The sequence below is a fragment of the Notamacropus eugenii genome, chromosome 2, assembly GCF_028372415.1.
Source record: "Notamacropus eugenii isolate mMacEug1 chromosome 2, mMacEug1.pri_v2, whole genome shotgun sequence".
NCBI classification, from domain to species: Eukaryota; Metazoa; Chordata; class Mammalia; order Diprotodontia; family Macropodidae; genus Notamacropus; species Notamacropus eugenii.
The window spans coordinates 307,841,612-308,129,969 of NC_092873.1; the positions used below are offsets into that span (position 1 = coordinate 307,841,612).

The 288,358-nt window shown below is 41.8% G+C and overlaps 6 protein-coding genes, 1 long non-coding RNA gene and 1 pseudogene across 15 annotated transcripts; 3 read left to right on the plus strand and 5 right to left on the minus strand.

Annotated features, from left to right (window-relative positions):
• Window positions 1-818: 818 nt before the first annotated feature.
• Window positions 819-6,281, minus strand: FNDC8 (fibronectin type III domain containing 8). Its single transcript, XM_072644943.1, has 4 exons — window positions 5,992-6,281; window positions 4,777-5,140; window positions 2,824-3,069; window positions 819-1,296 (listed from the first exon to the last, which is right to left on the minus strand). The coding sequence occupies exons 1-4, from the start codon at window positions 6,198-6,200 to the stop codon at window positions 1,144-1,146; spliced, it is 972 nt and encodes a 323-aa protein (XP_072501044.1). The 5' UTR covers window positions 6,201-6,281; the 3' UTR covers window positions 819-1,143.
• A 2,077-nt stretch (window positions 6,282-8,358) lies between these two features.
• RAD51D (RAD51 paralog D) lies at window positions 8,359-23,634 on the plus strand. Its single transcript, XM_072644942.1, has 10 exons — window positions 8,359-8,589; window positions 10,681-10,742; window positions 11,202-11,320; window positions 13,094-13,175; window positions 13,896-14,030; window positions 14,945-15,040; window positions 16,303-16,393; window positions 16,538-16,608; window positions 18,412-18,576; window positions 23,240-23,634. Exons 1-10 carry the CDS (start codon window positions 8,508-8,510, stop codon window positions 23,321-23,323), a joined length of 987 nt encoding a protein of 328 aa, XP_072501043.1. The 5' UTR covers window positions 8,359-8,507; the 3' UTR covers window positions 23,324-23,634.
• A 1,355-nt stretch (window positions 23,635-24,989) lies between these two features.
• LOC140523007 (uncharacterized) lies at window positions 24,990-41,258 on the minus strand. The gene is made up of 5 exons (XM_072638117.1): window positions 41,136-41,258; window positions 40,020-41,038; window positions 32,293-32,384; window positions 31,813-31,908; window positions 24,990-25,123 (listed from the first exon to the last, which is right to left on the minus strand). Exons 1-4 carry the CDS (start codon window positions 41,256-41,258, stop codon window positions 31,835-31,837), a joined length of 1,308 nt encoding a protein of 435 aa, XP_072494218.1. The 3' UTR covers window positions 24,990-25,123; window positions 31,813-31,834.
• RFFL (ring finger and FYVE like domain containing E3 ubiquitin protein ligase) lies at window positions 40,712-104,697 on the plus strand. 5 transcript variants are annotated; one of them, XM_072644937.1, is made up of 7 exons: window positions 40,712-40,896; window positions 86,655-86,842; window positions 93,147-93,557; window positions 97,216-97,299; window positions 97,953-98,163; window positions 98,706-98,729; window positions 101,624-104,697. In XM_072644937.1, exons 2-7 carry the CDS (start codon window positions 86,663-86,665, stop codon window positions 101,803-101,805), a joined length of 1,092 nt encoding a protein of 363 aa, XP_072501038.1. In that variant the 5' UTR covers window positions 40,712-40,896; window positions 86,655-86,662; the 3' UTR covers window positions 101,806-104,697. The 5 variants fall into 5 exon arrangements, with proteins under 5 accessions (XP_072501038.1, XP_072501039.1, XP_072501041.1 ...); XM_072644938.1 differs by lacking the exon at window positions 40,712-40,896 and adding an exon at window positions 58,084-58,336; XM_072644940.1 differs by lacking the exon at window positions 40,712-40,896 and adding an exon at window positions 58,261-58,349.
• Window positions 104,698-107,383: 2,686 nt separating this feature from the next.
• LIG3 (DNA ligase 3) lies at window positions 107,384-131,746 on the minus strand. Of its 5 annotated transcripts, none has more exons than XM_072644932.1 (21): window positions 131,595-131,746; window positions 126,623-127,179; window positions 125,556-125,699; window positions 119,539-119,736; window positions 119,095-119,246; window positions 118,760-118,926; window positions 118,545-118,622; window positions 118,113-118,281; window positions 115,947-116,102; window positions 114,820-114,951; window positions 114,353-114,432; window positions 113,632-113,719; window positions 113,188-113,265; window positions 112,664-112,787; window positions 112,025-112,167; window positions 111,488-111,562; window positions 111,249-111,395; window positions 110,178-110,385; window positions 109,352-109,443; window positions 108,877-108,929; window positions 107,384-108,213 (listed from the first exon to the last, which is right to left on the minus strand). In XM_072644932.1, exons 2-21 carry the CDS (start codon window positions 127,173-127,175, stop codon window positions 107,922-107,924), a joined length of 3,129 nt encoding a protein of 1,042 aa, XP_072501033.1. In that variant the 5' UTR covers window positions 127,176-127,179; window positions 131,595-131,746; the 3' UTR covers window positions 107,384-107,921. The 5 variants fall into 5 exon arrangements, with proteins under 5 accessions (XP_072501033.1, XP_072501035.1, XP_072501034.1 ...); XM_072644935.1 differs by lacking the exon at window positions 107,384-108,213 and adding an exon at window positions 108,325-108,523; XM_072644934.1 differs by lacking the exon at window positions 114,820-114,951.
• Window positions 131,747-144,039: 12,293 nt separating this feature from the next.
• On the plus strand, window positions 144,040-196,028 carry CCT6B (chaperonin containing TCP1 subunit 6B). Its single transcript, XM_072644944.1, has 15 exons — window positions 144,040-146,114; window positions 146,246-146,396; window positions 149,935-149,998; window positions 150,625-150,759; window positions 165,907-166,080; window positions 174,083-174,186; window positions 175,370-175,480; window positions 175,617-175,776; window positions 175,888-175,970; window positions 180,728-180,824; window positions 181,109-181,256; window positions 182,548-182,681; window positions 191,527-191,629; window positions 192,678-192,750; window positions 195,827-196,028. The coding sequence occupies exons 1-15, from the start codon at window positions 145,433-145,435 to the stop codon at window positions 195,897-195,899; spliced, it is 2,292 nt and encodes a 763-aa protein (XP_072501045.1). The 5' UTR covers window positions 144,040-145,432; the 3' UTR covers window positions 195,900-196,028.
• Window positions 177,119-178,473, minus strand: LOC140523960 (creatine kinase B-type pseudogene; annotated as a pseudogene).
• A 71,041-nt stretch (window positions 196,029-267,069) lies between the features above and the next one.
• Window positions 267,070-271,298, minus strand: LOC140523961 (uncharacterized). The gene is made up of 3 exons (XR_011973523.1): window positions 271,146-271,298; window positions 270,964-271,055; window positions 267,070-267,685 (listed from the first exon to the last, which is right to left on the minus strand). It is a non-coding gene; the product is annotated as an uncharacterized lncRNA (long non-coding RNA).
• Between the last annotated feature and the right edge of the window lie 17,060 nt (window positions 271,299-288,358).

Sequence of the window (288,358 nt, forward strand, 5' to 3'; positions counted from 1 at the left end):
AGTCTGAAAACCCTGGCTTGTCACCTCCCCATGTGACCTGGAGCAAGTCGCCAAGTGACCAGGCTTCATTTTCCTTCTCTGTAAAATGAGGTCCTTTATCTGCTGCAAATCTCTGGTTGTGAATCTGAGTTGCATAACCTTTAGACTTCAGTTTCCTTATCTGTCAAAACAGGGGAATGGACTAGGTTGACCTAAGGTCCCTGTCCAGCTCCAACTCTGGTTATAACCCTAAGTCATAAAGCCTCTGGGCCTCAGTTTCTATTCAGAAAATTTTGAGGATTGGACTAAGATGACATTTTTAAGGGCCTGTAATTCTGGTTGTGATCCTATGTCACATAACCTTTGGGCCAGCATTAGAATCTGAACCTCAGTTTCTTCATCTGTAAAACTGGGCTGTTGATTCCAGCTCTAGACTTTGCATCCTATACTTCCCTCCCCTTGATGAACCCTTTCATTTTGCAGATGAAAAAGATGAGGCACAGAAAAACTAAACTTATCCAAAGTCACGTTGGTAGGAAGAACCTGGATTATAAAATCCTGGAAGTTAATGAAGATGGTGATGATAATAATCTAGAATTTTGCAAAAGTTCTTTACATGTGCATATTCATTTGATCCTCACAATAACCCTGTGTGTGGTAGGTCATTTTACAGATGAGGAAACTGAGGCAAGCAAAGGTTAAGAGACCTGTCCCCAAAGTCACTTTGAGAGAGCCAGAATCTGAACTCAACTCCTGTGACTCTACATAAATTCTGTACCCTTTACAATTCCTCTCTGATTTTGTAAGGTCCCCGTCATGTCAAGTCAAGCTCTGAGGGCCCCAGAGGTGTTCATAGTTCTTTAATGATTTAATGACATGCCTGAGGGGAAGGAAGCAGTCTGCCACAGACTACAATCAGTGGCTCAATCTGGCTGCTGGCCAACTTGAGGCTGCCTGTGTCCAGGTAAGCAGGGGTCCCAGCTGAGCCAACTCCCTGCCAGGAGGCCGAGAGGCAGGGAAGCCGGAGCAGTCCAGGGCCTTGAGCAAGCAGAAGTAGGGGGGCTCATCAGTGCTATGCTCTGTGGTGGTGCTAGACGTGGCTCCTGAAGGACCCTAAGCAGGGGCTGAATAAATATGTGAATGGCTAGGACTGAGGGCTCCCTCTTAGTGAGGAATAATGAACTCCAGGTCTTCTAGTCTTCTCAACTCTTTGATCCCAACGTGTACCGTTTTCCTCTGAGGTTCTCGACGAAGCACTGTGATTTTGATGGGGATCTCCTTGGGGAAGCCGTTCACATCAGCGGCCACTGTGGAAAACTGAGTCAGAGAGAGAAAGAAAGCGATACTAATTTCTCTCCCTTTCTTAATTCCCATTTTTTATTTCCCAAAGACCTCACATGCTAATTCTATTGCTACACCTCTTGTCCCCAGCATACTACCCCGCTCAGGTTTCTAACCTCCCCTGGTGTCTATTTCCTATTCCCCCACCCCCATTTTCCTCCCTTCATGCCCCAATAATCAATTATTCAATAAAACACTTATTAAATGCCTACTGTGTGCCAGGCACAGAGCAAAAAAGAGGTAAGTCAGTGTCCTCAAGAAGCTTATGCTCTATGAGGGGAGATTTGTGTGTGCTCTTTGGGGAGGGAGTGGGTAAGCTCTTGGTTAGCGGTGCCTGGCACACGATTCTTGTTCAGTCTTTTCAGTCGTATCTGACTCTTCATGAGCTCATTTGGGGTTTTCTTGGCAGAGATACTGGAGTGGTTTGCCATTTCCTTCTCCAGCTCATTTTACGTTTCCTTCTACATACAGCTCATGGAAACTGAGGCAAACAGGGCTAAGTGCTCAGGGTAACACAGCTAGTAAGCGTTGAAGATCATATTAGAACTCAAGAAGGATGGGTCTCTTCCTGACTCCAGGCACGGTGCTCTATCCACTGCCTACCACCTACCCTGGCTCTTAGTAGATATTTAATTAATAATTAGTAAGTGTTTGTTGAATGGCTGATTGAACAGCTATCTTATTCATTTCCCAGTATCTGCACAAATAGCCTAGAGCATTGCTTCTCAATTATTATCTGTGCTTGATAAGGGTGTGTGTGTGTGTGTGTGTGTGTGTGTGTGTGTGTGTGTGTGTGTGTGTGTGTGTGTGTGTGTCTGTGTCTGTGTGTCTGTGTGTCTGTGTGTGTGTGTGTGTTCACAGTGGCTGTGAGGATCCTCAAAGTCCTGGGTTTGAAAGCTTATTGTTGGTCCATAGATTAGGATGATAGATATTTAAAAACTAAAAGGGGCCTCAGAGAGCCTCATTTCATGGAGGAGGGAGCTGAGGCAGAGACAGCTTAAATGAACCTGCCTGAAGTTACAGAGATAGTAGGGAGCCCAAATATTATGCCCAAAGCTAAAATCTGGGTCTTGAGATTTCAAATTCCATACCCTTTACTTGACTTAGAGTAACAGTAAAAATAAAAAAGGGAAAGATTTTGTATGGGATGGGAGGAGAGTACAGTTAGGTGCCACAGGGGACGCTGGGGCTTGGAGTTCAAATCTGAACTCAGACACTTTACTGGGATTCTGAGAAAGTCACTTAAGCTCTGCCTGCCTCAGTTTCTTTATCTGTAAAATGAGAAAATAATACATTACCTTCCACCTGGGGTAATTGTGAAGAGGAAATGAGATATTTGTAAAATGTTTTGCAAATTTTAAAGGGAGATGTGTAAATCTATTATTCCAGCTTGGAAATGACCATGAAGTGAGATTCTGTGTGCCTGTCCCTCTCTGCAGTGGGAGCCTCCCTGTTCCCTTCCACTCTCCCCCTCCTCTCCAGGGATGAGGTGCCTGGGCTCACTTTATAGGGCTTGCACCATTTCCCTGGGCCTGCTGGGTTAGCAGCTCGGACGCTGATGTAATACTTGGTGTTTGGCTTCAGTTCCATGAGCTTGACAGTTGTGCCTATGATCTGGTTGAAGATCCAGGGGTGCAGTTTTTCCTTGGGCATCTCATTCTTCACCCTCTCTCTCCTTAGCTCCATCTCCTGCAGGACTACCTGGTAGAAACTCACCCGCTGCTTTCCCTGGCTCCTGTTCCAGGAGATCTGGGGGAAGAGAGAACCCACAAGGGCTTCCTCATACCTGGCCCATTCACAGTGCCTGACACATATGCCAAGTAAATGCTTAAGAATTGCTTGTTGACATGACTCCGTATGAGACAAAAACTCATGGAATCAGGATTCCAGAGCTAAAAGGAACCTCACAGGCCATCTATAGTTTAATTCCCTCAAGTTACAGATGAGGAAACTCAGGTCTACAGGAGTGAAATGACCTATAAGATGCTACCACAAAGGCCATCTAGCTCAGTCTCCTCATTTTAAAGATGAGGAAAGGCAGCGGATAGAGCACTGGCCCTAGAGTCAGGAGGACCTGAGTTCAAATTCAGCCTCAGACACTTACTAGCTGTGTGACCCTGGGCAAATCCCTTAAGCTAGATTACCTCCCCCCAAAATAAGGAAATAAATTAAAGGTGGGGAAACCCAGAGGAGGTTAAATGACTTGGCTATAGTCACACAGTAAACATCAGAGATGAGATCTGAATTCAGATCCTCTAACTCCACAGCCAGGAAGCTTTCCAGTTTGACTCTTAATATGAAATGTCACAAGGCTTTTTGTACCCTTGAACTTGACTTCAAAAGGATCATAGATCTAGCGCTGAAAGCAAACTCTGAAGTCAAGTAATTCAACCTATTTTTATTCATTTTACTGAAGGGGGAAACTGAGACCCAGAAAGGTTTCGTGACTTTACTTAAGGTCACACAGGCAGGCAAACAGTAGAGCTGGGATTTGAAGTCCTCAGATCCCAAATCCAACTCTCTTTCCTACTGTAGCAGCTACTTTTTGGGTCCTTCGCTGAGGCTAAAATTCTAAGCATGTTATTAAAAGGAAAATAGGACCATTATAATGCTGCACAAAGCTATTCATGTATAATTGTTTTATTTTTAATAGCAAAAAACTGGAGGGTAAGAAAGGACCCTAGAATACCAATAACATTGGAGAACGGCTCTATAAACTGGGGTTTGTGTTAATATAATGGAATCCTATTGAGCTATATAAAAATGACATGTGGAGAATATCCAGAAACTTGGGAAGGCTCATCCAATCTGATCATCACCAGGCGGAACAATCAGACCAGAGTTCCACGGCCTGCAGCAAACAATAGGAGACACAAACAGGTGCTGAGAAGGCAAGGAAACTTCACAAGCATAAAGACGCAGAACTGGAAAGAGGGGACCCAGGCCTACTCACTTATTATTGTTTCGCTCAAATTTACATTAGTATTTTTTCCAAGTAAAATATAAATTCAGATTTCAGGGTTTTTATTTGAGGATCAACTCCATATTTGGCTTGTTTTCTTTTGAGTGTTATTGTCTTCAATAATAATTATTTATTCCTAATAATTTTTAAAAGATTAATCCCCATTCTATCCAAGTTGCATGCACCCTGACTCTCTATCTCTTCCATTCAGGTATGTGTAACCCCTGAACCTCATTCATTCATTCTCCTGCTTACTCATTCATGTTTATTAATTTGCTGCCTAGTCAATGCCAAATCTTTCCCCGTTTCTTTAGATTGGAACCAAAAGATCTCCAAGGTCTCCCTATCTCATTCACTCATTTATTCATTTACTCATTCTTTCACTTCTTCATTCACTCATTCATTCATTCACTTATTCACTCACTCATTCACCCTCCCTTCGTGTACATCTGAGTTTTTTCCCTCCCCACCCCCATTCAGGCAGCATCACGCACCACAGCTGTGGAGTCACTGACAGTATGCTCACAGATGAAGGGGGCTTCAGGCACATCCACAACCACAGAAGACTCTGAGGGAGTCGAGGTGGTGTCTGCATCCATCTCGGGGTTGTCCAAATCCAGGGGGATGAAGTTTGGCTCCAGGGGCTTGGAATGGCTGGAACAGATGGACTGGTCCGCCATCTCATTGCCCTTGGCCAAGGAGGCCAAGCTGAGTTTGGTCAGCTGTCTTTCCAACAATTCTGAGATGATGCTGCTGCTGGGCTGGCTCGGGGAAAATTTGAATGGGTTCAGTGTGCTGGTGGGAAAGGGGGAGGTGCTGGTGTCTTCAGAACTAGACTCTTCAAACTCGAAAGGCTTACTAGGGAAAACAAAAAGAACAAAGCATGCTGGAGGTGACAGATGGGACCACCCTGGTCCATCCCATGGTTGGCTCAAAGAGGTCAATTTGAGCTCAAATCCACTCAGGTGAGATATTTGTAAAGTGCTGAACAGCGCATAGTAGGTGCTATATAAATGTTTATTCCAAGCAAGCATTTACCAGTTGCCTACTAAGTGCACTATATACTAACTAGGCACTGTAAATACAGAGGAAGTCCCTTGTCTTTAAATGGGTTTACATTTCAAGACCTATCTGGAAATAGGTAAATTGGAGCCAGATTGCAAAGGGTTTCAAATACCAAACTACTTTATCTTAGAGGCAATAGGACCTAGCTACTGAAGCTTCTTGAAAAGGAGTGATGAGGTCAGAGCTATGCTTTATTATGCTTTAGCATTATCAAGAAATGCACTAAGCAAGACATCTAGTAGGTGCCATTGGACTGAAGCAGTTGGAGGAAACCATGGTCTGTGTTTCTCATTCTGTATTCTATAATGATAGAACCCATTTTTCTCTTCCCCTTCTAGCTATAAGGCTTTTGCAGAGTTTAGGGGGAATCTGTCCTTCCAAGAATAGTTGACACTAGAAGGGAGATGAGACCAACTGGATGGAAAAAGATAAGATTACATGGTGGTGGAAAATAGGGGATGTTCAGGAAAATATATCAACCCCATCTCATCTGAATACAAACATTTCCTCTGTGGTCCCAAGAATCCAGGGAAGTGATTGCCTGTGGGTCAAAGAAATTGCTCCCTTTTGTAAAGGCTGCCCTATCCATTCCTAAGCCTTGTTCTTATATAAAGAGGGAAAGGAGGGAAGGCAACGGTCCTTACATTTCTTCTGAGTCTCCTTCCTCGACAAGGGTGGGCTTGGTGCATCTTGGGGAAACAGTGAACCCCTGGACAGAGAACCTCTGATCCACAGGTCTGTGAATGGGGAATGACTTCTTAAATCGACTGAATGAAACCTTCATGTTAGAAGAGTCTTCGTCCAAATCCTCCTCATCCTCCTCATCCACTCTCCAGAGGATTCCGGATGCCATCTCCCTTCACAAAGTCAGACCAAGAGGCTCAGTAACCAAGCAGGCTGGAAGCAGACACAAACTGTCAGTGGAGTCACTGCAGACCTTGATTTTGGGGAGGTGATTAGGGGGTGATGTCACCACAATACCAAACTGTAACAATTAGGTTTCCCCTGCTCCCTGATTGGTGGCTACTGTCATGATGTCACTGTAGATAGCCAGGACTAGGGACAGGTGGAAAGGAGAGAAATTAGAGGACCTGGGGATGAGAATGGGGATAAACTTGGGTGGGTGGGGAGGTGCACATTTAAAAAAGGGCAACTCTGGACTTTCTCCAAAATCTATGGATTTTTCTCATGCATGTGCACTTTTTTGGGGGAATTGGAAGATGTGTTGATTCATGTTGATGGTATAGGGAAAGAAATTCGGATCTAGGAATCAGAAGACCAGACTTTTAGTTTTTATTGTCATGAGCTGTAGGCAAGTCAGTTCCCTTTGGGCCTGTTTTATCATCATCACCATCACCAATGTCATCATAGCTAACATCGCTATAGGGCTTACTACGTGCCAGACATTGTGCTAAGCTCGTTCCAATTATTTCATTTGATCCCCACAACACCAGGAGTAGATGCTTTTATCCCCATTTTTACAGATGAGAAAACTGAGGCAAACAGGGTTAAGGGAATTGCCTAAAGTCACATAGCTAGGAAGTGTCCAAGACTGAATTTGAACTCAGGTCTTTCTGACTCCAGGCTCAGCACCCTATCCACTGCTCCATCTAGCTGCCCCTTCTCCATGTCTTCAGTGAGACGATTGGACTACAGATTAGGGGTCCTTAACCTGGGGAACTATGAATTTGTTTTTAAAAATATATTTTGAAAGGGGGTAGCTAGGTGACATAGTGAATAGAACACCAGCTCAGGAGTCAGACAGACCTGAGTTCAAATCCAGCCTCAGACACTTGACACTAGCTGTGTGACCTTGGGCAAATCACTTGACCCTGTTTGTCTCAGTTTTCTCATCTGTAAAAATGGGAATAGGAGCACCTATCTCCCAGGGTTGTTGCCTCACCTCCTGCCTCCAACATCTGTATCTATATAGACATATATATGCAACTATTTCAATAGACCTTGTAATCCAATGTAATTTATGTTTTAAAACACGCTTCTGAGAAGGAGTCTCTAGGTTGGGACCAAGCTGTGCCCAAGGAGTCTACAGGCACAAAAGCTATCAAAATGAGTCCTCCAACAGTGTGGCTGTCACTGTGTGCAATGTTCTCCTGGTTCTGCTCATTTCACTCAGCATCAGTTCATAGAAGTCTTTCTAGGAAAACCAGAAAATGTGTGGGCAACAAATGTTTGAGGACCACTGGACTTGAGAGCCGGTGGCAAAGTGGTCCTTCTAGAGCAGGGGTGGGAAACTGGCCGGCTGGAGGCTGCAGGTCCCCTAGCCCTCTTCTAGAGTCCAGATGACACCATTACTAGGACAGAAGGCTCCAGAAGAGGGAGGGTCTAGCACGTGCCATGCTCACCAGCTGAGCCTTCAGGGGCTCTGCCAGCACGAAAGTTACAAACGCGTGCCTAGCTGGGGCACCGCAGGACCCCCCATGGGTCTGAACCCCGGTCTTGACTTCTGTTGAACCTCTTTTCTCTTTGCCTCAACTTTTACGGATGGGACAAAACTGGATGCCAGAGTCTGTGCTGGGGGAGGGGGGGTTAGGGGTCCGCCTGCGGGGAGGGCAAAGCCCCCAGATGGTCCGCAAAGGGACCTCGAGTGCAGGGAAATGAGCACGTGGGGGAGGGAAGGAAAGAGGGATGGAAAGAGGGGAGGAAAGAAGAGGGAGGTGAGGGGGGAAGGGAGGACACGGGGCAGTCCAGGGAGAGGAGGGAGGGAAGCCTGGGGGTCAGCGGGATTCTGCGGCCCATCTGCTTTAGCAGGAAAGACCCGGACCCGGTCAGAGGAGCGGGGTTCGGATTCGCCTTCCCTCCGACCCCTGCGGCCTCGGAAGGCGCTCGGACCGACCCCCGCCCTCCTTCGCGGCCACGTGTCGCTGGCAGGCGGGAGGGTGGGGCCAGGCCAGGCCCGGCCGGCGCGGGCCAAGGAGGAGGTGCGGGCGCCGGAGCCGGCAGGACGCGGGGGGCTGGGCGGGCAGAGGCGCGGGGACGCCGCCAGCTGCTGGGGGCGGGCCTGGGGGCGGGGCGCGGGGCTCCCCTCTTCCGGCTTCCAGGATGGCGCAGAGTGCCCTGCTCCGCACCCCCGGCTAGGGCCGCAGGGCCGCAGGGATGCCCGGCCCCTCCGAGCCCTGTGGACGCAGCCCCCGGCCCCAGGATGGGGGTGCTCAGGGCGGGGCTGTGCCCGGGCCTCACCCCGGACATGCTGCAGCTGCTGCGGGGCATCGGCGTCCGGACGGGTGAGGGCCGGAGACCGGAGGGCCGGGGGAGGGGCGGCGGGGGCGGCCGGAGGGCCGGGGCCCGGATCCCGCCCGCGACACCGGCCTGCCCAGCGGGCCGCTGCGGTGGAGACGGCCGGACCGACGTCCGAGCGCCGCGGAGCCCGCCGCGAGAGTGACCGGGGGCGGCCCGCCCGCGGCTGGTATTGTTCGGTGGGTTAGGCCCAGGGGCCCGACCTTTCGCAGCCTCAGTGTCCCCATCTGTAACTTGGGGTCATGACGCCTCCTTCCCTGCAGAGATGTGCACGTTGTAAACCTGAAAGCACCCAGGCAGCACTAGGTTAAGGGTTAGGGTTATTGTTGTTAACATGTTTATGTTCATTGGGTTAAGACCTTTCTCAGCTTCAGATGAGTTGGTGAAGCGCTCTGCAAACTTTAAAGCGCTGTGTAAATGCTCATTTACTGTTCTAACACGGGGGTCTGATCGTGCTGTTCACTTGTTTCAGACCCATCTTCATGACTCCATTGGGGTGGAGTGGTTTGCCTTTTCGTTCTCTGGTTCGTTTGACAGATGAGGAAACTGAGGCAAATAGGGTTCAGTGACTTGCCCAGAGTCACATAGTAAGTGTTTGAGGTCGGATTTGAACTCAGGTCTTCCTGACTCCAGGCCTCGCAGTCTGGGCTGCCTCCTGGCCCAAGCAGATCTGATCCAGTGAGAACAATGCTTAGCCCTGGGCAGCTAGAACCCATTCAAGTCAAAGTGGTCAAATTCCGGCTCTCCCTTTTCCTCCCTGTGTGACCTTGGGTAAATTACTTGACTTCTTTAGGCCTCAGGGTCTTCATATGTGACTAGGTTGCTTTTTAAATCTATAATCCTAAAAAATCAAAACTTCAGTGTCCTCAGGTGTCAGTCAGCCAGGCCTGGAGTCAGGAAGACTCATCTTCCTGAATTCCAATCTGGCCTCAGACCCCTACTGCCTGCATGACCCTGGGAAAGTCACTTCACCCTGTTTCCTTAGTTTCCACATCTGTAAAACAAACTGAAGAAGAAAATGGCAAAACTCTCCAGTATCTCTGCCAAGAACTGTCAGCTGAATATGGCTGAAAGTTGACTGAACAACAAACATTTATTAAGCACTCTCTTGTGTGCCAAGAACTCAAGTGGGTGATATTAGCATTATTTACCTAATAGAGTCATGAAGAAGGTTTTTTTAAAAATTTTTATAAACTCTAAATAATAATGGCTCACATTTATACAACGATCTCATTTTCCCAAGTGCTACCTACACGTTATCGTCTTTATTTCTGTGAAGTAGCGCTATTATTACACCCATCTTTTGGATGAGCTCAGAGAATTTAAAACACTCTTATTAGGGTCACATAGCTAGTAAGTATCTCAGGTAAGATTTGAACCCAGATCTTCCTAAAGACAAATTCAGTGTTCAAATCGTGATTTCACACTATCTAGGACTAACTAGGGACAAATTTTATTACGTGTCAGCCTGGTCTAAGTTGTCTGGAGAGCAAAGATGTAAATCAATAGACTTCTTCCACATTCATCTTCCCCAGTGGAATTCATTGGCTCCTGGAAAAGAATTTTAGGTTAAATTTATTTTTATCCATTTAATTTAAAAAAAAATTTTTTTTACTGATAATTATTGTTTTTATGTCACATTCATTCCCTCCTCATCTCTGTCTTTTGGCTTCCCTGGTTTCCTTTAAGACTACGTTAAAATCCAGCTTCCTACAGGAAGCCTTTTTGAGGCATGTAGGTGCCATCTCCTTTTTCAGCTCATTTGACAAAGGAGGAAACTGATGTAAACAGCATTAAGTGACTTGCCTAGGGTTACACAGCTAGTGAGTATCTGTGGCAAAATTTGAACTCAGGTCTACTTGACTCCAGGAAGATATACCTAACCCTAATTAATTGTTGGAATAACATGATATAATAAGTTGTGGAACTGACTTGACTCAGTCGGTGTGGAGAGGGGCCAAACCACTGAGGAAGAGAGCAGGTCTGTGGGTTTTCTGCTGGGTGACCTCCTGGGGTTAGGGAGGTGGGTGGCTGGGTGGGTGGGGTCTTCACTTCCTCCATTCTCTGTCTCCTTTCAGTGGTAGATCTTGTCTCTGCAGACCTGGAAGAAGTTTCTCGGAAATGTTCCTTGTCTTATAAGGTGAGGGCAAGAATGCCTTTTTCTCTGGAGCTGAGCTTCTGTGCCTTAGGGTGTCCAGACCCCTGCCTGCCCAAAGGGAAGAAGAAGCTGGGGCAGAAGGAATAAGGAAGAGCCTGATCCCCTGTATCTTTGCATATTTTCAGAACTTTTACAAGCATATTTCTCTTTCAGAACTGAGAAAGTCTGCCTCCCTTCTTTTCAAAGGTGGGGGTCTATGAGTGCAGAATGTCAGATAGTGTTGATGTGTGTAATGGTTCTGTTGAATTGCTTTTTTCTTTTTTTTAAACTTGTTATACAGGATAACTCTCTGGGTAAAGGGAGTTGGAGGGAGGGTGAATCTGTTTTTGGATATAGATGTGATATAAAAATGGAAGGTAGCCATAAAAATAAGATAAAATTTTTAAAAATAAAATGTCTTCTGTTCCTGAACCTACCACTTCTGCTCTGTGTTGGAGGCAGGCCTTAGTTGCTGTGAGGAGGGTTCTGCTGGCTCAGTTCTCATCTTTCCCCTTCAATGGCGCTGATCTCTATGAAGAGCTCAAGACCTCCACTGCTATCTTGGCTACAGGCATTGCAAGGTGCGTTCTGGGAAAGGACCTGATCCCCAGGCTTAGCTTGACTTGAGTCTAGTCACTCCAGGTCTGTTTTCATAGAAGGGCTGTGTGGTCTGGGAGCGAAGGAAGAGGTGAAGAGAGGGTCAGTTCTGCCACTTTGTCCTGCCACAAGGTATGGCGTTAGACAGGCCAGTCATTGTTCTGCTGTTTCCATGTTTCCCCTGCAGACCTTCTGGAGGGCTAGGCCTGGGTTTTATGTATCTTTATATATCTTCACAGTGAATTACAGTCTAGTAGCTTTGAAAGAAAATAAATTTTAAGAAGAATAATCCCTGTCCCCAACTTCTCAATTCATGGACATGTCTTAGAGAATAAATAAGGTTAAATCCAGGGCTGAAATTATGTTATTTGTGCCTGTGTAGGTGGTGAAGTTGGAGGTGGGGAGCAGTTTGGAGAGGAGAGGGATTCATGCCATACTACCATGTGAAATTTGATAATATACAAAAAATAAGCCAAACATAAGCAAGGTTCATAGTGTCCCATAGGACACTATTCTCTTTTTTCATTGCTTTTATAAGGAGATGTTTTGATGTGTTGTTTTTTTTCCTCAGGCTCACCTCTTCTATAAAATAGGACTAAGAAATACTTCCTCATGGGGTAGATAAGGAAATATTCATGTTTGATGATATTTGTCCAGTTTATGACAAAAAAGAATTTACTTTTAAAGGACAAAAGGGAAGCTGGTCTGAGGGGAATGATGATTAGTTCCGTTTTAGACATACTGAGTTTGAGGTGACAATCGGACATCCTTCTCTGGGCGTTCTTTAAGCAGATGGAAAAACGAGGCTGGTAAATGTATAACAACTAATTCTCCAGAAAAAAAAAGGACAAACACTTTGAAGTTCAGTAGTGTTATTATACAGCTAGGTGGTACAGTGGATAGAGCACCAGGTGTGGAGTCTAAATTCAAAATGACCTCAGACATTGACTAGCTGTGTGACTCTGGTCAAGTCACTTCACCCTGTTTGCCTGAGTTTCCTTAGCTAACAAATGAGCTCGAGAAGGAAATGGCAAACTGCTCCAGTATCTGTGCCAGGAAAACCCCAAATGGGGTCACAGAGTTGGACACACCTGAAACGACTGGACAACAACATATTAAGTTTCTTCATCATTTTCTTAAGTGTAGACAGTTAACTAAATAATAACCCTGATTTGCAGCGCTTGCTGATTTCGGGGTATAAATGCCCACACTGAAAATTTAACCTTTGGCTCCCAGTTCTGAAACCTACGGAAAAGAAACCTGTATATTCTTTTCCTACCCCGGAGAGCAGATGAGTGAGTTTTTGTCTGTACTCAGAGGAGAGCAGAAAGGTCAGGTCAGAGTCTTGGGAGATAGTCACAAGAGTTCAGGCAGAGAAGATGGTTTTAGAATGAGAGGACCAGGTTGTCAGGCCATAGAAGCTGCAGAAAGGAAGAATTTTAAGGAATACTGTTAGACAGTCTTCAGTTCCTCAGAGAGACTTTGTAGGATGAAGACTGAGAAAAGACCATTGGATTTGAGGATGAGGAAGTCGCTTTTTGTAGAATCAAGAAAACCTGGATTCACATCCTGCCTTATTACTCTGGGTGACCCTCAGCTTTCTAATCTGTAAAATGCAAAGGTTACTCATGGCCTCTAAGATACCGTCTAGTATTAAACTATGACTTGAGGAAGGAGGTGGGAGGGGATTATTTCTTTCTTCTTTTTTACCCCATTTCCTGAAAAGATGATTCTCTCCTTGTCTCCCTTGCTGATAGCTTAGATAAGCTGCTGGACTCTGGCCTCTACACTGGGGAAGTCACAGAAATCACTGGAGCCCCAGCTAGTGGCAAAACCCAGGTATGATGTCAGAATTTTACCTCTTGTGGGGCCAGCTTCTGTACCAGGCACCAACATCACAGAGACATTCACGCTTCTTCCTGGGGAGAGGTGGAGGGGTGATCTGGTTTGTTTCTTCTCTGGGAAGGCGTATTTCCTTCCTCCTGGATCTAGAATTTCTATCCCAAACTTTGCCATCAGAAGTGTGGGTGTCAGCTGCCTGTGTAGGACTCTGGCTGCCCTTTTCCCATTGTGCCATCGGACTGTGCTCTGGGCCACCTTTCCTCACCCCAACAGCCTAATTTGTCTCAGGCCCAGTTTCTGCTAGTTAACCTGGAAGCAGGGGATACTTGTGTTGACAGGCAGACCAGCCACCTAATATCACATAAGCCCTTTGAGATTAGAGGTTGCTTTGCATCTGTCTTTGTATCCCATCCCATTGTACTGTGCCTGGTACATAATAGGAGTTTAATAGGTGCTTATTGACTGATAGTTAATTGAGCCGGTACTAACAATTTGTTATTCAAGGCTATGAGGCCCCTCAGATGATGGCGACAATGGAACAGACGTGGGTTTTGCCACAGGCAGCAACTCCAGAGGTTATATGAGTTGCTTGAGGTCTCAGACAGCTCTGTGCCCAATCACCCTGGCTACACAGGAAGGACTAGGGGAGTCTGGGAAGAGTTTGACAGACTCTCTGGAGGCCTGAGCTCCCCCCACCTCTTTCTTTCCATCACCCAGGTGTGCCTCTGTACAGCTGCCAACGTGGCCTACAGCCTGGGTCAGAATGTCCTGTACATCGACTCCTCTGGAGGTCTGACAGCCTCACGCCTCCTACAGCTGCTGCAGGCCAGGACTGAGGATGAAGAGGAGCAGGTCAGGGTGGGAAGGATGTCTCTACCTGGAAATCTCAGACCTGCAGTCTGTCTCTAGGCCTCCTTGGCACTGGTCCCTTCATTGTTCTGGGTCTCTATGTGGATAGAAACTCAGATACTTTCCCCTGTCATTTCTTCCAGAAGACTTTTAGCGTTCTTCTTGGAGACCCTAAACCTTGCTTTCAGGGCCTGGTGGTGCTTAGTCTCCCCCTTCTCATTGGTGTAAGTTTCCTCTGCCTTAGAGGCAGCTATGTGCCGCAGAGCATTGAGTGGTAGACTTGGAAGTCTGGAGAATCTGGCTTCAAATTCTGCCTCAATTACTTATTAACTGGGTGACCCTGGGCAAGTCATTTAACTGCTGCTTACCTCAGTTACTTCATCTGTAAAATGGGGATAATTATAACACCTCTCAGGGTTGTGATGAGAATGAAATGAGACAGTAACTGTAAAGTTCTTATCACAGTGCCTGGCATGAAGGAAGCACTATGTGTGCATGTACACATATGTGTATATACACATGTGTGAACGTATGCGTATGCATACATGCATGCACGTGTGTATATATAATACATACACACACGTAGTGCTTACTTTATGCCAAGCATTATGTTAAGTGCTTTACAGTCACTACTTCATACATACATACATATACATCATCATCATCATTATTGTTATAGAATTTACCAGCTGTGTGATCTGGGCCAAATCACTTAACGACTGCCTCAGATTCCTCATCTGTAAAAGGGGGATAATAACAGCTACCTCTGACAGAGCTGCTGTGAGGATCAAATAAGATAACATTTGTCTGGTGCTTAGCTAGTTGTAAAGCATGAAGTGTACGCTTGCCCCTGCTGTTCTGTGCCCCTGAAGCAGGGACTTTGGGACACTGATGCCTGTGTTTCTCCTTTTGACCAGGCAGGGGCCCTGCAGAGGATCCACGTGGTACGGGTGTTTGACATCTTCCAAATGCTGGACACATTGCAGGACCTCCGGGGTAGTATCTCCCAGCAGGTGAGCCCCCACCGGTGGTCCCATGAGAAGCATGGGAAGAGTTCTTATTGTTTTGTGTAGGTGATTGTCCAGTGAAAGGTCATTCTCTCAAATGACCAGCTGTACTTCCAGGATGGGCATTGTAGAATCCTAGAGTTTTAAAGCCGGAGGCTTTTGTAGAGGGCGTGCTAGTCCTGTGGAGGTCCAGAAGGAGAATGGAACTTGCCTAGGCTCACACACAGCTAGTCAGAAATAGAGCTCAGACTACTGCCCATCCCTCTTAACTCAGAATCTTTGAATCTTACTTATAAGGGACCACGGAGGGCCAGGCTTGTCCAACTGGCACCTGAACAAAAATCCTCTCTACAGTATACCTGAGTATATTGTCATCCTCTAGACTTTGTTTAAAAACCTTCGGAGAGAAGGAAGAATCTGCGCCTTTTTCCGTACTCTAGCTCCCCTTCTTGTGTTGTCTTCCCCAGTCAGAATATAAGCTTCTTGAGGGCAGAGACTCTCTTGCTGGCTTCTGTTTTTATTCTTAGCAAGTAGTAGTTTTGCCTGGTTTCAGGCAGACCAGGTAGTGCAGACTCTGGCCTGCCTAACTAATCCCAGTGCTCAATCCATTGCATCACCTTGCAGTGATATGCAGAGCATTGAGGATACAAATACAAAAGATAGTCCCTGTCCTCAGGTAGTTTATATTCTGATACAGGGATACCACATACCTGGTTGTGGAAGGGGGTTTTGGTCTGAAGAATCATGCAGGTGTTGGGTTGATATCTAGAGCAGTCAAATGACATTACCCCTTACCCCAACCAATGGTACTTTTAAGTGGAGCAAGAGGTAGAGAATTGTGGAGGAGAGGGGTACCTATGGCATTAGGTGTGAAGGTCTTTCTGAGTGTGGTCCAAGGAGTCAACTTAGGCAATATGGCGGGCTAGTTTGCATTCTCTCCGTTACTTAGCAGTTGAATGGATTCACTTTCCCAAGGCCTAAGGGTGTGGTGTTGAGAGTGCTAGGAAAGTTGAAAGGTGGAGAAAATCTGACCAGGGTGGCCAGCATGGCAAGAAGGAAGGTGAGTTGTTTTGTGGAAGTCAGCCATTAAGGAGGCCTGTTTTCCTAGGATGTCTGGGGCTGTAGGCATGAGGTAGGGACATGTCTCCCCTTCATTTTCCTCTTGTTAAGCAGCAGGTTTGTCCTGTAAAATTCATCCCCCACCCCAGAGGCTACTAAGGAAAGAAGGAGGATCATAGAACCATTTGTGCTGTCTTTTCCTTCTCTAGGTGACCAGTGCTTCAGGGCCAGTAAAGATTGTAGTGGTGGATTCAGTCTCTGCAGTAGTCTCCCCTCTTTTGGGGGGCCAGCATAGTGAGGGTGAGTAGTGGCAAGAAGACAATGGCATCCCATCCAGATTTTTGGTGAAAGCTTGGGGGATTTTATCCTTGAACCCCCTTTCTAGCCCTTTACACCCCATTCCACTCCCCACCTCCCAAACCAAACCATCTTTTCCTTTCCAAGGTTTGGCCTTAATGATGCAGCTTGCCCGAGAGCTCAAGACCCTGGCCCGGGAACTGGGAATAGCAGTCTTGGTAAGTTGAAACAGCAGTTAAGAGTCTGGTGGGCCCTAATTCCCTCTGGCTCACCTTGTCAGAGGGATAGGATTTGAGGTAGGTCAGTCAGTCAATAAGCATTTAGTAAACACCTTCTGTGTACCGTGACCAGTGCTAAGTGCTGGGGATAGAAAGGCCCAAGATTAGATTGACATCTCAAATGGCCCTACTGCCTGCCACAATTGTCTTGTGTTCATCTGAACGCTATATAATATAACCTTCCAAAGACTCAGAGGGCACCCACACCTTTTCTATAAGCAGCTAGATGGTGTGATGGATGATGGCTCTGTGTGTTAGACATTTTCCTAGCCATATAACGACAGGTCCAAACAGTAGTAAATAGTAATAAAAGATAAATAATGAACTATTTTCTTTACAAGTATTACTTGTGGCAAACTATACTGGCACCAACCAAGAATGCCAAGCCACTGGGCCAGATAGCCAGGGTTAGAATGATAGGATTTTAAGATTGGAGGCCCCTAGGTGCCTCAGAGGCACAGATGGAGTACTGGGCCTGGAGTAGGAAGACCTGAGTTCAAGTCAATCTCAGACGTTTACAAGCTGTGTGACCCTGGGCAAATCACCCTCTGCCTCAGTTTCTTTTTCTGTGAAATGGGGATGATATAGCACCTACCTCATAGGTTTGTCATGAGGATCAAATGACATTATGTAAAGTGCTTTGCAAACTTTAGAGTGCCATATAAATGTCTGGTGGTGGTGAGGGAGGTGGTGATGATGCAGAGAAGTGACCTGCTCTTTAGGAATATCACTTTGGCAGCCACATGGATATAAACAGCAAGCACCCCAACATACATAGGGGCCTGCTAACACAGGTTCTTAGATCTGTCTTTCTAATGCAACTTTTGAGGGGTCAACAATCACTTTAATGAAGCACATATATCATTCACTTAGTTCAGGGGAAAAAGTCAGCACCCTGAACTTTAGAGAAAATACAGAGAAACAAAAATCAGGAAGACAGGGCTTCCAGCTGTCTGACCATAAGCAGTACACACATCACAGATCAACAGACATCCAACTGTCTGACCATTACATATGTACATACATGCATAGTTACCACAGAGAGAAGCACCAACATCTGGGTTTTCCACCTTGGCGACTGCCCAGAGTCTCATCTGGCCAAACAAACGCTTCCAGTGAGTAAACCGCAAAGTAGAACCTCACTTCAGAGTATTTATGCATTTTTAGAGCCAGAAGGCATCGCAATGCTTAAGAACCTGTGCATTAGAAATTAACAAAAGGTGTGTGTGTGTGTGGGGGGGGCCCTCCCCCCCAATCAAGCTTTCCTTAAAGGGCCAGCCTCTGAATGGGTGGGGAAGATCTTTAGCTCTCTGATTAGCATTACAAAGAAAGAATTGGGAGAGGGGAGAGGCTTGAGGCCAGGAGACCCATGATGCTAGTGTTGTAATAGACTAGGCTAGAGGGGATGGAGGGCCTGAGCTTGAGTGGCCACTGGGTGAATGTAGGCCAGAGAAGGGCACATACGGGAGTGGGGTGGGCAGAATGGACAAGATGTGGTCAGTGATTGATTGTGGGGGATGTTACAAGGATCAAATGAGAGAATTTGTATAAAGTGCTTGGGAAGTCTCGAACCAGTATATGGTAGCCATTATTAGGAATTGCTGTGGTTACTTAGTCCCCCAAGCCAGTAAAAATTCAGTGTCTTTTAAGGACAACTAAGCTAGTCTACACTGTTCCTAGTACACTTCAGGGTGACCTCTAATGAGGGAAGAGATGGATGAGAATTGGTCTTTTCTGTTGAAGGTGACTAACCACGTGACCAGGGAGCGAGAGAGTGGGAAGCTGAGACCTGCCCTGGGACGATCTTGGAGTTTTGTCCCCAGCACCCGGGTGTTCCTGGAAGCCCAGGAAGGGTCCAGAGCCCCAAATAGCTGCCGTGTGGCCTCTCTGAGCAAGTCTCCACGACAGGTGAGGGGGTACAGGTGGGGAATCTGTGACGTTACCCATTCCCCCTGTTGCCCCTCTATTTTCTGTACTGATGGTTTGGGAAACATTCTGGAATCCTTGGCCCACTTGGCTTTCAGGGTGGGTAAGAGAGGATGGAGGTCAGAGGTTAGAGCAGTTTCTTCAGAGGGAGGGCTTCCCCTACCCAGGCAGGCCACTTAACCTTAACTATTTGCCTCAGTTTCCTTATTTTTAAAATGGGCACAATAATAACCCCTGCCTCCCAAGATTTTTGTGTGGACGAATAGATAAAGTTGTAAAAGGCACTTAGTAGGTGCTTAATAAGTACTTATTCCCTTCTTACCCCTTTCCCCTGGTGTTTTGTGACATCATGCACTTACTCATTCCTTCATCAGTTTGTCAAGCATTCATTTATTAAGCATTAAGTATTTTCCTTGGAGGATACAAAGATGGACTCTGTGTGGTCCCTGCCCTCAAGAGATTTAAGGAAGTTGTGCATAAAAAGCTTCTAGTACCAATAGATGATGATCTGTGTGTGGAGGAGATCCAAAGTTCTAGAAATGTCCTGAGGGAAAGATAGACTGGGGATAGTGGAAGGTAGAGGCTGAAGGAGGGAGGCTGGGGGAGAAGTGCCAGGGGAGGGGGGTGGCCTTTGAACTGGGACTGAAAGGATGGCTAGTTCTTTTTTTATATTTTTATTCTGAGATAACAAACACTAGAAAGCATAGACATTTACTTAAAGGCAGTAAGATAAAAGAAGAGGATGGCACATGAAGCTGCAGTATCTCTGTTTTGTACAATTTGCTTTTCTACTTGAGCATATTATAAAACCCACTTGTAGCTTTCAAAGCTGTCCTGCTGCTCTGGGCTTCTTTCTGGCCCTTCCTTCTGTTCTTTTCTCTGCATTTTATAAAAATAGACCTCAATAGACCTTTTTCCCCCTCCTTCTTTTATGGAGGGCTACCCTATGTGTATTGTGGGAAGCTAGGTGGTGCAATAAATAGTGCTGGCCCTGTAGTTGGGAGGAGCTGAGTTTTAATTCAGCCTCAGACACTTCCTAACTGTGTGACCCTGGTCAAGTCACTTCACCCTGTTTACCTCAGTTTTCTCATCTGTCAAATGAGCTGGAGAAGGAAATGGCAAACCACTCCAATGTCTTTGCCAAGAAAACCCCAAATGGGGTCATGAAGAGTCTGACATGACTGAAACAACTGAAAAAGAAAAATGTCTCTTTTCCCTTGACCTTCTAATCCTCAATTCTTCTGGGGACAAAAAAAAAAAACCAGAAGAAAGAAAAGCAGTAAATAAAAATTTCAGCAGGTGAGAATAGTAGGGAAGGTATTCCAGAGAGAAGACACATCATGAAACCCAGGGTCTGGCATACAGTAGGAACCTAATAAATGCTTGTTGCCTGGCAAACAAAGGCACAGGAAGCTGAAAAGCACATTGCAAGTCAGTTACTTTGGCTAGAACTTAGGGTACATGAAGAGAAGGAAGGTAAGAAAAAATGGCTGGAAAGGCAGGTTGGAGTTGCATCATTTCTCTGCCCCTTGCCTCAGTTCTCCCTCTTGTCCCCTAAGGGGTTCTTCACCTTTCTTGTATTCTGGACCCTTTGGGCAGTCTGGTGAAGCCTGGGGACTCCTTTTAATCATGTTTTTAAATGCATCAAATACAGAGGAAAGCAATTATGTTGAAGTACAATTGTCATAATAGTTTCTGAAAGTTCACAGGTTCCAAAAACTTGTGTGCTAAAGTAAAATTTTTTTCCCTTTTAATTATAATACACTGATGCCATTTGTCTTTATAGTGGCCATTCCTTGCTCTCTGTAGATCAGGAATTCCTTCTCTTAAATCTGTGAATAGATTTCGGGGTGGGGGGGATGGAGGAGGCTGTGTGCATGAATTTAGTTGGGAAAATACTTCTTTATTTTTTTACTAAAGTTTGGCTGAAAAACTGATTATTTGAAAACATGATTCCAAGAAGGGGTATGCCATAGGCTTCACCAGACTTTGACAGAAGGGTCCATGATACAAAAAAGGTGGTCTAGATGGAACCCTCCCTTAAGAATTTCTCCCTAGTTATTTCTTATATAATTTGATTAACAGCATTTACAGCTTGTCCTGATTAGTGGGACTAGTGAATCCCATGAAGTGGTTGTGTGTATTTGTATTATTAGCACTATTTGAAATTGTAATTATGTAAAATAGGTCATTGGTTCCAACCCAGTGGAAATATGCAGTGTACATTTGAATAATGTGACTGTTTCTTTGTACTAATCAGGACCTGGCTGTATTCTGTCAGGGGGCACCTTTGGTAATTGAGAGGTGTTTGGTTAACCATGGTTTGGAAGGCCTGTCCCAGTAACTCCTAGGTAGGCTGTGGTTCTCCTACAGAGCTTCGTAAACTTTTTCCACTCATGACCCCTTCCAGTGCTTCTTAAAACTGTGGGTTGAAACTCATGACCCGCAGTTTAAGAAGCGCTGCCGAGAGGATTGAATGGAGGCCTTCAAGGGACTGGACAAAGACCCTGTGTCTCAGTGACAGGAATAGAAACAGTGCCCTAAGAGTTAAAATAATATCGACTGACTTTGTGAAGCTCTTGGTGCCCTAAAGTCTCCCCTTACCACAAAATTTCCCCTTATCCTGGACTATAAAATTCCCTGTCCCCACCCCTCATCCTGGGCAATGGGGTTTCCTTATCTTGTGTCATTCATAGTCATCCTGTGCCGCAAGACTCACCCTAGATCTCCAACCCCCAAAGGAAACCCTAATATCATCCTATATAAGTCTGGTCCTTTTCCTTTATCATTGCCTTTGTTTACCTCCTTGCTAAATCTTAGGTCTGCTGCTTTTGGGTCAATAAAGCTCCCTATGGCTACCGAGAAGGTCTAAATTCATCCACATTTTGAACTAGCTCTCCCATGTCTCTTCAACATTAAGGTCTTGAGCATTGTTGATCAATATTTTCTCTGCATTTCAACAAATGTTTTTAAAGTTTGCAGCATACAAGACATTATGTAGGAGATGTAGAAACAAAAATAACACAGGCCATGCCCTTAAGGAGGTTGTATTCTAGTGGAAGGATAAAGTCTGTGCACAGATAAGTGAGAGAGAGAAAGAGAGAGAGAGAGAGAGAGTGTTTATGTGTGTAAGTTGGGGGAATCAGAAGTGGCATTTGTGCTTGAGTCCCTAGGAAAGCTACAGATTTTAAGGGGCAGCATAAAGTAATGACTGGAATACCAGATTTGCAATTAGAAAGATCTGGATTCATATCCTGTCTCATGCCCTAACTAGCTACGTTACCCTGAGCTAACCTCTCGACTTCAGTTTCTTCATCTATAAAATAATAATAATAAAATAGTATTTATATGATGCTTTATATAGAATCCTCACTACACCCCTGGAAGGTAGGTACTGTTATTATCCCCATTTTACAGATAAAGAAATTGAAGGGGGAAAAAGGTAAAGTGATTCTCCTGGGATTGGAACTCTGGTCTTCTAATTCCAAGTCCTGCACTCTATCCAGTTCATTACCTGCCTGACTAAAAGGAGGGGGCGATAGGTCCCTTCCACTTCCAAATCTGTGATCCTGTGAGAGTAATTTAGGCATGGGGACAATCTGAAGGCAGAATATGAAATGCTCCAACAGTGAGTAGATCAGCTTTGACTGGGGTGTAGTATCGGTAAAGGTGAATAACACAAAATAAGTCTGGAAGGGTAGACTAGAGCCAGATTATGGAGAGCTACGTGTATGGTTCTTCTCCTTTAAGTAGCCTTTATTCTTCTCTATACTAACTAACACACAGTGATAACACACTGCTCTACAATAAACATAATTTAGCCAGTCGTCACAGTTACCTATATTTATAGGCAAACTGCATTCCCTTTGCAGTTGGTCTTTGTACTGAAGGCGAGGCTCCCACATTCTCACCTTTTGCTATGTATATGCTATGAATTATTCATGAATGGGTAGAGGGAGGTGGGGTACCTCACTTTATATTTTTATCAGCTTTAACTATGGCTACTCACTTCTCAAAGGACTGAAGAAGAAATTACTAGGTTATCATTCCAGGCTCTGGCCTATCCTGTAGGTAGAGCACTGGATTTGGGGGCCAGGACCCAAGTTCAGGTCTCTGCTCTTCCCCATGTGACTTTGGGCAATTCATTTAACCTCTGCTGGCCTCAGTATGCTCATCTGTCAAAATCGAAATTGAACTATAATGAATTCCCAGGTCTTTGTACTTCCAAATCCATACCCTTTAATCCCACGATTCTATGATATTGGGCAGATTTGTCTCTTCCAGCTAGATCTGGAGATGATAATAATGATAGCCAGTATTTATAAAGTGCTTATTGTGTCAGGCACTATGCTAGGAGCTTTACAATATTACCTCATTTGATTCTCACAACAACCCTGGGAGGTAGGCACTGTTATTATGCCCATTTTATAGAAAAGGAAATGGAGGGAAACAGAAGTTTAGTGACTTGCCCAGAGTCACCCAGCTAGTATATCTAAGGCTGGATTTTAAGCACAGATCTGCCTGCCTCGGCCTGGCACTATCCACTGAGCCACCTTCACAAATATATCAAAGTGCTTCTGGTGAAAGGGGCTACATCCTTGGGTTCCTTAGATCAGGAGTTAATTCTTCTCTGTCCTCCTTTTAGCCCACAGGAATCAAGGAGGTAGTAGACATCGGAAGCTGTGGGACTCCAGAACGGTGTTCCTCGTTAGAAGGGAGCAAGCCTTAATCATATCACCTCTTTGGAACATGGGGAAGGCTTGAAGGCTCCTAGTCATCTGATTCCCAGAGAGGAAACCAGCAGTCACAAAGAAGACAGAGAAAGCATAGGATAGTCTGGATAAAGTGCTGAACTGGGTCTGAGGAAGGAAGACCTGAGTTTGAATCTTGTTTCTGATACTGTGAACATGGGCAAGGGGCTTCCCCTCTCTGGGCCTGTTTCCTGGGTTGGAAGAGATGATCTCTGAGGTCCCTTCCCATTCTAAATCTGTGATCTGTGCCCCATGTAACTGCTACAGTAAAAGGTGACTTTGTCCTGAGGCTGGAGAGTCTGACTTAACTCCAGGGGATGCAATGAGACCTCAGCATCATTCCTTGTAGGAGGTAACAGAGCTGCAGGGGAGTGAGACAATCTAAAGTTGATACTTGAACCTTACCTTGCTTGGGTTCTGTCATTCCTCTCTGTCTCTGAAAGCCACTGGCTGAAATTAGCTCATCTTTGGCACCCTTGGAAAGATGAACCAAAAGTTAGATACTTGAGTCTTGCCACCAAGGGTCATAATCAGTCATTTATATGCCATGTCACCTCCACTGTGCCTCAGATTCCCAAAATTGTAAACCAAGCCTTTCATACCACTGAGAGGAGCTGCTTCAAAATGCTACAGATGGAAACAATTCCTTACCTTTGTCCCTGTCCTAAATAACAAGAAAGAAATCTAGTAAGTGGCTCTGACCCAAAGCCATCTAATTTCCCCCTATGATATGTGTATGTGTTTCTCCCTGTGAGGTCCCCACAAGACCTGTTTCCTCCTTTTGCCTCTTCTGACTGATTTGATAAAACACACCTGCATGTGTCCCTGCGCTAAGGCACAGGTGAGAAGCCTAGTTCTCTGTTTTCCCAGGGATATAATTTAACAAGGAGAATAGATGTGATCTGCTGGTGGTGAATCCAGCCACCTGTTTAATATACATGGTACCCTAGGGGGCCCCTGTTCCTAGTTCAGAATAACCAAAGGTGGTAAACCGTGGCTATCTCCATAAATGAGTTCACCTGAGACAACCAGCTGGGGAAATTGATGCTGTTGTAAATAATACATAGCCAATTTTATCCTTTATGGAGATATTCATTGCTTGTAGCTCAGGGACCCACTATAATTACATATCTCTTTCTGCCAGCTGTACCCCAGCCTCCTGCCCTATGGGTATGAAATCACCCCTCTGTCTGGCACCAGCATCAAGGCCATCAGTCTGAGACCTGGTACTAGGGAAGAAGGAGCCCAGGACAGCAGAGAAGGGGAAATAAAAGGCAAATGGGAGAATCTGTCAGCTGTATTACTGACAGCATCTTTTATAGAGGGTCATCCATCTTGGTCAGAAAGCCCCAGGAGTGGGGGCATGGGGTGAAAGGATGGAATCTGGAGATAGCAAGGATTGGGGAAATGGAGGCAAGAGGCCAGTCAGTCTTTATATTGCATGTTTACTGTGTGCTAGGCACCATGCTAAGTGTAGGGGATGGAAAAATATCAGTCAAAAATACAGACCCTGCCCCCAAGGAGTTTACAAGCTTCAGGAACAGAAGTCTCTCAGCCAGTCAGGAGTCACATCTCTGCAGGTAAGCAACATATGGTTGGTCCTTTAGGACAGTGGTATCAAACAAATAGAAATGAATACCTTCAGAAAGCCACAAATTATCTATGTTTTATTTTCATTTATTTTATGAAACTTCCCAATTACATTTAAATCTGGTTGGGGCAGTCCTTTGACACTTTTGTTTTAGGGCATTGTCAGTCCACCTGAGTTGGGGCCTATACTGGAGAGAAAAAGATAAAATCAGCATAATTCCGGAATTCAAGGAATTTTTCCACTTGGAGAAGCAAAGTTTGCTGTCCTGTAGTATACAAAAATAAGTACATTCATGGTTGATTTTTACTGACTTTATGTAGATAAATACAAAATAGAAAGTAACTTTAGGAGGAGGTAGGTATCCAGATGGTGTAATGTAGTACTTCTCAAACTTTTGGTTTCAGAACTCCTTTATAGTCTTGAAAATTATTTAGGACATCAAAAAGTTGGTTTTTTTTTAATGTGGGCTAGATTTATCAACATTGACCATACTAAAAATTAAAACCAAATTTTAAAAATATTCATTTTTGAGTAATAACAATAACAAACCCATTACATGTTATCCTAAGTAACATTTGAATGAAAATAACTATTTTCCAAAACAAAAAAAGATTTAATGAGAACAGCATTACATATTTTTGTAAGCCTCCAATGTCTAGCTTAAGAAAGACAGCTGGGTTCTCCTGTCTGCTTGTGTTTAATCTGCTGTGATATGTTGTTTTGATTGAAGTATATGGAGAAAATCCTGCCTCATACAGTTATATAATAGGAAAAGGGAGAAGTGTTTGAATAGACAAATAATGTCTTAATATTATTATGAAAATAGTTTTGACCTCCTAGGCTCACTAAATGGGCCTCAGATACCTTCAGGGGTCCTCAGAATCACCCTTTGAGAGTCCTGGTGGTGTAATGAATAAAATAATGTTAATTTGGAGTCAAGTGATATAGTGGATAGAGTGCCAGGTCTGAAGTCAGGAAGACTCATCTTCCTGAGTTCAAATCTGGCCTCTGATACTGACTTACATGTGTGACCCTGGGCAAGTCACCGTTTGCCTCAGTTTCCTCGTCTGTCAAATTAGCTAGAGAAAGAAGTAGCAAACCACTGTGGTACCTCTGCCAAGGAAGCCTCAAAAAGGGTTACAGAGAATGAGACGTGACTCAGTAACAACAAAAATACTTGAATCTTGCCTGAGGTGCTATATGTGAGACACTGGGCAAGTCCATTAGCCTCAGTTTCCTTATTTGTAAAATGGTGATAATAATTGCACCCTGTTCTCAGGGTTATCATGAGGATGAAATGAGTTTTAAAATATTTCCAGTGCTTTGTAAACCATAGAGTGCTACATGCATAACACCTATTATTATTTTAGGAGAGGAAAGGGAGGGGGGCTGGAAATCCAGAGGGAGGAGACAGTCACCTGTGCAAGTGATGAAATACTGTCTTTTAGGAACAGTCAGATACAAGTTTGTCCTGAACCTGGCTAATTGAAAGGGGAGGAAGGCAGAAAAGACCCTCTGGATGGTCCTACCTCTTATCACCCCACTTAGCTTCATTCTGGACCCAAAATAAAGAAAAGGGCTGCAGAGGCAAACATGCTATCCTAGTCTGGATAGGAGTAGGAAGCTGAAATCAGAATCCCAGGTCTGTCCTTGGATGCCCTGAGGTCTTGGGGTAAGACACAGCCTCTGCCTCCTAGATAAGGCCCCCCCCCCCCCCCTTCCCTAGTAGCAGAATATAATAGCCTGGGATTTTTAAGTGACTTATTTAAGGATCATACGTTACTCCCCCCTCCCCTGTAACATCCAAGAGTACATTCCAGCCTCTTCTCAGCATGACTTACCATTAAAAGGCTCTGGGACAGAGATCCCACTTAATCAGCATTTTCCAAAGCTTCCAAGGAGATTGGAAGGATGGATGAAATCAAGAGTGGAAAATGCTTGGAAGCTCATCCTGACCAAATGAGAAGCTCCCCTCCCCCTTTTTTGTATTCCCAGAATCCCGAAGCCCGTTTGGTTTCTAATTTCTGGAGGTGATGACTGGTTTCTGCTGGAAGAGCTAGGCAAAAGGACCAAGAAGGTCACCCATTTCACAGAGACAGAAACAGGTCCAAGGTCACACAAATACCAAGTAACAACCTTTGGAGGTAGTCCCAGGAGCTCTGGTTTCATATGCAGTGTTCTTTCCACCACTCCATCATGCTTTCTCCTTCCATATCTCCAGACAGCAAAATCTCCCTACTCCCAGCATCCCACTCACTAGACTGAGGGCGGAAAGGGCATCAGAACCAGCTGACCTGGCCTTCCCATGCTGTGAACAATTTAGAGGGAGTTAGGTGGTGTGCTAGTTAAGAGAACTGGAGTCACGTAAATCCAAGTTCAAATCCAGTCTCAGATACTTAGTAGCTGTGTGACCCTGGGCAAGTAATTTAATCTTAGACTCAGTTTCCTCCTCTGTAGATTGTAATAATAGTACATTTCACAGGATTGTTGTGAGGGTGAAGTGGGACAATATACGTACACTGCTTTGAAAACCTCATAATGCCATCTATTTATTATTATTACTGTCCCTTTCTTGAGGAAAATTGTCTTTTCTCCAAAGCTAATTCTATTATCTTTTGGACCTCTATCCCTTCCTCTGTCATCTACAGGACTGTGTTCCATTAAAGTTCCCTTTTCATTTGGCTCCTCTTATCTTTCCCTCTTTTCTTTTTTGTAAAGAAAATAATATCAATATAAAATAAATTTTAAAATATCAAAATTCATCTGGAAAAACAAAAGGTCCAGAATATCAAGGGAAGTAATGAAAAGAAATGCTAGGGAAGGTGGCCTAGCCCTACCAGATCTCAAATTGTATTGTAAAGCAGCAATCATCAAAACCACTTTGTACTGGCTAAGAAACAGAGAGGTAGACCAGTGGAATAGGTTAGGTACTCAAGACACAGTAATTAATGTATATAGTAATCTACTGTTTGATAAACCCAAAGACCCCAGCTTCTGGGATAAGAACTCATTATTTGACAAAAATTGCTGGGAAAACTGGATAACAGTGTGGCAGAAACTGGGCATACACTAATGTCTGACACTGTACACAAGAATAAAGTCCAAATGGATACATGATCTAGGTATAAAGATTGATACTATAAATAAATTAGGGGAGCAAGGAATAGTGTTATTTGTCAGATTTATGGAGAATGGAGAAATTTGTGACTCAACAAGAGATAGAGAACATTATAAATTACAAAATGGATAATTTTAATTACATTAAATTAAAAAGTTTTTGCACAAACAAACCTAATGCAACCAAGATTAGGATGGAAGCAGAAAACTGAAAAAGAATTTTTGCATCTAGTGTCTATGATAAAGGCCTTATTGCCAAAATATATAGAGAACTGAGTCAAATGTACAAGAATACAAGTCATTTCCCAGTTGATAAATGGTCAAAGGATATGAACAGGGAATTTTCAGAGGAAGAAATTAAAACTATCTATAATCATATGAAAAAATGCTCTAAATCACTATTGATTAGAGAGATGCAAATCAAAACAACTCTGAGGTACCGCATCACACCTATCAGGTTGTCTAACATGACAAAACAGGAAGATGATAAATGTTGGAGGAGATGTGGGAGAGTTGGAACACTAATTCATTGTTGTTGGAGCTGTGAGCTGATCCAACCATTCTGGAGAGCAATATGGAACTATGCCCAAAGGGCTACAAAAATGTATGTACGCTTTGCTCCAGCAATTATCCTTTCTGAGACTCTATCCCAAAGAGATCATAGAAGTGGGAAAAGGTCCCACATGTAAAAAAAAATATTTATAACAGCTCTCTTTGTGGTGGCCAAAAACTGGAAATCAAGGAGATGCCCATCAACTGAGGAATAACTGAACAAGTTGTGGTATATGAATGTAATGGAATGCTATTGTGCTATGAGAAACTATGAACAAGAAGACTTCAGAGAGGCTGGAAAGACCTACATGAACTGATGCTGACTGAAAGGAACAGAACCAGGAGAACTTTGTACACAGCAACAACCACAGTGTGTAAGGAATTTTTCTGGTAGACTTAGTACTGTCCAATGAACTCGAGGCAAAATTGTTATTCTCCACATCCAGAGAAAGAACCATGGAATTGGATCACAGATAGAAACAGGCCATTTTCTTTTATATTATGTTTTGTGTTATGGTTTCTCCAATTCATTTTAATTCTTCTGTGCCACATACATTTAATAGGAATGTACGTGTAGAATCTATATAAAATTGTATACCATCTCAAGGAGGAAGTGAGGAGGGAGGTGGAATGAGGAGGAGGAAGTGGAAAAAAAATCTAAGATATATGGAAGTGATTGTCAAACACTGAAAACATAAAATAATTCAATTTAAAAAAAGAATTTTTTAATCAATTATACAAAGAACCGATTTTTAATATTTAAAAAAAAATTAAAGTCCAAGTTCCTTCCCTCCTCTTTCCCCTCCTAGAGAAGGCAAAACAACTTGACATGTATTATACATGTGCATTCGTGCAAAACCTATTTCCATATTAGCCATGTTGCAAAAGAGAACATAGACCAAAAAAAAAAAAGAAAATTAAAGAAAGTTTAAAAAAAAGTATGCTTCAATCTGCATTGACTTCAGTTCTTTCTCTGGAAGTGGATGGCATTTTTTCATCATAAGCCCTTTGGAATTGTCTTGGATCATTGTATTGCTGAGAATAGCTAAGTGATTTATAATTGATCATTTTACAACATTGCTGTTATTATGTACAATGATTTCCCTCTTTTCTAATCAAATATATGCTTAACTCCTTAGCTCAAAAACTCTCGATAGATTCCTTTTCCATATTATCTTCTACAAGTTTCTCCATACTTCAATCAACTAATAAGTCAGTTAATCAACAAACATTCAATCACCTACCTGGCGAAATAAAGCATAATATTTCAAGGGAAAAAATGAAATAGGATTTCAAGCTTTCTTAAGGAGACCAGAATTGAACATAAAATTTGATCTCCAACTTCAAGACCTAAGAGAAGCCTAAAAAGGCAAAAATGGAAAAGAAAACATAAGGGATTCAATGGAGCTGAATTGTTTACATCCCTATATGGGAAGATGACACTTGTGATTCTTAAAAATTTTGCCATTAATAGTACAGCTAGAAAGAACATACATAGAGGGTGGGGATATAAGGTGAATTGGAGGGAATGATATTTTTTAAAAAGGATGAGAAGGAGGAGTACACTGGGTGCAGAAGGGAGAGGTAGAATGAGGCTCAAAAAATGGAAGGGTGGGTGATGAGCATTGCTTGAACCTTACTCTCATCAGTATTGGCTCAAAGAGGGAATAATATACACAATCCATTGAATATCAGTAAGAAAACTATCTTACTGGACAGGAAATTAAGAAGGGAGGAGATTAAGTAAAGGGGAGGAGAAGACACTAACAGAATAGAGGGCAGAGGGGGAGGTAGGCAGTAGACAGAAGCAAAATACTATTGAGGAGGGAAGGGGGAAAGGAGAGAGGACCAATAAGGAAAAACAGGATGAAGGGAAATACACAGTAATCATAACTGTGAGTGTGAATGGGGTGAACTCTCCCATAAAATGGAAGCATACAGCAAAGTATCAAAAATATGTTGTTTTCAAGAAACACACTTGAAGCAGAGAGACAGAGTAAAGGGAAGGAGCTGGAGCAGAATCTGTTATGCTTTAGCTGAGGTTAAAAAACAGCAGGGATAGTGATCCTGATCTCAGACAAAGCTAAAGCAAAAATTGACCAAATTAAAAGGGATAAGGAAGGAAACTACATCTTGCTAAAAGGTACCATAGGCAATGAAGTAATATCAATATGGGACATACGTGCACCAAGTGGTATAGCATCCATATTCTTAAAGGAGAAGTGAGTTACAAGCTCATGACCCAGCAAGAAATAGAGAGCATTATGAAATGTAAAGTTCATACTTTTGATTATATTTAATTAAATGTAAATTTAATTTTAATTAATTTAATATTAAATATAAATTTAATTAAATATAAATAAATATAAATTTAATTTAAAAGCTTTTGAACAAACAAAACCAATGCAACCAAGATTAGAAGTATCTCTGATAAAGGCCTCAGGTCTCAAATATATAGAGAAGAGAATCAATTTATAAGAATATCAGCCATTCCTCAATTAATAAATGGTCAAAGGATATGAACAGGCAGTTCATATGAACGGACAAGGAAATCAAAGCTGGACAAGGAAATCAAAGCTATCTGTAGGTATATTGTGTTCATTCTTTGTTACCGAAGAAGACCATGCCATCAGAGAAATGACGACATGACTTGCACTTGACTTTGTTTTGAGTGAGGGAGGGCTGTGCAGGTCACCAGCCTCACTTCTCCTCCAGAGCCATCTGAATTCAGTGACCAGATATTCATCAGGATGACAGGAGATGGCCCAAGATGCACTGGGAGACCTTGGGCCCTTTAGGCCAAGGTCTTTGCAGGCACTTACTCAGGGTGAGGCATGCCCATTCGTTGAACAGGCCTGTTTAAGAAGTAGCCAGGGCATGGCCCCTTTAATGAGGTCAAGAAAAAAAGACATCAGGTTGGGTGGGAAACAACAACAGTTACTATTGATAATCACTCTCAAGCTAGGAGGGTCCAGAGGAGCCCTCAGGCAGGGCCCCAATGGAGTCCCAGTTTCAGAGTGCAGTAGGTTGAAGGTTTTATAGGTATATAAAGAAATGCTCTAAATCACTTTTGATTGGAGAAATGAAAATTAAAACGACTCTGAGGTACCGCCTCACGCTTACCAGATTGGCTAACATGACAAAAAAAGGAAACCGAAAAATGTTGAAGAATACTTCCAGAGGACAAATATGGCCTCAGACACTTACTTGCTGTGTGACCCTGGGCAAGTCACTTAACCCTGTTTGCCTCAGTTTCTTCATCTGTCATGAGCTGGAGAAGGACATGGCAAAGTACCGCAGTGTCTGCCAAGGAAAACCCCAAAAGGAGCCACAGAAAGTTGTAAACAACTGAAACAATTGAACAACAGAAAAGAGAAGACCTGTTTGTTGATAAAGTATTGAGAATAGCAAGCAAACTAGTTGGACTGGAACATAGGACTTTGCAAGCCAAACCAAAGGGTTTGCATTTTCTTCTAGAGGCAAGACGAAGCCATTGGAGTTTCTTCCCCCCCCCCCCCCTTTTTTTTTTGGAGTTTCTTGAGCAGAGCAGTGACATGGTCAGATCTGTAATTTGGGAAATTTATTTGCAATTAAATTTAAACTATCTATTTTCAAAAATATCAGACAATAAGGGTAAGAGAACTAAGAAGAGAAAATGAATAACCAGATTTGTACATAAGGTCTTACTCTTCCTTTGGGCTCTCCGTACTCCTTTTAGTGGAAAACCCAGCTGACTAGTCAATCCCAGGTCGTCTCTAGAAGAATTTACTACCTCCATTCTGTAAAAACAATAATGATACCAATTTAGGTTGATACAGCAGAGCCTTAAGATTTACAAAGCATTTTCCTCCAGCATCCCTTCAAGGTAGGTCATGGAATTTTTACTAAGGCTATTTTTACTTAGGAGACAGAGATAAGATAGGTAGTGAAGCCAGCTTTCCCAGTCTACAAGCAGTAATTAAACACTGTGTGGTAGGCCCAGTTCTATGGGCTACAAAGGCAGAAACAATCCCTACCCTCAAGGGGCTCACCATTTAGTGGGGAACACAATATTACTCTAAATAGCTGAAGGAAAGTGGTTTCTGAGAGAAGGTGCTAGCTTTGGGGGCGGACCAGGAAAGGCCTCCTATTGGAGGTGAATTTTAAAGTTAGCCCTGGGGGCTAAGAGGCAGAGATTGGGATGGTGATCCTTTCAGATTTGGGGAAGAGCCAGTCCAGGGCACAGGAACTAGGATATTAGGAGAGTCTCCTCTGAGAAACAGGTCAGTATTGTTGAATTTTAAGTATGGATGGGAGTAAAATATAAGAAGACTGAAAAGGGGATGGGGGGAGGGACAGGTGGTAAGGGGCTTTAATGTCAAGGATTTTATGTCCCAGAGGTAATAGGGAGCCATTGGAGATCACTGAATGGTGGGATGACTTGGTCAAACCTGTGCTTTAGAAAAAATCACTCTGGCATCTGAGTAGAGGATTGATAGGATGGGGCTAGAGAACAAATTAGAAGGCTATTGTGGTACTCGTGGTATGATGTGATAAGAGCTTTACCTAGGAAGCATTGGACAAGAATAGGAGAGATAGTGTAGTGGTAGACAAGACTTGGCAATAGATTTGGCATATGGGGTGAGTTCAAGAGAGGTAATAAGGACCAATTTTGGGAGCCTATGTATTTGGGAGGATGGTGATAGTGCCTTCTACACTAATACTAATAAAGTTCAGAACGGGGAGACAGTTTGTTGGGGTGGGTGGGGGGAGAGAAGAGAAAAAGTTCTGTTGTGAACGTATTGAGTTTGACATTCAACTTTCCACCTCTTGTTCATACTAGTTTTGCTGCTGGAAAATGTGGCAGTCACTCTGTGGCTCCATTCACAATCCCTGTGACTCCCCCAGACCAAACCCCCTTTTCATAACTCCACTCCCCTATATGTGTTGAATATGGGCAGGGACTGACCATGTTTGTTTTTGCAGTACTCAGCATACAAGTTGCTTGATAAATGCATATTCATTGGTTCAATCATTCAATTCATTCATTTATTCATTCTTTTCTTGGGTTCTATGGTGTAAAGCAGGGCTAGGTTTCCTGACTCCAAACCCTCACCCCACAGTGGGTGGAATATAAGAGCTAGGGCCATGCTCCCAAAGGCCCACAGTAGAAGCTGGGTAGGATTAGGGTTTACTGACTTCCACGGCTCTGGGCTTCTCTTAAGGAAAATGATGTGATTTATATGACTTCACCACTGGTGGGGAAAAGCGGGTGATTCATAAATATGTATTGGGAAATATTTAGTAAATAACTCGAAATAATAAAAATATGTCAGAGTAAACAACAGCTATAAATATGTCACTTGGAAGAGGAATTAGTGCTTTATTACCACAAAATGCCTATTGCCTTATGGGATAGAATTACAGATTACTTGCACAATGGATGCATTATCGAGTTCCTCTGAAGAAAGACACCAATAAAAAAGAATAACAGCATTGATGGTTACAACTAATTTGGGGAAGGGAAGGTATCTGGAGAAATGCAGTTCTGAGACCTCTCAGAAGAGGTGATATGTAAATGGATTAGATGCATTCCAGTGATTTAGCTACTTACTATATAGTCATGGGATGCAGAGTTAATGATTTCCCCTGAATAGCACCATTAAGAAAAGGTACAATCATTGGGTCCAATGGGTGAGGTAAACACACCCTTTCTTGGAAAGAAGTCAGGTTCTTAGGTAAGCAGTTTTTTCCAGGAAGACCATCTGATGACTGGTCTTCTGCCAGGCCAGTGTAGTGAACCTGTTATTTTTTCTGGAATTTTAGGTAATGTTCAGGGGGAGGGAGATTTAGTGAGAGACTAGTGGTCCTTATTTTCTTTACCCAACTGGGTAGGTAGGAAATGAATATTAGTTCATCTCAGTAATGAGAGAATGAAAGTTTGGAATCTCCTAGACTAGTGGCTACAGGTGGGCGTGGGGAGAAAATACTTGTACAGAACCCTGAGGGAAGGAAGCTGAATGGGGTAGAGATTGCCTCAGGGGTGGGTGGTGAGTGGGACACAATTACAAAAAACAGCTAGGCGGGAGAAGGTGGGATGTGTTGAATTCCGGTATGGCGCCCTTTTAATCAACATTTATTGCTTTAATAATTATTTGAACTTTCCAATAGTTTTGAGCACAGAATAACTCTGGGGGGTGTAGATGAGTAAACTGAGGCATGAAAATTAACTAGCTAGAAGGGAGGGTTCAGTTTTGTGTATGTATGGTTAAGGTTCTGCTTAATTCAGGAAATCTCCCATCTCTTTGGGATCCTACACCCCAGTTCTATCTTTTGAAATACAACCCATTCTTCACAGTCCAATGGTCACCTCCATGGTCACCTCTCCAGGAAACCCTTTCTGCTCCAATGAAGGTGGGGTGATTGATGTCACCCTCCCCTGAAATGCATAGCATTTTGTAAGCACTACTCCCAACACTGACCACATCTACCTGGTGTTTATATTTGTATACAGAGCATCTACCCTGCTGCTCACTGAAGGCAGGATCTGTAGCTTATTTCTTTTTGTGTCCTCTACAATGCTTTGCATCAGTGAATATTTAATAAATGATTGTTGGTTTTCAAGAATAGGAAATAAGGGAGTGTGTATGGGTTAATGCAATGAGGATGATGTTCAATCATTTTTCAGTTGTGAACCCATTTGGGGTCTTCTTGGCAAAAATACTGGAGTGGTTTGCCATTTCCTTCTCCAGGTCATTTTTCAGATGGGGAAACTGAAGGAAGCAGGATTAAGTGACTTGCTCACGGTCACACAACAGTAAGTGTTTGAGGCCGGATTTAAAGTCAGGAAGTCCCAGCACTCTATGCACTGTGCTATCTAGCTGCCCCAATGGGTTAATGCAAACTCATTCTTATTACTAGGTCATTTTTTTTCTGAGTGCATGTCCAGCGGTTAGTGGATCAGTAGTATCAACTTCAGAATGAAGATCAGAACATGGGTGTTTGCAATGAAATACTACAAAAAGAGAAGTCTATAGATGAGTCCCTAGGAATTTATCAGTCATTCAGGAAGCCTCTTAAGTCCCTATTATGTGCCAGACACTATGATAGGCTCTAGGAATATAAAGAAAAAATAAGATAATCCCTGCCCTCAAGGACTTAACATTCTATCAGGGGAGAGAACTTGTGCATATAAAAGTGTAAAGTAATTTTGTTGAGGGGAAGGCACTAAAATTAGTCAGGAACCACCTTTTGCCTTTCTTTGGATCTCTAGTGCTTAGCAAGGTGCCTGGCATATACTATACTAGGTGCTTAATAAATGCTTATTGCTGACTGACTAGCACCAGTGGGTGTGTAAATCATACTTGGTCAGGAAGCTAGGAGTTTTAAAAGGCAAAGGTAGCAAACCCAAGGTATGGTGGACAATCTATACAAAGGCATGGAGACTGGAGATGTATTATTGAATGTGAAAACCAGCAAGATCTACTGGAAAGTAGAATGAGGGAAAGGGAGTAAAGTATAAATAGGGCTAAAAATAGAGGTCAGAGCTTGGTTTTGAAGGACTTTAAATACCAAGCAGAGGAGTCTTTGATTATTTGATTGTATAACTAATAGGGAGTCCCTGGAGCTTATTAAGTAGGAGAGTGACTTGGTTGGGTATGTGCTTTTAGGAATTTTTTTTTTTCTGTCATTCAAGTAGATGATGACCTGGAAAGGAGAGAGACTTGAGAAAGGAAGGCTGATTAGGAGGGTATTCCAATGGGTGAGAGGTGATGAAGACTAGAATTGGAGAGGAAGATTTGAGAGGTGTTGCAGAGGTAAAATGGATAAAACTTGACATCTGATTGGATGTGGAGGGTGGAAGACAAAAATTCTGCACTGTGGGCACAGACTTGCCAGAAACAATTTTCATTAATTTATCATTGTTCTAGTCCAGGAATTGTTCTGTCTGGAAAGAGGAATGTCCATAATAATGGAGTGCCTTCTTGCCTTTAGACATGTCCCTAACAGGCATGTTGTTGTTTCAGTCATGTCTGACTCTTGGTGATGCCATTTGGGGTTTTCTTGGCAAAGATAATGGAGTGGTTTGCCATTCCCTTCTCCATCCCATTTTACAGATGAGGAAACAGAGGCAAACAGGGTTAAATGACTTGCCCAGGGTTAGTCAGTATCTGAGGTTGAATTTGAATTCTAGTTTTCCTGACCCCAGGCCTGGAGCTCTATCCACAGTACTACCTATTTGTCCAATCAGGCATGCTGGGAGGCAGCTAGTTGGCATAGTATATAAATAAAGAGCATGGGACTTGGAATCAGAAAGACCTGGGTTCAAATTCAGCATCAGACATTTACTGTGTGCACCCTGAGTGAGTTACTTCTCTTTGTCTCAATTTCGTCATCTATAAAATGGGAATAATAATAGAACTTTAGCTCACAGAGTTATTGTGGAGATCAAATGAGTTAACATATGTAAAACCCCATGTAAATCTTATATAAATACTAGCTATTATTTATTAGCACAAGATATTTTAAAAGTAGCATTTATGGAAATCTAGAACAAGGAAAATTCACATTATGATGAAACATAGTCACAACATTCAGGGTAAGGTACTATTTAACATTTTGCTTCATTACACTGTATAATTGTCCCTTAATCTTTCCTACACACCCTTATGGAGTCATTTTCCTAAAACTTCTCATTCTCTCTATGACCACTTCCCTCTGGCTCTTTACTCCAAGCTAGTCAAGGGTGAACTGAAGTAATAAAAAAGACCTCCTTCCTCTGATCAATACCCTAATACATTCAGAAATGGGGAGAGAAAGGTCTGCTTTTACTTAGGTCATTACTCTAATCCCTTCTGATGATGGAGAAGGCTATGATTGGAACTAGAGAAGTATCCATATTTCCTTTTCAAACAGTGGTTACCACCTTTGATCCATTGGGAGAGGGCCAAGGGGTGCCTAATCTATGATTATTGATGTTTTACACATGTTCCTAAATGAAAGAGAATGTGCTTAAGAAAAAGAGGGCATGGTTTCCTGATCACTTTAAGTACTGATAAAGTTTCCTTCAGGTAAGTTTGGAAGGAGTGTGTTAGCCTGAGAAATATTTCTTAGCCTTTTAAACTGAAACTGAAAAAAGATCTTGATAAGGTTCCAAAGACAGGTGAGGAGTTGAGGTTGGGAACCAAGGTGCCAAAGAGAATGATGGTGCTCTGAATAGAAGTAGGAATGTTCAGAAAAGAGATGGGTTTCAGAGATACTGTGAACTCAGGGTGCCTATAGGACATCCATCTGGAAGTGTCCAAAGCAGTTGGGTGCTGTGGGATTAGGGCTCAGGAGAGAGAAGAGGGTTGGATATGTATGTCATCAAATCAAATCAAATTAAGCACCTACCATGTGCCAGTATTGTGCTAAATGTGGGACTATGAAGAAAGGCAAAGGATAGATAGTTCTTTCAAAGAGGTCACAGTCTAATAGGGGAAACCTCCCATGAAAACAACTATGTTCAAACAAGATGTAGACAGGCTAACTTGTTTCAGTCCACAGAATGAAGACATTGGCATTAAGGGAGACTGAGAGAGGCTTTTTTGGTAGAAGGTAGGATTTAAGCTGGGACTTGGGGGAAGCCAGGAGGCACAGATGAGGATGGAGGGTAAAAAGACCTGGAGTTGGAGTGTCTTGTTTGAAGGAACAGCAAAGGAAGGGTAGTGTCACTGGACTGCTATGTGCTATTGGGGTAAGATGTAAAAAGACTGAAAAGGTAGAAGGGGACCAGGTTATGAAGGGCTTTGACCTCCAAACAGAGGATTTGATATGTGATTTGGGAAATGATAGGGAGGCACTGGAATGTATTGGGGACGGGGGTGGGGCTGCTGTGGTAACACTTTAGGAAGATCAATTTGACAACTGAGTGGAAGAGAGGCCAGGAGTAGGGAGAGACTTGAGGCAGGCAGACCTAGCAAGAGGCTATTATAATAATCCAGGTATGAAGTGATGAGGGGTCCTGCACCAGAGTGAGGATGCTTTTAGAGGAGAGAAGGGGAAGTATTTGAGAGATGTCACAAACGTAAAACTGACAGGCCTTGGCAAAAGTTGGACATTGGTGATGGTAGGTGAGGGAAGAGAAAATGAAGGATTGAGAATGAAGTAGTTTTGAGGCTGGTGATGCCCTTGACAGTGATAGGGAAATTAGGAAGTGGGGAGAGATTTTAGAGAAAGAAAAAGGAAAAAAAGTTCTTTTTTAACTAAGTTGTGTTTGAGATATCTATGGTACATGTGGTACAAATGTCCATTAGAATTATCTCTTAACTCCAATATTCAATAGTTGGAAGAGAGGTTAGGGCTACATAACTATGTCTGAGAGTTGGCAGAACGGAGATGATATCAGTAAAATCAGTAAGTGAATAGTAAGGGAGAACAAAAGGGGTAAATAGTAAATAGTAAGGGAGAACAAAAGGGGTCCCAGGACAGAAAACATCATTCCTGGGATTGAAGATCCAGCAGAGGGGACTGAGAAGGATCATTTTAAAAGGTGGGAGGAACCAGATAAAGTATTATCATGGAAACCTAGAGAAAAGAAACTTCAAAAACATACTCCCTGCCCTCAAGGAGCTCACCTCTAATGGGGAGGTTACATGTGAAGAAATGTGGACAAACAAGATAAAGATGGAATAAATGGGAAATAATCAACACAAGGGAAGATTAAGACTAAGAAGGGACTGGGAAAGGCGTTTTCCAGAAGGTGGGACTTTAGCTAAGACTTGAAGGAAACCATGGAAGCCAAGAAGTGGAGTTGGAGGGATAAATTTCCAGGCATGGAGCAGTCAGTGAAAATGTCCAAAGTTGGGAGATGAGGAGAGTAAGCAGAGGCAATGAGTAGACTGACAGCTTTATATCTATGGATTCCCTGTTTTCAAGTGTAGTTGTAGTTATGAAATGGTACTTTACAGGCTTACCTATAATTATATTCATGCATAATTATGCCAGATAGATGGATGACAGATAAATATTTATGTGCCAGGCAGAGTTCTAAACGCTGGGGATGGGATACCTGCCTTCCAGGAATTTAAGCTTACCTTCTAGGGAAGGACACCATACATGGAGGGAGCTGGGAAGGACAAGTTCGGGGAGTTAAGGACTGAGCTAGGCTTTTAAGCGAGCATGGTGCTTTCTCAAATGGAGGTTTGGGGAAGGACTCGGCCATCAGAGGAAGAGGAGGCTATGGGGCTGAAGGCATTTCCTGGGTAACATTACTGGAGTGGAGGTGTGCTGACCTCTTGCTTTCAGAGATGCCGAACTCAAGGCTATTTGGTTAGCAGCAGTAAGGGTCTATCTATGAATCCATGTTGCTCTGTATATATGTGTCTGTCTATAGATATATATCTATCTCTATTTTTATCTACCTATCTCTATCTGTATTTCTATCTATCATTTACCTGTCTGTCTGTCTGTCTCTATACTTCTCTCCCAGGGCTGCGATATAAAACCTCAGATTTGGGAGTGACCCCCGGGTCATGTGGTCCAGGTCCCTCCGCGATGCTGGAATTCTCTGTGACAGCCCTTCGGACGCCGGTAACCCTGCTGGCTGTGTTCTCCGGGGGCGCCTGTCCAGGTGGCGATGCCCGCGCAGCCCATCCCTGCCCCTCTGGGGCCGCGGCCGCCAGTCTAGGCCCGAGCGGGAGCCTCTCCGCCGGGTCAGGGGCTTCGTCCTGGGCCCCGGCCGGATCGCACGCAGCGGTCTGTACGCGGTCCCGGGACTGTCGGCTCCTCGAGGCCAGGCGCAGTTGGTGCTTTTCTTTCCCCCCAGAGATGGACACGACATCGTTGGCGCTGCCCCAGATGCCCGGAGCCTGGCCTCCGGCGGCCCTGCTCCTTCTGGGCTTCGACCCCGCTCTCCCGCATCCGGGCTTCTCCGGAGGATCGCGCACCCGGTGCCCTGGATTTCTCGGGTCCTCTTCGGACCGTTAGGGGGAGCGCGCGCTCCGCGGCGCCTCTCTAGCTGCCCGCCTGGCTCCCGCGAGGCTCGATGGTGCTGCCTGGGAGAACCGCGGCGGCGGGCGGCGCCCTGGCGAGGAGCGCCCCAGGAGGGGCGGGGCCACGCGGCGGGGCGGGGCGTGCGCGGAGAGGCGGGGCTGCGCCTGGCCGGGGAGGAGACTTCCTGGGGCCGCCGGGGAGGATGTCGCGGCCGCCCCCCTCGGCCCCTCAGCCCCCGAGACGCCGCCGCCGCCGCGGCGCTTGAAGCGACCCTTCCCGGGCCGGGACGCGGAAGCCGGGCCCCCGCCTCCGCGCGGGAGGTGCTGGGGACGGTGGCAGGTGAGGCGGGGACCCGGGGGAGGGGGCTCTCCTCTCCCCCACTCAGCCCTGCGCCCCTCCCCCACCTCCCCTTTGGCCCCGGTCCCCCACCCCGCGGGAGACCCCGCGTAGCGGGGGCTGACCCTCGGAACGGCGGCTGGGTCTGGAGCCGGAGGAGCTGGGTTCGAAGCCTGCCTCCGCTGGCCGCCTCCCCATGTGACCTTGAGCTAGTCGTTTGCCCGCGCTCTGCCTCAGTTTACCCTCGCTACAATAGCCGCGTTCGGACGGGCGTTTCGACACAGCGCCCTGCCCAGCCCAGACTCATGCAGACCTCCTCCTGCGCAGGATTCCAGGGGTCTAATGGGAATCGTGGTAGCCAACATGCCTGTAGCCCTACTATGGGCCAGCCGCTGTGTTCAGCATTTTAAATAGGAGCTAACCTCCTAATACCGCGCTTACTGTGTGCCAGGCGCTGTGCCGAGCGTTAGAACGAGGATCTCACTGAAGCCTCCCATTGTCACCATCCCCATTTGGTAGATGGGGAAACTGAGGCACACGAAGGTGCAGTGACTTGTCCGGGAACACCCAGCTAGGAAGGGCCTCTCCATCCCTGCTGCCCTCTTGGGCAGCCACGTGCTGGAGCAGCTCAGAGAGCCCTGCGTTTAGAGTCCGTGGGACCAGCACCCGGATCGCAGTCTTGCCCTTTACTCTTGGGGTGACCTGGGCCAAGTCATACCTTTGCAGGAGTTCTTGATGATGGGGATCCCTTAGTCCATGACTTCCAAGGTCCTTTCCATCTCTAAATGAGGCATCTTGTGTTCAGTTGTGTCTGACTCTTTGGAACTCCAGTTGGGGCTTTCTTGGCAAAGATGCTGCAGGGGTTTGCCCTTTCCTTCTCCAGCTCATTTGACAGTTGAGGAAACTGAGGCAAACAGGGCTAAGTGACTTGTCCACAGTCCTACGATAGTCAGTGTTTGAGGCCAGATTTGAGCTCACAAGGCTTCTTACTCCGTGCCCAACACTTTCCACTGCACCATCAAGCTGCCAAGCTGTGGGTCTAGTGACCCAGTATTTGTAAAGCTTTTTCCACGTAGTGCCTTCCCCCCAAGGATATTCCCAGTTTGTCCTGTCTGCAGCTTGTTTGGACTTGGTTAATTTGCTTGTGATCTCTTTTTGCCTGAGGTCCTGGGGAGCTGGGGCTATTCTTTGACTTTTATATTATCCCAGTTTTTAAGCCCTGTCTTTTTGAAAGAGTGGAATGAATGCCAGCTGCCTGACACCTAGAGGCACTAAGTAAATTTTGTCTATTATCATTCAGGAAGCATTCCTGGAAACACTTGTGGATGCCGAGATACTTCCTGCCCTTGGGCATCATGCATTCTAATGAGAGGGAAGACCCGCCCCCCCCCCCCCCCCCCCTTTAGGGGATTACAATATGTGGTGATTTGTGTAATCCCTTCTCTTTCCCCTAGTGGATTCTTTCCTTGGGACTGCTGGGATGGAGGGGGGAAGCCCAAGTGCTCTCTTCTCTTTGCTCCCCCCAACTTGTACAGCCTTTGAACCCGTCTTGAACCACCTTGAGTTGGATTGTAAGGGAAGGTACCTTGTTTATAGCTGGAGCTAGAGGTAACTTGACTTTCTTTCCTTTGAGAAGGATGGACCCTGTCTTTGATTTTTAAAAAAGAATTATCATCACCTTGGAAAACTAAATGCTTGGAATTTGATTAGAATCTTTGGAGAACTGGGGTTTCTCTGCCAGTGTCCACTATCCTCCTGGAGATCAATCAGCATTTGCTCCTTGGAGTTGTGGGCGAGTAGCTGCCCTGGGATTGGGTCGTGGGTGAAACAGGACTGACCTTCCACCTCAGTGCCCCATTCAGACTTGGAAATCAGTGAATGAAACAAGACTGTTCTCAGAGCCTTTGGTTCCTAGACTAAATGGTACAAACCCCAGCGAGTTTATTCTTTTCTCTGTTTCTTCAGTCACTTGCACAGAGCATTCTGCTCTGAGCAAAAACTGTGTGCCATTGAGAAAGAATGAGGTGTTAACATTACTGGAACAGCCTTCTCAGCAGGGAATGTAATTGGTGCATTGCACATGTTTTTTTCCCACTCCCATTGCTTTGGATTCTATTTAACATCCAGTGTAATGAGGTGATGAATAAACATGCATTGGTGTATACAGCTTGCCTAGCAGAAGTTAGGCTTGTCCTGGGTTCTTAGAGGCTTAGAGCAGTCTGGAGGAAGCCTGCACATTCCTGTTGCTGCCTCAGATGCCTTGCTTGGGCTTCGAGGGCTCTGCTCCCTGTAATGGCAAGGTCTCCAGGAAAGAAGGAGGCAGTGCTGGCTTTTTAATGCCTAGCTTATTACAAATCCAGCCAGGCCATTTGTGGCTTTTAAAAAGAATTGAAGTTTGATATTTAGACCTTTCTCCTTGATCTCACAGGTATAAGGAAATAGAAGGTACATCTGGAATTTTGTTGTGGTTCCTCTTGGTGTACTGGAGAATATGTTATTTTCACAAGTTGGGTGAGGAAGGAAAGCCCAGTGCTTTATAAAGATTGTGTCTAAGGTTGGTCGGAGAAGAGTCCAGAACATGGACCTCTCTTTGTTGCAGGGAGGGGTGCTGGGTGTGAAGTTTTGGACTCACTGTCAGATGAGGCCAGTCTGCCCGCTGGTGTGAGGCAACTGACCTTTTCTTCTTAAAAGCTTTGTTACAGGAGATGATTGGGTAGGAGAGGGGGGAAAAGCTATATTGGGAAATACAGGAGATGAAGAAATAAGAGATGAAGCAAGGCAGAGATTTTAGCAGTGGAATGGAAACTCAGCAGCCCTGGGCTGTGTCTTATAGCCTCTCCAACAGACGTGGGGCCTTGTCTCTAAGTTATCCCCAGGTTGCACCGAGACTTGAACTCTGATCTCTGTATTCACAGTCTGGAGTGCTAACCCATACACTAGTAGGTACTTAATGTATTTTGTATTTCTGAAGTGGCAGCAAATGGAGTGGGTTTTGCCCCATGTAGTTCCAGATTATGATGGTGTGGCTAATAGCAAAAGCTTGCTTTGTGCTGGAAGAAAAATGTGAATATACTGCAAGACACATTTGAATGTCTGTATCTAATTACAGAGACCAGACCCCTCCAAACCTCTGTATTGATCAGCCCAAAAGCTATTATCTTGATCATTTACATTGGAATGCAAGATGGTAAATTCTCTAAATTGATTAGTTAGTTTAACCGGCTGCTAAAAGAGTAAACTACACTGAAAAAGAGAACAGTGCCTCAGAAAGCTTAGAATTTTATACATCTCAGAACTTTCTAATGCAGAGCAAGTTTGTGTAGAGTTTGATTTAGCAGCTTAAAATGCAGAGGGTTAGTGGAATGCATGTGCTAAGCATTTTGCAAATTTTATCTCATTTGATCCTCACAACTGCCCTGTGAGATACATGCTATAATTATTCCCAACTTTACACTTGAGGAAACTGAGGCAAATATATGAGGTGACTTGCCCAGAGTCATGTAGCTAGTAGGTGTCTGAGACCTACTAGGTGTTCCTGACCCCTGGCTTGGTACCACCTGGCTCTATCTGTGGCAGCTCTCGTGGATATATCTTGGCCATGACAAGCATTTAGAGAAGAGCATTTCTCTGAAAAATTATCTTTCTCTTTTTGTGTTCCTTCTCAATAAATGAACTGGTCTCCTCCAGGCCAGCTATGTGCTAGCGATACAGAGACAGTATTGAAACTGCCCACCTCCCCTGGAGGATTTACCTTCCTGCCGGGAAGGGAGACCACTTGTAAATATGCAAATATATGCCATCTAAATATGTGGTATTTAGGCACTTACTGCTGGGAGGATTGGGAAAACTTGTCGAGAAGGTTCCTTTGGAGGAAACTTGAAGTTCCTAGAGGGTGAGGGTGAGGAGGGGGTACATTTCAGGGCTGAGGGGCAAAGAGGGTGAAAATGGAAAGTCTGATAGGGGGAACAGCCAGCAGGCTATTTGGACTGGCATATACATGGACTGTGGAGACTGATGTATAAGTAGCCCCAAGGGAGAGGGAGGGCCGCGTTTTGAGGACTTTCATTGCTCACCAGTGGAGATTATATTTGATTCTAGAGGTAACAGGTTTTCCCTGAAATTTAATAAATGATTAGACGAGTGTTGTGGCTAGACCAGTGCTTTAGGAAAATCACTTTGGTAGCTATTTGTCCTTACTGTAGCCAAGTTAGCATATGTGTTGTAAACTATACACATCTTGCCTCTTTGACATTTGTGTGACAGGACTGAGAGCATTTTGATCTACCTAGGCCACTGTATTCCCATCTGTAAAATGGAGCACTTGGACCAAATCTGGGAGGGTTTCTTCTAGCTCTGTGTCCTATGATGGATGAAAAGTGTTTTAAAATCTTGAGCAGTATCAGTTGGGCAGCTAACTAATGGCTCACTATATACATTTTCTCAATTACAATTTTTACGTACAGTGGTGATATTTTAGAGAGTAAATGGGAGGACATGTAAAATGTTTTTTGAACTTTAAAGCATATGCTCCTGAGATCATCGAAGATCATTTATAGACTTGTTTGAAAGTTTGCAAAACTCTACCCTTGTTATTATGTCATTCCATCATGACCATGACCTAGAGGTCATCTGTTGTTCTTCCTCATTTTACAGATGAAGACATGGAGGCATCAGGTGACTTGTCCAAGGTCACCCTGTCAGTGACTAATCCAGAGTTCTCATTTAGTTCTATGCACCTAAGCTCTTTCCGCAATAGGAGCTGAGGTAAATAGAATTTAGAAGCTAGCAGGGACATAAAGACTACTGCAGTTATCTTGGATCAAAAGGGGCCAGATCTTGGCTTACTTTTGTAGTGAGTCAAGAATGATTTTTTGCATTTTCAAACACAATAAAATTGTTTAAAAATGTGTAAACCATTCTTAATTGGGGCCATGCAAAAACAGGTTTGCCATGCAGACTCCTGTTTTAGACTAATTATATTGTTCTTTTATAATAATAATAGTATTTCTTTAGCACCTAAAGGTTTGCAAAGGTGGTTTGCATAATAATAGCACCTGTCTTCTAGGATTGTGAGGACCAAATGAGATGATATTTACTTAAAGCTTTATATACATACTAGCTATACAAATATTATCTCATTTGGACTGCACTGCATCCTAGGAGGTAGATCCTGTTTTTATCTGCATTTTATAGATGAAGAAACTGAAGAAGAGAGAAGTTAAGGGATTTGCCCATGGTCACGTAGCTAGAAAGTGTCGAAGTCAGGATTTGAACTCAGGTCTTTCTGACTCCAGCACTCTGTCAACTGATTATTAACTTATTATGTACACTGACCTATGCTAGACACTGAGGAGAATAAAGAAGTATAAGAAATTAATCTGGGTATAGGAGCTTACAGTTCGTATTTGACCAGACTTGCCTCTCCCAGAATAAATCCAAATCCATGTAATTATGGTTGATGCTATATTATAACAGTTATATCAGATTACATTTCTAGAATGTTGTATTAAAAACAAACTAGAGAATTATGTAACTGCTAATAGGGGAAATATTATTTTAACACGATTAAAGGGAATGGCCACTTTTTTGAAATTGAAATTTGTTGTGATGGAAGCATTTGGAATGCATCTGGTTCAAAGTTCTTTTGTAACAGGAAGTTTTGTTATAAAAACACTTTACTTATGCCTAGTAGTGTCTTCCCCCAATTTCCCAGGGGAAAAGACCAATTGCTAAATGGCTCTTTTGGTTGCCCATTGGTGGACAGCACTGATGGTCTGGAAATTGGTTATATTTCATCCAGACATGTCAGGGCTCCTTTAAACTGGTTTCCATAGTGGATGAGGGTGATAGGTATTCACTATATTTGACATGTCTGAATTCTCTTACTAAATTGTTCTCTTGTTTTTTGTATGGTTTTTTTTTCCCCATCTCAAGGGTGAGTAATCCCCATTGCTGATTTACTGAGTGCTATTATTTTTGTCACTGAAGTAATTTATTAGGATTCAATTTCAGTGCTTTTAAGCTTTCCTTTTTATTAATTATTTTAAAGCCAAATGTGAACTTTAAGTTTTCCATGGGGAAAACTTTTTGAGTCTCTTAGCATAGCCATTTCTCACTTTAGGTAAAGTCACATTATGCAAATTCTGCTTTACAGAATTCTGGAAGAAATCCACATTCCAAAAAAACCCCCCTACCTATGCTAACTTTATACTGTACCTGCCCCTGGGTGTCAGTGTTCTGCTGTCCCTCCTCCCCGCAAAAAAGAAAACCCCAAACCAAGTCCTCTACATGAAGCAGAACATGGGTGAGACCATGACAGCAGCGGTCACCAATCTGCCCCTGAGTGTCTGTCTTCTCTCTTTGTGCCAGGTACTGTGTGCCCCCAGCCCTTGTGTGTTCCTCCTCCTGCCCCTGCTCTCAATTCTCTGTCCTTGGTCTCTAAGTGTCCTTTGACCGAAGATGTCCCTTCCTTCTATAGCACATCCCCACATCTGCAGGTAAATCCACATATGTAAATCCAAAATTGTCTGTACTGTAAAAAAGCTGAGGTAGCTAGCAGCTAGCATCCTGTCACCTAGAAATGTTTAACCAGCTCTCTGGGCTTTGCCAGTATTAATGACTAAGGTTCATCATGATGACTCTAAGGCCCTGAAAGATCCTGACATGCCTCTTGAATCACTGAAGAAATCTAGTATGGATCTTATCCAATATTTTTGGAAATTGGAGTATTTGATTAACCCACAGAATGCTGCATTCTTTAATCTTACCAGGTATCTAAAGCTTGCTGTGTGACTTGTCAGAATGACACCCCTTTTAGCTGTATTCTCTGTCTTTAGCCATGAAGGAGAGCTGGGTTTGGAGCTCCATTGGACTCCTGAATGACCAGTGAGTGATGCTGCTGAACCAGCCAGTAGCCTAGCCAGGCCATCTGTTCTGTCTCTGGCAGTTATGTTGGGACTTCTCACACTGGGAGAATTTTGAAATGAGCCAAGGCAGCTTTCCAAATTCTTCATTTTTGGATGCCCTTGTAAGTAATTCTTAAGTAGAATGGTGGCTTCCCCTGGAGGTCCAGTCTCTACAATGAAAGGCCAGTTCATCTCTGCCTGTCCCTGGCCTTCTCTTTTGCTTTTTGCCTGTGCCTTTCCACCAGTCTGTCACAGAAACTATCCCTAGACAGAGAGGAAGGTAGCTCATCGGCCACAGTGCTCTGTTATCTGTCCTGTGGTATAACTGTGTGTCATGACTGACCCAGCTTTTCTGAACGTGCATGTCCTGGATGATATCTCTTATCATCCTTGCATGTAAATCGTCAGGGGAAATATCCCGCAGCCTGTGTAAGCCCACCAGGTGGCTCTCCATTGCTCTTTTATTGGGTTTAGATTTCTGATTTCATTGACAATGGGGAACTTCTCTCTGTCAGTACAGATCAATAAGCACTTATTAAGCCCCCACTCTATGTCAAGCAGTCCTCTTGAAGACAAAAAACATGCATCCCTGCTTTCCAGAAGCCTGCATTCTGTGAGGGGAGACATGTGCATGTGTATGTTCATGAAATAGCACAAGGGAGCTTAGGGAGGGAGGATGAGGTCAGGAAAGGCAGGCACCACATAGAGAAAAGGAGGCTGTGTGTTAAAACTGAGTCTAGGGGAGCGGGAGGGAAGGTCAGGTTACGTGGGCAAGTGCCATCCTTAAATGGGCAAAGAAAGGCACCAGAGGTGACACTTGGAGCCACAAAAAAGACAATGGGGCTGAACCTGTGAATGCCCCTGGGACAGTTGTATGTATCAGGGGCGGTCCAGCTTCTGAGAGTCTTTAGATAACAAAGGAGTTTACACTACATCACGGAGTCTGTATGGAGCCACTGGGTTTTATTGGGGAGGGGATTCATTGGTGAGACTTGCATTCAAGGAAAATGTCTTGGGGAGCTTGGAGAAGAGAGATCATTGATGGTTTTAGAGGGTTGCTGGGATATTGAGAGATTAAGTGATTTGTTCCTCATCACTCATCCAGGATTTGGCTGAGGGTGGGCTTGAAATCCTCCTTGACCTTTACCATTCCTAGGCCAGTTATATCTATGTTCCTTGTACTTACCTCTTGCCTGTTTTTAATGAATCGAAATTCTGGATTGGAGCCTTTGCTGAGCTCATGGTTCTGCATTTATATTTTGGGAGTGAAAATGTTATTAGAAAATGCTTTCAATAATCCCAGACTGCTTCCTTACATAAAAACAAGATTTTTAACACCAATATTCTTCTAGCAGGTGCCATATGTCTGAAGATCTTAGAACACTACAGTCTCTGAATCATAAATGCCTCTATCTAGACATAGATGCCAGGAGTGACTGTAAGAAGACTGCCTCTTGTTTGCCATGAAGATTTATGCAAAGTTGAATTTAACAGACACTTATTAAACAACTATGTGCTTAGCATTGGGGCAAGTGAATAAAAAGGAAATAGTCCTTATTCCAAAGAAGTTTATGAAGGGCCATATCTGTGTATACAAGTAATTAAATGCAGTGAATATAAACTATCTAAAGTATTAAAGTGGGGAAGAAGTGATAGTAAGTGAGGAGTTGGGGGAAAGGCCTCATGCAGCAGATAGTGCCTGAGCTGGGGGAGGTAAGGGTGGAGTAAGTGCCACACTTAAGGGACACAAAGGTGGGATATGGAAGGCTATGTTTGGGGGTAGGTAGCAGGCAACTTGGAATTAAATGAAGTGTGCATGAAAGGGAGTGAAAAGTTGCTGGAACCAAATGTGGAGAGTCTTAAATACCGGACTGAGGATCTATCTATCTTAATTCCATTAAGGATCTCTTGAAGATTTTAAGTATGTATGGGGCTTAGATAGTGAGTTCCCTGTGTTAAGAGTATGATAGCTCTATCTATGGAAGATGGTTTAGAGAGGATCAGGATTAGAAAGAGGAATAATCAGGAAACTACGTGAGGTCCAAGCAAAAGATGATGAGAGCAGAGATCTCATGAAGAGAGAAGCTGGGGTCAAGGGGAGTGAGGGTGTGGAGTAGGGTCTACAACAAGCCATGGGATGGGGCTGGAGAGAGCAAGCAGGTTCACTAAGGTTGTAAACCTGGGTGACTAGAAGGATGGTGGGTAGAAATTTATGTTTGGACTAGGGATGGGTTTTGGGGAAAACATGCATTGTTTTGGACGTGTTGAGTTTGAAATACCTGTGGTGGCACTTTTATGTGAGATATCTGGCAGGCAGTTGGTAATATGGAACTGGAGTTCAGGAAAGAGATTAGTAATAATTTTTTAGTCATTTTTCAGTCATGTCTGACTCTTCATGACCCCTTTTGGAGTTTGCTTGGCAAAGATACTGGAATAGTTTGCCATTTCCTTCTCCAGCTCATTTTACAGATGGGGAAACTGAGGCAAACAGGGTTAAATGACTTGTCCAGGGTCACACAGCTAGTATGTGTCTGAGGCAGGATTTGGAACTTAAGAAGATGAGTTTTCCTGACTTGAAGCCTACCATTCTATCCACTGTGCCACCTAGTTGCCCCTGTATTTAGTCTAGTTTTTAGGAATTCCATTTGTTGTATAAAGTTTACCACTTTCTCTTGTAGGTTAATTATTCTTTTTCCAGTTCTTTGAGAAATTTTATTTTACATTTTTTATTTGCTTTACATTTACATTTTACTTTATATTTACATTTGCTTTATTTCTTCTAGATATTTGCATAGACCTCATGGAAAATCCTTTTTTTGTGTGTCAGTCTCTGCTTGCAGTTGCTACAGTTATGTAGTAATTTTTGTTACTGCGTGGTGTTTCTTTGCTTTTCCCTTCTCTCCAGCTTTAGTTCCTGAATCAGGGCTACCTCCTAGTCCTCTTTTGGGTGGGGTAGAAACCTAAGGAGTTAACCTTAGGTTAACCTTAAATTGTTGTACTAAACTCTACCCACGGTTTTTTTAACCCCTGAATCTTTGAGTCCCAGAGCACTAGATCTTCAGGGCCCTTTCTAGTGTCTCAGGGCAGTGTTAAAGACCTCAAGTCTCTACTCTTATTCTTTAACTTTCCTCCATTTCCTTCCATCTCACTCTCTTCTTAAGTCTGTGGGCCTGGACAGAAACGATCTCAGTGCCCTGTGGTACTGTACCGTTCAGCTCTGGAGTAGAAGTCGATTTCTGTAGCTCCTAATTGGCTTTCTTGATCATTTTCCAGTCTAGTGCAAACATTAGGGTTTTGCTGGCACAGGTGTGTGGAAGCTGGTAACGTGAGATGGCATCTCCTCAACCCCTTCCAGCCCACCTTTCCAGATCTATGACATTTCAATCAGATTGGTTCACTTAATGTCCTTCACACACATCATTCCATCCCTGGGTTCAGAGCCTTTAAATACTATAGTTCACGCCTGGAACATACCTCCCCACATCTACCTTCTTCAAAACTCAAGTCAAGCATCGCTTCCTTGACAGACTAGATCCGCTAACCTCTCCCTCTTCCCCAGTCTGCCAAAATAAAATGGTATTTGCTTTGTAGCTTCTTTTATGTGGACTTGCTATTTCCTAATAGAAGGTATGCTTTTTTTTTTTGTCAAGAAGACCTCCCCCCCCAAATAGCATCAGGAAGAGTTAGACTTGACTGAACAACAAAAAGAAAGACTATAAATGTCAGTGACTCCATAAGGCATCAAGAAATATTAGAACAAAATTAAAGCATTAAAAAAAAGGAAATTTAAAGATCTGATATCAAAACACCTGACCTGGGTGGAAAACAGGTCAAAGAGAATTTAATATTTATTGGATTCCCTGAAAACCATGATTTAAAAAAAAAGTCTAGATACTATATTTTTCTTTTTATTATTACATTTTCTTTTTTTTAACTAACAAAAAATGGTTCTTTTCTCTTCCACTCCTGTCCACCTGTTGGAAAAACAAATCAACAACAAACCACTCCACATACAAATAATTAAACAAAATAAAGTCCTACATTGGCTATGTACAAAAGATGTACAACCAAGAACAACTTACCCTGCAAAGTTGAGTATAGTCCTGTGGGAGTTGGGAGGGATGGATTTTTTCTGGAATAAAGGACTTTTGAACATTTCTGATGAAAAGACCAGAGCTGAATAGGAACTTGGAAATACAAATATGAGTTCCAAGAGACCTAGAAATGTAAATGTACTTGAGCAGTTACAAGAAGCTGTCTGATGATGTAGTGCTAACATTTTAGGATCCAGTCTTTTGGTTGTGTTCTGAGGGTTTTAAGATGCAGCCTATAGATAGGGAGAGACTGAAGATTAAAGAGAACCAGGGATGATTGTGAGTGCAGTTTCCTGGAGGAGACTAGATGAGATGGGATCCAGGTATAGGTAGGGGAGTTGGTTTTGTCAAGAAGAGTCACCTTTTCATCAGATTAAAGGAAAAGAAAATGGAGATTAATGTTCAAGTTGAGAGTGAGAAGGGGAATGGCTTTGGTTTTCTCAATACGAGGGAAGGTCCTCAACTGAAAAGATGGGAAGTGTTGAGAAGAGAAAATGTGGACAGCCAATTAGGGAAGAGTAGGAAGATTACCTGACAGTGGTGAGGGCCCAGTCAAGATTAGATAACACATTTTGGAGTACCCAATCAGACCAGTTTTCTGACTTTCCACTTCATAGTTTAGCAGTAGTTGTTAGTAAGGATGGAGCGGGCAGGTGTTGGGGTGCTAATCCAGGAGTTTGTAGAGGTATCTAGCTGCAAAAGGATAAGGAATTTGAGAGTAGAGATCAGGGTTACATTTAACTAACTATAAAGTAAGGATTGGGAAAGGAAGAAAGTGAAACCAGAGCAGGGGTGATGGCCTAGAAGAAGGCTGAGGGTTGGAATTACTTGGAGGCCATGTTGAGGGTTAAAAATAGGTTTAGGAAGAGAGAGACAAAAGAGATGTAGGATGATACAAGGTTATGGTCAAATAGGATAGGATTCTTGATCATGGCTGGGAATATTATTGATGAAGGTGAGGTCAAAGGAAAGTCTTGTGTGTGGGTGAGGAACACAGTGAAGTCACTCAGAGGTCATTTAATCCAGTGCACTGATTTTTCATGAAGCCTCTGCTGAGTATCCAGATCCTTTAGAAAATTCCCTAAGTGTGAAGAATAACATTGTAATGAGCTGGGAGAAAGGAATTTTAAGACAAATAATATGTATTTTCTAAAATATACATGTGCTTTTACTACATAATCTTAATTTCTAAAATTAGAACCCAAATTGTTTTATTCTTTATGCATTTATTTCTCTCAGTCACTAATCCCTAATTTTAGTTGGGTTAGGGAGTCTTGGGTTTGAGTACCTTTGAGTGGCAGATTGGGCAATTAGTTGATAACTTTGCCCATCATATTTTTCTCTTTAAAAAAAACAACAAACCAATGAATAAAGAATAAGATTGCTTAAAACTAGAGGAAATGGGTTTTGTTTTATAATGCCTATAATCCTTTTTCTTTCATAATTACCTTTTTTCTCTTCTTTCTCTTCCTTCCCCTGTTGCTTTTTTCCCTCTGACCTTGCATCTATTTGGGGCTTGCTAGTGATACCTCCAAGCATGGCTTTGGTACTTCCTGTGAGGTTCAAAGAGACTGGCCTGTTACTTTGATACCAGTCTCCCATCTAAGTGAGTTGAAGCTTTCTAGCCAGAATTTGTTTTTAAAAGCTGATTGGTAGAGCACAAGTTTAAAAGAATTATCGGTGATGCCCAGTGTAGTATATAAATCATAAAATAATATAAATCCAGTTTTAGATACAAGGTACTCTCATAGAATATTAATTTTTTTTACATGGAACTCTGAGCTTTTTGCTCCTTATGTACCTACAGTAACTAAGATGTTTCATTTCTGTCATTGATTGGAGTAATTTGTATTCTGAATAAGTTGGAGCGCTTTTTAAGGGCTTTCAGGTTGCTCTCTTACAGTCTAACTACTGATTTGTAATACAATTAAAGTTTTGTTCACTAGGACTGCTCACATAATTAGTTTAATTTTTGCTCCTTATATATTTCTTTTGGCAGCTGGGAAGTTAAAATACTACATGTTGCATGAAATTGCCTTTTTGGGGTGATACTACTATCAGATGAATAGTCTGCAGCCCCCAGGGTACATTCTTCAAGATGTCTTATTCAACTTTTTGTAATAGGCTCTTTCTCTTCTAAGGCATTAATGCTTTAGGCACATAATTGGCTATTTAAGCATTCAGAAGGAACAATGTTTGCCCTTTACTCCTTGATTATATATTTTCCTTGAGTCTCTTTTGAAGAAATATATGTAATTTTTGGAAACCCAAGGCTATTACTATTCATACAAGTAAATGAATTTTTTTTAGTAGCACTTCCTGAGTGGCATAGTATTCTCTGATAAGCCACATTATTTTATTTTGTTTTTCCAAATCTGCATTTTTTTCTTTTTAGATTTAGCTTTGGCAGATAGAAAGTGCAGGTGGAAGGTATATAACTCCTAGTAATTTTCTTCATATTTTTCTAAGGTATGTTTCACCATAATGACCTCAAGTCCTTAAGAACAGTGGTTGCTCTCAAGGCGATTGTACATTTAATTACTCTAATCCATACTTAATTTCCTACAGAATTCTTGGATAGATTCTGTACAGTTTGGTGATCTCATAGCTTTTGAGGTGTTACATAGTGACCTACTTAGGCTTCTATCTCTGGTGCATGCTTCTTTTCAAGTAAGAATAACCTTGGCAGAGATATTTCCCCATATTTTTCCTGTGAAAATTGATACAAAACCTTTTTTGTTGCGGCTGTATCCTTTTTACTTTTTCTGTTGATGTGCTGAATTGGAGAGGTTTTTTTTTTTGGTTTTTTGGGGTTTTTTTGCTTTGTTGGATTGGTTAGCATCTTACCTGCAGTTTCCCTCAGTTTTTTTAAAAGGTTTTAAGGATTCTCTCCAAATTAGTGACATGTATATAATATATTATTTTAAGAGAAATGCAGTTTTAATCTTGGGCTTATGAAAGCTCAGAGAATGTCCAGTTCCTGCCCAGTTTGTTTTAATGTATAAATTAAGTACCTAATTGTAAATAACAGCAGTATTTGTGTTCAACCAAATTCTGTTACTTGAGAGTTATCTCTTTGACCTCAAAGATATATCTCATTTTTCTTTGTATTTCTACCAGCCTAACAAAGGTAAATTTTTCTCTTTTTTAAAGATTTGTCCAATAAGTGAATGTAAAAGGCCCTTGAAAAAGTTGCTTCTCTTAAGCATGTAGTTAACTAGCTCTCAATCTTAATTATACTATACATTTGCTTAGAGAGCCTGCAAATAGGTGGTTGGGGACTGTTACAGAGTCACAGAATGGGACAGTGGGAAGGGCTTTTAGAAACTAAACATGTGATCATATTACATATACTTCTTTTTTCAGAGGAGGAAACTGAGGTCCAGAGAAGCAAGTAAGCCAAGGTTTTATGATTAGTGGCCAAGTTCCTCATGGAACTTCCGGTCTGGAGGTTTCATCCCATAGAGAAAAAGTATTTGTTCCCACCAACACTTTCAGGGTTCTTGTGCCTACTGCTTTTCTGGTGATAACAGATCTACTCCTTGTATAATAACTTTTCGTTGCCTGACCAACATAACTTTTCCTGTGATATCCTTAACGTATTTTCGCTGGAACTCATTATAATGCTCATAGAAAACCTTGGGGTGATTTTTTTCCCCCATCTGATTGCCTGAAGTGAAAGTTATAATATTGTTCCTATGGAAACTGCTCATTATAATATGCCTTTTTTCCTAGAGCCAGTGAGAAACAAATGTTCCTCAAGGGTGGGTTACGTTCAGGATGTTTGAAATAAAATTTAGAGAAGTAGAAGCATCTTATTGTAATCAAAACAGCACTAGACTGGGAGTCCAAGAACTTTCTGGCCCTGCTACTAACTGCTTAATGCTTGTGTGATCACAGGCAAGAAGACCCTGCCACTTTCTGCTGTTAGTTTTCTCTATCTATGAAATGAAAAAGTTGGACTAGATCAGGTGTTCATAATGTGGAGATTGCAGATACCAGATGTCAAGGGGTCTTTCAACTTGGATGGAAACTTTATTTTCCTTAACCTTTGGTTTTCTTTTATACTCTGATGAAAGAGTTTACATAATGGATGGTTTACATAATGGGACTGGGAAAGGATACCACCAGGGATGTCACCAGGTAGGCATTGTCCAGGATCCTGGGAACTTCTTTCCTTAAGATATCTGAAGTGAAGCAATGTGTACAGGCTGAGAAAGGAGGAGAGCTTTAGGGTAGATCACTTCATATTCTACTACTGAAATCAACAGATTAGAACCACCCTTGACATGACTCATTTGCCCTGGAGTCAGTGACTGGGCTCTTGTAAGTCTTCTAAATATAAACACTCATTGGTGGCCCTGTTTGATCTGGGTTCTGCATTGAAGACTGTGTATGCTCACCTCTTTGGTTCACTCTCAGTCAGTTTTCCATCCTCTTGGTCTGTATTTCTACACCCTAGCCTGCATTGAGGCACCAAAGGAGTGGGTGGTAGAATTCTTCAAAGTGGCATTTCTGAGGATTATGTTGTGGAAAGTTTGTCTCAGGCTTCCTTTGAAGAAGGGTTGTGAAGAATAACAAAGGGGCTGAGAAGGTGCTGTCTTAGTTAGTGTTTTTATAATGTGGACCGAGTTTGCTGATTTGGAGCAGAAAAGACTTTCACTTCGCACGCTTGGCATCTTGGGTTAATTGCATAGCTAGATGAAATGTCAAACTTGATAGATTATTGGAGTTGTTATTTTTGTGGTTGAACAATAATGAAACTGTTTGGATGTTTGCAGAGAAACACTGCTGCCTGTGTCTGCACTTTGGACTAGAGAAAGTTTCGATTGTTGGAAAGCGCCAGTCGTGGAAAAGGCCGCTTGTGTGGCTCGTTGCACAGCTGTCTAAATGACTCTCTCTCTCTCGAGGCCATTTGCACAAGCATGACCTAACACTTTGGGAAATAGTTTATGTTTCTGATTCCAAGAAAGGCCCGGGGTTGTCTTGTCTGGTTAGTTAGAAAACGTAGATACTGGAGAAAACAACATTCTGCATGAGTTGATTGAACAGATCAAACTAACTTGAATGTTTTTCATTTTATCATTGAATCTCTAGCACCTAGTCCAGGGCTTATTGCAGTGAATTGTCAGGAAAATAAACTTCTCTAGGACAAAATCTTTTTAAAAAAAGTTAAGTATTTTGTATATACTCTGATGCTTTTTTTCATGTTAGGTCAGTTAAGTATCTGCTGAGTATAACAGTGTGTTAGATTGTTCTTTGTAGTTTTTATTTAGTCATTGTGAACTATCATACAACAGGAAGCCTGATAGTGATTTTTTTAAAAGAATATTTTGAGGGTTTAATTGGGAAAATTTAATTATCCTGGATCCAGATATATTGAAATTTGCTATTTGATATTAATATTTCATATGTTCATATGAATTTATTCTGCTCACCTTACTTTACTCTAGTTTGTTTTTCCAGGTGATATTTCTTCTGGATGAAACTGCGTTTTCTGATTTGAATTGAGGGAAGGATTGTTTCTGTAAAAAAAAAATCTGAGCAAATTTTGTAGAGGATGTTTACTAAAAAGTATCTTATATTTGGTTAGCATTTTAATGCACTTTAGAGTTTTCATCGGGATGTGTGATAGTTATTTGTCAGGGTGGCCTTTTAAAGACTTGGTTCCATTTAATTACATTAAACATGCTGTTATAGATAGGCCAATCTGTATACAAATAAATACTTTTAAAATTATCATAGTCATTATGTATTTCATTGTATTATTATTGAAGTATCATGTTTCATGGTAGTTTCTTAATTCCGTAGTTTCTTAATTCCAAAGTTTCTTGAGTGAATCTGTTACATGGATCTGTATTATCTCAGAATGCTAAAATCTAAAAAATCTTCCAGATGACATAATTTACTGTCTAGTCCATTGCTAGTATTAAAATGGCCTCATAGAATAATTAGATGAGTGAGTTTAACGCCGAAACCAACAGGCCCTTTTGTTTGTCATATTTATGGGAAAGCCCAAAAAGGAAGTCCAACTGACCTAATTGGAGACACCAAAGGAAGTAGGAAGTAGAGACAAGAAAAAGATGCCAGGACAGCCTAATGATGCCCTCAGTGGGGTCAGGACTGACACCTCCAAACTAGGGCAGCCCTTTAACCCCCTCACAATGGGTATGGGACTGACACCTCCAAACTTGGGTTAACTCACCAAACCCCTCCTCACACTGGGGTGGCTAACACTTCAGAAGTGAGATTGGGAAGGGATACCACCAGGGATGTCACCAGAGAACCTCAGGCAGAATGCTGTTCAAGTCATAGCTGAAAGAAGGAATCCACAATGGACTCTTGAGAGGTCTATACTTCGAGGCAACTCAGGCAGCTCTTGGGTCAGGACAGCTCCTGAATCAGCTACAGTGTCATGGCCAACCTCAGATCCGAGTGGCTCAGGTGTTTTTATAGGGTGAGGAGGGGTCCTAGCCAGGAAGGTCTGATTGGTTTCTCACTCTTGAGGTCACAGGCAGGGAAATACCAGTCACCTAGGAAACCAGAAGTTTCTAGCCTGGAGTGTTCCAAATACAGAGGTTTCCAGATCTGGTGGGATTGGGGAGTTTCTTAGAGAAGGGAACAGGGTAGGACTATGGAGGAGATAGAAGTATGGAATAAACAGCCTATTGTATAAAGGACTAGGGAAAATCAGAGCTTCCAGATTTCGCCACTTGTGCTCAACATCCTTGTACTGGATGTTAAAACATTCTGCAATGCATGCTCCTGTTTTGGGACTCTTATTTTGCTGATTGTTTTTGTGCTTTAATCTCATGGGGATATTCCCAGCCCATCCATGTCTTCTGTGGGGTTCTTAAATGTGTTCTGTCAATCCCATGCAAGATAAATGCCCAACCCCTTTGGGGACCTTCTTGTAGATCTACTGTATGGATACTAATGAAGCACACGCAGGCCATCCCTCTTATCCCTGGCTCTTGTGTGTGACTGTCCTGTCTTATTTTGGTTATATGTCTTTCTGGTGAGATCATCTATGCTTCTATTGTATGGAGTTCTTAATTAGTAATGTATTGTAGCCTATTCACATACAGCATTTGCTTCTACATTGCTCTTTGGGTGACTCCATTTTAATTCTTTGACTCTGGTATCCATGTCTTGGGGCACAGAATAGGATCATCACCAGCTGATGGCCCTTTCTGTCTTCCTCTCTCACTAATCATTTGTCTCTCCCTGCCTGCTGGCTGCTTCCCAGCTGCTTTACAAACACACCTATGTTTCCCCAGCCTCAAAAAAAACCTTAACTTGACCCACCCATCCATCCACTAGCTGTTGTCCAATAGCTCTTTCCCTTTTTTATGGCTAAACTTGAGAAGGCAGTCTCCAATCAATGCCTCCACTCCCTTTCCTCTCTCTCCCGTCTTAACTCTGTAAGCTGGCTTCTGACCTTGTCATTTAACTGAAACTGCTTAACAAGTTACTAATGAATCTGATGAGCTTTTCTCGATTTGCATCCCTCTTTGACCTCTTAACAGCCTTTGACACTGCTGATCACTTTCTTCTCCTTGATATTCCCTTCTCCTTTGGTATTTGTGACACTGGTTCCCCTTTGCTTTCCTCCTGCCTTCCTGACCACTCAGTCTTCTTTGTTGGATCCTTGTCTAGCTCACACCAACTTAACCATAGGTTTTCCCTAAGGCTCTCTCCTGGGCCCTTTTCTGTATATAATTTTATCTTGGTGATGTCAAGTCCCATGGATTCAACTGTTGTCTCAGTGGAGATGATTCTAGATCTATTTGTACAGCTTTAACCTCTCATCCTGAATCTCTTACTGGACACTTCCTGGACACTGGACTTCTTGGACACTCCAAACTGGAAAGTTTTATGGATAGCTTAGAGTCCACATGCCCAAAACTAAACTCATTATTTTTACTTCCTAGCCTTCACCTCTTCTTAACTTCTCTGTTGTTGTCCCCGATACCCAGTCTTGCAGTCTGTGTGTCATTCAGTCTGTTGCCAAGATCTGCCATTTCTACCTTCATTGCGTCTCATATATATGTACTCCCTTCATTCCTCTGATATTGCCGCCACCTTTTGGTAGGCCTGTGTCACCTCAAAGCTAGATGATTGCAACAGCCTTCTGAAGGTTAGTCTCTTAACCTTGTCTCTTCCCAAGTTTCATCCTTCAGTCAGCTGTCAGAAAGTACAAGGTCACCTGTGTCTTCACTCAATTACCTCCAAGATCAAATATGAAACCCTCTATTTAAACTTTGAAACCTTTCCATAACTGTGGCCCCTTCTTACCTTTCCAGTCTTCTCCCACCTCTCTTTCCTCCTAACATCCTAACCATGTGTCTTTGATACAATAACTCTGGCCTCTTGCTCTTCTACCAACATGACACTGGCTCCCTGTTCTGGATATTTTCACTGGCACTGTCCTATGCTTGCAACTACATCACCCTTGGGATGTCATAAGTCTTTGTGAGAATGAAGATGAACAGCTCTTTCCTCATTTTTGACTCCTAGAATCCCTGACTTCCTTCAAGTCTAAATCCCACCTTATAGCCTTTCCTAATCTTCCCTAATTGTAGTACCTTCTTTCTGAAAGTTTGCCACATATGTGTTTTGTTTGCAAGTTATCACTAAGCTTCTCAAAAGAAGGGATGGGTTTTTTTTTGCCTTCCTCTGTGTTCCTAATGCTTAGTAGGTGCTTTATAAATGACAGCAGAATAATATCAGTGTTAAAAAGCTGGGCCTTTGTCTCAGGGAGAAGTTTGGGGGTCTTTAAAGGCACTGCACAATTCCCTAATGTGTTAAACTATAGAACATGGCAGAGTCTGCTATGTGAAATCCATAATCATTCAGAAGAGTTGGGCCTAGGCATACACACAGGAGAAACCAAGCAGATAAGAATGCCTGTCTAAATTATATAGTAGGCAGATGAACGGACAGATGGATGTTGGTCCTTCAGTCAGTTTATTTTGGCCAATGCTGTGGACAGTGAGCTTGGATTCAGAAGTGAACAGGAATTGGAGATAGGACTGGATTGCCTTGGGAAGGATGTGCAGTGCTTTGAATCACCCCAGCCTTCTAGAAACAGAGATCCACTCTTTACAATCAGTGTTATCGTTATGCTTTTGTGTGATGAGATAAGGGTGGGAGATCCCTTTCAGGTTGACATTCTATTGTCATGAAGAGTCAGGTTCAGTATGAGATATAAAACACAAACTTGATTTATTTTGTGATCTTGGTCGTGCTTTGGAATAAGTCTTGCTGTCTTTACATTTATCCCCTAAGAAAGCAATGAGAGGGGAAGCATGTGGGAATCATCCTTTATCTAACTGTTCCCGGATGTTCTCCTCCCTCTCATTGTTAAAATTGTTACTGTGACAGTTGCTATAACTTTTATAAGAAAACCATTTGCAGAAGAAGTCTTTCAGATGTGTGGTACCTCATCTGGTGAGTATATCTTTCACAAGTTTTACTGTCTTAATTTGTGTATATTTGATTCCAAGCAGATCCTAGTTGGATCCTGAATTGAACTACTTAATTCTGGGTGGGCTCTGCCAGCTCCATTCTGGCTTAATTGGCACCAAGGTAGCTTGCATAAAGATACCAAGGAGGGGAAGAATTCAGGTAATGCTTAAAACTGAATTTAGGTATCTGGGCTAGAAAAGTAATCTTGAGGTTTTGTTGTTTTTTTTCCTGGCCATTTCAGGTGCTATAAAATGTAGGTTCATTAAATCACTTCATAAGATTGATAAAAATTAAACCTTTTTCTTGAATCTTGTCATGAAATGTTTAGCTCTTTATATTAGTTCTAACATTGTAAACTTTTTTCTCTATATTTTCTCAAGCACTTTCTATGAATGCATCCCCAAATAAACTGAAAGTACTTCAGAATAGATCCAAGAAAATCTCCCTTTGCTCAGCTTTAAAACTTAAATGGGTTTCACTGACTGGACGTTCCTTCTGAGCATTTGGGTTTTGTTTTATAAGAGGAAAGGAAAATGAATACTTTTGAAAGAGTTATGAAGCACTCTTCTGAATTCGCAGTTAGATGCATTTGGGTTTAACTAAACTTGAAGTTTATTTCCAAATAAAGTGGAAAGTATTTTGAAGAACTCCTGTATGTTAGTGTATTTTTCCATTTTATTATAAATAACGTAAGCCAGATTTTATGATGTGAACTCTTGAAAAACCTCAGGGAGAGAGCACAGAGCAGTGTGTGCACAGTAATCTTTAGAGAGTATATAGACCTTTGGGAATTCATCTCCTCATCAGCCATATAGGTAGATGGAGTGTTTTCTTAAGCACTACTGAAATGTGCAGTTAAGTTCTGATTCTGGAATCTCTCCTGCCTTCTCTGCCTCTCCTATTACTTTGCTTGGATGGACTATTCATGCAGTACAGCCTTATTCTTTTATTTCCCTATCCTGTAGAGAAACCAGTTTGAAGATTAACTGTGAGTAAACAGGTAATCCAGCATACTCAGTAGAAACTGCCTGTCAAAATGCAACATGGGCAGCTGTCAACAAAGGTTTCACTATGCTGAGGAATAGGGTAAAAGTAATTCAATGTTTGGTATTTTTAGTGGAAATCATAGTGAAAATTCAGCTGGAAAGGTAGGTTTAATTGATAGGATAAAGGTGGAACAGTGGATGTATAAGGAGACAACAGGAAAATGCAGGAAGGCTATCCAGAAATGAGGCGTTTTATCAAATTTCCAGTTCTTTATGATCTCCATCTATATTTCAGAGTAGCAGTCCAGAGTCATTCTATTGAGAGTTGTTAATGGGGTAAGTGGGAATGATGGAACATTGCCTTGTCACTTCATTTTCCTGCCTTTACCTCTCATTCCTTCCCTCCCTTTACCATCCCCCCCAAACTCTCCTTTGAATTAGCAGCTCAGAAATAGTTTTGTGTAGGAAATTTCTCATGTTGAAGGTTTCCAAGAATTCTGATGCTTAGTTTTCTGTGATGAAGCTGTTCAGTATAATAGTTTGGTCAAATCACTGAATTCCTAATTCCTGTGGTCATACTGTGTCCTTCTCAGTGTTGGACTTTTAATTTCCTTTCTTTTTTTGACTTTTTTTACTTACTGATATTTTCGAAGCCAAGCATGCAGTTAGCTGGAGGTAGGTGTTTAACTTCAAATGTTGATCTTGATAGCTAGTGGTCATTGTTCACCTTCCTGCAATTTTGTATCACAAAGAATTTTTTAAAAATCAAAACTTGGAGGGATCTCAGTACTGATCAGATTCTGTTGACTGGTATTATGGTGGACTTGACTCTATCAACGTGCTAAGGCAAGCTTTCACTTTCTTTTTTTAAAACGGTAAGTCGTGTAGACTATTGGAACCCTAGGCTGCCTGAGGTCCAGTGTCTGAAAGTGAAAGTGGCTTCTTAAAGATTAAAGGGACTGGCAGTCTTTCTGGCCCCAGGATGGAATGATCCCTGTTATGGCGACCGGTTTTATATCCCAGGAGAGGCCACTTTATACAGCAGGTCTTTGCTTCCAGGGTTACAATAAGCCTGTATTTGCTGATGTTGCAGTGATAAGTTGGCATTGGGGTACTCTTAAGATAACTTGAGCTGAAGTATCCTGAGGTTTGAATTTCTGTAAAACTGGCACGTTACTGTAAGTCAAAAGCTCTTTTTCCTTTGTTTTATTTAACTTAGAGTTAAATGAACTTTTAATTTGCACAGTGGTAAAAATTACATTATGCAACATCCCAGGTGCAAAAATATCTCTGAGTAACAAGGCTTCATTTGATAGTATTTAATAGTATTTAGGATCATTGCCTCTGGAACCACCTAATAAAGGATGACTTAAACCCAGAAAATTAATAAAATTCAACTCTTTTATTCCTGAGCTATTGTTAAGGGTAAGAGACAATTTATTTCTGGGATTTTGCTGTAGTAAGTAAAATCTAGCTTATGTAGTCTTTGTAAAAACAGTTTAATTCTCCTATAGTGAAAAAAGCACAAGGGTTTTTTGCTGGAAATGTCTGCCACTGGGGAGTGATTTAGATGTGGACTACCTTTTTCCACCCCTGTCTGTCTCACTTTGGTGATTTATGCATATCATAATAAAAGGGTTTTTATATTAGATCTCATGTCATCTTTCTAGGGAGGACACGCTTCAGTTTTTTGAAAGTAGCATAAATCTCCAAACACTAATGATTAAAAGTTAGTAGCATTTCATTTCAGAAAATGAGAGTTCGTTGTATGAGGAAAGAATGTTAGGGGAGAGTAAAGGCAGCTTAGAAATAGCAAGTTATGCATATGAGATTGTATAGTTTCTTTCTTGTGAACATACAAAGATTGCCAAATAGATTAAACTCATTGTTTTCTTTAGTTATGGAGTATTTCATAACACTGAGAACTAATGTATTTTGCTTCTGTTCTGACAACTCCTTATTGTTTATAATCTACAATACACAGGAAAAAAAGGGAACGTGGGCTGTGAAGAGCATTACATATTTCCTCTGGAGCAAAACAGCATGGGTGTGTGTGTATATAAACTTTAAACATCTGTTGTGACCACCCATGAAAAATAAACAACCTGTTATAAATTGCTGTTGGGTGGTAAATTACCTGTCTGAATTCTAAAATACTGTACTCAAATTGCTTCAAGTCTAAAGCTTAGTTTTGTTTTCTCCTACTCAATGACTTTCTGTATTTCTATGAAGTCTCTGGTGCCTGAAGGAATGGAATGTGTGGAATGTGGGAATAGTATGTATCGGATGAAAATCAGTATTTTTTACTTGGCAAAAATGAAGTCTCCTTCCTCCCTTCCTCAAGGTTATGGGGGCTGCCTGAACACATTACTGTTGTTCAGTCATTTCAAGTTGTGTGGGATTCTTCCTGACACCATTTGGGGTCTTCTTGGCGCAGATACTGGAATAGTTTGCCATATCCTTCTCCAGGATTTTATAGATGAGAAACTGAGGCAAACAGGGTGAAGTGACTTACCCAGGGTCACACAGGAAGTATCAGAGGCTGGATTTGAATTTAGGAAGATGAGTATTCCTGTCCCTAGGCCCAGCACTCTGTGCTCTATAGTGCCATCTAGCTTCCTGTCCCCTTGTACAAATAGTGTCACTCTTTGTCATTCTAGTTTCTTGAAGGATTGGATTAATTCAGGTGCTAAAGGCCATTTCCTATGAGGCTCCTATAATACATAGTTTTGTTCAGGAAACACATTTGTTAATATCTATGTGGCTCTAATAGTTCTCCTTATCTTCTCAGTTTCTAAATAATGAAAAGTATAGATAGGTGATGGCTCTTGTAAAATTCATGTTTATTTGGGTGTGGCACCACAGTTGGCATCTGACCCTTTGTGTTTCCAAACCATTGAGGGATCCATTTTACTTTCTCTACTATGAAACCCTTCTTTCTCCTGAGTCTGTTTTCCCTGGAGTTGGTAAAGTAGTGGTCTTAACTCTGAGGGCTGTTTTACCCACAGTTTCTTCCCTTTTCATTTAGATATGTGGCTTTCTTATCTTTAGCTACAAAACTATTTTAGCATCGTGGCATGTGAGATAATAGTTTTCACCAAATACAGCTAAAGTAGACACACTACTCATCATTTTAAAATTGTTAATTAACAAACAAACTTTAGGGAGTCTTCTTAAGCTAAATACAACCTTTTCTGTAAAGAAAGATGTTATAAAAAGAAACAATTATGTATTTTATGTGTTACAAAACCTTAATAATTTTAGCAAATACTCTACTTAAATAATGGCATTAAAGAGAATTCAAGGAGTTTGGGATAAAGAATTAAGTTGAATACAAATCTCATCTCTCTGTCTCTATGTCTCTCTCCCTCTCTGTCTCTCTCTCTCTCCCCTCCTCTCCTCCTCCTCCTTTCTCCCCTTCTTCTCCCTCCCTCTCCTCCTTTTATCTTTCCCTCCCTCTCAGCTTCTGACTGGATGCATGTATTCTGTGGTGTTTTCTTTCCAGACGTGCTTTTATACAAAGCAGGGATTTTCTCTCAAGTGCTTTGTATGGTACCAGTATAGTTGCCAACATGGTTGGAGAATTTAGTAAATATTAACAGATGATGAGAAACTAGTTAGTTTTATTTTAAATAAGCAAAACAAGAAATGAAAATTCCCTGGGGTCTTGATGATTTTGGAAGGTGGGTATTTATGCTTCTGCTTGAATTTCGTGGCTATTCTTTTCATCTTCTTGTTTTTCTTATTTATTCAGTTAATATAGTGGCAGGTAATTTAGTTTCTCTTTCCCTCACTGGAAACCTTTAGAAAAAGTTGCAGCTGGTAGAATAGCTGAAGTACTTCTGTAATAAAAAGCTTTGTGTAGTTAAAGAAATTGGAGAGTAGAGGCCTAGGGGGAGAGAAGAGAAATGAGACAGGTTTGAATTGACAGATTCACCCGAATGATCTGACTTGCCTGGGATGAATGGATAAGTGAGTTCCCAGGGCCAGTGACCCAGATGCAAAGTAACTTTCTTTATCCCTTTCCTTGGGAAATCATCAGAATTTACAAATGGAACGGTTGCTGTAACCTAGCACTGTTGAACTCCCCTGCAGTTCTCAGATGGAATTTCAGAAACTCCCCTCAGGGGCTCTCAGGAAAAGTGTCCCTAGACATTGTGAGGCTGGAGCAAGCAATACTGCCAGTAGTGACTACTTGACTTCATCAGAGTTTTTGGTTCTAAATTTTAAAAAGTTGGACTCAACTAGATCATCTCCTCTTGCTCATAGAGGGCATCCAGAGGCTTTGGGTAAATTACCGTTTTGCACGGCATGAGTCAGCACTTCTCAGAGTAAAGTTTGCACTGTTGTAGTGTTGCTTGCCAAAGACACATCCCCAGGAGGCACCATTCACTTTTCCTGAAAGCTGCTGCTGTTGGTTCCTGAGATGATCTCATCTGGAAATGGCTCTGGTGTCCCCAGCTGCAGGAACTGGAGGGAGCTTGCTTTCTGCTTGGGCAGTGTTCTGAAACAGGCAAAACCAGGTAAATATGGCATATTTCTTTGTAGCTCCTAGATCCTGGATCAGGGAAAGTTACTAGGTTATCAGTCCTAGTATCTCATACCTTTCTGTTTCTAAGTTAATAATACAACTCTCTGAAGAAGTCATGGAGGAAGGAAAGTTTAATTTTAGCTTTTAATTGGCTTCTGAATTTCAGCCTATTTTGACTTTTCAGGTTTAAATTAAATTAAACACCTCATAGACCAAAATTAGAGAATGATTATTCTCTACTTCCCTTGGATCAGTCTTAGGAGATATTTTTGTCAGAACTGGTAGAGAGACCTGAGTCTTTGTTAATTAACCCGTGTGATAATGAAGTAGTTATCTCTTTTATGGTCAGAGGCCTCCATGAACTTCCCTCAATGTGATGAAACATCATTGCCTTCTGTTTACCTTAGGGATATTTCTGATGCCTTTGCTGTGATACATCCCAGGTCCTTTTTTCAAGATACCAGGAAGGATTTGTGGTGAAGTTAGGACTGGAACTCTTGTCTCTGTTTTGACTATTGTATTGTTGTTTATCCTTTGTTCTCCCTTGGTGGGAAAGAGGAGGGAAGGAAAGGGAAAGCCCTTAATTTGATGAGTTTGAACCTTTGCCTGTCAGCTTCCAAATTTGAATCTCCGGAGAATGCTGAAGTCATTATATGAAACCATCTCTCTGATCAGTCAGCATTAGTGTGAGGATTTTTTTTTTTATTTTGTAATGTTTAACAGTCACTGCCATACAATTGTGATTTTATCCCCCCCACCTACCCCCCACTCCCCCCCTCCCTCCCCACGACTGCATACAATTCTGTATAGATTCTACATATACTTTCCTATTGAGTATATTTTCACTATAGTCATGCTATGTAGTCAGACTAAGATAAATGAAAGAAATCATATAACAAATCAGAACATGATACACAAACACATACACATACACAAACATGATCTGCTACAATATATGAGTGACTTCCATATTTCTCTCTCTGAGTGTGGCAGGCATTTTGCCTTGAGATCCTCCATTGGGATTTTTTTTTTTTTGGTAAGAAGTTCTTGTGTTATTACGTAAATCTAAGTCTACCAGAAAAAACTCTCATAGTGTGAGGATTTTGAAGGACTTTCTGAAGCCAAGTTTTAATAGTTTTATCAGCATGTGGATGGGAAATTAAAAATACTCCAGAATGCCTTTCTGGCTGTGAGGTATAGATTTAGTTAATGTGTCTTTTTTTTTACGTTAAACACATTGGCATGTTTTGCTAGACCTAACAACATTATGGTAGCTAAAGTATGCTTAGTACTTTTTGTCATGGATTAATTTGGAGTTGCTTCATCATTTCATCAAAAGGAGCAGTTACATAGGGCCCACTTGTTCACCAAGGGGCCTAAATGGACAAACTTTCTAGGAGGCCTAGAAATAGACAAATGCTTTGAGACTTCTCCATTTTTTCCTTAGGCATCTTGATCTTGCCCCAGCCTCTTCTTGTTAAATTGAACAAAAAATACATAGTTTGAACTATGTGCAAGATACTGTGGGCATTCTTGATGGGATACACAGAGAGTTGACACAGGGTCTTACCTACAGGTCAAATGGGGAGAGAATAAATACCCAAGTCCCACTCACATTCCAGTCCTTTCTACTGGGGCTTCTGCCAAACAACATTGCTGTCTTTTTTGCTAAATCCAGTTGGTTTCTTTCAGTTCTTCTTGATCTCCTCATTTGCCACTGTTGCCCACCCTTCCTTCAGTGTGCCCTTTCCTCTCTGGATTTTCATGGCACTGCTCTGTCATTGTTCTCTTTCTAGCTCTCGGGTGAGTTTATCTTCTCTTTCTCCTTTTTGCCATCTCTATCCTGCCACTTATGTGTAGGTGTACCCCAGGATTGTGTCCTGGGGCCCCCTCTTCTCTCCCTTCATACAGTCTTGGTGATCTTATCAGTGGATTTGATCATCATCTCTCTGCAGATGACTCAGTCCTCATTTCTGTCCTGAACTCTAATCGTAAATCCCTTACAGTCTTGCTCCACACCTCCACCTACATATCCCATAGTTATCTTCCTTCCTTGTGTCTTTACCCATACTACATCCACTTGAGGCCAGGCCTTGATTATTTCCTCCTTGAACTATTGGGAAAATGTACTTATGGTAATCCCTCTACATTCTCTCACTTAGTGACCTAGTTTGCTTTGGAGGTTTGGAGGTGGGAGAACATGGGACATGCTTGGTAATGATAAATAGTGGAGTGTTGAAAGTGGTGTCCTTTGTGAGCTTTGGGGGTGACTGGATCCATACATGGAAGTAGGAAGGAGAATGGGGGAGTGGGATCATGGAAAACCTTGAATGCCAGTCTAAGAAGTTTGGATTTTATTTGAATAGACAGTAGGGAACCACTGGAAGTTTTTTTTTTTTTTTTAAGGAGCAGAAGTGTCAGCATCAGAGCTGGTATTAGAAAAATTAACCTCCAAGTGGTATATTGAGTGGATTAGCGAAAAGAGACTATTGCAGCCTTCGGGAGCTTTGAGAGGTAATGAGGACTTGAAGTTGTATAGCTAGTTGTAAGAAGGCAAAGGCAAGCAATACTGCTGAGAGGGACTCTAAGGCTTGGTGAGAGAGAGAGGACTGGAAGGAAATGGGGGGCAAGGAGCAGACTTAGGAGGAACTGATTGAGGAGAAAGATGTCGAGTGAGATCTGGAGGTTTCCTTAGCACTTAATGTGAGAGGATGGGACTGGAGACTTAGATCAGGGAGGCGAGGCTTCCACAGGAGTTTACCAAGGGAGAGAAAGTTGTAGAGAAAAAAAGAGGGTCAAGAACAAATACACCCTTAGGGCATATCTAAAATAAGGGGTGGGGGACGTGAGGACGAAGGGTCAGGAAAGGAACCAGAGAAGGGGAGCAGTGAAAAAGGTCAGAGAAATGGGATAGGGCAGTGTCATAGAAGCCAGAGGAGGAGATGGTATCAAATGCTGCCCAGAGGTCAAAGAATAACAGCTAATAATAATAGCTAGCTTTTATATAGGGTCTTTAAGGTGTGCAGAGTACTTACCAAATATTATGTTGTAGATCTGGACAACAGCCCTGGGCAGAAGGTGCTCTCACTATTCACCATTTACATGTGAGAAAACTGAGGCTAACTTGCATATGGTCTCACACGGCTAGTACATGTCAGGCTGGATTTGAACTCAGGTCTTCCTGATTCCAGGTCCATCACCCTATACACTGCACCACTTATGATAAATGAAGATTGAGAAAAGACTTTGGTTTATCAATGAGAAGACCACTGATCCTTCTCTTCATTCCTCAAGTCACCTGTACCATCCTTTTCCCCCTTCCTCTCAGCAGAGGGCTTTCATTCATATTTGACTTTGAACATTGAGATTGTCTGTTGTAAGCTCCCTGTTCTGTCCAGATTTACATTTAACTCACCATCATCCCTAACCTTCTTCAGTCTTGTAAGAAAAAGTGGCCCTTTTCCTTGCCAATACCAACATCTTTTCTTTCATCCGATGTCCTGTCTTCTCTGGGAGCTGTCCCCTTGGACCATCCCTTCTACTTCCTAATTTTTAGTTTGCCTTTATCCAGGGTCTCCTTTCAATCTATTTAATGATATGCTTAGATCTCTCTCATCCTTAAAACCTTCACTTGATCCTACCATCCTCTTAAGCTATCATACTATATATCGTCCCTTTCACAGTTCAGCTCCTACCAAAAAGCTTATCTATTCTCCCAATGCCCCCATTTTCTTATCTCCCATTCATTTCTCAAACCCTTCTAGTTCAGCTTCTGACCAACCTGAGGCTGCTCTCTCTACGATTGCTGAATCCAGTAGCCCTTTCTCAATTCTTGTTCTCCTTGACCAAGATCTCTGTAGCATTTGACATTGTTGACTACCCCCTCCTCCTTGACCATTGTCTTTTCCAGGGCTTTTTATAGTTCTGGTCTCTCCTAGTTCTTCTACCTGTCTAGCTACTACCTATCTGTCAGTCTCCTTTGCTGAATTATCAACTATATATCCCAGCCTCTTCCTTCTCACTCTATATACTTTATTCCTTGGTGAGTTCGTCAGCTCCCCCTTATGATCTTTCTGCGCGTGACCTCCACATCTGTATATATCCAGCCTACATTGTAGTCTTAGGCCTACATTATCAGCTACCTTTACATGTCACTATACTTGGAGTCAAAAAGATTTGCATCCAAATCCTACCTCACATGGTTCCTATAGTTATATGACACAGGGCTAGTCACTTAACCTAGATATCCCCTCCCCACCCTCCTCCTCCAGTCATAGTTTCCTTATCTGTAAAATGAGGAGCTTAGAGTTGAAGACCTCTAAGTCTAGATCCTATAATCCTAGGGTCTGATTTCCAATAGGATGTCCTAAAGGCATCTCAAACTCAAAACATTTAAAAATAGAACTTATCTTTTCTTTAAACCCTCCCCTCTTTCTAGCTTCCTTACCATCATACTTCCAGCTAGCCAAGTTCACAACCACAGAGACATTCTTGACCAGTCACATATTCAATTGAAATCTCACCCGCATAAGCCATTTAATTGCCAAGTCTTGTCTATTCTGCTTCTACATTAGAAGCTCTTGCATTCTTTCTCACTAATCATTCAGGTCCTTATGACCTCTCACCTGGACTGTTGCAGTAATCTCCTCAATAGTAGGCAGGGGCCTCTTACCAATTCCTTTTCCAGAACATCTTCTGTGCAGCCCCAAATCTGTATAGATTTGATCATATCACCCCTCTCCCCCCCCCAAACAAAGCTTCAGTGACTTCCTGTTACCTCAGATGCTTTGTGCTCACTTTCTGGCTCCAACTGACCTCAGGCTTATTATACATATTGACCCTTCACATCCTCCCCTTCTGTTCCAGCCAGATCTACCCCTTTGCTCTGCTCCCCTTTCATGATGTTCCATCTCTAATCTATCTGCCTTGGTTTAGGTTCTCTCCCTCACCTCTGCCTCCCAGAAGCCCTTGCTTCTTTTCTGCCTAGCTCCAGTGCTACCTGGTTGTAGGAGGTCTCTTCTGATCACCCAAACTGCATTAGTTTGTATCTTCTTTATATCTGCTTTATATAACTTTCTTATATATACATCCCCTCCTCCCTCCTAGCCTCTAAGCTTCTTGAGAGCAGCAGGTTTTTGTTTTTTTTTTTTTCCCCGTCAGGGATAGCACAGTGCCTGGGCACTATCTCCTCAATAATTTTGGGAGACTGAGTGGCAGAGGCAGTGGTGAGGTTGAGAATTTGGGGAAAATAAGGTAAAGGAGAGTTTGGAAGAACACTGGGAAATACTATGGAGTTCCTTAATTAATGCTTTTTTTTTTTTTAATTTGACAATCACCATCTTCTTTAAATCCTGGCACTAGCCACCCCCATCCTGTTGATGAATAAATTGATCACTTTCTAGAGAATATTTTCAGTAGGGTTTAATGAGTGGTTGGTGAGGAATTAGAGCAGTCATGATATACTTTAAGGATGGGCATTGGAAAAGGACAGAAAAGTTTACCTGGTCCATGGTTCTGTGGTGACAGGGCCACATTAATAGGGAAAAAGCATGTTTATAAAAAGCCTGTGGTATAAAGGAGACTGAAGCAGCCAAATAACAGCCAGTGAAAAGGGAGACACTGAAAATGGAGGAGGGAGAATAGGGAGAAGGGAGGCTGGATGAATTAGAAGACCACTATTGAAAATGCCATGGAATTGCTAAGAAGTAGTGTGGAGTAAGTTGAAGTTAAAAGCATAAATTTATAGTGGACTTTGCCTTCATATTCCATAGTCCTGGAGCAAGAATGGAGAAAGTGTATTGTGTTCTTTTCTAGGTTTGGGGATTGGCCAAAATCTGGGTGCTCTTGGTCTGGATTAGGGTCTTAGTGAGATTAGCATTCAAATGGAGAATGTTGAGGTGTAGAGATTGAGTAGGGAGGCAAATAACTCCAGAAGGGATTGGGGGTGGGATGAAGTTGGTAAACTGGGATGATGGAGATTTGGAAAGACTGGAAGTCTCAAAACAAATTCAGGGGAATTGAGGGTACTAACTAGGTAACTCTATAGACTGATGGGTTCTTTCTTTTCTTGGGTTAGAGTTTGTTTCTTTATTCTGTAGCTAGTCAGTTCTCATTAATCCATTTGCTATCACACTTATCCCCCCACAACTATTCCAAACTAAGCCTCCTATGGCAACCCCTCCCTCTGCCTTCTCTGTTCAGGACTTTGCCCTCTGAATTGACTGAGAATTGAGGCTATTTGTGGAGCTCTCCATCTTCCCTCCCCTCCTCATCTCACATCACTTGAGAAATCTTTCCTTACTTTCTTCATTGCATCTTTCTCACATGAAGAGTGCCAGGGTAAACCCCTCCACAAGCAGCCTTTATCCCATCCCATCCCATCCTGGGTCTGGAGTCAAGAACTCCTGAGTTCAAATATAACCTCTGATACTTACTTGCTGTGTGATCCTGGGCAATAATTCATTTAATCTGTTTGCCTTCATTTTCTCAACCATAAAATGGAGATAATAACAGTGCCTACTACCAAGGTTGTTGTGAGGATCAAATGAGATACTATTAGTAAAAAGCACTTAGCACAGTATTTGGCGCATAGTAGGTGCTTCATAAATACTTATTCCCTTCCCCCTTTCCTCTTCTTGTCTTTTCCAGTAAATTGCCCCCTCCAGCCAACCCATAGGTATTGTAAATTCAACATGTGCAAAGTAGAATTTATCTCTCTCCCACCAAAAACCAAGAAAACATCAAAACAAAACACCAAAACACTCTTCCCTCTTCTAAACTTCTCTGCTCCCTTAGACTCATGGTCTTAATGACACATCCTTGATTACTTACTCTCACCCCACATATCCACTTCTGCACCAAATATGTCTCTTCCTCTCCACTCACAACCACCACCCTCCAGTAGGTCCTCATCACCTCTCACCTGGACTTTTGCAGCAGCCTGCTAGTTTATCTCCCTGACTCAGCACTTCCTACTTCAGTTCATCTTACATTCAGCTGCCAAAATTTTCTTTTTAAGAACTCTCCTAGTCAATCAATTCCATTAACTCTCAATCACCTACAGGATCAATTATAAAATCCTTTGTTGGGTTTTTAAAACCTTTGATAACCTGGTCTTTTCTTCTCCAGTCTTATACTTCTCACTCCTCTGGTTCAGTTATAACTATCTTACTTGCTGTTCCTTAAGCATGATCCTCTTATCTCCTGACTCTACCTTCCCCTCAAATCTTAGCTTTTGTAGGAGGTTTGCAGGAGGCAGCTTGGTGAGGCCATGGACAGAGCACTGGGCCTAGAGTCAGGAAAACCTGAGTTCAGATCCAGCCTCAGATACTTACAAGCTGTGTAATCCTGGGCATGTCATAACTGCTTTGCCTCAGTTTCCTCAGCTTGTAAAATGAAGATGATAACATTATCTCCCTTGCAGGGTTGTTGCAAGGATCAGATAAGGTATTTGTAAAGTTCTTAGCATAGTTTCTGGCCCATTATAATTGCTTCTCTTCCTCTCCCCTTACTGCCAATCTCTTCCCTGTGAAATTACCTTCCATTCACACTGTATATATCTTGTATGTACCTTTTCTGCTTTTTGTCTTCCCCATTCGAATGTGAGCTCCTTGTATCCCCACCGCTTAGCCCTGGTCAAGGTTTAGTAAGCATTTAATAAACTCTTCTTGACTGACTGATTCTTATCTTGCCTTTTCCTCAGCCTTCCTGGTTTCTCTTACTTACATTTGTTTTTGTTTTTTCCCTTGAATTGATTTATCTGTGTTTAGTCCACTCTTTTTTGCCTCATTCTTTCCCATTAGCAGTTGGTGGGTAGGGAATACCGGTTGCTGGGGGTTATATTTTCTGTAGCCATCTTATCTTCCTTATGGGAACAATTCTGATTACATTACAGAGAGACTAAGAAGCAGTTTTTGCTTGTCTGCTGCTTTCCAGTTGGAAGTAGCTTTCAAATCCATTTCAAGGAATAGTGAGGAAAACCTCTTTATCTATTTTGAGGAAAGATCAAGGATGTAGATTCACATTAGATGATATTTGAGGCCCCTTGTTTTCACCAAAGTACAAATACAAGATAGTAGGGAAACTGGAACCATTGGAATTGATTTAGGATTATAGGATTTTTTAGAGTTAGTGGGGACTTTAGAGAGCATCTTTTATAACACTTTCATATTGCATAAGAGAAACTGAACCCAAGACCCCTAAAGTTGTACAAACCCAAATGTGGTGGCTTAGAATTGATTCATTTCTTTTTTTTGCCCAGGACTTGTATTCATCCCTGAATATGTTAGTCTTAAAGGTTGTTTATAGAGCACTTGAGTTCCAAGGCTGAAGATCAGTTGCCTTAATTATGCCATGTGGTGCTAGAAAGCGATCTCTTTGAGTTTTGTGTAAGGGTGAGGGAATCTTTTGGTAGTTTTTTTTCTGTTAGCACTCCTCCATTGTAGAAATCAGTTACATGATCTTTCCCTATCTGTGATCAATCTTTTGTGTAATAGACTGTCCCAAATCAATTCATTTTCAAAGTAGCCAATAAGCAATTATCTAAACTTTGCAGAATTTTCTTGTTTACTTTTCCCAGCCTGACTTTATAAATTATATATGTGTGTATACATATCTATGTCCATATCTACATATGTATGCATATACATACACATTATAAATTGCTTCCGCTTTGTTTCTACCACTTGGGTATTATCAGTATTTATAGAGTAAGTATTGAGGTTAGTCGAAGTTGGATGTTGCCACAAAAGTATGGGTGCTGTGGTCTAGGAAACTTCTTTGAGATTTTGGATTATCTTATAGGTGGCCTTTACTCAAGACCAATTTTAGTCAACCCACTGCTTTGTGAGGGTTATTCATCTTGTTCTCTTCTGTACCTAACTAGATGTCAGGAAGATCAGAGGAGATAACATATGTAAGAAAGGGTCAGGTACCTAATTGTTAGGTCTTGTTAACATCAGGCATTAAGAGATTGTTCTGTAAAGTGAGTTGTAAATTAGTTGTGATAGCATATGAGAAAGGTTATGTGTTTGTTGTCCACTTCCTCATGCTCAGTTTTTTGTTGGCTTAGGGAGCAACAGTAGAAAGAGACCACACTGTACAGAACAGGAAGTTGAGTGTAAACAGGATATTCTGGTCTTCCACTGTACTTTGTAAGCTTGAGTTTAAAGCTTGGGGTAGCTGAGAGTAGAAAGTACTATACTGGAGCTGAATTTACAGAAGTCCTGTGTTCTTTCAAGTGTGGAGCAAAGGTTTGTGTGGGTTTGACTCCACCCATTTAAGTCCAGGCCTTTCTCTTTTCAAAGGGTTAATTTTTTCCCCACTAGCTATTACAGCATATTATATCCATATGTATTGTAAAATGAATCCTTTGACCAGTTGAGCCTATGGCTTTAGGGAAGACAATCTCTGCTGGGCTGTGTAGTTTGTAACAGCAGTAGGGAATTCTAGGTAACATTGGAGGGAACAAATTCTTTACAATTCTAACTTTTCATATGGGTCTTTTAGTTAGGACTTATGTTTTCTTTCAAGAATTCTTTACACAAATTGGTGTGTGTTTGGACACACTTGCGGAACTTAACTGATGTTCCCCCATGCAAAAGTCCTTGGAAGATTGTCTGGCACCAAGTTTTGATGTGATGGTTATAGTATTTGGGACTGATGAGGACTTGAAGTAGTATAAATGTTGTCAGACACTGGCTGCTTGTTTCATCCTCAGCCAAGGCTGCAAATAGATTGATTGCAGTTGAACCTGTTTGGGAAACTTGTTTTCTTATATTGATAATGAGACTTGGAGGTTAGAGGACCAACTCTTAAGCTACTAAATTGGTATATATACCTAAAGAAAAGGTCTAACCTTTTCATTTGCCTGTCTAGTGGCTTCTGCTTAACTCTAGGATCAAAACAAACCAAATCTCTGTCTCTTAAAGTCCTTTACTGTTTAAACTACCTCATACACCTTGTTCCTTATAGACTGGTGGTCCATTTACTGTTCCCATTCATGGCATTCTATGTCTAGTGTTCTTTGCCTTTGCCATGGAATGCGCACCCCCTCTTGACCTCCTTCTCATTGAGTTCTTTCTTCAGGTGGCTAGTGATTCAGGCCTCCAACCTGAGGTCCTTCCCAAGTGGTAAGTGCCTTTCTCTTGAAAATAACTTTGTGCTTACTTTGCACATAGTTTGTATTTATTTGTCTGTTTTCTTATGCCCCTAACAGACTGTAAATTCCTTGAGGTAAGTGAGGGGTTTTGTCTTTTTATCCATGGCACTTAGCACGTGACAGCCCCTTAATAATGCTTATGGGATTAAAAGAGGGTCATGGAGTATAGATCTAAGGCAGGAAGTCATTTCTGAGGTCCCCTAGGCCCGTTTCTCCCTTCCCCATCCCCATTTTTCAGGTACAGAAATGAGGCCTTGAATTCTTTGCACCATTCCAAATGACAGTATATTTCTACAAACCCTCTCTAGATTTCTAGGTTGCTAGAGCACCTATTTTTCTGCTATGTTGCAAAGAACCCACTCTTTCACATTGTAATTTTGGGAGCAAATTATTTTAATGAAGTATATTTCAAAGCCTTTGTTATAGTTAATGAGATGTTAATGCTATAAGGTACATAGATATTTATATTCAGTTTATAGAACATTGCTTCTATCCTGGTTGGATGAGAGACCTGCTCCATTGATGTACAGAAGTAGGGAGGTCACAATTGTCCAACAGTGTTGGTTGGGGGAAGGGGAAGAGAAGCTTTGAGGAGGAGGGTGTTGGACAAATTGGGAGACTTGTGGAAGGCTACTGAGATAAATGTTAAGGTCTCTGGTACCTTATCTCTAAACATCTTGCTTTGCTGTATTTATTTTATTTTTCTCCTGACCATTTTATATTGGTGAACTTTGTATTAGTAAAAAGTTCCTATCCTAATTACTTGATCAAGAGTAGGTAGACTGAGGTCCTTGACCCAATGAAGATCATATCAAAAGCTGATGGCAGATGGCAGGAATCCCTGATCTGTGCAGGTTAGGATGATTTGCCAGTGACAGGGAGTAAACAGGTCTAAGAACCCAGAGGGTAGGGACTGATTTCTGGTTGTAGGCTAGACTATGATCATGTGCATAAACTAGTGGCATGGTTGGCACAGACACCTTCAGCCAATATTGAGCCAGTGAAAGAAAGTGATGAAACTGCTGTAGTCATTTTTTGACCTTTCCTCTTAAATTTGGTGATGATGGTATTTCTGGGTTGGTTTGGTTGGTTTTTTATTTTTTGTACAGTGTAGCGTTCAGGGCTGACAGTAAAACAAGAAAGAGACTTAAGTTTGAGTGTCAAAACTACTTCAGTTCTATGGAGTTAAATCATCAAACTCTGTGACTTGGGGAGTGTGTTAAATGGTTGTGGATAGCCAAAGAACAAAAACAAAAGTATGGACTTCAGAATTTGGGCATCAAAATCAAGTAAAGGTTTCTAGAGTAATGGTCAGCCTGTTTTAGTATTTATTCCGGGTCTGCTATATGTTTAGCCCTGACTTGTTGACCAGACCCAGTAAGGAAGTCCTAGAAAACTGGTATATAGTTCCATGTCATGACAAAGGGCATTTATTAAGTACTGACTGCAGAACAGGCACTGTGCTTAACAATCCAAGGAAAGATCCCTCAAGGAGCACATAGCTGATTGGGCAGACAACATGCACAGCTGTACAGAAAACGTGTATGGAGGGTAGATTGGAGATCATTGACACAGAGAAGGCACTAAGATAAGGTTTCTTGCAGCAGGTGGACTTTAGCTAGGCCTTGAAGGAAGCTAGGGAAACCAGGAAGTGGAGACTGGTGGGGATGGTTCTGGGCGTTTCCTGGAATTTGGCTGTTCTCTGTCCCTCTTTCTAAGCTTCAGGAGCAGAGAGAGATGAGACTGGAAGGAAATGGGAAATCTGGAGGGGAAGATGGGGCTTCCTTCAAGTTCTGCTAAAATCTCAGGAGAGAAGAGAGTTCCAGGTGTAGAGAAGGGTGAGGAAAAATGCCTGGAATCAGGAGACAGGGAGTGTTTTATGTTTGAGGAACATTTCAGTAGATAGTAGAAAATATAACCTCCTACCCTTCTTGCCCAACAGGTTGGATCTGGACCCTTTTCATTCTTAATAGACTTTGCCAGCTATTTAAGCTACAGGTCTGTTTATTCTTGGTATTTGTATTATTTGTTGACTTCTCTTTGAACTGCTCTTTCCTGACTGAGTTAGTCCCTGGGGCAGGAATGACTAAGGCTAGAATTGAAAGTGTGGACTTCTCTTCTGCCGTGTTCAGTCTGTTAGCTATTCTGAATCCTACCCTGATTGGAAACCTCCATATCATTTATCAGACCCAAGGGCAATATTTTGGCACAATTTTATTGATCAGGATTATTTTTTATTAAAACTATCTCTGGCAGATATGCCATGAACTAGATGGAACAAGGGAATTTCCAATAATATTTACAACCCAGAATGATTCCTGTATATGGACTCTACTCCCCCCAAAAATGCATTTTTTCAGTTTTATTCATATGCTGCCTGCCAGACACAGGAATTCCTTACAATGACTCCATTGGAAACTGTACCCTCCTCCCTTGCCCCCCAAATAACCTTGGATTATTTTGTAGATACTTTATACCCACATACTATATGTACCTATGTGTTATCTCCCCAGCTAGAATGTCAGCTCCTCCTTTTTGCCCTTCTATTTCCAGTGCCATGCTTTGGCTGTATTGGATAGTTTTAAATCCTAGCTGCTACTGGAACAATATGGCTAAGACCAACATTGACATTTTATGCTACTCTTTTTGCAAATGGATCTGTGGTTCCATCTTTGTACAGAGTTCCTAGTGATAAATTCTGTGGTGCAATTGATAATCTTGCTCAGGGTGCTGAGCATTTAAGGGCTTGCCTCAGTTACCCCTAGGCTGGGCAGGTCAGTACAAAAGGCAGGACTGGAACCTAGGCCTTCCTGACTGCTTGTTGCCTCTGCTGTTACTTTAAGAACTTAAAAACCATGTGATTCTTCTTGTTGAAAATTGTTTTTGTAACGTAACGGAGGGATATTTTTCAGTATCAGACTTTTCAAGGGTTTCATGGTGGCTGTAACACTGAACAAACTATATAAAGCAATTGTGGTGGGGGGGGGTTGGGTGGGGTTTAAACATAAATTTAGGTTATTGACCTCTTATTATTGTTAACCAAATGGGGCAGGTCACAGAACTGTAGTTGAGATATTGAGAGTGAGAATCGCTACTTGAAACAGGTTTGGAATACCATTGAGAAACAGACTTGCTTTCGAAATGTCAGTAGTTTTAAGACTCTAACGTTAAACTAGGGTTTTACTATTACTCATCATAAGTCATAGAAGAATTAGTGGCATAGTTAGTTGAACAATCAGTAATACAAGTTTAAATCCAAGGCCTGTAAGGTAAATTTTGCAAAGGGTCCATTGCCTCCCAGATCTGGGGATTCTTTTCTTTGGTGTGTGCTGCTGAGCCTATCAGGAGGAGCTGGAGGAGTCATTACCCCAATATTATTCTTGAAAAGTAGAAAATATTTAGGCCCTTTGGCTACTATTTTCTCACCTTGTTCTTTGGCATAAAATGAAACTTGCATGTAAGCAAGAATTATTTGTGCATTCCCTAGCTGTATCTGTGCACTGCAATTCAGGCTGTCTTTGAGGATGGAATGTCTATTACAATTTAAAACCTCCTAAGTGCTTTTAGCATCGAGAACCAACCTTTTGAAATGTCCCTTGTTTTATGCCCTGCCCCTGCACCACTGCGGTGGTGTGGTTTACACTATTTCAGACCTTTGGATCTGGCATTCTGCCCTGTGCACTTGTCTCCTTTATGACTAAGGTGCTCTGTATTTTATGTTCTAAAATAAATATCTTTGAAATCATCTCAGCATCACAAAGAACATGTTTCATTGCCTAGAATCCAGTAAGTTAAACCAGCTAGTTCTTTCATGATTTACAGTGTCATTTTCTTATTTGTCCCCACGGTAGCAATGCCATTTTTACTCTCCTCCTTGTTGTTGCATTTTAAATCTTCCTGGCCAAGGTGGATAACTTAGTCAGGTTTACTGGCCAATTCTGTTGGCCACTTTTAAAATTCCCTTTCAAGTCAAACAGGTTCAGGGGCATTGTTGTGTCCTGATTAAATTTTCTTGTTTTGAAATATAAGTAAACTCCCAAATTTAGATATTTAAAACACCATGTATCATACTTAAGTTCTCAAGCTAGGTAGCTGGTGTCACCTACTGTTTCTGGAGCTTCTTTCCACGCTGCTAAGGTCCAGTCACAGCATGGAAAGCATTGAGATGGAAAACAACAGAGATGGATCTTGACCTTTTAGCCTTGAAGAAGGTCCCTTCTGAATTCCTTCTGGGTCTTTTTGCTCTCCTTTGATTCTTGATTGGTTTAGAATAGCACTCCTGTTTTTAAAAAACAGAGATGAAGTAGAGATGAAGTCTAACAGCCATATTTTCTAGATAGAGAAATTGAGGCCAGGTAGATCACTCAGAAGTGACTTGTCCAAGGTCACATCATTAATTATTGGCAGAACCCATAAGAAGTGGTCAGGTTTCCTGGATCCTATTCTGCTTCCATGAAAGTGGAACCCAGGATTTCAGACTCCATCTTGTAATTTAAATGTGTCATTCTTGATCCATTAATGGTTCAAGTAGGGGCAGCTGGATGGTGTGGTGTATTGAGTATGCAGGAAGTCCTGAGTTCAGATGTGGCTGCAGGTGCTCGCTAGCTTTATGACACTGGGCAAAAGTCCCTTAAGCTCCGTTTGCCTACATTTCCTTATCTGTAAAGTGGGAATAATAATAGACCTATGTTGTAGGGTTGTTGTGAGGACCAAATGAGATAATATCTGTAAAGCACTCAGCCCATAGTAAGCAGTGTATAAATGTTAGCTAGTATCATTTTGTTTGCGAAGAGGAGCAACCAGGAAATTCCTTTCTGTCCCTAAACCTGGTAACCATAATTAGATCTGGATGGATAAGAGAACCACACGCAGTAGCAGTGATCATCGTCTCTACCTATGTACTCACTATGGATTTAGGATTTAAATCTAACTCTGAAATATCCTGCAGATCTTCAGCCAGAGGCACCGTTTCTCCCCATCCTCACCCCATACCTCTCATCACCTTTCCTTGCTTTGGTTTTTCATATTTTACTGTTTCCCTTGGCTCCTAGTTTTCTATTTACTGTGCCTGTCAAGGTCACGTCAATTAATTGCCCTTTTGCTCTACTCTATTCCTGGGATTCCCCATTCCAAGACTCCCATCTCTGGTCACCAAGCCCTTCTATCAATCGTCTTCCTTATTAAACCCTTGTGGGACAGGCACTGCCTTTCTGTATTTGTGTCCTCAGTACAGTTCTTGGCACATAATAAGGAAACAATAATAAATAAACAAAAAAATAAATAAATGATGAATTCTCATTCATTCATTCATTCATTCATTCATTCATGTTAACTCTAGCCTTTCAGGCCCTTTTTACTCTATTTATGCTGTTTTAACATTAGACTGGCCTAAATAGTAGAATTTAAACAATTTTTTTTAAGAGTTGTTTAATACAAAAACAATTGGCATGTTTTTCTTTTTACTTCTCAGTATATGTAATTAGTGAAAATTATTTCCAAGAGACTTAGCTAAACCCTGTTGATAGGTTTTTCAGGGCACTTGCTTTCAGAGTTACACTTTGACTGAGGCAACTCACTTGTAAGTCATGCCATCATCTTCCGGATGTCATGGTCTTCTTCAAATTCTTCAAAAACGGACAAGCGCCGCCCCCCCCCCCCCCCCATAAGTACAACTTTAATTGCTATTCTTAAGGGTACCAGATAGGATGAAGCTGGGCACGTTCTACATGAAAGACCCATGAGGCAGGGTACTTTTCTTTATGTTCTCACTTTTAGCCACCCCAGGAAAGTGAGAATCAGTGAGAATGGGGAAAGTCACTCTAAATAAAACAGTGAAAGTCCTAGGAGTTCCTTACTCTTAGGTTAAAAATCTAGTTTATTATGTTAGTAATATGATTCTTTGAAGCTTTGGGTCATTTTAATTAGATTTAGCAGAAGACTAGACATTAAATTTCATTGGTATAGGCAGACTCCAGATGATGAAATTCCTTCTACCAATGCTTGTTTGGTATGTTTTCTGCACATTTATGAATTGCCTGTTGTAGAAGAACCTTGGCAATTTAAAGCAATTAACTTTGAAATAGACTAGACTTGAATTGTGGAGTTAGCTGGTTCCTCGTGTTGTGTTTAGTGGGATGAGCTTTTGGAAGTGGAAATGCAAATAAACACCAGAATTTATCAGACATTTAAAAAAATCAGTTTTCTCCTTCCTCCTAGAAGCACTTAGATATTGATGACTCATTTTAGATTATTTGCCCCTGGCAAGCAAGCCAAAAATTTTTGTAGGAGAAGTTGGTCATTTGTGGCAGGGAGAGGCCCAACAAAGGAGGCATATTTGGAATTACTTAGAATTGTAGGGCTAGATAGCGCTTAATTAAAGTCACCTTGCTTGGAACTATGACTTAATACACCCCACCTGCAATAGAGCATTTATATTGCCCAGTTATTAACATTTGTAATTTTCCTTTTCACCAGGTGAATATTGAGAAATTCTGACATTCCTATCAAATGGCCATAATATGTAGCTTATCAGTCCCACTTTTATACCAGGGGATTGTTTCACAAAATAGAAACCTTTCAATTTTAGATAAATATAAGGGTAGAGAAAAGCTGATCAAAAACCCTGACAGGTTTCAGAGAACCCTGGTGGGAGAAAAGGGCTAGGCCACTTTTGATTACTCAGTAGAAAATGAAAATGAAAATCCATCTTTTCTGAAAAAGTGTGAAGGTGGATAAGAAAGAAAGTGGTGTGGAAGGAGCAGCTTTCAAATTTACTGAAGAGGGTTAGGAAATTTTCTTCTAAGATCACTCACTAATAGGATTGAATATTGGAGAATCAAATTGAGGGCATGGAAAATTTCTTAGTAAGGATTCTCTTCTCTAAATCTACCTAGCACCTGTTGCCTGAGGCACCCTGTAAAATGGGAACATTGAGTAGGATTGAAAAAAATAAAGGCCTGCACCCAAGCTAAGGTGTCTCCTTGGTACCATATGGCCTAAGGCCTAGGGTTTATCCCAAGTACCCCCAGAGGTAGTTTTGGGTTTGGTTTAGGATTTCCTGAGACACCCCGGCCCCCACAATAGACTGAATGAACTCTGCTTTGCCTCCATCAGTAAACTAGCCCACCCCCACAGCTGCAGGACTGTGCTGACTTTGATAGACTGGTTGAGTTGTTAGGTGGAAGTTAAAGGCTCCTGAGGACTGAAGCTCTGTGCTTTCCATCCTTTTTCCTTCAGTGGGGAATGGGGGATATAACTGGATCACATGTTTGAAATCTTAAAGCTGTGCCAAATTCTTCATGAGGAGCCAACTACTGGTGTAGACTAATAACTAGAGGAGCCTTTTCTTCCAAAGATATTCCTGAAGTGAGGACTTAGCCTGAGTTGAGACAAAGCTAGCAGTAGTGCAGAGAATTAAGGTGATTCTCTAGTTCCAGCCAGAAAGACAGGATTGACATAAAGTTTAGTAAGGAATTAAGAAATGGGCAGAGCTGGCTGGCTTACTTATTGAATTGAATTTTGTAGCTATATTCCTGGCCTTGACTCTTCTGATGAATATTGTTATTATGTGAAAGAAGAAAGACTATTTTCTCTTTTTCATTCAAGATTTTAGGCAAAATTAATTTAAAAATTTGCCTTGTTACCTTGGGGTAGGTTGGGAAGGGGGTGAAGAGATCACACCTCAAATGGCCGAATGCTTTAAAAAATACTAACCTCTTTTCTTTCATTTTTTTTTTTTATACCTCCAAAGACCAGAAGCTTGTGACTTTCTCTCTGGTTGACTTTGTGACTATGATCAAATTAAAGGATGAGTAAGGATCTTCAGGTATCTGGGCCTTCCCAATTTCTTATGGGAAGAGAGGGTTGTTACAAATACATACAGCATAATAGAGACATTTATAATTATTTTGAAGGAGAGATGTTGGTTTTTCTTGGTGTTCCAGGGACCTGAAATTGAAAGATGTTACTAGTGCTAATACTATTTGCAAAAATATTTATTTTAGAATTCTGTTTCCTGAGTGAAGCTGTGTCAAGCATCTTACAGGGCAAATGAGATAAATTAGATGTCTGCCTTTTCAGGGCTTACCGTTTATGACAAATAGGACTGACCCAGAAGAAAGGGCTTGTGATCCAAACTATTATTGAACATTAAATATTAAATGAATACTAAAATAGTTCAGCTTAATTATTTGTACTTTGTGTAGTTGGTTTTGTTAGGAGCTAGAATAGATGCCTCAGAAATATGGGGACTTTATAGCTTTACATTTCCTCTGGTTGGGAGGACAGTGCATTGCACATATGAGATATTTAAAAGCTTTTGAATAAATGAAAATGGGTTTTTTCACTGTTGGGGCAAAAACTACAGTTCCTTTGTGTGGGTTAGTTTCAAGTAATAAAGTATTTAATTTTTCACCTCAAATAACAAAAGCATTTTATTACTTCTCTCATCCACCAAGAACATGAAATCTTTATATCACATTACATGGTGAAGGTTGGATTTTTAATGGACTCTCCTGGAGCTGTTTAGGTTGTTTAGGTCTGGAAGTGTTTGTGGAGCAGGATACTAGAAATCAAGGGACTTTATTTTGTAGTCTTCTTATAGTCCGAATTTCCATCTGTGAAATGGGGTAAAATCCCTGGCCTCTCAATAAAGCTGTTGTGGAGGTGAAACTATGCATTTGAACTCTGAGAAATGGCCCTGTTTTTTCCTTTTTAAAAAATTTTTTACATCATCTTTATTTCTAACTATCTCCCTACCCATGCATCCCTTGTAACAAAGAACAAAAAAGAAAAATGCAATTGAGCAAAACTAACCAACATATGAGCCAATTCTGACAGTATATATAGTATTTTATTCCTGTAGCCCCCCACCTCTGCACAGAAGGGAAAGAAGGATATTTTTTTTACTCACGTTTTGTCTAGGGTCAGGTTTGTTTTTTTGGGGGGCGTTGGGGTTTTTATTCTTTATGGTTACATTGTTATAGTCATTATCTATATTTTTTATTGGTTTTACATGTTTTATGTGGAATCATTTCACTTAAGTTCTAAAAAGAATTCTTCATATTTTTCGCTTCTTGTAATGTAGCAATTTCAGGTATATTCATGTACTACAGTTTGTTTAGCCATTCCCCAGCTGATGAAATAGACTCTTATTTTCAGAATAAAATGTCCTTAAAATATTTTGATCTGTTCTTAAAATGTTAGACTTTTGTTTATATTAGGTAGTGAAAGATATGATTACAATAGCATTGTATTTTCAGATTGATTTTTACTTTGTCAGGGATCAGTGGTCTTTCAGAACTGGGATGCCAAGTTAGTGGTTCCCCTCTAATTTTGACATGAGGTGGGAGTTAATGACCATTACAGTTTGTAATGTCATGATGAGAGTGATTAGCTGGTTGGTGGTACCAGCCATTGAAATCTCTGGCTCTTGTGCCATCCTTGTGATGGCACCAGCCATAATAAGTAGAGACCCAGAGGTTCTGGAAATAATCCACCATATTCCCTGACTTTGCATCATTAGCTCTTTGACTCTAGCTAGCCCTAGGGATTGCAGCAATAGATGCCACATCTTAATTCTGCTGTTTTGTTTTGTTTTTTCTGCCTTCTAACCAGGTTTTACCATGTGGGCAACTTGCTGCAACTGGTTCTGTCAGGATGGACATCCTGAGGAGACTCAGCAGCCCCAGGGAGCCAGAACACAAGCATATTCCAACCCTGGCTATAGCTCCTTCCCTTCTCCTACGGGCTCTGAACCCAGCTGCAAGAACTGTGGGACCCACTTTGGCAGTACAACCAGGAAGGTAAGCATCAAGCCCTCCTCACCCTTATGCTGCTGGGTTACTTGGCTGTGGCTTGCTTCTCTGTAGAATGCTAATAAGCGCACAAACCCACCTCATAGGATTGTGGGGGAGCAACAAAGGAAACCAGTGACAAAGCCCTTTGCAAACGGTTCAGTTGTTTCAGTTGTGTTTGGCTCTTCATGACTCCATTTGGGGCTTTCTTGGCAAAGATACTGGAGCAGTTTGCCATTTCCTTCTCCAGCTCATTTTTCAGATGAGGAAGCTGAGGCAAATAGAGTTAAGTAACTGACTCTGGGTCACAGGGTCATGATAATGAAACTTCCTGATTCCAGACCCGGTGCTCTATCTACAGTGCCACCCAGCTGAGCAACATAACAAGGAGTCAATGCAAATGAAAGCTGCTTCCCCCTGAGCTGTCCAAGTACAAACATTTGCTCTTCTTGTTGAGGGCAATTTTGAGGATCCCCTAGGCACAGGAAGGGCCTGATTGGAGAGACAGAGTTGCAGTTTGTTTCATTTGCAATGCTTTGTAGCGGCTCTGGAGATCAGCTGGCAGAAAGGAAAGCAATGTACAATGTCATGGATCATGGCTGATGCCTGAGTGATTGCATGTTCCCAGTGGTCAGGAGTTAGAGGGACAATAGGCAGAAGATGCTGACCCTTAAAATGGCTCCAGAGCCCCCCAACTCTTAAAGGAAGATAGAGATCTGCGTGCTGGGAAAACTACCTACTGAATGATTCCTTTTCTAGCTTAAGACTTGTGGAGGATTGGCATTTTTCGTCTTGGACATAAATGTGAGTGAGAGCTCAGTCAGAAAGCAGAGCACTTGTATATGGGATTGATCATTCTAAGAATTCCTCCTCAGAGAATGCTTGTTGACAAATGTCCTTTTGCAGAGTCAGAATGGTTGGTTAAGGAGCCAGTTGGCAGCTCGAGTCAGTGTTGGAAACACACAGAGTTTCTGTCACCCTGTGACAAAAAAGCTTGGTCTAGACACCAATAATGGAAAGCTTTTCTGGATTAGTTGAGCCTCCAAGAAGCTCCTTCTGGGGTTTTCAAAGTCACTCCTTCAGCTTTTATTAAACTCAGGCTGTCAGTGATGATTAACTGTGTTTAGAACACGGGGAATGATAAAGTCTGGATAAAACATGTCCCTGTCCTCATAAAACTTATGGTCTAGGAGGAGATTTCAGTACCAGTATAGGGAATACCCAATAAAGCAGATCTGAGATCTCATCATCCGTAGACAGTCTTTCCTTCCACCACAGCTAGTCCTTAGGGAGTTTCAAATGAGTCTTCTGTCTGGGAAATAAATTTCATCACTTACTGAATGGAATATCAGAACAAATTGTGGAGGGAAAGAAGAACATTTTAAGCACTGTTAACAGTATGAACAGGGGCCAAAAGGGGATAGATAATGCAGAGAGTGGTTTCAATTGGAACATTGATTATCTGGAAGGAGCAATATGAGGTAAGGTAGGAAAGAGAGTGTGGCAGCAGGTTATGGAGAACTTGCAGGCCAGGGCAGATTGTTGTGCAGAGAAGTGACAGGAGATGAACACATCTGTTTATGAGGTAGAAGCTGACAGCAGAAGGATGAGGGAAGGGGAAGCAGCAGGAAGGGAAAGATGGTAGCATTGGAGGGAGAAATTTGGGAGTGAGTCACATAAAAAGTTATAATAAATCACATTGTAGAATGCTAACAATTTGCAAAGCCACTTTGATATTCATTATTTTGTGTAATTTAATTTATGAAAACTCTGTGACTTAAGTGGGGCATAGATTATTCATTTTACAAATGAGAAAACTGTGACTCAAGAGAGGTTAAGCAAGTTGTCCCAGATCATCACTGCCTGGTAGCTCAGTGGGGCAGCAAAGTGGTGCAGTGGATAAGAGTTTGGGGTCTGGAATCAGGAAGACCTGAGTTCAAATCCAGCCTCATACATGTGCTAGCTGTGTGATCCTCGGCAAGTCACTTAACCTGTTTGCCTCCATTTCCTCATCTATAAAATGGGGATAAGAATAATGCTTAAGCCTCAGGGTTGTCATGAGGATCAAATGAGATAATATTTGTAAGGTACTTAGCCCAGTGTCTGGTGCACAGTGGGCACTGTATAAATGTTAGCTTCATGATGATGATGATGATGACTGGTAAATGGGAGCATCATGCCTAGAATTCTGGTCTGCTGACTCCCTGCTCAGGTGATCTTATGCCACACTGAATTTCTAATCTAGGCCACAGGTGATGTGAAAGTTAGTGAGATCTCAATGAGTGTGGAGGGGAGGAGAGCAGACTGAACTTTGGGGAAATGCCAAGTATTACAGGTGTGAAAGGAGGAAAAGGGGAACCCCTGAAGGGGAATTAGAAAAGGAGTGTCCTGAGAGGTAGGGAGTAAGGACTGCGCTTAATCACCAGGGTCAGATGTTGTGGGGAGGTTACTGAGAATGAGAATTGAGAAATGGTCCCTGTCTTGGTTGTAGGAGCTGGAGACTTAGAAAAAGTACATCTTCATGGAGACCAGTGAAGACAATAGAGAGGTAGCAGGGGGTTCAAGTAAAGGCAAAGTGAGGGAAATACAAGAGCAAGCCTGAAGAACAGAGGCCACTTAGTCCAGAATTTTGACAGTGAAAAAATAGGTCAGATTTGTTGGGGTGGGCAGCATTTAGATAAGGATTTTTCAAGGGCATGGCCACTTCTATTTTAAGCTCCTTGAGGGTGGGAATTTTTGTTTTGTTTTCTCTTTGTATACATGGGTTCTTGATAATGTTTATCAAATTGATTATTTGAAAGCAGGGAAGGTGCTTGTAGAGATGGAATGAAGTTGAGTCAGAGAAAGGTAGGTCAAGGTTCTGGAGGAGGAGCTGGTAGGGCGTGGATTGAGAGGACACATGGGGTTTGGTAGCTTTGCCATGGAACAGGGGCTGGTGATAGTTTTGAAGGTGGAGGGGATCTAAAAAAATGGGTGCTATGCTTCATATTTGAGAGAAAGAAGAAGGTGAATGAGGAACCTCACACCAGATGGTCTAAATTTCTTCTGTAAAGAAAATATGACATTTGCTCTTCAAGAGTTGAGGAGGTGTGGGTGTGGAATTAAGAGCTTAAGAAGTAGGGAGTTCGGTGCTTGCTTGGTTGTCACTTCAGTAGTGAGCAGGTAGAAAAGATGCAGGCTGGGACCCTCAACCTTGCTGATCTACTTTGTCCCAGGGCTTTCCCCATTCAGGAATTTAAAATCTGTTCTTATCTATGAACTGCATCCCTTTAGGTCTGCCTAGTCCCTGAACCTGCTTGGCTTCCAGGGCCTGCAGCATCCGATCCTCTATTGTGATGGCTACCCCAGCCATCACACCAAAAGGGGGAGACTTTGCACCAGCATCTGCTTTGCTTTCCCTCACTACTCTTGCTTCAAGCTGTGAGCATTTCTAGCTCTGAATCTTTTGAGATTTTAGTGTTTTCTTGGGGTTTATTTATAAGAAAAAAGGGAAATTTAATAGGACCAGGTACTTAGAAATGCAAGTAAAGAGATTGGGTGAACTATATATTTGTTCTGTCTTCTATCTGCTTGCTGTTCACTGGGCTCAGCTGATTCACTCTAGGCCTAGGATGACATCACCTTTGCAGCCTACTAAGTGGAAGGGCACCTTCTCCAGAACACTCCTTAACCGGGTTGGAGATTTGCTCCACTGTACTCTTTAGATCAGATGCTCTGTTCCATCCTGTCATTCCAGTCTTACTCTCAGCCCATAAAAAAGCCTCCACATGGCGTGGAGTGGTTTTGTTGATGTAGCCATAGGGGCCTATCATTTTACTAACAGAAAAGTTTACATTCTAAGGGGGAGACAACTTGCTTATACATATAAAGCACATAATGAGGTAACCTTGGTGAGGAAGATGCCAGAGACAACTGGGGAACAGGAAAGGCCTCATTTAAAGGTGGTGCTTGAGCTGAGTCTTGAAAGAAAATGGATTCCAAGTGTGGGGGGCCAATATTGTAGGAATGACAGATAACTGGCTGGTGCAGAGCTTCTTAGATGAAAGAACAGCAAGTATGGCAAGATGATAAAAAGTGGGAGTGGAAGGGAATAATGTAGAAGAAGGTTGGGAAGTGATACAGTGAGCCTAGGCACATTGTGGAGAATTTATTGGAACTGGGGACAGACCAGAGACAGGGAGACCAACTGGGAGACTGTTTCAGTAGTCCAAGCTGATGGTTAGGATATTAGGAAGGGGACAGAAATGGCAATGTGTGGGATGTGTGAGGTGAGTGAGAATGAGGAGTCACTAATGATACTACTGATCTGGGGTGATTGGAAGGATGGCAGTGCCCTAGACGAAAATAGGGAGGTTAGAACAAAGAGTAAGTTTAGGAGGAAAGAGAATGAGCCTTGGCTTGTGGTAGCCCTATGATCTACATCCAGAGCATAGAAAGTGTTCACCAGAGATTTGAATGATTGAATGCAGTGGGCCTGAGTGGAACAGAGTAAGAGGTAGGATGTGCTGGTAGTTTGGTACAGGAATTATAACAGTGGTTTAATCTTCCCCATGACTTTCTTTTCCTTGTTTTTCTTGGCAGCATTTTTTGGTGCTTAACATTTTAGTTAAGTTTAACTCTCAACAATTCCTGGGATAATTCATCTTCTAGCCCCCTTGCCCCTGACTTGCTTTGAGCAGATTTTAGTGTTTACCATCAGTGTTTCCTTTGCTAATTCTACCTATATTTGTTGATTGCTTTTCCTTTTCTTTCTTCTTTCCCGTCTCTTTAGACTAGGATTTTAGCCTCAGGCATGATTTTACTCATTTCTGGCATATCTCAGAGAGCTACTTATTTAGAATCCCTGGTGAGCAGGGAACGTGGGTAGCTATAGCTCACATTTAAATGTTGCTCTTTTTGCGTTTTGATCTTGCACCTAACAAGCCAAGTACATTTGGAGAGAAGACCCTGGGACCACAGGGAACTTCACTGATTGGTTGAGCAACTCCAAGCTTTTATAATTTATTAGGTATTTTGCAAAGCTGTGTCTTGTAAAACTGCATTGTCTTGAGTAATGTTCCTCGTCACAACCTGAGGCTTTATGACTCTCAAGTCTCTAGACTTCCGTATCTATCATCCTAAACTTGGACTAATTGAGTACATCACATTCCCGGTAGAAAAGCTTCACATATGGATGAACTTAAAAAAAATACATCCATTTTCCAGTTGAATGCTGTTGTTCCCAGAGTTGCTATAATCTTAGTGCATGTGGGCATGCAGTTCAGCCAGGCTGTCTGGAAATTTTATTGTGGCAACTAGACCAGTTCAGAGAATATTGGGATGGTTTTTTCCCCGAATTTGAAGAGTCAAAGTTGAAATGAGACAAAGCTACATGTTGAATACATAGTACACATTTATTTCTATTTTGATTATTACATTGGTGTTATATTTGAAAGAGAATGAACTACCTGAACCTTTGGTTCAATTCGCTGCATAACTGTTGAATATGAGAAAAATTTAGAGGGATGATACACCTTCATTTAATTTGGATAATTCCCAGGATATACAAGTGTCAGCATCTTCAGGGTTTCTGTGTTTAAAAGCAGTGAAGCAGAGGTATGTAGGTTAAAATGTAAGTTAGAGAAAGGAGAAAAGGTTTATGGTACCTTATGGTATCTTTGGAAGGGTTAGTGAGAACCTTTCCAAGGTGACATCTACATGAGGAGGGGGACATGAGTGTGACTGCTCTTCTCTTTGGAACAGAACTCGGCCAGACGTCAACATGATCTCTTATCTTGTGGGAGGAGCAGCTGACACATGTAGAGTATGTTGCTTTTGGAGCTGTAGATTGACAGACTCTTGGTTCCCATGAGCATTTAGATGTCCACTGCCAGACAGTAGCAGCTTACACGTCAGATTCTTGTCTCCTACTTTCACAAATAAGGACCCTGATATCCTAATAACTGCCTAAATATTTGTCTTGGATGTGGTCTTACGTACCGCTACGTTCCTAGCATCCCAGTTAAACTTGTTGTTAGAAGGGCTGCGTCACCATGGCCAGATTGTGACCGGATTTGGAATTGGGAACGTGAATGGGGCAGTGTGCCACAGGGTTCAGTGAGGCCTAACAAAGAACCTCATTTGACTATCAGTTGGTCTGATGATACTGTCTTATAGCTCCCCCACTGGGCTTTGTGAAATATGTGGTGCCCTGTAAGAGGGGCCAGCTTTCTTGCTGAGCCATAGCACTGACTAGCCCCACATCCAGCCTGGCTACCTCCTTCCTACAGCCTGACCCTATGCTCATTTTCTCCCCCTTCCTTCCACTGAGCAGCACACGTGCTTGGACTGTAAGAAGAATTTCTGCATTTCCTGCTCGAGCCAAGTAGGGAACGGTGCCCGCCTCTGCTATCTCTGCCAGCGTTTCCACGCCACAGCCTTTCATCGAGAAGAGTTGATGAAAATGAAGGTGAAGGATCTGAGGGACTATCTCAGCCTCCATGACATCTCCTCCGAGATGTGCAGGGAAAAGGAGGAATTGGTGTTCTTGGTGCTTGGTCAGCAGCCCGTGATCACACAAGAGGACAGGACTTGTAATGCTCCTTTCCCCTCAGGCCTCCCTGAGCATCAGGCCTTCCTGGCCCAGCCTCATACCAGCACAGCACCTCCTACCTCTCCCAATCTCCCTCCGTCACCGGCACAGCCCACCTCTACTCCCTCAACCCAGGCTCAGGAAAACCAGCAGGTATGGGCCTGTTTTCATCTACGCCACTCTGGCCTCAACTGCCCTTTGCCTCCAACTTCTAAAACCTAGGAGTTGGAGAGTGTGCGTATGTGTGGTTCTGATTTTCTTGAATTCTCTCTATATAAAATCCCTCTGTTCATCCTTTTTTTTTCTGTAGAGTCAGGAGCTGCTTACTGGACTCTCTTTGGCAACATTAGCACAGAGGAAGTGCCTCTTCCCTGGATGCAGGCTTGTAGGAGACTATTTGAAACCTGTTTTTATTCCCTTTCTTGGTTGTAATTTGCCGAACGTATTTCAGTTGGATCTTGTATAATAATATAGTCTAGCATTCTCCCTCACCCCGCCCAGATTTAAGAAAACCCATGCACCAGGCTCTGAATTCAGCCACTTGTCCGAATAAGCATATTTAAAACATACCAGACATAAACATCTGTCATTCCTACCTTGTCTTACCTACTGAGGAAGGATAACCTCAGCTTTCCAGACTTTACCAGTAGGCCTAGATAATGACGTACCTAGCATGGGGGTTCTGTGATCATCATATCCAAGAAATGACCTCTTGCCCATGGCTCTGCTTCAGTCTTTAGCCAGTTTATAGCCCAAGCAAAGTGGCCTTGTTTCTGTGTCACTGTGCCAGGGAGCAGTGATCCTTTGAGAGACAGAATCTGTATGGAAATTCCTTAGTTACCCTCTGATTTACTTCTCAGCACAGGGCTAGATGGGGAATCAGAGGCCTAATTTTCACTTTTGGCTTTGTTACTGATTCTTGAGTCCCCTTGGACTCAAGTCCCTTCTTCTGTTAGCCTTTAAATCAAAATGGGGATAGCAGTCCTTGACCCCTTTCTATTTCCATAGGCTGTTTGGAGGGATTAGTGAGCTATCTTGTATATAAAGAGCTTTGAGCGACTTAGGGGGAGGTGTCTGGTATTAAAAGCCTGTTCTTACTTTTTCCCATGTGTTCTGTGGCTTGCTCCTTCTTCACACAAGTCATTTCACTTGCACCAGGATTTATTACCTTGATTCAGCTCTTAAGAGGCACTGAAGCAGAAAGTCCAGCTCAAGATCATAACTTTAACTCTGCAAGACAATGTTTCACTGAATATTTGGCTTGGACACTTGAGAATTTTCCAGTGTCTGTATGATGCCTTTAGCCCCTTGGCTTTCTCTTGCATCAGCTCTAACTGGTAGAGCTGAGCCTTCCAGAGCACTAGCAGTGTGTGTGGGAAAGATTGTAGCTAGGAAAGAGACTTGAGGAGAAGGAATGGTTTTTCTTAGAAAAACTTTGATGGGTCTTCCATGCATGAGCATGAACAGACATGCTCTGTTTTTAACTAGGTCATTTTCTCCAGGTCACACTGACAGGACAGCAAGATACCTGTGCACTGCAAATGGCCACAAAGATGGAAGGTCACAAATTCTAGACACGAGATGTTACTTATCACTTCTCCCTTGATGCTTTCAGAGTTCCTGCCTGTTGGGCAGGAAGGAGGGCTGGTGGGTGGTAGAGGTGGGCTTATTTTGCAAAAGGAGAAAAACAACAAAGTCACATACTTCCCTAATCTACGCCCCGAGATGACAGTGGAGCTAGGCCTTCTCTTACTTCAGAGCTGTGGAGTTATCATAGCATTATTGGAGTACAGAGTGTGTATAACTTTGAGCAAGTTCTCTAAACACGTTTCAGTTTCCTACTAGTGAGAATAAAATAGATACTAATTAAGTTCCTTCTCCCCCTCCCCCAAGCCCTTTAACGCAGGCCTGCACTACTTGTGGAGCTGGACTGGCCTCTTATGGTGACTTTTGACATGCCCGAGAATTTCTTCTATATACAAAGGATGTTTTCCTCTACATTTTTTGCCGACTGCTCAAACTCCTTTGGCAGGCTGCATGCCACCTTGGGGGGCTGCAAGTTATGCTGGCCTTCTTTAAAGGATGGCAGGAGTTAATTTGTGAGTCATATATGAGGAAGCTTCTTGGCAGAGATCACCTGGAATCTCATGAAGCCGATCTCTTTCTAGATGGGTGGGGACACCTTTATCAGTATTTAGAGCCTTGAAGGGAGGGAAAGGCCATCTGAAGGCCAGTAGAGCGGAAGGCTCTGATTTAGTGCATGCTCTGGGTTGGTTTCAGGGGAAGGTGCTCATTTATGGTCAGAATCCTTTCAATGTTGGTGATGGAAATCCAGGTGTTTTACTTTTAAATGAAACAAGAAATTCATATTGCTTAATTCTTAGGGGGAATCTTCCTCACATTCCAGGTGGGAACATTTGAAGTTTTAGCATACTATGCAGAATAAGTCTCTTAAGGAGAAAATTGTGCACATTTTTATGCTAACATGGTTTGAGGGTAGAGTGTTCAAATCTAGGGAGATGTTAATGCCTTTATACTCTGTCGTGCTGAGACCAAACAACTATATTTCACTCAGTTCCAATGTCCCACTTGAAAGAGAATGTTGGCAAATGAGAGAGCATGCAGGGTGGGCTAGTAAAGTGTGTTGAGGGCCCCAGAAACCATATTCTGGGAGGAATCATTGAAGGGGGTGGCTTGGGACAGAGGAGACTTTCAGTGGATATGGTAGTTGTGTCCAAATAATTGAATGTTGTTATTACTAATACCTGAATATGATAAACATTTTCAGTTGATGCACATAAGTTCTTTGTAGATTTGCTGTGTACCTGCAGAAGGCAGAGCAAGTAATAGGTGAAAATTATGAAGTAGGTAGATTTTGGCTAGATGTGAAGAATAACTTCCTGACATTCTTACATTGGAATGGTCTCATCTAATCAAGTAGTAAGATTCTTGTCTTTGTAAGTCTTCAGGAGTGATTATGTGTTCATCCTTTGTTGCCGAAGAAGACCATGCCATCAGAGAAATAATGACTTGCACTTGACTTTGTTTTGAGTGAGGGAGGGCTGTGCAGGTCACCAGCCTCACTTCTCCTCCAGAGTCATCTGAATCCAGTGACCAGATATTCATCAGGATGACTGGAGATGACCCAGGATGAGGCAATTGGGGTTAAGTGACTTGCCCAAGGTCACGCAGTTAGTGAGGGCCAAGTGTCTGAGGTGAGATTTGAACTGAGGTCCTCTTGACTCCTGCACTGGTGCTCTATCTGGTGCCCACCTAGCTGCCCATAAGGAGTAGGTGATGAGATACTAGAGATGCTGAGAAGAGGGGGGGGGGGGGGCGCTCTGGAATAGCTGTTCTCCAAGGCCCTTGCCACTCAAAAGATGCTCAGATTCCACCTCCATTCCTCAGTCCAAGTAGTGGCTTGTGATGGATATTTAACAAGTGATACAAATTAATAAATGAGGTACAAATGCAAACGGTGCTCAGTAACTTGCTTCCTGCATCTTCTCATTCTCAGCCTCAATTGGTGTCCACCAGGGTTAATGAATCCCAGCTAATACGAACCATCATCTATGAGCCAGGAGCTGTGTAGTTATTTTGGATGACTTTTATTTGTCTATTTTCACAGAAAAGGTAGTGCTAGGTGAGATCACATTTTGGGGCCGTTGTTTTTGGATGCTTTTCACTCTTGTTGAGTTTATTGTCAGGTCTAGAATATAATAAAAAGAGCTGGTGCTACGGGATCCCAGCTGTTACCCAAGAATCCTATGAGACTTTCCTACAGCTGTGACTGCATTTTTCTTTCCTACAGGCTAATGGCCATGTGCCCCACGACCAAGAAGAAGTGATATGTGTGGAGAATGTAGTAAGTGCTCCCACGGAGGATGAAACTCAGGTGAGGCAGCTCAGGTGTGAGTTTGATCCTTCCCAGCTATTGCTGAAATACTGGGGAGAAAAAGGGAGAAGTGTCTTACTGGCCCCTTGGTAGGCAGGAAAACAATCTGTGGGGGTCACCCTGGGTAATCCCATTCCTGTTGTGTTAATAAGTATTTCCATCCCATCTGGGATCCTGAAGCAGACCCAGCTGTCAATGGGAACCCAGTCCCCTGAAGAGCTCCAGGGAATGCTTAGCTTGGGCTGTATTACTCTTCTCCTTGTACCTGTTGCTGAGGGCAGGTTTCCCATAGTGCTGTGTAACTAATTTTCTTTCCTCTTTCCAGACATTCCTGGGAAGAGCAAATAAGAGCTGTAGTCACAGATCTCTCAGGCTCTTTGGCAAATCACAGCAAAGGCAGAGAATTGGGAAAGGGTTGAAGCCAGAACTGTGAGAATAGAGGCCTTCTTGTAAGAGTGGGATTCCCTCTGACACTCACAGTGACAGAGCTTTGCATAGGACTGAGTCTGGAACCAGGGTTCATGGAGTAAGAATTGTTTCCTTCCTTGGAGGTTAGGGACCCATAAGCTAGGACCATCACTGCAAAGCAGCTGACAGTACTTTGGGCCTGTGGAGAGAAGATGAGATCATTGTTTGCCTTTTGTGCTTTACAGTCTATTGACTCTGAGGACAACTTGGTGCCCGGGCGGAGGGCCTCACTGTCTGATTTGGCGAATGTGGAGGACATTGAGGCCCTCACTGTACGGCAGCTCAAAGAGATCCTGGCTCGGAACTTTGTGAATTACAAAGGCTGCTGTGAGAAGTGGGAGCTGATGGAGAGAGTGACCCGGCTGTTCAGGGAGCAGAGAGACCTCCAGCATTTGGGTAACAGGCAGCGTTAGGGCTCATGCTTGTTCCTCGGATGCTTTTCCTTCTGACTAGATCTGTGTTCTTCTGAACTCTGAGACATTTCTTTCATTTTTGGAGTAGGAAAGGGAAAAAAATCTGTTTGCTATTGCCCTGGAGAGAGCTCCGTACCCCTGTGGGTGCTCCTCGAATGTATCCTCCTATTCCACATAGAGGATTTCTTTAACTCTGGTTGTGTTGATGAACAACATAGCAGCTATGTTGTTCCTGTTTGTTTTCTTCCCCCTAGACTTAGTCCAACTTTGTAGTTTTCCAGTACATTCCTTCCCACTTGGTTCATGCAACCTGTAACAAATGCCTGCTTCTAAGTCAGGACCAAAGGATCCACTGGTTCTTATCCTATACTCTAAGACAAGGTGGGACAGGCAAACTACTAGTTACTGGCACACTGGGTATGCCTATAGGGAAAGAATTCAGTGGTAAACTTGGGAAGAAGGGGAGGAGCTTTTCTCTGGTCTACCTTGTCACCAAATAACATCTTACTTTTCTTTTTGTTGCAGTATCTGGCACTGCAGATCAAAATGGTATGTACTGTTTATTTTCTTTGAGAACTGGCATAATATTTTTTCCTTCCTTTTTTCATCCTTCGTTCCTAATTTTGGTTCCTGTTAATCATCTAAGAGGTTCGAGCATCTGGGTATCACAAAGAATTGAGTGGGAAATTTAGAGATAACTAGGGCTTGTCAGCACCATTTTGACATCCTCCTGTAACTCTTCCCCTGATGATGGAAGAACTGTAGCAGACCCTTGAGCAAGCTCCTTTGCAAGTCTCTATGTTGCCAGAGTTCTGAAGCTGTAACTCATAAAATATTTAACAAAGCCGATAGTGGCTACATCACACTTACCCTGTTTTCATCTTCTTGGCCCTGAGTGTCTGCACCTCCCCCATCTTTTCCCTTGGCTGTGGAGGGCGTGGGGCGGTCTTTGTGTTGACCTCACGGAAGATGTTGAGCCTTGGGGAGTCTTGTTAGGGCAGTGTCCCCAGGGGGAGGAGTTGGGGACAGGCTGTCTTCAGGGGAGGGGGGAGCTCGTGTTCTCACCTCAGTTGCCTGCCTTCTGAGCTTCAGTTCCCTCTTCCTAGGTTGGTAGGAAAGATCCACTGGTCTGAAGATACCACGTCCTGCAGGGCTTCTGGCTGAGATGTCAGCATGGTCTCTTCTGAAGGAAACAGCTTAAGATAATGGGGCTGGGGCTCCTTTCAGAAAGCTGCCATCTCATTAGCTAGGCTTTAGGGAAGGGAGTTTGGTTGGGGGATGGAGGGATCCTAGAGTGTCATGGTGCTGTTCTCCTTAGAAACCTAGGAAATGGAGCAGCCCGTGCAGTTTTCTTTTGTTTTGTTTTCCTTGTCCCTAGGAAGGTACCTTGTTATTTTGAGATAGAGCCTTTCTCCTCAGGCTAACTGAGGCAAGAGGACAATACGTCATTGAAATTCAGATAACCCCCTAGTGCCTTTGGCTGACATAGACTCCCCAGATGCTTTTGTTTTGGTTGTTGCTTCTTCCCATTGGCCCTGTCCAGAAAGGAGGCAGCTGAGGGGCCTTTTTACTCTGCCGGGAGGCTAAGCAGGCCCTGTGTGTGATGGGGTCCAGGTTCAGTGAGCACTCTCCCTGATAACAGTTAATCAAGATAGGTTCTTCTTTCTGGCTTTGACTGTGCTGAGGCAGTGACTCTAGGAATCAAGGCCCTAGATCTAGAGCTGGGAAGGAAATCTCCCTTCATTTTACAGTGGAGGAAACTGGAGCTGAGAGAGGTTGTTCCAGGTCATGTCCATCACCCAGCTGGTTGATGATGAATGGTGTTTGAACGCAGGTTGTCTGCCTCTAAATCCAGCGTTCTTCCCACCGTGCCTCACTGTGTGCACTAACAATGCAGCTGCTGTTGATGCATCCTAACGCTGCTGCAGAGACTTTGGCTGCCATGTCAGTGCTGACTCTGCCCTCGCCTCACATCATGACGTCCCTCTCCAGTGGTGACCCTGTGGTGAGGCCAGGACTCCCTGTCTCCTTCTGCTCCTGTGCATTGTGCACCAAGCCTAGGGGCATGCTGCTTCCTCATGTTCTTGGAGTACAAGGTTAGCTGAAGCCAGCCAAGCGCAGTTACCAGCACCTATTCATGGGCCTGCTTGCATCCTACCAGAAAGATGGAGCTGAGATTACTGTAGGTAACAGAAGGCAACCACGCTTTGGCCTCCATTCACTTAGCAAGATAGTCCAGCCTCTCATTTCATAGAGGAGGAGAGAAAGAGAGGTAGGCCTAGAGAGCCTCGAAACTCACTCAAGGTTACAGAATGAATCACTTGGCAGAACCATCTCAGGAACTGGGGTTTCTTGATAGCCAGTTCAGTGTCTGCCATCTTAGAGCAAATCTAACTCATGGTTAGGTCACCTGAATGAGAATGAAAACAACTGTACTGTGCCATTTGATGACAAAGAATTGGAGCTTAATTGTTGCATGAGGCTAAAAGGAGCTTAACCACTTTCACTTGCAAAGGAATTTCCTACCCACAAATTATCTACCCATTCAGCTTAAAAAGTTGGAATTTCTTTCCTAGAAAAAAAACTTAAGGGGCTCCTTTGGAACAAAGGGGACAATATCAATGCTATCCTGTGTCAGGGCAATGGCCCATCACTGCTTACAATGGGGCCCCCAGGGGACATTTTGTGGGAAAGCCTGGCTGCTTTCCAGGACAATATCCTCTGAAGGAACCCAGAAAATTATGGATCTTCTTGGGGTGGGAAGCATAGTGGTTTGTGAGTTAGGAGATGCAGCTCTGCCTGTGGCTTTCTAGGTGAACTGCTGTGTCTCCTGAGCCTCAGCTTCAGGTTGTACTAGATCAGTGGTTTTTAACCTAAGGTTTGTGAATAGAATATTTTGGGAGGGTGGGGGGATGTGGGGAGGTGTCTGGGTGGAGATAAAAAAACTTGGGTGGAGATAAAAAAACCCACTTTTTTGTTTTCACTAATCTTTGGTGTCCTTTATAATCCTATGTATTTTGTGCATTTTAAAAACATTTGGAGGTGTCCAAAGGCTTCCCCATACTGCCAGAGATCCCAAATAGTCTTTTACCCAACCTACTCTACCCCTGTTTATACTTAAACCTTTCCTGAACCTACATGTGTTTCCAAGTTGGGGGTAACAAATCTCATGTGACTTAGCTGCTTTATATTGTCCAAAAACTACATTTTTCAAACTTCAGCTTCAAACTCTTTTAACTGAGTCTTAATGTTTAGAGGTTCATTGATGAGGCCCACAGTCACCCAGGCCAGGCCATCATAAGAGAACACAGAAGAGAGGTGGGTCGGTTCATCAGGAAAAGCTTTTCTGAAAGGAGTTGAATTTTTAGCTGAATTTTGGGGATTAGGGAGAATTTGGCCCAGATGTCTTCTTGACTATTTGCCTTCTTTCCTTATGTGTGTAGGGGATCCAGCGCCATCTAGTGCAGAGGAAAATATATGTAAGATCTGCATGGACTCACCTATCGACTGTGTCCTACTGGAATGTGGCCACATGGTCACTTGTACCAAGTGTGGAAAACGGATGAATGAATGCCCCATCTGTCGCCAATATGTGATCCGAGCTGTGCATGTCTTCAGATCCTGATGGCTGGAACCAGGCCCCCCCATGCCTTATGGGGCAAATTGGTTCACTTGTGGATTAATTAAAAAATTTGCAAAGTATCACCCCAAGGCCATGGCCAGCAATGACAGGAAGAAAGCCTGGGAGCTTCCTGCTTGTCTGGTCAGTTGTGCCCTTTTCACATCTCAATGTTGGGATCTGATAGGGCTTCCTCAGCCAAAGGGGATTTATTAGCCCTGCTTGGGGCAGAAATCGAATGGGCTTAGTCCCTGTTTCATATGATCAGTTGGTGACAATAAATTTGTGATGAACACAAACTTCCCAGCACTCAGACCATGTTGGAGTACTTTTTCCTCCCTTCAGTACAAACCATAGTTTTAAAGATCTTTTTCTGCAAAATTATCCTTCAGTATCTATTGTAATTCATCCTCTGTGGAGACAATTCAGCGCTGATTTTTTAATCATTCAGAAATCTTGTTTTTTTTCCTATTATACACATGGCTGTATTTTCTGTCTGGTGTCTTGGGTTTAATTCAGTTACTGCTAACCTCTCTCCTCGTGTCTTCCTTTGGCTTCGTTAGCTCAAAAGGCATTAATTGTCCTCAGGAGTGAGTAACTTCCTATAAATGCTCTCACTAAACCTAAAAGGACCGTGTGGTACTAAATAGAAGCCATGATGTCTTTCCCTGTCCCATCTATCATGTTGTGGGGAAGTAGGGGAAGCCCTGGGACCATGGGATCCAACAATCCCCATGGAATTTGGCTGGCTCATGTTTTATCAATGAGCCCCTTGTTGGTGCCTTAATTAGACTGACAAGAAAGCAGAATTTTTATGCCAGTGAATCTTGCTCATTGAAAATGAATCTTTGAAGGTTGTTGAGAAGTCTCAACATAAGAGTTGATGACCTGAATGCATGATTGGAAGATATTTGTCTCTATAAAGACTTGCGATGACTTGTTAAGGCTTCCTGATTAAAGCAGTATCATTCCCAAGATGGACTCCTCATTGTTAAGTCTTTTTAACCTACTCTGGAAGCCAAAGAAACATTTGGCTTGCACACGAAAAGGGAAATTCCAAGTCCCAGAGAGAGGGAAGAACTTACAGTGGACTTGGCCATCAGTCACTTCAGGTGCTGGTGGAAGAAATGTGGGTAATGTGCCTCTCTGTCCATTCACTGACTTTTGATCCAGCTGCCCCAGTAGCATCTCTTTAGTCCCATCCCCTCGACTGAAAGGCACACCTCCTGCCAGTTCTTTGAGCTTAGTCAGTTTGCTTCCCTTGTCCTCTGGCATCTTGACAAGTCATTGAAACTCAGGTAAAGGTTCTTTCCTTTCCCAGCCCTACTTCCCATGAATGTATTCAGTGGGATATATCAGAAGGACAGGTAACCAAAAGCCTTAAAACTCCCAGGCATCTTGGGAGGATTCCTGGTTCCCATTTCTTTTCTTCCCCTGTTGTTTCTGTTCAGTATTAGCAGGAAGTCTGAACTGGCTGATAGAAGAACAGCAGGGCAGTGAGCAGGCTCACTGTGTTGGCAGAGAGAGCCCAGGGACAGCAGCCTGGCTCTTCTGTCTTGAGTCATTCTAGGGACTCTATTTTCTCAGAGACCTGAGTTAATTTAGAAGGCCCCTGGCTAATTCCAACCAAGCACAAAGCAAGCCAGGTGCCAAGTGACTTAGCAACTATGCAAAACTTATCCACCTAGAGCCTTAGCAAACCCTACTGTGCAGCTTTGATCCCTTTCATTGTAAAGGGGGTAAACTACTGCTTTGGAAGATGGAGGTGAAATTGCTCTCTCCTAAGGAGAATGGTAATATTGGTACAGACTTTGTAATGATTTCCTTCCCCCTAACTCCCTTTGGAAAGAAGAGACAATTTCGGGAAGGAACTGTCAGCTCGTACTCGTTTGTTGTTTGGACATCAGATCGGGTCTTGGGGATCCCATTTGAGAATCTTCACCCTTTTCAAATTTGAACGTTTCTGATGAAGATTCAGTGTCTCACGCTGTTGCTGCTTGACACCACAGTTTACAATCTGTAGCTGTTTAGTTGTCAAATGACTCTACTGTGAAATGTCAATACGTATGCAAACCAGTTATCAGGGCAAGAACAGGCTCTCTGCCCATTTGCTGCCCTCTTTCTCTTCTGAGCTTGGTGGTGGTGTTCTGCCTTCTGGGCTTAGGAGGCTTTCCACATCTGGAAAGTGACCCCTCCACTGGATGAGCTAAGGCTGAGGGGCAGGCCTGTATAACCAGCTCCTCACTTGGTCATGAGTCAGAGCCCCACTGATCTTCATTCTGATTCATATCCGACAGGTAAAAGTCCAATGGCCTTTGTTTCTCTGGGGGGAGATTCCTGATTTGCAGGATTATTTTAGAAGAATGTGACAACTTAGCTCCATTTCTTTAAACTTTCTTGGGGGGGAGGGAGGGGTGTGATTTTTCATTCAGGGAAATCTCAATTTTGTGTTAATTTTTACTTTAACAGAAATTGGGGATTTAAGACCACGTATGATATCCAAGTGAGAAATTTGATTTTATTCCTGAATTATCCTTAATTCCCTCCCCACATTGTGGTGTACTTAACTTTGACTGAAATGACTAATTACCCTTCCAGCATTTTCTTCACTTTTGGTATGATTGCTATGAGATTTCTGGTTAATGAGACTTCTAAAAAACTGTTTGGTTTACAGCCTAGTGGTACAGATGGATCCAAACTATGAAAAAACTGTAAAGAAATGAGTGCTTCATGTACATTGTATAAATTTAAGTCTTTGGAAAGTTTCTGAGCTGCTTGAAGTAGCTGATACTGAGATTCTCTCTGACTTCTAGTGGGTGTAAAAGCAAGCACAAATGTGTATTTTTTGTTACAGAGTTGTGCTTTTTAATTTTGTAATAAAGTTTAAATATGATTGAAGAGGCCTCCCTTGCTCTCTGGTATGACACTGTATGCGTGAGAATCTAATAGCTGGGTTAGACAGAAGTTCAACCAACATTAAGCTTTGTGTGCAAGACTGTATTCTGTACTTTGTACATGAGACTTTATAAATTAGTCTGAAGTGGTTAGTGGTTCCTTACGCTTCAGTCATCAGTTTTTGTGCTTCCAATGAATGTTTATAAATCAGAAGTTAAGTGCATGCAGTTTGCTGTTTACTCTAAAAGGAATCCTGGTAGCTCTACAAATGGCCCCAAACAGGGGTTAACTTTAGGTTAAAGGACCTCTGAGGGGTCTAGGACTTGGGTAGGAAGAAAATTACATCTTTATTTCTATATAATTGGTTTCATTTGATCATCTGTATTATACTTTATTCAATTAAAAAACATTTATTCTGGGAAGGGCTCTGTAGGTTTCACCAGACTGATGGCTAGAAGGGTCCAAGACAAAAAAGATTAATCCTAATGAAATCTTTCTCCTTTTCTCCCTCTCTCCTCCTAATGCCTTCCCCTCCAAACCATGCTGCTTTGGGTTCATAATACTCTGATTTTTAAGAACCCCCAACCTAAAAGAGGCAAAAAAGGCCTGGGCTCAGACTCCTGGTTCTGAAAACTGCTGATCCGAGCCTGAGTAAGAAGTACTTGTACTGAGCATCTCAGGGAGTCAGGGAAGGTGATGGGGCAGGCCTTTTTTGTGAATGGGAATCAAGGCTGAGGCCAGCAACAGCTTGGGGAAAAGGGGAAATAGGGGAGCATCAACATAGAGACATGCACATCCCTCAGGGGGGGCTGTGGTTTGAAAAGTCTCTTTAGAGCAGTGGTCGGTCACCTTAGCCAGAAGGGGAACCCCCAGGGAAGATGTCATGATATACAAGCAACCTGGTAAGGGGTGTGACAAGGATGCTTTCATATGTGGGAGAGCAGCTCTGATAGCTGCTTCTTCCAGTGACTTAATGGTGGGAAAGGTGCTGGACTTAATGGAATAGAGGTCCAAGTTCTCACTCTGACACTGTGACCACGGGCAAGTCATCTGACCTCTCTAAGCCTTGGCTCTCTTACCTCTAAAATAGGAATAGATTTCACTATCCCCATCTGGAGTTTTCTTGGCAGATACTGGAAGGGTTTGCCATTGCCTTCTTCGGTTCATTTGACATATGAGGAAACGGAAGCAAACAGGGTAAAGTGACTTGCCCAAGGTCACACAACTAGTAAATATCCGAAGCCAGATTTAAACTCAGTAAGTCTTCCTGACTCCAGGCCAGTGCTCTAACCACTATGATCCTACTAAGCTGCCCTGCTATCCTTTTTGTAAATCACAAATCAGTAGGTGCTGATAGTTCACATGGAGCATCATGAGGTTTTCAAAGTACATTCCTTCTTGCAGTTCTATAAGCATTATTGTTGCCCTTTTCTAAATGAGTTAGCTCAGTGAGGTACAGAGAGGTTAAAGCCAGAACTCTCAACTTTCGATGCCGGATTTTGAGAGCAGTTATTTTCTGCTCATGCTTCTTCCTCTATACGTGACCTGTTGCTCCAAAATTTACTTAATTTAAAGTTTAGTTAACGTACTGAGAAGGCTTAAGGGCTAGACTTAGATCTATGTCTATACCTAAGCAAAGCTAGGTAAATCTGAATTTTTGTCACCTACCATAGTTCGTAAAGCAGAAGTGATCTATTATGAGCTAGAGATAAAGTGGGATCCGGGGAGGAGTGGAAGGCAGAATAGGAAAGCATCTGATTCACTTAGTCCAGCATTCTTAGAGTCACCAAGGAAAAGGTTTCCACTGCAAGGCAGATAGTGTTATGGAGCTACACTGCTGTCCTTCATCAAACAATCTAGAAGTTCTCACATGGTGAGTAACACAAGAAAGAATCCTAAGAGGAACCTGCCTGGACATTGTGTCCAAAATGCATTTTTCCTGGGAGAAAAACATGAAAGCAGAGGCATATGGGAACCAGAACAACTTTCCTAGGGCATAGACACCTGCATCTACCTCAGGCTTTTGGAAGATCTCCTGCTTCAGGCTGGCCTAGAGGAAGAGGGCTAAATCCAAACTCTTGCCATTCATAACTTTTATTACCATGGGTAGGGCATAACTTCTTGGGATAAACCTCCATAAAATGGAATGATTGCACTTAGATGACCCTTAAGTTGTCTTCCAGCTCAATTAATCCTATGGTATTCTGGGGCATAGAATGGAAGAGAATGGTCCAACTTCATGGGAAAGTTTGGCCTGGCTCTTATTCTTTAGAAGAAGAAGATGTCTCACTTTCTCCTCAGAGAGGGGGAGAAGAGGGAGATGGGCAGGAAAACTGCTTGCCACTGGGGTCTCAGTCTTAGACTACTGTCATTCCCTTGTGATACAGCAGCATGGAACAGCCAGACTCTTCTGAACACTTGCTGAGCTGGCCTGCTAGGGAAAGATTCAGAGGATGTCAAGCCCTGCCTCCCATTCTGACACAGACCAAGGAGGGCAGATAAGCCTTACAAAGCACCTTTAAAAAGAAAAGGAGGCAACACAATGGAGGGGCTGCCCTGTTTGGTTTCTGTTAAGTGTTTGGGCTGGGAGAGGCTTTGGAGTGGTTCCTACCATAAGATGCAACAAATGGTGCCAGCGAGACAAATCAGGCCACAGGCCCTCCCCAACAGAGTGTTAAAGAACACAAGAGATTTTTCATAGGAGTTTATTCTGCTAGTCTTTTAAAACTGATGCCACCCGACAAAGAGTGGGCCAGGCTATATACGCCTGCATTTTCCTTTTTTAAAAAAGTATTTTGCAGGACAGTCTTTTTTAAATAGCTTTTAAAAATACTTAGTGGGAAATGCTGAGAAGGAGCAGAAGCCATCACTCCTCCTCTGGGTAGAGTTCTGCCTTGGCCCCTCCTCCGTTTTCTCTCCTCTTCTTCCTGTCTAAGAGCACCAGAACAGGAACCAGGCAGAAGGTTGAAGCCACTCTCAAGATTGTATTTATAAAAATACCCAGGCTTTTCAGACAAAAACAAGAAGAAAAAGAAAAGACAAAACCAGCACCCAGATGGGGAAGGTCTGCAGACAAGTGAGAAGTGGATTTCACTCCTTCCTCCTCATTCATTATCTGCTAAACCACTTCCTGTGGCTCTAGAGCAGGTGGGACAGGGGTCCACAGTGAGTGGGCTTTGGAAACAGGCTTGAGCAGCACAGGAATGACCAGGACAGCCCTTCTGTCCTCAGGGCAGCTGCCCCGCAGGGGTGGACGTGGTGGGAGAAGAGTTGAACACACAGGCCCTAGCATGGTGCCACCAATCTCCTTTTTCGGATACATGCCCAGATCCATTCAGGGGAAACCTTCTGTGCCTCAGGGTTCTTGTCCCCACTGCCCACCACATGTGTAGCTGAGGCTGTGTCAAACTCTTGGACCAGATCCCCATTAAATGCCACGAAGTAGCGGCGGAGCTGGCTGAAATCCTGTGTGGAGGGCGGCAGATAAAGCCGCACACCTGTGAAGATGTCCAGCAGCATCTGCAAGTACAACAGTCCAAGGCAGTAAAAGAAAAGGCATTAATGAGGATGTGGGGAAAAGACCCTTGCTAGTCAGCATCCCCCAAGAGATGGGCCTCACCAGGGGCAGCAGGAGGCTGGGGCACAGCCCTCTAGCAACACTCACAGTCCCAGAGAACAGCTACTCTCCTGCAGGGTCAGGGAGTGGAAGGAGAGGAGGCTCCTCCACCATTAAGGGAAATAACCTTAAGTCTTCCCTGATTAAAGGAACACTACAAATTGCAGCAGAAGGAAACGACAGGGGACCCCGAGAAGTGAAGATGCAACAATCCTGAAGGGGGAGAGAAGGGTGACACTTGGCTGTTGCCCAGAAAGTGCAGTGAGAGTGTAGCTCTGCCCAGACTCCCCTCGCTCTTCCCTGCCTCACTGTCTTCATTAGGCAGCCCCAGACAGCTCTCCCAGCCTTCCCTAGGCCTCAGGGTGCACCAGGGGGATAGAGGGGGCTCCTGAGGAGGGGGCAGGGAGAAGGGCTGGGGTAGGGGGAGGCTCCCACTCTAGCCTTGCTTAGCCGGCAACCCCAAACAGAGTCACAGGCCTCTCCCCAGCTGTACTTTAGCCCTTTAATGTCAATCACAACTGTTTCATGGCTGCTGAGCCTGTCGGCTCCTCGCCTGGCTGCTCTACCTCCTGCCTGCATGGACACTTCGCCTTCCTTTTTGCTCTCCAAGCAGTCTCCTCTGCAAAGCAACAAGAGCATCCTGAGTTCTGGGATGGCCCTGTCCCAATGCACACCCATGCTGAGGCCAGGAGGCCTGGCCTTTGGGGAGCTGAACATCCTTCCCGTGTGTGTGTGTGTGTGTGTGTGTGTGTGTGTGTGTGTGTGTGTGTGTGTGTGTGTGTGTCTGTGTGTGTGTGTGTCTGTGTGTGTGTGTGTGTGTGTGTCTGTGTGTGTGTGTGTGTCTGTGTGTGTGTGTCTGTGTCTGTGTGTGTGTGTCTGTGTGTGTGTGTGTGTCTGTGTGTGTGTGTGTGTGTGTCTGTGTGTGTGGGTGTGTCTGTGTGTAAGTGATGCCTAGGGGCACATGACCCAGGAAGGCAAAGCACAAGGACTGTGGCTCCCTGCCCACTGACCCCCTGCCCTTGCCACAGTTCTGCTCATCACCTTCTTGTGGCCTGTGTCTTCCTCAGGTGCCTTCCTCTTTTCCCCCTTCTTTTCCACTTTCCCAGGGGAAGGTGTCATGGTTGATTTGTGGCCTGTAAGGAAGAGACAGGAGGGGTCACAAACAAGCTGGCTGAGGCCAGGAGGAGTCCCACAGTTCTCATGTGGGCTTCTTCCCCTTGGGCAGGCCAGTGAGGCCTATAGTCCTTCTCAGAATCATGGAAAAACAGTGCATAAAATAAACCAATCATACCAAAATAGTTATCAAAGTATTTTTTAACAAAATTTCAGAGCCTAGTTTAAGGTTAAGAACCTGGGCTCTCACACACAGAAGGCACCTCCCCCTCCCCTCCCAAGAAGCTCGAAGGCCTCATGCTGCTCTTTCAGAGGCACACACAATCTGGCTCTTAGCTGTCAGCTAACAGAATCTTTCACTCAAATGTGTGCTGAGGAAGGGACTTGGAGTGTCACTCAGCTTCTCCCAGGATCACACATTCAGCCTATACCTACTCAAGCCCCAGAAGTTGTGGGAAGCTGCTAGAAACAAAAATAAGGATGCCGAGAGATGGTGTCCTATTGTCATCTAGTACCTATGCTGATCTCTGAGCTCCCCTAGGGAAAGGCCTGGAGCCAGGAGGATCCCTCCAGGCATGTCTCTTAACCTCAGTCAGCCAGTTTCCTTCTCTGTAAAATGGGAATGATAACATCTCCTACCTTCCTGGCTTGTGAGGATAAAATGAGATATTTGTAAAGTGTTTTGCCATATAAATGCTAGGTATTATTACTATAATTATTAGTGCTTAGTCCTCACCCCCCGCAGTCATCTTACCTGCTTTACTCGGGGGACCATTCATCTTTCTTTCTGTCTTTTTGGCTTGGGCAGGGGTCTTACTGGGGGATGCCTTGGAGGCTCTTCGGGGGGTGGAAGGGCCCGAGCTGCCCTCATTCTCTCCACTGCTGCCACTGGTCACAGAACTCCCCTCATCTGCAGCCACTACGGTGAAGTCAGCCTTTTCCTTGGACAGCTGATACAGCTCCTGAGAAGAGAGGACAACCCTGAGGTGTAACAGCCCATCATGCCAAGGACACATCGTGTGGGAGCCAGCCTTCCTGGTACCTCCTCGTTAGGGAGTGCCTCCCTAAAGGGAGAGGACTCTGGCTTTTCCCCCAACTTAGAAAGGGCTGAGATCACTCCAAGGAGCAATGTCCTGTCCAAGAGGATGGAGTGCAGATACTGGGGTATCCGCTGAACTAGCACTAGAAGAGCTGGGCTCCCCTCCCTCCTCTACCTTTCTGCTGCTTCTCTGGTCTTTGCCTCAGTGGCCTCATCTACAAAGTGAGCTGGTTGTGTAGGAGGTTATGTTGGGATCAAAGGAGCTCACAGCTAATCTAACCCAACCTATGAGTGAGCAAGAACCCCCTCCCTTTACGACAGTGTGGTCAGCAATGACTCAGGCCAGGTCTGGAAAGCTCACATCCTGCTGGCAGAATCTCCCCATGTTCCCTTCGGTCGATGCTCCTGGTGTGGCTCTGGGCACTAATTCCCTTCAGATGTTAGGGAGTAGCCCCCCTGCCTGAGGCCTTCAGCAGCTGCTTGTCTCCCTAGGCCATTGTTCCTAGTTGCCTCAGGTCCCTTACAGCTCTGGGATTCTCTTACAAGGATCTTAAACTTCATATGCCTTAAAAAACGGGAAGTTGTCCCCAGAGAGACACAAAAAGAATGCCTGGGATTCGAGAAACAAAGGGCAGGCTCCATGCTCGTGCTCCCCTCTCCCTCACACATAAAGAGACCAAGCAAAGTAGCCAAGAGTGCATCTTATGGGACTAGGCTGCAGTCTGGCCCTGTCCATTCCATTTTAAGCACACCCAATACAACAGGGGCACCAAGTAGCCCAAGTACCTTAAGTTGTGGTAGATTGGTGGCAGACTTCCAATCTTTATCATCACGAATTCGGGTGCAGCGGGGAAAACGGATAGAGATGCCATCGGCCGTATGGGCCTCAGCCTTGGAGAATTCTGCCCCTGTGATTTCCCAAACAGGAGCTTTCTGCAAAGATGGAGGGAATTAGCATGGGAAAAAATAGTCTTCCACCATGGGCCACGCTGAAGGGGGAAAGGCAGCGGCGGGAGTAGTGGTACCTTTGGATCTGGGACAATGAAATCAGGGTAGTAGTTCTTGTTGATCTTCAGCCAGCTGGGAATCTTACTGGGATCCTTGGAAGTCAAGATGAAAGATGCCAATTACTAGGAGCTCATCCTCACTGTGGTTTAACATTTTACGTGGCAATAAATTTGAATAAGGAGGTAGTGGAGTAAGTGGAGTTGATTTATATATGGGCCAGGATCCACAGAGGAGGTGAAAAGGCAAAGACTGAAGTTCAAGGTGTTTAATTCACAGGGTGAGATTCACACCTCCCCTTCCCTTCTCTGACCTGCTTGGATCTCTCCCAGTCTGGTAAGGTACTCTCTTATAAAGCATTGATAGGAAGCAGAAGCTAACATCGGAGCTGGGCTAGGGCAGATGGAACCTCTCCTATTGGTCAAACAATAGTTTCCCATCAGAGTGGGACTGAGCAGTAAGCTTTCTGGCCCTCATTGTTGTTTTAATCATTCCTTCCTAGAAGGCCAGTCAGCAGCCTGGTCTAATGCTGCTCCAGACCACGGTCGTCTCCCTACCTTGCTGATCTTCACCATGTCTAGCTCGTTCTGCAGGCGAGCAAGGGTGGCATCATCGTGGCCCCCGGAACACTTGGTGACCGTGCACCACTTCTGGCTGCTGGGGTCATAGCAGCCCATCAGGAAGATGGACATCATGCCACCTATGAGAAAAGAAGGATGGGAGCAGAGGGAGATTGTGCTAAGAAATCAACAGAAAGCCTTTTAACCAAGGACTTCCACTCAGACAGTTCAGTTTACTCTGAGTCCTTAGGTATAACTCCCCTCTCTCTTCCCTAGGCCCAGATTTTCTTTCCAAGTTAAGAAATGAAGTTCTTTTCCAGTAGGACTGGGTGTTGACTTTGAAAAGTGCAGGGGCAATCCTTCTTAGGGAAGGATTACCAAGGAGACACAAGTAATTCTCCTAACTTTCTTTCCTCTAACGAGGCTGCGGCTCTCAGAGCTATCCATGTAAGAGGTAGTTCTGTTTATAAGACGACAGATGTGGCCCAGGCATCCAACACCAGGGTCCTGCAGGTTGCAACAAGTAGTTCTGTCAGGCCAGAAAATACCTTCATTCCAGTCAAGTACACCGCTGTGCCCCAAGGGCTTTTGGTGTGCCCTAGGCACCTGCTACTTCCCCATTATGCTCAGACTAACCTTTGTTCCCTTGCCCATAGAAGGCACCAAGGACCACCAGATCTGCTGTGTCTGCCATGGCTCCCTCATTCAGATAGTCCTTCTTCACTTTCAGCCAGTGCCGTTTACCTGGCTCATAGGTGCCCTGAGGAAGACCAGGGGAATTCAAAATGCTGTGGTCAACATACCAGGCAAAGAAGAGTCTCCAGAGATGCCCGATGAAGATCTACTGGGTGCCATGATGGGCTGGTATCACATATATAAAAGCTACCCCAGAGGTTCCACTACTTACAATTCCAGCTCATTTCTGTAACACTTTATAGTTAACAAAATGTGCTGATATATAAGCCTATCTAATGCTTAACAACCCTATGGGGCATTACCTTCCATTTTATAGACAGGAAACCTGGACTTGGAAAGCTTAAGAGATATACAGTTCCTAGGAACTTGCTTCCACATGCCACCCCCAGGCAGGAGGGATGGGGGCGGGGCTCACAGGCACATGAAGGAACCAGGAATCTCTCTGGCAGAAAGCAGCACCTCACCTTCACATCTTTTAGCACCAAGCCTTCCAACCCTTCCCGGATGACACGGTTGATCATATCAGCCAAGTCTGATGCTTTCTAGGGGACAGAACAGGAATATTTGTGTTGCATCAGTTTGTAGGCAGAGAATGGTGAGGAGTTTCTGCTTCCTGACATGAGAATGCTAGATTAAAAAGTTCCCTTTGTCCCCCTTCCCCCAGCTCTCCTATTTTTCTGGCATTCAACCTAACCAGATGCCTATAGGGAGTTTGGAGGTCACAGGTCATACCTTAGGGCCATCTCCCTTCTTAAAGAAGAAAATATAAACCAATGGATCAGAAACCAAAACAGAAAAGGATAAAACAATTACCACCTCACGGGTCATTCAGAAGAAACTGCCACACTGTCTATCAAGTCAATTACATATTTCAGAGCCAGCTCTATTCTGTGCAAGGTTTCACTCACTGAGACACGCTTCATTTCAGAGAAGAGGATCCGGTTGGGGATTTCAACCATGTTGTCATGGAGAAACTTTCGCCGTTCACACAATGGCCTGTAGGAGGCAGAAGAGAGAGGGGTCAGATACCACTGAAGGTTACAAACCCTGTTCCTCCCAACCATGACTTAAGCAGTGTAAGTGTTATCACAATCTCATTTTATAGATAAGGGAAACTGATGCATAAGGTGACCAAGTGAGGAGTTTGAGAACCAGGACTTGAACCCAGTTTTTCAAAGCCAATGACCCTTCTACCACATTTTGTTGCCTCTTCTAAGACTACCTAACATACATGTGATATGTGCCATGAACTCCTAAATGGAGAGCACTATGTTTGTGCTCAGCTCCCTGTACTACTCCAATGAACTGCCATCTTCAAGCCCTCAATGACAGGATTACCAAAAAACCTACATTATACTGTGCTCAATTCTCTGCAGCAGAGAAAGCGAGCTGAAAACTCTTTGAGTTGGGTTGGCTTTTGAGAGTCAAGTTTCATCCAATACCCAAGGAGGTGAAATCTGGCTCTTCTTCATGCTCAGGGAGTTTGGTTATGGGGCAGGCATACATGCCTCTCTTTGGGTTCTAGGTTCCTACCACGGACTATAGGTTCTCAAAGTCCAGTCCCTCCCCTTTGGCTTCAAAACTAAAGCTGGACCCCTGGGTTTCAGAATTCCTCTCAATCATGCCTACCTGTCCATCAGACTGACGTCATTGAAGTAGATGCAGTCAAACACAAATAAGCACACATTGGCATCCTGGAAAGCAGCTTTCTGAAAAGGGAATTCAGCATAACATAAGGCTGACAGGCTCTCTAGCCAGCCAGCCCATTATGAACATGGGTAACCATTATCTGTGAGCTAGGAGCTGTTATGAGGTGCCACTGCCAAAGGTCAGCACTAATCCCAGTCACACGTGTCCTACTGGGCTGATGCTGAAAAAATTCTTGACTCCCAACATTTGCTTCCTTTTTTCAGAGAAAGGCTAAAAGAGATCACTATTTATGAACTGAGAGATGACTTCAAAGCCATTTTATCAACAAAAATGAAACTCCACTCAAAACAAAGATACTTCACCCCCAAATTTAAGCCAATAGAATACACTTGTGCAAGTGCACACATACCCACACACATCAGTCTGACAACTCTCCCACATTGTACCTTATGCACACCCAGAGTCCCAAATGGCAAAGGTTTGCTTGTTCTGGTGTCAATCAGAAGGACCTCAGCATCTAGGATCATGCTCTGGCCCCCTGGGAATGCTTGGGGGATGTAGTCCTTAAAATGGGCCACCTGGAGGCAGAGAGGTAGCTTAGCTCAGGGGGCTGCAAGGATAGGATGAGCCGGCCACAGGCAGCCTCCCTCAGAAATGGAGGGTTTATGGGAAGGAGAAATTCACATGAAGAGGAAGAAAAAAATTAGTAATGGAAGGCAAGGTTTATTTATACTTTACCATAATCAGACATTTAAAATGTCTGATTTTAGATATGTGCATTCAGTATTGTAATGTCTAATTCTTGAGCTGGTGGTCTATGTTTAGTCTCCAGATAAAAGTCATAATAAGCATCATTGAGTACCCAGGGAAAGGGAGAGAGAGGGAAGATACTCCAAAGGCTGTGGGCCCATGTACATGTATAATCATGCACATGAGCAGGGAAGAAAAAGAGATCATATACGTGTGAAATAAGAAAGGAGCTGAAGATGGCCAGATGGGATAAGAAAAAGGACTGAAGGTAGCCTCTGCACAAGCAGAGCTACACCCATGACAGGTGGACCCAGACGGAGCCTTCCTGTTGAAGCAGGGCATGGATATCAAGAATCCCCCAGATGCAGGCGCCTAGTAGTGCTGGCCTACCCTGGCCAAGGTGCTTTTAATCAGTCCCATGGACAATATCCAGAAAGAACCTATGTGCTACAGGCCTTCGAGGAACCCCTGTGCTGATACCATGGAAGAGCCAGCAAGCATGTGAACACTCCCTTCATTACATGAAGAAGTGAGGGCATCAGACAGCGGAGGGATGAATAAACACTCTGAGGGGAAGATACAAATAAGTGCCTTCCTCTGGAGGTGCTGGGTTCCTCCTCCTCCATTCTGGATCCCAAGAGGTACCCATTTCACACCAGGCTCACAATGAAGAGTTCTGTATTTGTGTGGTTTGGGTCACATCAAACAATCTTATCTAACCTTCCTGCCAGGAAGAGCCCTTGGTTCCCCTCTGGCACTTGAATCGCACTGTGCACATGAGCAGTGACAAGGCTGCACAAAGCCATGGCCCAGGGGTGCTTACTTTGTGAGGCAGGACAGGCTTGAGGCTCCGGCTGAAGTAGCTGAACTGATCCCCCTTCTTGTGCACCTGCACCCGCTCCCCGTCATACTTGATTTCAGAGAACATTCCGTTGGGATACTTCTTTATTGCGTATTCCACGGATCTGCAGGCCTCGGCCTGGGGGGAGGAGGAAGAAGACACACTCACCAGAGAAGGCCCGGGGCCTCTCCACGGCTCTTCACTCGGTAGCCTGTGGATTCCCCTGAGTGTGGGCGAAGGACATCCTGGAGGGCTGAGGGTGGAGGAGCACCTTACACAGTAAACTCCTAGCACCTGACATGCTCAAGGAGAGTTGTTTTGATTAATCTAATATTTCAGAAGACCAATGACCCCTCTCTGTGTGGCCACTTTCAGTCACTAATAGAGATTACAAGCCCCTCTGTATCTCAATATATTTGCTGTGGCAACCTTCCCCCCTTCCCCCCCCACAAAACACCCCTCCCCAGGTGGCTAACCTACCGAGCATGGTAAGCGCCACTACATGAACTGAGGTTAGTCCTTCAAGTGACAGAGACCATCCCTCCAGCTCGGCAGGGCATCCTCTGACATGACCTCCATAAACTCAGGGTCACCTTTAGGCCACAAGGAGGCAATGGAGCTCCACTTTATTAACTCAGATATTGGTTTCCCCTCAGTTTTCAGGAACTACGATCCAAGATATACTTAAAGTCACAGTGAATGTCACTGAACCATTTTTAATATATCAGAATGTACTAAAAAAGTACTTTAAACATCTTGCAGGCTTCAGTCACTGTTATGGCCATTGGCCTGCCATGTGATGTATGCATGCTAGTGAGCAGCTCTGCTCCACAGACTGCCACCATACAAGTCACTCTGTCTGTAGGCCAATAGTGTACTGGAAAAGAAATCGCTTGGGACTCCAAGGAGCTGGCTCCTCTGGGTGACCTTCAGCTGTACTCATTTCTAAAACAAGGGGGTCAGAACAGCTGATTCTAGATTCATGAGTGTATCTGTGGTAACACTTGTGTCTAACTGACCCACCACTTGGTTACTCCAGAGGCAGAAAGCTGACTAGGTCCTTGGGAATGCAAAGTCCCAGAATGGCTGAAATTTCTGAAGGGAAACCACAGATGCCACTACATTAGAACCGGGGACATTTTAGATACTAGCCCCATGATCCCAATTCTGCATGCCACAGGTCAACTCAGTCTCCCACACTTCTGGGAGGTAGGGAGCACTGTTTCCATGTGAAAACTGGGGAATGAACAAGACCACTATGTAAAAAGCCTCTCGGCCTCCCAGATGCAGCATTCCTTTCTCTCTCCTTATGTAGGCACGTATTCCCTACCTCAAACATAAGAACCTGGGCCATGAAGAAGTCCAATTGCAGAAAGGGGAAAAACAAAATAACCCTAAATTTCTACCAAGGCCAGGGAAGCCTCTTTAGCTATTCAGGAAAGTCAGATAGCGATGACTTGCAAGTGCAGTGCCTGAGAGCCTTTACAGCATGTGCTTAGGGTTCTGCTAAGTCTGCAAGACTTCCTGGTAGTGAATTAATGTGATGGGAAAAGCATGAGGCCAGAAAGATAAATCTCATTTCCCATGAAATGAGCAGATGCTGCAAATAAGCTCTGTGGAACCAAGATACCTCATGTCAAACTCCCTGAAAGAAAAGGGAAGCTTAGACAGTCTGGTGTTGGGGTCACAGAGCTGTCTCTGGTCTACGAATACTCCAAGCAAAGCAGGAACCCTGGTGCTACAAATAATCGTCCAGGGCCCCTCAAGTCCATCCCTCTTCTGGACCTGGTGCTTGAGAGTATCCTAGAGAATTAGGCTTGGAAGAGACCTCCCCCAGTATTCAGTCCAAGTCCTCATTTCAGAGAGGAGTAACAGGAAGCCCTTTAAGAGAGAGGAGGGATTTGTCCATGGTCACATATATTATCAGTGTAGAGCAAGGATCAACCTCCAAGTCTCCTGGTCCCATCTCCAAGGCTCAGCCACCTTTTTGGTCTCCCTCAACTGTCAAATACTTCCCATTGTTCCATGTTACTCCCATCCCCCTCTCACCGTCTCTCCTAGTCTCCATGGATGTAAGGTGAAAGACCCTTAAACTGCTCTAAGTGTCTTGGAGACAAAACCAGGGGGTAGGGCAGGGTCTTTCCTCACCAGCATGGGCTGCACAGGGGTCATGAGAGCTGCCTGGACGCTGAGTGTCCGCTTCATGCCTGGTGCCTTCTTAGACTCCTGCTGGTTCGCCAGGACACGCTCCACCACATCCTGGAGGTTCCTTGAGGCCTTGAAAGCTTCATAGGCATTAGGGTCCAGGGCATCCAACCTGCCCAAAGAAAGGGAGACAAAGATTCCCAAAGCAGTTACTTCCAGTAATGAGAACCGGCATCCTGGAGTAACAAGACCACCCCAGGCAACTGTGGATCACTCCCACAGCACTACAGAGAGAGCCTGGAGTTCACAATGGAAGGTACCAGAGGAGGTAGCCCTGGATAAATGTGACTTGTCCAAGGGCGGAGCAGGGTGGCCCAAGCCCACTCCATGCTGCTGCCTTTCCAGTGCCAAACAGGAAGAGAACCTAATACTTACACGTGCTTGGCACCAGAATTCATCTTGAGGTCATGCTTGATGAGTCTGATGATACACTTCAGATCGTTGGCAGTACACCTAAGGGAAAGAAAGAGGAAAACTTATATTTCCCTCTGTGCAATGCCAAGTTTCAAAAGGCAGAATTCCCTCGTGTCATCAGCACTCCTGGTTCATCCTCTGGATGACAGGCCACCACCCTGGGGCTGGTTCCTCACCTGGAGGCAATGTTCTGTAGCACACTTTGCTGGTCATCCTCTTTTGTGAGTTTGGACAACCGAAGAAGGAACTCATCTACTTCTTGTATAGTGAGGAGACTCTTGGCTGCTGGGGGGAAAGATCGGCTCTGCTCGAAGAACACACGCACTGTCTCTGACACGTCTCCCTGTCTCCAGAAACCAAAATACCACCACCAGAGTTCACTGACAAGGCCAAAACATGGCAGAAATCTGCAGCCATCACCCCAAATTCTCCAAGTAAAAAGCTTCCAGGATGTCACCCTGTCCCCAAATTAACATACGGTAACTGTGCGTCCCTCTCCCTATATACTGACCTGCTCTAAGTCCCGGATCATGTCGTCCTGACTGCAGTTAAAAATCCGACTGAAAAGCTTCACAATCTGTTTGTCATTCAGGTTGTAAACACTTTTAATGACACCTGGCAGGAGTAGCTTCACTGTCAGGTACACATCGCCATGGAAACCATCTGGAGATAGGAAAAGACGAATTCCTCATGAGAAATGGAACTGACTTCAAAAAAGAAAAAGAAAAAAAGGAGACCCCAAGGGTTAGGGAATAGATCTAGGAAGATTCTAGGATAGACTGGGTATCATATGCTTTGGAATTTTGAGCAAGTCACATGTCAGTTCCTTGGGTTTCTTCAGCCACCACCACAATGGGAGAAGATTTTCCTGCTTGCAAGGACAGAGGAGAGATGACCAGTGAACTCTTCAGACAGAAGGCAAGGTAGCTGGGCTATAAAGTGGGTCAGGTCTCACCGCCGCCTGATCCTTTCTGCAGGAAGTCATGGATGATCTGGGTCTTCACATTGTAGCTGGGCTTGTCAGCCACCATAGCACATAGCTTCCGAAACTCCCGCAACAAGCAGTCCTTGTGCTTTGGGTCACACTTCCCAGCAGACAGGGTGGGCTTGGGCGGAAGGTCTGAGAGGGGGCCCTCAGAGGTTCCTGGCTTAGCTGTTGGGGAAATGTCAAGAAAGAGAAGCAAGAAGAAAAGATTACTGCCTTTCCCTCACCAAGGCTCACCCAGAGTGCCCAGGAACATTCAAGAATTCCTTCTATGTTCTAGGTAAGATGTAAAAAATTAAATATGGCATCATCCTGTCCTTCATGAAGCTCATCACCTACCAGGGGATATAAAACACAGACAACTCTGACTACAAAATCAGACCTGAGGGCATTAAGAGAGGTTTAAAAAAGAAAGTGTTATGAGAGACCTAAGATGGGGATACATTATTCCTGGCTGGGGAGGGATTAGGGAAGGCTGCATAGAATGTAGCACTGGAAGGATCTTTTAAAAAGTAAGATTTCAGTAAGCTGAAGGGAATGGGGGAATGGGCAAAGGAGAGAAGGTAGAAGAAACAGTATTCTAGTTAAAGGTAATGTCAGTAAAGCAAGGACAGTGGAAAAGAATGGGGAGGGGGTGACAAGTGGCAGGGTTTCTATTCCTATGGATGCTGGACAGGTAGAGCAGCATTAATGACAGGGAGCTTTGAATACAAGGGCCTTTTGTTGGCAGGTAAGAGGGAGATGGAGAAGGTTTCTGAGCAATGGAGCAGCGTGAATGAATGCGCCATGAATAGTCTGGTTAGCAGTGGAATGGAGGATGACTTGGAATGGGAACAGAGTAAAGCTAGGAAAGCTGTTCCCATGCCTGGGAGGCCAATACTTCCCAGAATCTCTCTTCTTCCAGCACCGTCTTCTCTATGAAGCTTTTTGTCCTACCAACAGCTAGTGCCCACCTCCCACCAAACTACCTCATATTCAACTGCTTTCTTTCTCCTTGTGTTTATTCTAAGTGTACCCATCTGTATCCTTATGATGTCTCCATTAGAAGTGTAAGCTCTGTATCTGTATCCACAGTGCCTAAGGGCATACAAGGAGGCATTTAATAAATACTGCAGATTGATTAAAGGCTGGTCCTTTAAAGTACTGTGCTATACAAATACTGTCAAGGCAACTGTAATTATCAAATGGAGAGAAGAGTGACTATTTCAGCGGAGGGGCAGTGGGGATGGAAGGAAAGTCCAGAAGAGCTGGAGATACCAGGATGGGACTGGTGGTGGGAGAAGAAGGATGAGTCAAAGTCCAAGCAATCAAAGAGCAAGCATTTATTAAGCGCCTATTAGATGCCTGGTGGGGTGCCAAGCACTGGGGACACAAACCCAAAAAGGAGATAACTTGCCCTCAAGGAGCTTCTTGTTGTGGTCACAGAATGGTGATATGACATCGTTGTGAAGAAAGGGTTGGAAAAGGAAGAGCCATTAGGAGACCCCTGTGACAGGTGGGAAGTGGCAAGGGTGCTGACAGTGTGAGTATAACTAAGGAGACAGCTGGAGGAGGTAGAATAAACAAGACTTAAAAACTAAATGGAAATGGGGGTAGGGGAATCAGGTTAAAAGTCAAGAGAAAATTAAGGCTGAAAAGATGAGAAACTGTGCGGGGTGAAAAGTGGTGCCACCTAATAAAAATAGTTAAGTCAGGAAGTGATTTAGGGTAAAATGAACTAATGAGAGTGTGCAAAGTGCTCCATTTACTTTAAAGATAGACAGACACATGATGACCTGACCTTTAGAGAGGAAAGAAACTCAAACAGGATGGCTGGTATACATCCTACAATCTCTTACAGAAGAAAGGTCCAACTTTATGCTGTGGGAACTCAGAACAGAAGAGTCAGACTGATCTGAAAAACAGCTGCAACTTCCGCAGTTTCCATCCTTCCCCAACTAACTATGCTTTCATAATGGATAAAGGATGATTAATAAACAGGATTTTCTGCCAGATACTTGAATTTCCAAATCAAATTATTAAGTGTTTTTCTTTTTTCCCTGCTCACTTCCATTTGCAAAGCAAATTTAATTTTGTATGCTGACAGCACTATCATTAGCAAATCTGCTGCTGATGCAAGCTGTCCTCTAGTCTAATTTTTTACAAATTCTTAATCCATCCTTATCTGCAATACACAAGGCAAATGTTTTAAAGAGCATCCCTAAAGGGGACAGGGAATCTGAGGAACAAACCTTCAGGCTGATGCTCAGCTATGTTTTAGGGTGAATGGGACCTCATAAATATAAACACTAAGTTTCTCTCATCCTGCTTCTTGGCATGACTGGTCTTCCATCAGCACCATCCCCTCTCCTCTGAGATTCTAACATGGCCCGTCCTTCAATGAAACACAGATAAAAACCCCATTACAAAGCTAGCTTTTGTCTGAAACAGGCTATTTCTTGAAGTTGTAGTGGTCACAGAATTTAAATCCAGAAACGATTTTAGAAAACATCTAGCCTGGCCCTCTTATTTTACAGATGAGGAGGCCCAGAGAGGTCTAATGATTATATAAAGCCACATAGAGAGTAAAGAGCAGAGCTGGGCTTTGAATTTAGGTCTTCTAACTCTAATCTTGGACTCTTTTCACTATATCATATAGACTTTCCCTAGTCCCTGTAACATACTTTAACCCAAACTTCTCTGATTACATGCTGTTTACGATGTAGGTAAGAAAAGGGCAGAAAACAAATTTATAATTTTTGTCTTACCAACAAATAACAATCATCCTTCAGCTCTCCTTTGCATCCTCAACTATTCAAGTTCTTACAAAAAGCGCTCACATGGCCTAGGAGTAGTAGATTCCAAACTATATTACAAAGTGGTAATCATCAAAACAATCTGGTACTTGGTCAATGATATAATTGACCATAATATTCTACTATAAATGACCATAGTAATCTAGTATTTGATAAACCCCAAGATCCCAGCTTTTGGGGTAAGAACTCACTATTAGACAAAAATTGCTGGGAAAATTGAAAAGCAACCTGGCAGAATCAAGGCATAGACCAACAAACATCTCACACTATATACCAAGATAAGATAAAAATGGGCACATTATTTAGATATAAAGGGTAATATTAGGGGATCATGGGAATTAACTTACCAGATCTATGGACAAGGGAAGAGCTTATGTCAAAAGAAATAAAGAGGATCATGGGAAGTAAAATGGATAATTTTAATTACACGAAATTAAAAAGTTTTTGCACAAACAAAACTAATGCAGGCAAAATTAGAAGGAAAACAGGAAACTGGGGAGAAATTTATAGCAAATTTCTGATAAAACCTATCTCAAATATACAGTGAACTGAGCCAAACTTATAAAAATAAGAGCCATTCCCCAATTGATAAGTGGTCAAAGGCTGTTTTCAGCTGAAGAAAGCAAAGCTATTAATAGCCATATTAAAAAATGATCTAAATCACTAACAGAGAAACCAAATTAAAACAACTCTGAGATACCACCTCACACCTATCAGATTGACTAATGACAGAAAAGGAAAAGGATAAATGTTAGAGGAAATGTGGAAAAATAAGAGACGCTAATGCACTATTGGTAGAGTTGTGAACTGGTCCAACCAGTCTAGAAAATAATTTGGTACTATGCCCAAAGGGCTATAAAACTATGCACACCTTTGACCCAACAACACCACTAAGATCTGAATTGCAAAGAGATCAAAGAAAAAGGAAAAGGACCCATATGTGCAAAAATATTTATAGCAGCTCTTTTTGTGGTGGCGAAGAACTGGAAATTGAGGGGGATGCCCAACAACTGGGGAATGGCTGAACAAGTTGTGGCATGACTGTGAGGGAATAGTACTATAAGAAACGATGAGAAGAGGTTTCAGAAAAACCTGAGAATACTTATTTGAACTGATGCAAAGTGAAGTGGCAAAACTTGGAAAACACTGTACATGGTAACAGCATTATTGTAAGGATGATAGACTGTGGAAAACCTGACTACCATGATCAAGACAATGATCAGTAACAATTCCAAAGGACCCTTGATGAAAAACGCTACCTTCCTTCATAGAAAGGGCTGATGAACTTAGTGCAGACAGAAGCATACTGTTTTCACTTAATTTATTTTTATTGCTTTCCTCCCACATAGCTAATATGGAAATGTTTTTCATGACATCACAAGTATAACTGATATATTAAGAGCTTGCATTCTTGATAGGCAGGGAGGGAGGCTTAAAGGAAAAGGAGAATATGGAATTCAAAATTTTTAAAAAACGAATATAAATAAATAAAAATAATAAAGAGAAAGTAATTTAAAAACAAATATAAATCAAAAAGTCGTAAGGCAAGAAAAAGCAGAAGTAGGAAGAGAGTGTGTAATGCAGGTGGTGTAATGCAGTCAACTTTCAGGGGTCTCCAGGTCCGAGAGGTGAGGAATATGATTTCTAGCAATACATTTATTATTTTTTAAATTAAATTACTTTATTTGTTTTCATTGTTTGACAATCACTTCCATATATCTTTAGATTTTTTTTCCCCTCCCTCCCCCTACTTCTCCCTCTCCCCACATTCCCTCCCTGAGATGGAGTACAATCTTATATAGGTTCTACACGTACATTTCTATTAAACACATGTTGCATATAAGAATTAAAATGCACTAATTCATTGTTGGTGGAGCTGCGAGCTCATCCAACCATTCTGGAGAGCAATTTGGAACTATGCCCAAAGGGCTACAAAAATGTGCATACCCTTTGATCCAGCAATATCACTACTAGGACTGTATCCCCAAGAGATCATAAAAATGGGAAAGGGTCCCACATGTACAAAAATATTTATAGCAGCACTCTTTGTAGTTGCCAAAAACTGGAAGTCAAGGGGATGTCCATCAATTGGGGAATGGCTGAATAAATTATGGTATATGAATGTAATGGAGTACTATTGTGCCATAAGAAATGATGAACAAGAAGACTTCAGAGAGGCCTGGAAGGACTTATATGACCTGATGCTGAGTGAAAGGAGCAGAACCAGGAGAACTTTGTGCACAGCAACGACCACAGTGTGCGAGAGTTTTTTCTGGTAGACTTGGAATTTCGTAATAACGCAAGAACTTCTTAAAAAAAAAAAAAATCCCAAAGGTGGTTCTCAAGGCAAAATGCCTTCCACACTCAGAGAAAGAAATATGGAAGTCATTCGCAAAATGTAGCAGATCATGTTTGTGTATGTGTATGTTTTTGTGTATCATGTTTTGATTTGTTATATGATTTCTTTCATTTATTTTAGTCTGACTACATAGCATGACTATAGTGAAAATATACTCAACAGGAAAGTATATGTAGAACCTATACAGAATTGTATGCAGTCGTGGGGAGGGAGGGGGGTAGCGGGGGGTAGGTGTGGGGGGGATAAAATCTCAATTGTATGGCAGTGATTGTTAAACATTAAAAAATAAAAAAAAAAAAATAAAAAAAAAAGAATTAAAATGAATAGGAGAAACCATATAACAAAACAAAACAAAACACAATACAAAAGAAAATGGTCTGCTTCTATCTGTGATCCAATTCCATAGTTCTTTTTCTAGATGTGGAAGGCATTTTGCCTTAGTAGTCCATTGGAAATTTTTTAAGTCCTTGCATTAGTAATACACTTATTAGAATAAAACTGCCGCACAACAAAATCATTTTGAAGTTATGTGCAAGCCATAGCAAGGAATTTAACAACTTCCTTAAGTCTGAATGATTCAACAAGTTACAAATTTATAGGCAAAAGGACTGACAGGAAGACTATCACAAGGGCCTCATTCCATGCCACAGCTGAAGCACCAAAAGCTTTCTGTTGTCTGCAAGGGTGGAGATCAGCCTAGTCCACCTCTGCTGGAGAGGGGCCAAGTTATTCATGGAGCACTGAGCACACTGTCTTTCAAAGTCCAAACTCCAAATAACAGCATGACATAAGAAGGAAATATCCAGCTTGAATCCCTAAGGCCATTATCTTACCTGTGAAGCCAGAGAATTTCCGAGGATTGGTATTAGTGACTGAGAAGGCTCCTTTGTGTGGAGAAATCACCTGGCCAGTGGGTGTCAGCTTGGCCTGGACTGTGGCTTTCTTCGTGGGTGTGCTTGCTGCCTTTGAGGAGAGTGCTACAAGGCACAAACAGGAAAGCCATCAGGGGAAGGGACAAAGATTGGTATACGCAAAGAGGGCAATCACCAATAGGTCAAGTTGATATTCAAACTTCAAGATATTCAAATTGATATTCAAATTCCAAGAAAACTGCCAGCACCACATACAGCTTCTTCCATCTTTTAGGAATTCTCTATAGAGACAGAAATTCAGTTGGCAGTTCTACTGGTGTTCCCCCATCAACAACTAGGTCTCCAGCATTCCTCACTCCAATACTGATTTTAAGACTGTAGGCAAATCAAGACTGGCTCCTTAGGAATCCCTGACACAGAAGAACATCTCTGTGTTTTAAGTGGACAAACTGCTGGCAGAGAGCAGGCTGGTAACCTGACGGTCATACAGTAAGAGTTTTTCCCTCCCAAAACAGTGGTTTTACTGAGGTGGGTGAACTCCAGGTGAGGTAATTCTCTCCACCAATGCAAATCAGCAACTTGAAAGGTCTCATACAAGCTGAGAATTGCCTGAGGCATTAAGAAGGTAAATGACTTGTCCAGTGGCACAGTGAGTACTGGTCAGAGACTCAACTTTATCCCAGGACTCCAAAGCCAACTTTCTATCCACTACGCTTTACTGCCTCATGATAAACAGTAAGTTAAAGTAGCAGAAAGAGATCCAGAATTCCCTGTGGCTGAATACACCAAACCAGGTCACAAGGAAAGGCTAAGAGCTATCAATCACAATCTAGACAGATACCCTTATGTAGAAGAGGAGGGGCATCACCTATCCTGGAAGGCTTGCTTCTTCCTAAGGAACACATTCAGGTTTGGTGGCCATTTTACTGTAAGCTGTTATAGCAGCCACTTGCCCCAACGACTGGAACTGTCCTCACTTAAGAAAGTGAAGCCCTCACCCCCCTGTCCAGTGCTGCCAGCAGGCCCACCTGCAATGTGCTCATTGATCTGATCCTTCTCTGGGTCTTGCAGTTCCTCCCAGCCTTCAAGTTCTGTCAGGTCCTCGATCTTCTTGGTGGTAGCCCGGGCCCGTTCCAGCTTCTCAAACATGCACTTGATATGGTACCATTCCTTCATATCACCCCCAGATTCTGAGAAGGGGTTGGGTACCACTTTGCCTATTCGGCACACACCTTTCACGATCTTCTCTTTGCATTTCTTACAGCCAGCTGTGCTACGCTTGGCATAGTCCACACAGAATCTCTGTTCAGCCATCTCAGAAGCACTGGTGCAGAACCCCACCTGTGACACTGGCAGGAAGGAAAAGCGGGCAGTACATAGTCCTGAGATGCCCCCCTTGAACCAGAGAGAAGGCCTCTTCTTCACAAGGAGCCAGGACCCATGAAAGTGACCAGCTCCTGACACAATGGAGAAGGGGTTATTTAACTGCCAACCTAATGACTCTTGGAGCAAATGTGGTACTTCCCTTTGGCCAAGAACTCTGCAAGTCTGCTGGAAGAGGACAGCTAGAGCCAACGGCATAGAGCTGTAAAACAGGCAGAAAAAAGGTTGACTTTACTTGCAGCAGCACAGAGTTTTAGAAGCAGAGCTGAATAATCAAACATTTCTCCAAACATAATCCACGCCTCCACAAATAATACAGAATGGAGCCAGAGGGAGTCAGGCCTTCAGGTTACCAGAGCTACTACCAATTTATGTTATCTAATCTCAAGGAACTCTGGCTGCAGGAAGATAACTCCCCTCCAAAGGATTTTCTGTCCCATTGCCCTCAGTGACTGTTCCTAAACTCTTCTCACAGGATCTCAACTTCATTCTTCACTGAGGCTATTCTGTACAAGCTCTCTCTTCTTCCGTAGCTGCATCTCACAACCCCTTAATCTCATCTCCCATCATCTCCTTCTTTACTCCAGCCTTGATGAGAAGGTGGTCATCCTCACCAGGATGGGAGCCCACCCCCTCCTGTCTGATAAGTGCCCTCACAATCATTCCCTCTAGTCTCTAATCTTCAATTTCTCTTTGTTGGCCAGTTCTTCTCCTGATGCTCCTATTTTTAAAAAAACCTTCACTGGACTCTTCCATCCCTTCTTAATTATTGTCCTCTATCAGTCCTCTCTTTATCAGCCAAACTCCTAGAAAGGTGTCTACAATCAATGCCTCCATTTCAGGGCTTTATTATTACTTAACTGAAATTATTCATTCAAACAACTCCTAATTGCCAAATGTGACACTTTTCTTAATCTTCATCCTTCCTGAACTCTGCAAATTCTGGCACTGTTGATCACCCTCTCCTCTTAGACAGTCTTTTCTTTTTAGGATTCTTTAATGCTACACCCTTGAGGTTCTCCTACAGACATGACGATTTCTCCTTTGTTAGATCATCATCCACATTAAAGTCCCCTAATGGAAGTAATATAAAAACTCTGTTTTGATCCCCTTTTTCTTCTCTCTATGTTCAGTGACCTCATCAACTCCCATGGATATAATTTACATCTCTATGCAGGTGACTCCTAACCATAGCTATCCAGCCCTAACCTCTCTCCTGAGAAATAGTCCTACATAAAAAAAAAAATGATTATTTGGAATTGATGTCCTGTAGGCATTTCAAACTCAATGATTCCAAACTAGAACTCATCTTTTCCCCAAGACCCACCCTCTTCCAAACCTCCCCATTCTGTTGAAGGAAAACTATTCTGCCAGTCATTTAGCCTAATTGGTCTCTTGGATTCTAGTTTTCCACTCAAATAAATACTCCGAGAGAAATGATTATTTTGCTATTACATTAACCAATGTAAGTCAGAATTTTCTCCTTTTATTTCCTCATTTAAGGCTGAACCCTTATAAAAAAAAAAACCCAACAAACCAATTTCTGAAGTATCTGGCTGATTGATAAGATTGTCCTAGCCATGAAGGTTCATGCTCTTAAATCCTGGGTGGGACCCCAAACAACTAGGAGACCTTATTTCTGTTCAGAATCCAGTCTAGCTGATTTTGCTCCAAGGAAATGAGCCCCTGTCCTTGTGTCCCCGCTCCATTAGAATTTAGGGTGACCCAGCTCATTAAGGAAAAAACCAACTAGAGTAGTAGTCTGGATTGGAGAAAAACTCCCCTATCCAGAATGCTAAATGTGGCCAAGTTTCATGATTAAACTATGTTCTCAGCAGGAAAAGCTGAAGACTTCTAGCCCATGTCCTCAGGGTTGATTTTCACTTGTCAGGGGCTTTGCCTTTCAAAAAATATTTAAGGCATTCAGTATCTCCATTGGGGGCTCTGGTTATTGAGAGAAACCACCAACCATCAATTTCCTTACTAGTTAGTCTAATTAATAAATTCATTATTAATTTTCCAAAATCTCTGACTCTGGGGCTTATCACTTATCATAGCTCCACATATACGCCAATGATTTTCCTAAAGTCCAAGTACAACCACATCACTTCCCTTTGCAAACTCCAGAGGTTTCCTATATGTCTAGGATCTAATACAAAGTCCTTTTTGGCATCTAAAATCCTTCACATCCTGCTCCAAACCTACTTTTTCAAGTCTTAGCATCACTCCCTCCACATACTCCATGGTACAAACTGGCATTTTTACTGGTCCTCATAAACCACACTCCATTTCCTGTCCCCAAGCCTTGGTATAGGTCCTTTCCAGTCCCCCTTCATGCTAATACCTTCTGAGATCATCTCCCATTTACCTGCATACATCTTGTTTGTAGATAGTTGTTTTCCTGTTATCTCCCCCCACTGGACTGGGACAGCTCCTGCTCTTAGCAGGGCCTATGTATTTGCCTTTCTTTGTATCCCTAGCTCTTAGCCTAGGTCCTATACTTGTTGGCCTAACTTGTTCTTTTCTCTTAGAACCTGTAGTCCCTTTCAGTTTCCCTTAAAGGGCTAATGACTTTTCAGATTCCACACAGCTGCTGTCTCCATCTGCACCCACCTCCTCCAACCCAATACCTTTTACTTACTTTGCTTATACTTAAGTAGGTATCTGTAGACTACTTAAGCTAAAATGTAAGATTTCTAAGGGCATGGACTGTGACATTTTAGTCTTTATATCTCCAGTAGCTAGCACAGTAGGTGTTTAATACATGTTTTTGATTGCTAATACAGACAGTTCTCTTTTCAAAGAAACCCAATATAGAAAAATCTAGTTTACCTAAACTCATATGGTGATACCCAGGGTCCATAATTCTGACCCTTCGGCACTGCAAGATCCTTAACTGTCTTTTTAAAAACTGAGATTATACCAATCTTCAATACAGTGCTAGTGTTAATTATGCAGCTACAATTAAGTGTTAAATTGCGACAATTCCCCAGGATCAAAGAATGCCAGAGCTGGAAAGGCCCTTCAAGATCAGCTAGTTTCCCTATCCATACAACCACCCCTTAATTTTGCAGAGGAGGAAACAGATCCAGAGGTTATAACACGCTTAAAAATGCAAAGGTGAGTGGCAGAGCTGAAATGAGAACCTAGGGCTCTAGGTGTTAAGTCTATCGCTTCACCACTACTGCTTCATTTAATCCTTGAAAAATTAGTGATTCGTGATACACATATTAATGCTTTATTAAGTAGAACACTCAATTATTTAGAAAGGATTAACCTAAATTGCAGTTTTTCTGGTATATTTAAAGGTTTGATTAAACCTCAGCAACTACCTGAATGTAAAATAAGAATGCTGTTGGTACTGGGTAGTAAAGGGAAGCCAGAGGAATTTACAGCAAGTGTCAGAACCTACTACCAACTGCAAATCAATCAGAAGAAATCTTCATGAAATCATAAAGCAAATCAACTGGAAGATATTTTCGTTCAATTTATACCAACTTTTCAGAAACTGAGTGATAGTATAAACCAGGACAGACTTTCTGAAAGTCTACTCCATCTATCCAAAAGATGGACTAGAAAAGACTAGGATCCTAACCCCCCCCCCCCCCCCCCCATATCAATATCTGTAGGCTTCAAACCACACAGAAAGCCTCCTCAGGTGGATAGTGTCTCAGATACTTGTCAGATATTCCAAACAAAAGCTGCTGGAACCTAATGACCGGTCTGGCTTTGATTCCTTAGCCCTGTGATCTGGTAAGCAGTCCAGACCCTGCTAGGCATTTTGTAGGGTAATTAAAATGAAACCACCAAAGCCTAAATTCTGCCACCTGTCTGCAAAGTCTACGAGAGTTTTAGTTACAGCTAGTCGGGTAACTTTCTGGCTTTTTTACTGAAGGATTTCCTTTGATGCTTTCTAGACAGAACAGCAACTTTTTTTTTTTTTTTGCGTTCAAGGGCCAAGATTAGAGCCGCTGTTTTTTGGGGGAAGGGGGCATACGAAGGAAGAGCTGAAAACACAGGGCAGATGGACAGAGCAGGGACTAGCACCTCCAATACTGTGCTGCGGGACACCCGAGACGACTGGAGGATAACGACCTTAGCCCTTCTCGGACACCCCGGGCGGCGGGCGCTGGGCCGTGCCATCTTGGGGAGGTTGAGGAGGGCTCAGAGAGCCAAGGCTAGGACAAAAAAGCGGCTTCTAATGTGCCAAAAGCCCGGTCCAGAGGCCTGCGCTGGAGGGGGGCGGGGTGCGCAGGGGCTGTGTAGGTGGGACCCCCTTGTGACGGCAGAAGGAGGCAGCGGTGGGGTGCTGTGTGTATGGGGGGGCAAATCCTACGTGCGTGCAGGGGTGAGATGGGGGAGGGGACGGGGACACAGCGCGTGGGGGGAGGGGCTAACCCTGGGTGTCTGCGGGCGGGGCAGCCTGCGGGGGGAGGGGAGGGGTGCCACATGGAGGTAGGTGTATGAGGGGGCCCAGCTCGGGGATAGGGCCAGAAAGTCGGGGGTCTCCCAGGGCGAAGGCCTCCCAGTGGACGTCAACCTGTCTTCACTCGCTGCGGGCCACGCGCGGCCAGGGCCTCCTAGAGTCCACCTGGCTTCCCCTTTCCTCCTCCTTACCTGTCTCATTTGTCTCCCGGTTCCGACCCGACCAGGCCCGGCTCGGGAGCTCCCTACGAGCCGGGGTATAGCCGGCAGACCGGCCTCGCGCCAGAGGTAGTTAAGACTATGAACACTTTAAATCCGGGTCCTCGGACACGGCGACATCGCGCAGGCGCAGGAGGACGCGGGGCGGTGCTACGCGCGAGAGGCGGTCTCCGTGGTCGAAGGCCCGCCCCCAAGGCCGAGGACCCGCCCCCAGGATAGTAACTGAAGGTTGCCCTCCCACTCGGCAAAGCGACCTGGAACCGGTCGCTTCCTTTTTCTCTGTCTGGTCTGGGGCTGCAAAGATCAAGGTAGGAAGAAGCAGCAGTCCCGGATACACTTCAGATTTTTTTTGTCAATATCTTTTATTTTTGCATCCCCTATAAAATCCCATCTTCTGCAAGAAACCGTTCCCAGCGCCCCTTAAGGCTAGTGCCTTTCCTCTGAGTTTATCTTCAGTTGGCCCTCCATACGTCTTCTTCCATGGCACGTTGTCCCCCCATCTGAGGACAGGGACTGCATACTGGGTTTAGCCTAGTGCTTGGCACACTAGAGGCAATTAAGAAACGTCCCTGGACTTGACCTGATTCACGCTTCCCACTCCTAACGTTCCCTCTCCTAACTCCTCCCAGACATCCGTCCCTCCTAATAATTACAAGGGAAGCCCCGCCCCCTTAGGAGAATCCCCTCCCCTTCCTATCAAATCTCACCCTATTTCTCAACGCAGTGGAAGGATGCAGGGAGAGGATGAAGGAGGAATCATTTCCATGTAACTGGACCCCTAGGAATGCTATCTGTTAATACAGTCTATTTTGCAGGATAAATAAATGTAATAGAATTTCACAAACGTTTTAGCTCTGCTTGTTTGCTATCAATTTCATCCTAAGGGAGCCCTTAATGCTTTCTACCCTGAAGTTCTCCATCTGTAGAATGGGGCCGAGATGGGGTGTCTGTCACTTCCAACACTGGGGAAAAATGGAAGAGGCTTGGGAGCCTTCCAGTGGCAAGAAAAGGTCAGAGACAGGCAGAGGGTACTGGAGCCATCTCATTTTTAGTATGATGAGCATTTATTCTTGGAAATCAGCAAATCCTTCAAATCAGGGCTTGTTTATTATTTTGCTGACAGTTGAGACTTAAGAAAGTAATAGAGAACAGTCAATAATACCTAGTAAATTTTAAAATGTTGAGCATGCCTCTCTACCCCAGCCAGTTATTAAATAGGTTTGCTCACTCTTAACTCATATGCTATATTAGTATCTTTACTAAAGCTTAAAACTGCACAAAAATTTTTGGGACAGCTTGTATTTATTTTCTATTATATACTAAATGAGAGACATTGTGTCTTTCCCCAGAACCGGACTTGGGTTCAATTACAATCTCTGATACATACTGGCTGTATGATCCTGGGCAAGTCACTTAACCTCTTTCAGTCGTTAGTCAACTCTGTAACAGTATTAGTCATTCAGTAGGTATCAGCCTGTATTAGTAGATTGGGCTCCACACTGAGAACTCTCTATATGATGATGAAAACACAGGTCCAGTAGTCCCCTTCCCTATGTGCTAAGCACAGTGGTGTTCTAACTTTTTTTGTTTTACACATGAGGAAACTGAGACCAAGAGATAGTGACTTGATCCAGGTTCATAAAGATTAGAGCACCTTTATAAGAGATGCTGTAGGTCCCTAGGTAGCTTGGCATTTTCATCTGGAGAAAAGGAGATGCTAAAGTGTTGCTTCTGTCAGCTTTAAGCATTAAGAAGTAAAAAAAATATTTTATTGATAGACTTTGCTTTGGACATCACAGTCACAAGGTATTGTCCAAGGTACTAGAGATGATATACACGTAAATCTTCTTGACTCTACTGGAAACAGGTTCCTTCATGTTTTCATGTGTGGAGATGCCATCTCAGGTGCTCTGTGTATATACCAAAACCCGTGTTACATTATGGTGCGAAAATTTAGGATCAGTCCTCCCATTTTGCAAATGAGAAAAATGAGACCTACAGAAGTTAGGTAATATTCCCAGTCACATAATAAGGTAGGACTTGAACTCAAGTGCTCTGATTCTTTCTACTACACCACACTGTCTATATTCTGTTATGGTTGTATGCCACAACTTTCTCTCCAGAAAGGTGTTTGAATGTTTTGACATGTATGTCATTGACCTCATTGGGGCTATATGTTCAATAGTCAGAAAGTTGGGTCAAAAAGTATAAACCATTTATTAACTTATTTCTCATAAATCTAAATTGCTTTCTACAATAGTTTCAACTAATTCAAATCTCTATTAATAGTATATCATCGCCATGTCGTCTGACTCTTCATGACCTCTTCATGTCTGGGGTTTTCTTGGCAAAGATACTGGAGTGGTTTGCCATTCCCTTCTCCAGATCATTTTACAGATGAGGAAAGTGAGGCAAACAGGGTTAAGTGACTCACCTCAGGTCATACAGCTACTAAGTGTCACAGGCCAGATTTGAACTCAGGAAGGTGAGTCTTATAGACTACAGGCCCAATATTCTATTCACTGTACCACCTAGCTGTGGTTTTCTCCCATTACTGTACTGACACAGGAGATTAGCTTGTTTCAGAGCTTGAGGTTGGTCACATGGCAAAGGGGCCACCTGGTGAGGAAGGCCTTATGGGCTAGCTATTAGGCAGATGCATGTAGTCTGTAAGAAAAGGAATTAAATTGAAAAACTAAATTGCCTGGCTCATGTCTGTTCCCATGGAGTGTCCTCAAAGACCTGGGTGTTGTAGAGACCTCCAGAAGTCATCTAGTCCTTTCTGCCTTTGAACCACATTTCCTCTGGGGAATCTAGTCCAGTCAGAGCCTCCATTTCCCCATTTGAGACTGCCTCATTCCTCACTTCCACCTTAAAATACTTTGTGAGTCTTCAAAATGGGAAAATAACAAACAAACAACCTTGGGAAATGGATTTCTATTTCCATTTTCCAGGCAACTCATCTAGACAAGGTTAGAAACCACTGAGAGGAAGGAGGAAGATGTTTCATCCCTCCCTGTATGTATCTTCCTGGCTAACATTCTCAATGGGTTCTTTTTTTAATAAGAGTCAGGCTATGAATTCCATAAATCTCAGTAGATAGAGCTGGTTTTACAGCTTGGTTTGCTTAAAAGGCACATAATTAAAATAAGTTGTAAAGATGTTGGTGTCATTTGCCAAGATAAATATTTAAAAGGGAACAGCTGTAAGGAATATGTAACAACTCAAATAAGCTCTTGGCTCTTCCTTTCCAGGACAGAAGTGGCTAGGGTTTGTCTTTAGTGAGGGAGGTTTTCTGGCTTTTTTCTTTCTTGTCCTTGTATCTCTTGGAGGCAAGAAAGAATGGGGAGAATTAGGGAGACCAGACTCGATTCCTCATTCAGCTAGACAAACAGAGAGGAGGCAAATGGAAGAGCCATCCATTGTGGTATGATGGAGAAAGCACAGCATTTAGAGTTAAAGGATTAAGTTTCAAACCCCAATTTACTTACTGCCTGTGTGACCTTGGACTAGTCCCATAGTTTCTGTGGGTCCCAGTGTCCTCATCTCTAAAATGAGAGAGTTGGGCAATTCAAGCAGTTAAAGAGAATAAGCACAGGTCCGAAGGTTGGGCTAGTAAGCCAGTTTGGCTGGAGCAGAGTAGCAGAAGGTAATGATGAAATTGTAAGTAGAGGACAAGATTATATAGGGCCTTGAATGCCAAGATAAAAACCATGTGTTTTATCCTAGAGGCAACAAGGAGTCACTAAAGATTATTGAACAGTGCCCTGCCACATTCAAAGAATTTTGGGGAGCAGCTGTTCCCCAGATATTTCTCTATGCCCCTAGAGGAAGGTCTGAGAAAAGACTGAAACTGGTGAATGTAGAAATTTGCTGCGTGCAGCCAGGGGAAGCAGAATAGGATTAGGATTTTTTCTGCTTTCAGTACCTGTCTTTCCTTCCTTCCATCTCCATCTGCTGAGTCCTATCTATCCATCAAAACCTATACCCTGGCACAGTATATGGCACAAAGTAGGTGTTTTATAACTGTTTGTTGAATGAAAGAATTAATGAATGACATAGAAGGAGCAACGTCACAGAGGAACATATTTGTTCCTCATTTGCATGGCACCTTTCATAAAGCCTAAACTTCACGGAACCAAGGATGCTGGACTTTCCCTCATCCACTAAAACTGCTTCCACTGATAAGTCATTAGCAGCATCAGGGTTCTGATGTTGCCATGCTTGTCTTCATAATATTTTATACATCATAAGTGCTTAATTAATCTTTGTTACATTGAATCAAATCCAAAAACCACAGAAACCCTTGATTATGGGTATTATTGCTTCCCTACTTCCTGGCGAGGCCTGAAAGATTACTCTACCTAGTTTAAAGATATCTATATTCCTTAATATTTAATAGCCAATTTTCCTAATCTTAATTAGGAATTCCCCTTTCCATCTCCCCCTAAATAGATCGAGTGCCATTACTGAAAGAAACCTAGTTTGGGAGATAAGCCAGATCTAGTCCTTGGTCATCAGCTTGCCTTATAACAAGGACTCCACAGTCTTAGTTTCATCATTTGGCCCCAGCTCTTTGGGAGATATAACTGTTTTGAGGGCTAGGGGTAGGAGTTGTCAGAAGGTAGAGAAAGATCTTGTGAGACTCTAGTGAAGTAATGGATGTGAATAGAATGAAAGAATTAAGAGAGACACATAATTATAGAAAAAAAATTACTATTATTGTTTAAAAAGTATTGGTAGTCTAGTTCTAATATCCCCTGCCAAAGTCCTACTCATGACTTAGTGTAGGATGGAGGTGACCTTGACCTTGGGCTCTCAAAGACTACACCATTGAAGCACAAATTCTGGAAGTTCCAAATTGGGCAAGGTTTTCAGTATATGTGCAGTGATAGACTGCCTATCTGTTGTCCAAAGTCCAGCCTTGTTGAATTGGAGAGGCTCAGATTTATAGAAGGTTGGTCACTTGATGTCCATCCTGAGCCAGTCCTGAATCAGGCTTGGAAATGGAATGAGATTAGTCAGTTGTAAATCACCCAATACTTAACAAAAATGTTTACTTAACAATAGCATGGAAGGTGTACTTGGAAAGGATATAGTATTGGTCTAATTAGACATATCTTTTCACCACCACCCCATCTCCATGATGAGGGAGGTTGGAAAGATTTTTTGGGTCAGGAGGGTAGGTTGACTTGGATGACACTAAGACATTCACCAAGTCTGATAAGGCACCAGTTTCTTGTGGGCTGGGTTTTTCATACCCTGGGTAACCTTGAAATTTCATCAACAGCTTATGCCCTCATCTCCTGAACCAATCAAGTCTAGAGGATAGCTTCCCCAACTTTGTGTGGCTAGGATTTTGGTGAATGTTGCTGCAATACAACTTATCAAGATCTTTTTAATGGAATGATTACAGTTAAATTCAACATTTATTAAGTGCTTACTATGTGCTAGGCATCGTGTTAAGCACTAGAGGTTACAAATGAGAAAAAGACAGTTCCTTTCCTCAGAGAGCCTACAATTTAATGAAGGAAGACAGCATACAGAAGAAAGCTGAAAAGTAGAGGGAGGCCACCTAGGAGTGCCCAGAGTATCACAGGCATGATTTTTTGAGCCGAAGTGTATGACTTTACATTTATATTCCACACTGCAACGGATCTGTGATCTCATTAATATAGATATTTCCTTCAGTGATGTAATTTTCAATCTACAATGCCATCCCATCTCATGTGTCTCTTGTCTATGTCCTTCCATGTATTTGCCACAAAGAGTTCACCCAATGTACTATTGGCCTCCCTCAAATTCGGTTGACATATGAGGATACTAAAGTGGAATATGGGCTATATGTAAGTTATCCTATGCACTTGCTAAATGATCATCTATTCTAAATACATTTATTGGATGACATCCTTTATACTACTTCTTATTCCTCTTAAATTTTATCTTAGTAGATATGATCCATAATTATACTCTATTGAGATTCTGTCATCTAATATGTTACCCCTCTTAGATTGGTGTCTCTGAAGATTTTATAAACAACCCTTCTTTGCTTTCATCTTAATGAGCAGTTTTACCCATTCCTCCCCAGGACAGTCCTTTGCTTTCCTGAAGCCACAAGGAATCCCTATTGGATAACAGAGAGGAAGCCTGTAGATATTGTACATCCCTACTTAACATCCACCTTTCATCAGGATGAGTTTGGATCTTTCTGTGTAGGAGCATCACTAGAAAAGTGACCAAGTTGGGGACCTGCCCCTAATGGTGACAGTCTAGGGCAAGGAGCAGTTGTGGGCCCCAGATTATGTATTGAGCAAGGGGCAAGCACAGAAGCAAGCAGCAGATCTGTGATTTAGACTTGAGAGATTAGAGCTAGGTCTTAGTTTCAGCCCCTGGCCCATTATGAAGTTTGCCGGGAAATAAGCCAAATGAGCCAAAAATGTGAGGAAAGGAAGCCAAATCCTGTCATTAGAGAACATAATCCCAAGGACTGAACCTAGTCTGAACCTCATGTCTGGGTCCAGAGCATACAGACTCCATAAGAGAGAGGGAATGGGTGTCATGTTCTAGTCTCCTGGGATTCCATGGCAGGACTCCCAGACTAAAGGGGAACCTGCAGTCCTATCACTCTAAACCTGCAGAGATTTTCTCGTGGCTCTTAGTTAAAAAATAATGTACAGAAGTTATAAAAATACTGTGTACTCATAAACAAGCTCAACATTACTCAAGCACTCTGAAGTGAGGTCATCAAAGGGATTCATTGCAATCCCATCTCAAGCAAGTGTCACCCTGAAATGGATTTTACTAAAGTTTTAGTTAGCTCTAGGAACCTGGCAAAAGTGTTTTAGTTGTCTTAAAATTGGAAAATCTCATTGTTCATAAGACAGGATTGCTACAGTGATTTAAGATTCGGTTTTAAGGAGAAGGTAGAGCCAAGGTGGGTCAGTTAGATGGCTCAGTGGATAGAGTGCTTGACCTGGAGTCAGAAAGACTCATTTTCCTGAGTTCAAATCTGACCTCAGACACTTAAGAGTTTTGTGACTATGGGCAAATCACTGAACTCTGTTTACCTCAGTTCCTCATGTGTAAAATGAGCTGAAGGAGGAAATGGCAAAATACTTTAGCATCTTTGCCAAAAACTCCAAAACAAACCTAAACAGGGTCACGAAGAGTTGGACACAAAGAAAATAACTGAATAAAAAAGAGCCAATATGGCAGATGAGCTGGAAGTAGTCAGTGTCTCCTCCCCTCCCCCACCAACAATTCCTCCAAATAGACTTAGAAATAGGAAAATCCAAGAAAAAAATCATAATGACTTATTTTTCCAGATCACGTCCACATTGGAAGGCAGTCAGTGAAGTCTGTAGTCCTAGGTGATGGGATCTGATTAGGAATAATAACACAGAGCACTTCGAGGCAAGGAGAGGCTGTGCACCAGGGCAAGAAGATGTCCCATATCCAGTACAGAAGAGCCTAAATTTGTGCAGGGTCATTTAGTTCCAAGTCAAGACCAAATTGGAGGGAGAGTTGATGTGTGATTTTTGTTTGCAGATGATTGTGCACTTAGTGAAGCCTCTTAAGCTGAGATGCAGCAAAGTATGGATTCCTTCTCTGTTGCTCGTGCTAATTTTGGCCCGACAATTAACACTAAGAAAACACAGGTGCTCCACCAGCCAACAATTTACCATCCATCTATGGAAACCATCGCTTATAGCAAATGGAGAAATTTTGAATGTAATGGATAAGTTCATTTACCTCAGCAGTATACTTTCCAGAGATGTATACATAGATGAAGTTGACACATGTATTGCCAGGGCTAGCTCAGTGTTTGGGAGACTCTGAAGGAAAGTGTGGGAGAGAAGAGGTATTAGACTACCTACCAAACCGAAGGTCTACAGAGCCATTGTGCTGACCTCATTGTTGTATGCCTGTGAAATCTGGACAGTCTACCAGCGCCATGCCAGGAAATTGAATCACTTCCATTTGAACAGTCTTAGGAAGATTCTAAAGATCACCTCGTAGGATAAGCAGACACTGAGGTCCTTTCTTGAGCTAAACTGCCAAGTATTCAAAACTACTGCAGAGACTGCAACTCTGATGGGCTGGCCATTTGAATGCCAAATGTACATTTGCCTAAAAGAATATTTTATGGAGAATTCACACAGGGCAAGTGCACACATGAAGGGCAGAAGCAATACAAGGACACTCTCAAGATCTCTCTGAAAAACTTTGGATTTGATTGTGTAACATGGGAGACACTGGCACAGAACTGCCTAGCATGGCATGCTCACCTCAGAGAAGGTGCTGTGCTGTATATGTAAAGCAAAATTGCAGTAGCTCAAAAGAAATGTGAAACATGCAAATTTAGAAACATCTTCACTCCAAATGTTCACCTGGATCATTTCTGCCCAACCTGTGGTACAGCCTTCAGAGCTGGTATTAGTCTGTTAGCCACATTTGGACACAGTATACCTTAATGCTGACATAGTGATGCCATTTTGGTCCTCTTAGAGAATAAAGGACACCAATTAACCAACAAACCAATCAACCTGAATCCTTTGACTCCTTGTCCTATTGCATATTGTATCTTGCCAAACCCCAGTCTTTGTTACTCATGCCATCTGCTCTCTCTTTTATTTTGAACAGACCTGGAGAAGATCACAAAACTGTGCCGAATGGATACACTGTCAGTGTGTTACATACATTCAACTGGGCATTTTGCAAGAAGGCAGCCATTCTATTCCTCCCTATCAATGTCATCCCATGTTCCTTAGCAGCTACCTTTTCATTGCTCCTCAAGCCCCCTTGACTGAAGACATTATTTCACTGAAAAAACTTCCCTTCTTAATCTCCTGTCACTTAGACATCTTCTCTTCCTTTACTAGTCTCAGATAAAGAGGTGATGTTTTTTGCCAAAGCAAATCCCTTTATATGCACCTTTGATCCCATTCCCTTCCTCCTTTTGCCATGCACTGTCACTACAATTCCCACTCTCTCTGTCCTCTGGTTTCTTCTCTATCACCTACAAACGTTATGTCTCCCAGTCTTTAAAAAACAAACTCCTCACCTGATCTGACTATCCTTGATATTATCCTGAATCTTTCTACCCCTTCCAAGCTAAACTTCAGACATTTATACTGTGTCTCCACTTCTCCTCTAAAATCTGGCTTCTGACATCATCATTAAACTAAAACTGCTCTTTCCAATTTTTATCAATCATCTCTTAATTACAAAATCTAATGACTTTCTCAGTACTCATCTTTCTTGACCTTTCTTCTCCTGAATACTCTCTCTTAAGTTTTCATCATTGGTCTCTTGGATCTCTACCGATGTCTGACTGCTCTTTCTTAGCCTCCTTTGTTGGTTCTTCATTTGTCATGCTCACTAATTGTGGGTGTCCCCTAGAGGGCTGTCATGAGCTCTCTTTTCTCTATATCTCATCTGGGTTCCCATGGGTTCAATTATAATCTTGTCAGTTAAATAATAAACATTTATTAAACACCTATAATATTCCAGGCCTGGTCCTAAGGGCTGGGGATATAAGAAGTGGCAAAAGACATTATCAAAGAGATTATAATCTAATTGGAAAGACAAGTAAAGATGTATAAACAAGTTATATACAGGATAAATAGGAAATAATTAAGAGGAAGGGTTGGGAAAATCTTCCTGTAGATGGAATTTTAGTTGGGACTTAAAGGAAGTCAGTGGATGGAGATGAAAGAAAGCATTTCAGGAATGGAAGATAGCCAGAGAAAATGCCTGGAGCTGAGATGGGGAGTAAAGTGTAAGAAGACTGGAAAGGTAGGAGAAGGCTAGATTATGAAGGGCTTTGAAATGTCAGAAGATTTTGTATTTGCTCCTGGAGGTGAGAGGGAGCCACTGGAGTTTATTAAATAGAGAGATGATGGGTTTGGATTTGCATTTTAGAAAAATCATTTTAATGGCTGGAGAAAAGATTGAAATTGGGAGAAACCTGAGGCTGGCTGATCTACCAGCAGGTTACTGCAGTAGTCCAGGTATGAGGTGAAGAGGGATTGTACCAGGATAATGGTAGTTTGAGAGATTTTTGGAAGATGTTGTAAAGGTTAAATTGATAGGCTTGAGGAACAGACTGGATGTATGTGGTGTGTGTGTGTGTGTAAGAAAGAGAGAGAGAGAGAGAGAGAGGAGAGACAGATAGACACAGTGATGAATCCAGGATGACTCCTAAGCTGTGAGCCTTAGGGACTGGGAGGATGGTGTCTTCCTCAACAGTAATAGGAAAGGTGGGAGAGAAGGGTAGGGGAAGAGCTTCAGGGGAAAGATGAGTTCTGTTTTGTACATTCTAAGTTTCAGATGCCTACTAGTCATCCAGTTCAAGATGTCTAAAAGGCAGCTGAGATAGGAGATTTGAGCAGGATTTGAGAATCATCAGCAGAGATGGTAGTTAAATCCTTGAGAGCTGATAACATTACCAAGTAGTATACCAGGAGAAGGCTCAGGACAGAACTGTGAGGGACACCTAGGATTAGACAGATGAGCAGCCAGATAGGTAGGAGGGAAACCAGGAGAGTGGTACTGTGAAAATTAAAAGAGAGTATTGAGGAGTGATCAACAGGGTCAAAGGCTATAGAGAGGTTAAAGAGAATGTGGACTGTGGAAAGGCCTTTGGATTTAGTAACTTAAGAGATCACTGGTTACTTTGGAGAAAGGAGTTTTGGTGGAAAGACAAAGTCAGAAGTCATTTTAAGAAGAGAATGAGAGGAGGGAAAGTGGAAGCACTTATTTGCATCTCCATGTAAATGATTCCTAGATCTGTCTACCCACCCCTAACCTCACTTCCCAGTTTCAGTCTTCCATCACCAGCTTGTTTCCTCTCCAATCCATCCTCCAGTCCCCTTTTCTGAAAGCACCATTCTGTCCATGTCAGCCACCCTTCTTAAACTACAGTGGACCTATTGTAACTATAGGATCAAATACATTACATCTGACCTTGAAGACCCTTTACCATCTGGACCTTCTAGTGTTTGGAGTTGTCTTTACCCCTCTCCACATAACTAAAACATGGATCTGGAAATCTTGATGTTCTATATTGTCTTTTCGTTGGCTCTCTCCCATGCCTGGAATGTTTGCCCTCTTCTCCACTTCCAGGCTTCCCCAAAGTCTCAGCTCAAATCCCATCTTCAGTCCCTTCCATTGCAAGTGCCCTCCACCTATACTATATAGATCTTGGAGATGCAGCTATTTGCATGTTGTCTCCCCATTAGAATATATGATCCTTGAGAACAGTGCTTACAACTTAGTCTCATGGATGGACTTAAGAGCGTTATTGCTTATGGAATAAAACATAAACTTCTCCATTTAGTTTTAGAGTCTTCACAACCTTGCCCCAATTTCCCCCATATTATTCCATGTTATTTTTCATATATTGTGATCAAGCCCAATTGACCTTCTCTGTTCCTCAGAAAATGCTTAATTCCACTGGTTGCACAATGTGTGTCTGATGCTTAAACTACTGAAAAATTCCTTTGTGCCTCTGGCTCCTAAAATCCTTCTTTGGAGACACAGATCAAGTACTGCCTTCTGCATGAAGTCTTTTCCAAACTATTTCTTACTCCCAAATGCTGGTGCCCTCCCTTAATCACCTTTCATTTATATATTTATCTTCTACTACATACAAGTGTGTGTATCTCTATATATATTCAAATACACACATACTTGCACCTGTTAGAATGTGAGCTAAGAACAGAAACTGTTTTATTCTTTGTACCTCTAGTGGCCAGCAGTGGCTGGAAGGTAGGAGGTATTTAATAAATGCTTGCTGATTTTTCCACCTCAGAAATGCCTGTTGCATCTACACTTTCCTTTCTGTTCCCATTGTCTGAGCACCAGCCTAGGCCGCCATTCTCTCATTTTCCTTTTGCTCTTTCATCAAGCTTTTTGAAGGTGGGGAGTTCTGTTTCTGGTTTTAGTGTCCCCTATGCCTCATATTTAAGTCTTACATGGTTATGTGGTTGGGGGAAAAGGTTTGGTCAGCTTCTCCATCTGCTTCCAACCCTCTATTTCTCCTTAGGCCCTCTTCCTCTGATCTTTAAAGGTGCTTGAACTGATCCACTGGGCTGTTTGGAAATCATCTTAGAATAAGAGGGGAAAATGTGCTATGAAGTGGGTAGTCAGTCTGGGAGTGGAGTCATAAAAGGTGATTTTCTTTAGGATTCTCTAGCTCAGTACCTAAGTTATTGAGTGGACAATCCTATTTATAAGGCAAGAGGTTTTCATTGAGAAATTATCTGCTTGGTTACAGATAGAATGAAGAGTTTTCACTTATGGGATGGGTGGGGCAGACCTCACTGGGGGTGAGGTGTGGTGGGAACCCTTCCACTATTCAAGTAAGTTTATTTAAACCTTGCAAAACCCCAACTGAATTCAGAGGTAATTTTTTTTATACCTTGCCAGGCCCCTTTTTCTTTATTTACCTCTAGTACACCTAGCATAATTGCTTAAAAAATGGCCAGACACAGATGTCTCCTGACTCCTACAGAAGTGGCTTCCAACAAGCCTAATTTTTTGGACTCCAAATATTTGGTATTGTTGCATACACACTGACTACATCTCTAACCCTGAATGACCATTACAAGGACCTAACAAATGTTTATTAGTGGTCACTTAAGAGTTAAATGAGAATGTGGCCCCGGTCCAGGAAAAACCTGTAATTACTACTCAAAAGTACATCACACGTTAACAGTGGAAGTACACTCATCATAAAAAACACAAGTCTGGAATTGGGCAAAAAAAGTGTAGAACACTTATACAGCAGAGAATAAATTTATGGAACCCATTACCTCAGAAAGTCCTACAGGCTATAAATATAATAGGTTCAAAAAGTGTTTAGACAAATTAGTGATTGGATAGTTTCTTAGAAGGTTATTCAAGGAAGCTAGGAATGATTGCGCACACATCCTTAACCATTTTCTCCAGTGTCCTTCAGTACTGCTGTTGGATGAATACTGAACTACATGGCTAACATTATCTGACATTGTCTATATTCCTGTCACTGTCTTTGAAACCCTCACACATGGAGTAAGGTACAACCCTGAGGTATGTACAAATACTGATATTCACTGCATTTGTGATAGTTCTGTCAAAGGAATTGGAGACTAGGGATATTAAATCAGAAACATCAACAGCAAATACATTTAACTTTGTACAACATTTACAGTTTACACAACTTGTATATAATGACCTTGTGTTAGACCTATAATATTGAGCAAGGAAAACACTCCGCATTCTGGGATCTGGAGGTTCTCAAAACAAGTGGATGCCACAAGAACCACCTTGTACCATTTCTCCCCCAGTGTGGTCTCTCACGATGCCCTCCTGTCCTACAACAGGGCTCCCTTGACCCTCCAGTCCTGGGACAAAAGATCTTGCAGCTCGCCCTCGTCGTGGCTGTCCGGGTTCTCGTCCTCCTTCCTAGGCAGTTCCCTCCGGGCCAACACTTCCTTCAGTTTGCTCTTGAGCATGTCCTGGCGGTCCCGGAGGAGCTCCACACGCCGGTAGCACTCGATCTGCTCGTCGATCTCGCCAATCTGCCGGTCCAGCCGCCCCTCCTCGTCCTCCTCGGCCACGATGGCATCAGAGATGGTGTTGACCTGCCTCATGGCCTTCTGGAACTCGTCCCACTCCTTGTCCATCTGGTCCTTGGGTGCGTCCACCTTGCGCACCTTGGCGTCGATCTCGGGATCATCGAAGAAGCCCTCGGGCAGCGCCTCGGCCGTGTTCTCCCGCCTCTCCACCACCTTCTCTTGCACCTCGGCCTTCTGGATGGAGCCCGAATGGGAGACGACGGGGGCGCTGGGGGCGTCCTGGTCGAAGAAATCGGGGGGCAACGTGCTGGGCGCGGGGGCTTGGGTTTCCCCAGCTGCGCTCGTTCCTTCCTCCCCCTCTTCCTCTTCTTCGTCGTCGTCTCCGTAGTCCGGGAGCAAACTGAGCCCCGACGTCTTTGCTGGCGCCTCCTTCGCGCCCGAGTCAAAGAAGTCCACGGGCAGCCCGGAGGCGCCGGCGGCTCGCGTTCTCTTCGCGTCGGCCGGGCCGTCCGGCTCGGGGCCAGTTCTCTTGGCCGGTGGGGGCGGCGGCGGCGCGGGGCTCGGGCCGGGCTCCTTGGGCCCCTTGAGCAGCGCCACCTTCTCCTTGTGCTGTTTGCCCAGGACGTGGGTGGGCCACAGCAGCTCGCTCTTCACGGGGACGCCGCACAGCGCGCAGCTCAGCTGCCCCAAGCGGTTGTACTTGGCGAAGGGGGACTCCACTCGCTTCCGGCTGGCGCTCAGCCGCTGCTTCTCGGACTTCATAAGCCGCCGCAGCTCGTCCTGCTTCACCGTGCGCTTCCCCGTCGACGCCATCTTGGCGGCCGGACTCGGCGGGCGCAGCTTCGCTTCCGCCTCCCGGCTCCCCTTCCACAACATCCGCTTGCGTCACTTCCGGACAGCGCCGCGGCACGCCGGCTCGCGGATTGGCCAGGGACCTAACCAATGAGAAAAGGGGCGGGCTGTTTCTCGCAGCCGCCGCGGTCGAGGGTGGGCGTTGGTCACCGTTGTACTCGATCCAGCTCATCGGTGTTTTTTCCTTCTCCTTTTTCGGCCTTTCTTTTTAGAGGAGCGCAGGGATGGCGGCCGTGAAGGCGCTCAACCCCAGGGCGGAGGTGGCGCGAGCCCAGGCCGCGCTGTCAGTTAATATCTGCGCGGCCCGGGGGCTACAGGACGTGCTGAGGACCAACCTGGGGCCCAAGGGCACCATGAAAATGTGAGGGGCGGGAGGAGGAGGCGATGCGAGGGCCGATGGCAGTTTAGGACGCTTGGGGGCGTGGCCCTGGAGGGGCGTGTCCGAGGAGGGCGTGGCCTTTGGCGTGCTCTGATCCCTGGCCTGCTGGAGGGGGCAGGGGGGAGTGGGGCGGCCTCCCACTCTGTTTAGATGTGATGAGACGCTTGATGAGACATTTAAACAGCCCCTTCTCGCCCTCCCCTTCCCGTGATATTAGTGGGAGAGAACTCTCGCTTCGAGAACGTGGGTGCAAACACCACCTTTGCCACTTACCCCATGTGACCATGGGGCCACAACCTCTTTGGGCTATTTAGGTATCTCATCCGACAGATAACGGGGTTCATTAGATAGCCTACTAGACGTCTACCAGCCATAGACCTAAATAGAGGGAAGGAAAGGAATAAGTTCTTTAAGCACCTACTGTGTGCTGAGCTCATTACAGATATCTTACTTCATCCTCACAACAATGGGTGCTATTATACCTATTTTACAGCTGAGTAAACTGAGACGGGGGTGGAGTGGGGGTGGGGGAGGTGGGGGTGCTAGGTGGTGAAGTTGCTAGAGCGGCTGGGCTTACTTAGGACCAGAAAGACCCATCTGGGTTCAAATTTGGCCTCACTATCTCTGTGACCCTGGGCAAGTCACTTACCCCATGTTTGCCTCAGTTTCATCATCCATCAAATGAGCTGGAGAAGGAAATGGCAAACCACTCCAGTATCTTTGCCAAGAAAGCCCCAAATGGGGCCATGAAAAGTTGGATACGCTGAAAAATGGCAACAGCAACAAACTGAGGCAAATTAAATAACTTGTCCAGGGTCACACAGTTGGTATCTGAGAAAGAATTTGTACCCAGGTATTCCAGATTTCCAGCTCAGAGCTCTATCCACTGCACCCTTTAGCTTGACTCTGTCCTGCTGAAGGAAGCAAAGCCTTCCCTGACTCCTGTTTTCTATCTAGTGGCCCCAGTTTTGAACTGCCTACTCCACAGAGGGCTCTGTGGTGGGTATTCCCTAAATGGTCAGAAGACCTGGTCCTTGAAGGGCTGAAAGGAGTAACTTTAAGGTCACAGAAAAATGAAAAGTAAGAGAAGAGTGAAAGTAAGAGAAGAGTAACTTTAGGGTCACAGAAAAATGAAAAGCAACTTTGGATCAGGAGGATGCAGAACTAAAGTTGGAAATGACCTTTCAGGTCATTTAGTCCTGACACCTCATTTTACCTCAGTAAAATGGGCTTCAGTTAAGAGACTTGCCTAACGTCACATCAGGTGATAGCTTGCTGGATTTGAACTTTAATAATAACTATACAATAAGTATGTAATAATGCATTAAGGTTTACAAAGTGCTTTCATCTCATTTTATGCTCACAACTATGGGAGGAACGTGCTATTATTATTTCCATTTTACAGATGAGGAAACTGAGGCAAACAGATGTTAAAGAACTTGACCAGGGTCACTACAGCTATTAAATGTCTGAGTTAGATTTGAACTTAGATTTTCCAGATTCTAAGTCCTCTGTTCTATCTGCAATTCCGCCATTCTACCATTCTAGTCAAAAGTGTTTAAGAATAGAAATCATAAAGAGATAGGGACTGGACTTGTAATTCATTGATATAAAGAACTCCCTGAATTAGGAAAGTGTCTCTCCCCATGCAGGTGAGAATTGCTTTTCTGCAATTTAAAGTCAGATAGTTGTCTGCATCAGTCACATGTCATGGGAACATAAACCTTTAATAGTAAAAAACTAAATTTTAGAGGGAGCATGGAAGAGAGAAAGGACATGTGATTTGAAGTCAGGGCCTGGTATGGAATCTCACCCCTTTGTATACACTAAGTTCTTTCTAATACACTAAAGGGTATATAAGGGATGTACAGGATTATAGATTTATAACTGGAAGGCCATCCAGCCCAGGCCCCTAATGTTACAAATGCAGAAGGACAGGCACCAAAAGGTTGTTCTTTGACCAGTCACACAGCCAGTGAGTTCCTGAGTTGGTCTGTGAGTCCATGTTCCATTCCTTACACCAGACTACCTTTCACCAGTTGCATGGCCCTGGTCAAGTCACTTAGGGCCTCACTTTATCTGTAAAATGAGGGGTTGAATTGGAGAAGCAGCATCAAGGAGTGGATGGAGGATAGGATTTGGAGTCAGAAAGAGCTTGGTTCAGACACTGCCTCAGCAGTTTCTGTATCTGGAAAATGAGCGTGTAATAGCTACTCCATGACCTCTAAGCTCCCTTCTAGTTCTAAATCTACGATCCTATAAACCTGCTTCAGTTTTGCATAATGGCCAGTGGTGTACTGTCATGGAGACTGGGACAGGAACAACAGAAATTGGCACAGCAGAAAGTTAAGCATTTCCTGGACTAAAGCTTCCTTCTAAACTGCTGGAAGGATAGAATGGTAGAAGACTGAGCTCGTACCTACACTTTGAATGAGAGTGTGGGGGTGAGACTTCCTGACCTTGAGATTCTGAGGCCAGCAGAAGAAGGATCCTTAAAAGATTTAGGGCCAGCAAGTGAAGTGCACTACCATAAACTGTTTTTATTTTGTTTTTAATTCAATTTTATTTTCATATTTGCATTTCCTCACTCCTGCCCCACTATTGAGAATTAAAGAAAAACAAAACCTGTCACAAGCATGCATAGGCATCAAAATAAATTCCTGCATTGGCTGTGTCCAAAAAAAAGAGTTGATCTGCACATCACTTTTCTGTCTGGAGGTGGGTAGCATGAATCATGAATCCTCAGGATGGTGTTTGGTTATTGTGTTGATCAGAATTTCCTAGTCAAAGTTGTTTCTCTTTGCAATATTGTTGTTGTTATATACATTATCATCAACTAATGTTGAATGAAATAAAAAATGATAAACTTTTAGGTGAGCACAAGATTTGCTTTTTGGTAGCTCTTCTTGTCTAAGGATGAAGGATCTGAATGAATGGATAAATTAGGGTCTGGGAGAAAAGGGAGTAGGGAAAGTTCATATATTTATGCTGAAAGAGGGTTTAGAGGTCATCTGGTCTAGTCCTTCCATTTTACAGATGAGTAAACTAACCCCTAGAGGAGTTACTTGACTTGTCCAGGGTCACAAAGTTAGTAAAGTAACAAAGCAGAATGCTTTTGACCTGGGCCCTCTTACTCTAAATCCAGTGTCCTTTCTAATATACTAAACATTTTGGAACACAAGGACACAGGCAGAGAGAGGGATACTGAAGAAGGAAAGAAATATTAAGAGTGGTGAGATAAAGGGAGGCTTGGTAGGTTCCTAGACAAATCTGTTTGATTTACTCACTGTAGTCCTTCAGTTACCCTTCTCTTTAAACCTGTAGGACCTCCGGTTTTGAATAAGATGGCTATAGCAGCTCTCCTAAGAGGAAAATTATTTTCTGGACTACAGTGGCGGTGGCCAGAGTACTAGGACTATGTGCAACATTTGGAGGTCTTTGAGGATTGTAGGAGATGATGATGGAGGAGAAAGGAATCTTTTACCATATGCCTTTATTAATAACATTGTTCTTTGAACAGGCTTGTTTCTGGTGCAGGAGACATTAAACTTACTAAAGATGGCAATGTTTTGCTCCATGAAATGGTAAGCTATCTATGCTTGCTTTTCCCATAATATTTGTAAGCAGACATTAATTAAGAAAAAGGGGAGTGCTAATCTAGATTTTTTTGTATCCAAGATAGACAGTTTAATTCTATAGTGTTAAGATAAATTAGGTTAAATTCCACTTGTCAGCAGCTTTTAAAATTTTATATGTATCCTGAAAAATGCCTGAGGAATACCTTTAACATAAAGTCATTTTGAAAACACACTGTGCCTTATTCTATGTGATCGGGGAACAATCAGTCACTCTTTGCAATTTTAGTAAATGTATTTATCTTTGAGATGGAAGAATTTAATCTTATCTTAGAAGTGTCATGTCAACATAATACATGCCAAAGCAATTGCTTTATTGTACATTGTTCTGCAGTCTTGAACTTTAAGGTGGGTGTACCAGCCAATCAGCTTCTTTGTTTGGCTTGTTTCAGATAAGTTCTGCTCACCTAATAGATAAGGAAGAATTTGTAAATTTGTGAAATGAAGCTCAATTTCATCCTTGTGTTTGTTGACTGAATATAGTATTGATGCTTCAGTTAGCCTGCTTGTTGCTTTGTTTTTTCTTTTACTCATCACTTATTTCATTTTAAAAAAATCCATTGTCTGCTTTGTAGCAAATTCAGCACCCAACAGCTTCTTTGATAGCAAAAGTAGCAACAGCCCAAGATGACATCACTGGTGATGGTACTACTTCAAATGTTCTGATTATTGGAGAGCTCCTGAAACAGGCAGATCTCTACATCTCAGAGGTATTTACATTTCACGATATATTTTATTGCGAAAAGAAAATAATGTGTGTTGAGTCAAATGAATTAAGTTTAAAGAATAACCTTATATTAGTGGGATTATGTGTTTTCTAAGGTTTGATTTACCCATTTCGGCAAAAGACTAGTTCATAAATAAATTGTGTTTCCATGTGTATTTATTGACTTAACAGAATGTAAAGAAAAGAATTATTAAGTGACCTTTTACTGAGAGATTTTTGTAACTGATTTGCAATTTGATTTTGACCTATTTCTAACCTTCTCTTCTACCCATTTTAGTGCTGTTGCACCTAAACACACTATATTTAGTGCCATTTCTGTGCCTTCTTTCATGCTTTTCCTCCCACCTACAATGTCCTTAGCCTTTCTTTTCAACATTCACATCTCACTGAACCCTCAAGACCTAGCCTAAGTCACATTTTCTAACTCTCTACATCATACTTGTAATAACCTGTTTTCCTTGTAGCTTCTAGAGCATTTATTGTCTACACTGACATCTCCCCCATCCTGTCTTGTAACATCTTTCATATTGTGGTCTTGTATTGCTATTTAACTTTAAATGCAAGTCTGTCTTGTTTTCCCAGATAAATTGTAACATACTTTAAATCAGGAACTGTCATCCAGCCCCACAGCTCTCCATCTTGTTCAAAAGAATGTCATGAGAAACTTTGCTACATGCCTTGGTGAACTATGGATGTACTGTGTTTATTATCCTGTTGCACCATTCTCGTAAGCCTGTCAAAGAAGGGAATGAAGCTAGTTTGATACGATTTTTTTCATAGTGGAACCGTGCTTGTTTTTAGTGATCAGTACTGATCTTCCTAAGTGCTCATACATCATTCATTAGTAATTTGTTCTATAATTTAGTTGGTTTAGTTACAGACAGATTTTTGTAATCTCTGGAATATGCCATTTTGAAAATGGAGACTACATAGGGTTATTTGCTTGGCCTCCTGTCTTCCTACACTTCTCTGTTCCTTGCAGTTCCTCAATTATTCAGTAATAACCTCTATAAGTTCTTTTTAATAAAAGGATGAAAACTTGGGTCAGGACATTTGAACTCATTTAGAGCAACTTGCTGTTCTCTTACTAGGTCCTCTACAGACTAAAGATAGTTTCCTTTGATAGAGAGGCTAGACTAGGAGCAGAGGAGGAGTTTGAGTAGTTACACTCTCTGTTTGCTAATATGACACCAACCTCCTCAAGCACTTTCTTTATTCTTCTTATCCTAAATATAGCCTAAAAAGTTCTTTATACTGATGATGAAGAATGCTACCCACTTCCTGAGTAAGACATAATAGATTAAATATGCACGGTGATGCACATTTTTGGACATGGCCAATAAAGGAACTTATTTTGCTTTACTATTCATATTTGTTACTAGTGTTTTGTTTTTGTTTACTTTTTGAGGGGTGAGGTGGAGCAGGAAAGAAATAGAAGGAAAAGAAAATAAATACTTGTTAATTGGAAAAAAATTAATTAAAAAAAACCCTTTGTGCTATCCTTATTCTTTGCTAATTTCATTTCATTTCATTCTAGGGTTCATCCTTTCTAAAATTCTTATAGATCTGTGTTACTTTTTTCCCCTATTCTTCCTTGGTTATGTGCCTTGGTGTCTATGTTTTGTAATGTTATTTTCTCTTGTGAATTAAGTGTCTTGTCCACTGTTGTTTTCTTTCTTTCTATGCCATCCATGGTCTCTATGATATATAGATTTGCAGTTTTATCTGGGAATTCTTCCTCCTTAGTTTTTAATTTAAAGTCTTCTTGATGTACCGACAAGCTTTCAGTCAAATGCATTCTTTCAGTCATCATGGGATGTATTCTACTTCTAGTCAAGCATTCATTATTTCTAGTAGATATGGAAAATCAAATACTATTCTTTAACACAATCTACATAGCAAATGGTACACTTCTTATATCTTACTTGCTCTTCCAAAATCCCAGCCTGCAAATGGAAGAAGAAATGAAAATTAACTAATGTCTTTTGGTTCTTCATTTTCCTACCTGGAGGACTTCATCATTTCCGGATATATAGTCTCAGAGTTTCTTTTGGTAACATCATATGTCTTCACATGAGTCACTGTAATTGAATGATGGTTGATGGATTTGTTAAATATCACCAGACTCTCCTTTAGCTGTTGGAAATGTGTTTCAGATTCTAGGAGACTGGGGCCTCCCTGATCTAAGTGTTGCCTTAGAAATGGGACTGCCTTACTTTGTGGGGAGATTCACACATGCAATAAAGCTGAGCAAAAGGAACACTTTACCTCACAAGTAAATTCCCAAATGAATACCTGTGCCTTTGTTCCCCAAATTAACTACTTCCTTTATCTCTAGACAGAAACAAACAGTGATAGCCTTTGCTTATCATCTTCCACAGAAAGCACAGATAGAACCATTCCCCTTGAGAGCTTGATAGGCAATTGAGGAGATAGAGATACACTCAAGAAGAAAAGGGGACCAAGGTCTCCCTAAAAACCAACTAAACACCTTTAAATAATGCCATAAAACAATTCCAGAAGCAACAGAACTTACAAAAAGGATGGAGTGAAATAATTTTCCAGCCAAAGACAACTTAGAAGGTTTGCAGGAAAGGTCTATTGCACTTGGATGAGAGTGGAGCATAGTCCTGTGCAAGCCATACCAGCTCAAACTGGGCCCCAGCAAACCAGGAGCAAGCCTTGGGAGCTACTGAATCAGCGGCTGCCTCCAGAGCTCTCAGCTCATGGATGGTAAAGGGATTGAACAACTGATTGGAAGGATATTACAGGGGTCTCTTTGCTGACACTGGTGGTAGGACTCAGTTGATTTGCCTGTACTCAGATCTGGGTAGCAGTCCCAGGATGAGGAACAGTGCTAGCAGCTCCTAGGAGCTTGTAGTCACGGTGGAGCAGGTACCCTTGTCACAGTTCCAGGACAGAAAAGTATGCTTATGGTCACTCATAGACCAGGAGAGTAGTAAATGTACCTGTCCTTAGATCATATCCCCTTGGAAGGGCAGCTAGGTGGTGCAGTGGATAAAGCACCAGTACAGGAGTCAGGAGGACCAGAGTTCAAATCTCACCTCAGACACTTGACACTCACTAGCTGTGTGACCTTGGGCAAGTCACTTAACCCCAATTGCCTCATCCTGAGTCATCTCCAGTCATCCTGATGACTCTATCTGATCACTGGATCCAGATGGCTCTGGAGGAGAAGTGAGGCTGATGACCTGCACAGCCTTCCCTCACTCAAAACAAAGTCAAGTGCAAGTCATGTCATCATTTTTCTGATGGCATGATCTTCCTCAGCAAAGAAGGACAAACACACACACACACATTACGTTGGAAGAACTGAAAACTTACAGGTCCGAAGAAGTGCCTCTGAAAACAGTTGCACAAAATCCCTGAAGGTTAGGACAGTGTGCCCTCTATCCTGTAAGTGGAGCCCCACTTTAACAAAGAGTTAAAAATCAAGAAATAGATTGAAAAAATTAGAAAACAACAGAAAAAAATTTTGACCATAGAAAGTTGCTATGACAAGGAAGATCAAAATACACACTCAGAAGGCAATAACAAAGACAATGCTCCACCATCCAAAGCTTCCAAGAAAAGTAAGAATTGGTCTCAGGCCATGGAAGAGCTCAAAAAGGATTTTGAAAATCAAGTAAGAGATGTAGAAGCAAAGCTGGGAAGAGAAATGAGAGTGATGCAAGAAAATCATGCAAAAAGAGGCACCAGCTTGGCAAACGAGACACACACAAAAAATACTGAAGAAAAAAACACCTTAAAAATAGACTAGGCCAAATGGTGAAAGAGGTACAAAAAACCAGAGGAAAAGAATGCCTTGAAAAGCAGAATTGGCTAAATGGAAAAAGAGACACAGAAATTCACTGAAGAAAAAAACTTCTTAAAAAATAGAATTGGCCAAATGGAAAAGGAGATACAGAAGTTCACTGAAGAAAATAATTTCTTAAAAATTAGAATTGAACAAATGGAAGCTAGTGACTTTATGAGAAATCAGGAAACAATAAAACAGAACCAAAATAATGAAAAAATAGAAGACAATGAGAAAAATCTCATTGGATAAAACAACTGAACTAGAAAATAGATCTGGGAGACATAAATCAAGAATAATCTAAGAAATTATCAATGAAAACTACTCCAATATTCTAGAACTAGAGGGTAAAATAGAAATTGAAAGAATCCACCAATCACCTCTTGAAAGAGATCCCAAAATGAAAGCTCCCAGGAATATTGTTGCCAAATCCCAGAGCTCCCAGGTCAGGGGAGAATATTGCAAGCAGCCAGAAAGAAACAATTGAAGTATTGCAGAACAATAATCAGGATAACAAAATTTAGCAGCTTCCACATTAAACGATCAGAGGACTTGGAATATGATATTTTGGAGGGCAAAGAGTTAGGATTATAACCAAGAATCACCTACCCAGCAAAACTGAGTATAATCTTCAGGGGAAAAAAATGGATATTCCATGAAATAGAGGACTTTCAAGCATTCTTAATGAAAAGACCAGAGCTGAGAGAAAATTTGACTTTCCAGTACAATACCCAAGAGAAGCATAAAAAGGTAAACAGAAAAAGGAAATCATAAGGAACTTAATAAGGTTAAACTGTTTATATTCCTACATGGGGAGATGATAATTCTAACTCATAAAAACTTTCTCATTATTAGGGCAGTTAGGAATATATACAGACAGAGGGCACAAGTGTGAGTTGAATATGAAGGGATGGTATCTAAAAATAAAATTAAGGGGTGAGAAAGAGGAATGCATTGGCAGAAAGGAAAAGGAAGAGGTAGAATGGGGGTGAATTATCAAGAAAAAGCTTGAAGGGGAAGATAGAGGAGGTGGGAAGGAGTGAGTGAACTTTGCTCTCATCAGAATTGGCTCAAAGAGGGAATAATATAGATACTCAATTAGGTATAGAAATCTATCTTACTCTATAGGAAAGTAGGAGTAGAAAGAGAGTAAGAGAAGGGGAGGGGGTGATAGAAGGAAAGGCAGATTGGGGGAGTCAGTAGTCAGAAGCAAAATACTTTTGAGGAGTGACAGGGTAAAAGGAGAGAGAATAGATTGGGGGCGTGGAATAGAATGGAAGGAAATACATTTAGCAATCATAGCTGTTTTTGAAGCAAGTTTCTTTGATAAAGGCCTAATTTCTCAAATAGATAGAGAACTGAGTCAAATTTATAAAAATAGGAACCATTCCCCAACTGATAAATGATAAAAGATATGATAACTTTTCAGATGAAGGAATCAAAGCTATCTATAGCCATATGAGAAGGTGCTCTAAATTGCTATTGATTGGAGGAATGCAAATTGAAATAATTTTGAAGTACTACCTCCTACCTATTAGACTGGTTAACAAAACAGAAAAGGAGAATGACAAATGTTGGAGGGGATGTGGGGAAAAAAATGAGACATTAATGCACTGTTGGTGGAGTTGTGAACCATGTCAACTATTCTTTAGAGAAATTTTGAACTATGCCCAAAGGGTTATAAAACCAGGCATACTGTTTGACCTAGCAATACCACTGCTAGGTCTGTATCCTAAAAGAGATAAAAAACAAAAGGGAAAAGGACCTATGTATGTGTACAAAAATATTTTTAGCAGCTCTCTTTTGGTATTAGGGAGTTGAAAACTGGGAGGATGTCCATCAATTGAGGAATGGCTGAACAAATTGTGCTATGTGATTTTGATGGAATACTATTGTGCTATAAGAAATGATGAGCAGGATGCTTTCAGAAAAACCAGGAAAAACTTGCTTGAGCTGATGCAAAGTGAAATGTACTGTGTACAAAGTAACAGCAATATTGTAAGGTGATCAGCTGTGAATGACTTAGCTATTCTCAGCAATACGATGATCCAAGATAACTCTGACTGATGATGAAAAGTGGTATCTATCCCCAGATGTGTTTAAATACAGATTGAAGCATACATTTTTACTTTATTTATTTTTCTTGAGTTTTTTTGTTTTGTATTTTCTTTCATAACATGGCTAATATAGAAATGTTTTGGATAACTACACATGGATGACCTCTGTGGAATAGCTTGCTTTCTCAATGAGAGAATGGGGAGAGAGAAAGGGAGAGAATTTGGAACTCAAAGTTTTAAAAATGAAAGTTAAAGATTGTTTTTACATGTAATTGGAGGAAAATAAAATAATAAATTTTAAAAAAAGAAAAAAAGGAATCCCAGGTACCATGACTTTCCACATGTGAGAGGAAGCTGTCTTCTTCACTCCTCATCTCATTATCCAGGCTTTTTCAAAATCATATTCTTGCCAGGCAGAATAGTGATGGTTTGCTATCACCAGCATGGCACTACAAACTGATTCCTTGGTTAAATATACTTCAAGCCACTGTGGTCCCTAGAGTGGAATTGTTAAAAGTCATTTCCTATGCTAATCAGCTATGAATAACCAATGCCTTCAGTAGTACTCAGTATACCCTAGTTGTGAGGCTCTTGATAGTGTTCTTTCTTTTAGGTGTATTCTTAACTTCTGTTCCCCAAACTAACTCCTTGAGTTGGTCTTTCCAGGTCCATTTGCTGGAAGTATCACCAGACTGAGATCACAAATGTCCCTATTTCCCTTCCACATAAATTCTTCTGATTCATATCCCTCAAGCATACAAGGTAGTTACACACTATTGCCTTTTGACCATCTACAGTTTTGTAGCTTGTATTCCTTCATTCCCTCTTTGAGGGGTGCAAATCATTCTTGTCATGTATTTTCATGGGAATTCCCCTGGGATACATTGAATTCTTGTATGAAACATGAAAGACAGAGAGAATCTTCATCTTCTGAGAAGGTATACCTCATTTCATCAGGTCCACCTCCTTTATACATGAATAAGCCTAAGGAATAGGTGTCTAAGGCTTTGTTGGGTCCGTGGCAAAAACTTCTGAATGTGTATTGTGGGAGATGTGTTGGTGTTCAGTGAAATTTCTCAGTTTGAAGAAAAGGCACTTTACAGTCCTTTGTCCTCCTGGTGTATTCTGGGTTCTCCAGCCATTACCCAATGTACAACTCAGGTGTAGAGGCTTTTCTCAGTTGTCTGGTCTTATGCATGTACATGAGGCTTGTTGTGTTTGTCCTTATTTTTCGAAGAGGACCATGACATCAGGGAAATGATGACATGACTTGCCTTTGACTTTGATTTGGGTGAGGGAGAGCTATGCAAGGTCACCAGCCTCTCTTTCTGCTCCAGAGCCATCAGGGTCCAGTGAGCAGATATTCATTAGGACGACTGGAGATGGCCCAGGATGCAGTGGGAGACCCTAGCCCTTTTAGGCTAAGGTCTTTTCAGGTTCTCACTTTGAGTGAGACAACACCCATTCAATGAATAGTAGTCCTCTTTAAGAAGTGAGTCAACAGATGACCCCTTTAATTAGAAAAAAAGAAAAACATCAAACTGCGAGGGGAAGACCCTCAGGGTTGCTGTTCCAAAGAGAAACAGTTACCATTGACATTGTCTTCTTCAGCAATGAAGGACGAACACACACCATTGACATTAACTCTAAGCCAGGAGGGCCCAAAATACAGCTATTAAGTGGAGCTTGGGCAGGGACCTGTTGTGGTCCAATCTATGAGCTGCAGAGTGAACTGGGTTTAAGGCTTTGTGAAAGAAAGAAAGAAAGAAAGGAAGGAAGAAAAGAAAGAAGGAAGGAAGGAAGGAAGATAATTCTAGCCAGTAAACCCCAAGTTAACTGGGCAGTTTCTGGCCATGAAATTTTACTTTCCTTTGGAGAGGAGAAGGAGAAGGAGAGGAAGAGCTGAATTACCCAGCTAGTTGATCCCCATTCAGGCAGCTCAGTCTACTCACAGGTTGTGTTTGTCCTTTGTTTTCAAAGAGGACCATGACATCAGGGAGATGACATAACTTGCAGTTGACTTTGATTTGAGTGAGGAGGGTTGGGCAAAGTCACCAGCCTTACTTTCTTCTCCAGAGCCATCTGGATCCAGTGACCAGATATTCATCAGGATGACTGGAGGTGGCCCAGGATGCAATGGGAGATCCTGACCCTTTAGGCTAAGGCCTTTTCAGGTACTCACTTAGAGTGAGGTAATGCAGGCAGATGCACTGTGGAGAATAGTAGGCTCCCCTAAGTGGCATGAAACATGTTCTCAGCAGATTCTGCTGTGGGGAGAGCTCAGGCCTGCTGCAGATGGATAAGCCAACGGGTAGAGCTTGGTGTCTTTATTGCCCCATTATACCTGTATAGCCCTGTTGATAGGTATATTGTCATTGTACGTTTAGCTTTCTCTGAGACTGCCTCCAGAATTTGATATTAAGTGATTTATTGAAGGTCACATAGGTAACATAGTAGAGACTCCCATTTGCAACTCCTCATGCTTATCTGCTGATTTTGGAGCTGTCATGATTGCTCAAAGACTGAGATGGGATAACCTGTTAAATGGGCAGGTCGTGTGTCCTTAGAATTGTGATAAATCCATGGCCACTTGGGAGCAGGGTTGAGTTGATAATGGAAAATGGCTATAGGAGCTTCCTTTGCCACTTCTTGTAGGATATCTTGGTCCTTTGGCATCTCTCATATACATTCTGGGCTATGCTGGGTTACTAGTAATACAGGATTATGTGACTAGTGCCACAAATCCTTTGTGATAGCTCAACCATACTTTTTCTGATTCTCCCGGTCCAGATGTAGAACTCCATTCCCACCTTCTGCAATGGTGCCTTACCCTATGCTAGCATAATCTTGTCTTCTGAGAGGTACAAGAGAAGGAATACAACACCCAGTGCTCATACCAACAGCCCAAAACATTGGCCTCTGCAATACAATAGACTTTTCTGGTCAGTCATCATTCTAATGACATGTCTGTGTTAGGCCCTTTCAGGATGCTGGCAGCCCTGCAACGTACTTAAAAAAAGTTTTATTTATGACTTTTGTTTTTTATACCACATTCATCAGCTAATATGCCTCCTGACACAAGCTATTAGTTAAAAGAGATTACTTTCTTGTAACTAAGAAAAACAGACAAACCCAATTGGGTTATCTTATGATACATGCCACTTTAGTCTGCTACTATGTGCAAGGTTTGCTTCATCGTGTGTCCACTGGAACCAATATTAGTTATTTTATCTAATCTGAATTCAGCTGCTTTTTGTTGTTTTCATTTATGTTACTGCGTCATTTTGTATATTGTTCTAGCTCTGCTTTAATCTGCATCAGTTCATGCCAGTCTTCCTATATTTCTCAGAATTCTTCACATTCATCGTTTCTTAAAGCACAATAATAATTCCATTAATTCATGGACCATAATTTTCTTAGCCTTTATCCAATTGATTTGTTTCTAATTTGTTGTTACTAAAAAAAAAGTGCCACTGTGAATATCATAGCATATATCAAACCTTTCATTTTTGTCTTTGATCTCCTGGGAGTACATAGTATGGTACTGAATAAGTAAATTAATTTAGGAGGAATTGTAATTTTTGTTATATTGGCAATGATCTACCATTGAGCAATTAACATTTCTCTAATTATTTAGGTCTGTTTTTATTGCTATAGAGAGTGCTTTGTAGTTTCTTTCCTATACTTCCCATGTGTCTGGTAGAGAGACTCCTAAGTATCTTGTTAATAGTCATAATAATAGTTAGTATTCATATAGCTCTTTAGGGTTTGCAAAATGCTTTACAATTATCTCATTTGATCCTTACAACTCTAGGATATAAGCACTATTATTCCCATTTTTCAGGTGGGGAAACTGATTGGATTTGAGCTCTGGTCTTCTTGGCTCCAGGTCTAACACTATCCACTGGACCCCCTAACTTCCCTTTTAGTACATTTTGTAGCTATTTGAAATGGAATTTCTATTTCTTTTTCTTCCAGCTGTGTTGTGTTGTCAGAATACAGAAATATTAATGAATTATGTGGATTTATTTTGTATCCTGCAACTTTGCTGAATTTATTAACTGTTTAAATTATGTTTTAGGGCTCTCTAGAATTCAGTACTTCTTAAACTGTGGGTTGTGACCCACAATTTAAGAAATGCTGATGGGGTGTTCAGAGTGGAAGAAGTTTAAGAGGCCCTGCTCTAGATGAACCGTCGTAGTATTTGTAAAAAGTGATGTTTTTTTTTGTTTGTTTGCTGCTGTAGCCTTTCCAGCCTTGAAGGCTATTAGACCTACTACTATTTAAACTCACCTCACCATTTCCTTTTATCTGTTATGTCAAGTTAATTTTGTCCATGTTTTAGCATCAAGAATTAGTACTGCTGTCTACCACTAGACAGAAACACAAGACTACAATCTGCAGACACAGAAACTGCTTGCTAAAATACTCTAAAATCAATATTTTCTTTGCTTGTTAGGCCTGTTAGCTGCTTCTCACTCCTTTTATACCTCTTATATACTTCATAGTATGCTGGTAGCATGCTGTGTAGATATAGGTGATCATTAAATATTTGTTGAATTAAGGAATGAGTATGGTAGAAATTGGGAAATGTATTCTACATTAAAGTGACACCTCCCCTGGTATTCCATTCAGTGTGAAGGATAGTACTGCTGCCCTCAGTCTATGTTTGAAATTTGTATCTTGGTGGCACACTGAGATCCTCTGACAACAGTAAGGAAAAAAAAACCTTCAAAACAAAGGAACTTCAGAAATTTTACCATATTTTAAAAATAATTATTTGCACCTGTGTGTAGTTTAGAATTCACACACCCTCAGGGCAATTTGGAGACAAGGGAACCCTGGAGTGTGCTTGAAACAAAGGAAAGAAGACCAATCTAGGCCTTTTGCTAAAATTTCTTTTCAGCAGACCTCAGGAAAACAGACCGCCTCTAAAGAAAGTAACTCTGACATCTGTGTAAATGTATCTCATGAGTAGGGTGATATCAGCCAAAAATATAGTTATGGAAACACAAACGAGATGTACATAAATGCCCTGCAAATAAAGCTCTTCTGGTACTCTTTGAAAAAAAAAAGACAACTCTTTAGAGGAAGAAATAGATAACTCTTGCCAAAATTTGCTATAGCAATTTTATTTTTACTAAAATTTGGGACCATTAACCTTCTGGTAGGCTTCTTTTTTCTGGACTTACAGTGGGGGAACAACACCAATTTCTAGGTGTGGAAAGTGAGGAATGTCATATTCACTTAAAGACTTAAAATTTTCCTATAGAATAACATTCCATCTTATAGCAGTTTCAGGTATTACTCCTAAAAGATACTCATATTGAATTTTTGTAGCCACAGGCAAACATTAAAGGAGAATATAGAGAAAGAGTTTGTAAAGGTGGATCTTAATGGATGGACAGGGAAAAATAGTAGCAAACAAATCATGGAAAGCTTGGCAGTAGTTGCCTTTTGCTGCACAGATAGTACTGATGTTGTTAAGTTCCAGTAACATTTGGAAAGCATTATTTTGATCTTAGTATAGGCCGTTTTTAACTATAGATTTCCCTCATGACACCATTTAGTAAGGTATATAATGAAAAATAATTGCCATGTTTGGTTTATACAAAGTTACCATATAAAAGATATATTTGCCATAAAATGTTTTTTCTTTTAATTTAAATAAAATGTTTTATTCATCATTACTACTCTCCTAGTCTTTTAACATTTTTGTTTTCTTATTAAAAACCATGATTTATAGGTTGTACTTGGTATTTAAGTCAGATTTTGAGGAAAAAAAATGACCTATATCTGTACCAATATGGTATTCTTTCAAATGATGCTAATTATAGAATTTTTGCTATTGGACAAAATCCTGCTGATATTGCTTCATCGGCACCTGAGTGTGATTTGTATTTCCTTTAGTTTAAACTCTTTGTTAAGACAGTATTTGTACTTTTCTTTTGCATTAAGAGAAATCTCTTTTTCTTTCTCTATAAAATATATTTAAGTTAATATTTTCATATTCCGAGGGGAAGTACATAGCAAACAGTACTACTATTGGTTTTAGAGTAATAATGAGTTACTTAACTATTTTACTTAGAGATAACCTGGCATACTGAATAGAGGGCTGCCTTGGTTCTAGTTTTGCCCCTGACATGTATTAGCTGTGTGTCCTTGGGGTAGCCACTTACCCTCTCAACACCGCAGGTAATTTTCTTTTTTTTTTTTGGGGGGGGGGGGAGTCCTTTCTTTTTTTTTCTTCGTTCCTTCTTTCTTTATTTAACTTTTAACATTCATTTTCACAAAATTTTGGGTTCCAAATTTTCTCCCCTTTTGTCCCCTCCCCCACCCCAAAACACTGAGCATTCTAATTGCCCCTATCTGCCAATCTGCCCTCTCTTCTATCATCCCTCTCTGCCCTTGTCTCCATCCTATACCCCTTTACCTGTATTTCTTATTTGCTAGTGGCAAGAACAGTACTCGACAGTTGTTCCTAAAACTTTGACTTCCAACTTCTCTTCCTCCCTCCCTCCCTACCCCTTCCCTTTGGAAGGCACCAATTCAATATAGGCCATATCTGTGTAGTTTTGCAAATGACTTCCATAATAGTAGTGTTGTGTAAGAACTAATTATATCTCCCTCCATCCTATCCTGTCCCCCATTACTTCTGTTCTCTCTTTTGATCCTGTCCCTCCCCCTGAGTGTTGACCTCAAATTGCTCCCTCCTCCGCATGTCCTCCCTTCCAGCATCCCCCCCACCCTGCTTATCCCCTTATCCTCCACTTTCCTGTATTGTAAGATAGATTTTCATACCAAAATGAGTGTGCATTTTATTCCTTCCTTTAGTGGAATGTGATGAGAGTAAACTTCATGTTTTTCTCTCACCTCCCCTCTTTATCCCTCCACTAATAAGTCTTTTGCTTGCTTCTTTTATGAGAGATAATTTGCCCCATTCCATTTCTCCCTTTCTCCTCCCAATATATTTCTCTCTCACTGCTTGATTTCATTTTTTTAAGATATGATCCCATCCTCTTCAATTCACTCTGTGCACTCTGTCTCTATGTGTGTGTGCATGAGTGTGTGCATGTGTATGTGGGTAATCCCACCCAGTACCCAGATACTTAAAAGTTTCAAGAGTTAGAAATATTGTCTTTCCATGTAGGAATGTAAACAGTTCAACTTTAGTAAGTCCCTTATGATTTCTCTTTGCTGTTTACCTTTTCATGCTTCTCTTCATTCTTGTGTTTGAAAGTCAAATTTTCTTTTCAGCTCTGGTCTTTTCATCAAGAATGCTTGAAAGTCCTCTATTTCATTGAAAGACCAATTTTTCCCCTGAAGTATTATACTCAGTTTTGCTGGGTAGGTGATTCTTGGTTTTAGTCCTAGTTCCTTTGACTTTTGGAATATCCTATTCCATGCCCTTCAATCCCTTAATGTAGAAGCTGCTAGATCTTGTGTTATCCTGATTGCATTTCCACAATACTTGAATTGTTTCTTTCAAGCTGCTTGCAATATTTTCTCCTTGACCTGGGAACTCTGGAATTTGGCCACAATGTTCGTAGGAGTTTCTCTTTTTGGATCTCTTTCATGCGGTGATCTGTGGATTCCTTGAATACTTATTTTGCCCTCTGGTTCTAGAATCTCAGGGCAGTTTTCCTTGATAATTTCATGAAAGATGATGTCTAGGCTCTTCTTTTGATCATGGCTTTCAGGTAGTCCCATAATTTTTAAATTGTCTCTCCTGGATCTATTCTCCAGGTCAGTTGTTTCTCCAATGAGATATTTCACATTATCTTCCATTTTTTCATTCTTTTGGCTTTGTTTTGTGATTTCTTGGTTTCTCATAAAGTCATTAGCCTCCATCTGTTCCATTCTGATTTTGAAAGAACTATTTTCTTCAGTGAGATTTTGAATCTCCTTTTCCATTTGGCTAATTCTGCTTTTGAAAGCATTCTTCTCCTCATTGGCTTTTTGAACCTCTTTTGCCAATTGAGTTAGGCTAGTTTTCAAGGTGTTATTTTCTTCAGCATTTTTTTGTGTCTCCTTTAGAAGGGTGTTTACTTGTTTTTCATGCTTTGCTTGCATGTCACTCATTTCTCTTCCCAGTTTTTCCTCCACCTCTCTAACTTGATTTTCAAAATCCTTTTTGAGCTCTTCCATGGCCTGAGCCCATTGAGTGGGCTGGGATACAGAAGCCTTGACTTCTGTGTCTTTCCCTGATGGTAAGCATTGTTCTTCCTCATCAGAAAGGAAGGGAGGAAATGCCTGTTCACCAAGAAAGTAACCTTCTATGGTCTTATTTTTTTTCCCCTTTTCTGGGCATTTTCCCAGTCAGTGACTTGACTTCTGAGTGTCCTCTCTACCCCCACCTCGCCTCCAGATCCTCCCAGCCAGTGCTTAGGGTCTGAGATTCAAATGCTCCTCCCCAGCCTCAGGGCTTTTGGCGGGGGGCAGGGCTGCTATTCAGTGTGAGATTATGTTCAGGTGCTCAGGTGGGGGCAGGGCCGCCTCTCAGGCTCAGTTCCCTCAGGGGGTTTATGCAGAGACCTTCAACAATGGATCCAGGCTCCTGCCTGCTTGGGGAGCCCTGGTCTGCTCCCACCTCCGCTGCTGCCTCCCGAGGGGACCTGAGTTATGGGGGCACCCCACTCCCCTGTTGACCCGCCAAAGAGACCCTCTCACTGACCCTTGTCACCTGTGGGTGGAGGGACCCGTGTGGCTGCTGGAGATTCTGTTTCTGAAGCCTGCTTGGATCTGCTCCTTTTGGCGCCACGCCACGGCAGAGCTGGGCTTTGCTCCAGGTCCAGGGCGCGAGGGACCTTTTGCGAGAGGTTTTCAGGCTCTCTGGAACAGAAATCTCCTCTGCTCTGTTGTTCTGTGGCTTCTGCTGCTCCAGAATTCGCTGGTGGTTATTTTTTTACAGATATTTTATGGGCAGTGGGTTCGGAGGTAGCGTATGTGCGTCTTTCTACTCCGCCATCTTGGCTCCGCCCCCCCAGGTAATTTTCTAAGACTATAAGGGACAGAAAAGTTTGTGGCCCACACCAGTGGTAGGAATTTTTGCACTAGAAATTCCCCATACCAATGAAAATTCAGATCAGGAAAAAAAAAACCCCTTAATTACTCAGTATACATAGTTATTATTGATGACAAAGAGCATATAGATATACTATGTATTAAAACGTATAATCTCTGGCATAAGAAAATGGTTGCATCCATTTGGATGGCTTTTAATAATGGTGATTTTATGGCAATATCATTATTATAGGGTCTGCATCCGAGGATAATAACTGAAGGCTTTGAAGCAGCAAAGGTAAAAGCACTTGAAGTTCTGGAGGAGATTAAAATAGAAAAAGAGATGACCAAGGAAATCCTTCTAGATGTGGCTAGAACATCTCTCCATACTAAAGTTCATGCTGAGTTGGCTGATGTGTTAACAGAGGTATGTGTTAAATTCTTTGCTTGAAATGTTAGCATTTTCTCATGCTACCTTTCAAATTTTTACAGAAAGTTTATTATAAACTTAATAACTATTGACAAGGACAAATAACCAAGTAAAAACATACAAAAGATGTTTTTTGTTTAGAAACTTATATAAAACTTATTAAAGAATGTTTGTTGTTGTTGTTATTATTAATTGTTCAGTTATGTTTGACTCCTTTTGGACCCATGGACCATAGCATACCAAGCCTTTCTATCCTCTACGGTCTCCCAAAGTCTGTCCAAGTTCATTTTCCTTACTTCTGTGACACTATCTATCCATCTCACCCTCTGTGATCCCCTTCTCCTTTTCCCTTCAATCTTTTCCAACATTAGAGTCTTCTCCCATGAATCCTGTCATCTCATTATGTGGCCAAAGTATTTAAGCTTCAGCTTCACTATTTGACCTTCCAGTGAATAGCCTGAGTTAATTTTTTAAGTATTGATTGATTTGATTGTCTTGCCATCCAAGGGACTCTCAAAAGTCTTCTCTGCCACCACAGTTTGAAAGTGTCAGTTCTGCATTGCTCAACTTTCCTTATAGTTCAGCTGTCACAGTCATATACTGCTACTAGAAAAACCATAATGGACTATGGCAAGGTGATATCTTTGCTTTTTAGTCTGCTGTCCAGCTTTGTTTAGCTTTCCTTTCAAGGAGCAAGCATCTTTTGATTTCATGGCTGTAGTCACTGTCTGTAATGATCAAGAATATAAAATCTGACACTGTTTCCATTTTTTTCCCTCTCTTTGCCAGGAATTTACGGCATTAGTTACCATGATCTTAGTTTTTCTTTTTTTCTTTTGATGTTAAACTTCAAGCCAGCTTTTACACCCTTCTCTATCACCCTGATCAAGAGACTTCTTAATTCTTCTTCACTTTCTGCCATTAGAATGGTATTATCTACATATCTGAGATAGTTGCTATTTCTCCCAGCAACCTTAATTCCAGCTTTTGATTCATCCATTCTGGCATTTTGGATGATGTACTCTGTATATAAGTTAAATAAATAATACAAAACCTTTTTGTACTCTTTTCCTAATCTTAAACCAATCAGTTGTTCTGTGATTGGTTTTGTAGCTTCTTGACCTATGTACAGGCTCCACAGGAGACAAGAAAGATGATCTGGTACTCCCATCTCTTTATGGACTTGCCACATTTTATTGTGATCCACACAGTCAAAGGCTTCTTAGTGTAGCCAATGAAACACAAATAGATGTTTTTATGGAATTCCCTTGCTTTCTCCACATTCCAGCAAATGTTGGCAATTTGGTGTCTAGTTCTTCTGTTTTTTTGAAAACTGGCCTGCTTTTCTGGTAATTCTCAGTTCATACATTGCTGAAGCCTAGCTTGCAGAATCTTAAGCATGTGGAAGGAGCTCAGTTGTTTGGTAATTTGAACATTTTTTGGCATTGCCCTTTTTTAGGATTGGACTATAAACTGATCTTTTCCAATCTAGGGGCCACCGTTGAGTTTTCCAAATTTGCTGGAATATTGAATGCAGCACTTTACCAGTATCATCTTTTAGGGTTAAATATCTCAGCTGGAATTTGTCACCTCCACAATGCTTCCTACGGCCCACTTCACTTCATTTTTTAGGATGTCTGACTCTAGATCAGCAATCACACCATCAAGGGTATCAATGATGTGAAGATTTTTTCTTTATAGTTCTTCTGTGTATTCTTGCCACCTCTTCTTAATCTCTCCTACTTCTCTTACATCCCTGCCATTTTTATCTTTATCATGCCCATTTTTGCATGAAACGTTCCCTGGATATTTCTAATTTTCTCAAAGAGATCTCTTGTGTTTCCAATTCTGTTTTTTTTTTTAATTTAACTTTTAACATTCATTTTCACAAAATTTTGGGTTACAAATTTTCTCCCCTTTTATCCCCTCCCCCCCCCCCAAACACCAAGCATTCTAATTGCCCCTGTGACCAATCTACTCTCTCTTCTATCATCCCTCTCTGCCCTTGTCTCCGTCTTCTCTTTGGTCCTGTAGGGCCAGATAGCTTTCTATACCCCTTTACCTGTATTTCTTATTTCCTAGTGGCAAGAACATTACTCGACAGTTGATCCTAACACTTTGAGTTCCACCTTCTTTACCTCCCTCCCTCCCCACCCATTCCCTTTGGAAGGCAAGCAATTCAATATAGGCCAAATCTGTGTAGTTTTGCAAATGACTTCCATAATAGTTGTATTGTATAAGACTAACTATATTTCCCTCCATCCTATCCTGTCCCCCATTACTTCTATTCTCTTTTGATCCTATCCCTCCCCATGAGTGTCGACCTCGAATTGCATTCTCCTCCCCATGCCCTCCCTTCTGTCATCCCCCCCACCCTGCTTGTCCCCTACTTTCCTGTATTGTGAGATAGGTTTTCCTACCAAAATGAGTGTGCATTTTATTCTTTCCTTTAGTGGAATGTGATGAGAGTAGACTTCATGTTTTTCTCTCACCTCCCCTCTTTATCCCTCCACTAATGAGTCTTTTGCTTGCCTCTTTTATGAGAGATAATTTGCCCCATTCCATTTCTCCCTTTCTCCTCCCAATATATTTCTCTCTCACTGCTTGATTTCATTTTTTTTAAGATATGATCCCATCCTCTTCAATTCACTCTGTGCACTCTGCCTCTATGTATGTGTGCGTGTGTGCATGTGTGTGTGTGTACTCCCACCCAGTACCCAGATACTGAAATGTTTCAAGAGTTACAAATATTGTCTTTCCATGTAGGAATGTAAACTGTTCAACTTTAGTAAGTCCCTTATGACTTCTCTTTGCTGTTCACCTTTTCATGGTTCTCTTCATTCTTGTGTTTGAAAGTCAAATTTTCTTTTCAGCTCTGGTCTTTTCATCAAGAATGCTTGAAAATCCTCTATTTCATTAAAAGACCATTTTTTCCCCTGAAGTATTATACTCAGTTTTGCTGGGTAGGTGATTCTTGGTTTTAGTCCTAGTTCCTTTGACTTCTGAAATATCCTATTCCATGCCCTTCGATCCCTTAATGTAGAGGCTGCTAGATCTTGTGTTATCCTGATTGTATTTCCACAATACTTGAATTGTTTCTTTCTAGCTGCTTGCAATATTTTCTCCTTGACCTGGGAACTCTGGAATTTGGCCACAATGTTCGTAGGAGTTTCTCTTTTTGGATCTCTTTCATGCGGTGATCTGTGGATTCCTTGAATATTTATATTGCCCTCTGGTTCTAGAATCTCAGGGCAGTTTTCCTTGATAATTTCATGGAAGATGATGTCTAGGCTCTTCTTTTGATCATGGCTTTCAGGTAGTCCCAAAATTTTTAAATTGTCTCTCCTGATTCTATTTTCCAGGTCAGTTGTTTTTCCAATGAGATATTTCACATTATCTTCCATTTTTCCATTCTTCTCTCTTTGTTCTGTGATATCATGCTTTCTTGCAAAGTCCTTAGCCTCCATCTGTGCCATTCTAATTTTGAAAGAACTATTTTCTTCAGTGAGCTTTTGAATCTCCTTTTCCATTTGGCTAATTCTGCTTTTGAAAGCATTCTTCTCCTCATTGGCTTTTTGAACCTCTTTTGCCAATTGAGTTAGGCTAGTTTTGAAGGTGTTAATTTCTTCAACATTTTTTTGGGTCTCCTTTAGCAGGGAGCTGATCTGCTTTTCATGCTTTTCTTTCATCTCTCTCATTTCTCTTCCCAGGTTTTCCTCCACCTCTCTAACTTGATTTTCAAAATTCCTTTTGAGCTCTTCCATGGCCTGAGCCCATTGGGTGGGCTGGGACACAGAAGCCTTGATTTCTGTGTCTTTGCCTGATGGTAAGCATTGTTCTTCCTCATCAGAAAGGAAGGGAGGAAATGCCTGTTCTCCAAGAAAGTAGCCTTCAATAGTCTTATTTCTTTTCCCTTTTCTGGGCATTTTCCCAGCCAGTGACTTGACCTCTGAATATTTTCCTCACACCCACCTCACCTCCAGATCCTCCCAGCCAGCGTTTGGGGACTGAGATTCAAATGCTGCTTCCCGCCTTAGGGCTTTTGGCGGGGGCAGGGCTGCTATTCAGTGTGAGATTATGTTTAGGTGGTCAGGTCAGGGCAGGGCCGCCTCTCAGGCCCAGTTCCCTCAGGGGGTTTATGCACAGACCTTCCACAATGGATTCAGGCTCCTGCCTGCTTGGGAAGCCCCTGTCTGTAGCCGCCTCTCAGGTTCTACCTCCCGGGGCGGCCCGAATCATGGGGGCACCCCACTCCCCTCTCGACCCGCCAAAGAGACTCTCTCACCGACCCTCGTCACCTGTGGGTGGAGGGACTTGTGCGGCTGCTGGAGATCCCGTCCCTGAAGCTCGCTCGGATCTTTTCCTCTTGGTGCCGCGGCCGCGGCAGGGCTGCCCTCAGCTCCCAGTCCCGGCGCCCAGTCCGCAGCGCGAAGGACCCCCCACGAGAGGTTTGCAGGTCCCTCCGGAACAGAAATCTCCCTCGGTCCAATGTTCCATGGCCTCTGGGTGCAGAATTCGCCGTGAGTTACTCTCCTGTAGCCATTCTATAGGTTGCGGGTTCGGAGCTATGTGTATGTGCGTCTTTCTACTCCGCCATCTTGGCTCCGCCCAATTCTGTTTTTTTTTTAATACTTCTTTGCATTGCTCCAAAAAAAATCTTCTTAACTTTCTTAGCTATTCTCTGAAATTCTGCATTCAGTTGAGTATGTTTTTCTTTTTGTTTTCTTTCTTTCTTTAGCTGTATGTAAAGCCTCATCAGACAGCCATGTTGTTTTCTTGCTCTTTTTTGTGAAATGTTTTTTGTTGCTGCCTTTGTACAATAATGCAAACCTCTGTTCATAATTCTTCAGGTACTCTATCTAGCAGATCTGATCCCTTAAATCTATCATTTCTTAAATCTGTTAAATCCACTTCATATTCATTAGGGATGTTATTTAGGTCATACCTATATGATCTGATGATTTCCCTTACTTTCTTCAATTTAAGTCTGAGTTTTGCAGTAGGAACGCATGAGCTGAACTTCGGTCAGCTACAGGTCTTTTAAAACTGACTCTATAGAGCTTCTTTACTTTTGGCTGCAAAGTTTGTAATCAATCTGATTTCAGTATTTGACCATCTGATGATGTCCATGTAATGAGTAACCTTTTGGGTTGTTGAAAAAGACTGTTTGCTATGAATAATGAGTTATCTTGCCAAGCTCTATTAGTCTCTGCCCTGCTTCATTTGTACTCCAAAGTCAAACTTGCCTGTTACTTCAGTTATCTTTTGATTTCCTACTTTAGCATTCCAATCCCCTATGCTGAATGTGACATCTTTTTTTTTTGATGTTGTCTTTAGAAGATGTTGTAGGTCTTCTTAGAACCGATCAACTTTGGCCTCTTTGGCATTAGTAGTTGGAATATAGACTTACTGTGTTGTTGAATGGTTTGCATTGGATTCAAGTAGATATCATTCTGTCATTTTTGAGATTATGTCCTAGTACTGCTGTTATAACCTTTTTATTGACTGTGAGGGCTACTCCACTTGTTCTAAGTGATTCTTGCCCACAATAGTATATGTAATGGTCACCTCAATTGAATTCACCCATTCCCATATATTTCAGTTCACTGATACCCATGATGTTGATAACATTTGCTCTTTCCATATCTTGTTTGACCATATCCAGCTTATCTTGGTTCACATATCTTACGTTCCAGGTTCCTATGCCATATTGAGATTTTTAGCATTGAACTTTCCCTTCATCATCAGACACATCTGTAACTGACCTTCCTTTCAGTTTTAGCCCAGCTGCTTCATTAATACTGGAGCTTCTTTTAGTTGTCCTTTGCTCTTCCCCAGTAGTGTGTTGGACACTTTCCAACCTTAGGGGCTAATCTTCTGATGTCATATGTTTTATAATTTTAATACTGGGGTTTTCTTGGCAAAGATACTTGAATGGCTTGCCATTTCCTTCCCCAGAGACCTTTTGTCAGAACTCTACAATGACCTGTCCATCTTGGGTAATCCTATATGGCATACATAACTCATAGTTTCATTGAGTTACACAAGCAGTGACAAAAGCAGTAATCCAGGAGGGGATTTAAGAATGTAGTATCAACAAATTGAATAAGCAAATAAATACATTTTTTTCTGTATCCTTTTCCAAGTCCTTCTGAGGTTCTACCGTATTTGGTTTTGAATTTATTTTATTTATGGATAAGTATGTATATAGTTTTCATTCTCCTTGTCTCAAACAGACCATTATTAAGGATCTTTTTTTTTTGCATCTGATATAGTTTTTTATACATCCAGTACTGTAGTTAAGCCATACATGTTTATGAGTTTCTTAGTCCATTAGACTTGTCATATCAGACATGTGCTTGGAAATGTTCCAGAAGTGAAGGGCTAAGCCTTCATTTTCCATTTGTTCTCTATCTCTCAATTAGAATGGAGGTGTTGAAGACTGGTTATCTAGCTACCAACAGGTCATTTGGTAGCTAGTTAACATTGGCTTAACATTGGGTTCTTTAAATAAATGAGGATGATAACCCAGACTGTGAGTCACATAATCTTAAAGTAGAACAGGATCTTAGAGTTCATCTAATTTAATTGATACCCAAGCAAGGATCTCCTCTGAAGTCTGCCCAATGTCACTAAAGAAGAAGGTGAGGTCATCTATGGAGAATGAGGGGTTGGAGAATATCTGGGAACTTTGGGAGAGGGGACCTATAGAACAGCTGCTTTGGTGAATGTCTTAGAGAATCAATAAGAGACAAAAAAATTTTTCATACTACACACTGGAGTGTCAATAGCATACATTTGAAGTAGACTCAGTAACATTTGATATTCTTCTAGTAGCATTTGATCTCTTGGTAGGTGAGGAAAAGGCATACAATTGACAGTGTACTATCAGAAATTTGAGTTTATTATTTCAACCAGGGCTAATGGATCCCAAGGTCCATCTAATTTTTGCTAACCAGACACATGAGCCTGATATACAAATCAACATTTCAGTTTATTAATTTTATGCTGATAAATAAGAACTGGAATCCCCACCACTGGAAGAAGAACTAGGACAGCCTATTTGTTGTAATGGACAGAGCACTGAATTCAGAGTTGGAGATCACTTATCACAAGTCTTTACTAAATACCTTCTGTGTCCTTGGCACTGTATTAGGCACTGGGAATAGAGAGAGTGATGGGGACTTTACCTATGACTTCACTGATATAGAGTACTCCAGGGTGAGAAAATTCCATCTACCGAAGCTAGTTGGCACATTTTTTTGAAGAAGAGCTTACATGTGTTGCCTGCAGCCAGTGGGTACCAGAGGTGGGACTTCCTGGTTTGGAGGCTGGCTCTCTATGCCCTAATGGAGTCCACACTGCATCTACCAGGTATTGCTGATACAAAAGCAAAGATAAAATATACCCTGCCCTCAAGGAGCTCATATTCTACTGGGAGAAATAACATTTGCATATATGCTAATATATATGCATATATATAAAATACATAAAAAATAAGTATAAGGTAATATGGAAGAGGGTGGGAGGAAGAGGGCAGCAGCAGCAGCTGGGAGGACCAGGAAAGGCTTCAAGTAGAAGGTAAGCTTGATCAGAGTTTTGAAGGAAATGAGGGATTTTAAGAGAAGGTGGTGAGGAAGGAGTGCATCCCAGTTATGGGTGACAGTCAATGCAAAGGTCCCAAGTTGAAAGAAGAAGGGTCATAGAACAACATGAAGGCCAGTTTGGCTGGATTTGTAGAGTGAACGAATAATAGTAATGTATAATATAAGTGCCAAACAGAGGAGTTTACATTTGATTCTAGGGACAGTAGGGAGGAGTCATTGGAATTTATTGAATGGAAGAATTGACATCATTAGACCTATGCTTATGGAAAATTATGGATGATGAGTTGGAAAGGGTAGAGCCCTGAGGATGGGAAGTAAGGGAATAGCTGGGGCTATGGGTTGTGATTTAAAAGTCCAAATTATTCATGGTTGTATTTATTTCTGTTATATAGGCTGTGGTAGAATCTCTTTTGGCCATTAGAAGACCAGGTTTTCCTGTTGACCTTTTCATGGTAGAGATAATGGAGATGAAGCATAAATCAGAAACTGATACAACGTAAGTCATATAAAATGTTGATAAGATGTGGTCAATATTAGATTTGGACAAATAACTTCAAATTGGCTTCAGTTAATTTTGTATGTTACACTGAATGTTAGAAACATTTTTTTTTGCTAGTCTTTTGAAAACCAAGCTATTTCCTCATATAGGTAGAACACCAATAGAACACCAATAATTTAGAAATTTTTCAATTATTTTGAGCAGATATTAAGGAAAATAATCATGTGCTTAACTTTATTGTGTCAGATTGAGCCACATAGCTTAGAAAATAATTCTATGGTGATATTCTAGTAGTTAATGTAGTCACACTCAACTTAGGTTCTGCTTGAATGTCTTATTATGGTGTGGAGTTGACCATGAATATGTGAAAACTATGCCAACACTTCAGGCTTTTACAAACTGAAAAGACCTTGAGTATGGGTGTGGCGATGGACTGTCTGTCAGTTGAGAAGCAGTATTTTTGAGACTGGAACAATTTATCATGGAGTTGGCCCCATGGCAATGGGTTTTTTGGTTTTGAGCAACTCTTAAAGATATACTAATTCATGGAAGGGTTACAATCTGAATCAGTGGAGGGAGCAAGACTGACAAGTCACAGATATTGAACTGAAGTAATGTCATTGTGCTGTGTTAAAGAAGATTCTCTTTAGAAATTCTCCCAAGTTTATTTGGAATTGGGTTGTCTATTTAGAGGGTGCAGCAATTATGTTATGGATGGTACTAATGAAAAGAACATTGGACTTAGGGCTGAAAGAGTGGTTCAAGGCCTATGTCTTCTCATTTCCTAGTCATATGGCTATGAAGCCAGATTGCAGAATTGGCTCTGCAGTTTATGATATGTATGATCTTGAGCAAATCACTTCACCTCTCTAGGCCTTACTACTTTCCTCTTTAAAATGGGGGGTCAGACTAGATCATCTCTGTGATCACTTCCAAGGCTAGATTCTATCTGTTCCTTAGTTTCTTCATGTGACAAATGGAAATAATAATGTGCACACTAGCCTTTCTCATGAGCTTGTTGTGAGAGTCAAATGGCATGTAAAAGTGTGTCAAATCTTTGGTAACTCTGCACTGTTATAGAAATGTGAGGTGTCAGCATCATTATCATCATCATCGTCAGAATGCATCTAGTATGTTGTCTCCTGGAGTATTAAAGAAAGGAATTGAATTATTTTGCCAGGTTGATCAGAGGGCTCGTTTTAGACCATGGTGCTCGTCATCCTGATATGAAGAAAAGAGTTGAAGATGCTTTTATTCTCACTTGCAATATATCCCTAGAATATGAAAAAACGTAAGGAGTTGTTTTCTCTTTATAACATAATGAAAACTGAAGTTTTTCTTTCTTTCTGAAAGTCTTTTTTTCCTTCCCAATTCTCTTGCATCTACTTGTTTGCTGCTGTGTATAGGTTTATTTTTTGTTCTTTTAGAGAGGTGAACTCTGGTTTCTTCTACAAGACTGCAGAGGAGAGAGAAAAATTAGTAAAAGCTGAAAGACAATTTATTGAAGATAGAGTGAATAAAATAATAAAACTGAAAAGAAAAGTCTGTGATGATGGAAAGAAAGGATTTATTGTTCTTAATCAGAAGGTGAGAATGAAATTTTCAGCATCTAAGTAAGTATATTTAAATGCTTGTAACATTTACCTTGGCAATGGAGAATGCTTAAATCCTACTTGTAATTTTTCTATTTGATTATAGGGCATTGATCCATTTTCCTTAGACGTCCTTGCAAAAGAAGGTATTGTGGCTCTTCGCAGAGCTAAAAGAAGGAATATGGAGCGGTAAGCTTAGTATATAGATAAAATAATCATACATTTTAAATAATTCATTTCTGGGAGCTGGAATTATTTTGCACTTTGTGTGTTCATTTTAGCTTATTCAATAACATTTATCATTTCTACAAAAGCGTAATTGCTCAAAAGTTGCCTAATTCAGGTAGGAATGAGTTACTATATTGTTATAACTACAGAGTTCTGTAACAGGGTTCTGAATAGTGGTGTAAATGAATGAGTTATCAAAAAAAGACACTTCAATCCATATAAAAACCTTCTTGAAATGTATCAGAATTCAACAATCTCCTCAAAACTGATTTTTTAAAATTAAATTTTTTTAATCATCAGAAATCTGCCTTTTCTACTGTCTCCTCTGCCCCAGCAATTTATAAAGAAAAATAAACATTTGTTTACAAATATATAGTTAAGTAAAACAAATTCCTGCATTGGCCATGTCCAAAAAAATGTCTCTTTCTGTACTCTAAATCCTTTACCTTTCTATAAGGAGATGGGTAGCATGTTTTATAATGAGTTTTCTGGAATTGTGGTTGGTCATTAAACTAATCAGAGTTCCTAAGTATTTCAAAGTTGTTCATTTTACAGTATTGTTGTCATTGTATAAATTGTTCTCCTGGTTCTACTTCAGGCACCATCAGTTCAGACAAATCTTCCCAGGTTTCTTCAAAACCATCACATTCATCTTGATACAATAGTATTCCATCACATTTATATACCATAACTTATTTCATCATTCCTAAATTTCATGATACTCTTTTAGTTTTCACTTCTTTGACATTATGAAGAAAGAACTGCTATAAATATTTTCTGTAGGTCCTTTTTTAAGAGTTTGTTTTGTGTATAACTAATCCCTCTCTTAAACTCCTCACCCTATTATTTCCCTCTCCCTCCTATTTCCTGTTGAATGAAATGCATTTCTGTATCCAACTGTGTATGTGTATTTTTCTCTCTTTTGATCATTTTAGAGGAGAGTGAAACTCAAGTGTCACCTATTCCCTCTATCTACCCCTCCTTGTTTGTATAGATGTCTATACTCTGGTTATATGAGATAATTTTCCCCAACCTTCCTCTCTCTTTCTCCCCATAGTCTATTCACTCTCCCTCCTTTCCATTCTTTTTTTTTTGCCCTGAGACCTGGATCAGGCCAAAACAATAGTTTTATTATTTCAGCATTCAGCAACATCTCAGCCATCAAAAATAAAACGCTAACACTGAAGGATGGAAGGAAGACTTCTCTACAGCATGATTAGGTAGGCTGCATCCAGAGCCCCCCAGGGTGCCACAGGCAGGATGGTGGTTATTCATTCATCCAATAAATTAGGAAGTGCAGAATTCAGGGGGCCAACTGCTCATTTCTGGGCTGGCATAAGGTCATCAATGGACTGGCCCTGCTCCAAACACTTCTCTATCTCAGTGAGCAGCTTCACACCATCCACCACCATCTGCACCAACTCCACTTCTGAGAAGCCCAGCAGGTCAGCATTGAAGATGTCAAAGACACCACCCACAGCTGCTGTGTCCACACGTTCTGTCCCCCTCTTCTGCAGTCTCAGTTTCTTCAGAACCTCACCAAACTTCTCATGCTTGCCCAGGTGGGGATATTTGATGTGGACACTTGCGCGTAGGCCTGTGCCCAGGTTGGAGGGGCATGTCAAGATGTAGCCCAGGTGAGGATTCCACATGAACTCGTAGTTCTTGGTCTTAAAAAGGGTTTCAATCTGGGTAAGCCCTGTGCAGAAATGTGTGAACACCTCCTTCATGTTACCTCCCTTTTGCATGGAGATGACCCTCAGGTGATCTTCCTCATTGATCTACACCAGAAAGGTCTTGTTGTCATTGTGCCAAATGCCCCTCCCATCGGGCCAGTCTCGGGCCATGCCAGAAGCCAAGAGGAGTGGGGAGACAGGCTTGTCGAAGAGGAAGTGGTCATCAATCAGCTGCTGCTGTTCCTGCTCAGTCATGTTCTTCAAAGCATAGTACTTCCCATTCAGGTCACCTTCCAGGCTGGCCAGAGCTTCCACAGACAGCTTCTCTATGGCACCAGGCTCGCCCCGGCTACAATGTGGAGGCAGGCAGATTCCTCGGATGCTCCCAATGTTCAAACACGGGAACTGAGAACATAGTTTGGATCCAGGTCATCACCATCCTGCAGATTGTCAGGGTTAAGATCAGTCTTATGCTCATCAGAAGGCTTATAGCTTCCATGTCGGTCCTCAATTATGGGATCAAACAGTTCCTTCAGCACTTCGTAGCGCTCTTCATCTCCAGCCACACAGCCTACAGTCATGATGAATGGGTGCCCTGGGTTGTCCACACCGGTTTGGATGACATCATCCAGGGTGAAGCCGCTTAATGTAGCCTTATCCCGGAGTTTTTCATGGAGCTCAGGCGTCAGCACCTTAGCCATGTGGTTGTTGTCCGAGGAGAGGTCGGGATATTCCTGCTCCGCGGGGTAGCAGGACCTCAGCATGTTGTGGCTACTGGAGAATGGCATGATGGCAGGAGGCGAGGACGCTCCGGGGGTCGCAGAGGACGAGCGGGTTGCGAGGATGTTGCTGCTGCTGCGGCAACTGCGCCAGAATCCCAGGCCACCTAAGCTCGAGCTCAGTCACCCCATTCTTTTAAGATCAAGACATAACAGAACCACTCGCAACCTATTTAATTAGACTCTCTCTGTGACTCCTGTTGGTGATAGAGTTCAGACGAGACAGAGGTCTCATCTTCCCCATTAGAATGTAAAAAGTTTACCGTTGTTTAATCTCTTATGATCGTCTGTTCATATTTACTTTTTTATGTTTCTCTTGACTGTGTTGAATTTTAAAGTTTCTACTCAGCTCTGATTTTCATCAAGAATGCTTAGAATCATCTATTTTTATTAAAAGTGCATTTGCCCCTGTAGGATTATACTCAGTTTTCCTAGGTAAGATATTCTTGTTTGTAAGCCTACATCCTTTGCCTTCTGGAATATCATATCATAAGCTCTTTGCCCCTTTAAAGGCGTGGCTGCTAAATTGTGTGTGATCCTGACTATGGTTCCTCACCACTTGAATTCTTTTTTTCTGACTGTTTGCACTATTTTTTCTTTGACTTAGGAGCTCTGAATTCTGGCTGGGCATTTTCATTTTGGGGTTTCTATCAAGAGTTAACTGGTGGATTCTTTGTATTTCTGCTTTGCCTTCTGGTTCTAAGAGATATAGGCATTCATCTTTTATGATTTCTTGAAATACGATGTTTAGCTAGGCTCTTTTTATGCTCATGGCTTTCAGGTAGTCCAATGATTCTTAAATTATCTCTCTTGTTCTGTTTTCCAGGTAAGTTATTTTTATTTTCAGCTACCTTATATTTCCTCTTGTTGTCTATGAAGTCATTGTTTCCTTTTTGGTCCGTTCTAATTTTCAGGGAGTTTATTGTTTGAGCAAGACTTTGTACCTCCTGGGCCAACATATTAATTCCCTTCCCAACTTTTTCTTCCATAACTGTTTATTTTATTTTGTTTTTTTTTCAGTTTTTCCCTCTAGTCCTTTCATTTAATTTATAAAAAACAAAACATTTTTAACTCTTTTAAAAACTCTTGCTTTGTCTTTTCCAGGAAATCTAGTTGAATTTGTGCCCAAGTTGTGTTTTCCTTTGAGTCTTTGCTTGTAGATGTTTCAGAGTCATTCTGTTCTTCTGTGTTTTTGTCTTGAGTTCCCTTCTCACCATAATAGCTCTTTTTGTTGTGATTTTTTTATTTGTTCATTTTTCCAACCTGACTTTGAGCTTTGTATTAGGCCCATGCCCTTTTGAAGGTAAGGTCATTTCTGGTCCTGCTTCTGCTTTCTTGGACTATTGAGTATTATATTATTTCAGGATCTCAGGAATAGCTCAGGCTGGAGATCTGCTAACTTTCAATGCTCCCAGGGTAAAAAGTCTGATTGCTGTGCTTCCTGGTCTGAGCTCTGCAAGTTCTTGATATAGGTTTGGGTTTGAACACCAGGCCTATGAGCTGGCCTCATCTGGAGTTCTAGTAGACTGTGGCTGTAATATCTCTGCAGGCTCAGGATGACTGAACTGAAGGCTCCCTTTTAGTTATTTCACTGTATACTTCAGACTGGTCTGGAGACTGGAAATGAGACCTCACTCTGCTCCTGGGGTCCTAGACACACAGATGTTGCTTGCTTCTGTTTTTGCTCCTTGTTTATTACATAACCTAGGGTCCACTACCAGTTCTCACCCTGAAATGCCACCCCTAGCTGCAGATACCCCCTCCAGGGTTCTCTGGATATATAAGCAATAGAGCTTCCAGTTTGTGCCCCTTCTACACCCTGCACAAATTAGGCCCTTCTGTGCTGAATGTGGGTCCTCTTCTTACCCTTGTGCAAGCATCTCCTTGAACTGGAGTACTCTGTGCTACAGTTCCTGGCCAAATCCCATTGCCAGGGACTGCAGACTTCCTATGTGTCTTCCACTCTGGCTACCTTCTTACATGAACCTGGGCTGGAAAAAATAACTATGGTTTTTTTTCTTGGATTTCCCAATAAGGGTTTGGTCTGGTCTATTTGGAGGGATTGTTAGTGGGGAAGGGGGGAGCCTGACTGTACTTCTTCCAGCTTTGTTGCCACCTTGGCTCTATCTTCTCCTTAAAATTGAATTTTAAAGCATTGTAGCAATCCTGCTTTATTAGCAATATGACTTTGCACTTTTAAGATGATTAGAACATTGTTGGCAGCTTCCTAGAATTAACTAAAACTTTGGTAAATCCATTTCAGGCTGACTCTTGCTTGTGGTGGAATTGCCATGAATTCTCTTGATGACCTCACTCCAGAGTGCTTGGGTCATGCTGGGCTTGTTTATGAGTACACATTAGTAAGTATTTTTTTATTTCTCTAAATTATTGAATACTGATAATGAAACTATCAAGTTGTGCATTTTGAAATCTGCATAATACAGACATCAACATATACAACTTATTCATGTAAATTTTGGTTGTGTTCATGTATAGGAACCAAAGGCTACTTTTATTTATGTCTAACAAGAAAAGCTGCATAAAGTTTGGCCCTGCAATGAATTTTTTAAGTTTTAGGGGAAATAAATAAATATATTTCATAACCATGTGGAAGAACATATGTGACACCTTGGGTATGCTTTAGGGGGAAGAAAAGTTCACCTTTATCGAGAAATGTGACAACCCTCGTTCGGTAACCCTGTTGGTGAAAGGCCCGAATAAGCACACGCTCACACAGATCAAAGATGCGATCAGAGATGGACTTCGTGCTGTCAAAAACGCTCTTGATGATCGTAAGCTACCTTTTGTTTTGGTCATGATGTCCTTGAAGGCAATTTTTAAGTAACACACCCACTGAGAGTTAGGGAGATATAGTAGAGATAGAGAAGTGGTCTCAAACTCAGGAAGAGCTGGGTTCAAGTCCTGTCTTTAATATAGCCTGGTTATGAGACCCTAGACAAGTCAGTTGACTTCCGAGTATTTCAGTTTTCTCAACTGGCTAGGATGATAAGTTCAAAGAAAGTGCTGACTTGCATTGGGACAAGATGTTTCTTTACCTGGGTGTTGCATCTAGCAAAGAAATGACAGGTCTTGTCCCTGTTCCTAACACTAAGAAATCTACTGTGATACCGTGGTATCCTGTTTTTGATATGCCATAAAATGAGACCTATTACTGTGCTGATTTCATTAATGGGTTATATAGGTAGACACCAATCTAAAATAAGTACTTTCTAATGACAGACTTCTTTTTAAATTAGTGTGTAATTATGAAAGACACATGAACATATTTTAATTTATTTTAAATTACTTTATAGTTCTTTATAGTTTTTCAAAATACTTTCCCCTACTGGGTCTCATTTGATCCTTATAGCCACCCTGTAAGGGAGGCCAGACAGATGTTGCTATCTCCATTTTATAGAGGAAAAAAGCAAGGTAAGCTGAAGCTTAGGAGAAACTGTGACATGGGCAGCATTTTGGAGTGGTCCTGGTGCCAGGCCTCTCCCCCTGGTTTTCTGACTCCACCCACAGTGTTGTTTTCATGACAACACACTGTCACTGTCCTTGAAGTCACTTTTGAAGGAATTTGCTTTTAAAATCATCCCAAATCGAGTTGGATTAGAACTGACCAGCAGATAGTTTATCTGCAATCCAGACATGATAATGCAAAGTAGCCTTAAGAGAGAGTGAGAGAGAAGGAAATAAATTAATCCTTAAAAGACACCCCCTCTGAAACTTACTCGTAGATACTCTGAAATAGAGCAGAATAGCTGTCTAGATGTTTCTTTCAGCCTCAGCCATGAGGGAGTAAACAGTGAAATAGGAAAGAGGGGTAGAGGTTCTGTTTGAAGTCCCTTGTCTGTACCGTGTTTAATTATTTATTTAACTGCATCTACCTTTAGAGCTCCATAAGGCAGCCTCATAATCACTGAGCTGTGAAACTTCCACTTGTCAGTTTTCTGTGCGTATTTAAATACCATTCACATATCTGTGAGAAATAGCACACACTTGAGTACGCTAATTGTTTTCTTTTTTATTTTTTCTGCATGGTATGTCTTGTTAATCGTTTCTTTTCCTTTCCAATAGACTGTGTAGTTCCGGGTGCTGGTGCAGTTGAAGTGGCAATATCTGAAGCTCTTGTCAAACACAAATCCAGTATCAAAGGGAGAGCCCGCCTTGGAGTCCAGGCTTTTGCTGATGCTTTGCTCATTATTCCAAAGGTGTCGCCCTGTCCTATTGGTCAGAGGAGAGGTGGTTAGAAAGATGCTTAAGTGATCACAGGGTGTCTCTAATAGCTGGCATAGTAAAAAGATACTACATGTATTTACTTGCATTTACTCACAAGTTCCCTCTTCATTTGCAGATATTTTGCTTCTCAATTGGGGGAAATTATGTGGTGATAGCTGCGAACACTGTGAGGAGCTTCATGAGGGAGGATAATTTCTCCCCTGGGAGGTTTCTTAGAAAACAGCATTAGAAGTTCTCTTCATAAAGGGTTCAATTTGAAAGGGTACTGATGATCACAGAACTCTTGTCCTCTGTTGGCCAGAGCTAAGGTATCATCAACTTAAATTTCTCTTAGCTCTGAAAGGTTCAGGATGTTTAGCCTCCTTTCCTCTGCCCCCAGTTACTAGTCCAGATTTGTCAGGGGCAACTGTGACTTGAGATGTTATTTTCATTTCTACAGAAAAAGGAGATGCCAGATTTCTTTTGGAAAACAGAAGAAACATAGAGGAAATCTTTTTTGCCACAATTTGAATTCAGATCATCACTGGAAGACATATGCCACCCCTCACCCCTCCTAATATATGTTTTAGACTGAATTCAAATTTTACTAGGAAATCATGTAAAATAGCACCCCTTTATTCTGAATACTGAAAAAACTATCCATTATTTGCAAAACCCTGAGTCAGAGATTGAACTCTATTTCCCCATTAAACAGCAGGAACAATAAATAATAGTCTCGTACTTAATGCATGTCTGTTAACATGGCTAAGATTTATTATAGGAAGTACTATCTAACAAAAAGGGGAAAACACAGAGAGGAGAGGAACTCTTGAATTTCCCCTTCAGAACTTGGAGTAATGGGTGTGTGCTGAGTGAGTAAATATATAGTAAAATTTATTGTTGACACACTCCACTACATCCTGATGTTTTTTAGTCATTATTTATGGTTATTTCACATTTATTCCACATGATTTAAATTAAAAAAACCCTGACTCTCTCTTGAGGGTACTGCATCTATTGTACCCTCCCCACTGGATCCCACTTTCCATGCCCTCTTCTGACATGGGGCTGAGAGGAGAGCCTGATACATTCCTTTTTTTTCCCTGCTACTGCTTCCAGACTGTCCCTCTTGTCAACACCTTTCAATTACCTTTACCCTTTGGAAGTATGTATAGTTCGTTTTTCCAACGTTTTCTCACCCTTAATGCTGTCATCTCTAGACTTCTCTTCAGTACCTGTCTCTTGGCAGCATGGTGTCGGGGGGATAGGCTGCTGGACCTGGAATCAAGAGACTTGGGTCCAAATCCTACCCTCTTACTACCTCTGTAACCATGGACAAATCATTTAACCTCTCAAAGCCTTCATTTCCTCATCTATAAAACAGAATAAAAATGCTTGTACTATTTACCTTACAGTATTGTTATGAGGAGAGTGCGTTGAGAAACTTAAAGTGCTATATAATTGAATTAATTTTGTTATTGTTCCTTTCTACCACCCTCAGATGAGATTTTCTTAGCACAGTGCCTAGGCAGGCACACAGTCGGCTCTTAATAAATGCTTGTTTCCTCCCTTCCATTTTCTGTCAGCATCCTCACATTATGCATACTCATGATTCTTCTTAACAAGCTGAGCACACAATTTTGCAACTCCAGTTACCTTCTCCAACTCACTTCAGCAACACATTAATGTGGTCACACCTTAGACTTTACCATCTTGGAATTAGATTTCTATAAGATCCTGACTATTGAAATTCCAATTTCTGACCACAGCTTTCTATTTTCCCATTGCTGTCACACGAAATCTCCTCACACTCATTATAACGTATGCCTGTTCTCCCAAACTGGCTTTACTAGCCATATTGCTAGACTTCCTTGTTCCTTCAATCTTATTCTTTTCCTGACCTGCTGACCTCTTTGGGTAACTTCCTCATCAGGTTATTTTTCTGTTACTGTTTCTGGATTGTTGAGTGTTTTGAGAAGTCACAAAATTGAACAGATTTCACTCTCTACAGATGGATGGTACACAACCTCTGTTTGGCCTTTATAGCTTCTGGATTCTGCTCTTCCAGACTCCCTGTCTCGTTTCCCACAATGCATTTGTAAGCCCTTTATTCTATCAAGTCTCCAACTGCATGCCTGCAACTCAAACTTAACAACAGATGACCTTATCTTCTAGTTTAGTGATAGTTAAATCTTTAACATGAGAAGCCTTAATTCCCTTTTTTCATTCCGGAAACTCCTCTGCATCATTATCTTCTTTATTCTCTTTCCTTCTGGTCATTTAAGAGGTGGTCCCACACCCAGGACTCCTCATCGTCTTCTTTTTTCCTCTGAAGTGAATGTTGTTTGTCTGTTCTGAAAGGTCTGTCCTTTGTTTTCTCTCACTAGACAAATACATTCATTCTCTAGAATGTTTTTATGCAGATGTCTACCACTACTCCTGTCTCAAGCCCTCTCCTCTCTTCCGAGTTTCACACTTGTAGTTTCTTTTTTGAAATTCTTTTGTCTTTATGTTATGTTTATTTTCAAATATGCCCCATTCCTATCTCCTATCCTGTAAGCTGTTCCTTGTTAACACCAACAAAAAAAGAGGAGAAAAAACAATTTAGTGAAACTGAGCAATATCCTGAGTCTGATTGTGTATGCCATAGTCTCTCCCCCCTCTTCAAAGAATGGAGAAAGGGCTGTCTTGTATAGTCACTTCTTCAAGAACAAACAGAGGCAGACATGCACCAGCAGGACTTTGGTGCTTGGATGTTTTAGTGCTTTTTCAGACTCAGCCTGTCAAAAACCAAATTTATTATCTTTCCTCCTAAATGTTTTTCTTGAATTCACTCTTTTTGTCAGTGACACCAGGATTTATCCACTCTCCCATTATATGTCACTTAACTTTATTTACACTAGGGACCAGCTGAACTGGTCTTGTTTTTAGCATATGCATTCTATCTCCTGTCTCCATGCCTTTGCACAGGCTGTCCCTCATTCCTGGAATGCCCTCTCTCCTCACCTCTACCTCTTTAAATCCCTACGTGCCTTCAAGGCTCAGCTCAAACACCACCTTTTCTGTCCTCCCAGCTGCCAGCAGCCCTGTCCCCCCAAACTACTTTGTACTTACCTTGTATATACTTTGTAATTACTGATAGGTATACATGTTCTTTCCACCCAATAGAATGTCAACTCTTTGAGACTTTCGTTTTTATTTTGTAACCCCCATGCCTAGCATATAGTAGGCTCTTAATAAATGTTTTTGGATTGATTGAGTCATCCTTTCATTTGTAATATTCCTGCAGTTTTCACTTCCTGCCAGTTCCATCTTTACCATCGCTCATACTCCTTCCTTCCTTTCTACTTCAGGTGTCACTTTCATCATCAGCTGCCCAGATTTCAACAACTTCCTCCCAGAACTTCCTGTCCACACTCGTTTCACCCTTGTGTGTATATGCCATTGCTAAATTAGTATTCTTTCTATACACATGGAGTCATAGCCTTCTCCCTGAGGTCTTAGAAATGAGTTTATTTTCTGTGCCAGTATTGTCTTTTGCTGTCACCTCTGCTCTTGGCAGTCAGTCAGATATTTGCTGGCTCAGGTGCTTTCTGTGCTTCTTTACTCTTCTTAGTGTAACAATGAATTTACATAGGCTCATCTTCTGTATCAAAGTATTAAAATTATTGGTGTAATTTTAGTTGTTCATTTTCCATTTGTCATGACCAGTTGTTTAAATAAATGTTTCAATATTGAATTGTTTCAATTGTATAACATCTGTTTCTTCTTCTTGCTTTTTACTTATTCTCTTATTTGTTTGGATAAGTCAGTGGTCGGTCTGTACACAGAGAGATAATTCAGGGATGACCCTTATATCAATGAGTCATTATCTACCTGTTAAAGTAGAATCTGTTGCATTTTTTGGTATATTAATTGGTGCTCATCATGTCTAGAGCCTACAGATTTTTTTCTTCAAGAAAATGTGAGGTTTTTATGGAGTCTCTAAGTCTTTTATTCCTTCTTTCTCAGTCATGGTTTCCCAAACATTTCTCATCATTCTGACCTCTGTCCATCTTTGTGTTAAAGTCATCTAGTATCAGAGTACTTAGTAATTTAATTTGGAGGGTTTTATCCACTTTTCTATAGAATTTCTCTACGTTTCCATCCCCTGCAGCTGTTAGCTGGTTCGAAAGCTGTCTTTTTGCAGATATTTGCTTAGAGGACTATTATTCAATATGATCAGATATTCTGTGGAATAATATTTCTAGTTTCTTTTGTTTATATAATAAAATACTAAAATAAAAATAAAACCCAATTCCCTATTCTCTTTCCTTATTCTTCAAAGGAATATCTGTGAGCCAGCCTTCCTTAGCTACAACTTGAGTTTTTATTCTGATTTTGTTGAGAGTGAGAATGTCAAGACTGATAATTCAGCTCCATTGGTGGTATATCCACTTGTTGGTCATTGGACAAGGCCCTCACATTTGCATATCAATATTCAAAGTTATAGATGGCCCCCAAACTGATTCTTAGTATCTTCTGTACCTTCCTCCCCCACTTTTCCCATTCTGCTACCATCACTGCAAAATTGGAAGGAGGCTGCATAGGACTGGGAGATATTTTGTATTTTAGTTCACTTCAAAGTTGGCCATGGCCCAAGATGTTATACCCAAGTGGTCAGCCTACTGGTGATAGGGGCCTTTGTTCATAGTGAAGTTAGTCCTTGGAAAGCAGACCTACTCAGCTTCTGACAGAGAAGTGGTGAACTCAAAACAGGATGAGACATATTTTTGTACATGGATAGTGTGGGTGCTTGCTTGCTTTGATTATGTGTATTTGTTACATTGGTTCTATTTCATTTCCATCTTTTGAGGGGAGGAAGAAAAGATAGGGGGAAAAGTAGGGCTAGGAATAGGATTCCACCATTTCCTACCTCCAAAGGGAAGACAGAAAAAAGGCCTCATGTAAGCATATAAGTAGGAATTTATTTACTTAAAAAGAAAAGCAAGCTTTATGTAATGGAGAATTGCAGTTTTACGCACAATTCTTTCTTGTTCTACGTTGTTCTACAGAAATACTCATATTGTGCTTATTAACGGAGAAATCTAAGCTTTTTGTCATTCCTCATCCTTCTTAACCTCTGTGCAGCCTTTGGCATTGTTGACTTCTCTCTTCTGAATTGTTTCTCTTTTCTGGGTTGGTTGGTTTGTTTTTGACATTGGTGTCTCTTGTTCCTTCTTCCTGAATGACTGCTCCTTCTCTATCTCCTTTGTTGGAATCCCTTAAAACTCTGTTGGTTCTCTTAACTAATGTGAGAGTTGCATTAACTTTCATAGGTTGAAGTGCCTTCTATATACCATGGAACCCTGAGTTTCAGTTCCATGTCACACCCACAAATCAGTTGCCAAATCTTGTTATTTCCACCTCTAGCTTTCATACCTGTATTCTGACTGAATAGTCAGAAGCTACCATCCTAATTCAGAACTTCATTACCTTTCTCCTCAACTGTTAAAATGGTCTCCACATTGTTCTTCTTACCTCAAGTCTGTCTTCATTCCAATCCATCTTCCATATATCTGACAACTTAATATTTCTAAAGTATAGGTCTTACCATGTCTCTGCCTTGCTCAAGAAGCCTTAGTGGCTCCCATTCTTTAAAGAATAAAATAAATACTTCTCTGTTTGGCTTTTCAAACTCTTAATAACTTGATTGAACTACTTCCTAGCCTTTAGAATCAATGTTACAATATATGGTGTAACCAAAGTAGCCCTCTTGCAGTTCCTCAGAATTGAGATCTGCACTGGCTGTCTCTCATGCCTAGGACTCATTCTTTCTTCATCTGTGTCTCATAGAATCCCTAGTTTCTTTCAAATTTTGCTCAAGGATCATTTTCTTTTTTATATTTCCCTCCATCCTATCCTGACCCCCATTACTTCTATTCTCTTATGATCCTTTCCCTCCCCATGAGTGTCGACCTCGGATTGCATTCTCCTCCCCATGCCCTCCCCTCCATCCTCCCCCCCACCCTGCTTGTGCCCCTGTCCCCCACTCTTCTGTATTGTGAGATAGGTTTTCCTATCAAAATGAGTGTGCATTTTATTCTTTCCTTTAGTGGGATGTGATGAGAGTAGACCTCATGTTTTTCTCTCGCCCCCCCTCTTTATCCCTCCACTAATAAGTCTTTTGCTTGCCTCTTTTATGAGAGATAATTTGCCCCATTCAACTTTTCCCTTTCTCCTCCCAATATTTCTCTCTCACTGCTTGATTTCATTTGTTTTTAAGATATGATCCCATCCTCTTCAATTCACTCTGTGCACTCTGTCTCTATGTATGTGTGCGTGTATGCATGTGTGTGTGTGTGTACTCCCACCCAGTACCCAGATACTGAAATGTTTCAAGAGTTACAAATATTGTCTTTCCATGTAGGAATGTAAACAGTTCAACTTTAGTAAGTCCCTTATGACTTCCCTTTGCTGTGCACCGTTTCATGGTTCTCTTCATTCTTGTGTTAGAAAGTCAAATTTTCTTTTCAGCTCTGGTCTTTTCATCAAGAAAATTTGAAAATCCTCTATTTCATTGAAAGACCATTTTTTCTCCTGAAGTATTATACTCAGTTTTGCTGGGTAGGTGATTCTTGGTTTTAGTCCTAGTTCCTTTGACTTCTGGAATATCCTATTCCATGCCCTTCAATCCCTTAATGTAGAGGCTGCTAGATCTTGTGTTATCCTGATTGTATTTCCACAATACTTGAATTGTTTCTTTCTAGCTGCTTGCAATATTTTCTCTTTCACCTGGGAGTTCTGGAATTTGGCCACAATGTTCCTAGGAGTTTCTCTTTTTGGATCTCTTTCATGCGGTGTTCTGTGGATTCCTTGAATATTTATTTTGCCCTCTGGTTCTAGAATCTCAGGTCAGTTTTCCTTGATAATTTCATGGAAGATGATGTCTAGGCTCTTCTCTTGATCATGGTTTTCAGGTAGTCCCAGAATTTTTACATTGTCTCTCCTGATTCTATTTTCCAGGTCAGTTGCTTTTCCAATAAGATATTTCACATTATCTTCCATTTTTCGAATCTTCACGCTATGTTCTGTGATATCTGTCTTTCTCATAAAGTCCTTAGCGTCCATCTGTACCATTCCAGTTTTGAAAGATCTATTTTCTTCAGTGAGCTTTTGAATCTCCTTTTCCATTTGGCTGATTCTGCTTTTGAAAGCATTCTTCTCCTCATTGGCCTTTTGAACCTCTTTTGCCAATTGAGTTAGGCTAGTTTTCAAGGTGTTAATTTCTTCAACATTTTTTTGGTTCTCCTTTAGCAGGGAGCTGATCTGCCTTTCATGCTTCTCTTTCATCCCTCTCATTTCTCTTCCCAGTTTTTCCTCCACCTCTCCAACTTGACTTTCAAAATTCTTTTTGAGTTCTTCCATGGCCTGAGCCCATTGAGTGGGCTGGGACACAGAATCCTTGATTTCTGTGTCTTTGCCTGATGGTAAGCATTGTTCTTCCTCGTCAGAAAGGAAGGGAGGAAGTGTCTTTTCTCTGAGAAAGTACCCTTCAATAGTTTTATTTCTTTTCCCTTTTCTGGGCATTCTCCCCAGCCAGTGGCTTGACCTCTGAATATTCTCCTCACACCCACCTCGCCTCCTGGTCCTCCCAGCCAGCGTTTGGGGACTGAGATTCAAATGCTGCTTCCCGCCTTAGGGCTTTTGGCGGGGGCAGGGCTGCTATTCAGTGTGAGAATTAAGTTCAGATGATCAGGTCAGGGCAGGGCCGCCTCTCAGGCCCAGTTCCCTCAGGGGGTTTATGCACAGACCTTCCACAATGGATCCAGGCTCCCGCCCACTTGGGGAGCCCCTGTCTGCAGCCGCCTCTCAGCTTCTATCTCCCGGGGGGGCCCGAGCCATGGGGGCACCCCACTCCCCTCTCGACCCGCCAAAGAGACTCTCTCACTGACCCCCGTCACCTGTGGGTGGAGGGGCTTGTGCCGCCGCTGGATATCCCGTCCCTAAAGCCTGCTCAGATCTGTACCTCTCGGAGCCACGGCCGCCGCAGGTCCGGGCTGGGCTCTGCGTCTGCAGCGCGATGGACCTTTTGCGAGAGGTTTGCAGGTCCCTCTGTGGGTGGAGGGACCCGCGTGGCCGCTGGAGATCCTGTCCCCGTAGCCCGCTCGGATCTTTTCCTCACGGTGTCGCGGCCGCTGCAGGGCTGCACTCAGCTCCCAGTCCCGGCGCCCAGTCCACAGCGCGAAGAACCCCCTGCGAGAGGTTTGCAGGTCTCTCCGGAACAGAAATCTCCCTCGCTCCAATATTCCGTGGCGTCTGAGTGCAGAATTCACCGTGGATTGGTCCCCTCTAGCCGTTCTGTGGGTTGTGGGTTCGGAGCTATGTGTATGTGCGTCTTTCTACTCCGCCATCTTGGCTCCGCCCAAGGATCATTTTCCACATGAATCGTGTCTGCATCTCCATCAAACAACCTTGTATTTAATTTATATATATTTATATAGGTACATTCTTCTTGATTCTTTCTCCTCACTGGGTTTTCATGAGACTGCTGTATCTTGTTTCTTCCAGAATGTAAAACTCCTTGATGATTTGGACTCTTTTCATTTTTGTTTTTGTGTCCCTAGCTGTGTCTCCTGGTACATAGTAGGCACTTAATAAATGTTCACTAGAGCTAAATGGAAACTTGGTGTTTATCTCAATCAGCCTGATGTATGAATTGAGGAATTGGATTTCTAAAAATAGATATATTATGATAATATTTTTTGTATATATCTTTTATAACTCAAGAACAATGACCTATTTTTAATTTTACCACTAGACATTCATATATGCACTTTTTCTCTCTCTTTCTTAAAGGTTCTTGCTCAAAATTCTGGCTTTGATCTCCAGGAAACACTAGTAAAAATTCAGGCAGAACATGCAGAAACAGGAAAACTTTATGGCATAGATTTGAACACAGGTAATAGAAATGTAGTGATCAAGAACAAAATCGTTAGATATGTACTAAAGAAATTAAGACAGTGTAGTGAGTTGTCTCCTAGAAATTTTGATATGTTGTTTTATCATAATTTTCTTTCACATAATTTTAATTGTTCCTATGACTTGCTCTTTGATCAACTTATTACTTAGGATTTCATTGTTAACACTTCATTTGAGTCTTTGTCTTTGCTCATGCTCTCTGAATTCATTGGGGTTATTTTGTGGTCTGTAAAGGATCTGTTTACTATTTCTGCCTTTATCATTTATTTGCAATATCTCTGTGTTTTAATACATAGTCAATTTTTGTAAATGTTTTGCGTGGTGCTGAGCATTTTGCTATTCTTTAGCAAGCTCATTTAGAAAATGCCATGTGTTTAAGCTCTGATTTTCTAGCAATTTTGTTCAAATATCCATTTTTTCTTTTGCCTGTCTTTTTGCTGAATTTGTCCAGAACTTTGTCTCCTACCACTGTCGCATTTACTGTCTTTCTTCTTGTATTGAGTTATTTCTTCTTTTGTGATTTTAGATTATAGGCATTTGGAGCATAAAAGTTTAATACTGATATCACCTTGTTATCTATACTTTCAGCATGATGTATTTTCCTTTTTTACCTCTTTTAATATTGTAAATTTTTGTTTTTGTTTTGTCTGATATCAGGATTGCAACTCCTGGGTTTTTTTTGGATTCATTTGATACATAGTATATTTTCTTCAAATCTCTCAAACATTTTGTTGTGTTTCTTCTCAGAAAGAGATTGTGGGAGTTTTGTTTTCTTATCCAATCTGTCACTCCTTTTCGTTTTATTGGATTGTTTAACCCATTCACATTTAAAGTTATCAGAAGTGGGTTTTTATTTTCTTCTATTTATCTCTAATATTGTCCTTTCCCCCTTGGAATAACATTTCCCCCCTCTCAGTGTAGCAGATTTTATATGGGAGAATGCTTGGTTATCATTTGATTTTAGCCTTTTGGAAAAGAAAACTTAAATGCATGGCAATAATATTAAGAGACTTTATTTTACTTTTTAGGTACACCAATACTACCAGCAGAATCTGGAATTTGGGACAACTATTGTGTGAAGAAGCAACTCCTTCATTCTTGGTAAGGTTGAATTTCTATGAAGAAGGGAAGAAGCCCTCATGATCCTGTTTGATAGCTTTTTTCTTTAAAACACATTTGAACTTCTTTATGAACTTTTTTTAGTTAGATTCAGAAACAGAAACTGTAGTATTTTTTTTTTAAAAATTATTTACTTATTTTTAGTTTCCACAAGATTTTGAATCCCAAATTTTCTCCCTATCTCTCCCCTCCCCCCACCCCAAGACATCATGCATTCTGATTACCCCTTCCCCCAATCTACTCTCCCTTCTATCATTGCCCTCACACCCCATTTATCCCCTTCTCCCCTACTTTCCTGTAGTGTGAGATAGATTTTCATACCAAATTGAGTGTGCATATTATTCCCTCTTTAAGCCAAATGTGATTACAGTAAGCTTCACTTTTCCCCTCTCACCTCCCTTCTTTCCCCCTCCATTGAAAAAACTTTTTCTTGCCTCTTTTATGAGAGATAATTTGCCCCATTCCATTTCTCCTTTCTCCTCCCTATATATTCCTCTCTCACCTCTTAATTTTATTTTTTAAGATATCATCCCTTCCTATTCAACTTACCCTGTGCCCTCTGTCAATAGGTATATAATCCTTCCAACTACCCAAATATTGAGAAAAGTTTCAAGAGTTACAAATATTATCTTTCCATGTAGGAATGTAAACAGTTCAACTTTTGTAAGTCCCTTATGATTTCTCTTTTCTGTTTACCTTTTCATGCTTCTCTTGATTCTTGTGTTTGAAAGTCAGATTTTCTATTCAGCTCTGGTCTTTTCATCAAGAATACTTGAAAGTCCTCTATTTCATTGAATGACCATTTTTTCCCCTGAAGTATTATACTCAGTTTTACTGGGTAGGTGATTCTTGGTTTTAATCCTAGTTCCTTTGACTTCTGGAATATCATATTCCAAGCCCTCCAATCTTTTAATGTAGAAGCTGCTAGATCTTGTGTTATCCTGATTGTATTTCCACAATACTCGAATTGTTTCTTTCTGGTGGTTTGAAATGTTTTCTCCTTGACTTGGGAACTCTGGAATTTGGCTACAATCTTCCTAGGAGTTTTTCTTTTTGGATCTCTTTCAGGAGGTGATCAGTGAATTCTTTCAATATATATATTTTTCCTCTTGTTCTAGAATATCAGGGAAGTTTTCCTTGATGATTCCATAAAAGATGATGCCTAGGCTCTTTTTTTGATCATGACTTTCAGGTAGTCCCATAATTTTTAAATTGTCTCTCCTGGATCTATTTTCCAGGTCAGTTGTTTTTCCAATGAAATATTTCACATTGTCTGCTATTTTTTCATTCCTTTGGTTTTGTTTTATAATTTCTTGATTTTTCATAAAGTCATTAGCTTCTATCTGCTCCATTCTAATCTTTAAGGAATTATTTTCTTCAGTGAGCTTTTAAATCTCCTTTTCCATCTGGTCAGTTCTGCTTTTTAGGGCATTCTTTTGCTCATTGGCTTTTTGGATCTCTTTTACCATTTGAGTTCGTCTATTTTTTAAAGTGTTATTTTCTTTAGTATTTTTTTGGGTCTCCTTTAGCAAGCTGTTGACTTGCTTATCATGATTTGCTTGCATCACTCTCATTTCTCTTCCCAGTTTTTGCTCTACTTCTCTTACTTGATTTTCAAAATCCTTTTTGAGCTCTTCCATGGCCTGAGACTAATTCATATTTTTCTTGGAGGCTTTTGATGGAGGTGCTTTAACTTTATTTTCTTCTGTTTGCATACTTTGGTCTTCCTTGTCACCAAAGTAAGATTCTATACTCTGCTTTTTTTTTTTTTTTTCCAGTTTTTGTTCATTTCCCCAGCCATTTATTTGACTTTCAAACTCTTTATCAAGGTAGTTCTCTGCTTCCAGTGGGGGTGGGGTATACTGGCAGCTGCTAGATCCCCCCACAATGTGTGGGCCTAGAGCTTCAGAAACAGTTGCTGTCTCTGTCCCTGCTGCTGCTGTGGTTACCATGGGTTCCTTCATTCCCTCCCCACTTTGCTGCCCTGGGGCTGGGGTTGAATCATTCCACTCTCCTGCACTGGTTCCATAGACTTTTTCCACTGACCTTCCAATTTGTCCTTAGGCCTTTTGGGGTCCTGAAGTCTGGAAACTGCCACAGGTGTGAGAGATTCAGTCTTCCCAAGGCCTGTTCAGGTCTTGTCTGTGCCTGGGCAGCCCACACCAGACTGCGCCCTGCCCCCTGCATGGTGTGAAAGATGCTTCCCAGAGACCTTTCAGGCTGTCTTGGGCTGGAGATTTGCTTCTCTCCATCATTCTGTGGGTTCTGCAGCTCCAGAATTTGTTTAGAGACATTTTTTACAGATATTTGACTGGACTTGGTAGGAGTGCTCTAGAAAGTACGTGCTGTTACTCCACCATCTTGACTCAGCCCCCAAACTATAGTATTTTTGAAAAAGTTTGATATTCATCATTAGATTATGCCATATTTTTTTCAGTAATTTTATTTCCACCTCTAAGAGAAAAAATTTGGTTTCTCTGTTCATTCAATGTTAAGCACTTACTATGTGTACTAGCACTGGAGATACAAAGAAAAGTAAAAATAGAAAGGTTAAAAATAACCCTCAAGGAATCTACAATCTAATGGAAGAATCTTAAAAATAATAGCATTGCTAAATCACTAATGAATATATATGTACATACACGTATATGTTTATTATATATGTATGTGTATGTATATATGTATGTATACATGCACGCACACACATGTTGGAAAAGGAAGTGGCAAATCACTCAGTTGTCTTTGCCAAGAAAACCCCAAATGGGGTTACAGAGAGTTGGACATGACTGAAAATGATAAGACAGAGAGACACAGAGTGAGAGAGAATGAAACAAATTACAGGACTTTAAGTTCAAGCCCATAGGTCATGTCAAGAAAGGTACTTTAAACAAGAAAATAGGGATAGTATTTCTGTTTTGAATAGTCTGCATTACTTTTGGCTCACAAAAGCCCTATACTAATGAAAAGTGAAGAATGAATTTCCCAGTGTAGCTGAAGATTGGTAGGGGAGGAAGGATGGGTTGGTGTGCATTACTGAATCTGTCATCTGTTTCTTTAGCACAGTGATTGCTACAAACATTCTCTTGGTTGATGAAATTATGCGTGCTGGCATGTCTTCTCTCAGAGGATGAATTGAATTCCAAACCAGCCTTGGAAGTTGAGTTTCAGAACATCTGTGCAGCAGTTGTCCATATATTCCAATACATTCTGAATTTATACAAATAAATGCCTTTTTTTTTTTGGCCTTCAGTGCTTTGAAACTAGTCTGAAAATATTTTTTTCATGAAAATTCATAGAATGCAAAGTGATTATGTTAAAGAAATTGTGATAACAACCTTAATTGTAGAACTCAAATCTCCATTCAAATAACACTGTCCAACATGGTGATCACAGAGTGGTATGGTGGAGAGTGCTGTACCTGGAGTAAAGGCAAAAACTAGGTTTGAATCTCACCTCTGACATTTACTAGCCAGGTGACCATGGACAAATCACTTAGCCTCTTTCACCTCAGTTTGCTTATCTGTAAAATGGGGCATAATAATACCTTTAGTAAGTACTTTAGGGTTCTTGTAAAGTTTAAGTGAGATAATAGCTACCTTCATCATCATCATTTTTCTTACTGAGATGTGTTTACACACCATAATCATTAATATTTTATCATTCTTCCTACTTAGGAAACCCTTCTGTTGGGAGTGATATGACTCCTTAATTGGGATTAGATTCCTTCTACTTCCATTTTAAGAGCAATAGTTGTTCTGTAATGTAGTGCCATCACTTTCTGTTCTAAATGTAGAATTAGAATTATAGAATATTAGAGCTGAAAGGTGTTCGGCCTAGAGGCCGATGAGCTACCCGAGTCTTCTTACCTTTCGTCCAGGTCTTTGGTGGCCATCCGGATAAACGTATTGAGAGAAGAGACTTTCCAAGGGTTAGGCTTTATTCAGGGTCTTAGTTACATATCCATATGCAGGGTGAAATTCTTCCTCAGGAGAGAGGAATCCTCCTCCTCCCAAGGGGCAAGGATCATACAGCAAGAGGATGGGAGTGGAAGAGGGGAGGGACCCTATTCCCTCTAAGGGCCCTGCAGCAAGAAGAGAGGGGAGGGACCCCCAAAGGGGACCCCGCAGCAAGAAAAGGGACCTTCAGGCTTTCCTGTCCCTACTTAAGCTCTCCCACCGCATAGTTTACACATGAATACTGTGCGTGCTCTCAGCCCCTAGCTAATTAACAACAGATGTGCTCAGACCATGGACCAATCTCAAGGGTGGGATGCTCTCCCCAGCAAGTTTCCCACTGAGAAGAGGTGGAAATACACAAGATAGCCAGTGTTTCATGCCTCAATCCCCAGCTGTTCCCTGGGGGGCCTCATGAGAACTCTGAGGTTTAGAAGTCCTCACTTTTACCTGCCCGAGACTGTCCACGTGAAAACTGAGCTTATACCCTCAACAGAAAGGAATGTCATAATTTGCCTGGTATAATCACTATCTGAAACAGGAATCCTCCGGGGTACACCCAATGAGGTTCCTTCATTTGGAACCTTCAGTGACAGTAAAGTCATTACCTCCTAAGGCAGTGTACAGCATTTTTAGTTAGCTTTAATTGACAGAAAGATCTTCCTTATCTTGAGCCAATAGGCCAAGATTCACTTTCTGATTAGTAGGAAAAAACTATAGACTGAAAAGATGGATAAAGCCTGTTTTAAACTAATTTGTTAAAATATGTTATGCATGTCCTGGCTATATAGCTACTAGTTAGGGATAGAAAACTAGTATGAAGTTCTGTATTGTACAAGTAACCAGTAACTAGTCCTATAATATTAGTTCAAATAACTCCTTAATTGGATTCTGGGATGAAACAGGTTTCAAGTAATTTGGTGTTCAAAAGTTGTCACTCAGTAAATGGCTAATTATGATAGCTGCATTCCCAGATGTTAGGCACTAAAACCTGGAAGGGATTATTTTGGTCTCCTATACAAATGCAGTTTCTAGATATTCTAGCTGGTTTTCTTGTTACACTTGCTTCTTTCTGCTAGATGTCCCTGTGGTAACTTCTTTTCAAAGGCATCCACTAGTATTTGACTGAAATAACAAACTTGCACAAATGGAACTTCAATCAGACTCCACTCTGTGTGCATAAGGGATGTAGGGATATAGGCTGAAGGTTTTACTATTTGGTTAGCTATGCCTGTTTTCCCAGATCAGATGTATACTTGGACACGGGAGAGATCCTCTCTTGACTATAGTGACAAATTCAATATATCTTGCATCTGGTTCTCAGCTCTCCACATTCAGAATGAACAAGATGAATGGCAACTGTGGGAAAAGAAAATGGGCTGATCATGTAGCAAGAATGAGACAACAGCTTGAGTGGCACATTGGTACCCCTGAGATACTAAAAAGAACAAGAGAAAAATCTACAGATTGTTGGCTAGATCCTCTGGAGGGTTTCTAGGAATAATAATAGCACAGGATGATAAAAGCATGAAGAGACTATGGTAGGAGCAGCATTTACTGTACATTTGATTGGAACCCAGTGCATTAGGTCCTATTGATGCAGAGCTAGAAATTTATCCTATGTCACACATTTATCCCAAGAAGAATGGAATGTCTCTGCCACATAGGCTAACTTTTCTCTAACAAGGCAATGTAAGTGTCCTTGAGATCCAATTGGTCTAGCTGTACTTCTTAAACTGTGGGTTGTGACCCCATATGGGGTCACTAAAAATTTGGCAATAATAAAAGATTTCAGAATGTGCAATGACCAAAATTTAGTTAAAAATCAAATGTGTAGTGAATCTGAGGTGTTTCTGGAAGCACTTGCCCATGGTGCATCACACAACTTCACTGTAGTCTTGATGCCGAACATAAGGCATGTACACTTTGCACTGAACATGTCCTCAAGCCGCACAATGCAAACTAACTGCTGAAACCAAAAAGGGGAAAAATTTAAGAAGCCCTGGTCTAGGGGACTAAGGCTCAAATTATTGATGCTATTTTATAGTAGCTTAAGGCATAAAAGCTCAGGGTATGAATATTTGAGAGCAGTTACATTGCACAGTGGATAGCATGCTGGACTTGGAGTGAGGGGAAGACTTATGTTCCTGAGTTCAAATCTGACCTCACACACTTACTAGCTATGAAATCCTGAGTAAGACACTTAAACCTCAGTTTTCTCCTCTGTCAAATGAACTGACAAATGACATGGCAAACCACTACAATATCTTTTCCAAGAAAATCCCAAATGGAGTCATGAAGAGTTGAACACAACTGAAAAATGACTGAATAACATGAGTATCTGGGACTCCTTGGATTGGATGGACTTCTCACTGCCATGCAGGGTAACACTCCTTTTTGACTAGGTACACCATCATGGCAAAGAGGAGCTGCTGAACCAATGCTGAATCTTTATTAAATAGTCTTTTCTTGACATTGTTGAGTAAACTTCTTTTTATTAAAGGTTATATGATCTATGAATGTCTCGTTTTGTTCTAGTCCTGAACCTGAACCACTGGACTGACTTGTGTCAGAACATTTGGTGTGGCAGAAAGGATTGTTCTGGAATGACATGGCTAACCTCATGGTTAAAGGGAGCTCAGGATAATGCAGAGTGGGAGGAGCTGGTTGATTGGGTAGCTTGAAAAAGAGTGATTGAGGAGAGTCTTCATATGTAGAAGTCTCTCAGTTGGACAGAGAGGGAACCCCTAGGGACCCAGCGGGTTTAGCCTGCTGGGTGTTTAAGGAGATTGACAAGAAGAATAGAAGTACCACCAGGGAGCATTTCCTGCCTGTTGCTGAAGACTCTAGAAAAGCTATATCACTAGCATAAGGAAAATGAAAGTAAACTGCCCATGGATACCTGGTACCTAGAGACAGAAGTATATGTGCTCTTGGCCTTTATGGACACTGTTCTGAAGGCAAAGAGCAATCATGGACCTAGTAACAGCCCAAGTAAAAGAGCTGGGGCAGGGACCAACTTGTGAGTGGCAAGTATGGTTTCTGATCCAAAGGCCTCACCAAACATTACGCTGAACTGATAGCAGGGTTAATGAGGGAAGAGAATGGGAATGGAAGTAAGGCTGAGAGCTGGTGAGAGAACTTTGGGTCTACCTGTTATTGCTCTCTAGGGGTGTCTTCTTTTGCAGGGAGGTTGGAGGTGAAAGGTCTTTCAGCACCAAGGAATTCGGGGTGAAGGTCAAGTTTAAACAATTAAGACATTAGAATACTGCTTGGTGAGGGCATGGTCTGATGGGGTCAATGTGGAGATCCTCTTGGCCATAGAATTCCATTGATTTAAGGATCTGATAGAAGACATTTACAAAGTCATTTAGACAAGTCAGAGGTCCTGAATGGGGACAGTCATTTGTCTCTTTTTAGATGGCTAAGATGGGGAGCTGTTTAAACTATACTTTACCATAAAGATGAGTTCCCTTTGCAGTTAGTTCTCCAATAAGTGTCAGCAAGAGATAGAGTAAAATTTCAAAGAGATGGGTTTAGTGGTCTGCCTCCACACCACCCTACTTGTGGGTCCTCCATGCTCTGTGACCAGCTGGCATTAGAAGCAATTAGATCTTGCCTTCTGGGTAGAATCCAGCCAGCGTAGTGAGTAACATCAGGTTTTAGCCATGTACCTAGCATGCCATCTTATAGGCAATAGCAGATCAACTGTTGATATTTGAATGGGAAATCCAGACCACCCTTGCTGTTGACCATGCAAATATATCAGACCAGTCAAATGGTGGAATGAGACTTAGAACCTTCTGCCCTTCTCAGTGAGTGGAACTCTTCTATAAAGAGCTTAGGGTGTGACTCCTGAAAGACACGGAGGGAAAGGAGAATAATGATCAGTTTATGGAGGGTGGTAAAACCAATAGGAATATCTGAGTTGCTGCAGTAAGGACTTATCTGTCCCACCTAAGCTTAAAGTATCCCCTAAAACTCCCAACCCATTTGGTGCTCTGGAGTCATCCAAGTCCCTTTACTGAGACTTGAGGAATTTCTGGGATGAATCCCTCTAGGGTAAAGGCAGAGATTCTCCCAAGTTCAGGCAGCTTCTAAGTGTAGGACAGAGTGGATATGCCAGTCAATGAGCATTTATTAAGCACCTACTGATACCAGGCACCATGCTAAGAACTGGGGTTGCAAAATAAGGCAAAAGGCAGGCAGTCCCTGGCCTTCAACTCATAATCTAATGGGAGAGGGGAGAACAACAAGTCAACAAATATGTATGAATAGGCTATATATAGAATCAATATAAAATAGCAAGGCACTGGGATTAAGAAGTATTCTTGTAGAAGGTAAGATTTTTTATCTGGGACTTGAAGGATGCCACGAGACAGAGATGGGGGCGGGGTGCCTGCTAGGCATGGAGGTCATCCAGTGAAAAGACTTGGAGGTGAAGATGAAGAACAGTATGGATTTTATATTTAATTCTGGAGGCAACAGGGTGTCACTGGAGTTGGGGAGTAGGACTGTCACACAGTCAGATCTATACTTTAGGAAAGTCACTTTGGCTTTCATGTGAAAGATAAATTGGACTCGGGATAGACTTAAACAATAGTCTAAGAGAAAGATCATAAGGGCTTGATTTACAGTGGTGATGTTATGGTCTAGGGGTTCTGGGAACTCCAAAATCCAAGGGTATAGGGCAGGGGTCTGCCTTGAAAGAATTCGACCACTCGTGCCTTCTTTCAGTCCAAGTAGCAAGTTTATTTAGACACCAGTTGGGGTAGGTGAAATTCCTAGTGAGTCTGTGCTATTTCTTTCACCAATATAAATGGACCAAATTCATAAGAAATCTGTGCAATTTACTTGGGGGCAAGATGGACTCTTTTATATAGAAAGGCTGTGGGAAGTTCTGGGTGGCATTAAAGAGTGGCTAGTAGCCTGGGATGGGCAAGATGTAGATAAGGAGAGCCATAGTGAAAGGACAGTTAAAAGAATTATTGACTGGGATGGACCAGGTGCCTCAGGTGAATGCCAGAGATCTGGATTCAGGAACTTTGAGGTCCAGGTCCCAAAGATATGGTCTTTTCCTTGTACTGATCAAATACCAATCCCACCCCCATCACTGGCTATGTAAATGGAGAGAAGAAAACATTTCAGAGCTGTTATGGAGAAAGAAATGACAAGATTTGGCAACTTGTAAATACATAGGGTAAATGTAAATGAGGTATTGGGGAGGCTTTACAGGGAGGCTACAAACCTGTATAACTGGGAGGACAGTGTTATCTTTGATAGTCACAGGGAAGTGCACAAGAGGTGTGGATGAGTTCCATTTTGTGTGTTGGAGATGCCTCTGAGGCATCTAGGTCCAAATGTCTAAGAGGGAGCTGGTGATGGAGACTGGAGTTCAAGAAAAAGACTAGGGCTGGATTTGTGGATCTGGGAATCATCAGCCTCCAGATAATAATCAAGTCCATGGCAGTTGATGATATCATCTTGAGAGTATAGAAAGAAGAAAAAAGAATAGAAAAGAAAAGAGGGCTCCAGACAGAACCTCTGGGAGACTGGTGAGTATGACATGTTCTATTAAAAGAAACTGAAGAGTGGACAGAGTAGGAGGAGAATGGTGGGGAGAGGAGGGCAATGTCCTAGAAAATAAAAAGACAGGAGATAGTATCCAGGAAGGAGAGAATTTCCAGGAGGAGGAGATGGTGACCAACAAAGTCAGATGCTGCAGATTGGTCCTCTTGGAGAACAAAGGACAACAATCGGGAGGATGAAGACCTAGAAGATGTTGTTAGATTTGGCAATTTAGAGATTAATGGTAACTGGAGAAGGCAGTTTCAGCTGAACAGCGATGAGGCTAGAAGCCAGATTGCACAGAGCTTAGAATAGGAAAGGAAGTGGAGGCAGCAAGTGTAGATGCTGAGTCTCTTGATTAGTTGGGCCCAGTGCTGCATGGTGTTTTGGCAAAGATCTGCCTTTTATTTTTCTGTAAACTCTTGCTGGTAAGTTTCTTGCAGGTAGTTAGGATTTGAGTAGCCTTCTTGGATCATACTTTCCTCCAGGCACTTTTTACGTACCCTAATTTTGCTTCTTGCCTCATTAATGATTTCCGTCCACTGACTTGTCTGATCTTTGTCTTGGGACAAGTCTTCACATCATTAACTCTATTTTCAGAAGAAATTATAACTCATTTCCCCCTTTTGGAAAGGCAGCTAACTTTTAAGTAAACAAGGAAATAAAGACAATCATAATTTTATTTCATCTGTTTAAAATCTAGAATTACTTCATGATTCTCTAGAATTCCGTAAAAAATATCACAAGCCAAGAATCGTAATCCCCTTGCCTGCTATTCTTCTAATCGTTTATTTCTTACCTCTCTGTTTTTACTGACCTTTTTCTAACAGTAACTATTTCGGTGAGATCACTTTATGGGTGCCATCTCTGTTGCTTTATGTTTTGATCCTGTCTGATAGTCGTACATTACTACCATCCCAGCCTCCCACAGCACCACTGCTATGCCAGGGGTTTGGGCTCTTGAACATAATTCAATTTAATATCTCCAAGTATTAGGGCCTTGTAACAATCAATTCCCTCTTCCTTTACAGCTGCCTATATAATTGTCAAAGAGATCTAGGGGAACAAGGATACAGTCATTAAGACATCCCCAGTGACTCTGTAAATATTCTGTTTCCTTTACCCCATTCTACATCAAGGTCTTTAAGCTTATCAGACAGGAAGTCAAGCTCACCATGAATTAGACTTCATCTTCAACTAGGCTTTTCTTAGTGAAAAAGGCTATCCACAATGGATGTCTCTGGAAGGGACACAGTTTTATAGTTGCCTTGATCAAAAATTTATTTAAAAATAAAGCTTAGTTTAATGAAACAATCCTATAATCCTATGAATTTAGCTATGGTGGGCCTCAGTTTACTCTTCTATAAAATGAGAGAATTGGACTTAACAGCCTCTAAGTTCCCTCCCAGCTCTAGAGTCATGATCGTATAACCTCTGAGGTACCTTCCAATTCTCAGATGTGAGAGTTCATGCCAGAAATAGCCCATGTTCTCCTTGAGCTTAAAATCTAATTGAGGGAGGTGAGACCTATAAATGGGGCAGCTAGGTGGCACAGGGGATAGAGCACCAGGCATCAAGTCAGGAAGACTCAATCTTCCTGAGTTCAAATCTGGCCTCAGACGCTTACTTGCTTTGCGATCCTGGACAAGTCATCTCTTTGCCTCAGTTTTCTCATCTGCAAAATGAGCTAGGGAAGGAAATAGCAAACCACTCCGGTATCTTTGCCAAGAAAACTAACTGGAGTCAGACATGACTGAAAAACAACTGAACAACAATAAAAGACCTATAATCAGATTAACGTGATGAAGCATTTATTAAATGCCTACTGTACTATGCATCAGGTACTGTACTAGGTGCTCAGGCTACAAATACCAATTAAACTGCATCTGAATATAATGCTAAATAAATGATGAGTAGATACACAAAGTATAGAATCTCAGACTTCAGAGTCTTCAAGTCTAACCCATATACTAAAGAAATCCCCACTGTAACATATCTAATAGGTAGGCCTCACTTTCTTCATCTATAAAAAGAGAACATTGGACTGGCTAGCTTCTCAGGTCCCTTCTAACTCTAGAACTATGATCTTATGACCTTGGCCTTCCATTTACTCATCTACAGAATGATGGGGTTCTACTGGATGGCTTTTTGAGATAGATATCTTCCAGTTTTAGAGCTCTGATCCTATTCTTCTGATCATGATGCCCAGCTACCATGTAAAACTTGAACTGTTCCTGTACCTCCCCACCTTATATAGCTGTATTTAGCTAGATAGGTCCACACCCCATAGGTATGGCTCTGGGGATACAGAACTATTTGGTATAAGAACTTGGTACAATTTTATTCACCACTCAGGGTGAGGTGGGGAGTCAGCACATGCTCCAAACCCAACTCAATTCTGTTCATTCATATGAGGATTCCTCCTCCATCTCCTTTCTCAGTTACTCCCCATCATAAAGATCAGCTTCCTGTGCAAACATAAAGTTATCCTTAAGGTAAAACCTCCCCATGAATAGGAAGAGAAGACAATTTGAGCATATAGCTTATTTCTTGCCTCATTTGACTGAGTGCTTTGTTGAATATGGGTGTCTGCCAATTCTGTTGATTGTATATTTGGGATCACCCTATTCCAACACTAAAACGAACCCTGTCCTATGGGGTTCATCCTAATCCTGTTTCCATACTAAAACCAGCAGTGTGCTGGTTGATATTTAACAACAGGTTCTCCAGGAAAAACAACAACAACGTACACACAACACATTTTAAAATTTAATCTGTATTGTAAACATTTTCTCCATCACTTTCTTAAGTCTGGACAATTGACAAAACAATGGAACAGTTCTCAATCAGTATTTGCCCATTTCCGAGGTGTAAATACTCACACTGAATAGTTAACAATTTGAGTCGACTCCACCCCTAATAAACTCACTGTGTGCCTAGGGGTACAGTGAAAAGAACCCAGTATTTGGAGACAGTCAACCTGAATTTAAATCCTAATTTTTACTGCCCATTTGTTACCAGTGTTAGATTAGGTGTTAGTGAACCTGTCAGAGCTTCAGTTTCCTCCTCTCTAAAGTGAGGTGGTCAGACTAGATGACCTTCCAGCTTTAAATTTTAGATCCCATCCTAACACTCTGTCCTTTAGTCATTCCATGTAAATAGCCAGTTTTGTGGGTTGGTCTTGAGTGGTAAGAAATACTCAGAGTGGGGAGTTTTTTAAGATGGATTTTGATCAAAACCATGGGAAGTTCCAGAAAGTTAGTGGTGCCACAGAGAATCCACCTCCATCCCAACTCTACCCCTTCTACCAGCAGTAGAAGGAATGGGAGCCTCCTTGTGCCTAGCCTCCTGTTTCCCCCAGGTATGCCCTTCACTTGACCATGGCACTAACTAGCCAGATGCCTCTGGTCTTGATGAGGAATGCCCTTTGCAGCTACTTCCATGTTTTCAATTACCCATCTATTAGATCTTGGAGAGAGTGAAAGAAAGAGAGAGACAGCTTTTCTGACATTTCTCAGCATTCCACTTCCAAGACAGTTGGCACAACCTCCTGTCTTTTCATTGCTTGGACTTGGTTCTAGCCAAATATCTTGTTGGACAAATAGCCAGTGGATTGGGAACTATCTCCTGCCAGCACCTTAGAGATGTATCTACTGAACCAGTCCTCGTAGGGGGGGGAAATCAGGAGGAACAGGTGCATGCCATATGCTTGTCTGGCAAGTGTCTCATGAAGCAGGAGTGGTATAAGAAATGGATTGGAAAGTAAGCCAACTTAAGAGGACCTTTCCAATCCTTCACCCCACTCTGTGCAATGAGCTGCACACTGTGCCATGTTAATGGAATCTGGACTTTTAATTGTTTTGGAATCCACCCTCAGAGACTTCTCATTCTAGTCACCTCATTCAATGCCTGAGCTAAATCCCAAGTCTAGCATGTAATACCACCTCTCCCGTGGCTCAAATTCTACCTCTTAGAAGAGGCCTTTCCTGATGCTCCAATGAGTAATTCTTCTCCACCTCCATTTAATTACTTTTCATTTATTTCATGTATATTCCATATTTAAAAAAAAATCTGTATACATATTGTTTCTTCTCAGTAGAATATAAGCTCCTTGAGGACAGGGACTGTTCTCTTTCATTTTTGTCTTTATATCCCAATTTTATTCAGGATCTGGCACATAGCAGGCTTTAATTAATGTTTGTTAAAATATGCTTGAAGTGACAGGATGTGTATGTACTATCCTAAAGGTAATGCCATATAGACCTAACTTGGCACAGGGAGGTATCTTTTCGGTAGTGGGGATAGGCAGGTACTGAGTTGGATGTAGAGCCAAAAACATGCATTTGTGAAGTTATTGGGGGTAGAGATGCATTCTGGAAAAGAGAATAATTACAAATCACATTAACCTAGTTCTTTAAGGTTTTAAAAAATACACTTTTATTGACATCTTTTGTTTTTATATCACCTATGTTTTCCAGTGTACCCTGTCCCACTCCCTTCAGAGTCAATCATGATAACAAAGAATAAAAAGGAAGAAAGAAACTCAGACAAACTAACTCACATATCAAAAAAAGTCTGACAATATATTCAGTGTCCCTTTCCTCTATAAGAAGTGAACTTAAGTACTCTCTCATCTCTTCTTTGGGGCCAAGCTTGGTCATGGTAATTTCACAGCCTTCAGTTTCAAGTATTTCATTATTGTTCTTTCTTTTTACATCATTCTAGTCACTGTGTATTTTGTTTTCCTGGTCCTCTTAATTTCACAATGTATTGGTTAGTAGAAGTCTTTGCATGCTTCTCTGTAGTTACCATTTCTGACAGTGCAGTAATATTCCATTCATGTACCAAAATTTGTTTAATCATTCCCCTACTGATGAGTCCCTACTTTGTTTCCAGTTCTTCACTACCACAAAGAATGCTGCTATAAATATTTTGGTGGATGTGGGGGCCTTTCTTTTTGTCATTGACCTCCTTGGGGAATATACCTTAAAGGGAAATTTCTGGATCAAAAAGATGAACATGTTCATCATTATACCATTCCAAATGGCTTTCTGAAATGCTTTTCCAGAATGATTGTACTAATTCACAGCGCTTTAAGGTTTGTAAAGTACTCTCTTCACAATAACCCTGTGAGATACATAATATACTATTTTCATTTTATAGAGAAGGAAATCTAAGCTCAGTAAGTTGAATTGAAATGTCTCTGGTGACAGTTAAGTGACAAGGCTGGGATTCGAACTCAGATTTCCTGACTCCAGGGCACTTTCCATACCATTATGCTGCCTCTCTCTAGGGTAAAGTTAACCAGTTCATATTTGTGGTGATCTTGGCCCTATGTGCTTACTCCCTTAGCTAAGGAACTGTCAGAATTCCCTTGGTGTTAGTCAGGACTGTGATTTCCCCAGTGGAGGCTCTGGTGGTTGGAGCCAGTTTGGGTAACTTCAAGCCTAGCAGCCTTCCAGTAATGAGTAGTAAGACAAAAACATGGATGGTCATGTATGTTGTGGGTTTGTTGACATGTCTTTAAAGGGAACTCAGGAGTTGGAGCAAAGGGTTCAAACCAACTCAGAGGGTACATTTGACATAGACTCATGGTTGCCCTTTAAATTGGTTCCCTCTGCCTTTTCTACCAGGCACAATCACAACCTTGCATACAGAGAATTCAAGTACCATTTCACTCATCCCCCAATATGATTTATGGCTCAGAATGGAACCATACCCAGTCCTCTAACACCATGGAGTCTCTGGACATCTTCTGTGTCCCAGTCACAGCCCTAGAAGGGGCAGAAATATTGTCTTTGGAGAAGTTTTGCCTCTGTGTCATTTGGTCTGTAGGACTTGTGATCTAACTTTCAGAAGTAGGACTCTGAGAAAGAGTTCAAATTTTTCAGCTTTAAGACTGTACTGGAGGGTGGAAGTCCCTCTCTCAAATTAGGGATATCAGCATTTCTACTTATCAGAGAGGCTAGGACCATGGCCTACCTTATTTGTGAGAAGTATAGGCCTAGATTCCCCTAACAAGGATTCTTAACTTGAGGTCTATGAATATGTTTTTTAAAAATATTTTGATAACTATATTTCAATATAGTTGGTTTCCTTTGTAAGCCTATATGTTTTATTTTATGCATTTAAAAGCATTATTTTGAGAAAGGGGCCATAGGTTTCACCAGACTGCCTAAAAGGTCCAGCATACAAAAAAAAAAGTGAATTGCCTTTTTTTTTTTTTATATTATTAAATTTATTTATTTAACTTTTAACATTCATTTTCACAAAATTTTGGGTTACAAATTTTCTCCCCTTTTATCCCCTCCCCCCCCAAACACCAAGCATTCTAATTGCCCCTATGACCAATTTGCTCTCTCTTCTATCATCCCTCACTGCCCTTGTTTCCATCTTCTCTTTTGTCCTGTAGGGGCAGATAGCTTTCTATACCCCTTTACCTGTTTTTCTTATTTCCTAGTGGCAAGAACATTACTCGACAGTTGATCCTAACACTTTGAGTTCCAACTTCTCTTCCTCCCTCCCTCCCCACCCCTCCCCTTTGGAAGGCAAGCAATTCAATATAGGCCATATCTGTGTAGTTTTGCAAATGACTTCCATAATAGTTGTGTTGTATAGGACTAACTATATTTCCCTCCATCCTATCCTGTCCCCCATTACTTCTATTCTCTTTTGATCCTATCCCTCCCCATGAGTGTCGACCTCGAATTGCACTCTCCTCCTCATGCCCTCCCTTCTATCATCCCCCCCACCCTGCTTGTCCCCTTATCCCCCACTTTCCTGTATTGTGAGATAGGTTTTCCTACCAAAATGAGTGTGCACTTTATTCTTTTCTTTAGTGGAATGTGATGAGAGTAGACTTCATGTTTTTCTCTCACCTCCCCTCTTTATCCCTCCACTAATGAGTCTTTTGATTGCCTCTTTTATGAGAGATAACCTGCCCCATTCAATTTCTCCCTTTCTCCTCCCAATATATTTCTCTCTCACTGCTTGATTTCATTTTGTTTTAAAGATATGATCCCATCCTATTCAATTCACTCTGTGCACTCTGTCTCTATGTATGTGAGCGTGTGTGCATGTGTAATCCCACCCAGTACCCAGATACTGAAATGTTTCAAGAGTTACAAATATTGTCTTTCCATGTAGGAATGTAAACAGTTCAGCTTTAGTAAGTCCCTTATGACTTCACTTTGCTGTTCACCTTTTCATGGTTCTCTTCATTCTTGTGTTTGAAAGTCAAATTTTCTTTTCAGCTCTGGTCTTTTCATCAAGAATACTTGAAAATCCTCTATTTCATTGAAAGACCATTTTTTACCCTGAAGTATTATAGTCAGTTTTGCTGGGTAGGTGATTCTTGGTTTTAGTCCTAGTTCCTTTGACTTCTGGAATATACTGTTCCATGCCCTTCGATCCCTTAATGTAGAGGCTGCTAGATCTTGTGTTATCCTGATTGTATTTCCACAATACTTGAATTGTTTCTTTCTAGCTGCCTGCAGTATTTTCTCCTTGACCTGGGAACTCTGGAATTTGGCCACAATGTTCCTAGGAGTTTCTCTTTTTGGATCTCTTTCATGCGGTGTTCTGTGGATTCCTTGAATATTTATTTTGCCCTCTGGTTCTAGAATCTCAGGGCAGTTTTCCTTGATAATTTCATGAAAGATGATGTCTAGGCTCTTCTTTTGATCATGGCTTTCAGGTAGTCCCATAATTTTTAAATTGTCTCTCCTGGATCTATTTTCCAGGTCTGTTGTTTTTCCAATGAGATATTTCACATTATCTTCCATTTTTCCATTCTTCTCTCTTTGTTCTGTGATTTCTTGGTTTTGCATAAAGTCATTAGCCTCCATCTGTGCCATTCTAATTTTGAAAGAACTATTTTCTTCAGTGAGCTTTTGAATCTCCTTTTCCATTTGGCTAATTCTGCTTTTGAAAGCATTCTTCTCCTCATTGGCTTTTTGAACCTCTTTTGCCAATTGAGTTAGGCTAGTTTTCAAGGTGTTAATTTCTTCAACATTTTTTTGGGTCTCCCTTAGCAGGGAGCTGATCTGCTGTTCATGCTTTGACTTCATGTCTCTCATTTCTCTTCCCAGCTTTTCCTCCACCTCTCTAACTTGATTTTCAAAATTCTTTTTGAGCTCTTCCATGGCCTGAGCCCATTGGGTGGGCTGGGACACAGAAGCCTTGATTTCTGTGTCTTTGCCTGATGGTAAGCATTGTTCTTCCTCATCAGAAAGGAAGGGAGGAAATGCCTGTTCGCCAAGAAAGTAACCTTCTATAGTCTTATTTCTTTTCCCTTTTCTGGGCATTTTCCCAGCCAGTGACTTGACCTCTGAATATTTTCCTCACACCCACCTCACCTCCTGATCCTCCCAGCCCGTGTTTGTGGTCTGAGATTCAAATGCTGCTTCCAGCCTCAGGGCTTTTGGCGGGGGCAGGGCTGCTATTCAGTATGAGATTATGTTCTGGTGCTGAGATCGGGGCAGGGCCACCTCTCAGGCTCAGTTCCCTCAGGGGATTTATGCACAGACCTTCCGCAATGGATTCAGGCTCCCACCCGCTTGGGGAGCCCCTGTCTGCAGCCGCCTCTCAGCTTCTACCTCCCGGGGGGGGGCCTGAATTATGGGGGCACCCCACTCCCCTCTCGACCCGCCAAAGAGACTCTCTCACCCACCCCTGTCACCTGTGGGTGGAGGGACTTGTACGGCCGCTGGAGATCCCGTCCCTGAAGCCTGCTCGGATCTGTTCCTCTCGGTGCCGCAGCCGTGGCCGCAGCAGGTCTGGGCTGGGCTTTGTGTCTGCAGCGCGACGGACCTTTTGGGAGAGGTTTGCAGATCCCTCTGTGGGTGGAGGGACCCGCGTGGCCGCTGGAGATCCTGTCTGTGAAGCCTGCTCGGATCTTTTCCTCTCGGTGCCGCGGCCGCCGCAGGGCTGCACTCACCTCCCAGTCCCGGCGCCCAGTCCGCAGCGCGAAGGACCCCCCCGCGAGAGGTTTGCAGGTCTCTCTGGAACAGAAATCTCCCTCGCTCCAATGTTCCGTGGCCTCTGGGTGCGGAATTCGCCGTGAGTTACTTCCCTGTAGCCATTCTATGGGTTGTGGGTTCAGAGCTATGTGTATGTGCGTCTTTCTACTCCGCCATCTTGGCTCCGCCCCCTGAATTGCCTTTTTTTCCAGTGCCTTATCCTGGCCTGGAGGTAGCCCTGGGGTCTTGAAATTCATCAAGGCACAAATAGTACCAACCTGGGAAGGCTTCAAGGATACGTTTGATATTGGGTGATATGTTTAGAAGCGATCCTTGTTCAGGTGGGGATTGGCCTGGATGCCACCTGAGGTCCCTTGCAAGTGTGAAAATTCTGATTCTGTGTGGCTCTCCCCTCTAATGACACAGATGTTCACCTCTCATCTGTCACATATGAAGATCATTGACCTAGAGTTGGAAAGGACTTCAGAGGTTAGTTAGTCTCCAATCCATTCATTTTGTCCATGAGAAACCTGAGGCCCAGAGAGAAGTGATTTCCCTGAGGTATGTAAGTCAGTGGCAGGGAGGGAGTCTGAATTCAAGTTGTTTGAATAAACATCCAATTCTCTTTCCTCTGCTCCACACTGACTCTCTGTGTCTTAGTAGATCATTCCATCAATTTCTGTGGGCAAATATATTGTTCATCAGCCAAACTTCTGGGGATGAGGTTGTCCATACTTAGGTAGGCAAGTTTTTTAAGAACATGAATGCCCAGTGGGTCACCAGGCCCACATGCAGAGCTTTTCAAACTTAGAGAGACCAGCTAGAGTGTACACTGCAACGGAACAGCCTTTGAAAACCCAGAGTCATGTCCTCACCCCAGTGACCTGTTAGAGTAGGACTTTTCTGGAGGGCTAAAGGAAAGATTAAAAAAAAAACTCAAAACAAACCTCCTACTGCTTCAGCCAGCGTGTCCATAAGGAATTTAGATTTGTCTTCCTGTCAGCTAAGTCAGCTTTAATGAGGAAGGCAGTCTGCTGAGAGAAAAATCCCATATTTTCCAAAGTCAAAGGGAGAACTGCTGGGGATATTAACTAAGCTACTATGGTCCTTTCATTTGGGTAATTGAGAATAATCTTTCTAAGTCTCTGACCCCAGGTACTTCCAGGGCCTCTCTACTTAATTTGGCTCTCCACCCCCCATCTTTCAATCCCAAGACTTGGGTTCAGACAGATAAACTTGCAGGATTTGGACATCATCTATTGTTGGACTATGTTCAGAAACTGGAGCAGTTTGTCTAATCAATGAGGTTTGTTTTCTACAGTGTTCATGGGATTGTAGACTTTAGAAGTAGATGAGATTAGAGACTATTGAGTCCAACCCCTTTCATTTTGTTGTGGAGGTAACTGAGGCCTCTAGAGAAGTTAAGCTATTTGCCTAAGGTCTTATAGTAAGGGACAGATGCAGGATTCAAACTCAGTCCTCTGATCTCATTTTGTTACTCTCCTGCTGAAAAGCCTTGGATTTGGAAAAATCCAGTGTCAAGTCCAAACACCTTGGCTGGTTTTTGAGGACCTCCATGATCCATTCCCATCCTACCTTCCTTGCCTGATCTCTCCCACTCTTCCCAGCACCTGCTTTCTGCCCCATTTAGGCCAGGTTTCTGCACATACTATGCTCATTCTAAACTCCATATTTTTATATGTGTTGTCTCTTTCTCAACCAATTAAATTTCTCCTCCTCTCTCCCCATGGAGACTCAAATCCTGCATGCTCTTCAAGACGCAGGTGAAATTTTGCTTCCTCCAGGAAGCCTTTCCAGGTCATTATAGCCTCCTGGTGTGTAGTACCCAACTGTGGGCTATTTAGGTACAATAATAACACCTTTTTAGTAGTATTTTCTCAACTAATCTGTTAACTCCCAGAAGGCAACACTTATTTTAAATCCTTGATTGCTTCTAGCACAAGACTAGATATATATGGCAGCATTTATTATATACTTTATAGGAATCCAGGATTCAAGTTGAATGGGACATCAAAGACCATCTAAATTAAGGGTTTGTGTAGAGATTCCTAACCTTATTTCTGCTATGTTCCCCTTTGGCAGTCTAGTGAAGCTGACGGATCCCTTCTTAGAATTACGTTTTCATTTTTATTATTTTTTAAAATTTATTTAAGTTTTCAACATTCATTTCCACAAAATTTTGAGTTCCAAATTTTCTCCCCATTTCTCCCCTCCCCCCACCCCAAAACACCGAGCATTCTAATTATCCCTATTACCAATCTGCCCTCCCTTCTAATATCCCTTCCTTCCCTTATCCCCATCTTCTCTTTTGTCTTGTAGGGCAAGATAACTTTCTATATGCCTTTACCTGTATTTCTTATTTCCTAGTTGCAAGAACAATACTCAACAGTTGTTCCTAAAACTTTGAGTTCCAACTTCTCTTCCTCCTTCCCTCCCCACCCATCCCCTTTGGGAAGGCAAGTAATTCAATATAGGCCATATCTGTGTAGTTTTGCAAATGACTTCCATAATAGTGGTGTCATGTAAGACTAACTATATTTCTGTCCATCCTGTCCTACCCCTCATTTATTCTATTCGCTCTTTTGATCCTATCCCTTCCCAAGAGTGTTGACTTCTAATTGCTCCCTCCTCCCATTGCCCTCCCTTCCATCATCCCCCCCGCTTATTTCCTTCTCACCCTTTCCTGTGTTGTAAGATAGGTTTTCATACCAAAATGAGTGTGCATTTTATTCTTTCCTTTAGTTAAATGTGATGAGAGTAAGCTTCATATTTTTTCTCTCACCTCCCCATTTTGTCCCTCCACTGAAAAGTCATTTACTTGCCTCTTTTATGAGAGACAATTTGCCCCATTCCATTTCTCCCTTTCTCCTCTCAATATATTTCTCTCTTACCACTTAATTTCATTTTTTTAAAGATATGATCTCATCCTATTCTGTTCACTCTGTGCTCTCTGTCTCTGTGTATGTGTGCATGTGTGTGTGTGTGTGTGTGTGTGTGTGTGTGTGTTTGTGTAATCCTACCAACTATCCAGACACTGAAAAAAAGTTTTCAAGAGTTACAAATATTGTCTTTCCATGTAGGAATGTAAACTGTTCAACTTTAGTAAGTCCCTTATGATTTCTCTTTGCTGTTTACCTTTTCATGCTTCTCTTGATTCTTGTGTTTGAAAGTCAAATTTTCTTTTCAGCTCTGGTCTTTTCATCAAGAATGCTAGAAAGTCCTCCATTTCATTGAAAGACCATTTTTCCCCTGAAGTATTATACTCAGTTTTGCTGGGTGGGTGATTCTTGGTTTTAGTCCTAGTTCCTTTGACTTGTGGAATATCCTATTCCACGCCCTTCAATCCCTTAATGTAGAAGCTGCTAGATCTTGTGTTATCCTGATTGTATTTCCACAATACTTGAATTGTTTCTTTCTAGCTGCTTGCAATATTTTCTCCTTGACCTGGGAACTCTGGAATTTGGCCACAATGTTCGTAGGAGTTTCTCTTTTTGGATCTCTTTCAGGAGGTGATCAGTGGATTCTTTCAATATTGATTTTGCCCTCTGGTTCTAGAATATCAAGGCAGTTTTCTTTGATAATTTCATGAAAGATGATGTCTAGGCTCTTTTTTTGATCATGGCTTTCAGGTAGTCCCATAATTTTTAAATTATCTCTCCTGGATCTATTTTCCAGGTCAGTTGTTTTTCCAATGAGATATTTCACATTATTTTCCATTTTTTCATTCTTTTGGTTTTGTTTTGTGATTTCTTGGTTTTTCATAAAGTCATTAGCCTCCATTTGTTCCATTCTAATTTTGAAAGAATTATTTTCTTCAGTGAGCTTTTGGACTTCCTTTTCCATTTGGCTAACTCTGCTTTTTAAAGCATTCTTCTCCTCATTGGCTTTTTGAACCTCTTTTGCCAATTGAGTTAGCATATTTTTAAAGATGTTATTTTCTTCAACATTTTTTTGGGTCTCCTTTAGCAAGGTTTTGATCTGCTTTTCATGCTTTTCTTGCATCTCTCTCATTTTCTTCCCAATTTTTCCCCCACCTCTCTTACTTGATTTTCAAAATCCTTTTTGAGCTCTTCCATGGCCTGAGCCCATTGAATATTTATTTTGGATGTTTGGGATACAGAAACCTTCACTTCTGTGTCTTTCCCTGATGGTAAGTATTGTTCTTCCTCATCTGAAAGGATGGGAGGAGATATTGGTTCACCGAGAAAGTAACCTTCTATAGTCTTATGTTTTTCCCTTTTTTGGGCACTTTCCCAACCAGTTACTTGACTTTTAGGTCCTTTGTCAAGAGCAGGGTATACGCTGGGAATCTGTAAGACCTCAGTTCCTCCAAGGTGGTGCAATCAAGTGTGTACACTGATCTGGAAGCAGAAAGAGATTTTTGTGTCCAGAATCTTAGCAGTTTCCTCTCTACAGCCACCTGGCCTCCAGTTCCACCAAGTCAGCATTGGGGGCTGATTTTCTGATAAGCTGGATGGGCAGGGCCACCATTCAGTGTGAGACAAAGACCAGCTCCCTGAGGGCCTCCACACAGGGCTGAGGTAAAATTCAGCTCCTCAGTGCCCCCAGGGGTTTTTATGATTCAACAATGGATGCGGGCTGTTGTAGGGGCTGCTGTGAGAACTGCTGCCGCTTGCCTGATGTGGCCTCTGTGGCCGCTGCCTGAGGCTGGAGTTATGGGAAGGCCCTTCTCCCTTCCAGGTCAGCTGAAAAAACCCTGTCGCTGACCTTTGGCGCCTGCGGGTTGAGGGATCTGCGCACCCGCTGCTGCTGGGACTGGTGATTTGCTGCTACTGCTATTGCGACTGGAGATTCCACCCCTAAGGTGTCCTCCTCCCAGACCAAGGCTGGGCTGGACTCCATGCTCTGCTCTGTGTCCCATGCAACCGATGTTTTCCGTGGGTCTTTCAGGTCACCCTGGGCTGGAAATCTCCTCCACTCTGTTATTTTCCACTTCTGCTGTTCCAAAATTTGTTGAGAGTCCCTCTCTAGAGGTATTTTATGGGCTGTGTGGGGAGACCCTGTGTATGTGTGTCTTTCTACTCTGCCATCTTGGCTCCACCCCCCTATTTTTATTATTTTTTAAAATTGAAGTTTTATTGATGTGCTTTGTTTTCATTTTTACAAACACTTACAGATCACTCCTACTCTATGCATAGGTTCTTGTAACAAAATAAGATAATTAAGTAAAACTAATAATACCGTGATCTCATCTGAAAGTATATAGAACATTCTACCTCTGTAGGACCCCACACCTTCTATTATAAAAAAATGAACAGAAATCTATTACCTTTCCATCTTACTTTCTAGTGCATTGGGAAAAAGAAAAGAAAAACAAATTCCTCATAACAGATATACAAAGTGAAGGAAAACAAATCCCCTCATTGGCTATATATGTACATATTTATATGTGTGCATGTGTATATATAATGTGTGTGTGCATACACATGTATCCATATATCCATACGTATATACCTCTGTCTAGCTCTATCATTCAACACCTTAAGAATCAAAGAATAGTCATTGTATTGATCATCATTTTTACAACTTTCAAAGTTGTCTGTTTTTACACTGTGTGGTTGTTATTGTACCCATTGTTCTCCTGGTTCTGCTCATTTCATTCTTTGGTTTATAAAAAGTCTTCAAAATTGTTTGTTGAATTGATTTTATAGCATATAAATTATTATTCTGGATGCACTTCACTCAGAATTAGTTCATAAAGATCTTTCCATATCTTTTTAAAAATCATGCATTTTCTTATTTCTTATAGAACAATGTGATTCCATCACATTCATATACTACAACTTATTCAGTCATTGTTTGATTGATGGTCATTCCCTTAATTTTTGAGTTTTTTTACCACCGCAAAAAGCACTGCTATAAATATTTTTATACATCTAGGACCTATTATTTTTTCTTTGATCTCTTTTGGATATGGTCTAGCAGTGGTACAATTAGATCAAAGGGCTTGCATTGCAGTAACTTTTTGTGAAAAATTCCAAACGGCTTTCTAGGATGATCATAATACATAAACCAAGGAGAGTCAAACCAAAAATAGGAAAGCTATAGATCAATATCCCTAATGAACATAGATGCAAAAATATTAAATAAAATATTAACAAAGAAGCTAAAACAACATATCACCAAGATTAAACTTCATAACTAGTTTGGAATTAAACCAAAAATACATGGATGGCTTAATATTAGGAAAACAAAATGAACAAAAATTATATAGTTATATCAATAGATGTAGAAAAAACTTTTGACACAATACAGCACTAATCTCTGTAAAAATATGAGAAAATGTAAGAATAAATGGACTTTCCCTTAAAATATTACATATCTAAAACCAAGAAACTACTATTGTATATATCAAAGACAAATTAAAATCCTTTCCAAGAAATTCGGGTTGAAACAAGGTTGTCCATTATTATCACTTATATTTCGTATAATAGGAAAAGTGCTGGCTATACCAATCAGACAAGAAAAAGAAAATAAGAGAATAACCATAGGTGAAGAAATAAAATGATCACTTTTTGCAGACGATATGATGGTATACTTAGAGAAGCCTAAAGAGTCAATTAAACTTAATTGAAATAATAACAAATAAACTTGTAGGATATAAAATAAGGCATTATTTTATGCAGCATAAGATTGTATCAACTTTTGGGGGGCTGCCATGTTACAGGTTTAACTCATACTGAACTTGTAGTTTTCCAAGACTTTTTTCATCTGCATTGCTGTCTATCTGTACCTTCTTCATATCGTACTTTTACATCAGGCATTTTCACTGGCCATTCCCCATGCCTGGAACATTCTCCCTCCTCAAGTCGCCTCTAGAGTCGCCCCTTCTATGAGAAGCCTTTCCCAAATCATCTTAATGCTAATGCCTTCTTCTGTTGATTATCTCCAATTTCTCCTTGTTTGTACATAATTGTTTGCATGTTGTCTTTCCCCATTAGACCATGAACTCCTGGAGAGTGAGGACTATATTTTATCTTTCTCTGTATCCCCAGTACTTAGCGCAGTGCCTGGCACATAGTAAGAGAGAAACAAGCATTTATTAAGGCCCTCCTGTGTGCCAGGCTCTGTACCAAGTACCTTTACGCGTATAATCTCATTTGAGTAGGCACTTGTTACATGCTTATTGACTATTGTAAAGGTGATTTTCTGAAGCCAAGTATATGACTTGAGATCCATCTCTATTAAATTTCATCGTATTACTTTCAGTTCATTGTTCTAACCTGCCAAATTCATTTTTACCCTGATTCTGTTTACCAAAGTGTTAAGCTAGCTTCCTCTGCTTCATGTCATGTGTAAACTCGATAAGTATGCTATCTATGCCTTCATCTATTCTAAACTATTGATAAAAAGCATATTGACCCACACTAAAGTTTAATCTCTGGGGGATTCCATTAGAGACCTCTACTACTTTGAATTGAACCACTTTGGCTCTGGACACGCTACCGTTTCTGAATTCACTCTACTATACTCTCCTCCAGCCCTCATTTCTTCATCGCACACAAAGAGAACATGAGGGATTTCTGTAAAATTTTTTTTTACCGAAATCTAGGTAAACTATAGATGGTACCATTTTAGCAACTCCTTGCAAAAATGTAATGAGCTTAGTCTGCGCAGGTCATGTTCTTGTCAAAGCCACACTGGTCCTTTGACTCATTGCTTCTCTCTCTTGGCGCAGACTAATTTTAATAATGCATTCTAGGATTTGGCCAGCTATAGCTGTCAAACTCATTGACCTCCTCCTTCTTTTGAAAGGCAGGAAATCATTTATCTTTTTCAAGTCCTGAAGCACCTCCCATAATCTCTCCATCTTTCAGAGATCACTGACTAGCCCAACAATTACATTTTCTGCTTTTTTCACTTTCCTTGTTAGTCGATTGATTGGATGCTGGTCTATCCTCTGGCCCTGGGAAGAAATGCATACTGATCTCCTGGCTGAATTTCCACTCCTGCCATCCTCTGCTCCTGCTTTGGTAAAGTTAAGTTTCTCTCCCCTTTCAACTCTGGGACTTCTATTTCTCCTGCATGCCCAATAGAAGATGCAGAAGAGAGGACAAGAAAGTCCTCTGATTCCTCCCTTCCTTCACCTGGATTACTTGGGTATGCCAGCAGCATGGTGCAATGGACCAAGTACTGGATCTGGAGTCAGACGACCTGAGTCCATTTCTTAGACCAACTGGCTACTTAGACCAACTGGGTGAACGTGGCAGGCACTTCTCCTCCTTAGACCTCAGTTTCCTCATTTGAAAAATGAGGTATTGGACTAAGTGGTCCTTTCTACCTCTAAATCTATGGTCCCATGACCTTTTACGATAAATTTCTAAAATTCTGTAACTTTTTGGATTCTCTCCTTGAGGTCAAGTCTCTTAAACTTTGTGGGGCTCTGCATCCCATAATACACAAACACACATATACATACATGTATAAATATATACACATATATGTATAAATATATACACACATATACGCATATATACACACATGTGCGCACATACACACATATATAAATTTAAACCCCTCAGCTTGGCCCCCTATAATCTCTTTCCAGCCAGTAGCAAGTAACTAGGTGGTGTAGTGGATAGAGTGTAGAGCTTGAAGTTAGGGAGACCTGAGTTCACATCTAGCCTCAAACACTTACTATCTTTGTGACCCTTTGATTCAGAGCAACTCACTTAACTTCTGATTGTGTCAGTTTCCTCTACTATAAAATGAGGATCATAATAATACCTACCTCTCAGGGTTGTTATAAGGATCAAATTAGATAAAAATGTGCAGTGTCTGGCACATAGTAGGTACTTAATAAATCCTTCCTTCCTATAGGAAGACCTGACTTCAGATTCCATCCCTAATACTTCCTAGTGCTATAATCCTGAACAAGTCATTTAACCTCTCTGAGTCTCGATTTCCTCATCTGTAAAATGGGAGTATTGGACTAGATGACCTTTAGGGTCCCCTCTTGACCAACAGCTATAATCCTATCCATTCTTTGCTTTGTCTCACACTGCTCCCCCAACACGAAGTCCAAGCTCCAGGCTGTCTACGCTGCAAGCTGACTGGTTTACTCCAGTATGCCTTGTGCCTTCCTGCTTTTTGCATTTCATGCACACCATCATCTTTCCATTGGGATGCCCTCTCTGGTGGACTTGCTGCTCTTGGGACTCTCCCTTCCTGACTGTAGCTTTCCATACTGTGTTCCAGTGCCAAGGAACTGGTTCTCTGTGCTGTGTATAGTGCTAATGAGCCAACTGGGGAATTTAGTCCATACACATATGTGAATGAAACATGGTTGACAGCTTGTGTGCTTCAGGAGGGGCCTTCTGGAGACAGTACCCTTTCCCCTTTGCTATCTACCCATTAATAGTAGAAATTTCAGGCTAAGTATCTGATGAAAAAAAGTAAATATACAGTCATTTCAGGATAGGGAAAGTGCTCATATCTAATAGGGAGGTGAAGGGTGTCAGGAGAAGCCTCATATGAGAGGTGCCCCTTTAGGTGAGCCTTGAATGGACCTAAGGAGTTTAAGAGGTGAAAGTGAGGAGGCATGCGGGATAATCTGTACAACACCCTGTAGGAGGAAGACAAGATCTTGTGCTTCGTGTATACATATGCCCCATCATAATGCCATAGTTGTCTTGGAATGAAGGAGGTGGGAAGGAGAGATGGGAGTGACCTGAATCCCTGGGAGTGGTGGAGACAGAGAGGGGAATGGGCCTTCTCTCCAGTAGCTTGGTCCTTTTCAAGGTAGCAATGCTCCTCAGGACAAATGCTTCTCCTGGGATGATGCAAAAGATAACTTCCAATAAAACTAATCATTTGTTTTCTCATCAGTTTCAGATCTATAATCAGAATCATTAGTCAGAAAACAAAGACACTAACTCCTTTCTTATAAGGCCTCTGCAGATGACAAAGAAACTGCCACCTTAAAGTCATTCCAGAATTTCTGGGACCCACCCTATGAAGAAGTAATCAGACAGGAAAACAGTGGTGGCAGTTAGAACATGGTATGAAAGGACATGAGACAAGCCAAGCTGCATGAGCACTGGTCACACAGAGATAATGATGGCTCTGACATTTTGGCTCAGTTTATCCTATTCAGGGACAAAAGTCTACATACAGGACAGTTTGGGTACCATTTTCCCATTGTAACTGATTGGTGCTGGGTGGGGACAAAATTTCTTCCACAGTGGTTTGAGTCTGTGTGGTGTCATGGATATGAAATCAGAAGACTGGGTTTGCTAGTTTCTACATGGATGACTGGGCAAATTAGAAATCTATTTGTGCTTCATTTTCTTCATCTTTAAAGTGGGTTTGGTATTCATTTTCAAAGTTTTGGAGACTATTGCATTACACGTCTTATGGCCATGTAACACTTATATAACATTAGTAGTAAACATGTGGGCTTATGTTTCTCAAAGAAGCTTGAGGTTACCAAAGGAACCTGGTAGTATTCCGAAGGCAATACAACCTTTTCTCCACCTCTTGTTTAATTCTTGGCCTAACTTGTTGTTCATTTGTACAGTCTATTTCAGACATTCATACTGATGGACAAACTCTAAAGGCTTGGGCAAGAGACATTCATCATCCATTTGGTCTTGGAAAGATCAACTCTTTCTAGTGACTGGATTTCTTCCAGCAGTATTGTAGTGTTCCAGGGCTCAATGTAATAAACAGAGTGTTATCTGCAAACAAAGACATCTAGAGGACTTCCATAGAAAATCCCTTGTTAACCTAGACCTTGCCCTGGATCTCCTACTTCCCAAAGACTCTCTGATCACAAAGATATAAAGGTACAAAACAGGGCAATGTAATCTCACCAAGGTGGAGATAAAGATTCTCATCTTTCTTACTATAATGGACCATTTTGAGGATCAAAATGAGTTATGTAATATATATGTAATATGGAATAGTGGTAATCCCAATGAACCAAGTGCCTTATGGGGGATGGAGCAGGGGTTTTGGCTCCTTGCTAAAGGATGTGCACAATCCCATGTGCCTCTTCCTACCTTGTGACAAGGCACTGCATCAAGGAAGATCGGTGACTAAGTCAGGAAGAGTAGTCCACTTAATACAACTTAAAAGAAATTGTTCTGCCCTCTGGGCCTTTTTCTTCAATTGTTCGTTTGTTGAACATGTAGAGATTCTGTGAATCTACCTCTTGGTCTTTTTACAGGGAAGGGTTCCTCTCCCTCCTCCCATCCCTATGCCTCACGGTTTATTGCATATGGCAGTGGGTACATGCATTGCCTGGGTGAGACTGCAGTTGAACTTCAGTCCTGTGGCTACCTCTTCTACCTTTTCCTGAGCACTGATGACCAAACTGTGATCCTCAGAGAAGGACTTTTCAGGAATGGTTACCTTGGAAGTTCAATTATTCCCTAGTTCCGAAGTCATCTAACTAGTGGTAGGAAGAAATTTCTGTGACTACCTTCTTCTTGGATGGATAACAATCAGGAGAATGGGTCCAAGGCATGCACTGATTTGGATCATGTAAGAAACATTCAGACAGTGCAGAGCTGAAGTGAAGATGAACGACCAACTATGAAATCCCATAATATGGAACTTCTTAGTAAATATTAACAAAAAATATTTTAAGGGTCATCTTCCTGGGAGAGTATAGTAAGAATTATGGATTGCTGTTTCATGTTTTAAGTCTTTGTCAATGTTTGCTTATGAGTCTTTTGTGTTTTAAGCATTTCTTTTAGGTAAAGGAAGAAAATACCTGTTCTCTACCTGATTTACCTTGCTCATTGAGTACCTTTCTAGAAAGGACCCTGTTGATTCCTTTTGGGGAGAATCTAGATATGAGCCAAACCTAAATTTTCGTTAAGTGATTTTCTTCAGAGCTTTTGGAGGGGAGAGGGTGGTTCAGAAGACAGAGACAATGAAAAAGACCACAATCCCTTTTCTTTGGAGTCTGGGTTTTACCAGCATTGAACCCTGTGCACATGACCCCAGAACTGGGGCTCCCTTAGTGGGAGAGGGCAGTCCATTAGTGGTTCCATCTGTAAAGCACTCTAACAACTTGACCTTGGATAGATACCCTCTGCTTTCTCCTCTCCTGACTCAGAGGAAAGAAGGAAATTAACATTTATTAAATGCCCACTATGTGCCAGGTTCTTTAGAAATATCTCATTTAACTCTCACAACAATCCTGGTACGTTGATGCTATCATGATCCTCATTTGACAGTTGAGGAAATAGAGGCAATCAGATATCAGATGATTTACCCACAGTCATACAGTTAGTCAGTGTCTAAGCCTGGATTTAAACTCAGGTCTTACTGACTCCAGGCACTGCACCATCTAACAGTTTCACTGATCTCCTATAATTCTCAGAACCACTGTTTTCTTCTCTCCTGACTTGGAGAATTTACTTCTTTGATTAGGATGGTACTTTCACAACCATTATACATGTTCACATCAGTCCCTTTTCAGGGGGTCAGGACAGAAATCATTAATCTTATTTTACAGGGGAAGAAACTGAGGCTAGAGAGCATCACTGCTTTGTCCAAGGTGGAGGTCTGGTAGAAGGATGAGCCACGAAGCTTCACTTCTAAAGACTTGTAAAGGCCATTTTTCTCAAACACAGTTTGTCATGCTCCAATATAGGACAGCCTCTGAGACATGTAGGTCTGTTCCTTCTTTTCCCTTTCTTGGTTCAGGGCAGACCAGACCAGGTTTAGGCCCAGAGTTGCCCAAGGTCCATGTGTTCAGGCTGCTGTTAACTCCTTTCCTTGGCCCAGGAAAGGACACCCAGGGCAAGTTGCCTCTCCCCCCCTTTCCCACTCCCACCCCCACGCTCAAGACTATGCCCCTGGTTCCAGACCCTTTGGGGACTTGCCCTTAAATGCCTGGACTCTGGGGTTCCTGGCCTCTGGCTTTAGCTACAGGCTATTAAGTGCCCCCATCTGCACTCTCCCTTTTTAATTAAAAATACAGTGAACCATCTGCTCTCTCAAGGAAGAGGGGGGGGCGAGGCCCTGCCTGCTAGCTGCAGAGTTCTCATTTCTATAGCTCAACTTTTATTTTAAAAAAATGTAAAGAAAAAAATCCCCAGCTCAATGAAGCTCTTCAGGGCTGATGATCCCTCTCAGCAGTCAAGGTTATATGAGGTGGGGATGTAGGGCAGAGAAAGTATTTCACCTGGTACCTGCTGGCTGTTCCATGGCCATCCGTGGCCCATCAAAGCCTAGAGAGCCCTTGGCCAGAAGAACCTCCCTGAGGTAGAAGCCAAGCAGCTATTTTTAGCTAGCCTAGGAGAGAGAAAGAGAACGAGTAAGAGAGAGAGAGAGAAAGTGAGAGAGAGAGAGAGAGAGAAAGAGAGAGAAAGAGAGAGAGAGAGACAGAGACAGAGACAGAGAGAGAGAGACAGAGAGAGAGAGGGAGACAGAGACAGTGGGGAGGGGGAGGAGAGGAAACTGAGCAACAGAAGGTAGGAAAGGACAGGACAGGAAATAAAGACTGAGAGACCAAGACAAATACAGCATGAGATCACAGCTTTAGAGCTGGAAGGGAAGAGGTCTTTTTGCAACACCTACTGTGTGCCTGTATTCCAACACCCTCATTTTACAGCTATGGAGACTGAGACCCAGGGAGATGAAGTGACTCCCCAAAGGTCACATAGATGGTATATGGCAGAGCTGGGATTTGAACCTAAGGCCTTTGTCAATCAATCAATAAGCATTTGTTAAGTGTCCACTACATGCCAGACACTGTGCTAAGCCTGAAGATACAAAAAAGAGACAAAAGACAGTCCCTGCCCTCAAGTTGCTTACAGTGTAATGGAGGATCATGCAAGCAAATATAAACAAAGCAAGGTCTCTATGGCATAAATAGGAAACAATGACCAGAGAGAAAGCATTGGAATGAAGAGGGGGTGGGGAAGGCTTCCTGTAGAAGGTAGGATTTTAGGTGGGACTTAAAAGGAAGTTGAGGAGGTTAGTAGGTATAGTGGAGGAAGTAGATCATTCCAGGCATGGGGGACAGCTAAGGAAAATGCCCAGAGCTAAGAGATGGAAGGTCTTGCTCTTGGAACAGTGAGGAAGTCAGTCACTAGATGGAATAGTCCCTGAGGAGGAGTAAGGGGTAAGAAGACTAGAAAGGTAGGAGAGGCTAGGTTACAAAGGGCTTTGAATGCCATACAGAGCAATTTTGTATTTGTTCCAGGGAGTCCCTGGAGGTTATAGAGTAGAGGATAGGGTGGGGTGACCTAGTTGGACCTGACCTAGTGGCTGAATGGAGAATGGACTGGAGGGGGAAAGACTGGAAGAACGGTGATGGGTGGGCTGGCAGTGTCTGCAGAGAAAAGGAGGCCTCTTTGGGAGATGTTGCAGAGGTGAAATGGACAGGCATTGGCAACAACTTGGATGTGGGGGGTGAGAGATAGTGAGGGGTCCAAGATGACTCCTAGGTTGTGAGCCTGAGAGACTGAGGAGAGGGCATTGCTGTCTACAAAAATGGGGAAGGTAGAAGCAGGGGGAGGGTTTGTGGGGGATGATAATGAGTTCTGTTTGGTATATGATTGAGTTTAAGATGTCTACTGGACATCCAGTGGGAGATATCTGAAAGGCTGTTAGAGATGCAAGATGGGAGGTCAGCAGAGAGATTGGGGCTGGATAGGTGAATTTGAGAGTAAAGAATATAATTGAATCCTTGTGAGCAGATGATTCCAGATCTAAAATGTCTTTCAATGCCCTGTCCTACAGATGCATAATTAATCATTTTTTGCTTCTAAATCCACTGGTTTTAGCCTTGTCCTTGATTCTTTGGGGATAAAGTTTAGTGCAGACTCCAGGGCCATTTCTGGGGAGAGAGCATTTTAGTGGAGGTAGAGGGTGTAACAAGGTGTGACTGGACCAGGGAGATCCTTACCTGGGGTGTGACCACCAGGGGAGGAAGCTACCATCTGGCCACTTTCCATTTTAATGAATGGTTCTTGCTCAACTAGTTTCTGATTTTGGTTGTTTCTACTCTGTGAAGAACCCAAAGTATTCTCAGTGACCCTCTAAATTTGAGAAAACCCTTTTGTCCCAAACAGGTTATAGTTTTAGCTCAAGCACTGGATTGATGCATCAATGATACATTGTCTTGTTTGTGTATAGTTGGGTTTATTGTCTCCCTGTTCTACTGTGAGCTCCTGGAGGGCAGGATCTGTGCTTTTGCCTTTCTATGTATCCCTAGCACTTAGTACAGTGTCTGACACATAGTAGGTGTTTAATAAGTGCTTGTTGATGATGATACTGGGAGAAAGTGAAAGGAGACTTCGAAAAGTCATAGAATCAATGGAAAACCCTTGGAGATCATCTAGTTCAACCACCTTGTTTTACAGCAAGGAAAATAGGACATGAGGGATTAAGTGACTTTTTTCATGTCACATTACCATTTATAGTAATAGTGGAATCAGGATTTGAACCCAGATCCTCAGACAAATCCAGGTTTTTTTCCCTCACTACATAAAGAGAGAGGGACAGAGAGAAGAAAAAAAGATATGCAACAAGTCAAAGATCATTACATAGGTGTTTGCATGTTGTCTCCCCAATTGAAACCGGGAGCTCTTTGAGGGCATGGAGTGTTTTTTGCTTTTTTTCCCCAGTGCTTAACCCAGTACCCTAGCACACAGCAGGTGCTTTAAAAATGCTTGTTGACTGGAAGGAGGAAGCAACACAAGGGCTACAGAGCAGGTTGTGAAGGAAGGGGCACTTCCTAACCAGTCTTTACTTTTTCATATACCAACCCCCTCCCCGCCCATTCAATGGGAAGAAAATGAAACGAAATTTCTTGAATATTTAGAATGTTCTAGGATCAAGTTATATTGAATCTTTCTCTAATCCTTAAAAAATGTCTTTTTTTTGTGTGTAAGCTTTATAATGTAAAGGATTATTAGTAAATAGAAACAGGTAAATCTGCAAATATTGAGGGTAATAGTAAAACATATGTATGTATATATGTATAAATGTGTATATATGATTATATGTGTATACATGTATTCATGTATATATGTATGTGTATATATATGTATGTATATGAACTTTCTTTCAAATTTTGAGTTCTAAATTCTCTTCATTCAACCCCTCCCCTACTCATTGAGAAGGCAAGAGATATAATACCTATTATACATGTAAAGTCATGAAAAATAAAAAAACTTTTAAAAAATTGAAAGAGTGCATGATTAAAAAAATTAGTGTCTTCATTTAGGGGAACTAAATGTTCATTCAAGGATCTGAAAGACTGGGATAGACACCCAGCTTTCTCAGAGAGGTCAGAGGTGTAGACAGCTAGATGAACCAAAGGTATGGCCAGTCCTGCCCAATTGAGTCTCAAGCTGACCCTCTCTAAGGCTAGAATCACCCTCTCCTGGAACCTCCCTGGTGAGGAAATAAGACTTCTAAAGGCAGAATCTAATCCATTATTTTCAAAATAACTGAGTCACAGAGGATTAAAGCTTGAAACAACTTTAGAAAACATCTTAGTTTACCATTTCTCCCCCCCCCGCCTTCCCCCCCTTTTTTTTAAGAGGATCCAACTGAGACCCAGAGAAGGAAATGACTTGCAAAAGGTTACCTGGAGAATTGCTCACCTACAACCCAGATCTCCAGGTTTCTAGGCTCTTTCTATGGTACTGGGTTGCCTTTTTGTTTTTTGCCCTCAGTTGGGATCAAGGGCAGATGGATTTTTGCCACTTAAAATGGACTTCACATAGTGACAATTTCTCTCTATCTAATCTTCCCAAATCAATTTGCAAAACTTCCATTAATACCCGTTAGGAAATCTGCAAGCTGTTTGAAGCCTGGACAGTGGCTGTTACTGCTGGAATAATGGCTACCTGGGGGAAGGCAGACATTAACAGGATAATTAAAGATTAACATGGCTTTGGGCTGTTCAACACATTTACCTTTCTTGGCCCAAAGGTGGAATTGCATTATTCTCTCCCTTCTTTTCTTCTTTCACACCCTCCCCTCAACCAAATATTCACACTTGGGTGTAGCTACCCTTCTCTAACCCCCTTCTCTTAACACTGGAGCAATCCAAAGATTTTAGAGCCATAGATTTAGAGCTGGAAAGGATCTTTGACTATACTGAGTCCTGTCTTCTTATTTTACAGATATTGTTGTTGATGTTGTTGTTGTGTTTGTCCTCTGTTCTTGAAGAGGACCATGACATCAAGATGATGACATGACTTGCAGTTGACTATGATTAGAGTGAGGGAGGGCTGTGCACGGTCACCAGCCTCACTTTCTTCTCCTGAGCCATCTGGGTCCAGTGGCCTGGACCCAGGATGTCTGGGGACGGTCCAGGAGTATCATAGAGTATGTGAGGGAGGAAGACTGGAAAGAGAAGAAAGGGCCAGGTTGTAAAGAGTTTTGAATACCAAAAAGAGGATTTTTATCTTTGATCCTGGAGGCAACAGAGAAATAACTATAGTTTTATTGAGTACAGAGGTGACACAATCAAGACTTTCCTTTGCTTTAGGAAAATCACTTTGAGAAACTGTCCAATCACTAGACATGGGCTGGAATGGAAGAAATGAATATAAATCTTATATTCTTTCTATAACAGAAAACAGAAGGCAAAATGAACTTGTAGGTAATTGAAAGGATGTTTCACAGGTTCTTCACAGAGACTGGCTCAGGAACACTGAGAGATTAAGAGGTTTGCCTGTGGTCACACAGATCCAGTGCCAAGGACATGAACTCATAGCTCTGAAAGCTAGCTGTCTGTCTATCCACTGGGTAATGAAGCTTCTTTTTTTCCCTTGACCTGCATTATTTATACAATTTGTTAAAATTGCCACTTCACTCTGCATATGTTCACATAACTTCAGGTTCAAGCATTGTCCTTTAATCAAAGGACAAGTTATAAGTAGTCAAATATGCTGAAATTGGAAGCAAAATGCTATGCAAGGTCAGAGATGGAAGAAGGTATTTAACTAACAAGAGATCAAGCAATCACTCAATCTGTGATTAAATAAGTAACTACTATGTGCCAACCATAGCATAAAACTCTGAGGGTAAGAAACCAAAAATGAAACAGACCCTCCCTTTCAGGAGGTTGTAACCTTGTGAGGAAGGAAGGCTTCATGGAAGAGCTAAGTAAAGCTCATGGGAGCTACTCATGGGAGTAAGGCTCTAAAGAATGAGTATCAGTAGGGAGGATATTCCACTCATTTCCCCATTAGACTGTGAGCTCCTTGGAGAGCAGGGACCAATGTTTACCTTTCTTACAATTGCCAGCCCTTAACAAAGTTCCTGCACAGTGTAGGAGCCTAATAAATATTTATTAACTGACTTATATGTAAAAACATTATTAGATGATGAGTTCTAATTGTCTTTAAAGCATCCAATAATCTTGCTTTTATTTTCCCATTCTACATAAAATTATACATCATTTTAAAAGAAAATCAGCATATATAAATTTGTATGCATGTATGTACATATATACGTATATATATACATATTTGTAAAATGCCTTGAAGACATCACTTTAAAAGAAAATCAGATATATATTGAACAGTTAGCACTGTGCTAGGCGTAGTATGGCAGATTAAAATACTATCTGTTAAAGTACTGATTATGTGATCTGCTAAAGTACAGCAAATGGCACATCATTTAATTTTTAATTTTTTATCTTGTTTCATTGATGCCTATATGGAGTGGCAAAAAATATGGTCAATGGGGTTGCATTTCTTCTTTGCCTAGATGAAGTTATCTGATTCTGAGTTCTGTGGCTACATTTCTAAAGAAGTCCCAAAGAGGAAATCACTGGTTGGCACTCCCTTCTGGATGGCACCGGAGGTCATTTTTTAGACTACCTTACGGAACAGAGGAAAGGAAAAATATCCATGCTGTCTTCAACTATGAAGCACATGAAAGCATTTATGCATGTCATATGGCCAGGAAGATTGTGACAGCTCAATAAATCACACACACACACACATACACACATACACAGAGGCATATACAAAAGACACACATGAATATATGTATATTATAGGTATATGTACACACGCTTGTGTATATTATATGGGTAAATATATGTGAATATCAATTCACAAACACACATATATATATTTGTATACACATACGTGGACACACAGACGCATAACCAATAATTTCTTCAGACACAGAAGGAAAGTGATTCTCGCTAGTTTCATCTACAATCTATAATCACATTTCTTATTTTTCTATCTAACTAAAAAAAACAGCATTACTAGCCAGTCATGTCATTTATTTTGTTTATAAAGTCAACGTAGTATAATTGACAGAGCACTAGAGTTGTAGTCAGGGGGAACTGAGTTCAATCCTTCCTCAAACATTCACTAGTTGTATGACCCTGGGTAATTCACTTAACCCTTAACGTCTCTGTACTTCAATTCCCTCATCTTCAAAATGGAGGGGGAGGAGGTATAAGGGGAGATAAAGCATCAGCCTTCAAAATTCCCAATGAGTTTAAATCTATGTTCCTAGGGTCATAATTGAATTTGAATTATGTTTATCTATTTTACAGATAAGGAAACTATGGAACGAAGAAATGATTTGCACAAGGTAACACAAGGTAGTAAGTGACAAACTCAGGGTTTGAAGTCATGTCTTTTGACTTCATATTCAGTGTTCTATGGGGGAGCCACTTTCTTAAAAAAAATTTCTCCAGTTTGGTCCAGATAAACTTCTATAGAGAGCAGAGAGGAAGGGACCACAAAAGAAATGACAATAATAGTGATAGATGAAGGTAACACTCTTTGAGGGAACAGCTACTATAATGTATTAATCAGTAAGCATTATTAAGATGCTTACTATGTTCCAAGCATTATCCTAAGGATAATCCTAGGGATTAAAAAAATGCAGTCCCTTCCTCAAGGAGTTTACATACAATGCAAATAAATAGGTTCATACAAGATACATATAAAACAATTGATAGAGATAGATCACTAGACAGGAATGGATGGATAGGTGAATATAGATGAATGGATAGAGCTAGATAGATGGATAAATAGATGGATAGAGACAGATAGAGACAGATATTTACTAAGCACTTAGTATGAGCCAGGGATTGTGCTAAGCACTGGGAATATAAAAATACATGAAAACAAAGAAGTTCCCACTCTCAAGGAACTTCCCTTATTATTCTAATAGGGAAAGACAAATCATAAAGGGAAAAAGTAGATCCATAGAGGGAAAGCTTTGGGAGCTGATAGGATTGGGAAAATCTGTAGAGAGTGGTGGTTGAGCTGCGTCTTCAAGGAAGACAACAAATTTTAAGAGGCATAGATGAGAGGACAGGGTATTCCAGGCATAGTGGATAGCCATTGCAAAGGTGTGGAGATGGGAGATGGAGTATTATGTGCAAAGAAGAGTCAGAAAGTCAGCATGGCTGGATCATAGAGAATAGGATGTAGGAGGGGGTCAGGTTGTGAAGAACTTTAAAGAACAAAGCAAATTTCTATTTGATCCTGAAGTTTCTGGAATTTATTGAATAGAAGGTGAATAAGACAATCAGATCTTCGTGGGGAGAGACTTGCTGCAGGAAGGTTAATGAGGAAATCATTGCAAAAGTCCTAGAGAGAGGAAATGAGGGCCTGACTGAGGCCAGTGTACTGTGGGAAGGTAGATTCTTCACCTAGAGGACTATGAATAGCCAACTCCAGAGAAGGGAAATGATTTGGAGACTACGATAGGAGGTGATGTGAGAGGAAAGGCTTTAAAATGTGAAAATTTCATTCAGGAGCATGTGGCCAACCTTGGTTGCTGAGGGGAAGTCCTAGAAAGGGAAAGAAGCAAATCATCTTGTTCAAGGTATCTACCAGTACCAGGATAGCATTATACTCATGGGACAAAAGCAAGTATATGAAAAATAATAATAATGGATAGCATTTCATAGAACTATAAGATTTGCAAAATATATTACACACATATATACACACATACATGTATATATGTGATATATTTCACGAATCTTAGAGCTCTGTCAAATGCTAGCTATAACATATATATGTGTATATAAAATCTCATTTTGTTCTCACAACAATCCTATGAGGTAGGTATTCGTTTTTTTTCATTTTAGAGATAAAGAAACTGAGATGAAGTGACTTGATAGGGTCACTCAGGTATAAGGCAAGATTTCAACTCAGACCTTCCTAATTCCTGGTCTAGTGCTCAAACTATTATATGACCTGGGCATTATCTGCAAAAAGAAGGGAGTTAATAGGGAGCACAACATACTTACTATGGTAGATACAAAGAATTCCTTATCTAAGCTCAGCAGAGGAGTGTACAGACACAAGCAGGTGATCATTGAATCACAGATTTAGATATGGAATGTACCTTAGAGATCATCTAATTCTACCCCCCTCATTTTGAAAAATGAAGAAACTGAAGCCTGGAGAGGCTGAGTGAGTTGTACAACAACACACAAGTCGTAAATCCTAGGGACCGGATTTGAATTCAGGTCCTCTGACTAAAATTCAGAGCTTTTCCCCAGTGTACCACCCTGCCTCATTACTAGAGCCCATTGGAAGCACTGGGTTTGAATATGTTACTCATACATAGTATGAATAGATGAATGTCAACTGAAGCTTAGTGACTGCAAAGTTTGTAGTCTTTAGTGGGTTTCTTGGAAGACTAAACGTAGGCTTTTGTGCCAGCAGTCTGAATGTGGATTATAATCACTGGGAATATAGATGATGCTGAAAAAGATCCAGTGGCACTACCTGAGCTGCCGGGTTTTTGTAGCTAATATGGATAATGATGGGGTACATCATTCCTTCAAAATGCCATAATCTTGTAAGAATAATTACTAAGCTCATAATGAGTTGAATGTGTTGAAGAATGTCAAGGAAAACAAAAATGAGAGTGTTTCTTAAGCTACTTTGGGGGAAAGAAAAGAATAAAAAAGGGGAAGGAGCTATTGGGGTGGATGGGATGATGATAATGGATAGTGGAAAGAAGGCAGAACTACTCAATTATTCATTCATTCATTTATTTTAACTCTGTTTTCTCTGCCAAGAAGAATGACCTTTGGATTGGAAATGATAGAACAAAAATGACTCATGGGGAGTTGATACACAAGATAAGTTAGAAAACAATAAGAGAATACTTAACTACCCTTAATAAGTTCAAATTTCTTGACTCAGACAAAATACATCTTATGGTATTGAGACAACTAGTTGGCATGGTTACTGAACCCTTGTAATCTTTGAAAGATCATGGAGAATGGGGAGGTCCTGCAGGCAAATGCTGTTCTTATTTTTAAAAAAGGAAAGAAGGCAGTCTGGAACTGTGAGTGAGCTTGATTTTGATGCGTGGAAAAATTCTCAAAGGCATTATTAAAGAAATGGCTACAGACCATCTTGAAAAGGAAGCAGGGGTTACAAAGAGCCAGCATGGCTTCATTATGAAAAAGTCATGATGGACTAATGTCATTAACTTTATTGGGATGTTTGCTCTGCTGGTAGACCAGAATAATGCTTTCTAGTTTAAACAGATTTTAGCAAAGCATTATATAACCTTTCGTGCTATTTTTTTGGACATGATGGAGATATATGACCTAGGTGATAATACAGTTAAGAAGAATCAGAACTGATTGAATGGCTGGACTCAACAAGTGAGTAGTCATTAATCATTCTATGTCAGCTTGGAAGGAGGTCACTGATAAAGTGCCCCAGAGATCTGTCCTTGATCTGATGCTGTTTAATTTTTTTTAATGACTTAGACATAGGCAAAAACAACATGTTTAACAAATTTGAAAACGACACAAAATTTGGAGGAATAACTAACATTTTCAATGACAGAATGAGAATCAAAAGAAATCTGAGTAGGTTAAAACATTGGGTCCAGTTGAATAAGATGAATTTAAAAGGGATAAATATGAAGTCTTAGATTCTGGTTTAAAAAGAAACAAAACAACACATATCCTTGAATTTGAATTCAAAGTGCAGAAATAGGTGGACTGTGGGGCAGGATAATGGGGTGAATATGTGTTTGGTCTGGGAATAGGTGATGGTGGTGGGGAGATCCCTCTACTGCCTTCTGTGTAGTAGATAGAAGGCAGGCTGGGAGTTCCTTGTCTGAGTGAGACTTCATGTCTAGGCAGTGGGCATGCAAGAAAAGGTGGATCTTGATGAAAATAAAATTTAATTGAAAAAAATCTATTTCATAATTACAGAGTGGGGAAGGTGTGGCTTGGTAACAATTTGGCTGAAAATAATCTGAGAGTCTTAGTAAGCATGCGTTCAATATGAATCCAAAAGGAATATGGCAGCCACAAGATCTCATGATTTTAGGAAGCACTGAAGAACGTCATGTCCACAATGAGGATGAAGATGGTCCTCCTAGACTCTACCTTTTTCAGTTCACATTGAGAAAGATGTTTTGGTTCTTGCACAATTGGTTTGATGTCAGACGTTGACAAGATGGAGGCAAACCAGGATGGTGAGGGAATGGGAGAATCTGTCATGTGAAGATCAAGTGAAGGGAATGGGAAGGAGAGAAGACTTAGTGGGAACATGGTAGAAGTCTTCAAGTATGTGAAAGGCAGTTATGTGGAAATGGATTTAAATTGGTTCTGATGAGTTCTGGGGGAAATAACTAGAAATTAAAATAACATGGATGTTGGAAGGAGGTGGATTTTTCTTAACAGCACTACCCAAAAGAAGGATGGGCCACCTTAGGATCTAGGAAGGAAGCAAGCACCTATCATGTGCCAGGCACTATGCTAAGAGCTTTACAAATATTATTTCATTGATTCTAATAACAATCACTTGTTAGGGATATAGTAGGGGAAATTCCTGTTTAGACTCAGGCTAGACTCAAGGTTCTCTGAGGTTCTTTCCAACGCTGAAATTCCAGGAAGAAGGAAGCCCTAATAGACTCTCACTGTAAGCTGTCCCTGCTTTCCTATCATATTTCTTCTTTCTGTATACAATAACTTGTGAGGGAAATAGGGATGGGAACAGGGTACAGAGAAGGGCTTCCTTCCTCCTCTCCTTCCCTCCCTCTCTCTCTCAGACATCTTCAGTGCTTTGACATACACCCTCCCCATCACTGTACTAATACTGCGAAAAGAGTTCTGATTGGGGATTGAGCCAGGGGGTATGGTTGGAAATAGCATGTAACTTTTCTAGGAAATGCATCCAGATGTGATGGGAGCAAAAAATGATCTAGAAATCCCATGAAATGGTTGTATTGTGAAGCATCGGCCAACTGATCTGAGGGCTTGGCAGTTTCATAGAATTACAGAGTCATAGAAATGGAGTTGGAAGAGACCTCAGCAACTGTCTAGTCCAAATCATACACCAAAGGAACTGCTATTATAACATACCCTTGAGTTTGAATCTGAGATGCAGAAATAGGTGGACTGTGGGGCAGGATGGTGGGATGAATACTGTTTGGTCTGGGAAAGGGTGATGTGGTGGGAGATCCCTCTACTGCCTTATATGTAGTAGGTAGAGTGCAGGCTAATTTATGGGCAGTTGCCTGTCTGAGTGAGACTTCATGACTGGGCAGTGAGCATGGACTGGACTCAGTAGATGCTGACCTGCAAAGGTGAGCTAGACGATGGTTTCATGGTGTGCCCCAGCTTTGGTCAAAGCCAGAGGTGGGGAGATCTGATGTACACACAGCTCCATAGAATTAGATCCAAAAGAGACATCAGAGATCATCTAGTTCACTTCCATTAATTTTAAAGACAAAGGAACTGAAGTCCAAAGACCTAAAGACCCAAGAACAAAAAGGTACTTAGTATCACAGTTGGGATTTGAACTCATCCAGTGCAGTCAGTTCTCTGTCCACTGTACTACACTGCCTCATAATGTTGGCAGGTAAACATGAATTAGGTCAATTATTGTATCCCCTAGGGATAATTAATCACAGTTGAATGTGGCCAGTTTAATTCACCACAACTGGAATATTCTGTGTTAAGTCTCAATCTAGGGCCTGGGAAGAGCTGACATGTTTTGTGATTATCCCTTTTACTGGTTGGACCTGAAAGATCTTGTTACAATTCTTGGATTTAAAGGGGGTAGTAAAAGTCTCCTTGAGTTATCAAGGAAGTCTTCCTTCCATTTAGTCCAAGGAGGGGCTATTTTCCATGCGCTATACCTACCCAGCTGGTAACCTGGTAGGTGACCCAAAGGCTACCACCCCTTCCATTGGAATTCCCAGGAACAACTTGTATTGGCTCCAGAACCCTGCAAAGTCTCCCATTCTCCCAGAGAAAGAATTAGAGGGACTTCATATGCCTCAGCACCCAGGAGAGCTGATTCCACCAGGAGTTTGTTTTCTGCTGAGTTACAAACATACCTCCCAGCATAGCCTGCAGATGTCTGTCCCAAATGTTGCCATAGCTCCCAGATCTCTGGAGTCCCTTGCTGGGGGTGAGGCCTGCAGTATAGACAACAGGGTTGCCATTATTAGCCATAGGCAATCTGTTGTTGTTTTTTCTTTTAATTTGAAATTTTGGTTTTTTGTGTGTATTTAAAAATCATCAACAAACATTTCAAGATACAGAAGAACAGGGGAAGAGAGCCTGCTTAAGAAGCTGTGAACTGCTGTTACACAGGTTTTTTTTTAAAAGAGAAATATGTGTATTTTAGGTTTGACAAAATAGTAACAAAATGGCTATATTTGTGTTCTCTTCTGTACTTTTATGTGCATTAAAAAAATGTTTTTCATGTCTACCATTACCCATAACCCATCTCCTACCCTTCTTACCCTCTCCCCCACCCAACAGGCTGTTTATGACATAAAACAATATTGTCGTATTACCCATGGGGGAAGACAGGTGCAGTACCTTGTACTGAAGAGGGAAAATCCCAATCAAATGCAGGGAGGGAGGGTCCAAATCAGGATCCACAACAGTCATAAAGCAAAAGGATGGACCAGGTAAGTCAACCAATCAATAGACATTGATCAAGTGTCTGCTATGGACCAGGCACTGCTGGTAGCAAGGTTCAGTCTACAAATGAGCAAGCATTTATTAAATGCTTACCATATGCCAGGCCATGTGCTAAGCTCTGGGAAATAAATATGAACAGAAAGAAAGACTGTCCCTGCTCTCCAGGAGCTTATATTCTAATGGAGAAAGAGAACACAGAAAAAGGAGCTTGAAAACTACGTGTTACTAAACGCAGAGACATGGCGGAGAAAGTCTTCAGTGAAGCCTGAAGAGGAATAAAGACGTGACTGGCCTGGGCGCCCTCCTTAAATGACCCATCCAAAGGGAGAGGTCACAGGGGCAGAGGCTTCTTCCAATGTTCATCCTAAGATGAAGACTGGAGTGGGGAGCTGGTTACAGGAACAAAAGATTCAGACTAGAAGGCTGGTAGCAGATCAGTAGGTAAGATATAGGAGGTGTTAGGTGTTTGCCTGATTCAACCTGTTTTCCCCAGAGCTTTTGTCAGCTGTGGGTATTTACCCCTCCCCAGCACTGATATCATCTCTGGCTGAATCTATCATGTCTCCTCCTGACCAAGCCTCACCAGTAAAGCTGTGGGCCTGGACAACTGGGAATTGATAGTGGACATCACCGCTAGTGATACTGGGCATTAATTGTCCGTGTGAGAACATTAGCCAAAGCCCAAAGGTCTGTGTGTGTGTGTGTGTGTGTGTGTGTGTGTGTGTGTGCTTTGTTAGCAGCTGCCGTTGTAGCATCATTAGCATTTCTGTTCCTTATGAATTCCTGTTTTCAGTACCTGTGACTGTGTGTGTATTGTGATGTGATTTCTAGGATTTTTTTCTTCTTTTTATTATGTGCTTAACATACATGAAATCTAAATATACAAATATACCAAAGACGTCTCCTGAAACATGCTCAGAGTCGTTCTTCTTAGCTCCAGGTGATCACACAGGAGCTTTGGGGCCTGCTCTTGGACATAGGACCTCAGGACTAAAGAGGTTTCACCTGGAGAGGATAAAGGCTCCTCTGGTTGGTTGCAGTACTAACAGAATTATGACTGAATGGATGTCTAAGAAGAGCAACTACCTCCTCAGCCTCTCTTTTCTGTTCTAACTAGAAATTGTTTTAGGACTGTTGAGATCTGCTTTCTAACAGTAGGGTGTAGGAGGAGGAGTTTGACCTAAATCTGCCCCCTCCCCCCCAAACCCCTTCCATGTGGCCATCACCAAATGGTATCTAAAGTACACATCTTGCTTGCAAAAGCTGGAGCCTGAGTTTGGCCTGCCTTTTTTGAGATGGATGGATCTAGGCTTAGAGGTGACCTTGTGTATTTAAGAGATCCAGAGATCCTGGGTTCTATTAAGTCACAGTATGAACAGTGATAGGGGAGGAATCCCTGGCAACTTTTGCTCCTGGACAGAAGACTCCCCCAAGCCCAGTCATTTTAGCAAGAGACGTACACTGTTAATTGTTTGGATGATGCAAAATTGAGGTGAAATGTAGAATGATTAATTTGCATTCCTGCTTTATACTTTGATGAGGTTTAAGCATCAGCCTCTCAGCAGATTGTAGCAATTTGTTATAAGTTCAGTTACTGAATACTGTCTTAGGACATTCTTTTAATGCCTGCTGTGAATCTTTTATGTTTAGTGTTTCTGCTGTGATAGGAATAAAACACCTGTCCCATACTTTATTCGTATTGTATGTTGGGTACCTTTTTATTCCCTTTTTGGGGAACTCTATACCTGGGCCATAGCACAAGCTTTAAATAATATGTCCCCAAGGCACTAGAGTTGGGATTTAATGAGCTGAAGAGTATGAGGACAGGGATCCTAGGCCCCCACTCCCCATGACTGAGCTGGTCTAAGCTGCATTCCTGGGTACAGAACAGAGAGTAGGCAAATATCCCAGCCTGGGCATCCAGCAGCTGTTTGTCAATATCAGATAAGGAAGATTGAATAGGAAAGTGTGTATTTCTCTCATGAAGTATTTTAAACATATATTTTAAATTTAGTAATGGTAGCAAAAAACAAAACCAAACTACATGAGTGTGTCCTCTTCTGATTTTTCTCTGCTCTGCACAGATGGCAATGCTGGGCCTGGAGGCAGGAAAAACTAAGTTCAAATCTAGTCTCAGATACTTACTAGCTGTGTGAGCCTGGGCAAACCTCTTCATCTCTGATAGCCTCAGTTTTCTCAACTGTAAAATAGAAATTAAAAATAGCACCCAACTCCCAGGGTCATTGTGAGCATTCAAGTGAGATAATATTTGTGAGGCACTTAGTATGGTGCCTGACACATAGTAGGACTTCTAGAAATGCATTCCCTTCTCTTCCCCTTTTGGCGTCCTTGTTCACTTTTAATTCGTGTTCTTTATTGTATTTTCTTCTTCTTTTTGCATCATTATCACTATCCACCAACTTCTCCCTCTCTTAAAATGAAGCCCCCCCTTGTAAAAATAGAGTCTGGCAGAACAAATCAACACATTGGCCATAACTAAATGTCCGTTTTATCTTACACCTTTAGTGAATCACCTCTCTGCCAAGAGGTGGGAAACTTGCTTTATCAGCAGTCTTCTGAAGCTGTATTTGGTCCCTACAACTGATCAGGATTCTGAAATTTTTCAAAATTGTCAAGATGGGGTTTTTCCCCAGTTACTGTAAAGTAATAAAAGAACCATCATGCTTATTCTCTCTCTTTATATTTCTCATCAAGATTCTTTTCTGATGATAAGGATGGGAAGGAATTAGCATTTATTAAGTACCTATTATGTGCTAAGCACTTTACAAATATTATTTCATTTGATCCCTATAAAAGTCCTGTGAGATAGGTACTATTATTATCCCCATTGTATAGGAAACTGAGGCAGATAGAGATTGAGTGACTTGCCCAGGGTTACATAGTTAGTAAGTATCTGGATTTTTCTTTCTAACTCCAGGCACTATCTCACTCCCTCTATAATGGGGTCCTTGATGGGATGGGGTCTCATTAAGAGCACATAACTCTAGGCTGTACAATTCTACAAACAAGTACTACAATAAATAAGTGAATAGCCTCTACTCTGGAACTGGATACTGCCTTGTGTTTGTATTATTGGTTTTAAGGCATGTTATGATTTTGATGTCAGGTAGGACCCCAATGATGGCATCTTGGTATCCTTCCCAGACCCAGCTTTACCTGGGACATTTGAATGAATGAATTTTACCATTTATGATGGCACAAGAGGAGACCCTAGTCAGTGAATGTCCTTGAAAAGCATCTTCAGGAATTATTAAATAGAAATATTATTATTAAATATTATTAAATAGAAATTTCTAATATAAATACTGTACAAGACATAAGTAGAAAGTTCTTGCCAGCAGGTTCAGGAGAAAACAGGAAATACATGCTCTAGAATATCTGCAGATCAACTCAGATACACAGAGAAAACTCTGCTCAGACTGTGGGGAGAGGTATGTCAGTGCTCAGCTTTTAGATTCAGGGTTTCAGAAGGTAGGTTTGTGTAAGGACAAGGGCCTCTATCAGAAGGAAGCGTAGGAACTCTTATGGAAATTCCTAGCATTCAATCTGCCTACCTTGATTATTTTTATTGCAGTAAATCCCCAGAGATGTGTCTTATTTAGAGAATCAATGATAGTAAACCTTATGATAGCTCGATAGCTAAGTAAAGCATTCATTAGGCACTTATTATATACCAGGCAGGATGACAAAGAGAAGCAAAAAGGAAGATTCTCTCTGTCCTCAAGGAGCTAACATTTCAATGGGGGAAATAACATATAAAAGGGAGCTTGAAAAAAGGAAAGGGGAGAGAGATAGGAAGTCAGCAGAGCAGAAGCAGAGGTTGAGGAGTGGTCTGCGGAGTCATGGGCTGAAAATACTGTACAGTATGCAAGAGTGTTCATCCAAAGGTCATGGCTTCAAAATGGAAGTCATCCCTCGTTGTGTTATGTCAATAATGTGAAAAGAGACCTTGCACAACATTTAGTCACAAGACTCCTTGCCTAAGGTGTTGGGGCCACTGTGCTTTCTTCAGGACAAAGGTTTCCCCGTTAATATAGCAAAAAGCTGAGATGTGAAGCTGTCAGAGGCCTCCTGAATGGAGAAGTTTCCATTTATCATCACCAGGGGATGGTGCAAAAGCTTAGATGGAAATTTTTTTTCACCACTGAGTGTCAGTGATCCATCCATTCACACCATTAAAACAATCCATCCAGAGGAAACTGTCAACAGGTTTCCCAGGGTATTCTATAAGGAACCGGGAATTTATAAGGGGAGAAGGAATCAGTGCTCTTCCATCAGAACCCAGCTGATTTTATTGAAAGCGAGGACAAAGAATCCTCCAGCCAGCTCCACATCTTTGGTGGGCTCCACCAACAATATCAGCTGCCGGCAAGGTGAGACTTTAGGGGAGACCCCAAATGAACTTGTAATAAGCAACTCCTAAATTGGAAGAGTGGCAGTAGTCTTTCAAGTCCCAGGATACTGGGACTGTCACTTTTACCTATGTGATCTTGAGCAAATAATTAACTCTCTGGGCCTCAGTTTCCTCATATGTAAAGTGGACTGGATGGCCTCCGAGGTTCCCTTCAGCTGTTATGTAGATCTATGATTCTACGACCATTCAACTCCTTGTCATTCCTGCCTTTCTTGGCCAATATTGTTTTTCTCCTCTTCTTCAGATATCACTAGAGCAATTTGTCTGAATTTCTCTTTTCCACTTTCATTCCCTACTTTGTATTGACTCAACTGTGTGTCTTATGACTCTCTCCTCTGTTATGAAAAGTTTTTTTGAGGTCAAGTAGTGTCATTTTTTTGTCTTTGTGCACCTAGAACCTAGAACAATGTCTTACATATAGTTGTTGTTCAGTCATTCAATTGTGTCCAACTCTTCATGACCCTGAAGACCATATTGTCTACGAGGTTTTCATGTCAAAGATACTAGAATGGTTTGCCATTTCCTTCTCTAGTGGATTAAGACAAACAGGAGTTGAGTGACTTGCCTTGGGTCATGCAACTAGTAAGTGTCTGAGGCCAGATTTGAACTCAGGTCTTTCTGATTCTAGGCTCAAAGCTCTATCCACTGAGCCATCTAGCTGCCTCCTTGTCTATGGTAAAAATGTATGTTGAATTGAATTGAAAAGTCTTGGAAAAACTTGACTTTGCCCAACCAAGTTCACCAAAAGTTGGTTGCCAACAATGCCAAATAACTATCACTCCTCAAAAGGACATCCTGAATTACATTGGTATTTTTGTTTCCTCTAGAATGTTCATTATGACCTTGGGCAAGTCACTTAACTTACCTTTCATACATTAAATAGGGATAATAAGGTCTGTAGTAGTTACCTCACAGTTACTGTGATACTCAAATGAGATAATGAATGTTAAGTGCTTTTCCAGCCTTAGAGCACTATATAAATGTCAGTTATAAAAAATTACACTAGGCCCGCTTTAACCATTTTCTCTGTCAGCTGAAATCAAATGGTTCTTCCCTTGGAACAATCTTGAAAAATGAACAGAGAGACCCTGCTTTAGAAGGCTCCTGCTTTAGGATGTGTGACACCATATTTCAACAATGTCCTGATCATGGGATCAGCAGAAGATGGATTTTCAGAAAGACTTCAGAATGTGCTGCACCCATTCAGCACATCAGGTACCTGAGTGAAAAGAAAAAGAAAAATGTAGAGCCAAATGAAATGGGGCAATGCTAGGGCTCTACTTCTGGGAGAACTGGGATGACATGTAAGGGAAACACCTTGGACAGACAGACCATAGAGCGTTCTCTAATTGATTCTGCTCCTCTAACCATGTATTGAAGAAAATATCCTCTGATTGGCTGGAGAGGCATTCAATCAGCTCTATCAGCATCAGTCATGATCTCTCTGGCTATTTGCTATTGGAGGGATTTCTGTGACCACATCATTCATGGTGTCTAGAGAAGGGAGTTGAATCTCCAACTTTGACAGAGCAAGTCACAGGAACATGGAAGTCAGGATTGAGGTTGGGTTTTATAGTCAATGCAGCAATAATGGATTATGGAACAAGGAGTGATCTTTGGGAGCGGCCTTCAGGATTCCAGTCCTGTGGAAGGACTCATCCAGCAGTTGTACCACATCTGGACATGGACTTTGTGGAACCAATGCTAGGTAGGAACTTCGTTAAATTGCGAGCCTAATTCTCCATCTTTTCCACAATCAAAGTGGTATAGAAGAGATAATGCTCCCAAGGTGTTGGGGAAAATGTTTATTTGTTTGGTCTTGCTACATCTGTGAAGTAAACATCCCTTTATAAAAACTGCCTGATATTATGTGATTAAATGGAACTGAGATGCTGGTGACTGGGTTAGTAAAAATGGTGGCAAGACAGCTGGTGGGGGCTTGAGTTTGATGGCAGAGGAAAGAGAAATCCCAGCCTTTGTAGGGTATATGGGAAGCTTGAGGAGGAGATGTAAAAGCATGACCTCATATTCCACAAAGATGCCAGCATTTCTTTACTGAATTACCTTGTCAATACTGTTATATTCATCCACCCAGGATGAGGTTCGTGAGGCTATGATGCATGCATCTATTCCAAAACAAAGATAGAGTTTCAAACCATCCTCAGTGCTGCCCAGTTTCTACCATGTTTCCCCTTCATCAAAGGTGACCATTTTTGAGCCACTTCATTTCAAGATAGAAAAAATGACCTTCTGTTTAACTGGGGTCCCTAGCATGAGAACGTTTTCCAGAATGCCAAGCAGTTACTTTTTTCTAGAACTGTGTCTAAACCAGGGTTGGGTAGGCAAAATGGGTAACCATCCAGGGTTTGACATGTAGGTGTAGGAGGGACAAAAAAAGAGGTCATTTTTTATACTTTTAAAATAAATGCATATATTTAAATACTTCAAAACCCCTCATTCTGCACATGGATATTTATTTTGTGATATCCCAAGTCACACCTGTTATATGAAAGACTCAAAGTCAGTGGGGAGGGCTAGGAGTGGGGGTGGTGGAGGGGAAATTGCCCAGAGCATACAAGTGACTTATTCTGGCTCTAGTCTGTGTTATATTATGATGACTGTAAACCACTGCTTCTTATCATGGATACTTGATCTTATGGTACTGGAATGATATTGGCAAAGGGCTTTGAAGCAACAATTACTTTCCACTGAAGAGCACTGTCATCTCTAGGACTGAACTATTTACAAAGGGACAAAGAAGCCCTTGTTTAAATAACAAAATTCTTGTGCTTATGCTTTTATAATTGGTGTGCACCACCTCCTCAGAGACTTGTTTTTGAAAAGCATGAGCCTACACTCTTAATTTTGCGACCACTGAGTCTGCTCCACTCTCCAAAATGGACTGTCAGAGACCCTACTTGGCAGGAGCTAAGGCACTCTGTACCACACATGCTGAGCTCCCTTGTCCTCATCTTCACCTTGACCATTCCAAGTTCTGTTCCACCCCCAAGATGGATCCCCTCCCCTGAGATGATGTCGTGGAGAAACCAAGCCTCTAGGGACCATATTCCCTAGGATCAGGCATCCTCTTGACTCTAGCCACTTTTTTTTTTGCCCTGTCTCTGTGCCCTCTCCCCCTTCCCCTTTTTACTCCTTGCTCTGAGAACTGTAATCAAATCAACACTATCACTGATTGCCTCTGGACAGTGTGTGTCACCACGGTGTCTACTGAACATTCTTGTGATTTCCCATCCCATAACTCCATCTCCTGGTCATCACTCCCCTATATGTGTTCCCTCCCCCATTAGAATGTAAGTTCCTTACATTAGAATGTGAGTCCCTGTAAGCGGGGACTATTTGGCTTTTGCATTTGTACCTCCATTGCTTAGTACAGTGATTGGGCCCTAGTGATTACAAACACTCATTCATTCCTTCAGGTATGGAGCATGCCTCAGCATTTATAACCAACTGTGTATTAATCTATGGGCCTGGAAGAACAACATCCAACATGGCTGTCCTGAGCCATCTGATGCTATAGATCCCAGGTTCTGTTATGTCACTTCCCTTGGAACTATTGATGATGAAAGACTTCCCTGATCCACCTCTTCAGACTGACAAAATTAACTGAGTGGGATCACAGAGTGGCCCACTCTTAAACTGGGTGGTAAGAGTGTGTACATCAGAGAAACTGAAACAGTTAAACTTTTAACTATCAACATGAGTTATCTATGGCCATAAAGGCAGCCTTTGTGTACTCAGAAGGTGGTCACTTTGTTATCTTGGCCATAGTGAATGCAGGGTGTCCTAGAATTGTTCACATGAAAGCAATGGCTTGTCTGATGGCCTGGAAATAATTCTGATATTGAAAAGAGTAAATGGGTGTAATGTATGCCAGAATGGCCAGCATGATCTGCCAGAAGTGACTAGTTTTCTGTAGCACAAGGCCAAAGAAATGTTAGTTAAGAATTTGAAGTTTTGCAGTAGAAAGAGCATGGAAGGCTCTTTCCTTGAGCTGAAATGGATTAGATAAGTTGGAATTTAATCTTTGTCACTTACTACCTTAATGACCTCACCTCTCTGGACCTCAGTTTTCTCATCTAGAAAATGGTCTCTAAATTTCCTGCAGCTCATGATAATATGATCCATATTAATTTTGCAGGATTGTTCCAAGGGAAGAACAAAGCCAATTTTAAAGTGGACATAAGCTTATTTATTATTAAAGTTAAATTTTTTTTGGGTAAAGTTTTGATTGCAGTAGACTCCCAAAATACTTGGAGTGTGCCCAGTTTAATCAAAACTGACATTTATATATCACTTTAGATTTAAAATTGCTAAGCACTTCACATTCTTTGTCTCATTTGAGAATCTATCAGTCGTTAGTAGAAAAACACTTATTAAGCACCTGCATTATGCCAGGTTCTCTGCTAGGTTTTAAGAATACAAAGATAAAAATAAAACAGAATTTGCCTTCAAGAAGCTTAGATCCATCAAAGGAATATACATGATCATATGATTGTACAAAATATGTGCATGTACTAAATGTAAGCACTCACATGTATGTATTCACATGTGAATCACATACACATACAAATATATGCACATGTATATTACATATAATTTACAGCATTATGGATTTAGAATTGGAAGGGACTTTAGAGGTCCAGTTCCTTCATTCTATAGATGAGGAAGCTGATGCCCATAGAGGTTAAGGGACTTATCCTAGGTCACACAACTAACAAATGCCTGACGTGGGATTTGACTCCAACTTCCGTGATTTTACTCCCTATCTCTAAGGCTGAAAACTTTTGACTGACAAGATGGTGGTACTCCCAACAGACATAGAGAAGTTGGGAAAATAAGTGGGTTTAGGGTAAAAGATAATGGGTTCTGTTTTGGATCTGTTGTCCATAAGACATCTTGTTTGAAATGTTCAGTAGGTAAGGTCGTTGGTGATGTAGGACAAGACTTTGGGAGAAAGATGAGGGCTGGATATAAATAAATATGTATGGAGAGTGTCCCAAAAAAATCTTAGTATAATTTTAAGCTAAGCTTATATAGCTAAGCATATATATGTATGTATACACACACAAACATATGTACACACACAAACATATGTACACATGCACATATATAAACATCTATATAAACTAAGTATAAATATATGTATATTATATTTCCCTATATCATATCATATCATGTTATATATATGTGGAAGGCAAGAAAGATTTATTAAATACCTACTATGTGCCAAGTGCTGTGCTAAGCATTTTACAGACATTATTTCATAAAATCCTCACAACAACACTGAGACATAGCTGCTATTATTATCCCCATTTTGCAGTTGAGGAAACGGAGGCAGATAGAGCTTAAGTGAATTGTTCAGGGTCACATAGCTAGTAAGTGTCTGAGGTCATATTTGAACTCAGGTCTTCCTGCCTCCAGGTCCAGTGATCTATGCACTGTGGCACTAGCTGTCTACCTCTGGAAGTCATCTGCAAATAAATGATCATTAAATCTGTGAGAGTTGATGAGGCCACTGAGGGAGAGAATGTACTATAGCCATTTCATGACATAAACATCCTACGTATTATTATATCTATTTTACAGTTGAAGAAACTGAAGCAGACAGAAATTAAATGAATTGTCCAAGGTCACAACTGGTTAAGTGTCAAAGGCAGGGTTCAAATCCTGGTCTTTTCCGGACTCCAAATCCAGTGCTTTTTCCACTATACACACTGCTTCCCTGTTGCTTTTAAACCTCTGTTTCAATGAGCGCGACTTCATGAATGTAATTTACAATGGGTGGATCACAGGACATTTGTTTGTCACAGTGGGTCTCCATGTACCTCAATTGAATTTGAGAGATATGTGGACAAGAGCTATCATAATCACCCCTGGTTACTTAGCAAAAGGTTCAGCTGGAAGGATGATCCAGACCACCAAGATTTCACTCAGTCTTGTTGGAGCTCATGGGCTTGTAAAGCTTATTGTCCACCTGTCCTGTCTTCTGGTGAAGGTTGTCTTGCTAGGCAGGACTTGACCAGCAGGTGGAGCCAAAGAATGGCCACGTCTAGTGCTAAGACAAGTTCAACGGCCTTGGTGGATGGACCCTGTCCATTTGATGGAGTGAAGGATCAAGCACGGAATTTATAAGAGAGAGAACCATTGATAACCAAGAATGAGGGAGCTAGTTAGTTCAGATAGTTACAGGGGTGGGAAATTGGATGTCCAGCAAATACTACTGAGAGTTTTTGCATCAGAAATTCAAACTAGAGATGGGAAGCAGGAAATTAAGGTAACATCCTCTCCCTTCCCCCTCCCTAAATGTACTGAATGGGTTTTGAATCCTCCATTCAGGAGGGAGCATATGGACTCAAAGATAAGAGACTATAGAGCTCAGTCAAAGGAGTTTCAAAGCTAAATGGAAAAGAGGTGCCATGCACCAAAAGTCCCAAGCAGGGGCAGGGTATTCTGCCACTTGTTATGTTTAGCAGCAAACAGCTGTTAAGGGCTAAGGAGTGGAAATGAACAGAAAAAATATGAACTAACCAGCAGTCACTCACCCAAATAAACGAACAGTTTGGCCAGTAGGATAAACAAGCCAGAGATGAAAAACTGGAAGAAACCAGGTATAGGAGTGGAGACTGTGGTGGAACACTGTGGTATTCTGCTTCTGAAGTATCGTGCTGGTCAAGACCCCTGTGCTTGGTGTGACTTTATTTTCCCTATTCCCATGGAACCCAGCAAGGAGCAAAAGCTGGTGGTTTGAGATTGACAGATTATGTTCTTCAACCCATGGAGTTAGGCTGGCTTGACTTTAAAGGACTTTGTCTGGCATATATTATCTGGTAAATTATCTGACTAGTTGGAGGTAGAGCCACTTCCTTCTATGTTCATCTTGGGGGGTGTCAGGTGAGTCCTTGTTATCCATGTCTGAGGGATTCTAGGGTTCTTGTTGTTTATCCTTTGTTTTTGAAGAGGGTCAGTGACATCATGGGGTGATGTCTTGACTCACTCATGAAGTGCAATTAAGTGAGGCAGAGTGGCACAAAGCTGTCAGCCTCACTCTCTCTTCCAGAGCCATTGAACTCTAGTGGTAGGACAAAAGTAAAGGTGACTGGTGATGGTCCAGGATGAAGTGAATGACCTTGGCACCTTCAATGCCTGACCAAGTTCTAAGGAGAAGGCTATTGAAACAATTGTTCTCATCTGCCCATTCTGCTGGGGGAAGTCTTCACATGCTCCAGGGAGCTATCCCCCAACTCACCATTGGGTTTGAGACCTCAACTTGGTTTAGCCCATCTGCCAAGAAGATTTTACTGAGGTATGACTGCTGCGCATGCTATAGCTTTGGAGCCCTAGATGATTTATAAGATGAATAAGGTGTTATGGGAACACTTTTCATTTATTTTTATCATGAAAGTTAGTCTTTGCTAATGATATTGAATCTAATTAAAGTGGATTCTTGCCAGTATAATAGAGATCACCAGGCCTGTGCTATAGAAGATCTAGGGTATGGATAGGACAATGTGACATGATCATGTCAGTTACTATTAGAAGCATTTCTCCTAGAACCATTTGATGATGAATTTTTGACATTCCACCTGAGGAGTAACAGTGATAAAGAAGTTATAAGAAAGTAGTCATTCTTCTCTGAATATGACAATTGTGAAAGTGGAGTCACTTGATCTTTCTAAATTGACTAGTTGAGTAGTGCCACAAAGGCTTTCTGGGTAAAGATTATATTGACTAAAAGAGAAGGAATGTTTTTTATATACTAGGACAGAGCACCAAAGAGAGGATAACATCTGGAGCTGAGCAACACTGATTGGTGGGAGAATGAATGGATATTCACCTAACTCTCTATAACTGGCCCCAGATTATGCTTAATATCCAATCAAATGATCCAAAAGGAAACCAGGGACTACTTAGCCTGGGCATCTGGCCATCTGCCCTATCCCTTTAGCCTTCCTACTTCCTTTTCTCCTTTCTATCTCTTGCTCTGGGAACAGTAATTGAAACAATGCTGACATTATTACAGGAAAGGATATAATTATAAATTCTCCTTTGACTTTACTCACAAACTCCGTGACTCCCCAGACCAAACTCCCTTTCCTGGCTCCATTTATCCTTTTTGTATTGTATCTCCTTCTTAGAATATAAGCCACTTGAGGGCAGGGACACTTTGGTCTCTGTGTCTCCAGCACCTGGTATGATGCCTGGCACATAATAGGCACTTAACAAAATGCTTGTTCATTCATTATTTATGTTGAATAGACTTTCTGTTGCTACTACTGTTCTGTTCCTTTTAAACCTTTATAGTTGTGTGCTGTGATAACTCCAGGGCAGGCTTTAGCCCAGAGGAGCTCTGCAGCAAAAAGATGACTGCTGCATCCCTTGCCTGTGTATCGGTATCTGACACCACAGTATGTGTGCATTCATGGTGTTCGCGTTCCTGCGTCTGCTATAATTTTGGCTTCTTACCAAGAAATGTGTCATGTATAGCATGAGGCTGTCAGTGCAATATACAGGCTGTGTGCTTAATTCTGTCTGCTCAGCTTCCTCCCACATCTTGTCATATACCTGAAAAATCCTCTCCACCAAGTCGTATCTTCCCTCCTCCCCTCCCCATCATTCAAATTGCTCCTGAAATCTCACTTTCTCTAAGACAACCTTAGTTTCTTTCTATGTGAAAGAAGGGGGTGGGACTACCTGATATCTGAGGTCCTTTCTAGCTCTGACACTCTGTGTTCTAACATTCTGTGTTCTGAGATGTCCCTACCTGCTTTGACATTCTATGAATATAGGAATCTTTCTGGATCTGAGAGGAATGCTGATGATTTTCTCATACCTCACTAAGGCTGGATCTGGGACTTCACTCTGACTTTTCATAACCAACTTCCTTGAATTGTGCTGACCTGGAAGTGATGGAGTACAAACAAGTTTAATTTTATATCTTAATATTTTTATTCTACTATCCACATATGGTACATAATCTGGATATACTCTTACAACCTCTTGTAGTCACAGGTCAAGTCTCTAGAGCATGGGTAGTTAATTACTTGTCCCCTCATAGTTCTAAGGGTATTCCTAAGGGGGTTGGAGGGGGAACGTTTTTCTAATGCTGTATCAAAAGCCCCCACTAGTGTGTTTCCATCGATTATCAATCAGATTTAATTAGCTTCACATGAAATGTATTTACTAAAGTTGAAGAGCAAAAACATTTGATGCAAAAACATACCTTCTCACCAAAGTCTTTAACGCACTTTCCCACAAGAATGGACAAAAGCCCAAGGAAAAGTGGGCTCAGCCATAGAGAACACATGACCACAAGAGAGAACACATGACAACAAGGGGTAACACATCTCCCTGGTTGGTAGCTCTTTTCTTCCCTTGGTAGGGTAGACAGCTAGAGTAGTGGATAGAGTACTGGATCTGGAATCAGGAAGACCTGAGTTCAAGTCTAACCAGACATTTACTAGTAATGTGATTCTGAAGAAGTCACTCAACCTCTGTTTGCTGGTTTCCACATTTATGAAATGGTAAAAATAATAGCATCTACCTTAGAGGGTGGTTGTGAGAATCAAATGAGGTAACACTTGTAAAGCACTTTTCAAATCTTAATGCATTACACAAATGCTGGCTATAATTACTATTACACTAGAAGTTTCCCTTAGGCAGGTTGCAATTTTCTACTAGGCTCCTTGTAAAGTGCTGAAACTGCCTCTCCTCACTGCATCTAGTTTGTTTTTAGTTCCTGATGCAGAAGCTGCCATCCATTGTTCTGAGGATGGTGTTAGGATACTAATGGGAAGTCTCAAATCCTCTGAATCCTCTGAAGCTCTAACCAAGGACAGAAGGAGGAAGAAGTCATCAAGACTGAAGTCTGGTGATTCCTTCTCAGGGGCTTGGATAGAACAGCTTCCACCACTAAGATGCCAGATGTTCAAACGCCTGGATCACAAATTAACTTGGTATTTTACACAAGACTCATAGGGCATGACCAAGTTTCCACAATCAATCTGAATGGACCACCTGAATAAAGGCTTTCCATTTTATCCAATGGCTTTCCACACATGTAAATTAATTTTGTAATTGTAATTCCTAGTTTAAAGCTTTTGATTGACTGATGTCTGGGCCTTGTTTGCACCTGTTTCTCATGATTTAGTCACTCACTGCAAGTGTTCTCCCCTGACAAAGGTATTTGGGTGCTGTAGCATCTTGTCAGTTACTTTAAGTGTAAGTGGGGGTGATTTGATGGATTGATTAATTCAATGGACTTTACATGTAAAATATGTGTTCATCTGTCATGGTGATCCTGTCCTAAACAGTGAAATTATACTTCACTCTTCCAGTTAAGGAGAGGGACCATGTGTTTTGTGTGGTGCTTGGTAATGAAGGATTAATAAAGACTTGTGGTAGTCTCCCATGCCTGGAATGTTCTCCCTTCTCATCTCCACCTCCTGACTTCCCTGACTTCCTTTAAGTCCCAAATAAAATCCCACTTTCTACAGGAAGTCTTCCCCAACTTCTCATAATTCTAATGCTTCCCCTCGGTTAATTATTTCTTATTTATCCTTTATATAGCTTGCTTGGTAAATATTTGTTTGCATGTTGTCTCTTCCATTAGATTATAAGGTCCTTGACTATTTTTTTGCCTTTTTTTGTATCCCCATTTTTTACAGTGCCTAGCACATAGTAGACTTCATAAATGTTTATTGATTGATAAACATCCAAGGATATTAGAATATAAGTTCTCTGTAGGCAGAGGATTTTCTCCTTTCAAATATTCCTTCATTTCTCTCCATTCAAGGAGTACCTGGGATATCTTTCAAGACTTAACTCAGATTCCATCTTCTCAATGAAACTTTCAGACATCTGTGTTCAAGTACCACTTCTGACACTTACCAGGTGTGTGACTATGGACAAACCAATTGACTTCTTTGAACCTTGGTTTCTGATCCTTTAAAATGGGACTAGTACTTATAGAACCTACTTCATAAGGTTGCTGTGATGATCAAGTCAGATAATGTATATAAAGTGTTTTGCATACTTTAAAAACCTTAGAGCTGGGAAGGGAGTTGATTGGGAGACCCTGATTGTTGAATCTCCTAGTCCTTTCCTGGAAATTATAATCTGTAAGAGACCAGTAGCAACAAGACAAATGAGATGGAATGTGTCCTTTTCAGGCTTTGAATCACCCATTTGCATCTTGTAAGGGCCTAGTATGGGGGGCCAGTGGCAGCATGGCGATACTCAGTGCCAACACAAGGAGGCAGAGTAAGGCCTCTGCAATGTAGGGACCCAAGGTCATTATCATTGCTTCCTGGTCACCTGTGTACAAAAAATCATGAAGAACTCTAGTTCCTGCTGGATGCTTGAATGTGGGGCTATGATGAGTAACTCATAAATAGGGGAACTAAATCAGCACTTGGTGTCCTCATGGCACATGCTTGTCGCATATCCTTCCCTTGCTATGACTAAGTAAATCCCCTTTTGTTAACTGTTAGATGGATGACAAATGTCTCATTTCATTCCAATCTTAAGACTAGCCTAGTCAAGTCTGGCTTATAACACCATCCTTGGAAGCTGTAGGACCACTTGTTGAATGTGTGATAGTGTGGATTCCTTTCATGGTGTTAAGGGTGGCCATGACCCAGTCTGGTATTCTTTTCCTTGAGGTTTCATGTTGAAATAATATGAAATACTCATAAGTCATTGAACAGTTAACAAAAGGAGGTTTACTTACTTTCTACGTAGAATCAATTTTTGATAAGGATATAATAGCACTTGATTGGGCTAATTCAGCCCCTCTCATGTCCACATGAAAACTTGTTTGATCAGCAGGGCAGAGTATAGTGATTCTTGGGAAAATCTCAAGCCTTAGGAAATTCTCTAGGTCTGATGGGCCTTTACTCTTTCTTTCTTAGATCCTTTGAATCCAAAGGGTGGGCCTTTTTTATACTCTTTGGTGATTAGGAAACCAAACCAATGTGGCCAGAGGTTACCAGGGAGCTGCGCCAGTCACAGAGGGCAGAGTTTCAGTCTAATCAAGTCCCAGGGTCAGCTTTGTCATCTTTTAGAGAAAAACTAAACTAACACGTATGGCAGAGTGGTATTAATTTATCTCAGACATGGCTGCAGAAAGGTCAGACACCTCACCTGGGAAGTCAGGTACATGATAATGGAACTGCTGATTAGCAGGGACAAATCACTTATCCTTGAGATATGGGGTAAGAGTTTTTTTCCAGTATGGGATAAGTTGAAAGTTGCTTGGATTAGGTGGGTGCTGACATTTATACACCATTTTATAACTGATTTTAGCCTCACTATTCCTGTCCCTTGGGGCAGCTATGCATAGTGGATAGAGGGCTGGGTCTGGAATCAGGAAGACCTAAGTTCAAATCTGGTTTTGGACACTTCCTAGCTGTGTGACCCCAGACAAATCATTTAATCTGCTTGCCACAGTTTCACCATCTGTAAAATGAGCTGGAGAAGTAAATGGTAAGCCACTCCAAGACTTTGCTAAGAAAACCCCAAATGGAGTCATAAAGAATCAGACATGACTGAAACTAATGAAGAACAAAAATTCTTGTCAGGTAAATAATGCAAACATTACTGTCTCCGTTTTTCAGATGAGAAGACTGAAAGTCAGCTTGCCTAAAGATCACATATTGATAAACTGATAAGCAATAATTAAGTACATACCATATGTCAGGTGCTATCAAAGCACTGGAGGAATGAAGACAGACAAAAATAAAATATCTCTGTCCTCAATGAGCTGATATTCTACTAGGGAAGACAACATATGCCTGTATCACCTATGATGGAGGAAGCCATGTAGGATATGGCAGGGATCTGCCTCTGGGAGAACACATTCTTCAATTTCCTACCACATGGGTTAGAGTAGCCTCTTTCCACTGGCTTCATAATCAGAACAGGTTAATTCTTTATAATTAGTAGAAGCTCACTCTCTTTCTGGCAGTGTTCAGGGGCTTAAGCTGTGAACTTAATGAACTTCCCCTCTCCAGAGATTGGGGGAATTATGCCCTGTAGAATTTGGACAGGGGAGATGTTTATATGTTTTTCTTACAATGCCTTTGAAGTAAACATTCTGTTGTAAAAACCATTCTGATTGTTAAAGTGGGTTTAGGGGACATTCCCAAGTTGGAGAAATACAATCAGTGAGGGGTTGAGTCAATGGTGGAGAAACTAGATGCCCCTAACCCCCTTAAAAGTACCAGAAAACCCTGAGGATGGGGTGAATTGTAATAGACTTGGCCTTCAGGTAGTGGGAGCCAGAATAATCACTGTTCTGTATGTTAATAAGAATATGTAAAAATATACAAGTACAGAAATAAGTATATACAAGGTAAATGCGTGCGTGCGTGCGTGCGTGGGTGCGTGTGCGTGTGTGTGTGTGTGTGTGTAAGGTCACTAGCAGCTGGGAGGGATTTATAAAAGCCTCATGGGAGATGGTATATGAGCAAAGTTCTGAAGGAAATGGGATTCTAAGAAGCAGAGATGATGTAAGAGCACCTTTTAGGCATGAGAGATTGCTAATGTAGAGAAATGTGTGAGAAACAGCAAGAAAGTCACTTTAGGTGGACCAAAAGATGAGGAAAGATGAGGAAAGATTTAATGATTTTGGAAAGGTAGGTTAGTATATGTTGTGAAGGGTTTTAAAAATTAAACAGAGGAGCACATAGCTGATCCTAAAGCCAATAGGGAGCCCTTGGAGTTTATTGAGGTAGGGAGTGACGTGCTTAGAACTGGACTTGAGGAAAATCACTTTGATAGCTCTGTGGGGATGGATTGGAGAGAGATTTATGGCATGGAGACCCATTAGAAGGTGATGACAGTAGTTGGCATAGCTAGTAAATGTGTGAACTGGCACTTGAACTCAGGTCTTCTGACTCCAAGTCTAAACTCTTTCTACTATACCATGCTGCCTGTGTTGGATGAGCTGTGGGTGGAGGCAGATGGGTTTCCTCAATTTGACCATCTCTTGCCAAAGTCCCTAGGAGAGTAGTAATGTGTACTACCACAATTGAGCTTACTCAACTTGTCCAATGGACTCTTTTCATGTTCTCTTCCTCTGATATTCATGTGGTAGGACCTTTGTAGGGAGAGGAAACTTGGTAATTTCACTCTTTTGTGATTCTAAGGGAGGATCTAGTCTGAAGATTAGGTCTCAGTGGTGGGGATCAGGAGATCATATGTAAGGACTGACTGGCAGAACAAGGGGATGAGAGAAGAATGCCTCAGGCAGCAAAATCTGCCCAGTAACCTCTTGGCAATGGATTTGAGTGACTTAAGGATACTTTTCTTCTGTTAGCATCTGTCTGGCTCAGAATGTCCTTAGCCTGCCTTCACAAGTTCCCTCCCTCAAACCCCATATGTACTTGAGGTTTCCTGAATGCCCAAGGTCTCACTTAGCTCTGTTCAAGTCAACATCATAGTATCATAACACAAGAGCCTCCTTAGAGATCATCTGGCCCAGACTCCTTATTTTATAGTTGAGGAAACAGTGCCAGGGATATTAAGTGACTTGCCCAAAGTCAGTAAGTAGCAGAGCCATGATTTGAACCTGGGTCCTCTGATTCTAAATCATCTTTCTGCTGCCCAAGTGCCCACTCACTCCTGTTCCCCAGATACCATCTTTTCAGGACAGGGTCTCTTAAGAGCCACTGAGCAGCTCTAATGGGTTAAGAGATTATTATTTTTTAAAATTGGTGTGTGTATCCCTTCCCAATATATCTATCTGCATTCTCTAGGTTCTATCAACTAGACAGTAGCAGATTCTCAGGACTTTTCCATTATAACTGTTCCCTCCCCACCTTCATCTCATGCTTCAGCTCAACAATAAGCAAACACTACATGTGCCTCCTGCTTTATGCCTGAAGGATTAGACACTTGGATGAAAAATGAGTTTTCTCATTGTTTTAGGAAACAGAGCATCAGAAGGTTGGGAGGGGGAAGGAGAAAGAAATTGAATTTGTGAAACAATTTATCTTGTGCTAAAGGGATCTGGACAATTGCTCCATGGATATGGGTGTCCACAAGGCTTTCCCTTCCCTCCTCCCCCCTCATTTACCTAAGAGATGATTAGTCAGGACAGCGATAATCCCATGTGCCTCTCCTGCTCCTTTGAGGAATCCCAGAGTTGGAAGGGATCTTAGAGATCACCTAGCCCCCTAGTCTCTGAGCAAAGATCCCTTCTACAATAAGCCCAATGAGTGTGATCAACTGGCTGGAAAATTTCTGGGGAGGGAAAACTTGACACCTCCCAAAGCAAAGGCAGTTCATTCAATTATGGAGAGCCCAAATGGTTACAAAGTTTTTCATAACATCAAGCCGAAATCTGCCTCTTTGCAACTTCCAGCCACTCTTCCTAGTTTTGCCCTCTAGGGAACAAGCAGAATAAATTGAATCCTTCTTCCACATAATAACCCTTTAGATACTTGAAGACAGTTATCATGTTCCTCTTCTACCTCCTCTCCCATCCAACTTTTTCTTCTTTAGGCTAAACATTTCCCATGCATTTAATTGATCCTTATATAATATATTCTTCAGTCCTCTCACCATTCTGGTTATTTTCTGGATGTGTTTCAGTTGGTCTATCTTTCCTAATATAATGGCCAAATGGAGTGGCCACCTACACTATACGGTGCCTCACACCTTTCACATATGGTATGAGACACTTACTTTTTGATCTAGTCTACTCACTCCAATCTCCTCTCACGCTGGCAGGTCTCTCTTGGAATCTCAAGGGTAACCCTGTTGTGTGTGCAAATGCACAATTCCTACTTATTGCTTTAGCTTTAACACTCCCAATGCCATTTCATTTACCCAAAAGAACCTCTCATAATAATGACACTTTTAGATCTTAAATATTTACTTAGCAACAAGGAAAAAGAAATCAGGGCAGCACAGGTATTCATATATTAAAGTACATTCAAGAATAATAAATATATCACAATCTTTATATAAACCTAAGCCCCATTGTCCCACTAATGTACTTAGTATCTATGAGGGAGAATAGGCACAGCCTTACAGTAACTTGACAGGCAAGCCCATGAGGGAGGAAAACTCTTCTGCTTGGGATAACTCATAATTCTGGACTATAGGCTGTGATGTATTTGGTCTATTTGGGAACATTTCCACCATATGGGAATGCTTCTCCACTGGTCCTCACTACTCCATCTGGGGAAAACCTTTATATCTTTCATTTGAATTAGTGAAGCGTTTATAAGCTCTTTCAAACTGCAATCACATTGGAAAAGTGTTGCACTCTTGAATTGGATGGTAGTTTCCTTTCAATCAGAGAATTACAAAGCTCATCAGGCTTGCTCTTTCTATGCAATACAGACAAGCCCAGACAGCTATTACCTCTCTAGAATGCTGTGTCATCAAACTGGATTTCAGCATCTCTTCCTATACAGCAAAGCAGCTACCTAACTTGTCTTTCCCCAATCAAATCTGAGAGGACAGCAAAGAACAAATATTTTTTCAAGGCTTTATCTCTCTCAAATTTGAGCTGAGTTTCTTGGCATATTTCTGTAACGCCTGCTATTGGAGAGTCTGAGGCTGGTTCATCTTTTGAATTCAGTAGTCTAGAGCTGCAATGGTGCAAGGCAATAGTGTGTCTGCACTAAGTTCAACACTAATATGGTAACAGGGGCCATTGGTTTGCCTAAAGCAGGGGTGAATCAGCTCATGTTAAAAACAGAATAGGTCAAAGCTACTATGCCAATCAGCGTGGGACCAAGCTAGTGAGTAGCTCTTGCATTTTCACCCTAGCTGAAATTAGGTGACTCAGTCTTTAAAAACAAAAAAATTTGTCTCAAACTTTAGGTGACTTTAAAGGACAATAACTGATGCTGACTCTAATTGAATGAGCTCTAGTCTTTCTTCAGGACTAAGGACAGCAGCCTGTCAAGAAATCTAGTTACAATTTTTGAAAACAGTCTACTCCTTCTAGTGCACAACCAAAAAACACAGTTGTCTTTCTCACCCTTCCAGCTTGCAAAGACAAAGCCAGAAATCTTTTTGAAAAGAATGCTATCCTAATTTTACACTTGTCTGGTATGGATGTGACTATTCAGGACAGATTATGAAGGACAAGCCAGGAAGCTGCTAGAATTAACCGAAAACTTAGTAATCAGGAATCTCATAGCTAAAGTCTTCTGTCACCTGACTACTTCAGGCTGTTGTTTCTTCTCATAACTATTCAATGTTGACTTTTCTGTGCCTGGGGAGTCTTTCTTCTCTTACTCGCTCTACTATTCTAGCCAGGCTTCTTTAACCTCTTTACTATTCATTTCAGAGTTCAAATCAGTGCCACCTGGTACTCATCTTTCACTTATAAGGGAAAAACTCACCAAACCACCCCAATGAAATAAAAAAAAAAATCCTCATTTAATAATATCTTTGTCTCCAAAATTTGTATGATTTTTCATTTAATGAATTTCATCTTCTTAAGTCTTAAAACAATTACATGCAAATGAGCCAAGGGACCACAATGTCCTGCAGCTCCAGCCATTTACCTAGTCTCAAAAGTTATCTTCTATATTCTGTGTCTGGAAACTGTGTTTCTTCACATACATTTATAGGCTTTTAATAATCAAAGGTTATGTTTCTGTCTCTTCTAACCACAGAGATATTCACATATGACAGAAAATTATCCTACATTCTTTACAAGGTGATTTAAATCTTTATATTTTTGTCCCAGCTCATTTTTTTTTGTCCCAAACTTCTCGCATTCCATCTGAAATCTGTGTTTCATTACATATGGATTTCTAACAGTTTTGATTAAACCAAAGTTCTTTTCCTATTCCTTCCTGACACATTTTTGACTGTTAATCTTTGAAAGGGGCAATACTTCACATCCTTTACCAGTTGATTTAATTGTTCCTTACACAAAAGTGATTTTTCTGTTCCTTTCAGTACCAAACTGCTCCATGTGAAAAAGAAGTAACTTAAAGTGAGCATAATACTTACTGTATGTGTGTGGTTTATCTAGAGAAGAGCACAACAAGATTTTCTCTTCCTTCACCCGAAACCCATGTCTCTCTCTTTACTTTAGTCACATTTCTCTTTTTTTGTGGGGTCAGGGTGGGGGGAATGGACTCATACTGGGCTTCCAATATTTATGAGGTTAATTTTTAAAAACTCATGTGTATGTATGACTTATATCAAATTGCTTGCTTTCTCAATAAGGGTGAGTGGGGAGGGAGGAAGGGAGAGAATGTGAAACACAGAGCTTTAAAAATGAATGTTAAAAATTGTTTTTGCATGCAGCTGGGAAATAAGTTGTACAGGCAATGGGGTATAGAAATCTATCTTGCCCTACAAGAAAATAGAGGGGAAGGGGATAGGAGAAGGGGGGTGATAGAAGGGAGGACACACTTGAGAAAGAGGTGGATGCGGTGCACTCTGCCCTGGGATGGGCAAGGGGAGAGATGGGGAGAAAATTTGGAATTCAAAATCTTGTGGAAGTGAATGTTGAAAACTGAAAATAAATTATGTTAATAAAAACCCTCATGTGTAGAACTTCACATTTGTTTTTACATACATTCACCATTGATTTGGTTTCTCATTTTAGCCTTTCCAGGTCCTTTTCCAATCCTGACTCTGCTATTCTGTGTGTTAGCTAAATTACTTGGTTTTATGTCAAGTGCAAATTTGCCATTCTTTCCAATTCCTAATTTTTTAAAATTTGTTTTTATCCTGAACTTAACAAACACCAAATAAACAGATGTTTTCATATACATAGTAGAACAGAAAAGGAGAATTGTTCAGGAAATTTTTAATGTATAGCTTGATTTTCTTTGCAAGCATATAAGTTCATTCTATAGCTTTCAAAGCTGTTCTCCTTAACTTTACTTCTTTCTAGCCTTCCTTCTTTTCTTGCATTACAAACAGACCTCAAAGACCTCTTCTTTACTTCTTTCTTTTCTTCCTTCCTATCTTCTCTTTATCTTTCCCTTCCCTCCCTGCTTCCTTCTTTCCCTCCCTCCCTCTCTTCCTTCTCTTTCCTTCTTTCTTCCTTTCCTATCTTATCCTGATCTCCTCTTGCCTTCCTTCTCTCCAAGGATAGGAAAAAGGAAAAGAAAGAAAGGAAAACAAAACTTTTGAAAGAAATATAGGTAGTTAAACCAAACAAATTCCTGCATTGGCTGTGTCTGAAAATTTGTGGCTTATTTTGCATTTTGAGCCCATCATTTCTCTGTCATGAAGCAGATACCATGCTTTTTCATCAGTCTTCTGGGATCATTATTGATCAGCATTTTCATGTTTTGTAAAATTGTTTTTTATTATGTTATTACTATATATTTTGTTTTCATGGTTCTCCTCATTTCCCTCTGTATCAGTTAATACAGGTCTTCCCATGTTTATTTTTTGAAACTGAGCATTTCATTTTTTCTCATGGCACAAAAATATTCTTGTTCCAGCCATATATCAAAGTTTGTTCATTCATACCCCAATAGATGGGTATTAATTTCCAGTTCTTTGCCAATACAAAAAAGCTTTTCTCTCTCTCTCTCTATACATATATGCATATATATGCACATACACATGCACATATGCACACACACATACATACACATACATATATATTACATATGGGTCCCATTCTTCTCTATTTGATATTTCTGGAGGATAGTGTTCATAGTGGTAGAGCTGAGTCAAAGGTCACACACAGTTTAGTTTTAGAAGTCATTGAAAAAAATTGAATAGAAGAGGTGAAAGGATAGATCCTTGGGTCCCTCCTCCACAGACCTCTCCTAAAGATGTTGTCAGCATACCAGTAACTGCTTTTTGTATGGACTATGATGGTTGTGGTGCAAATATAAGACAGAGAATGGATGCAAAAAGATATTGTGGAGGTGGAATTGATAACACTTAGTAACTGATAGCATATGGAAGGGTGAGGATGAAGAATGAAGAATGTACTCCTAGATTTTAAACCCAGGTGATGAGAAAAATCATATTTGGGAAGTTAGGAGGAGAGTGTGTTTAAAAGGAAAGAAATAAATTCATTTTACTCATGCTGAGTTTGATTAGCTCATAGGACATGTAGTAGAGAGATCTGTCAGGAAGTTGGTAATATGATCCTGAAGCTCAAGTGAGAGGTGAGAGATTATTTTTTTTGTATAGATCTTATAGTTGAATCCATGAAAACTGATGCAATCACCAGGAAAGAAAAGAGGTGAGGTAGGGGGCCGGACAAAACACTGGGGTATGGTGATGCATACGTAAACTGAATATGGTAAATGAATCTATAAAAAAGAACAAGGGAGATCTGTCTAACTTGTGAGTAAAAAATCACAGTTGAGCAATATCACATAACCCAGGGAGGAGAGAGTATCCAGAAGGAAGGAGTGGTCAACAGGGTCAAATGCTACAGAAAAGTCAAGAAGGAGAGGAATTGAGAAAAAAACCATAGAGAGTAATTTCTTTTGAGTGATGTGGAGAGAAGCCAGATGGCAAGAGATTGAAGAGTGAGTAGAAAGCAGAATTTTTCTCTGCTATGGGCAATGGATGTTGCCTGGCCCAGAATGGAATTTTGTAGTTATAGAATTCTGTACTGTACCCTTCTATTCTTATTGCAGGAGGACCCTTGGGGATTGTTGGAAGGTGACCCCCTCCCTGTTATCATGGATTATCCTATTAAGGCATTAGCAATCTCAGATGGCAAATAGTGCTACCCACTTAGAGTGAGTGTATATGTGTGTGCTTGTGTGTGTGTATGGAATATCTGCCCAGTATATTCTCCCAGATTTTCATTGGAATAAAGTGTAATGAAATCTCCTGAGAGAAGTCTAACCCGAATCCTTACTATTGCAATTCTTATGCAGTATTTGAGGAAAGAAGGTGTTAGCAGAGTGGTGTGTAAGTGGTATTTAAACTGTTCCTGATCTCACAGGGGTGAATGGAGTAAGTATAATAAAAGTGAAAAACACACTGCTTATAAAAATACTTGAGAAAAATGTGAAAATAATTACATTTTAAAATAATAACTGATATTTCTATATCATTTAAAGCCTTAAAAATTATTTTCATTGCAACAATCTTGTTGGCCAGGAAATACAAATACCATTATGTCCACTTTATGGATTAGAAAGCTGAGACTCACACAGGTGAAGTTATTTGCCCATGGTCATATAGACTGTAGGTTTTGGAACCACGATCTCCTCACCCAGACCTTTTAATTTCAAGTCCAATATTCTTTCGATTCCATTATGCTGACTTTTGTAATTCTGAACAATCGGTTTTTCTTATAATTGCAAGGTGTGAGTTCTATTAGCTGAATGTATTACAATGAACTGTTTGCCTCCAGGATTAATATGAACATATAATGACTCCCTGTGTCTTTATGCTAAGTGAGTGGGTGATGGTACACCCTCCCCACCTGCCCTGTCATAACAGCCCAGAGAGCTTTGCTTTCATTCCTTTCTACATTTCCATTCATTTTTGCAGATGTGTTCATCTTTTCTGCATAATTTCTTGAGATCTTTTTGCTGAAGGAGACAGAAACATCATTATTTTTATAATGCAGATGATTGTGATTTTGTCACGTTAGAGCAGTATGGACCACACATCAGCTAATCAATCCACAATCATTTATTAAGCTCCTACTATATGTGAAGTGCTGTGATAGGTGCTGAGGTCACAAAGATTAAGGTGAAACAGTCAGTTCCTTCAAGGAACTTACATTCTATTGGGGGAGAAAGTAAAACATATAAATATTTACAAAATAAATGCAAGGTATTTTGAAGGGAGGGTGGTGGTGGTCATCAGGAAAGGTCATGCATAGGAAGGATTAGGGCTGAAATTTGAAGGAGATTAGATATTCCAAGAGAGATGTTGGAAATGGGATAGAGGTGGGGAGAACTGGAAGAAGGTCATTGGAGTGGACCAAACTGTCTGAGCTAAGGAAATTCTAGTATTCTTATTATTGGGATAGAAGTTTCCAGTTAACATGACAGGTATCATTATATTTATTGATCTTAGCTGGTTTGGTTTTTACACTTTGCTGACAGCCAGATTGGATTAGTCAGGAATATGTATATATATGTGTGTGTGTGCACATACGTGCATGCATGTATGAGTATATGTATCTATGTAAGAAGTTGACTATCTTCCACTGTTCTTCCTTGCTACCAGTCTGCCTAGCTGAATCCTGGAAAGGAGAGGGAGGTTACAAGTACAATTTAGGTGTCCTACAATCTGCCATACTAGCACCAGGGAACTGTCCTGGGTGCTGAACTTAATTGTAGGTGAGCCTTTGCACAGTTCCTTGAGGGCTTTTTATACTCTGGGAAAGCCCAAACATCTTATAAGCAATTTGACTCTGTGCTGCCCCTTCAGTAGAGCCATAGTCTCATCAATCTGGGGCAGTCCACCCAGTCTAACCTATAAAGACCTTGAAGATTATTTTTCTGATGAAGTTATTCTTTAGCCTTGCTGAGGAGTTTCCTTAAAATAGTGTCCAAACTGCGAGCCACAGACTTCTGGGGGCCCATGGAGCTATATCCCATCCATATGCATATCTTCAAATAAGCAAAATTTCTGTAGACTGAATAAATATGGTGTGCACATATGTCACTATTTTCCAAAGGAATATGGTTGTTATGATAATTATATATACTATGTTTTTGATATAGTATATATAATTATATATACTATATATAATTAATATAATAGAATACAAATTATGATACAAGTTATAATTAATAAAATACAACTCAATCCAAAATAAATAATATATTAACTTTTTGTCATTTTACACTTTCTTAATTAGTGCAATAGCCTACTCATTGGTCACCTGGGATGCATTCTCTTGCCTATCCAATCCATCCTCCACACTTGATTTTTCTAAAGCACACATCTGATCGTGCATGTCATTCCCTTGCTCAAGAAGCTCCAGTGGGTCCCTATCACCCCAAGGACAAAATACAAACTTCATTTGCATTTAAATTCCTTCAAGCCTGGTTGCTCCTACTTTTCTACATTGATAAAATACTATGTACCCCAGCCAACTGGCCCACTTGCTGTGTCCTGGATGCAATATTTCATCTCTTCCCTCTGTAATTTGGGTACGCACAGCCCCCATGCTTGGAATTCTGTCCCTTCTCACCTCCTGGAACTGTAAGTTCCTTTCAAGTTCAGATACCATTTCCTTCAAGAGGGCTTCCCTGATTGTTCCAGTTGTTAGTGTCCTCCTTAATCACTTTAAATTGATTTTGAATATAGTCTGTATTTGCTATTTACTTATCTGTGAACATGTTGTATCCTCTCCCAGTAGAATGTAAACTCCCTGAAGGAAGGGACTTTGGTATTTATCCCTACTACATGGTCTGGCACATCATAAACACTTAATAAATATTTGTTGATTGTTTAATGGGTACACCTGCATTATCAGGTGCCCATTTTTCATGTGGGGAAATTTTGGATGTTCAAAATGGGTCATAATATTAAAAATGATAACCGTGGCTTAAGGGATGGAGTGGTGGACTTGGAGTAAGGAACACCTAAGTTTAAATCCTGCTTCAGACACTTACTAGCTGTGACCCTGAGCAAGCAACCCCAGAAAGTCACACAACCTCTCCAAGCCTCAATTTACTCATCTATAAAATGAACGTAATAGTGTCTATCCCACATGTTTGTTGAGAGGATCAAATGAATTAAGATATGAAAGAATTTAGCAAACATTAAAATGTTATATAAATACTAGCTATCATCATCATCATCATCATCATCATCATCCTTAAAATAGGTTAAGAGATGCTTCTTTAGAGCACTGACTCTGGGCTGATTCATTAAGCTCTTGCCTTATGTAGGTCCTGCTCAGCAGGTGGTGGCTAGCACTTTCTTTACTTTCTAGGGCCATAATTGGGTGTGTGGAGATTGCTTGGTCCAGGGCTATGCTTTTGAGGAGCCATGGCTTGCATCCAGGGTCCTCGGGTGAAGGGACCCTACTAGTATGGGTATGCATGCAGGCACTGTATGGAGCCAAAAGGTAGTCTTGAATTTCCTCAAGATCCTGGGTCTTGGAGGTCAGTGATGAGAATGGACCTTCACCTCACTTTGTTTCAGCCTCACATTTCTGAAACCTTCAGTAGAGGGAGTAATTCAGAGAAAAAAGATTGGCAGTTAATTTCCCCCCACCCTCCCCTCCTATGTGTGAAGTTGTGGGGGGAGTTGTATGTATGAGCTTCTCATGAGCCATGGCTGCTATTTAGAAACACAAATTGCAGGAAATTTTTCGTCTCCGGGGGAAATTGCATTTGGCAATTTCAATATTTATCGCGCTTTGATGCTTCCGTCTGGTTAAAAAGGGCGGGGGAACTCCAAATGGGCCTCAATGGGAAAATAAGCCTGAGTGGTAGGTGAGTAGAAAATGGAGACAGAAAACATGGGGAAAAAATAAAAGAAAGGTAAGATAGCAGAGACTGTTTAAAAAAGGAGAAAGCATCTTTTTTTCAAGTTTCTATGGTACAAGGCTTTGCACACAGCGGGTGCTTAATAGATGTGTGCAATTGTGGCTATTGAGCCTAGACAGATCTGATATGAATGCTGAAAGATATGGTCTATTATGAAGCCTGAACTCAGAGTTTCTAACTGCACCAGTCGCTATATGGAGAGGTCTCCAGACCTTGTACAAACTGGAGGCAAGGCAATTAGACTTCAGAGTCAGGAGACCTGGGTTTAAATCCTGGGTTGACTGCTTTCTACTTAATGTGGCTTTGGGAATGTCATATTAGTTCTCTGGGCCTTAGTTTCCTCATCTGTATCTTACAGAGGGGGTTGAACTAGATGGACTCTAAGTTTTCTTCTGGTTCTATAGCTATGAGCCAGTTATCCTAAGCTTAACTTTCTAGGTCTTGATTTCCTCTTTTGTAAAATGAGGAGTTGGATTAGATAACCTGAAAGTCTTCTTCAGCTCCAGATTTATGATCCTATGATGTGTCCAGACATGATCAGGAGATGCAGAGAGCAGAAATAGAAATGTTAGCTATGGATGATGAGTTACTTATATCATAGTCAGGTCAGAAGTAAGGATGTTGGGATGGGGGGTTCAGTGAAGAAAGATATTGTTGTGGTACAAAAAAGAATGAATTGTTCATACAATATTCTGGGGAGCCCTATGTCTAAGAGAGTTATTGGCTCTCACTTGGTAAAGTTTGGAAGACTTCCCAGAGGAGGGGTAGGATTTCAGGAGCAGTTGGAATGACTGGAAAAGAGGAGCTTGCCAAGTTGAGTGTGGAGGACATTCCAGGCATATGGTGCTACTTGAGTGAAAGCCTGGAGACAAAAAGGGGCTGAGCAGATGAAGGGGGGCTTTGAAAAGAGTATCAGATGTGTCCTTAGACCTTCCACACTCTGAGATAGATAGAGATAGATACATAGATGGGACCAAAACACTAACTGAAAAGACATGAATGCAGGATTTCACTAACTGAGTTATGAATTCCCAGGAAGTTCTGGCAAAGTGACATCGGTCAATGCAGTGATTCGTAAGAGTTGACTATTGGGGAGAAGGGTAAGACAGCAGGGTCCTTTCATCAAGAGAAAAGTCGGATTTATGTGATAAGGGAGAAGAGATATATTGTATTCCTCCTTTCTACCAAGTGTATAGTCAAAGGCGAGTTGCCCACTCCTATGCCAGAGCCAAGAGTTTCCTGGGGGCTATGTGTATTTGGTGATGTTCAGGAACTGAAATCATCACTAGGCTTCTCATTAGCGTTCTGTTCTCCTGCCACTGAGCCAGCTGTTTGAGTCATCCTCCTGCTGGTGGTGATGATGGCAGATCATTAATAAACAATCCTTGGTATAGCAAAGAAGCAGATCTCTATTGGTGACTTGGAACTCTTGAATAAGCAGCGATATGTTGAATCTCAAAGAAGGTGACTGGTATAGTGAAAGGCCTCAAGGCTTTTTCATGTTAGGAAAGCTTGAAGGAACTGGAGACATTTAGCTTGGAGAAAAGCAGATTTAAGGAGAACATGGAAGATTTCTTCAAGTATTTGAAAGTTATCAGGTGAAAAACTTGCTTTGCTTGGCCCTAGAGGGGAGAAGTAGAAGCAGTGAGTGGAAGTCGTGAAGAGGCAGATTTCATAAGGTCATTGATTTTAAACTGGAAGGGTCTTTAGAGGTCATTTAGTTTGATCTTTTCATCTAACAGATGAGGAAACTGAGGCCCACAGAGGATGAATGACTCCCGAAAGGTCAAACAGATATCCTGTTGCAGAGCAGGCATTCAAACCAAGTACCTCTGACTCTAAATAACAGTGCTCTTTCCCTTAAAACATGAAAAATTTTCTAGTCATTAGAGTTCTCAAAAAGTGGAATGGACTGCTTTGCTGGGTAGTGGGATCTCTTTCATTGGAGTTCTCCAGGAAAAGACTAGCTAACCACTTGTCAGTGGAGAAGAGTTTGTCATATTGGAGAAGAGTTTCTTGATTGCGTATGGGTTTGAGCTACATGATACCTGAGGTCCCTTCCAACTCTGGGATCCCATGATTTGGTGACTCCTTACTTCCAATGATTTGTACTTGAGAGGAAGTTCAAAGGACCTTGAAATATCATTAAGAGGTTTGAAGTGGCCTTATAGGCACATGATTTGGGACTGATGTGACCTTTGTAACAACACTTTGGTAACTGTACTGTTGGAGAATGTGGGAAAGAATAAAAATTTAGTGCAAGTAATTTACAGGTGGTTTATAAAGAGCAAACAACCTCTACATTTTTCTGTGGGAGTTGTCCTAGGATGGAGGATGAGGATGAACGGCAAGATGCCTGAACTAAAGTGGAAGCCCAGAAGTTCTAGAATATTTGTATCCTAGTCCTTACTCTATGACCCTGACTCACTTTCTGTTTTGGGCCTCAGTTTCTTCATATGGGAAATAAAAGATTGAGCCAGAATTTACCTGTAGAAGTCCCTTCTAGCTCAAAGGAGTTTTGAGTTCCCTCTAGCCTTTAGTTCACTTACTCTGCTCTTTGTAAGGTGAGAAGATGACTGATGGGGTTGGCGAGAGATGTTCATCTCTCAGAGGAAAGGGTTGAACTCTCCAAGATTCCTTTCAACTCCAAATCTATAACCCTAATTCCTTCTTTGTTGCCTCATTGTGTTGTGATGGTGATCCCAGCTTTTCAAAAGCAATGTTAAGAGAATCAAAACTCTGATGGATCCTACCATGCTGCAAAGGACAATCTTAGGGACAGATTCTGGCTGTTGCTCAAAAATCCGCCCACCTCAATGTGGAGAGGTCTATCACCAGAAGAGTTACCATACAGTAAAACATGAAACAATCAATTTTTAATTGCACCATGGTGCCTTGCACATAGTATGTGCTTAGTAAATGTTGATTGATTGACCCACGGTGGGGTCATCAGCAATAAAGGTTTGATTCCCAGTATTCCTTCTCTACTATCCTCAGCATCTCTTGGGTCTCTTCCTTATCTCTTCTAGCCATCCCTCAGTGGTTCATTTTAACACTAGGCTGAGTCAGACATGAAACATAATGAGAAAAGTAAATCTGTTCTCTGCCTAACCACAAGATGACAGAAGATTTATTTGCTTATGTGTGTGTGTGTGTGTGTGTGTATGTGTGTGTGTTTTCCCCCTCGAAGGTTACCTTGTACCTACTTTGCATGTGTCTAGCATGTTGCTATCTAGGGTACAGCTCCATATGTACATGCCATCTCCCTTATTAAATTGCAAGTTCTTTGAACACAAGGACTCTTTTATTTTTTCTTTAAAAGAGAGGGTGCTGCAGTGAGACTACCCAAACTGGAGGCCTGGAGTAGCTAAAAGAAAAAGATGTTGTAATATAAAGGGGAAAGCCTTTAGATCAAAAACAGCCATTACCCACCCAAGACAGGATCTGAGACTTGAACAGTTCCATTGCATATGAAAAAGTAAGTGAAAATAATGAATATACCTCTTCCAGGGCACAACCTGTACTCATAACTTTGTTCCCAACTATTCATCTGTATAAAATCTCCAAAAGAGTGTGAAAAGTGGAATTGAATTGGGACAATCATCCCAAGCCAAGGGAGAGTGACTTGGGAAAGAGTGTTCCCCTGGTTTGGGGTAAAATACTTTGTAATTATTGTTCATGCTATACCTTTTGAGTAAATGTCTTTGACTCTGGAGAGTCAACTGGAGAATAACATGAGCTGGTATTAGGAAGATTATCCCTAGAGCCCTGAAAATAGAAGCAACTATGCCTCTGGAGACCCAACCTGCCAGTGGAAATGGGGTTTGGAGAGGCAAGCACAGAGTGGGGTTTATATCCCTCATGCTTAGTATTTGTAGCAGTAGGTGCTTTACAAATACTTGTTGATTGATTAGAAAAGTTACTACTAATTCCTGCTTTGAATTAGTAACACCAGGGCTCCATCTCACCTAGTATAGGTGAATGGAAGTTACCTATAACTTGTTTTCCAGAAACATTGACATGGTTTAACCAGTGATGCTCTTGCAATACCAAGGCAAGGTGGCACAATGGAAACTGGGTTCAAGCCCCATCTCTGACATTTCCTAATTGTGGGCAAGCCACTTAACCTCTCTGGGCTTCAGCTTTCCCATCTATAAAATGGGAATAATCAGATTATGATGAGTTTCAAATGAGATAATGTATGTAAAGCGCTTTGTAAATTTTAAAGTAGTTATATAAGTATAAACATTTATAATCATGGATATGATAATTATATCCATTATAATGGATAGACAGATAACTTTGAAGCCAGGAAGACCTGGGTTCAAGTGCTAACACATATTGACTGAGCAAATAAGTCATTTGACCTCTAGGTACTCTAGGTAGCCTTCTAAGACTGTCAATTACAGAGAAGGTACAAATCTGTGCTGGTAGAAGGAGTTTTCTTCCCTGGGAATTCCCTATACCAATAAATCACCGAACGGGGGATAGTCCCTACACTCTATTCATTTATTATTGTTGATTTTGCTTAAGTAAATGATCATGATTATTTCAGGATGAGCTTTTTCTGTCTATCGTTAGGGTCATTCTCCACCCCCCCCTCCCCCCCCCCCCTCCCGCCATCCCTTAAGGACAAAGAGCTGGGTTCCCTCTGATACAATCAGTAGACATGTGGGTGGGGTGGGGGCTGCTTAGGCCACCACATGTAATGAGGGTGAGATCAGACAAAGGATACTCCCTCATTTGATTTTTCTCTAAGTATTCATATTTTTAATACCAGAAAAACTTACTCTCCCTGGCATACAGGTATTTGTTTCATGATATATCAGGTTGCTTGTATTATGGGAAAGGCTGAAAGCCAGGAATAGGTAGTAACGCACAAGGGGTTTAATTTTCAAACCTGGTAGGGCCCAGAAATACTTTAGCTTAGATCCACAGTCTGGTTCCTCTTCTGCCCTTCCCATATGGAGGTGATGAGCATGGAAGCTGGACCTGGGAAAAATAGTTATCTGCTTCATTATGTGCATCCTTCATGCCCTCACCCCCTCCACCCTGGCATTTGGAGAATTTAATAATCCTTACAGCATTTTATCGTGGTGCTCTGTACAACCCATAATACAGTTACCAAGACTCCCAGGGAGAGGGAATTAAGGGCAGCAGTGAATGAGAGATAGATTCCAGATGAGATCTGAAACATGGTGGGCAGTCCAGGCGGGGTGGCACTTGGGCAGACAAGCAGGCTGTATGCTGCAGGAAAGTTGCTTTTTTTTTGAAGGGGAGTCATAATGAGAGCAGAGGCTTGTTGCTAGGAAACTGGCTGGGGGCTGATGTGGGGGGAGGGAATAGTTTAGCAGGTCTGGATTCTCAGAACCCCAATGTCCACATTTGCACTTCAGAGTGGTCTCCAGAATTTTGAGTTAAAGAGCTGGAAAGTGTAGAGAGATTGCCTGGAGACTTAGAATGTCATTTTATTAAGGTGGGGTAGGGGGAGGTGTTTTATTTGCTTTCTTTTCAATGGCATTTGCAGTGTTGAGGCTGAGATGGTCAAGAAGCAGTGGGGCATGGCCCTGGAGATGTGGGACTTAAGGGAAAGAGCTGCCTGGCCGCACAGTTTCCTGGGGCTAAGAGTCAAGAGACCCAGCATCTCTTCCTAACTGTCTCTGACTAGATGGGCTGCTTTGGTTAGGTCACATTCCTTCTCTGATCCTCACTTCTTTCAGTTGTCTGATGAGGAATGAAATGATCTCTAGGGTCCCTTTCAGTGCTAAGTCCCATGACACTGTGTCACATCCCTCCTCTGTGCCTTAGTTTCCGTATCTGTCAAAAGAGAGGGTTGAAGGGGCAGTAGTAAAAGGAACTTGGGATCTGTGATCTAGAGTTCCTGAGTTCAAACACTGGATCTTCTGTTTACTACTTGGGTGATCTTGGGCAAATATTTTAACCCTGTGGCTCAACTTTCTCATTTGTAAAATAAGATGCTGTGGTAGATTATTTCAAAAGTTCTTTTTGGCCCTAATATGCTATGTTTTTTTTCCCTTCTAGAAGTGTCTGAGACATTGGAACCACATGGCATCATAAACTTTGAGTTGGAAAGGTTTTCAGCATTCATTTAGTCCAATCTCCTCACTTTACAGATGAGGAAACTGAGGTTCAGGGAGGCTATCAGAAAGTCAACCAGCATTTATGAAGGGCCTTCCAGCTGCTAGCCATTGTGCAGGTACTAGGGACACAAAGATAGTAGTGAGGCAGATCCATACCCAGATGACCTCCACACCATGCTGGACAAATGCTTTCCAACCTCTTGAAGACTTCCAGTGAGTGAGAACCCCCTGTCTCCCTCCATAGTCTATTCCACTTTGGGACAGCTCTCCGTGATTAAGAAGTTTTTCCTTACCTCTAACCTAAATGTGCTTCTTTGTAAGTCTTTTCTGTCGCCAAGCAGGTTAAATAGAAATAAGTCTAATGCCTCTTCCATCCTTTAAATACTTGATGACAGCTATTATGTTTCTTCCCAATGCAAGTCTTTTCTTGGCTAAACATCCCCAGTTCCTTCCACTAAAACTCATAGTGATTTGGATTCACCATATCTTGATGTTTTCCAGCTGATAATTTCCTTTCTCAAATTCGGTGCCCAGAACTGACCACAATACTTCGGGTGTATTCTGACCAGGACAGGGGTAGGACTATTGTTTCTCTATTCCTGGACACTATCCTTCTCTTAAAGTATCCTCAGGTCAGTGTAGCTTCCCCAAATCTCATTATCTTTTAGTTGTGCATGTTTGGGAGGGGCTCTTAGCCTGTGGTCCATAGACTTGTATTTTTAATATTTCTGATAACTGTATTTCAATATAATTGGTTTTCTCTATAATCCAATATGTTTTACTTTGCAATTTAAAAACCTTTTTCTAAGAAGGGGGCCATAGACTTCATTAGACTATGCCATATGGGCCCAGGACAAGAAAAACATGAAGAATCCCGGTGTGTGGATTACACACGGCAAATTTTGAAATCCTAGACCACTTTTCTTACTTTGAGAAAAGGAAGGATCATGAGTTCCAAGCCCTGAAGGATCATTTTCCTTTTGATTACCTGTGGATTGGAGTTACCTGTGCACCCAGCTCTCTCATCAGTATGAATCCAGGTCAGACAGTGAAGGCATGTCAAGAGCTTAGGTTCTCTGCATGCTTCTAAGCATCTGTTAGCAACATTCCAGGTTTGTGTTGGAACATGCCTCACTGCAATAGACATAGTCCAGTTAAGCGGAACTGTGGCGAAGATAATAGCTTTATGGAAATGGAGCTGGCAGGCGGGGGTGGATAGCTGGGAAACATGTAACTTCATAGATTCCTGGATTGTGAGTGTCTTTCCCAGTGTCCTCCTTTTTAGGGGCTGGGACCAGGCTGTGGAGATCCCACTGTTCACAGTTCTGCCACCCGCTGGGTGGCCAGTGGGCATTGTACCATTTACATCCTTTTTGTTCTCTCTTCTGTCCCCTGCCCAGATCCCTGATCTGCATGGGGTCAATGGAACAGGACTAAAAAATTAAAGTTAAAAAAATATAATAACACAATTAAAATATATAAAATATATCAATACATTAATAAATACATAAATATAATTAATACAATTAAAAATTTAAAAAATTTAAAAGTTTTAAAATATCTGTATTCAATATAATTGTTTTCCTCTGTATTCCTGTGCATTTTATGATATGCATAGGAATGGATTCATAGGCTTCACCAGACTGCCAGCAGGGTCTGTGACACAAAGAAAGTGAAGAATTCCTTCAGTGAAGAAGAGAGAGAATTTGATTTTGGAATCAAAAGATCTGGGTTCAAATGTGCTGTAAGACCTTGGGCAAGTCACTTAAAACAATAAAGCAAATCAAGGGGCAATCATTTATTAAGCATCTACTACAAGCAAACCATTATGTCAGATGTTGGGGGACACAAAAAAGAAAGAAATGAAAACTGGTCTCTGCCTTCAGGGAGTTGACATTCTACAGTTGGGGGATAGGGTTGGGGATACAACTTGTAAAAAAAATAACTACATCCTGCTGATAGAGGCCCTGTGTTTTAGTGAGAGGAGAGATCTGGATAGCTAAACAAAAGAGCTGGGAACACAAAAATAAGAAAACAACATGGTACCTACTCTGTAGGGGTTTGCATTCTAATGGGGGAAGAAAAAATAAAGTTCACTGAAAAGCCCATGGATGTTAAGTGACTTCCCCAAGGACACAGAGATCATAAGCATCCTCTTACCTCTCTGGAAGCAAAGTGCAAGCAGAGTCTTTCTGGCAGAGAGGGCAGGCGAGGACCTGGTTAATACTCAGGATTTCTTCCTGATCTCAAGGAGCCTGGTTTTCCTGCCTGTCATGTCATGCATATACACAATCTATTTTTAGGTGGTTCATTTATAGAATTCTGAAATTAGACTCAAGAAGACTGGAGTTCAATTCCAGACACAGACACTTACTAGTTGTATGACTTTGGACAAGCCAATTCATTTCTCTTAGCCTCAGTTTTTTTCATCTGAAAAATGGGGATAATAGTATTTATTTCAGAGGGTTGTTGTGAGAATCAAATGAGATAACAGCTTTTTGAGGTGTGCATAGGGATAGGAAGAAGGCATAAACCCTTACCCTAGTGCCTTAGAAGCCAGGGTTTTACTCATTTTGAAAATTCAGGAAGCCCATTTTTTGCTCTTTGGGAAAAGAGGAACAAAGAGGCATATGGATCCTGCTCTAGTGAAGTTAAATCTCTGTCCACAGAGAAATGAAGATTAGAACTCTTCTCTCACACTTATAACTGATGACTCTGCACCCTCTCTCACTAGCCCTTCCACTCCTCTCCACCACAAGGGATTCCTTTTAACCCATGGGGCAGATAGAGAATGAAAACTGGAGAGATCAGGGAGTGAATGAATAGTGATGGGGGTTCACAGGATGTAGAACTGCAAGAGACTTTAGAGATAATTTAGTACAACTTTGTCATTCTAGGCAAGGAAGTTGAGGCTTGAAGAGGTGCAAATAGTTAAGGTGCCAAAGCCTGGATTTCAGCTGAGGTGCTGACCCTGGGGCCAGTGCCAATGGCTGGCAAGTAATAAGAAAAGACACTTAATAGGTGCTGACTGTTGGATTAAAGAGAGATTGAGGATTTGAGGACTGGAAAGAGGGTAGGTATGAAGAGTGATTGAAAGACCATGTATGAGTGGTACTGACCCTGGACTTTTTTTTTTTTTTAAATAAAGGCAGGGTAGTATAGTGGAAAGAGCACTGAATTTGGAATTAGTAGACCACATCTTGACAGCTGCTTCCTGTGTGTGTGACCTTGGGCAAGTCATTTCACCTGAGTTTCCTTGTCTGTAAAATGAGGGGGTCAGACTGAATGCTCCTTAAACTCCCTTGCTCCTTTCAATAACGGGAGCATGAGTCAGGACTGGATTCGTTACTCATCCCATTCCACTTGAACTCTTCACCAAATTCTGAGACATGGGTGCATTATTTTCCATAATTCTCAGGTTTTTTGGAGAAAAGTCACCTCCTCTCCCAGTAGCCTATGAGGGGCAGTCTTGCCCCAAGAACTCACTGCTGAGTAAGGCAGATCATGCAGATTTGATTCAGGGAGAGGAGGAGGAGAAGGAGGGTAGATTTGTGCTAATGAGATCAAGGAGAGCTTGGCAGGCCATAGCAGAGAAAGGGAAGAATGGTATGACCCATCAAGGGCTTCCAGAGGCTGAGGCATGGTCATTTGTCCTGTTGCTCCACCCCAGGGGATGGGGACATGAGTCATTTTCCACTGAGCCTTGGATGATCCCATAGAGATCCCAGATTATGCTTTCAAAGACCCGGGTCCTTGGACTCCAAATCTCTTTCCACTGCATATACTCTAGGATCAAGTCCTGCTTAGTCAGGCAGGGCTCCTCTAAGGTTGTAAATTTCAAAGTTTTAGTCTTAAAAACTGTAACTTGAGGAAATGACTTAAGTAGACCCAAACAGAAGTGAGGTCAGCAAAAAAGGGGCTATCAGGATCCAACTGCCTTCTGCCTCCACTGATAAATTGAAAGAAAACAGGAATAAGCTTGAAGCTGAAAGATATAGGTTGGCTATCAGGACCAGAGCAGTAATTAGCAATTAGGTTCCTGGGACAAGAGCATCAGAAAATGAATCAGAGGGTAAATGGATATGGGGATAGAGAAGGGGGGGAAGGGAAGAGAAGGGAGAATAAGAGGGGGAAGATGGGAGGGGGAGAGGGAGAGACAGAGAAGGGGAAAGGGAGGAGAGAGGAAGAGAAGAATGAGAGAGACAGAGAAACAGAGACAGAGAAGAAGAAAAAGAAGAATCAGTCACTTTTTAGGACACAAAATCTTATGTGAGGGAGACAGAGACCCCCAAGACAGGGACGCCATGAGGCTGCTGTTAGGGAAGTCATTGGGGGAGAAAGGAGATGGACCAAGACACTCTTTCCTGGAATGAGGCCACCAGGGGAGAAAGTGACCACCTAATGACTTCCTTTTTTCCCTAGCTCTATTATTTGTACCTGCTGTAAGAGGACAAATGCTTCCAGGGCCCTCTAAATTTTGCTGCCCTGTTGTAGAGGTCTGACTGCTCTTCCCTCATTATACTTCATACCCAGATTGGAAAGAGTATATGAGCACTGTGCCGTTGAATCCCTTCATCACTTTGGAGACAAGGGAAGTACAACTGATATCTCCTATTAAGTTTGTGAAACAACTCCTTTCTGAGATCTGTGAAAGACTATGGCTCAAATTTTCTTTTACCATCCACTGTTAAGATATCCCCTGCTACACTGATGCATTTTTACTTTTTAATTCAGCGAAGTTACTTTCACAAACTGCCTTAATATATTTTTGAATGGTTTCTATAATTAGTCAGAATGATTGAAATTCATCTTAGAAGCTGCCAGGGATTTTAGTCAACTGATAAGCAATATGAAGAGGATCTAGTAGAAAAAGCCATGGATTTGAAATTGTAGGCCCTGGGTTCAAATGCTGTTTCTAATAATCATTAACCTCTTAGCTTCTCATTTTCTTCTCTGTAAAATGAGGGGGTTAGAATAGATGATATAATATGTTTTCAACCGCTTGGTGCTATGAATGTGACATCACCTTCATTTTCTGGAAATGGACATTGGTGGAGAGTCCTCTCCCCAAATTTTCACGGAATTTCTGGGAAAGCCATTGGCTGCCTTGATTCATCTCTACCTTCTCTCCTCCTTCAGATGTCTCCTCCTCCTTTTAGGAAATCTTTCTCTTTAACTGTCATTTAGCATATTTTCATATACACAAGAGTCCTGGCTCCCTATTCCTAAAGGGGTGGGGACAACTACTGTTTCTTTAGACTTAGGGCTTCTTAACAGGGATGTAGGCCTTCCTTGATTTTTTCCTAATGCCAACCATAAGGGGGGAGCCATAAGACATGGCTTGAATCCCACCTTCTGTAGGCAGCCTTTTCTCTTTTTCCAGCCACCAGATCCTTCCCCTCTGAGATTACCTTCCATTCAGTGTGTATGTGTATGTGTATACACACACATACACATACTTATACATACATATATGAGCATAAAGGCCTGGGGATGGTAGATGAAGGGGGATGGATAGGGGGTGCTGCTAACTGTAGCTGAGAACTGAACAGCCTAGAATGAAAAAAAAGGAGGGAGAGAGAAAGACAGAGACACAGAGAAAGGGGGGGAGAGAGAAAGAGAAGGAGGGAAGGATGGAGGGAGGGAGAGAAAGAGAGAGAGAGAGAGAGAGAGAGAGAGAGAGAGAGAGAGAGAGAGAGAGAGAGAGAGAGAGAGAGAGCCAAAGAGTCAAAGGCACACAGACTTACATAGAGGAACAAAGAAAGTCTGATAAAGACAGAGGAGAAAGAAACAGAGAAAGGAGAGACAGAGGAATGAAAATGGGGAAGAGATACAGAAGAGAAATAAAAAAACAGAAGAATGACAGAGAGAAGGAAGAGAGTGGAAAGAAAAAGAGGATAGATGGAGGGAGAGGAGAGGAGAGAGAGAAAGGGAAAGGGGAGAGTGAGCTGAATCACTCTATGCAGAAAGTACTTGGAGTGGCTGTTGCCGGAGGCTTCCTTTTAATTACTGTTTGTAGGTGGTTTGGGGAGCCTGTGGTGACCGCTCTTTCATCTGGCTGGAGGAGGCTTATCTTTCCACTGAGCTACGGTAGAAATAACTTTGTAAGTGGCTGGATACGTGTTGCCTTTGATGGAGTCTCCATCAGCACCTCTGGGTCCGAGCTACAAGGGAGGGTAGAAGGCCTACTGGATACTCAGAAGGCACTGACTGGGGCTCAGTTCCCTTTTACCATCTAACCTTAAATTTTTCTAATCAACAAGGTCTTTCTCCCTCATCTGAACTCATAACATTTTACACTCCTTTCATGCCACCAAACTACCAGGAAGTAGAATGGATTGCCTAAAGTGACAGCAAGTTCTCCATCTTCAAACCAAACTGGGTGACCTCATCCATAGTAGAAGGGCATTCTTGTTTAGGTAAAGATTGGACTCAGTAATGTCTGAGATCCCTTCCAAGAATCTGATTGTGTGATATGTAGTTGTCATGGAATTAGTGTTATATTCACATTATCTTCCATTTTTTCATGCTTTTGGTTTTGTTTTGTGATTTCTTGGTTTCTCATAAAGTCATTAGCCTCCATCTGTTCCATTCTAATTTTTAAAGAACTGTTTTCTTCAGTGAGCTTTTGAACCTCCTTTTCCATTTGGCTAACTCTGCTTCTTAAAGCATTCTTCTCCTCATTGGCTTTTTGAACCTCTTTTGCCAGTTGAGTTAGCATATTTTTAAAGATGTTATTTTCTTCAGCATATTTTTGGTCTCCATCAGCAAGGTGTTGACCCACTTTTCATGCTTTTCTTGCATCTCTCTCATTTCTCTTCCTAGTTTTTCCTCCACCTCTCTTACTTGATTTTCAAAATCCTTTTTGAGCTCTTCCATGGCCTGAGCCCATTAAATATTTATTTTGGGTGTTTGGGATACAGAAGCCTTGACTTCTGTGTCTTTCCCTGATGGTAAGCATTGTTCTTCCTCATCTGAAAGGATGGGAGGAGATATTGGTTCACCAAGAAAGTAACCTTCTGTGGTCTTATTTTTTCCCCCTTTTTTGGGCATTTTCCCAACCAGTTACTTGACTTTTGGGTCCTTTGTCAAGAGTAGGGTATACTCTGGGGGTCTGTAAGATCTCAGTTCCTCCAAGGTGGCACAACCAAGTGTGTACAGGCAGAGATTTTTGTGCCCAGAATCATAGCAGTGTCCTCTCCACAGCCACTTGGCCTCCAGTTCCTCCAAGCCAGCACTGGGGTCTGAGATTCAGATAAGCTGCATGGACATGGCCGCCATTCAGTGTGAGATAAAGATCAGCTCCCTCAGGGCCTCTACACAGGGCTGAGGTGAGAATGGACTGGTCAGTGCCCCCAGGGTTTTTATGATCCAATAATGGATGCGGGCTGCTGTAGGGGCTGCTGTGGGAACTGCTGCCACCTGCCCGATGTGGCCTCTGTGGCTGTTGCCTAAGGCCAAAGCTATGGGAAGGCCCTTCTTCCTTCCAGGTCAGCTGAAAAAACCCTGTCGCTGACCTTTGGCACCTGTGGGTTGAGGGATCTGTGAACTGCTGCCACTGCAACTGGAGATTCCACCCCCAAGGGCTGTTTGCACACTATGTGCGTGGCCAAGGCTGGGCTGGGCTCCGCTCTGCATCTGGTACAACAGATGTTTCCCACTGGCCTTTCAGGTCACCCTGGGCTGGAAATCTCCTCCACTCTGTTGTTTTCCACTTCTGCTGCTCCAGAATTTGTTGAGAGTACCTCTCTACAGGCATTTTATGGGCTATGTGGGGAGAGCCAGCATATGTGTGTCTTTCTACTCTGCTATTTTGGCTCCGCCTCCCTAGTGTTATATTCAGATATAGTGTAATGGGCATTTATATTCATAACCTCAGTGCCTAACATAATACTTGGCACATAGTAGGTACTTAGTAAATGTTTGTTGATTTGTATTGATCTGTTTATGGGTCTTATCTCCCTCAATTAAATTTTAAGGTCTGGGAGAGTATGGACACACACGTACACACACACACACATGTACACTCACACACCTGAGAGTTGGAAGGCATCTCAGAGATTATAGGACAATAGTGCTAGAGCTGCAAGGGACCTCAAGGGTCATTGAATCCAAATGCCAACCTCATTTTATAGATGAGGAAACTGAGTTCTTGAAGAGTTAAATGACCTGTCCAATGTCACATGGAGGTGGAATTTTTAACCCAGAACCTTGGACTCCAGATGCTCTTTCTCTTTCCACTGTACTACCCTTAGACCTGGCTTCAAATCCAGCTTCTGACCCATACTGTTTATATAAGCACGGGAAAGTCACACAACCTATCAGCGTCCCTAGTAACTCAAGAAGTTGTCAGGTAGTTGTAAGGAAGAGTCCCTATGCCAATGAAATCACAGGTTAGGTCTAAAAAATGTGTTGATTACAAAGGCTCTTTGTCTCTGAAAAGGGCTACTTTTTCTTCCCTTATCTCCAGAATCTAGGCTAGCATTCATATGTAAAATACTGAGGGAAAGTTGCCAACCTCTTCATCAAAGGATTTGACCTCTCCCTTGAAGAAGACATCCTGAGGCCTTCTCTTGGCAAAGGCCAAACCATTTAGAGATAAGAGAACTCCCTGGGAAAGTTGGTGACCCTGTGGATTGTCCATCAATCTCCACAGCTATGCATTTTTGTGGCTTCCTTGCCATTTTTGTCTTATCTGGGTTAAAACTCCCTCCTCCTGAGTAGAAGATCTCACTCCTCCTCACATATTCCAACCTGATAGATGAGTGTCCACATGGGCCCAAATCAGAGTCTTTATGAGCCCACAGCTCCTGGGATTACAGGTAACAGTCATATTCCCTTGTTAAAGAATCTTAAGAAAAGGTGTTTCCTTGACTTCCTTCAAGACATGGCTCCAATCCCACCTTCTGCAGGCAGCCTTTTCTTTGTCCTCCCAGCTGTTAGTGCCTTCTCTCACATTACCTTTCATTACATACATACATACATACACACATACATACATACATACATACATACATACATACATACATATATATATATATATATATATACATACCTGGTTTTTTTCATCCTTGTTTCCTCCATTAGGATGAGAGCTCCTTGAGGGCAGAGACAATTTTTTTTGTACCCCCAGCATTTAGCAGAGTGCTTGATATAATAATAAGCTCTTAATAAGTGCCGAGAATAAGGGAGTCCATCAGGGTTTGGATCTGGAAGGAATCTTACATATCAACAAGTCCAGCCTCCTTATTTTACAGAGGACTGCGGATCCTGAGGGCCTGTGGCCAAGAAGCACGAAAGCCAAACAAGTGAGATGTGTAAAGACATAAGCAGGAATGGGGAGGAAGCAGATGTTACCTTGAGCAGGAGGCACAAGAATGGGATGCTGGAGATCAAGAACAACTGTGAGAGATCCTGAGTGGGGTGGTGTGGGTATTTCAACCACTGTATCCTGGATAAATTCTGTACCACTAATCCAGCTCAGAGCAGGGAAAGAGACTGATGATCTTTTCTCCCCTCTCCCCACCCCTTTTCCTCTCTCTGGAGAAGGTTGAATGTATGGCATTGACTCATTTTAAGTTGGTGCAGTCCTTTGGTCTTGGGAAGTGCTAACTTTTGTTAACTGTTGTTTTGTTTCTTAAGTCAGCAAATGATAAGTTGTTGATGAAAATAAATTGAAAGTTTTGCATTGTGTGTCTTAGTTAATGCTTATATATATATATATATATATTCAGTGAAGAAGAAAATGTGTGTTCTAGCAAGAGGAAATATTTGGTTCAGACTGAATGTGGGGACTTGGAGCTAATTTAGTTGAACAAAGTGGTAGAGCAGTATTGAACTGTGCAATGAATCTGGAATCCAGATACCCCTAGATTTAATTCCAAATTAATAAGAAACTACCCTAGGCTGAGAAGGAAGCAAACCAGGCAATTTTAATTTTCCCTCTTATTTGTGGGCCAGGTCTTTGAGAAGCAATTCGTGGAGCAGCTAGGTAGCCCAGTGGAGAGAGCACCAGTCCTGGAGGCAGGAGGACCTGAATTCAAATTCAGCCTCAGACACTTACTAAACTGAGTGACCCTGCACAAGTCACTTAACCCCAGTTATCTCCAAATAGAAAGAAGAGCATGCCATACCTAGGGTAAGTTTCGTAGAAGGGAAAAGTCACCTTCCTAAAGTGGAACGTGCTGCTAGGAAAGCTACATTCATTGAATGGAGGGAAAGCTAAACATAAACCCACTCAGTAAGTCTACTGGCTCAGCAGATGACTGACGTCTTGGCCTGCCTACCTCTCTAGAGCTCTTATACTGGTAGTAGTGAAACAAAAGACAGGGCAGATCAACTCAGGTAATGGTACTCCTTGAGTTCAGTTTCACTTTTGCTTTTTATCCCTAGAATCTAGCATAGGTCTTTACATGTAGAATACATTTAATAAATTTGATATATTTTAGTTGTCAAGTTGTCTGGATTCTGTTCCTACTTTCCCTTTTCTCTTTATGGGCTAGCTATTGGGGGTGGGTGAAGGTTGGGGGGCATCTCCTCTCCCTTCCTTCCCTATCCTGAGATCCTTAGAGATGTGGGATGGGGAGGATGGTTCTGAAATCTTTCAACTGCCATCATTAGTCGTCAAGGGGATTAGGCTGATGAAGATCCACTCCTCCTGGTAGCAAAGGTGTGACTGTTACATACCCCTGGGAGCCTGGTGATTGGTGGAGTGAAGGGAGTGATTATTGAATCAGCTTCAAGTGCCTTTTAATTAGTTTTATGAGAGGTCTCCATCTCTAGCAGTTCCACTTACCAAGATTCCCCTGGGACGGAATGGGTAGAGGAGGGAGATCACAGCTGCAAATTTTTGCTAAATTCTCAGTTTTATAGAAATTGAGCGCTTTTTATCCTCATTCCCTTCCTTGCCCCTAGCTTACTCCTTCTGCTCTTTCTCCCTAGAATTAGATATTCCTAGAGTCTCCAGTAGTAAACATACCTTGAATACTGCCGAATCAAAATCCATAAAGAGCCCAACAAGAAGGGGAGATAGGATAGATAGGGAATTGGAAAAATCTGTATCTTAAAGTCACCCATTTAGTTTCATTTGGGCCCTGCTGCCTGATTTTTGCCTTCAGGTTGGGGTGGTAGTGATGTAGTTTGGAGTAACAGTAGTGTTGGGGAGTAGAAGGGAGAGGGTAACCAGGTGATTTGGGTTCAAATCCTGGGTCTGTTCTTTACCTCCTGTGTGACCTTCCTTAAGCAGATTAACCTCTTCTCAGTTTCTTCTTTTGTGAAAAAAGGGGGTTAGATTTATTGCTATTCAAGTTTCCTTCCAGCTTTCAATCCCTAGTGACTCTCTTTTCCCTAACTTCTCGGTAGGATGTGTTTGAGGCCATTCTGGCATCACAGTATAAGGATGAGGGTCCATTGAGTTAATCAATCAAATCACCCCACTGACCAGATAGAGAACACATAGTTGGAGAACACATCTCTATTAGATGAATCTATCTAGAGTTTAGACTGTGTGAAAAGTCATTGATTGAAACAGATGTCCTTGAAAATCATTGGACTAATTGGAATGATATAACTCAGGATGGGTGTATGGATTACTGGAGGAAACTTGTTTGTTCACTGTGGGTCATCTACAAAATGACAAAGAAGATAAATGACTAGCCCAGGGTCAAATGATGGGTAAGCATCTGAGATTGGTTATGAGCCTGGGTCTTCATAACTCTACATTCAGTGTCTAGTCATTATATTATATCATACTGCCTCTCTGGGCATGTAGACATCGTTTTACAGAAGAGGAAACTGAGATCCAGAGAGATTAAGGGATTTTTTCCTAAGGAAGGAAGAAAACATATGTTTATTCAATACCTCCTATGGGCCAGGCACTGTGCTTAGCATTTTGCAAATATTTATCTTCCCTTAAGGGGTTGATATTCTTTCAGGGAGACAAGGGTGTGTGTTTGTGTGTGTGTACACACACGTATATACACATATATACATACATACACTATATATATATATGTATATATATATATATATACGTAGATATGCACGGGCAGCTAGGTGGTTCAGTGGATAAAGAGCTGGGCCTGCCGTCAGGAAGACTCATTTTCTTGTCTTCAAATCTGACTTCAGACATTTCTTAGCGATGTGACTCTGGGCAAGTCATTTAACCCTGTTTGCCTCAGTTTCCTCATCTGTAAAAGGAGCTGGAGAAGGAAATGGCAAATCGCTCCAGTGTCTTTGCCAAGAACACCCCAAATAGGAAGATGAAGAGTCAGAAATAACTAAAAATGACTGAACAACATACACACATACATACATGAATATACAAAATAAATATGAGATAATTAAGTAGAAGGTAATTAGGAAGGGAGGATGCTAACGGTTGGAGAGAATTCTGGAAAGGCTTTATGAAGGAAGTAAGAAGGGAGACCCTTTTAGGCATGGGGGACTGGAACCCACCAGCAGTTTGGTTGGACTGTAGAGTAAGTGATGATGTATAATATGAAATGAAGCTGGGGCCAGGTTGTTAAGGGTTAAATACTTCATGTTTGAGCCTAGAGGCAATAGGGAGCCACTGGAGTTTATTGAGTAGAGAAGGGACATATTTTTAGATCTGAGCTTCAGAGAGATCTTTTTTGACAGTTGTATAGAGGATGGATTGGAGCAGGAAGAGATATGAGGAAAGGAGACCAATTAGCAGGTTATTGAAATAGTCTAAGCAAAAGGTGATGAGGAGCTGAATTAGGGGGCTAGTTGTATGACTAGAAAGAAGGGGACAGCCATGTGTAGTTGAATCCACCACTGATTCCAAGTTCTGGGAAAGCTGAGGCTGGTGGACTCTTGAGATTGGGAGTTCTGAGTTACAGTGGACTATGTATATGTTGATAGAGTGTCCCCACTAAATTTGGCATCAGTGTGAGAAGCCTTGGGGGAAAGATGGTGGAGGAAGGCCAACTAGGTTGCCTAAGGAGGGGCCAGCAGGCCTAGGTCAGAAATGAAACAAGTGTGAGCTCCTATACCCCTCAGAGTGGGATTAGACCTGTGAATAGACCCTGTGCATTCCACTGGGGCAACACAGGGAGACTCAATCTCCACAAAAAGAGGAGAGATGTGGAGTTAAAAATGACAAGAGCTGGCAACTGATTGAATAAGTGGTTTGAGAGACAGTAAGAATAATATGACCTTATGAATCTGGGGGACTGGAAGAATGGGGGTGCTCTCAATAGAAAAAATTAAGTTCAGGATTCAATAATTATACTATGCCGTTTGATGATCTGCATTCTTCTCATTGGCTGAGCATTTATTATGTTCTAAGCACCCGTGTTTGGCGTTGGAATACAGAGACACAAACCTGTTTATCAGCACAAATTCTAGCAACGATTCTCTCCACTATACTGTAATCTTTTTGAGGGCAGTCCCTTACCTAAACTTTGTACTTCTCTTGGGGGCCTGCTCAGTGCTTTGAAGAGGGTACAGGCTGTCGATTTGAATAGTGGAGGTAGGTCGACATAGCATCATCCTCTCTAGAGCTGGATGGCAGAGGCCATCTAGCGCAACTCTCATTTTTCATGTGGGAAAACTGAGGCTCAGGAAGATGAAGGGGCTGGGGATCACATACCCAGAACTGGAAGGGACTTTGGAGGCCATCTAGTTTAATTAGACAGAGGAAACCGAAGCCCAGAGAAATTTGGCGTTTTGCCACAAGTTGCACAAGTGGGATTTAAACCCATGATTGTAACTCCATCGTGGTTGTCATTTCCCACTGTATCATGGTGTCTCCTTCAAACGAGCAGGTAATAACAGTCCTTGAGGGGAAAAATCAGCAAGATGAGTCTGGGTAGAGGCTCGGGTGAGGGGAGGGGATCTCTCCCCATCCTCTCCTCTCTGGCTTCTCTTCTCTCTGAACTTCGACTCTGCCCCAAAGCCAGCCCATCTCTTGATCGGCCTCTCGCCTCTTTCCTCCTTCGCAGCCCCAGCCCCGGCAGCGTATGAATTATTCAGGTGGAGCGTCGGTTACAGAAGAGGACTATTATATGGACAAATATTCTGGCAAGAGCCGGTGGGGAGGTTGGGGGGCAGCAGCAGAGATAGATCAAGCCGCAGTGTTCCGGCTGCGCAGGGAGGGAAGTAACCCCTTCCCCCATCTCCGTTGGTAATTAAAGGGCAAGAGAGGCTGGGGCGGGGGCTGGGGCTGGAGCCGGGGCCCGAGCCAGGGCTGGGAAGGCAGCCCTTCCATCCTCCCTGCATCCCACATCCCCCTCCGCATCCTCCCTCTGGTCCAGGCTCAGATGCAGGGCCCTGTGGCCCTAGGGCTTTAGGAGGCAGAATGATGGAAGAGAGAGAAGGCTCAGTCTCGCCGACTGATGTTTTCGATTTAAAGAAAGAAAAGCCGCCTGGGCCAGGCGTGATGAGAGATGGCGGGAGCTGCCCGGGTCGTGGGGAGCTTATTATGTAGATGTGCTTAAGCTCTCACGTCTGGGATGGATGTCTTCCATAAAGCAGAGAGGGGTCGCGACCCCCTGGGGTGTTTTCCTGCTAAGACGCCGAGAAGGCCATTTTTCAAGTCTATGCAGGAAGCGGACCCAAGAGCCCTTGTTGGGAGAGGGGTTGGCTATGGGGAGGGAGGAAGGGCTATAAGGGGCTCCCGCTTCTGGGGAAATCCCCTTCCCTCTATTGAGCCAGCGAGAGGGGAGAAAGACAGAGGATCAGGGGTGCTTGGAAGGGAGGGGGAGCAGCTGCAGTGGTGGCTAGGCATTTTCCCCACCTTCCCCACCTCCCCCGTCTGGATAGTGGCGTGACCCCCTGTAACGATGACTGTAACTCACATTTAACAACAATGCCGATGCGGAGAACAAAACACCCCAAACTGAACGCTGGGTAATTGTAACGATGGACTTTGACTACTGGAGAAGAGTTAGGCAAAGGCACCTCTTTCCCTTCTTTCCACAGGTGGAACCCTGTGGGTTTGGACAGCGTGCACCATCAGATTCTGCTGATGTGTTAGTTTTGCCGAATTGATTTCTTATTTAATATTGCTTCTTACAGGACTAGATTCTCTGTCAAGGGAAAGTGAGAGTGGTATATCTGGATGTGAAGATGATGTAAAAACGAATGATACAATTAATATTTTAAGATGTCAGTTATTCAGCCAATAGGCATTTATTAAGAATTTACTAAACACAGGACATAAGGGTCATAGCTGGGGGTACAAAGAAAAAGTAAAGACTGTCTCTGCCCTCAAGGGGTTTACGTTGGAATGGGAGTGACCGCATACATAAATAAAGCGCATACAAAATTAATACAGAATAGATGGCGGAGGGGCGCACATCAGCTGTCCGCTGGTGGCCTAAGAAAGGCCTCCTGTAGAAGGTGGGGTTTGAGTCTCCAGGGAAGCCAGGAGGCAAAGGCGAGGAGGTAGGACAATACAATAACTCTTTCAAGTAGATACTATTATTGTGCCCATATTGGAGAAGAGAGAAGTGAAATTCAGTCAAATGACTTGCTCAGGGACTCACAGCTATCACATGTCTGAGTTAGACCCAGCTGACCTTCCTGTGTCCAGGTACCCAGCATTCTGTTCACTGTACCACACTGCCTTTCCTTAGGATGAGCTAACTGACTTTCTTTGGAGGGAGAGAACTAAGCCAGAACGACTATGGCAGTACAGTGAAAAGAGTCAAGGATTTTGAGTTAGAGGGTTTAAGTCCTTATTGAGAGACTCCTGGGTGCAAGTCATTCCATTACTCTAGGCCTCAGTTTACTCATTTGTAAAATGAAGTATTTGGGGTAAATAACCCATGAGGTTCCTTCCAGTTTTAAATCTGTGAAGTCATGTACATTCTGCCTTCCTTTCAACCTCAGAATTCAGCCCAGATTTTTCCTGTCCCCAGTCTTGGTCTACCTGGTCTAGCCTTCCCTGGGCTGGAGGCTGGTAAGAGGATTGGAAGTGGTCAGACATTGCTGGTGTCATCCTTTTGACTGCTTCCCACTGTGTTCCTGTCTCTCCCATGAGTTAGCCCTTCTTCTGAGCCTAGTCAGCCCTGCCCTAGTGTTGATGGCTTGATGTTCACCGAGCCTTTGAAAATTTCATGGATAATTTAGGAATACAAATCAAACAGGAGGATGGAAGGTCTAGATTTATGGATAAAAATGAGTCAAACTTGGAGATATATGGACAGCTCTCATCAGCATAAAGGA

What these genes read in the sequence shown, in the direction of transcription:
- FNDC8 (XM_072644943.1), bottom strand. Translation starts at nt 6,200, where the DNA reads ATGGCATCCGGAATCCTCTGGAGAGTGGATGAGGAGGATGAGGAGGAT. An exon ending in TCAGTGACTCCACAGCTGTG is followed by an intron (nt 3,070 to 4,776) that starts GTGCGTGATGCT and finishes CTCTTCCCCCAG; the next exon opens with ATCTCCTGGAACAGGAGCCA. An exon ending in AATGGTGCAAGCCCTATAAA is followed by an intron (nt 1,297 to 2,823) that starts GTGAGCCCAGGC and finishes TCTCTGACTCAG; the next exon opens with TTTTCCACAGTGGCCGCTGA.
- RAD51D (XM_072644942.1), top strand. Translation starts at nt 8,508, where the DNA reads ATGGGGGTGCTCAGGGCGGGGCTGTGCCCGGGCCTCACCCCGGACATG. An exon ending in TTGGCTACAGGCATTGCAAG is followed by an intron (nt 11,321 to 13,093) that starts GTGCGTTCTGGG and finishes CCTTGCTGATAG; the next exon opens with CTTAGATAAGCTGCTGGACT. An exon ending in GGGGTAGTATCTCCCAGCAG is followed by an intron (nt 15,041 to 16,302) that starts GTGAGCCCCCAC and finishes TTCCTTCTCTAG; the next exon opens with GTGACCAGTGCTTCAGGGCC.
- LOC140523007 (XM_072638117.1), bottom strand. Translation starts at nt 41,258, where the DNA reads ATGTTGGCTACCACGATTCCCATTAGACCCCTGGAATCCTGCGCAGGA. An exon ending in AGAGACAGACAGACAGACAG is followed by an intron (nt 32,385 to 40,019) that starts GTAAATGATAGA and finishes TTGTTTTTACAG; the next exon opens with AATGGAGGTAGTAAATTCTT. An exon ending in ACGGAGAGCCCAAAGGAAGA is followed by an intron (nt 31,909 to 32,292) that starts GTAAGACCTTAT and finishes TTTCCTTGGCAG; the next exon opens with ACACTGCGGTACTTTGCCAT.
- RFFL (XM_072644938.1), top strand. Translation starts at nt 58,165, where the DNA reads ATGTCACCAGAGAACCTCAGGCAGAATGCTGTTCAAGTCATAGCTGAA. An exon ending in TTGGCAGTACAACCAGGAAG is followed by an intron (nt 86,843 to 93,146) that starts GTAAGCATCAAG and finishes TCCACTGAGCAG; the next exon opens with CACACGTGCTTGGACTGTAA. An exon ending in CCACGGAGGATGAAACTCAG is followed by an intron (nt 97,300 to 97,952) that starts GTGAGGCAGCTC and finishes TGTGCTTTACAG; the next exon opens with TCTATTGACTCTGAGGACAA.
- LIG3 (XM_072644932.1), bottom strand. Translation starts at nt 127,175, where the DNA reads ATGCCGTTGGCTCTAGCTGTCCTCTTCCAGCAGACTTGCAGAGTTCTT. An exon ending in TGATCCGGGACTTAGAGCAG is followed by an intron (nt 118,927 to 119,094) that starts GTCAGTATATAG and finishes TTCTGGAGACAG; the next exon opens with GGAGACGTGTCAGAGACAGT. An exon ending in ACATGGTGAAGATCAGCAAG is followed by an intron (nt 111,563 to 112,024) that starts GTAGGGAGACGA and finishes TTGACTTCCAAG; the next exon opens with GATCCCAGTAAGATTCCCAG.
- CCT6B (XM_072644944.1), top strand. Translation starts at nt 145,433, where the DNA reads ATGGGAGACGACGGGGGCGCTGGGGGCGTCCTGGTCGAAGAAATCGGG. An exon ending in AAATCAGAAACTGATACAAC is followed by an intron (nt 174,187 to 175,369) that starts GTAAGTCATATA and finishes TTATTTTGCCAG; the next exon opens with GTTGATCAGAGGGCTCGTTT. An exon ending in CTTTGCTCATTATTCCAAAG is followed by an intron (nt 182,682 to 191,526) that starts GTGTCGCCCTGT and finishes TCTTTCTTAAAG; the next exon opens with GTTCTTGCTCAAAATTCTGG.